The 288,358-nt window shown below is 42.4% G+C and overlaps 1 protein-coding gene across 5 annotated transcripts; it reads left to right on the top strand.

The window, feature by feature from the left end:
- Positions 1-64,139: 64,139 nt before the first annotated feature.
- On the top strand, positions 64,140-286,981 carry ATP11A (ATPase phospholipid transporting 11A). 5 transcript variants are annotated; one of them, XR_010319085.1, is made up of 30 exons: positions 64,140-64,285; positions 185,582-185,704; positions 194,526-194,615; positions 195,455-195,535; positions 199,427-199,534; positions 207,514-207,642; positions 209,984-210,087; positions 210,196-210,246; positions 212,488-212,552; positions 216,469-216,550; positions 217,924-218,074; positions 219,725-219,922; positions 224,550-224,723; positions 226,438-226,601; positions 229,429-229,500; positions 231,849-231,922; positions 243,036-243,139; positions 249,354-249,535; positions 252,709-252,960; positions 254,279-254,453; positions 258,922-259,024; positions 259,274-259,419; positions 260,026-260,085; positions 261,596-261,723; positions 264,129-264,264; positions 267,672-267,737; positions 269,528-269,631; positions 273,932-274,097; positions 278,810-279,418; positions 280,257-280,272. XR_010319085.1 is itself a non-coding variant. In XM_010594015.3 (30 exons), the coding sequence occupies exons 1-29, from the start codon at positions 64,247-64,249 to the stop codon at positions 280,344-280,346; spliced, it is 3,417 nt and encodes a 1,138-aa protein (XP_010592317.1). In that variant the 5' UTR covers positions 64,140-64,246; the 3' UTR covers positions 280,347-280,361; positions 281,715-281,827. The 5 variants fall into 5 exon arrangements, 4 of the variants coding, with proteins under 4 accessions (XP_010592317.1, XP_023408973.1, XP_010592315.1 ...); XM_010594015.3 differs by lacking the exon at positions 278,810-279,418 and adding an exon at positions 281,715-281,827 and having other exon boundaries at positions 280,257-280,361; XM_023553205.2 differs by lacking the exons at positions 278,810-279,418; positions 280,257-280,272 and adding exons at positions 277,155-277,243; positions 281,715-281,804.
- The last annotated feature ends 1,377 nt before the right edge of the window (positions 286,982-288,358 follow it).

Genomic DNA, 288,358 nt, shown 5'->3' with positions numbered 1-288,358 from the left:
ATTTATTCCACTGAGAAACTTTACCTTTTAAGAAGATGGTGAGAATAAGAGAAAGAGCCAGAGGGAGAACAGCCAAAACGACTGTGCTGGCTTCTATTTCGTGTGTGCAGCCAGGCTCTGTCACCTAGCAACAGAGACCGTAGTGGGATGTGCAGGAAAAGTCTATGAATACAGAAAGGAGGGACAGCAAGACTAGAACCAACAGAAGAAGCTGGAGTGGAGGGAATCTGGCAGAGATCGAGGCTTTTTCCTTTTTTACCTTGAAATTGGAAAAGAGATTAGAGAGACCGTGGCCAAAGAACGTTCCAGGGCCCCAGAGATTGTTCTTCTGAGATGTGGTTAAATCCTGGTGTTCTCATTGAAGCATGCACGGCTTAATCCACCAGCCACCTCTGCTTCAGGAAGCTTCCACTGCTAACTGAACAAGCGATGCACATCTTGCTTTAGAAACTGTGTGGAACTCTGTGGGAGATCTGGAAACATTTAATTTGAATACAATCCTCTGCCAAGGCTCCACCTCCAGGTACACCGATTCAACTGGCTTGCTGCATGGCCCTAGCATCGGTATTTTTGACAATCCCCAGGCAATTCCACTGTGGAACCAAGTTGAAAACACTGCTCTTTATCTTGCACCTGAACTTAATTTGGGGTAAAAGCATCAGTTCAATTCAATTCAGCAATGATTCAGCGAATTGGTATTAGGCAGTGGTTCTCAGCTTTGACTGCAAAGCGGAATATGCTAGAGAACATTTAAAGAATGTTGGTGTTTGGTCGAACCCCCAGAGATTCTGTTGTGATTGGTCTGGGCATAACCTGGGAAAGGGGATTTGTTAAAGTTTTCCAGGTAATTCCAGAGTACAGCCAAGGCCCACTACATCAAGGGATATAAACATTCATTCTCTTCCTATGAGGTTTTCCTGGTGTTTTTACATCTTCAACCAGACCAGAAATTAAGTATACTATAAACAAGAAGGAGAATTTTTGTAGGGGAAGTGAGAGCAAGTCTTGAAAGTGTGAAGTATTCTTAGGTCAATGCCAGTACAAGCCCCTGCTGCACTCTGACCAGCCCGAGCATTTTCTTTCCCAAAACTGTGTTCCCTTTGGTCTGTCTGTATCTCGCTGCTGAATCAGCACAGCATAAAAATGCAATCAGATCAATTAATTGTCACTCAATGCTATGGCCATGTGGGCAGATGGCATCCTTCCCATCAGATACATGGCCACGGTCAGACTGGGATAAAATGCCCAATAGGCAAACACTCAGTGTAGCACAGTCCACTGCCCCTTTCAGCAAACTTAACTCTCTCCATCCCGTAAGCCAGAAACCCAAACCCTCCCCCACCCCATTCTCTATTTCAAAGTTTTACTCATCTTACTCTCAAGGTGGTAGAAATCTGATAAATTAAGGTTTTAAGTTATAAATGATTGACAAGGCTTAGTATCTTTACTTACTTAGAGATATTTGTATTCCATTAGCAATAATGTCTTAAATTTTGAAAGGTTGAATAATTGGTGGTATATATTGGGAGACAATTCCCCATGGGTCTCTTACGTTTCTGCACATCTTGCAAGCAAGGCAGAAACCGCACTTTGTTTCAGACTGTCTTTCCCAGAATGTCTGTATAGCAACAGCCTTGGAAGATAGAGAGCGTATCTCCCTCTGGAGCAAAGAGCAGATTTGTTTACAGTGTTTAAAAATAGAGATAGTGCCTCCCTCTGGAGCAAAGGGTAAGCATGCTTACTGCCTATTATAAAAGATTTGGTTTCCGAATGCAACCTACTGTATTTGCAGACATCCACCTGGGCCCAACTGCATCACCTGTGTGGGGCTTGGGGGCACGAGGAACTGGCATAGTTATGCTGTTTACTATGTCGTGAGTAACAAAGTCCTTTGTCTCTGATCCAGGAATCTTGTACCTTCTATGAGTATCTATGAAACTGTGGTATGCTAGCATGGGAGCCTGAAAGCAGGGTAAAATCTCAATCCCATCACAGTTCTTGACAGTATATTCCCACAATGAGCTATTTATATAGCAGTCAAAATGAATGAAGTACGGCAAGTCATAATAACATGATGAAACTTAGCAATTTAATAGAAAGTAAAGAAGTAGATCTAAAACTATTATATAACGTGTAATACCATTTTCCTAAAATTAAAAGCAACTATAAGAGCATGGCTGCTAACCAAAAGGTCAGGGGTTTGAATTCACCAGCAACTCCTTAGAAACCCTATGGGGCAGTTCTACTCTGTCCTACAGGGTCATTATGAGTTGGAATCAACTCCACGGCAACAGGCTTGTTGCTTGTTTCTTTTATACTGAAACACACACGTACTCTTTAGGAATACATGTAGATGCAAAACCATATTGAAATGAAATTAAGGGAATAATGAACGTGGAACTCGGGATGATGGCTATCTGGAGTAGGAGGAGATGGGGGGGTGGGGTAGGATGGGGGCCTGGGAGGAGATAGGACCATATACTTAAAGGTAAATTATTGTCCAAGTCCTAGCTCTTGTTTGGGGTGGTGGTTTATAGGTGCTTACTACGTTATCAAAAATAACTAATAGTTATGGGGAAGTCAGCACAACTTGACCATGACAAAGTCATAGAAGCTTCCTAGACTCATCCAAACACCTTGAGGGATCGAGCTGCTGGGGCTGAGGGCTGCAGACCATTATCTCAAGGGACATCTAGGTCAATTGGCATAGGATAGTTCATAAAGACAATGTTCTACACCCTACTTTAGGTGAGTAGCATCTGGGGTTTAAAAGCTTGCAAGCGGCCATCTAAGGTACGTTTATTGGTCCCATCCTGTCCAGAGCAAAGGAGGATGAAGAAAACCAAAGACAAGGAAAATATTAGTCCAAAGGGTTAATGGACCACATGAACCGCACCCTCCACCAGCCTGAGCCCAGAAAACCCAGATGGTGCACAGTTCCCACCACCGACCGCTCTGACAGTGATCACAGTAGAGGGTCCTGAACAGAGAGGTAGAGAAACAAAACAAAACCGAGAGAGAACTCACCATCCACTGACCAATAATGAAAGTGTACTACGAACTGAGGGTATAGGTAATCCAGCTTGGAACATCTGAGGATATTTAGACAGATGGAAGATAGGGAGAGAGGGGTAAATAAAATTAAATAAGTAAATATTAAATTTAAGATTAAATAAGTAAATGGATGGATGGGTGAATAAATAAATAATAAAATAAAGCTTGACCAGAAAAATGATCTTCACTGAGGTGATATCTGGAAGATGCAATGATAAAATATTTGGGGGAACATTGGTTTTAAAAGGTTGAGAAACGACCCCACAGGGCAGAATTCCTGTTACAGTAAAGGCCTATGGTAGCAGTATCTTACACTGTGGGGCCCAAGGACACCCTTCAAATCACCCAGTGTGAGCATCTCTGAAGTTTACTCATGCGTTAAGGGAAATTCATACACAGAACTAATAGAACTCCTTGGAAAGCACCCTAGCTGGCTTTGGGAAGTCACCTAAAGTCCCAAAGGTGTTGAAAGAGCCCAGAGAAAACACAGAATTATTTCGTTCTTCCTCTGAGCCGAGTCGTGCATTATTCATGTTGAGTACTCACTGAGGCTTGTGGAGAACACTCCTGTTTTGCAAAGGAAGCTGAAACTGAGTCGTAAAGAACCCCGGTCACCTCTCTGAGCCAGCAGTACGCCTGCTCTGAGCCGTCAGCTCAAACCAGCCAGTCACACCCTGCTGACATACAGGGTCAAGTCTCCCTCTAACCGTGTTCTGCATGTACGTGAAATTCTCAGCATCTGTCCAGGCCAACTGGAGCCTTCAGCTCAGACTCCTTCCATCACCTCAGAGCTCATGCTGTCTATGCTAATGTGTCCGGAAAAGGGACGCCAATTTACAGAATTTTCTAGATTTCTAGTCTTGAGGTAGGGTCCTTGGATGGCACGAACGGTTTGCACTCGACTGTGAACCCACAAGGCAGTACCATGGAAGAAAGGCCTGGCGATCTGCTTCCATTATGTTTACAACCAAGAAAACCCTATGGAGCAATTCTACTTTGTAACACATGGGGTCATCATGTCTCAGAATTGACTCAATGGTAATGGGTTTTCATTTTGAGGGAAACTTTCCAGGTTAATTTCCTTGAAAGACTAAATTGCCCTGGGGTGAGAAAGGCTTCCATGGCCCTGGAGCAAGAAATTAGGAGTGTAGATTAATATTAGTTAATACCAACAGCAAACCCACTCACATCAAGTCAATTCCGACTCATAGCGACCCTGTAGGACAGAGTAGAACTGCCCCATAGACTTTCCAAGGAGCACCTGGCAGATTTGAACTGCTGACCTTTTGGTTAGCAGCTGATCTCTTAACTACCATGCCACCAGGGCTCCTGATTAGTTAATTGAAAAAACACCAAAACCAAACCCATTAGCATTGAGTTGATTCCGACTTATAGCAACCCTACATGGCAGAGCAGAACCGCCCCACAGGGTTTCCAAGAAGCAGATGATGGATTTGAATTGCCGACCATTTGGTTAGCAGCCCAGTGCTTAACCACTGCACCACCAGGGCTCTGATTAGTTAATAGGAAGCAAAATATTAACCATTGAAAAGGTGCAACTCAAGGCTTTCCTGAAGGATTTGCTCTGATAAGCTTTGTAACCTTGGGCAAGTCCTCCAAGTTTTCTCCTTTTCTCCAGCTGCAAAATGAGGAGATTGGAGCCCATAATCTCCATGGCGCCTTCCAGCATTAAAAGGCTACAATTCTATTCTTTCAGCATCACTCCCTGGATGCCAAATGCAGGAGTCTATTTCCCAGATTCCTGAAAGAGGAATCAGAAGATTAAGATTCTATGTCAGGTGTGATGACCTGCTCTCTCATCTCTTCACTTGCCCGGTGATCACACACAAGTCACTTACATTCTTGGAGGTTGTTTTGTTTTTGTTTTTTTCACCTGTGGCTTCTGGTTAACAATCCCCATCACCCTCCAGTCCATGAAGAGCATGAATTCATCAAAGGAAACTGCCCTATGAATCCAAGTTATTAAAAGTAGAGGTGAAACCAGAAGACGTGTAAAGTCAAGTGAAATATTCCCGCGCAACTCAGGAAACTCTGTTTACTCAGAGAAAAGAACAAAAGTTTACTCAGAGAGGTAGCATAAAATACTAAACCCACTGCCATCAAGTCAATTCCAACTCATAGCAGCCCTGCAGGACAGAACAGAACTGCTCCATAGAGTTTCCAAGGAGTGCCTGGTAGATTTGAACTGCTGACCTTTGGGTTAACAGCCATAGCACTTAACCACTACACCACCACGGTTTCTGAGAGAGGTAGCATAGGCGTGATTAAAGGTGAAGGATAGGCTTCTGATATGTGAATGGCCTCCTAAAAGGCATCAAAAGGAAAGGCCACGTGGTCATTAGATAACAACTGTTGATAAGAAGGCTGTCCTGTGCACAAGACACAGTGTAGAAGAAGAACATCATCACTGCCACGCTGCTCGGTTGCACCAATAAGGAGACCTGGCAACCTGGACAGACCACATAATGAGCAGTCAGAAGACTGGGTCCTAACCCTTGCCTAGACTTTGGGCAAGCCACTTCTCTCTGAGCCTCATCTCAGAGTGGGTGGGTTGACTAGACAACTTCTTAGACTCCACTGAGCCCTATGATGCTTTTGCAGCATGAATTTGGTCAAATCCCTTGAACTTCTGGGGCTAACTCCTGCCTACTCAAGAGGTAGTGGCATATGGTGGCAAAAAATCTAGATATTGGAGGAAGACTGCCTTTGCTCAAATCTCATTTCTGCCACTTTTTAATTTTTGCTGTTTTGTTATGAAAAAAATTAAACAGAAAAGCTGTAAGAATTGTTCAGTGACCATCCATATACACACCACCAAGAGTCTACACAATCAGCATTTTGTGCTTGCTTATCACATATCTGGAGACCTGGTGGCACAGTGGTTAAGAGCTCAGGCTGCTAAGCAAAAGGTCGGCAGTTTGAATCCATCAGCTGCTCCTTGGAAACCCTGTGGGGCAGTTCTATTCTGTCCTATAGGATCGCTGTGAGTTGGAATCGACTTGATGGCAATGCGTTTTTTTGTTTTTTATCACGCTTCCATCCAAACCTCTATGTATTCATCAGTCCATCTTATTTTTTATGTATTTCAAAATAAGTTGCAGATATCAGTGCCCTTCCCCTTCAATACTTCAGCATCATTCTGCCACTTTTTAGTTGTGTGCTCTTGGATAAGGTATTTAAACTCTATCTCCCTGTTTCCTCAGCTATACGGTGTGTCCAGTAAAACAACCTACCACATAGCATTGTGCTGACAACCAAAGTGTTAACATACAGTACTGAGAGCTTCACATAGAGGGAGCACCAAGAAAGTGCTAGCTATTATTATCTGAAAATAGAGACTTTGTAAAATTCACACTCCTGCTCTAAAACACTGTTTCTAAGGCAAGTCATCCCCCCAAAAAGAACCAGAATTGTGCAGATTTCATTTTATAGACAGGATGCAAGATTAAGAAGAAAATTTACAAAAGGGCATACAAGTCAAGAAATCGTTACAATACCCCTAAGTACAGTGACTGGCTGGCTGCTGGCAGCACTGTCCCCAGGGCCATACCAGTGCTACTGTGCTCCGGATAAGGGCCATTCTGAGCGTCAGGCAGGCTGGTGTCAGAACACTCAGTGCAGCGACCCGAAGGGACAGTTCCTAAGGGCTTTTACGGAAACATCTATGCAAAGAACACTTAGGCTTAGCCTCCAGATCAAGTAATCTGTTAATATTTTTCTTTGCATCTTTTATCTTTCAATGTTTCATCATGAACAGTTTCAAACTGAGAAAGTTTGAAAAAATAGCCTGTTGCCTAGATTCAACTACTTGTTGAGTTGTTGTTTTTTTTTTTTTTTTTGGCTGGTCCATTTCATAGAGACACCGTGACGATTCACTCCTAAGTACTTCAGCATGTGTTTCTGAAAAATAAGGATGTTCCCACACACAATCAAAATACTATTTTCACACCTAGTAAAATTACCAACAATTGCTTCATAGCATCTAATATCCGGTCCAAACTCAGATTTCCCCAATTCTCCCCAAATGTCTTTTAGAAGAGAATTCCGTCAGGGTCCATGCATTATATTTTCGTTTTTATGTCTCTTCAGTATTTTTCAATCTGTAAGCTAAAACTAATCTGTTGGTTTTAATTTCTAGGGTTTGATGTAACCGCATGTTTTCATTTTTTTAATATTTGGAGATTTTTCTTCTTCCTCTTTTACAAGGAAATTCAGGGAAGATTTTAAAATGGCAAATATCTACCCAAAGCAATCTATAGATATAATGCAATCCTGATCCGAATACCACCAGCATTCTTTAACAAGAAGGGAAAGCTAATCACCAACTTTTTATGAAAAGGAAAGAGGCCCCAGATACGCAAAGCTTTACTGAAAAAAAAGAACAAAGTAGGAGGTCTCACACTACCTGATCTCAGAATCTACTATATACCCAAGGTTATCAAAACAGCCTGATACTGGTACAATGACAGACACATAAGCTAATGGAACAGAATTGAGAACTCAGACATAAATCCACCTGTGGTCAGTTGATCTTTGACGAAGGAGTAAAGTCCATTAAATGGGGAAAAGACAATCTTTTTAACAAATGGTTCTGGCAAAATTGGATGTCCACCTGCAAAGAAGCAAAATAGGACCCATACCTCGCACCATACACAAAAAACCTAACTCAAAATGGGTCAAAGACCTAAATATAAAACCTAAAATTATAAAGATCATGGAAGAAAAAGCAGGGACAATGCTCCCAGTAAACCCCTAGGAGCCCTAAAAAAAAAAAAAAAAAAACTAGTGCCATCGAGTCGTTTGAGCCCTAATATATGGCATAAATACAATACAAACCATAACTAACAATGCACAAACATCAAAAGATAAACTAAATAACTGCGGGCTCCTAAAAATTAAACACTTACACTCCTCAAAAGAGTAAAAAGAGAATCTACAGACTGAGAAAAATTTTTTTGGCTACAACATATCCAACAAGGTTTAATCTCTAAAATCTATAAAATACCTCAACACCTCGACAACAAAAAGACAAATAATCCAGTTAAAAACTGGACAAAGAATATGAACAGACACTTTACCAAAGAAGATATTCAGGTGGCTGCTAACAGACACATGAGGAAATGCTTGCTATCATTGGGCATTAGAGAAATGCAAATCAAAACTACAATGAGATACCTCTCACCCTGACATTACTGGCACTAAAAAAAAGAAAATAACAAATGTTGGAGAGATTGCCAAAGTTTGGAACTCTTATGAGTTGCTGGTGGGAATGTAAAATGATACAACCACTGTGGAAAATGATATGGCACCTCCTTAAAAAGCTAGAAATAGAAATACCATACAATTCAGCAATCCCACCTCTAGGAATATATCCTAGAGAAATAAGAGCTGTCACACAAATAGACATGCACACCCATGTTCACTGCAGCATTATTCACAATACCAAAAAAGAGGGAAATAGCCAAAGTGCCCTTCAACAGATGAATAAATCAACAAATTATGGTACATACACACAATGGAATACTACACAACGATAAAGAACAATGATGAATCTGTGAAACATCTCATAACATGGATGAATCTGGAGGGCATTATGCTGAGTGAAATAAATCAATCACAAAAGGACAAATATTGTATGAGACCACTATTATAAAAACTCAAGAAAAGGTTTACACAGAGAAAAAAACAATCTTCAGTCGTTAGGGGACAGGGGTGAGGTGAGGAGGGGAAATGATGACTACACAGTAGGTAAGTGTTAACCCTGATGAAGGGAAAGACAACGCACAATGCAGGGGAAGTCAGCACAGCTTGACTAAGGCAAAGTCATAGAAGCTTCCTAGGCTCATCCAAACACCTTGAGGGACCAAGCTGCTGGGCCTGAGGGCTGGGGACCATTGTCTCCAAGGACTTCTAGGCCAACTGTATTAGCGTAATTCATAAAGAAAATGTTCTACATTCTACTTTGGTGAGTAGCGTCTGGAGCCTTAAAAGCTTGCAAGCAGCCATCTGAGATATACATATTGGTCCCATCACATTTGGAGCAAAGAAGAATGAAGAAAACCGAAGACACGAGGAATATATCAGTGCAAAGTACTAATGGACCACGTGAACCACAGCCTCCACCAGCCTGAGCCCTGAAGAACTAGCTGATGCTTGGCTACCACCCCCGACCGCTCTGACGGAAATCACAATAGAGTCCCAGAGAGAGATGGAGAAAAATGTAAACAAAATTCAAATTCACGCACACATACACACAAAAAAAGACCAGGCTTACTAGTCTGACAGAGACTGGAGGGATCCCCAAGTCTTTGGCCCCCAGACACCCTGCTAACTCAGAACTGAAGCCACTCCTGAAGTTCACCTATCAGCCAAAGATTAGACAGGCCTTTACTTTTTTTTTAAAAAAAAACAAATAATAACATCGGTGAGGAACGTGCTTCTTAGTTCAATCAAATATGAGACCAAATGGCCAACACCTGCCCGAAAGCAAAAATGAAAGGCAGGAAAGGATGGGAAACCTGGACGAATGGACATGGGGAACCCGGGGCGTAAAGGGAAAGGGGGAGAGTGCTGACACATTGACGGAATTACAACCAATGCCACAAAACAATTTGTTTATAAATTTTTAAATGACAAGCTAATTTGCACCATAAACTTTCAGCTAAAGCACAATAAAATTAAAAACAATAAAAAAAAATCCTTACAAAAATGGCAAACAGCAAGTCAATACAAACACGGTTTATAAATTGATTTACCTATTTACAGAAGCTAAAACTCGAACTACCCCTACAGTTTTCCTTAGGTTCTAGTCTCCTCTTATTGAAATAAACAAGATCTCAGTTTTCCCACCAAAAATTTTATTTCAGTGTAACTGGGACGCACCCTGACACTGTTTACCAGATCAGCTGCTTGTTTGTCCAACCAGAACACTAAATAAGCTCAATGCCTTTTATTTTCAAGAATAATAAAAAATAAAATTCCTACAACATTGTCTACTTTTTATAAAAGATATTTTTTCTTTTGTCTGTAATTTCTTCTTCAATGCTGATTCTGCCTTTCTCATTATTTTTAACTTTATACCCTCAAAAAACTTGAAGCAACAGTCGATATGAAATGACAATCACGGGACTCTTTAAATAACAGCATTGCTGTTGTTTTTAGTTGCTGTCACGTTGGCTTTGACTCACGGTGACCCCATTAACAACAGAATGAAACGCCGTCCAGTCCTACGCCGTCTTCCAGCACTGATCAGACAATATCCTGTTGGGATCTACAGGACTTTTCCTGGCTAACTTTCAGAAGCGCTTTACCAGACCTGTCTTCTTAGTCTGTCTTAGTTTGGAAGCTCTGGTGAGACCTTCCACCATGGGTGACCCTGCTGGTATTTGAAACGCTGGTGGCACAGCTCCCGGCATCACAGCAACACGCAAGCCACCAGAGTGTGACAAACTGATGGATGGGCAGTGGCTTTAAATGATAGATCCAGCAATTTCCTAAGTCAGAGGTCTTTCCTACTGTGCTTCCACCAATACTAAAAATCATTAATTCTTGAAATTTGATTGGATTTTATTTAACATGCCTTAATGTATCCTGTTTAAGAACTGGAAAAAGAAATTCATCCATTCCCAGGGAAATTTAGTGAAGTATTTGGATGTTATTTTGTGCTTTATTGAAACGTGGAGCTTACCTTTTATGAACACAGTGAAGTCTGCACAAGGCTAAGATACAAACGCCTGCTTCATTTTTTAAAGTACACTATTTAGGCTGTGCAATAAAAAAAAGCACAGCTTGGAAAATAAAGCATTGAGTCAGATGTCAAAGCAAGGCTTAAAGAAGTCGTCTCACTGTTGTTTAGTCACCATCCTACTTTATGAGAATGGCAGCCGGGCTGCTTCTGACCCTGACGTGGAGGTTAATTCATTCAGGAAGCTTCCTCTAGTTCAATCAGCTTGGTAGGTAGAGTTTCAATCTGGGAAACTGGTAAGGCAGTTGGAAAAAATCATCCAAGAAAAAAGTATTGACTGAAGGCACCGTTTCAGCTCCTTCCAAGCCAGAGGCCGCTGGTCCGAGGCCACGCCCCTAAGAAAGCTTTAGACGTTGTTGTTTCCTAAACAAGGTCCGTGGCCCTGGCTCACGTACCCCGTGCTCGGGAACCCAATCTACTGTCCTCTGGCTTCAGCTTGGAAAGACTTGAGTGAGTTATTAATGACTGATAATGGAGGCCCTCTCCAAGAAGGTTTTAAAGGAGGATAATGGCTCAGACTGAAAGGAAAAATCTGAACAGTGAAAATTTAGTTATCAGTGGCACCTGAAGCAGGAAAATAATTTGTAGAAACAGGGCCTTCCTGTATTAAGGCAGCCACATGAAGGTAGCCAAGTGTTATGGGGTGAGCTGTGTCCCCCCCCCACCCCAAATATGTGTTGTAAATCCTAACCTCTATGCCTGTAGTTATAATCCCATGGGTGAATGAGCTCTTTGTTTATTAATGAGGCGGGATTAGTGTAGGTTGTATTTTAAATCAATCTCTTTTGAGACATAAAAGAGATTAAACAAGCAAGCATGAGGTGAGATAAACAGGAGATGGGGTGGTGAGATAGATACTGGGTACATGGAGAGCTCCAACAAACGAGGAAGCAGAAGCTGAAGAGCCAACAACCTTCCTCCAGAGCGGACAGAGAGAGAACACATTCCCCTAGAGACAACGCTCTGAATTCGGACTTCTGGCCTCCTGAACTGTGAGAAAATAAATTTCTGTTTGTTAAAGCTATCCACTTGTGGTATTTCTGTAATAACAGCGCTAAATAATTAAGACACCAAGTTAAAATGTCTACCTACACATAATCTAATAACAAAAAATATTTTTCTCTACCTTTTTGATCTCGTTGTTTACATGTTAATACCAAGAAACATATGAGATGGTACTTTAAAATGAAATTTTCCATTTCTTGCAATCTTTAACAAAGACCCATTAACTCCATATTCTTTGGCAAATCATTAATTTAGGAAGAATTTGAAAATGAAAATGAAGTTATCCCATCTGTCTTAGTCATCTAGTGTTGCTGTAACAGAAATACCACAAGCGGGTGGCTTTAATAAACAGGAATTTATTCTCTCGCTGTGTAGTAGGCTACAAGGCCAAAGTCAGGGCGTCAGCTCCAGGGGAAGGTTTTCTTTCTCTGTTCCCTCTGGAGGAAGATCCTTGCCATCAATCTTCCCTTGGTCTGGGAGCATCTCAGTGCAGGAACCTCAGGTCCAAAGGACTCACTCTGCTCCTGGCGCTGCTTTCTTGGTGGTATGAGGTCCCCAACTCTCTTCTTGCTTCCCTCTAATCTCTTGTAAAAAGTGGTGCAGGCCACACCCCAGGGAAACTCCCTTTACATTGGATAAGGAATGTGACCTGAGCAAGGGTGTTACATCCCACCCTAATCCTCTTTAAACTTAGGCAGAGATTATGATTTAAAACACATAGGAAAATCATAAAATGGAAGACAACCACACATGGCCTAACCAAGTTCACACATATTTTTGGGGTATATGATTCAATCCATTATACCATCCATGCTTTAAAAAAAAGGGCAGAAAAGAAAAGAGCATGTGAATAGGCTCTTATTAACCTTTCTTTTAAGTGCAGGACTTTAAAAATAATAGCCTACCAAACCCAAATTCTGCATCAAGAATTTTAGTACTTTTATGGTGTGACCATATAATGCAAGCTGTATCTTGTGGTTACCTGGAATGTATATTTTCTAATGACCTACAAGTTTGGTTTGAATTAAATATTGAAAACAAACTCTAGAAATATCTAAAAGGAAACATACCGGCAATATTGTATTGATCCTGCTAGACTGTTTAATAATTAATTCACTCAACTGGGCTTTTGAATGTCGTTCTGTTTATTCCTCAGCACCACAAACAACTAAGAAAGGCACTGCAGCTCAAAAGACTAAGTCTTCATCTGGTGTTTCACCTTCTAAGCAGAGTGCTAGTGTGGAAAAAAATAAAGTGAACTCAACTTTTTGTCTCCATTTCCTACTAACCAAGGCAAGAGCACTGATCAAAAGTCTTTTTAAACAAAAAAAAAAAAAACCTTGTTTTTCCCCTCAATAGAGTGAAAATCCCCATGATTATTCTAGAGAGTGTCTAACGAATAATATTTTCAAGGCTAATAAGAGCACTAAGTGAATACCTAAAAGGATACTGGTGAGTTTCTGGTTATGACTTATTTCTTGTGGCATAGAAGAAAACAAGCTTAGCTCTGAGGCCATTTCTATTATAATGCTGTCTCCACAGCTTGTTCACATGGCCCTCATGAGTGCTTAAAAGAAACAATACTGGTCTTATTTCCATATCTCCACATTTTTTGAGAAGTGATATGTGCCACATGGCCAGCCAGAACATCACACTGAGCAGCTATTGGAATTTGAGATCAAACCCAATGAAAGAGAAACACACGGCGTATCCTTGATTTTAATCAATACTTAGCTGGTGAAAAGAGCTCCTGAAAGTAGTAGACGTAGGCTTGGTTACTTGGGGTCTTACTAATTTCTTAAGAGGCTTGATCAAGTTACAAATTTAACAGCTAAGTTGGTGAAAATAAATCTTACTCAAAGGATTTTGCCTGCAAGAAGAGCTCTGGATTATTCATGTGTTGTTTTCATTTTGCTTCATTTCCTTCAATGTACACAAAGAGACAGTGGGTTTCCTCATTCCATCACACAGGTAGTATAAGGATTAAGGTCTTTTCCTTCTTATGTTGTCAAGTCTCACAATAAACACTTAATGCCTTAAGACCAGCTCCTACTTTAGGTTGTGAGCATGAGTTGGGTACCCAGCTTCGTATTTCATGAGGACCCAGAACACATTAAACAAAGTGTTCTGGATACTAGGTAGAGCTAGCGCTACTGAGCTGTGGGATTACTCTCAAGTGACTTGATTAATCTAGCATTGTGGGAAAGGGCAACAAGGATACAGGTGTATAAAGAGAAGAATATGGTGAGTGTCATGGATTGAATTGTGTCCCCCCAAAATATCTCTCAACTTAGCCGGGCCACTATTCTCAGTATTGTGTGACTGTCCACCATTTTATGTGATTGTCCACCATTTTCTGTGATTTTCCTGTATGTTGTAAATCCTTTCCCTATGATGTAATAAAATGGATCAGCGGCAGTTATATTGATGAGGTCTACAAGATTAGGTACTATCTTAAGCCAATCTCTTTTGAGATATAAAAGAGAGAAGCAAGCAGAGAGACAGGAGAATCTCGTACAACCAAGAAAGCAGCGCCGGAAGCAGAACGTGTCCTTTGGACCTGAGGTTCTTGCACTGAGATGCTCCCAGACCAAGAGAAGACTGACAACAAGGTGACAACAAGGACCTTCCCCAAGAGCCAACAGAGAGAGAAAGCCTTCCCCTGAAGCTGGCACCCTGAATTCGGACTTCTAGCTTACTGGACTGTGAGAGAATAAACTGCTCTTTGTTAAAGCCATCCACTTGTGGTTATTTCTGTTACAGCAGCGCTAGATGACTAAGACAGTGAGTGATTACCACCAGGACCTTACAAGAAACAGCCAGGTCTGAAAATGTTTACCTCCCTCTGGACAGGTTGTGGGTTGTTCTTCACCATTGTAGAACCCTCCCATCTGCTACTAGAAACTCCTTGGCAGTCACTTCACCTCAATATCTCACACGCCCCATCTGTAAACCAGACGTTTAGACAGAGTTTACCCTTGTTCTTGTTCTGCCCAAACCCTGAGGCCATACCCAGCCCTTTGCACCAGTCTCCCTGCCCCCCCAAATATCATACTCATTATTAAGAAACATTTTTACAGCAGATTTAATGGGGGGGAGAATTTGCATTTCTCATTGACTAGCAGACATTTCACATAAATTAACTCCTCTCAGGCAGTTTTGTCCTAAGTTCCCTCTCCTCCCAGCCATTTTCCTCTCCCCTCCTTCTCATCACCTACAAAGTCTCTATCCAGAACATCTGCCTCTCTGTTGTTGTGAATAATTTACCTCCGTGCTCACTTTACCTGCTTTATGAAGCTAAAGTCACACTGATACATCACGACTATCTATTGTACTTCAAGTGTTTCCTCGGTCCTCTCAACCTCCATACCCCAACACACCCCAAGGTTAAGGAAATATTTATTTAACTAACAAAAACAAAAACCAAGCAACCGAAGAATGAAACAAAACAAAATTTCCAGGGTGGAATTTTATTGCTAAGAAAAGATTCTGCCATATAACAACCAAAAAAACCAAACCCAGTCCTGTCGAGTCGATTCCGACTCATAGCGACCCTACAGAACAGAGTAGAACTGCCCCACAGAGTTTCCAAGGAGCACCTGGAGGATTCGAACTGCTGACTCTTTGGTCACTTAACCACTCTGCCACCAGGGTTTCTCTCTGCCATATAGGGTCAGGTAAACATTTCTAGGCTACAAAGGTTCTTGCCATGATCTTGCTTGTGCCCTTGAGTGAGTCACTGCATTCCCTGGGCCTCAGTTTTCTCATCTGTCACAGAAAAGGGTTAGACTGTAATCTCTAGGGTGCTTCTATTTCTAATATTCTAAAATCTGGAGCAGATGACACACCTTGCTTGCTGAAAGTGAAGAGGACTTGAAGCACGTACCGATGAAGACCAAAGACCACAGACTTCAGTATGGATTACACCTCAATATAAAGAAAACAAAAATTCTCACAACTGGACCAATAAGTATCATGAGAAATGGAAAAAACATTGAAGTTGTCAAGGATTTCATTTTACTTGGGTCCACAATCAACACCCATGGAAGCAGCAGTCAAGACATCAAATGACACATTGCATTGGGCAAATCCACTGCAAAAGACCTCTTGAAAGTGTTAAAAAGTGAAGAAGTCCCTCATTCTCTATGTCATCTGGTTAAAGATACCTGGGAAGAGGCTGAACATTTATTATGTCGAGGTACAGTAAAGAGACAGCTGAGGAGTTGGCAAAGGATCATCCTCCATTCAGCTTGATTTTCAAAATGAGGGCTTTAACTTTTTGCTCACAGTAGATGACCATCCGAAAGTTCACGTGCCTGCTGTCTGTCCTCTGTATGTGGGGTTAATGCCCTTTGCCTTTCCTCTGACTTTGCCATCATTCCTGCTTAAGTCACATGCTAGTCAGTTGCGCTTACTACATTTTTATGGTGTTTCCTTTTTTGTTTTGGGGCAGAGGTTGCAAGAGATGGTTGATTAAGGGCTTAGCAGTGAAGAAGATAAAGCGCATGAATCCTATTCTACCGCGCCAATGCTTCTACACATTTTCTCTGGTTAAAGCCAGAAACTTACACCCTGTCAAACAAATCACAAAGGTGATTCTCCAAAAGCTTTAAAATTCGAAGGACAATTCAAGTCAGATTTCAAAAATAATAACAATAATTCCCAAAAGTGCTTTTGAAAGCATTCAGAGCACCTCAGAGTGATGATCCTGATCTTATGAGCATGAAGAAAGAATAAGTTAAGCTTGAAGGAAGAGATGTGTGTTAATTTTTCCGTTTTATAGCGATAAAACTAGAAACCCAGCAAGGTAATGTGGTATACCCAAAAAAGAAAAAAAAAGCATTCTATAAATCAGAGACCTGGGGAAGATAGTGAGCTGGCTTACAAACCGAATCATCTCGTTAACCCTGTGCTCTACCCACTGTGAAGCCCCAGGACTTAGGTATGATGAAATACTCATGAACTTCCCAGAGATTCAGTGTAAACCACTACACAGCATTTTTGGCAATCCTGACTTTAACAAAGCAGATAAGGCCTTGAGAAATTTTAGAAGAGCAATGATTGGCATTTTGCATTCAAAACCTAAATGACCTCCAATTGTAATACATCAGTCTTTGAAGTTTATTATCATGCAGCCCCTTGAATCGTAAAGTTTTACTGTCATACTGAAATCTTAAACCGTATAAGGTATGAAAGAAAAGTATAGTTATTATGAAAGGGAAATCAGAAGAGAAAAATGAATATGAAAACTATTGCAAAATATCCCCCTTAAGATTCATGTCTTATTCATGAATGTGTCTCATCAAAGCTTAAACCACAAAGAAATTTGTACTATAAGTAGAACTTCTAGAAAAAGTGGCTAACTTAGATTTTCTTACTTTAACCCATTCTTTATGAATAATGCATCATTTACTATCCAAGATGCTATCAAGTTTGACTTAGAAAATGAGAAAGTAAATTTAGTGAAGAGAAAAGAAAAACTTCCAAATTATTCAAGTGCTTGAGATCTAAAATAATAAAATATTACAAGCACTTTTGAAAAAATTGAAAAGAAATTCTCTCTTTTTTCTTTTATATATTAAAAAAAAGCATCATCATTTATGTAGAATTTCACTTAATAAAATTGATTTGCTGTGCATAAAATTGTCCCCTTGTCCTTGGTTCTTATGGACAAAGTAAAAATATAATTCCTGCCTGACACCAGGTACCAGGTGATCCCTTAGGTTATCTTCTAGCTGTCTGATAAGAATGAACAAATAAAATTCTCTGTTAAGAAGAAATCAGACAACTCGTAAGAGCCTGGCATTCAAAGAAGATCTACTTTGGAAATTAAAGATCCGTACATCTATTAGGACAAGAGGACAGTCTAGAGCCCCCATGAAAAAGGCTCTGTCTCCAGTGTGCAAAGCCCAGGCCCTGAGATGGGAAACGTGAACACTCAGCTCTATCTTAAATGCCAAGGTAGGCATGGTACAGAGGCCAGCTGCTTCTGCCGCTGTGGCAGCCTCTAGCAGTTCTAAGCAATCGGTCGTGGGTAGTTCAGCCACATGGGAAGGAGTAGAAAAGATGGAGGGGAGTACATGGGAAAACAGAAAGGAGAGAGTAAGGGCTAAATGACAGAGAGAGAGAAAAGAGGTGCCAGCATGTCATGTACTCTTTGGTGGCAATCTTGCTCTATCCAGGGTAAGAAAGGCGACTTGCACAAAAGCTAAGACCCAGCACTTTTTAGTAATGGATACAGACATCAAGTTCCTTTCTAGCTTTCAACAGCCGCCACATCCTTTAGGAACTCTCCTTCCTAGGAGTTACCCTTCCTAGCTCTCAACAGCCTCTTCTACGAGGAGCTGAAGCCCGTCCCACAGACTCGTCAGCCACCAACTGGATCCCAATGCTCACAAGATCCAAGGCTGCACCACCTGACCCCTGTTACTGCTCACCATCATGAACTTCTAGCTCTTCCCCATACACTGGACTGGATGTTCCAGGCCTCCCTATGTGCCTGGACAAACACAAACTCACTTCAGTTTTAGGACACTGCGTTTACACCCTTGCCACTGCCAAGCTCTGCAGTCAGAGCCATCTTTCTTATTCTTCCAACCTGCATCAGTGGTTACTATTACGGTGGAAAATGACGAAAAGCTCACCCCTCCCCCCCAAAATGGGGGGAAATACTAATCAGGTTGTTGCATTCTCCATTAGTCAAGAGATGATTTATCAAATAAAGTCCTGGAAATAAATACTAATTAATACAAATGAGTTACATAATTAACCAATTAACCTTGGCTCATCCTAAAACAGTAAGATCGTTACTACAGCTATTGCTTGGCACGCAAAGCAAGACTATATAGGAAATTCTATTCTAATCTACAACAGGCCAAGGTTTATATCTTACTCTTCTTGGTATCCAAATGTATAGAGTTATGCCTAATACATTGGAGATGGTCACACTTGATAGAAATAGTCACATGTAATAGAAACCATCACACATGTGACAGAAATCATCACACACGTGACAGAAGTCATCATACATGTGATAGAAGTCATCATCTATGTGATAGAAATCCTTACACATGTGATAGAAACCATCACACGTGTGATAGAAACCATTATACATGTAATAGAAAACGTCACAGGTGTGATAGAAATCGTCACACGTGATAGAAATAGTCACACATGTGACAGAAATCATAATATATGTGATAGAAATCATCACATACATGATAGAAATCTTCACACATGGAAGAGTTTCAAGCCCTGGAAATATTTAGTAGGAGCCTGAGAGAAAACGTGGCAGCTCTCTTTAACCATTTGAGGGATAGTCAAAAAGAAGATGGATTAGCGCTGCTCTGGATTACTTCAGTTAATCAGTAGCTAGAAATTTAAGGCAAATTTTCACTTGATATTAACTCAAAATGGATGAAAGAAAAAACTGTAAGAGCTAAAACTACGAGTTCTTAGAAGGAAACATAAGCATGAATCTCCATGGCTTTATGTCAGGGATTGGTTTCTTAGGTGTACCACCAAAAGCACAAGGAACGAAATAAATAGATAAATCGGGCTTCATCGAAACTAAAAACTTTGTGTCACAAATGATACTATTAAGAAAGTGAAAGGATAGCCCATAGAATGGGAGAAAATGTTGCAAATCATTTATCGATAACAGAATCCCATCCAGACATATCAGGAACACTTACAACTTAACATTTAAAAGACAGATAATCCAGTTTTAAAAAGGCAATGGATGTGAATAGATATTTCTCCAAAGAAGGTATACCAATGGACAATAAGCACATGAAAAGCTGCTCAGCATCAATGGTCACCAGATAAATTCAAATCAAAACCATGATGTGATTGCACTTCACACCCACTAGGATTGAAAAAATAGAAAAGGTAGATAATAATAAGTTGGGCAACGAAATGTGGAGAAATTGAAATCCTCATGCATGTCAGGTGGTAGTGTAGAATGGTGCAGCCACTTTGGAAAATAGTTGGGAAATGCCTCAAAAAGTCAAACCTATAGTTACCATATGATCCAGAAATTCCACTTCTAGATTTATACCCGAGAGAAATGAAAACATATGTTCACACAAAGACATTTATACAAAAGTTCATAGAGATATTATTCACAATAGGCAAAAAGTAGAAGCAACCCAAATGTCCATTAAGTGATAAATGTATCAATAAAATTAGGTATATCCACATAGTGGAATGTTGTTTAGCAACAACATGGTTGAACCTTGAAATAATTCTGCTAAGAAGCTAGTCACAAAAGACTACATATCGTATGATACCATTTATATGAAATGTCCAGAATATGCAAATCTATAAAAACAGAAAGTAAGTTGGTGGTATGGAGTTTCTTGTTAGGGTGATGAAAACATTTTAACCATTTCAAGACCCAGTTATTTTCTGCTTTGAATTTTCAGTTGATAACACATGTTTTCAGTAGTGGAATGAATGCTGAGTCATTGAGTGTGTTTAAATTTTTGGTTGGTACTATAGATTTTGAGAAATATCATATGAAAATACATGATTTGTGGGAGCCCATCTGGCCCACTGGTCTTAGGTCTTAGGTAAAAAGCTGGCTTTATTGTGGGGCACCTTCCATTTGTGTACCTGGGCCACCTCTGGTTTTGCCTAATACCCCAGCTATTTTGCTTCGGCGAATGTTTTTCATCTTTCACCATTACGCAAGTTTCCACTGGAAAGAAGCAAATACTTTCAGCGGAAAAAGTATACACCCAAAGAACTCCAGAGGCATAAAAAGTGGGTGAGATTCTGTACGTTCCACAAGTCACGAAAGGGTTTCAACTTTGAGTGTACTAACACCACTGAGCTGGGCACTCAAATGGATGAATTGTATGATATGTGAATTATATCTCAATAAAAATGTTTCAAAGCATACAAAATATAAAAGTTTATATTTGTGGAAGAAAAAAATACCTATCATTTCATAATGTAAAATTCAGAAATTAGAGCTCAATGAAATCATCTTGCTGGTAGTTTTTGTCAGATTACTAGGAAGGTGACACTTACCTACTTTATCAAAGGTTTCCTGGCTTAGAAATGTTGAGAAACATGATATAAGCCTTCCTGACTGCACTCACCTTATAAGATCAGGTATATACTAGTCAGAACGGAGAACATAAGTATTGCAATATTATTCCTTATCTTTGGCTCTATGTCGCTTAATTAAACTTTAATTATAATGTAAACATATTTTAAGGGTTAGAGTTAGCATTACTCTTATAGCAGCACATGTTATTTTTTTAGCCCCCTCCCCCCAAAAAAGTATTTTACTATTTTACTGAGCTCTTAGGACATGACTAAATTAAAATGCCTCCCTTAGGTTCTCTACTTTGAGGTACAGAATGAGAATAATTTCCAAAAAAAAAAAAAGACAAAAAACAAAAACTCATTGCCATTAATTGATTCCAACTCATAGCAACCCTGTAGGACAAAGCAGAACTGCCCCATAGGGTTTCCACAGCTGTAAATGTTTACGGAAGCAGACTGCCACATCTTCCTCCTGAGGAGCGGCTGATGGGCTCAAGCTGTCAACACTTTGGCTAGCAGCTAAGCACTTTAACCACTGTACCACCAGAGTTCCTGAAAATAGTTTGTGGAAAATATCACATGCTTCAATCCTAGCCCCAGGATTCTTTTGTGCAAGGGATTTGGGTCACGAAAAAATGCAACTGGAGTTGCTTTTTCTTTTACACAGGTTAATCACAAGACGTATTAAGCAAGTATTGGAGCCAATTAACTTGAGACTGAGGAAGATGAAAAGCTCCACACAGCCAACTACTGGAGTGCCAGTGATAGCCCCGTGGTTTGAGCGGTGAAGTCCACGAGGCTGGTTTTACAACAATGGAGAGGCTGTAGTCCGCACGCTAGGAGAGAACAGAGGCAATAGGTGCCAGGACATGTGTGCGCTTAGTCTATGTTCCTTGCTTGTTATTCCACGGGCCACATACAGGTTTTGTCCTCCCAAGTTATTATGAACTGCTGTATTGGGGACCACAAGAGCAATGACCTCATGTCATCATCTTATCATCATGGACAGATTTTATATCCAATCCCTCCCCTGAGTCAGGCAACTCAGCTACAGAATCAACTATTAACACAATTCTGATGTGAAATCTACACAGAGACCCGTATCCCCTTCATAACAACACAGGGGTCAGTGACAGCTACTACACAGTAATTCGTTAGGAAGAAAGAGCTCAGCAAACGTCAAGTTATTAAAACATAGAATAAAGTCATAGTAATTAAGACAATCTGATACTGGTGTGGCAATAGTATATGTCAGAGTGCCATTTCAAATCAATGAGGAATCGTTTGGGTTATTCAATATGGTCTTGGGATAATCGACCAGTCACTGGTGGCAGTGGGATAGGGTAGCCCCAACCATGTTGTTTCTTGTAGTTTGGAAAGATGGTACCAGCTGCAGGATGACTTTTGTCAATGCTCAAAAAGTAGGTCTGAAGACTACTCTGGCCATGGGATCTCAGAGACCAGGCCATCTCAAGACTTCTCACCAATTTCCATGTACTTGCCAGAATCTATATGTCTTAGCTTCCCTTTCGACAAGCAAAGACCAATGGCAGTGTAATATAGATCAAATGAGTTAGTATATGTAAAGCATTTAGGACAGTTCGCTAAAATTATTATTATACCTGTTGCTGAGCAAGAATCTACTACCCCAGAAGCACATTGTTCATGTTTGTCCTTGATTTTCATTTTTGGCCTTTATAATCTAAGGCTTGATGCAAGTCTGTATACACCCACATTTAAAATAGTGACAAATTGCTTTTTGGTATCATCTTTCCTTTTATCTGGCAGGATGAATTGCTTTGTTGTTTCCTATCTTCTTGCTCTTTAATGATTTTCACCATCTTGGGGAAATGGATACTATTTTTACTAAGAGGAAGGGAAGAGAAGAGCCCCAAAAGGCCTAAAAATAGACGTCTACTCAAGCAGAAGGATGAGCCTGATCGTCCTCCAGAGGACTCCGCCATGTTGCTCCTCCTACAGAGAAACGTCTCCAGGAACGCGCACTGAGCAAGCCAAGAATGTCCAGTGCTTAAGAATCTTACTTTCAAGCTCTTCAGGAAAAAAAATATATATATAGCCAGTCTGAATCTGGCTTTTCATAAATATTGACTAAATGCAGCTGAATAGTTTTTCCATCTTGAAATCTACAAGAAAAATGAAAAAAAAAAACAACCTTAGACAGTCAACTTGTGAAAATGGAAGACAATGATAGCAGAATGGGTTATGCTCAATTCCACATTTATTCCCTTTCCATTTTCAGAGTGGTGTTATCTATGACTCTCTAGAGAACAGTGGCTCAGACATATCAAAGATAATGAAGATTTTTGTTTATTCTGTTCCATATAAAGTTGCCATGAGTCAGGACCAGCTCTACAACAACTAACAATGACAGCACTGACTTGGAATTGAAGCTGATCTCAGTGTATTATTGACTAGAAGTATTTATACGGATTTATCACCTTCCTGTGGGAGTAAGACAAAATTCCGCTCTTAGATATCATTATTAAGCCCTTTACACATGTCAGATAAATATTTTATAATTGATTTCCTTAGACATTTCTCAACATAACTCTAAATTATATCAATATTCTCATACCAATTATATCAATATTCTTATATGTTATGTAGACAAACTCAAGATTTTAAGTGCTTTTGCCAAAGTCAGTTTAGCAATCTAGTAGAGGGTGTAAAGCATGTGAGACTCTGACTCCAAACCCTCGTTTCTACAACTGCTGCCATCTGATGTGCCTCTTCGTGGCTGTGAGATGTGCAGATACCGTCTCAGGGGTCATGTAGTTGTACGCCTTCCGTTTCTGTCGCAATAGAGACACAGTGGGGAGCAAAGAGCAAACCAGACACTGGGTGACCCTCGTCTTACCAACTGACTTCTCTAAGCCTCACTTTTCTCAAACACAAAATGGAGAGAAACTACCTAACCCTGTCTTGCAGGGTTGCTTGGGATTATGCATATAAACGACTTGATAAATGTAAAGCATTGTGTAAAATATAAAGCATGCTTATTGCTTTCAAGGTTTAATCTTGAAAACATATCGTAATACTTATAGATTGTTTCAACTCTGGGAAAATTAAATAGATTTATTTGAAATACTTTCCTAAAATCATATAGAGGTTCTCTATACCATTTATTCACCAGTTATTCTCAAAAAGACCCAAGAATATTAATATCTGGGGAAATAACTCATTTGTTTCCACGCGAAGTGCTATAAGGGCGCCTGGTTGTTCATTTATTTAGAGTACAGTGGTATGCTTTAATCTGCGGTGCTGAAATTACAACGAGCTATACTTTCTGCTTCTACCAATGTCAGCTTTTATCTCAGTTCTTGAGGTACAATTGACTGCTGGGAGAGTCTGCAGTTCAGTACTGATCAATCAATATTTGTTAAACAAAGGACTCCAGCCCAGGTACTGGACAAGGTGGTATCTGTTTCCCAAGTTCTTCCCTGAAAAACTTCATTTTGTTGTTTTAGAATTTCCTCAAAGGAAAAAACATTCTCTGAGAAAGCTCCAAAGTCCCTGGATGGGGCAAACAGTTGTCTGCTAACATAAAGGTTGGCAGTTCGAACCCACCCAGCAACGCAAAGATTAACAGCCAAGAAAACCATACGCAGCAGTTCTACTCTGTAGCACATGGGGTCATCATCAGTCAGAACTGACTCAACAGCAGTGGGTTTGGCTTGGTTTTGGAAGAAGCCTCTGACCATATTTCTGCCATCGTCCTGCTCCCTACCCTCTTCCTCATTTCAATATTAGAAGGACATTTCAGTCACGAACACCAATGAGTATTGCCTCCAATACTTCCTTTTTTTTTTTTTTTTTTTAAATAGGCAAGGCTTAATTACAAATCTGAAAACTGCAGACCCTCACAGTTGTGCGAGGATATGAAATTCTCTCCCAGGTCTCTCCAAACACGAGCATTTTATGGCAAGGTCAGGAATAGTAAATATGCTTCCCCTCAAAGACCATATTGGACTGATTGGCAGGACCAGCTGTGCGGGCAGTGGGAGGCCTTTTCTAACTGAGCACAGCCCAGAAGAGTGCTGAAATTTTTTTTTTAAGATGGCGTTTATTGAATATCTGCTATGTGCCAAGCTTTATGATAAGCACTTTATGTATATTATTTCCTTTAATCATCACCAAAATCCTACGAGCCTTATTGGTCACAGAATTCTCTTCTTTTTACAGATGAGAAACTAGAGCTGTGACTGAAGGTAATGTCTACCTTGAGCGCTTTAATAGTGAGGGGTGTGCTTAGTCTCTGCCAGTGACTCCCACTTCCTTCTACCTCGCACCCGACACCGTCTTACCTGTACTCTCCTGCCTCCAAGCCTCCGCCTTGTGACTTAGACCCCAGGTCCTCACCAGCAGCCAACTATCCTCTCAAAGTAGTAACTGATGGAGACCTAAGGCATAACCTTTATCAGGGAAATTTTTTGTTTTTTAGTAGAATACTGCAGTGCTGGGGGAAGGACCATGAGGAAGGCTTTGAGTTTCTAAGGGAGTGTGTCTGTAGTGGATTAGAGGCACCTGCACATTTTGGGGGAGCCCCTGAGGGGCACAAACTACTAAATGATAGATTGGTGGTTTGAACCCACCCAGAGGCACCTTGGCAGAAAGGCCTGGCCATTTGCTGCCACGAGGTCACAGCCTTGAAAACCCTAGGCAGCACCGTTCCACTCTGCACATACGGGATCACCGTGAGTCAGAATCTACTCAGTGGCAACTAGTTTTGGGTTTTGGCATATTTTGGGTCACAGGGCAACCAACTGTCCGCATTTACTCCAAACTAGGGGTTTCCTGGGACAAGAATTTTCCATGCTAAAACCAGCAAAGTCCCAGGGAAACCGTGAAGGTTGGTCATCCCGGGACCCCAGCGCCCCAAGCCTGGTGCCCTCCGGTCACCACAGGAGCCTGGATCACCGTAGAAACACCCGATGACCTCAGAGAAACATCTGTTGTTGGGTGCCAGGGAGTCGATTCTGACTGATGGCGACCCCATGTGACAGAGTAGAGCTGCTCCGTTGGGTTTTCTAGGACATAGTCTTCACAAGAGCAGATCTCTAGGTCTTTCTCCAGTGGAGCCTCCGGGTGGGTTCGAACTGCATCCTTTTGGTTGGCAGCCTAGGACTTAACTGTTGCACCACCAGGGTTCCTTGAGAGGAATGTTATCAACTACAATTTTCTCTTTTCTACGTCGCAGTGGACCATCCTTCCGATGGGGAGAGAAGGGCATGAGGCAGGACTGGTAACCTTTGGTTGCTACTTGTCTGGCCAAGGTTCAGAGCACTAGCCTAAAAGGGGTAAGCCTCAAATTCCACTGTAGTTATGGGGGTGTTCATAGCGGCAAGGGCTTCTTGGAATGCGCAGTAGCTGGGCGCAAACACTGAGAAATCTTCATTACTGACTTCTCTGTGCCTGCAAGGCTCCAGCTTCCCAGGCTTCTGAGTGAAGGTTCAATTTCTTATGTTAAATAATTTACAACATCGACAAGCAATTTAAGAAGTTACATTTGCAAATGACAGTGTGCCTAGTTTTTAAATTGGCTTTTTTTTTTTTTCACTTCGGTTTGAAAGAATAAAGTTAAAAGGGATAAGCTTTCAGGCTTCTGCCCCTCAATTAAAGGTTTTTCTTCAAGCAGCTTGAAGAAAATTACTTGGGGTCAGTTGCAGGAAATAGTGGAAATTAGAAAGAATTGCAAATGGATTAAAACATATGCCCTGTGACATTCTTCAAGAAGCTCCAGTAAAGACTGCAGCTGTATTTAGCGGCCTCCGTCTCTCCAACTACCTCCCCTGAACACTGCACAGTGCCAGGCCAGAGCACGAGGGTCCCACGTGGTCATCCTGAGACACAACAAAGTAGTAAATAAAATATGCATCAGAGTTGATTCCTTCACTTTTACCATCTAAAAAACATAACATCCAATTTTGGACCCACTTCCTGACATCCCTCACTTTTTTCTCAACTAAAAAAAGACTGTGGGAAACATCAGCTAATAAAGGTTAAAAAAACGTGCTATGAAAAGGCATCCTCCTTCCTCACCCCCCCCCCGCCCAAAAAAAAGCCGCTTAGACTTTACTACTCGGTGTCATCCCTGAATCAGTAGCGTCAGCATCTCAGGGGAACTTTCTAGAAATGCACACTCTCAGGCCCAACCCCAGGGCCACAGAATCAGAATCTGCATTTTAGCAAGATGCCAGGCGATTCTGTGCACGTTAAAGTTTGAGAAACATTAACTTGGAATATCCAAATTGCAACACTGGCTTTCCTGGTGGCTAAATACTGTTGCTGTCGTTAGGTGCCATCAAGTCAATTCCCACTCGTAGCAACCCTATAGGACAGAGCAGAATTGCCCCGTAGGGTTTCCCAGGAGTGGGTGGTAGATTTGAACTACTGAACTTTTGGTTAGCAGCCAAGCTCTTAGCCACTGCACCACCTGGGCTCCAGTAGCTAAATGAAATTTCCTTTCCTCCTGCTGTTGATGGAATAAAACCTTGGCCCTGGTGGTGCAGTGGTTAAGTGCTCAGTTGCTAACCAAAACATCAGCAGTTCAAACCCACCAGCTCAGTCCATGGGAGAAAGACGTGGCAGTCTGCTTCTGTAAAGATTTACGGGTTTGGAAACTCTATGGGGCGCTTTTACTCTGTCCTACAGGGTTGCTATAGTTGGAATTGACTCGGCAGCAACAGGTTTGGGAATTATTGCTTAAAATGCTTACTTGGTTAAAAAGGGCTCCCTGCTTCATCACACATTTTGTGCTGCCCCCAAATTATCTCTCATAACAAGGATAAACAGTATGTGATCCTTTAGGGTACAGGGTGGCTCAGTGGTAGGATTATTGTCTTCCATCAGGCAGTGGCATCACTAGGATTGGTGTCGCCCAGTGATGTCCCCCTCCCATGCTAATTACCACAATATTGCAGATAAAAAACCAGAAAATTTGACAAGATTAGCAACTATGTAATAAACACAGGCACCAATGAAAACAATGGCACCTGCTTGTGCCACATGCGGACGGAACCGCGTGATTTGTGGACAGTTGTTTTGGTGTCACCCCTCTGATGGTGCCACCTGGTGTGGTCTGCACCCCCTGCGCCCCTCTAGTGATGCCCCAGCCAACACCTCTTATGCACAGCCCCTATCTGTCGGTGAATGCTTGCGTGTTGCTATGATTTTGAACACATTTCAGCAGAGCTTCCAAGCTAAGGTGGACTAGGAAGAAAGGCCTGGCAAACTACTTCTGAAAAATCAGCTAGTGAAAACCCCATGGATCACAAAGGTCCAATCCCCATTGTTTATGGAATCGCCAGGAGTCAGGAGCCAACTCAATGGCAGCTAACAACAACAACAACATCCTAAGTGGAATGGTTAGTATGTACTTTTACACACACTGACAATCGTAGCTCTAACATTGTAAAGAGCATGACATACCATTTCACCTTGGGCACGTTCTTTGCCCTGTGCATCCGAGGACTGGAGAAACTTGATGAACTTGAGTTAATAGAAGACTTGAATAACCTGGCTTGGGTTGCTCATGTCCCGCATCACTTTGGGTAGAGGCTTTCTCTAGACCAGTTGCCTCTGTAAAGGCAAGTGCTCTGTAGTCCACCATTTCTCCTGGAAAGGCTTCACTGAGGCTGGTCCTGCCACAATAATTACTCCCCTGGTGGTTTCTGCTCCACACACCTGGCCTGTGATTTTCCTCCTGCATCCGCTGCTGTGTTAACAGAAGGAAGTATTTCGCCCTCCTTCTTCCCAGGTTTTATGTTTCTTGCCTGATGTTTATACTTTACCAGCTGCTTTGGTTCAGATGAAGCAAGTGTCAAAGTGATTTAAAAAAAAAAAGTGATTCTTTGTCCGTAAAATTATAATTATATATCTTACATAGCTTATATTTCAACCTTTACAAAATTAGTTTTTCTTATGTTCACCACTAATATTCCAATGCTTCTTTAGTAGCATATTAACCCAGGTATCATCTGTAGTCTCCTTTTGCCTCGAAAGAGCTAGGAAAACGTGGCTCAAACCCCAAGACTACATTTTCCCCTTCCAGAATCAATAGATCTTTATTTAACATCTCAGTCAAGCAAGGCAATTTGTGCTATGTTAAGTAAATGGACATGTGTGTGTGTGTGTGTGTGTGTGTGCGTGTGCATGCATGCATTTTTAACGTAATTGTAGTGATGGAAGTGTTGGCAAGATGGCATCTCACAGCTTAAGATCTGCTACCACCTTCCCCCTTACTTAACTTCAGGAGCATGGCTACTTTATATATGATCTTATATGTGCATTTGTAGTGGACATCCTTGTTTCCCACCCAGTAATCACCTGCCCCTTTTTTTTCTTTTAATTGTGCTTTAAGTAAAAGTTTACAAATCAAGCCTGTCTCTCACACAAAAACTTATATACTCCTTGTTGCTCTCCCCCTTATAAGACAGCCCACTCCCTCCCTTCACTCTCTCTTTCCATGTCCATTTTGCCAGCTTCTAAGCCCCTCTACCCTCTCATCTCCCCTTCAGGCAGGAGATGCCAACATAGTCTCAAGTGTCCACCTGATCTAAGAAGCTCACTCCTCACCAGCATCCGTCTCCAACCCATTGTCTAGTCCAATCCCTGTCTGAAGAGTTGGCTTTGGGAATGGTTCCTGTCCTGGGCCAATAGAAGGTCTGGGGACCATGACCACAGGGTCCTTCTAGTCTCAGTCAGACCATTAAGTCTGGTCTTCTTATGAGAATTTGGGGTCTGCATCCCACTGCTCTCCTGCTCCCTCAGGGGTTCTCTGTTGTGCTCCCTGTCAGGACAGTCATCGGTTGTAGCCGGGCACAATCTAGCTCTTCTCGCCTCAGGCTGATGTAGTCTCTGGTTTATGTGGCCCTTTCTGTCTCTTGGGCTTGTAATTACCTTGTATCCTTGGTGTTCTTCATTCTCCTTTGTTCCAGGTGGATTGAGACCAATTGATGCATCTTAGATGGTTGCTTGCTAGCGTTTAAGGCCGTGGATGCCTCTCTCCAATGTAGGGTGTGGAATGTTTTCTTAACAGGTTTTATTATGCCAATTGACTTACATGTCCCCAGAAACCATGGTCCCCAAACCCCCGTGCCTGCTATGCTGGCCTTCAAAGCATTCAGTTTATTCTGGAAACTTCCTTGCTTTTAGTTTAGTCCAGTTATGCTGACGTCTCCTGTATTGTATGTTGTCTTTCCCATCACCTAAACTAGTTCTTATCTACTATCTAATTAGTGAGTACCCCTCTCCCTCCCTCCCTCCCTCCTCTCATAATCATCAAAGAATATTTTCTTCTCTGTTTAAACTATTTCTTATGTTCTTATAATAGTGGTCCTATTGATGGCAACAGGTTTTATACAATATTTGCCCTTTTGCAACTGACTAATTTCACTCAGCATAATGCCTTCCAGATTCTTCCATGTTATGAAATGTTTCACAGATTCCTCACTGCTCTTTACCAATGCATAATATTCCATTGTGTGAATATACCATAATTTATTTATCCATTCATCCATTGATGGGAACCTTGGTCGCTTCCATCTTTTTGCTATTGTAAACAGTGCTGCAGTGAACAAGGGTATGCATATACCTGTTTGTGTAAAGGCTCTTATTTCTCTAGGATATATTCCAAGGAGTGGGATTGCTGGATCTTATGGTAGTTCTATTTCTAGCTTTTTAAGAAAGCACCAAATCGATTTCCAAAGTGGTTGTACCATTTTACACTCCCACCAGCAGTATATAAGTGTTCCAATCTCTCGACAGCCTCTCCAACATTTATTGATTTTTGTCTTTTTTGGATTAATGCCAGCCTTGTTGGACTGAGGTGAAATCTCATTGTAGTTTTGATTTGCATTTCTGTAATGGGTGATGATCGAGAGCATTTCCTCATGTATCTGTTAGCTATCTGAATGTCTTCTTTAGTGAAGTGTCTGTTCATATTTTTGCATATTTTTTAATTGGGTTGTTTGTCTTTTTGTAGTTGAGTTTTTGCAGTATCATGTAGATTTTAGAGCTCAGGCACTGATCAGAAGTGTCATAGCTAAGAGCTTTTTCCCAGTCTGTAGGTAGTCTTTTTCCTCTTTTGGTGAAGTCCTTGGATGAGCATAGGTGTTTGTATTTTTATGAGCTCCCAGTTATCTAGTTTTTCTTCTGCATTGTTAGTAATGTTTTGTATACTGTTTGTGCCATGTATTAGGGCTCCTAATGTTATCCCTATTTTTTCTTCCATGATCTTTATCGTTTTAGATTTAATATTTAGCTCTTTGATCCATTTTGAGCTCATTTTTTTGCATGGAGTGAGGTATGGGTCTTGTTTCATTTTTTTGCAGATGGATATCCAGTTATGCCAGCACCGTTTATTAAAAAGACTGCCTTTTCCCCCATTTAACTGTTTGGGGCCTTTGTCAAATATCAGCTACTCATACGTGGATGGACTAATGTCTGGATTCTCAGTTCTGTTCCATTAGTCTATGTATCTGTTGCTGTACCGGGACCAGGCTATTTTGACTACTGTGGCAGTATAATAGGTTCTAAAATCAGGTAAAGTAAGGCCTCCCACTTTGTTCTTCCTTTTCAGTAATGCTTTATTTATCTGGGGCCTCTTTCCCTTCCATATGAAGTTGGTGATTTGTTTCTCCATCTCATTAAAGAATGTCATTGGAATTTGGATCTGAATTGCATTAAATGTATAGATCGCTTTTGGTAGAATAGACATTTTTATAATGTTAAGTCTTCCTATCCATGAGCAAGGTACGTTTTTCCACTTACATAGGTCTCTTTTGATTTCTTGCAGAAGTGTATTGTAGTTTTCTTTGTATAAGTCTTTTACATCTCTGGTAAGATTTATTCCAAAGTGTTTTATCTTCTTGGGGGCTACTGTAAATGGTATTGATTTGGTGATTTCCTCTTCGATGTTCTTTTTGTTGGTGTAGAGGAATCCAACTGATTTTTGTATGTTTATCTTGTATCCTGATACTCTGCTGAACTATTAGTTTCAGTGGTTTTCTGGAGGATTCCTTAGGGTTTTCTGTGTATAAGATCATGTCATCAGCAAATGGAGATACTTTTACTTCTTCCTTGCCAATCTGGATGCGCTTTATTTCTTTGTCTAGCCTAATTGCTCTGGCTAGGACCTCTAGCACAATGTTGAATTAGAGCGGTGATAAAGGGCATCCTTGTCTGTTTCCCCTTTCTCAAGAGGAATGCTTTCAGGCTCTCTCCATTTAGGATGATGTTGGCTGTTGACTTTGTATACATGCCCTTTATTACGTTGAGGAATTTTCCTTCTATTCCTATTTTGCTGAGAGTTTTTATCCTGAATCGGTGTTGAACTTTGTCCAATGCCTTTTCTGCATCACTTGATAAAATCATGTGATTCTTGTCTTTTGTTTTATTTATGTGATGGACATCGTTTTTCTAATGTTGAGCCATCCCTGCATACCTGGTATGAATCCCTCCTGGTCATGGTGAATTATTTTTTTGATATGTTGTTGAATTCTGTTGGCTAGAATTTTGTTGAGGATTTTTGCATCTAAGTTCACGAGGGATATAGGCCTGTAATTTTCTTTTTTTGTGGTGTCTTTACCTGGTTTTGGTATCATGGATATGCTCGTTTCATAGAATAAGTTTGGGAGTACAGTATTCCATCCTTTTCTATGCTCTGAAATACCTTTAGTAGTAGTGGTGTTAACTCTTCTCTGAAAGTTTGGTAGAACTCTGCAGTGAAGCCGTCTGGGCCAGGGTTTTTTTTTGTTGGGAGTTTTTTTTTTTTTACCTTTTCAATCTCTTCTTTTGTCATGGGTCTATTTAGTTGTTCTGCTTCTGTTTGTGTTATTTTAGATAGGTAGTGTGTTTCTAGGAAACCATTTATTTCTTGTAGGTTTTCAAATTTGTTAGAGTACAATTTTTCATAGTAATCTGATATGATTCTTTTAATTTCAGTTGGAGCTGTTGTAATATCACCCATCGCATTTCTAATTCGGGTTATTGCTTCCTCTCCTGTTTTTCTTTTGTCAGTTTGGCCAATGGTTTATCAATTTTGTTGATTTTTTCAAAGAACGAGCTCTTGGTCTTCTTAATTCTTTCAATTGTTTTTTCTGTTTTCTATTTCATTTAGTTCTGCTCTAATTTTTATTATTTGTTTTCTTCTGGTGTCTAAGGGTTTCTTTTGTTGCTCTCTTTCTGTTTGCTCAAGTTGTAGGAATAATTCTTTGATTTTGGCCCTTTCTTCTTTTTGTATGTGTGCATTTATTGATATAAATTGACCTCTGACCACCGCTTTCACTGTGTCCCAAAAGTTCTGATAGGAAGTGTTTTCATTCTCACTGGATTCTCTGAATTTCTTTATTCCATCCTTAATGTCTTCTATGACCCAGTCATTTCTGAGCAGGGTATTGTTCAGTTTCCAAGTGTTTGATTTCTTTTCTCTCATTTTTCTGTTATTGACTTCTACTTTTATGGTCAGAGAAGATGCTTTGTAATATTTCAATGTTTTGGATTCTGCTAAGGCTTGCTTTATGACCTAATATGTGGTCTATTCTAGAGAATGTTCCCTGTGCACTAGAAAAGAAAGTGTACTTGGCTACTGTTGGGTGGAGCGTTCTGTATATGTCTATGAGGTCAAGTCGGTTGCCTTGTGGCATTTAGATCTTCGGTGTCTTTTTTGAGCTTCTCTCTGGATGTCCTGTCCTTCATTGAAAGTGGTGTGTTGAAGGCTCCTATTATTATTTTGGAGCTGTCTATCTCACTTTTCAATGCTGATAGAGTTTGTTTTATGTATCTTGCACCATGTCATTGGGTGCATAAATATTTAATATGGTTATATTTTTTTGGTTTATTGTCCCTTTAATCATTTTATAATGTCCTTCCTTATCCTTTGTGGTAGATTTAACTTTAAAATCTATTTTGTCAGAAATTAATATTGCCACTCCTGATCTTTTTTGATTGTTGTTTGCTTGATAATTTTTTTCCATCCTTTGAGTTTTAGTTTGTTTGTGTCTCTAAGTCTAAGGTGTGTCTCTTATAGCAGCATATAGATGGATTGTGTTTTTCAATCCATTCTGGCACTCTGTGCCTTTATTGGGGCATTTAGTCCATTTACATTCAGCCTAATTATGAATACATATGAATTTAGTGCTATCATTTAAATTTCTTTTATTGCTTGTTGTTGACAGTTTCTTTTTCCCTCTCAATTTTATGTGCTGAGTAGATCATCTTTATATATTGTCCTTTCCTCATATTTGTTGTTGTTGATTTTGTTTCTCCTAAATCTCTATTTTTTTCTTGTATTTTATTTTGACAAGTAGGGTAGTTTGTCTCCTCTGTGGTTACCTTATTATTTACCCCTATTTTTCTAAATTTAAACCTAACTTTTATTTCTTTGTATTGCCGTATCTTCCACTCCATGTGGAAGGTCTATGATTACATTTCTTAAAAAGCCTCTTTATTGTTTTATTGTTGTCTTCTTTTATATAATAATATCACTGTTACCCTGTCTTGAGCTTTTTTTTTTAATCTTGCTTTTTTTTTTTTTTTTTTATTTCCCTTCCTGGGTTGACTTCTGGTTGCTCTGCCCAGTGTTCTAGTCTTGGGTTGATACCTGATATTATTGATTTTCTAACCAAAGAACTCCCTTTAGTATTTCTTGTAGTTTTCGTTTGGTTTTTACAAATTCCCTAAACTTGTGTTTATCTGGAGATGTCCTAATTCCGCCTTCATATTTAAGAGACAGTTTTGCTGGATATATGATTCTTGACTGGCAATCTTTTTCCTTCAATTTTTTAAATAAGTCATCCCATTGCCTTCCTGCCTGCATGGTTTCTGCTGAGTAGTCTGAGCTTATTCTTATTGGCTCTCCTTTGTAGGTGACTTTTCGTTTATCCCTAGCTGCTCTTAAAATTTTTTCTTTATCTTTGGTTTTGGCAAGTTTGATTTTAATATGTCTTGGTGATTTTCTTTTAGAATCTACCTTATGTGGAGTTCGATGAGCATCTTGGATAGATATCTTCTCATCTTTCATGATATCAGGGAAGTTTTCTGCCAACAAATCTTCAACAATTTTCTCTGTATTTTCTGTTATCCCTCCCTGTTCTGGTACTCCAATCACTCATAGGTTATTTCTCTTGATAGAGTCCCACATGATTCTTAAGTTTTGTTCATTTTTTAAATTCTTTTATCTGATTTTTCTTCAAATATATTAGTGCCAAGTGATTTATCTTCAAGTTCAGAAATTCTGGCTTCTACTTGCTCAATTCTGCTCCTCTGACTTTCTATCGAGTTGTGTACTTCTGTAATTTTATTGTTAACCTTCTGAATTTCTGATTGCTGTCTGTCTATGGATTTTTCCAGCTTATTAAATTTTTCATTATGTTCCTGAATAATCTTTCTAATTTCTTCAATTGCTTCATCTATGTGTTCCTTGGCTCATTCTGCCTCTTGCCTCATTTCCTTCCTGAAGTCTTGAAGGGTTCTGAATATTAAACTTTTGTATTCTGGGTCTGGTAATTCCAGGGATGCACGTTCATCTAGAAGATCCGTGGATTCTTTGTTTTGAGAGCTTGTTGAGGTGATCATGTCTGTTTCTTTATGTGACTTGATATTGACTGTTGTCTCTGAGCCATCTATAAGTTATTGTATTAGTTTATGTTTGCTTACTGTTTCATAGCTTCTTGCTTTATTTTGTTTTCATATGCCCAAATGGGTTGCTTGAGTGAGCTAGCTTGATTATTTTCACTCTTGGAGCTCTGACATCCTGTCCCCAGATCGCTAGAGCTGTTATCAGGTATATCAGTCTAGGAGTCCATTCACTTTTCTTATATGAATTCAGCTCAGGTGTCCAGGTAGCTGATCATCAAGTGTGTGGTACAGGCTCTGTCCTACAGTCTTACGGGACAGGAGTGATTGGTGTAGGTACTGGTATCTGGTTGCAGTAGGCGGTCACACTCTGAACAAGGCAGGGGGTTGAGAACTGACCCCCGAGTGTCTCTGTGGAAAGCACATTCCTCTCCCCTAGAGTGTGCAGGTGGGTGGGTTCTGCAGATGGACCATGGACACCCAATGTTTTTGGTTGTAAGGACTGGGAGGTAGCAGTTATCTTTGGACTCCTGTCATGGGTGGCTGGGTGACCTGAGTGGAGTTACCAGTCCTTAAGCCCCTGATGTGGATAGGTGAGAACCCTGTTTAATAGGCAAAGCAATGTCAAACATCAAACACCCACCTCCCCAGTGCACAGCTGAAATGGTTGGAGTCTGCCAACAAGGGCCTGTTCTCCTGAAATATGCCCACACAGGTCCATGCAGAGGGGAAAGGTGCTCAAAGCCCACAGACCATTTATGCTTGGACAGGAGCCGCTTCTGTCCTGAGCTCCCCTGGTTAGTGGAGCAGGCAGGTTATCTTTTCCCCCAAATGCAAATTTTTTCCTTCTCCAAGGCTGAGAGGATGGCTCTAGGCACTCAACAGTGCCTATCTCAGGCCCAAGGAATTCAGCCTCTGAAGCCAGCTTAGGGGCAGGGACACAGTAAAATATATGCAAGAAGTTAGCTTTTGCCGAGAGCGCTGCTCTTGTCTGGTTGCAGAGGTGTGAGTAGGCTGTGTGGCTGGCTGCTTCTCCCTGAGGAAACTGCAGCCAAACGCTAGTACCAGTCCCCCCCTGCCGCTCTGGGAATGGTGCTGAAGGCTCTCCGTGATTCAGGTCTTGTAACTCCTCTCTGCTTCTGAACTGTCCTTTCCTCCCTCTGCCCCTCAGTTCTTCTTCTAAGCTTGCCTTTGAAGCTCAGGGCTCCTAGCTTGTCTTAAATATACTCATTTCACTTGTTTTTTGAGTCTTTCTTGTAAAGAGGGCTCGCTGGAAGTGTCTGTCTGTTCCACCATCTTGGCTCTGCCTCCAATCACCCCCTTTTTGCTTTTCAACAAAACCCCAATTTTGTTCAGGCATCAGCCCAGTGGAAATATGCTTACGGAAGATAGCTCCAAAGGATGATTCATGGTTGCGTAAGCCAATCTTGGTAATCTCACTCAGCTTCTGGTGGGCTTGGATGGCTGGATCGTACCAGTTTTTCCCTCCAAATCTACTCTTTATAATTTACCATCTTGTTCTCTGTGAAAAATGTTAGCTGGTTCCCTGACCCTCTGGCTTCCTGTGGGATTTTAGTCAATGGAGGTGATCAGGTGCCCAGAGGAAAGTGAGTCTGGGACTTTTGTTCCCCTGCCTCCCTCCCTGGCAGGTCACCATGAGTTAGCTGCATCCGTCCACCACAGGCCACAACTCCCATCAGGTGAGTTGTCCAGGCCTCTCTCTGACTTTCAGTGCTCATTTCCTCTACTTGCTTTTTCACACTAGATGACCCTAACAGCTTCCTGCTAGCCCAGAGTTATATATTACCCCTTGTTATTTTCCTTAAACCCTGTCCCCACCTTAATTGGTTGTTTTACCACTTTCTGTTCAAATCGCCCAGTTTGGGTATGACATGTGTTTCCTGCCTGGTAACCCAGTTCTGACCAGTGAGAAAAAAAGGGAAGCCTGTGGAGGCTACTGAGGAAGACGTTCTTTCAAAATAAAAGGAAGGGTGTTGCGGAATGAAGACCCCTTTCCATCCATCTCTTTTTTGCCTCCAACGTGGTCATTTGAGAATATGATTCTGAGAACTTCAGCAGTCATCTTGCAACTGCTTGAGCACGGTACAGGAGAAAAGCATAAATGCTCAAATCCTAGGTAACATAGCTGAGCCATTGCACCAAAATTGGAACCGCCCACCACCAGATTACTGGGCATCTGATATAATTAAATGTTTTATTGCTCAAGTCACTGTTAGATGGGTATTCAGTTATCTACAGCTGAATCTATCCGAAGGGATACACAGGCTGAGGACCTAAATAGGGGCGGGTCTGTATTCCCAGTGTCGGACTCCAACACAGCCTCCAAAGTGGTGCTTGAGGGGCCACCTGGCTTCTTGGGGGTCTTATGTGGATGCAGGATTAACATCTACGTACCTTTCTAAGGTTGACACGCCTTGGTGGTTGTGGTCTGGGCTTTTCAGTGGATTTGAAATGGCTGCCATGGACAATGCCACTACATCCATCCTGTCCCCACGATTTCTGAGGGTTCACCATACAGTTCCTTCTGCTTCTGACTCTTCTTCCTGTATTTGTTGTTTCTTTTTCACTCTCCATCAACCTGGAACCTACACTCAGCTGTTTCACCAGTCTTTTGTCAATTTTTAATTTATTTGAGTTTTACATGAAATAGTTATCCCATACAGTAGCATTTTGTTCTTCCCCAGATTTTGCCCTCTTCCTATCCACTTTAGGAATAAATTTAATTCCTTTCCTTTCCTCATGCAGACTAGTATCACAATCATCTTTGGTTGCTTGGGTATACTTTTGGTCTCACCCAACCTCAAGTATTTTGTCAAAGTATTTCTGCTGAAAAACACTCTTCTGAAGAATTTTAGTGAATAAAATTTTCTCCATTGTGTTAGATATATTTTTTCAGAATAGTATAGCTATGAAATTGTTATTATTCATATATGATTCAGAGTTTTAAAGTGTGCATTTCCAAATAAACACGCTTATAGGGAAAATAGAAGTTTAAACTACAAGAATGGTACACCACTGGGTTCTGTTCTTTCTAACACCTGTGCCCTACGCACGTCCGCCATCATCTCCTTGGTTCCTCATCTCTGTCCTACTGCTCCTACTGCTACTAAAGGCTTCTTGCTTTCCAGCTTCCTCTTCCATGATTTATGTCTGCTAGAGATACAACTGGAGTACTGATAGCTTTAGACTATCAAATGGGATGAAGTATAGACAAGTGCCTTGGGAACTGTGAAGATCTGTACAAATTCTCATTATTTTCAGAGGCCTCATGAAAGTATGAGTCACCTTGATTATCATCCTAATTCAGCTTTAGAATCAAGAATATCAAGGCTGGGAGAAACCATAAAGATCATCTTATCCAACCCTGCTAGGTTGAGACGCCTTCTACAATATCCCTGCTCAGTTCTCTCTACCCTATGCCTGAATATTTCTGGTGGGAAGGAACTCAAGACCTTTCAGTCGACCTATTCTATTTTGGTCTACTTTGCCTGCCAGAATGTTCTTTCTTATAATGAGTCAAAATTTTATCCCTGTAGAGTTTTGCCAGTGCTTCTCAAGCAAAATTTGTTTAATCTCTTTTTGCCCAGTAGGGTAGAAACAGTGAGATAAACTAATATTAACCATCTTTTTTTTTTTTTTTAACTAACCCCCGTTGGTTTTCTTAAAACTAGTTCAACAGAGTTCTAGACTTGAACATGAAAAAATTCCAGCAATGAGCATCACCAGGCTTGCTGAATCTTGATAATTTTACATATGCTACCCTGCTCATAATTTGATTGAGGCTGCTATTTGGGCTCTACAGTGGGCTTGCTACAGGAGAGAAAATCATTCCAATGCCTGATTTAGGTCTAGGAGTCCATTCATACCTGGGAGATCACTGTGAGACAAGGTTTCTCAGCCTCAGAGCTATTGACATTTTGGACTAGATAAGTTTTTGTTGTGGGGAACTGTCCTGTGTATTTCAGGATGTTTAGAGGCATCCCTGGCCTCTACCCACTCAATGCCAGTAGCAAACCACCTTCCCGCCTGGTCACAACAATCATAAATGTCTCCACATATTGCCAAATGGCCACTAGGGGATAAAATCCCCTTCCCCGTGGTTAAGAACTGGTGTGTGCTCTATAATGTCATTTTTTGAGTTCTGTTTACCGCCTTTAGTGATTTATTAAGACTTTGCCTCAACTTACCTTCTGAGAGGAGAGACAGATATTGTTATATTGAGACCATGAAAGTTTTCATATTACTTCAAGGAAATTGACCAAAGAAAAATGTTTATTTTTCTTCTTTCATTCCAATTAAGATTGCTCATTTTTCTGTGTATGAATTTAGCTATATATTAGTTTGGATTTTAGTGTATTATTTAGTTGTTTTTTATGATTTTCTCAGCCAATATGGGAGAACCTTGAAACAGTAATTACACCATGGATACTGTTCTGTTTTGAAGCTTAAGGTCATAGAACACACAAAATCAGGTTTGACCAATACCATCATGATAAAGATTAAAATGTGATTTTCAGTTCTTTAAGAAACTGTAAGGACAATTTATCATAGCCAGCCAGGTAGTCAATATAAACAAAGCTTAGCAGAGAAAAATGATTATTAGCCTGTTAAATACAAATTTAATTGATTTACTTTTATTATTTTAAAAAACTAATGGATAATTTGTCAAAATTAAATATTTATAACTCCAATTTAAAAATTTGAAACCTACTTTTTGAACTCTTAAAGTAAGCAAAAGCAGATAGACTTAATGCTGTCTCAGGTTATACCAGAAAAACAGCCAAGAGCTAGCTAGTACAATATGCAGGGTTCTGTATTTTTTTCTAATTTTTTTTATTTTAAAACTTAAATTGTACTGATATAGCTTTTCTTTTGATTTACTCCAAAATACCTTACTGCAAATTTAATTTATATATTAAGTAGAGAGTTTAATTATGAAATCTTAAAGATACAGTATTTCCACATTGAAGGAGACCTAGTAATATAATGTTCGTCAAGTGCATTCCACGTTCTAGACATTTCTCACACCAACCTTATTTTTATGTACTTTTCCATTTTACAGGTGAGGAAGCTGAGGCTCAGAGAAGTTAAATAACTTGCCCCAAAACCCGCAGACTTCATCTCCAGCAAAACCAAGTGGCAAGACATTCCCCCACACACCAAATGTCAGCAGGTGGAGATAAATCCCGAACAACTAGAAAACCACATGGTATCAGCATCTGTACTTGAAACAACAGAGGGCGTATGATGGCCATGAGAACAGGAGAAGCCTAAATTGGCCAGTGGATGCAAACTGAGAGACATAGCAGGGTACACGTTCTGCAGAATCCAGTTTTCAGGTTACCGCAATGAGACCACAATAAAATCTGAAGGAGCATATCGAAACCCTGGAAACTGTTGAAAAGGGCCCTACCAGAGCAGAGCAGAGCTCAGAAAAAAAACTGCCAAGAGTAGAATTCAGGTTGAACAGGATAAGAACACCAAGGGCAAAGGAAAGAGAAGATATAGATAAAAGTGAGTTAAAGGAAAATAGGAGGCTGATTTCAGAAAATATAATGACTTTTTTTTTTTTTTTTACTTTGTGAAAACAGTAGAAGTCAACAGAAGAAGGACCTCTAAGCCAATAGATTAGATAATTTAGATGAGATGGACAAGTTCTTAGAAAGACACGAACTACCAAAACTGACTCAAGAAGAAATAAAAAACTTAATAGACATATAACAAGTAAAGAGATTGGATTAGTAATTTAAAATTTCTAACAAAGAGAAACTCAGGCCCAGAGGACTTTACTGGTAAATCCTACCAAACATATGAAGACCAATCTGTCACAAATTCTTCCACAAAATAGAAGAGGAGGGAACACTTATCAACTATGAGGCCAGTAGTACTTTGAAACCAAAACCAAGGAAAGATATCACAAGAAAAAAAAACCATAGACCAATGTTCATAATGAACGTAAACACAAAAATCCCCAACAAAATATTTCAAAACCTAATCTAGCAACATACAAAAATGATTGACCGAGTGACATTTATCCAAGGAATGCAAAGTTGGTTAAACATATGAAAATCAATCAATGTGATATACAATAGTAATAGAATAACAGACGAAAACCACATAATAATCTCAACAGATGCAGAAAAGGCATTTGACAAAATCCATCACCTTTTAGTGTTAAAAACAAATCACAAACTAGGACTAGAAGGAAATTTCCTCAACCTGATAAAAAGCATACGTGAAAAACTCGCAGCTAACATCACACTTAATGCTAAAGTATGAGTGTTGTCCCCTTGAGATCAGGAACAACTTCTATTCAGCATTGTACTGGAGGTTGAGTGGGAGAAATTAGGCAAAAAAAGGAAATAAAAGGCATCCAGATTGGAAGGGAAAAAGTAAAACTATCTCTACATTAGAACTGTCTTAAAAATAATTCATATGTAGACAGGAGGAAGTGCAGGCGCGAATGGAACAAGGTTAGCCATGAGTTGATAATTATTGAAGCTGGCTGATGGGTACATGCCGTTGTTGTTGCTAGGTGCCATTGAGTTGTTTCCAACTCATAGCGACCCCATGAAAAACAGAAGAAAACGTTGCTCGGTCCTGTGCCATTCTCACAATCACTGCTATGTTTATTGTTGCAACCACTTTGTCAATCTATCTCGTTAAGGGTCTTCCTCTTTTTCTCTGACCCTCTACTTTACCAAGCATAATGTCTTTCACCAGGGATTGGTCCCTCCTGATAACATGTCCAAATTACGCAGGACGAAGTCTTGCCATCCTCGTTTCTAAGAGTATTCTGGCTGTAGTTCTTCCAAGACAGATTTGTTAGTTCCTCTGGCAGTCCATGGGGTAGTCAATATTCTTATCAACACCATAATTCAAATGTGGCAATTCTTCTTTGGGCTTCCTTTTTCATTGTCCAGCTTTCGCATGCATATGAGGTGATTGAAAACACCATGGCTTGGGTCAGGAGCATCTTAGTCTTCAAAGTGACATCTCTGCTTTTTAAGATGGTCTTTTGCAGCAGATTTGCCCAATGCAATACGTGGATTGATTTCCCAACTGCTGCTTCCATGGACATTGATTGCAGATCCAAGTAAAACGAAACCCTTTGCAACTTCAGTCTTTTCTCTGTTTGTTAGGATGTTGCTTATTGGTCCAATTGTGAAGATTTTTGTCTTCTTTACATTAAAATGTAATCCATACCAAAGTTTGTAGTCTTTGGTCTTCATTAGGAAGTGCTTCTAGTCCTCTTCACTTTCAGCAAGCTAGGTTGTGTCATCTGCACATCACAAGCTATTAACGAATTTTCCTTCAATCCTGATGGTTCATTCTTTGATGGGTACATATATTTATATATATTTAAGAGTTTGTACAATAAATATTTTTGTTATTATTATTAACATTGGAATATCATTTTTTAAAAAGTGATGATAAACATTCCTAAAATTGCAGCTGTTTATAAATCAAAAGAAAAAAAAAGAACACCTGGTACATCACCTTTCCCTTCTTTTTGAGGCAGCTTAGGCCCAAGTGACAGTTTCATCATTAAGTTCTAAAGATATTGATTAATTCCAAGCAACTAACTTTGTAATTAATCCAAGTCCACACAGATATCTAATGGAATATTTATTGATTTTGTTTTATTAATAGGGAAAAACTCAATAGTCCACACTTACAACAAAGACATTTGTAAAGCTCTAAGCTATTTCCACTTCTGTTTTTTTCAAGTCGTTCTACTTCATGCAAAAAACAAAAACACGTGGCCATCAAGTCAATTCCGACTCATAGTGACCTTATAGGACAGAGTAGAACTGCCCTGTAAGATTTCCAAGGAGCAACTGGTGGATTCAAACTGCCAACCTTTTGGTTAACAGCTGAGCTCTTAACCACTGAGCCACCAGGGCCCTACCTTACGAGATGTAATTCACAAATTCATCTCTTCTCATTTTTGCCTGATTAGCCTGAATTTCTCCTTCAGAACTCAGCTCAAGTGTCACTCACCTCAGGGACAGATGGCTTCCCAGGCTGGATTAGGTCTCTGTGACACAGAGGAGAGTCTGTCACTTTTCTCCAGTCTCTAACCAGGTTTTACTTTATTTATAAAATGAGGCTATTACCATTTGTCTCCCCCCACCGGACGACAAACTTGATGAGCACAGGGCCTGGGTCCATCTTTGCACAGTTCATGGCACATATAGGTGTTAAATATGCAGTTGTTGAATTAGCAAATGTAAGAATGAATGAATGGATAGAAGAATTAATAAATGTTTTTACTTACCAATGCCTGATCAATCACTTTTTAGACTTCACAATGTTACAAAATTGAAATTTCACATTTTTTTCCCAATAGCTTCTAAGTATCTTTACAAAGCACACTGAATTTGCTCATTTAAACTTATTTTTAGGTTTATGTTCTGTTTATAATTTTTATTCCAGTATATTCTCTAGGATTTAACTCTTTGCTCATTTTATATCTTTACCAAAGTATCCATTAAGCTAGAACTATTATTAGGTCCTTTTTCAAATCATGGAGCCCCAGTTTCCCAGTGGTTAAGCACTGGGCTACCATCCAAAAGGTCAGCAGTTCAAATCCACCAGCCACTCCTTGGAAACCCTGTGGGGCAGTTCTACTCTGGCCTATAGGGTCACTATGAGTCAGAATCAACTCAACGGCAATGGTTTTTTTTTTTTTTAATATAATAGTGTAATTTATCTACCTATTAAATAATATCCTTGCAAAAGAAGTTTATTTAAACATTTAATAAAACTTTAAAAACATCTTTATTTATTAAACTTGTTTGAATTTAAGACTTCCGTTAGTAATCCTCATTGAAGGTTTACTTTACAAATGGGATATCAGTAAATTTACCAGAAAAAATAAAAATTGTACTATCATTATATGAGTGGGTACCAAAAGATTAAAAAATGCTTCATAATTAATGCATAAAAATCTTAACATGTATAGCCATCTGTGCTTTATGTAGTCTGCCAGTTTGTTAATAATACATTAGTATTTGTTTGTATCCCAAACAACTTGTATGACAGGAAATTATACAAGAATATATAACCCAGTTCCCATGTCTAACTTGCATGCCGGGATGTGAGTAACAATGAGTGTGTTAGACAGCGTATCATTAACATTAGATTCAAGTGAGAGTGACAGAACCCGAAATAACGGTGGCTTAAACAAGATAAGAACTTGTAACTTTCATATAAACAAAGCCCAGGACTGGGAGTCTTTACGGCCCAGACTCCTTCCAGCTGACCACTCCATCATCCATAGACGCCTTCACCCTCATGGCCCAGGCAGCAGGATGAAGAAAGGGACAAAGAAGAGGGCAAAGGCCATGTAGCTGTCTCATAAGAAAGGTTTCTGGAAGCTCCCACGCCACAGCTCCATTCACATCCTCTGGGCCGGAATCTAGTCACATGGTCACTTGGTCATTAGCGGCATGGGAGACTGGGAAATACAGGCATCAACCATGTGTCCAGCTAAAAATCCTTTAATGTGGAAGAAAGAGGGAGAATGAACAGGGGGGATGGGGCAACTAGCTTGCTCTGCCATGGTCTGATCCTGACCAGGATAGACACAGGTGCCGCAGAGCAGCTCAGAGGCCACTGCCAGAGGTCAAAGTGTTGTAGAATCAGGGAGCAAGTGGTGGGGAGCAGGAATCAAGGGTCATTCATTAATCACACATATATGGAGCACCCACCATGTTCAGTCACTGCGCTAAGTGCGAGGTACCCAGGTGCTAGGTGGAAGGGACAGTCAAATCCAAGTCTCCAAGGCACACAGTGATCCAGAAACCAAGAAGTTCAAGATATGGTGGTAATAACAATAATAATAACAACCAGCAATTATTAACACGTCCTTACTCTGCGCCAGGCACTGTTCTAACCCTATGAGGTAGAACCTATCAGTATCCTAATTATGCAGATGAAGAAGTTGACTTTCCCAAGGTCAGACCACCAGCAACAGAGAATATGGCATCTAGACTCCAGCAGCTGGTCTTGCCCTGAACCATTACACCGCACGGCTTCTCTCAGGGTGTAGTCAGTGAGGATACAGAATCAAGCCCAATCCTAGGGCAGAGGCTGCTCAGAGTTGTCGGTATTATTGCTACCAGTACATAAAGCAGAATATTAATGGCAGAAGGGGAACAAGAGGGGTTTACGAAGCCCTCTCCGCAATGTTCACAAAAAATATATATTGTATATGCTGCATTTTATAACTATCAAGAAAGATTTTTCTCAGGGGGGTTATTTTAAATTGCAAGTGAAATGTCAGTTTGTAAAACAGCATCAAATAAAACAACAGTAACATTTAATCATCTAATAAGTACTAGCAACCAGGTACTGTTCTAAGCAATATTAAAAACGTCATTGTGAGATTAAGTGATGTCCCAATAATTCTCTGAGGAAGGTATTACCGTTATCCCCATTTTACAGATGATGACATTGAGGCGTGGAGGAATGAAGGGCTAGCGCAGCATCTAATGACTAATAGGTAGTAGGACCTGTCAGCCTGGCTCCTGCGCCCTTCCTTTACCCACTGGCCAACGCTGTGTGTCCTGCTAGTCCACTTCTGAGTCTGTACTGCTTATTATAGAGGATCCTGGTATTGTCATTCCAGAGTTCAAAAGCATGGTTTTTCCACCTGCCGCCATTTTAATTCTTTGCCTCTACTTTCTATCCAAGTCATCTCCTGCTCCCCACCTTCGGGGCATGTAGTTCTGTACAGGATCATGTTTTCTCAAGTCACAGCAACAAGCATGACTCAAAAGTCCGGCTGGTCATAAAGGTCCCAAAACCGCCAAAGCATGGTATCATGCTGTCTGCCTGATTCGTAATAAACTGAGCCCTCTCAAACCCTCTCACAAAAGGGCCAAGGTCACCAGGGCTGTGATGGGTTCTCCCCCGCTTTAACTCACCTTCATGACACCTCGAAGTTGTTTTCACGTGACCGGACTTTGACCAGTTTAGCCAAACCTTTTCTCTCGAATTACCTATTTTACCGTTTCTTTCACATTACATTAAGATAGAATTTAATCATTTACATCATTTATGAGTCATTAAGTTCCTGCTCAGTTTTGCTTGTGAGTGTATTTAGAGCTGATATTCAGTCAGCACACCCTGGTCCATCTGACTGGGTGATTACAGCTGGCCCCTGTTCTGATGTCACCCTGGTTGTTAAATGTTTTGAATCTCTCCCCAGCTATAATAATTGGAGAATATTGCCCCTAAATATAGTCTTAACAAAGGGATGGTACCATCATATTTTTATGCAAATAACATGTACCATCTAGGTTTGTTTGCCAACCTTGCCCTCTTCCGTGAGGTATTTTCATAAATGCAGTATGCTAATTTATTTTACAGCAACATGTTAAAAATTTGCCCTAGCAGCCCTTACGAAAATACCTCAAGGGAGGAGGGCCCTGGTGGTAAACAAATGTAGAATGCATGCATTATTTGCATAAAATACAGCACTTTTTCAAGATCAATAGGGAAGCTGTAAGACTGGGTTCAAGTCACTTTGTGTTGTGAGGGAGAGCGGTATTTATTTCACGAAAGCTTTGAGTGCTGACCTAGTCTGTTTGGTGGAGAGGGTTAGAGGAGTGGACTCTAGCAGGGAGATGGATGAAGCTGGAATTACCCCTATTGAAGTGAAATAGGGGTAATTCCAGCTTCATCCATCTCCCTGCTAGAGTAAAATACACATGCAAGGAGAAATAATCAGAATCCGCTGTCTCTGAAAGGAAATAGGGAATAGACAGAGCACCCGTCACGGTGGCAGCATCATTCTGGAGATCATCCCCCATGAGGCTTGGGGTCCAGGGATAGATCTTGGTCTTCTGGTTGGGGAAGAACCTACGGGCATAAATCACATGGTCTGCCCCACATCATTACTCCCCTCCCATACTGATGCTCTGGGCGTAAAGAAATAAAATAACCTCTTATCTGAAGGACCTAAAAATGTAGTAGGAGAAATGAGAACAAAACTTGTAAAACAGTATTGTCCATAGTCAAACCGCATAGGAGGAAGTAACAGCAAACACATAAAGGCACAGTTTCAAGAGGCTTAGATATATTAATTCATGAAATTGCGTGGTAATCCAGTGCGGTAGGGATGCTCAGTGTTCCCACGTTACAGGTAAGGCTCAGGGAGCTTATGTAACTTACCCAAGGCCTCACAGCTAGTAAGTGACAGACCCAGGATTGGAACCCAAGCAGTCTGGCTCCAGAGTGTATAATTTTAACTCCTACGGTAAACCATCTCCAAATAAGTCTATATCCTGTGAATACTTACAGGGTTGATACGAGTCAGAAGCAACTCGACAGCACACACTACCAACAGGGGTGGATTACCAATAAACACGGTACGCGTTGGTTTACCTGAAGCAAGGTACACACCAGCTTAATTGTTTTTACTTACTAATTGTGCTCCTGGTTCTTCTCGCTTGGTGATAATGAGGTCCCCTGTCTCTCTGCTCACTACTCTCTTTTATATCTCAAAAGAAATTGACTCCAGATTCAACCTAATAACGACGGAATCATGCCTCGTTAACATAACTGCCTCATATCCTGTTTCATTAACATCACAGAGGCAGGATTTACAACACATAGGAAAATCACATTGGATCAGAAAATGGTGGACAATCACACAATACTGGGAATCTCGGCCTAGTCAAGTTGCACACATTTCTGGGGGACACAATTCAATCCGTAACGATGTCCAGTATGTTGAACTACCAAGTAGTTACTGTCAAAATGCTACTGCTCTGAAAGTGGCCGTGCGATAGTCCGTTCATTTAAGGAATTCACAAAAGCAGCCTGAGAGACTGACATGCGATCAAATCGCTTGTATATATTAAAAGTGCTAGAAGAAAAGACTATACTAACTACCACAGGATACCTGTATTATTTTTCCATTGCTGCACAACAAATTATCACAAACTTAAGTGCTAAAAACAACACAAATTTATTGTCTCACAGCTGCCCTGGGTCTGGCATTCAAGCACCGTTAGCAGTGTCCTCTGCTCAGGGTCTCACAAGGCTAGAATCCTCTGTTGGCTTGGGTTGTGGTCTCATCAGAAGCTTGCGTCCTCTTCTAAACTCACTGATCATTTGTAGAATTCAGCTCCTTGTGGCTGTAGGGCTGAGGTCCCCCCTCTCTTGCTGCCTGTCAGTTGAGGACCACACTCAGTTCTTAGCGGCTGCCTGCCATTCCCTGTCCTGTGACTCTGCCCACACCACGGGATTTTGCTCCTTCAAGGCCAACAGGAGCACATTTCTGCTGACTTCTTGAGTCTCTCTGACTTCTCTGTTTAATCACAGGAGAGGAGCCATGCTGGCACAGTGGTTAAGAACTTGTCTGTTAACCAAAAGTCAGCAGTTCAAATCCACCAGCAATCATAAATTGGGTGACAAAATCGGATTCTTTATAGTAAAATTCACAAGAGTAAAATTATTTCATAATTGTGTTGTAACAAACAACCCCCATCTTAAAAACAGGCTTTAAAAATAGAACCTATGCACCCAACCACTTGCTAGTCACTTGGACCAGAAAGCCACAAAGCCACACTGCTATTAACATTTCCTTTACCCATTGTCAGGAATTCTTGGTTGTACTGATTCTTGTACAACAGATATCAAGGCAAACAAAAAGTGCCCCTTCTTCTGTACCTGCCCCCCACACCAGCACTTACCTGATGACATTGTAGATGAGGTCCACTTAGCCAACTCTCGCCAGGTTACTAGAGTGCCTTTGGCACTGGTCAATATGTTTTTCAGAGGGCATTCAATAAGTCAATGAAGTAGAGGGAAATGGGAAAGGGGGGAAGGGAAAGAAAAGAAGGCAGAAAGGGAAGAATGGGAATAGAGAAAACACACAGCTGAAAAAGTGGGAAATCTGGCCACTTTAAGATTCAAGAAACTTCAGGAGGTTCTGAACTCTATTCCTAGTAGATGAATAGCTCAAATGATTTCATCATGGTCATTTCTACCCTTATGCAGTTGGCAAGTCCTCAAGAATAGCAGCAATAAAAAGTTCATTTCTTTTCCTTTTTCCATTCTCAATTTACACAGAATTCTGAACAATGGAGAATCGGTTCAAATAGAAGAAAAAGGAGCTTATTAAGCATCCTGCAGATTTGAGAGTCAATTGAAAAATTTTCTGTTGCACTTTAATTGGAAAAAGATACTATCTCTGGTAAAGCTCCTCTAGAGACATTACCTATCACATAATGTAATATTCTTACTGTAATCATAACTAGACAAATCTGTAGTTTATTTTCTATGATTTTTTTACTCTTCATGCTTAGTAAATATTTCCCTTGAAGAGCTGAGGGACAATTGGTGTTTATAACAGACTTTGAAGATGGGAGTTAATATAAGTGCTAACTTATTACTCTTAACAATAACATCTCACCTTGGGTGCATGGTATTTGTGGCTGTACTTGATGACGTTCTAATCAAGTTACTAATTTTACCAATCAGGGAGCAAAAAGAATTTATTTTTGTCTTCAAAGCCTGAAGTCATGTCAGGTTCCCAAACTGCAGCAGGATTTGCTTAGGATGCTTGGATTCTGGCCGAAAACATCTGCATAATAGCTTATTTTCTTAAGGCTTCTAAAAGTAGATTAAAGAAAACACTCCCCTGTCACAGCCTCTCCCAATGCATAGGCTCTTCAGATGTTTGTTTTTCATAAGAGAAGTCATACCATCAATTAACTATGTTAATCCAGAAATTGATCATTTCTTTCTAAACTGGTAAACCTCCCTCCATTCAAAACAGCTCGATTCAAAAACAGGAGGCAATTTTTAGAAAATAACTTGTAGTAAAAACTTACTGGTTTAAAGTAAATGTACTTGCTACTTGTAATGACATGTTCTTTTAGTAGAATGAGATGTTCTAAGTCAGAAAAAATTTTAAGAACTTTCCGCAATGCGATTTGCTTGATTTTTTTTTTTAAATGTTTATTTAGTAACTAATCTGCAAACTTTCTTTACCTGAGGTGGGCCATAAAACTTCGCTTTATGACACACCTTCTTGCTCACTTCTCTATGCCAAGAAATGTGGAAGATAGCTACCTGGCCAACCAACTGGAAGAGATCCATATTTATGCCTATCCCCGTGAAAGGTGATCCAACCAAAAGTAGAAATTATCAAACAGTATCATTAATATCACACGCAAGTAAAATTTTGCTGAAGATCGTTCAAAAATGGCTGCAGCAGTGTATCAGCAGGGAACTGCCAAAAATTCAAGCCAGATTCAGAAGAGGACGTGGAACCTGGGATATCATTGCTGATGTCAGATAGGTCATGGCTGAAAGCAGAGAATACCAGAAAACTGTTTACCTGTCTTTTATTGACTATGCAAAGACATTCGGCTCTGTGAATCATTAACAAAATTATGGATAACATTGTGAAGAATGGGAACTCCAGAACACTGGAATTGTGCTCATGAGAAACTTGTACACAGATCAAGAGGCAGTCGTCTGAACAGAACAAGGGGATAGTGTGGGGTTTAAAGACAGGAAAGATGTGCGTCAGGGTTGTATCCTTTAACCATACCTACTCAAACTGTATGCTGAGCAAATAATCTGAGAAGCTGGACTATATGAAGAAAAAAGGGACATCAAGATTGGAGGAAGACTCCTTAACAACCTGCGTTATGCGGATGACACAACCTTGTTTGCTGAAAGTGAAGAGGACTTAAAGTACTTACTGATGAAGATCAAAGACCGTACCCTTCAGTATGGATTACACCTCAGCATAAAGAAAACAAAAATCCTCACAACTAGACCAATAAGCAACATCATGATAAATGGAGAAAAGATGGAAGTTGTCAAGAATTTCATTTTACTTGGATCCATAATTGACACCCATGGAAGCAGTAGTCAGGAAATCAAAAGATGCATTGCACTGGGTAAATCTGCTGCAAAAGACCTCTTTAAAGTGTTGAAAAGCAAAGATGTCACCTTGATGACTAAGGTATGCCTGACCCAAGCCATGGTATTTTTGATTACGTTCTTGGAGTTGTGCAACCATCCTTACCCTCCTTTTCTGAGCTGTTTCTCCTCCATCAGCATAAATTCACTGCCCCCTGAGGTTCCTGTCTAGTCCTTCACGTTGCTGTTGTCAGTTTGATCCCATATAGATAATTCTTAAAAGAGCATAATCAACATCACTGAATTGTATGTGTAGAAACTGTTGAATCGGTGTATGTTTTGCTGTGTATATACTCAACAACAACAAAATGAGTAAAATCATATAAACAGTAAGTAAAGCAAGTATATATTTGCATTTTATTGCTAAGAAACTTAAAAATCAGAGAAGGTAATGACTACCCTAAGACCCTATGACTACAGAGAGCAAAACAGAAACTGGGGCTTAGATTTGACTCAAAGCTAAATCCATTTGCCTCTGTGCTCTGTCACTTCTTTGGATTCTTCAGGAAAGGGATGAAACTGGACTGGTTTTCTTAAAAGAGCTCAGAGCTGTCCCAGACCAGTCCCCTAATAGCGAGTCTGGAATGGAAGTAGATCACTATATAAGATATTTAAACTATTGGCTCTGAGTACACAGCTATTAATCTCACAGAGCTCTCTTTATCCTGGACTTCTAACTGTATCACACCAATCCCCACAAAAGGAACAGCTAACTTCCTGTCAGCTTAGCAACAAGTCAAGGAGCACTGAAAGAAAGTAGTCCCGGCCTATGGAAGGAGAGAGCTGAGCACTTTCAGGCAGGAGGCTTGCTGGCAGGGTGGGGTGCCTCCAGGTACTTTTCCACAGAGCTAGCTAGGCTTGCTGGCCCAAGGAGATGGAGAGCCGAGTGCCTTCCAGCCGGCTGAGGCTTACTAGCAGAATAGGGTGCCTCTGAGCACTTATCGGTGGAGCTAACAAGCTTTGTAACATTTGCAGGAGCAGGGCAGAGGCCAGGCCGGCCCACAAGGCCCCAGGGACTGTGGGCCTAGGGTCTTGGAGAGGCCTGCCTGTGGACACAGTAGAGAAGGGGATGTCCTGGCTGAAGAACTGTATCCTGAGTCGTTCCTGATCCTGAATTGTAACATGTACTTTCCTAATAAGCCCTATAATCATGGGTATTGACTATGAGCTCTGCGTGGCCATTGCAGCACTGACCCCAGCAGAGGATTAGAGAGTGCCGGGGGAGGGATGGCTGGTGTAGGAATTGATTAAAATGTTGGAGAGAGGATGTAAGTCTGACTCTGCTTCATTGGAATCAGCCTTGGGATGCTGACAATGAGGTCTGATGCCCCCACGCCACCATTTTTAAAACTCTCCTTGGGAGTAGACCTCAACTACTGACTGGCAGGAGTTGCTGTACAAACACTCCGTTCCTCTCCCTCTGGGGTGCATTTCTACATGGAGAGTGCTCATGTGAGATTAGCTCATTTCCCTCTTTGCTTTCCCTTAGCTCTTCTGATTCCCTTCCTGTCTCCCTTGCAGATGTTTTATGGAATCACCTCCCAAATAAACTATGTGCCCTCAAAATTATCACAGGATATGCTACTGGTAGAACCCAAACTCAGATAAAAAAAATTACAGACATGAAAATAAGTGTATGAAAATGCAGGTACTTAGAGGTAGTGTTGTCATTTGCTCCACAGTATGAAAGTGGAATTTAATCCAAGCTGGAACCTTGTATCATATGGAATTGTATCATCAATGTGTTTTGTTTGGAATTTAGAATGGGACTTGAGTGGGAAGAAGACAGGGATTGAATTTATTTTTATGCAGTTATTAATAGCTGGTATTTCATAAAGCCTATGAGTTGGAATCGACTCGACGGCAGTGAGTTAAGCTTTGTAAAGCACTTCTGCACACATTTCATTGTTTTGTCATCAAGTGGGCTGGATGAGGAAACCGGGGCTCAGGGCAGTTCAGTGATGTGCCTAATAACACATTTAGTTAGTAAATTAGGGAGGCAAGTCTTCAATCACAGGCTCCTAAACATCCCACGTGATGCTTCTCAGTTAAGCAAAAGGAGCTGGAGAAAATTTCCAAGGTCTTAGGTGGCCCATAAAGACTTGGTCTTATATTTGGGTGGGGAACCACTGGCATGATCTAAATAAAACCCTTGATGACTCTGGACCCTGTCTGTAGGAGACCTCATCATGATTCTTGTGAAAGACAGACCAGACACCATATTCATGACAATTGACCCCAAAACGAAGACTCTTGAGCAGAGAGGTGGGAAAGGAATCATGAAACTCCCGTAAGTACAGAGAATAGCCTCAGATAGCCAGGAATTTTATTTTCTAAAATCGGGTTTTTCAGCTTCAGCATTATTGATATTTTGAGTCCGATAATTCTTTGTTAGGGGCGGGGAGGGCTATTCTGTGTATTGTAGAATGTTCAAGAGCAACCTGGCCTGAACCACTCACTAGGTGCTAATAGTGTCCCCGTCCTTCAGTTATGACAACCAAAAATGTTTTCAGACATTGCCAGATTTCTCATGGGGGGCAAAATCACCCCCACTATGCCTCATTCTCCCTCGATTCAGGACCACTGCTTTAAAAGGACATAACAGCAGAAGTCATAATCAATGCACAGGCCCTGGATTAAGGTATAATAACAATAAAATGGCTGTGAACTTGTCGCATGTTCATAAAGAAAGAAAAAGCAATCAGAAACGAACCAATCAAACAAACTACAGGTGCAATGTAAGAGAGTAAGGTCTTCTTTTGGGGGCCTAGCACAGGGGAAAACATGGTTCTCTTTTGCTTCAACTAGAGTAATATGGACATAACGGAAAGGGCAATGAGAACGAGGAAGGACAGTGTGATTTCAAGGAGGAACTGCCAATCGGAGATCATGCCTAGGTCAGCCTGTGTCATCAGTACCAGCTGCAAGGTTGAGTGATGACATAAAGGGTGTGGAAGGAGTCACAGACTTGGTGAAACGGTGTCAGTAAAAGGCTCATTCATTCAGGCTATAAGGTAGGGTGGGAGAGGGCTCCACATTACAGCTGCGGTGTGAAAACTGTGTGAGCCCTCAGAGAGGGAACACAAGTTATTTAGGAACCCGTGCCACCGGAATACAACAACCTGGGGGATAAGATTTCAGTATAGCCACTGGTGGGACCAAGTGAAAGGGGGGCGGGGGAAGAAACTACATTTGCTCATTTAGTGAAGATCTGTTATGTGTCTGATACCTGCAGGCCCTTTATACAAATAATCTCACTTAGCTATTGTTCTCTATGCTTTTGTTGACCACACCCACTTGGTCACCGTCCCTCAAGCTGTGGACATGTGTGTTACACTTACATAGTGCTTTTACTTTCCAAAGCTCTGAACCATCTACAATCTTCTTGATGATGCAATGCCAGTTCCCATTATTCATATTTAATGTTTGAAGAAGCTGAACCCAAAGAGATGAGGTACTGAGGTTAGCCTCTCGCATGGTTAGGTAGGACTAGAACCCAAGACCCTTTATTCCTTTGTGCCAGCTGCTTCGGCTACTAATAAAAAGGGTAATGTCAAAGCAAATGGAAGAGGAGGGTCTCTCCCTTTGGTTTACTAAGACCTCCCTCCTTCAGTATCAGACAGATGCCATCTCTGTCCTGTTCCTAGTTGCAAAGACGTCTCTCCTTCAGTATCAGATGGATGCCATCTCCACCCTGTTCCTAGCTCCAAAGCCTTGGACGGGACAGCAGAAATAACAGGGAGAGGTTATGGGGGTGGGGGGCTCTATTTTTCCTCCACTTTTTGCCTGCAGGTGCCTTGAAGGGTGAGTGTAAGGGAAGAGTGACAGGTGACGTGGCTTGATGCAAACCAGTGCTCAGTGGGCATCAAGAAGTATTGGGGCTAGAGAGTGAGGAAAAATAGGATTTTGAGGGGAGGGCCTGGAAATGATCTTTGGATCCCAAATCAGGGAGGTACTGCCATACCGAGGCTTTTCAGAGAAACACTGAGACCTACTTTACATTCCATTGGTGGACACCATGGGGCAGAACCTTCACAGTGAAGAATGTCCTGCCCTGGGCCCTAGGAGGGCAAACAAAGACCTAGGCCATGTTGTTTCCCAGATCAAACCAACAACAAAGCCCACTGCCGTCGAGTCGATTCCAAACCCATAGCCGCCCAGTGGGACAAAGTAGAACTCCCCCATGGGGTTTCCATGGAGCTGCTGATGGATTTGAACTGCCGATATTTTTGTTAGCAGTCGAACTCTAAACCACTGTGCCACCAGTGCTCCAAGGGCTCCAGGCCTCCAGGGCTCCAGGATGTTCTCATGCAGAAAGGCAGCAGGAAAGTCAAAATTAGCAAGAATGCCGACTTCTCACATCCTGTAAGTGCCCAGTAGGGTCAGACTTTGGGTGAAGTTCTTTTCCACAGATAATTTCACTGAATTCTCACAATAATCCAAGAAGGAGATGCCAGTGTTGTCCCCATTTTACCAATGAGGACACAGAAGTTGCGGGGGGGTTAAAGGACTTGCCACAAGTCACAGGATCCCTTCGGGCTCTAGAGCCAGTTTTCTGAATCCTGCTGCCCTTCTATCTGCCCTGGTGAGAGAGGGCTTGGGGCCTGGAGGGAAGAGAAAGGGGCTGAAAGAGAAAAGAGAGTCCCTGGTAAGGGAGCAGGTGGGGGCACCAATCTTAGACTTCATGGTGTGCTCTAGGGCTGTCCCTGGTGGTAAGTGTGCTATAAATAGATGAGCCAAAAGCTAGCAGCTGAAGGGCAAGTTAGAGTGTTGATAAGATTGGAGGGAATAAAATGACCCATAAGTGGGAGGCTGTGTGATGGAATGGAAAGCTTGTGGCCTTGGGAATCAATTTTGCCAGGGTTTGAATTCTGACTTGGCTTTCTTAAATGGTGAGATTTTGGGCTTGGGTGTCCTCAACAGAAAAAAAAAAAAAAAAAAAAATCCACTAAGTCAGATTTGAAGAAAGTCATGCATGCAAAACACCCGGCACACAGCAGGTGCTCTAATGCTGACTTTCTTCTTTCCTTCTTCCCTCCTTAAAGTTATCCACATGTATTTTATGTTAGAGAGATAGCTGCCATCTAGTCAGCTCCAACTCATGGTGAACGTACATGCAACAGAATGGACAACACTGCCCAGCCCTGCCTCATCCTCAGGGTCACTGGCACGTTTGAATCCATTGTTGCAGCTGTTGAACCAATCTGTCTCACCAAGGGTCTCCCTTAGCCTCATTCGTTAGTCTTCTACTTCACCAAACACGTTGTCCTCCTCCAGCGATTGATCCTTCCTGATGACATGTCCAAGCAAGTGAGTTGGACAATGTTCAGTTGTGATCCATGAGATTTTCATTGGCTGACTTTCAGATGTAGATCACCAGGCCTTCCTTCCTAGTCTATCTTAGTCTGAAAGCTCTGCTGAAACCTGTCCACCACGGGTGACCTGGTATATGAAACACTGGTGGCATAGCTTCCAGCATCATAGCAATATGAAAGCCCCACAACATAACAAACTGACAGACAGGTGGTAGGTATTTTATGTTCAGCTATATAATTTATGGCCACGACATTAAATGAGGTAACTATAAAATGGTTTTATGCTAACAAAGCCATTTGTAAGATGAGAATTTTTCTACAAATGTATTGCTAGGGCCAAAATTGATTTTTTTTTTTTTTAATTTTTCTTCTTGCAGTTTTGTCCTCTGAACTTGAAAATAAGTCATGACAATTGATCACTAAGATATAAAATTATCTCTGGCTGTAGAACCACTACATTTTATATATATATGTACACACATACATGTACATATATATATTGGCTTTATAAATAGAATTAGATGATTTCCAGTTAAGACTGATGGAACATTCTTACAAATCACAATAGATAAATTATATTCTAAGGGAAACCATTTTATCTTCCTGTTTACAAAAACAAGGGGCCAGAGAAAGCATTTTCCTAGTTTTCTAATAAGTGTCTATAAATAGGACACACATTAAAGTCATGTTATGTAATATCAAAGTGAATCACTACAGCAAAGGTGCAAATTATCTTCAATAATGCTAATCATCGTCAAACTCAGATACCCGAGCATTTGATTTACTTTTTTGGAGAGGGTAATAGTCTATTCTAAAATTTCTGTTCAAATAAATGAGTACAACAAACTGTTTTTCTTGCTTTATTGATAATTTTAAATACCGTAAAACTTAGCTTTTTTATCTGAAAGAAAACTTCAATTAAAATAATTGATCTCTTTAGAGATACAAAGAGAAGTGTAAAAAATTGATCTCTTTAGAGATACAAAGAGAAGTGTAAAAAAAAAACAGGGAGAGGTAAAAGAATTCTTAGCAATTTTCCTTTCACGATTCTCACTGAAAAATAACTAAGAGAAAAATGAGAAACCGAGAAGCAAAATTAATCCCGATTAGGCTCCTTTTGGGAAAACAACCACTCTGCATGACTACCCATTGTTAGATGTGAAATGGAGCGCCTCCATGTTAGCTCAATGAATCCCTCATTGTTGAGAGGAAAGGACCTGGAAATCATGACTCATTCCTGTGACTCATTCCTGACCTGCTTTTGAACACCTGAAGGAAGAAACCTTAAGGAGGAAAATGGCTCACAGTGACAGAGGAGACAAAAATTGCAAAGACTCAGAATCGAAGAACTCATGGGCTCTCAGAAGAGATGTTAAACTATCGATGTTGAGCTCACCTGCCAATCAAACATATGCATGACCAGAAATCCTAGGACTTGTGAAAGCTTTCATGGTAGACTCCACAGCGAAACTGTCTGGAGGATTAAGTTTTGTTAATTCTTTGAGCTTGGCACTAACACTATCCAGATTTTTTGAGATGAGGAATTACAGAGAAGTGTACTTTATTCCATTTTTGGTGATATCTGTGTAATGACCAATTTAAATTAGACTTTCAAAAGTAATTCACTGCCTTCATAAACTCCTCCCAGACATGGGGAGACAATAGTTTGTGTTATGGATTGAATTGCATCCCCCCAAGATGTGTATTAACTTGGCTGGGCCATGATTCCCAATACTGTGTGATTGTCCACCATTTTATCACCTGATGTGATTTTCCAATGTGTTATGATTCTCCACTATGATTCTCCATAATGTTAATGAGGCAGGATTAGAGGCAGTTATGTTAACAAGGCAGGACTCGATCTACAAGATTAGGTTGTATCTTGAGTCAATCTCTCTTGAGATATAAAGGAGAGAAGTAAGCAGAGATGGGGGACCTCATTACCAACAAGCAAGAAGAGCCAGGAGTGTGCACTCTTTGGACCTGGGGTCCCTGTGCTGAGAAACTCCTAGACCAGGGGAAGATTGGTGACAAGGACCTTCTCCCAGAGCTGACAGAGAGTGAAAGACTTCCCCTAGAGCTGGCGCCCTGTATTTGGACTTCCACCCTCCTAGACTGTGAGAGAACAAATCTCGTTTGTTAAAGCCATTCACTTGTGGTACTTTTGTTACAGCAGCACTAGATAACTAAGAGTTAGTCACCACATTCCAGAAGAAATGATCTGGCAGAATATGGAAGAGTAAGATAAACTCGGTGACATTTCCAACCAAGAACATACTCGTCACAGCCTTCTTAGATGCTTACAGGGGTGAAAGGTATTCAAAGTCCGTGGACCATTTGTGCCCGGACGGGAGCTGCTTCTGTCCTGAGCTCCCCAGTTTAGTGGAGCTGGCAGATTATCTTTTCCCCCAATTGTTAATTTATTCCTTCTCCAAAGCCAGGAGAATGGCTCAGAGGGCTCAGCAGGACCTATCTCAGGCCCAGGGAAATCAACAGCCACTGAAGCCGACCTGGGGGCTGGGGGCACAGTAAAATAAACGCAAGTACTTAGCTTCTGCCGAGAGTGCTGTTCTTCTGTTTCCAGAGGTGTGAGTAGACTGTGTGGCTGGCTGCTTCTCCCTGAGGAAACTGCAGCTGAACGTTACCACCAGCCCCACTGCAGTCACTCCAGGGAACCGTGCCTGAGGGGCTGGCGACTCCTCGCCACTTCTGAACTGTCTATCCCTCCTCCTGCTGCTCAGTCCATTTCTTAACTTTGCCTTTGATGTTCAGGGCTCCTAGCTTGTCATATATATAATCATTTCACTTGTTTTTTGGGGTCTTTGTTGTAAGAGGGATCACCGCAAGCATCTGACTACTCTGCCATCTTGGCCCTACCTCCTCTGGAAGTCACTTCACTTTTGAACTTTCCAGCGATGTGAGCCAACACATTCCACTATTTTTTAAGGCAGTGTGCCAAACCAAAAAAACCAAACCTAGCGCCGTCGAGTCGATTCCAACTCATGGTGACCCTATAGAACAGAGTAGAGCTGCCCCATAGAGTTTCCAAGGAGCTCCTGGTGGATTTAAACTGCTGACCCTTTGGTTAGCAGCTGTAGCACTTAACCACTACGCCACCAGGGTTTCCTAAGTCAGTGTACGGTAGATTATTTCCAAAGATGATGGCTAACAAGTATTCCAATCTCTGTATGTACACAACACTCCTCCCACCCAAAAATGAAACCTATTTTCCCTCTCCCTTGAATCTCGGAAAGCCTCATAACTTACTTTCACCAATAGAATGGCAGAAGGGATTTCCAAGCCTTATATAGCTTCCACCTTGACCCTCTTGGGATCCAGCCGCCATGTAAAAAAGCTGGGGCTGGAATACTGATGAGTAGCTACATGCAGTGAGAGGCCAGCCTGCTCCCAGCTTTCTGTCCATTCAACTGAGACACCAGAAATGTGACTGAAGCCATCGTGAACATTCCAGACCCAGATGAATCCAGAAGAATGACGTTGCATGAATAATCCCAGCCAACAGCACAGGGAGCAGAAGAACCATCCCACTAAAGCATTGCTGTTTTAGGCTCCTAAATTTTGGGGTGGTTTGTTACAGAAAAATAAATAACTGATACACCATGTAAGTTAGATATTTGGATTAAGAATTATAATAAAGTGTAATGTGTATGTCATTGCATTTCATTATAATGTATTAAAACAATGTATTACTTTAATATAGAGATTCCTAACTGATTTATGGTAACCCTGGTGGCATAGTGGTTAAGTGCTGCTGCTGCTAACCAAAAGGCTGGCAGTTTGAATCTATCAGGCGCTCCTTGTAAACTCTATGGGGCAGTTTTACTCTGTCCTATAGGGTTGCTATGAGTTGGGATCAACTTGATGGCAACGGGTTAACTGATTCCTTTCCATAGGTTTAAATTTAAGATACCGTCAACTGCTAGGTATAGAAAGCCCAATCCAACTGGTTTAAATAAGGCTATGCATTGTCTCACACAACAAGAAATTCCAGGTTAGGGCAACAGCAGGATTGGTTAGTAGCCCAGTGGTGTTATCGAGTACCCAAGCTCGTTCCATCTTTCCACTCTGCCATCTTCAATATGAGGACTTTTTCCTCAGGTTACTCCCCTCATGGATTCAAGATGGCTGCAACAGTGCCAGGCATCACATCCAGACACAACACCCAGCAGAAAAGGAGGAACATTTTCTCTTTAAATTTCTTTTTCTGAGTGAGGAAACCTTTCTCTAAAAAACTTCAACAGACTTCCCCTCAGGATTCATTGGCTTGAACTTGTTTTAGACCAATCACTGGGAAGAGAAATGGAGTTACCAAGACCAGTTTAGACAAACCAGAATTTACCTCTAGCCATGGAGCCTGAGGTGCATAGCTTGACCAAGTTTGGTTTCTCCCAGCAAGGGTGAGGAGAGGTTGGTTGCTGCACTGAAGCCAACAGTGTTTATCTTAATATGAGAAATAACTAACGCTTACCACTGAATAAAATGCAGAGTCCTGAAAGGCACTCAGCCTTTACCCCACCTTGAATCCACCTGGCAACAGTTCCCAAAATAGATCAAAAAAAAAAAAAAAACCAAAAAACAAAACAGTTGCCATTGAGTCAGGGTTCCAGCATGAAACAGAAGACATTCTCAGGACAGGATTTAGAAGAGAGTTTGTTGAAGGGACTATGGGGTGCAGTGTGGTCAACTTCAGTAAATCATCTAGAAGATGTTGCCCAGTGGCATAAGTTAGAGCGGGGGCTGATATCCTTAAGAGGGACGGGAGAGAAGGCCTTGTTAGTGGAACCTGACATGAATTGATGCCATGGAAAGGGATGAGCCTGACAAAACTGTAGTCACAGAGGACGCAGACACGCCAGAGCCCAGGGTGAGCCAGGGAGGAAGAGAGGGGAAGAAAAACCCTAGCCTCTCCCTCCTCCTGCTCTCTGCCATACAGCCGGCGCCTCAGTTGGTGAAGTCCACTGAAGCGGTCCATCAGCCTTGTGGGGCACAAAGCAGGGAAGAGCCAGAGAGTGGATTCCGGCGGAAAACACAGAATCCGTGCGTTAGGAGACCAAAACACAGAATGGTTTCCTGAAGAAAAATATCTTAGAAGTACTGGTGGTAATTTAGTCATTATTGCCGTTCCCTCATACTCATTTCTAATCATCTGTTTCTAGTCCAAAAAGTGGCCACGACCGCTCTGGTTCCACAGCCAGTGAGGGCAACGTTCACGTGAAGTTGTGCTCCCAGCACCCAGAGCAGGGCGGCATTCGTGCCGACCGCTGAGAAGGCGTTACCGCGCCTCTGGTTTCTCCGTTTCACAAGTCATTTATCTGTTAACACCAAAGGGGGACGGGTAAACAAAGGCTGGAGGTAGAGCTAGAGAAGAAACGGGTCGTTACAAGCATCTCGCCTTTGGGAGAACAGAGCCTGGGACTGATGTCTTGTCCCGTTTTAAACTAGCAGCATGAACTTCGTGCCACCGGGACCTGGAGCTCAGGCGGAGAGCAGCGCGCTCCTTGGGCACCGCCTGGGCCTTGCCGCCTAGTGGCCGGCCCGGAGTCGGCGGCCCCAGGACCGAAAGCAGAGCCGGACCAGGCCAGGCCTGGGGAGAGGGTGAGGACGCCCAGGATCTCGCCATGTGTAAGACCGGCTCAAGGGCTAATCGAACACCCTCATCGCCTCCAGATTAGAATTATCTCCACCTGTCACAGCTCTGGAGCCTGAGGGCCAGGGGGTGAGCGCTAAGGAACCGGTTGGGTTTCTAGAGAAACAGGGACGCCAAGTTGGGAAACTCGCCTCCTTGCCTTCACCCTACCACTAAAAATCTGCCGACCCTGGGGAGGCCCTGGAGTTCCGTCCTCGCTTCCGCTTCTCCACCTGCAAAGTGGGAGGAGCTACGCTGGGTGGAGCCGGAGCTCAGCGTTAATGGGCACCCATCTCCTGGCTCCAGGTCTCCAAGCCAGGCAAGACCCCAAGTTCCCCCAGCTCGAAAACGCTCTCGGCGCAGGAGAGCCGAGCGGACGAAGCCTCTCCCTCCGAGGGTCAGCCTCCCGGCCTCACGACCCCAGTCGAGCCGCGGGGACAGCGGGGTCAAGCCCGGGAGAGACCCACCCCTCATCCGCGCGAACCTGGCCGCTGCCCCTGAGGCCCCAGGCCCTGCTCCCGAGGCCCCGCGTTCCCGGGGGGAGTCGCGGTCGCCCTCCCCTACCCGTCCCGCAGTGTCTGTCCACCCCGGCGGGTCTTCCGCGGAGAGAATAAAAGTTTCCCGGCCCAAGAGTCCGAAAAGGCGCGGGAGACGCCACAAGTCCGCGCGTCGAAACCCCACTGGCCGGGGAGGCCCCGGCCGAGGTCCATACATGGCGGGGGAGGCGGACACCCAGTTAGCGCCCGACCCGTTTCCCACAGATTTTCAAAACGAAAAGGCACCGCCATCTCCCTCCGCCCTCCCCGGCTCCTCCCGGGAGGCGGAATCAACAGGGAGTCGCTCGGGGAGGCGAAGGGAGCCCGCGAAGGGGCCTCAGGACTCGGAGCCGCCCCCTACCCACCCACCGGGCCGCCCCCTACGCACCGGGGCCTCCCCCTACCCACCCACCGGGCCGCCCCCTACCCACCCACCGGGGCCTCCCCGTACCCACCCACCGGGCCGCCCCCTACGCACCGGGGGCTCCTCCTACCCACCCACCGGGGCCTCCCTCCCCCACCCAGCCCCTGGCCTCTACCCGCGGGGCTCCTGGACCCCGCTCCCCCTGAGCGCGGCGAGCACACGAGTGCGCGCCAGGAGGGGAGAGGGGCGCGGGGCCGGCCCCTCGGAGCGCTGCTTGGGGGCCGCGCATCCGATTTGGGACCCAAGCGCTGGAGCCGGAGCGGGCGGCGGGGGGGCAGTGTGCGCGTGTGCGAGTGTGTAACGCGGTGGGGGGGCCGCGGCCGCGGGGCGCATGCTCACACGCCGCTCGTGACGTGCGCGGCCCGCGGAGCTGGAGGATCAAAGAGCCACGGCTCTCGGCGGGGACGGCGAGCCGCGCGGGAGGAGGCGAGGAGGCGGGCTGGTCGGCGCAGCCGGAGCCCGAGCGGCACGGAGGAGGGCGCGGGAGCCGGGGCGCGGGAGCCGGGGCGCAGAGCGGCGACTTCCGCAGGGGACCACGCCGACCAGTCGCCGCTCGCGCCCGAAGCCGCCCGGCAGCCCTCCGTTAGGCGCGGCGGGCACAGCGGCGCCGGAGTCCGGAGCCGGGCCGGGGGGCGTGAGCCGCGCGCACATGTGCGGACGGCCGTGATCGGGACCGAGGGCCGGCGGGGACCCGGGCCCGGCAGTGAGGACCCGGCGGCTCGCGCGCCTCTTCTCCGCGCCGGGCGCATGACGGCGGCCAGACTCCGGGGCCGGCGAGTCCATGGACGCGCCAAGTAGAAGCCGGGGGCGATAAGGCGGCGCGCGGCGGCCGGGGCAGCAGGCGGCCGGGGCGAGCGCGGAGCTGTCGGAGCCATGGACTGCAGCCTCATCCGGACGCTCATCAACAGATACGTGAGTGCGCCCTCTCCCCCACGCGCGGCGGGGAGCCGGGGAGGGTCTGTGCGCGGGGTGGGTGCTTCAAACAGCAGGAAAGTTCGGGGCCGGACGCCTTTGGACTCAGGCCCGCACCCTCCGCCGCGCGGGCGCGAACCCGACGTGGCCGGGGACCTGCAGCCCAGGCCGGCTGAGGCTTCATCCCCGGAGCGTGCCTCCCCCGCTGGCTCTGGACCCTGTTGCGGGCTGCAAACCTTCAGGATCCTGTAAGGTCTTGAGTAGCCATGTGACTCTGGACCGGCCTCTCCCTCTCGGGACTTGTCCCGGCTCCTGGGGAAAAGTAGGTTGCTGGGCAGGGACCGCAAGGAATTGACACCCTCAGGGCTTCCGACTTGGGTCCAGGTTTTCCCCAGCGCTCTGGCGTCTTCCCCCCGGGTCCCCGTCTGCTCTCAGTCCACTGCGGCCTGGCGCCCCCTCCGTCTTTGTCTCCCCACTCCGGCTGTGTGTTCTCTGATAATCCCTCCCGAGGATCCGGGCTGGCATTTGGGGTGTCCCAGCAGATCTGTCCCCAATAGAGACACAGGTTTGGGGAGATGTATTCAAATTCTGCTTCCACGCGTTAGTATCTGAACCCAGAATGAAGAGGTTGGGTAAGGAAGTATTACATTTCTACAGAAAAAGGCAGTGTTTTTTTTTTTTTTTAACACCTATGGGAGATTGAGAACTGAAGTTTGGAATCTTTTTGCCTGAAAGTAACCAGTCGGATTAGAGGCCTAGAGTGTTTTCGGGTTCCACTGGAATCCACCCACCTGGTGGTGACAGAGCCCTGAGATCAGGAAAGAATACTTGGAGGGGGAAGAAGTTAGTTTTGTTTTACTTTAGACCGAGGGGAAACTGGAACTATGCAGGTGGCAGTGAACGTTGCTATTAGACATACAGAACTGTGTGTGTGCCGCACGAGAAAGAAAGCTGCCCAGGGACTATTTCCTTGCCACAGTTTCACAAAGGGCCGTATTATTCCACAGAGGCTGAAGGTGCCTAGTGGCTCACAGGTTTGAGAAGTCTCCTGGGCTAAAGTTTGAGGCTAGCAGAGGACAATAACACAGATACTTGGTGTTTTTCTAGTGTAGGGCTTACATCGGGCAGACTTGAATATTCAGGAGATTTGGCCGAAGGTGAAAGTGGATGTTTTCATCCAGGGAAAAACCAAAGCAATGCTTTTCCCTTGAATTTATTCACTAACCGAGACGTTGAGAGTCCAGCTGGCATGCACCTTTGGTGTCCTGGATGTTGAGGAAGGCGTAGGAAGGTCAGCCTTCTTAGATGCCTGCCTTACATTGAAGTGGAGAGAATTTACCCCCAGGGGTTCTGCTGAGGGGAAAGGCTTAGCATATGAGAGCCTTATGTTATGACCTCATGGATTCTTGAGCCCCAAACGTCCACCCTGTAGTAAACACCCTGTGACACTTTGTGTGCAGTGATAAGTTACGTAAAACCCAATCACAGTGATAGTGGATAAGTAGGTGTCAGAGAGAGAAACACTTAATTGTGCAGGAACGCCCTGTTCTCAGCTGTGTGGCTCAGGAGTGTGGGCCCCTGGGCAAGTTGTCCTACTGCCTCGATTTTTCAAAGGGAAAATGGAAAAAGGGAGGATGGAACTAGCATTTTCTTAAAATGTGTTTACTGTTCTCGTAGTTTTCAGTGCCCTTCCGACGCTAACACGTTGTGATATAAAGGAGGTTGCATGTGTCAGAAATAATGTTTCTGTGAGAGACGAAAGGTCGGTGGCTTGTCTTTCCTCTGATCCCTGAGGGTGCTTACCTCACTCCCTGGCTGGAATCTTATCTTCGCAGACCATTTCCTGACTCTGAGACGCAGACACAGATCCCATATGTGTGGTGGCTTTCATTCCCTTGCTTCCTCCAGGCCTTCAGCTGCATAAATTTTGATGTAATTCAAATTTTTCAAAATTGTCTCATAGTATGTTCATTAGACTTATGAAACCAAACTTTCTCTCTAAACCTGAGGTAAATGTTCTTTAATGAACTTTCTGCACATATACATAATGACCTCATCTGTACATTAATTTTATGTGAGTTATGGGGTACTGTCATTTTTTAATTTTTTCATTCCATATCTGTTTTTCTTCTTTTTGGTAGTCTGTTCATTTGTGTACTTAAGTATACTTACATACAAACCATTCATTTCTCTGATTCTAAATTTATTTGTGTGATATTAAGCCAGTCTGAGTTTTTCCAGAAAATCATGATCTGTTTTCTTGTCATTTTGTTATCTTTCAGTACATAGGTCTAAATTTTATTTCATTTTACTGGAGGAAACAAAACAGTGATTGAATATTCATATTTCCTTGCTTTCCTTAGGTGACTTATTTTATAAAAAGTGAATAAATGGCTTATAACCTGTCCCCTTCTAGTGTTCACATAGAATTTCTAGGACAGAGAAGACTTTTCAGTCCCTTCTGATGCGTGAGAGTTGCCAAAAAGATAAAGAAGCCCTTGGAAAACATGCTGTAGTATTTCATTCTGGATTAGTGCCAGAGAGATGGAATAGCCAAGTGAAAGAGAATTTTGTCCCATGTTAGGCCATATATGTTCTAAGGACTAGTCGTTAGGATGGACGTACAGACGTATTTTGTGGGGTACGATGCTTTATGTATTATGCAGTAGTTTATATACTTTTAGGTAGTTTGACTTGCATGTTGTAACTTTTCTTGAACACCTTTTATGAAGTGGCTGAAGAACTGGTGTTATATTATTTTTAGAGATGGGAGGTGGGAAATACAGCTCTAAGTAGATGGTAGCAATTTAAGTTCTGTGAGGAACCAGTCTAGCCTCATGGTTTAGAACATAAATTCTAGAACCAGAATGTGAACCTTGTCCTGACCGCTTTTAAATTGTGTAACCTTGGGCAAATTGCTTAACTTCTTTTGTGCCTGGATTTTCTCATCTGAGGCTACCAGCAGTACCCTTCTCAGTGGGTTATTGTCAGTATTAAATGAGTTAATACAGGCAAATCGGTAAGGGTGGTGCCTGGCTCCCAGAAATGCTCAGGAAATTTTTCACTGCCAATTGTTAGCACACTTTAGTCCCTGGGTGGGTTTGGGGGCCCCAAGAGAGAGCAGACGGATGTGGTGACATGGTGCCTGCCTGCCTGTTGGCGACCAGTCACCGTTGGCCAGCAGGGGACCCTGAGGTTTTGGTTGAAAGGTAAACTGAGCACTTCGCTTTTGGGAATTGTGAAGGGCCCAGGTGGGTGTCAAAACACTTTAAAACGAAGTGTGGTAAAATACTGTGCAGTCTAAAAAAAAAAGAGTCTGCAGGCCACATTTGACCGTAAAATGTATTTAAGGGGAAGCATTTTTTTTTTTTTTATCTTAGGATAACCTCATGGATAGGGTGCTTCCCTCTCCTCCTTTCCACGTTTCACATTTAGGGGATTTGACTTTTTAAAAGTTTTGCAAGAGCCTTTTTTTTTTTTTTTAATGTCTATGTAATTTATTTTTGATGATTGAGCCTTTAATAATAGAGTGGTTAGTTTATAGTTGTGTTATGCTGCCTGTGAAAATTTCTACTTGTCATATCTTACTAGTAATTGTGCTTCCTGGTATGTTTCTAACATTCTAAGAGTGTAAACTTCTGAAAAATCTGAAGGTTTACAGGGCTGATTAGATACTTATTTTTGAAACTAACAGCTACATTACAGTATTCTTTATAAGAGAAACAGACATTTTCCACCCTGGAGAAGTTCAAACGCTGCCGTGGAGTCAGCTCTCAGCTTGTGGTGACCTCACGCATAACGGGAGGAACAGTTGTGATCCGTAGAGTTTTCATTGGCTGCCTTTTCCGAAGTAGATTGCCCGGGCTTTCTTCCTAGTCTGTCTTAGTCTGGAAGCTCCGTTGAGACCTGTTTATCATCATAGCAGCACACAAGCCTCCGCTGACAGGTGGTGGCTGTACTTCAGGTGCATTGGGGGGAATTGAATTGAACTCTGGTCTCCTGCATGGAAGGTGAGAATTCTACCACTGTCTCATTGCCATATTACAGGGTTTTAACCCTTCTAAAAAATTTGAGAATTTAAATGCATGCCTGTGTGTCTGCTTTTATTTACTTTTATTACCAAGTGGTTTGTGAGATTAACGGTACACTTCTGAAAGACAGACTCAGTCATTCGACTCAGTTATACCAGTCCTTTAAACTGCTAAAACTTTAAGTACTGTGTAATTTAAGAGTTGATCTCCGTAAGTCAGCACTAGGTGATACACTGGGGCCTTCCTCTTATTCACTTCTCGCAGTCTGTGCCATAGGACCGTTAAGCGAAACCACTTCAACCACCAGGGCCAGAGGTGTTTAAAACAGATCAACCCTTAGATGCGTAGCCCAAGACCTGTAGATGGTATGTCTCTGGCTGTGTGGGGGTGAGTCTACACGGTAGGCTTGTAAAGGTTTGTAGTTAACAAATAGTTAACAACACAGCAGTAAAGCCAGTTCACCGGGAACCTGTGCTTCAGCTGGACATTTTAAAACAATATGCCCAGGTGTATAATTTAACCTTTATGTTCTAACTAACAAAATCAAATTCTTTCCATTGTTCTCTGGAACCCTATTTAAATGTCAGCTTATGAGGAACAAGTGATCTTGAGATGATTCTATTTCATGCCAGAGGGAAAATTTAATAACACGGGAAAAAAATTTATATTAATTGGGTTGTGCTACAGTCAGCTGCATTTCTCAGGATGAGAACATTGTCTTCAGTTTACGATTAGTTAAAATGGCCTTGAATCTACCGGCAAGCGTACATTGTTGCTAAACACACAGAAAGTTCCCTATTTACAAACATGTTGGGCTCATGAAACCTGAAATACAAATTGTTCTTGGTGCTTGGATTTTATTTTTTAATAGAAACCATGTTAACTTTTTAATAGAAACTGTGTTAATAAAAGATGTAAGATTCCCAAGTCCCAAACTTCTAAATGCTTAAAAAAAAAAAAAAAACTAAGCTAAATACAGATAAAAATGCTATTTATTTGCAACAAAAATCAGTAAAAAGCAGCACTTATGGTACTAGAAAGTCAACAATATTGAATAGGGATTATTTTACTTTCACTTGGGTGCTGCGGTTGTTGTCATTGTCAGGTACTATCGAGCCAGTTCCGACTCGTGGTGACCCCATGTGCAACGGAACACAACACTGCCTGGTTCTGCGCCATCCTCTCAGCCGTTGCTATATTTGAGCCCATTGTTGCAGCCACTATGTCAGTCCGTCTTGTTGAGCCCTCTTTTTCGCTGACCTGCTGTTTTACCAAGCATGATGTCCTTGTCTCAAGACTGGTCCCTCCTGATAACATGTCCAAAGTACATGAGATGAAGTCGCGCCATTCTTGTTCTAGGAACATTCAGGCTGTACTTGGATGCTGATACCTTAGAAATACAAAAATAGTCATGGCAGTTAAGAGTTTAGGCATGAAAGTTTAAAAGGCCTTGGTTCAATTCTGTCTCAGTCACTGATTGTATAACCTTGGGCAAGCTGGTTGACTTCTTTAAGCTGTTTCCTCATCTGTATCTTACGGGGTCACTGCAAGGGTTTAATGAGATAGTCTTCGTGAATAGTGTAGCACAGTGCCGGCAGGTGGTAGGTGCTGAGCACGTGAGGGCTCATTGCCACAAACGTGGATGTAATGCTGCTTGGCAGTCCCTCTACGCTCCTCAAGGAGACTACTTCTCGCCTCTGCCCTCTCCAGCTTCTCATACCCCTTCGTCCTCTTCCGTTGGAGAGCTGGTGACCTTGCCTCATACTTCTTGCAGAGAGCAGAAGCCATTGGACCGGCCCCTCCCCTCTCCCACGCGCCACCACACCCACCAGCTCTGCATGTCTGAGCTCTTGCGTCCCTTCTTCTCATTTCATGTGGGTAACCCTGTCCTGATAAAGGCCTGTGCTTGAGCTCCAGATCTGCCCCACGTCCTCCAGCCTCATTACTTCTTTCTCCTGGATCATCAGTGGTGACATCTTATGGTGATGTCTCCCTCTTCATGGTGACATCGTCTAGTACCCGTGGCCTGCAAGTCGATTCCAGCTCATGGAGACCCCGTGTGTTACAAAGCAGAACTGTCCCGTAGGGTTTTCTTGGCTGCAATCTTTACGGAAGCAGATCTCCAGGTCTTTCTCCTGTGGTGCTGTTGGGTGGATTTGAACATCCAACCTTTAGTTTAGTAGCCGAGAGTGAACCGTTCGTGCCACCCAGGACCTTGCCGTGGCCTGCAAGCACGCCTCAGTATCGCCTTTTTAAAAAACAAGCACTTTCTCGACCCCACATCCTCCTCCTGCTGTCACCCCAATTTTCTGTTTCCCTTTGCAGCTGAGTTTGTTTTCAGTGGCTGGTCTAATGCTGACACCTCTTCCTTTCCTCCTGGCTAATCTTTATCCCTCCAGGTGGGTGTCTGTCCCCATCACCCCACTGGAAGCACCCTTATCAAGGTCACCGATCACCTCTGTGTTGCTTTATCCGGGGCTCATGTTTCTGCCTTCGTGTTCGACCTCGGCAGCCTTCGATATAGTTGACCCATATGTTTAGTGAGTGCCGGCTTTACGTTCATTGATAACATCAGTGAAACATACTAACAGACACGTGAACAAAACCAAAATCTGGCCCTGTAGGGCTTACCTTTGCTGGGAGGGGCAGACAATGAAGAAATAGATACGGACGTGTTATAGTGTGTCAGAAAGTGGTAAGTACTGAAAAAAAAGTGGGCAACTTGAATAGGGTGGTCAGGGTTAGTAGGCCTCGTTGAGCAGAGACTTGAAGGGCTGAGGGAGTTGGCCATAAGGGTGTTGGGAGGTGTGTCCCAGGCAGAGGGAAAGGCAGAGTGGCCAGTGCAGTAGCCTCAAGGCCTTTCTTGAAAGCTTCCTGGTTTCCCTCCTGCTTGCTGGCTGCCCCTTCTCAGGGTCCTTTGCTGGCTCCCCTGCCTTCGTGGGGCTCACCCCTGGGGCTCGGCACTGTGCCCTTCTCCGTTCTCCATCAGCTCCCTCTGCCTAGGAAGATACTTCAAATACCTTCCATATGTCGGTGGATCCCACGTTTATTTCTGTATTCCGTTTCTCCCTGTGTGCCAGGCTCATATATCCAGTTGTCTGGAACAGCTCCTGGCACGGAGTCAGTACGCAGTAGATAACCTGATGAATGAGTGATTGGCCTCTTACCATTATTGTTAATAAAAACATAGGAGAAGGTGCCTGGGGTGATTCTGAAAGAAACTTCACGGTACTTCCAAGGACTCGAGTGATTAATGACACTCTTAATATTGTGCTTACAGTTATTTGAAGACCTTTGGATTGCTTTGCTTGGTACATTTCACAGAGTCATAAACTGAGGAAATGGCTAGGGATTTTGAAGGCATCTGGTGGAAACCCCTCATTTAATAGAGACACTGAGGCACTCGATGGCAATGGGTTGCTGTTTTGTTGTAAGAGAAGGAGGTTAGGTACCCAAGATCACAGAGTGGCTGAGATTCCCCCTCCTGGTGCCCTGCACCACTCGTGGGCTGACCTTGACTCAGCTTGTAGCTTTGATGTGAAGTTTCTCACCATATTCTGGTACAGTGCTTCTTTGTGGATTGTGGGTTAATATTGTGATGACGGGGGTCCTAGAATTTGTTTCCTTTTTTCTTGCACACATCCTTTGCACTACAGGACCTGGAATGGCGAGAAAAATCAACAGTGCCTTTCGCCCAGAAGTCTTGTGTCAAGAATAAGGATCCTTATCTGGTCCTGGATGGGATCATTAATCCCTTCAAACAATTTGCAGAACTTGTGGCATGTATGCTTTTTGTTTTCTTCATAGGGATATCCTGATTTTCTTTAAATCCTCAAAGGAGCCCCTGACTTCCTTAAGGTTGAGAACCTCCCTTCTGGAACACACGGGTGGGAGACTGGCCCTATGATGTGGTTGCAGATGGCTGCACAATGGCTTCAGGACGTTTTGAATTTGTTGCCAGTGTTTAAATATGGGTGCGTGCACGAAGCTCCCCACTTTTTCAAAAATTTTATGATCTGGCCAATACTGTGCCAGCTTCCATGACGGTCACTGCTGCTGCAGTGAGTGGCCATCGATGAAGGATGCAGTGGTGTCCTGTGTCTCCTCTGTTATACCTGAGCTGCTTGACACGTTCATACCTGTCCCATCTCTGGTGCATTTGAGTTTGTGACCCCTGCCCTGCTAGAATACAGGTTTTCCCAGTTTCAGACACTGGAGCTTCAAGCAGACTATTCATGCCTTGTTATTCTGCTGCCTTATCTGCTTCATGTTTTTGTCTATTGATATGTTTATCATCGATATGGCTACGACTGCAGAAGGGAAGAGGAAGTTTCTGGTTAGTGTATATCACTGGAGCAGGACTGGATGGCACAATGGTTAAGAGCTTGGCTGTTAACCAAAAGGTCAGCAGTTCAAATCTGCCAGCCTCTCCTTGGAAACTATGGGGCAGTTCTCCCCTGTCCTGTAGGATCACTATGAGTCGGAATTGACTCGGCGACAACAGGCATGGTTGGTTTTCTGCTGGTGTAGTCGCTGAATACTCAGCTGCTAACCTAGCCTCTCCGGGAGAAGGATGTGGCAGTCTGACTCTGTGAAGATTTACAGCCTTGGAGCCCCAAAGGGGCAGTTCTGCGCTGTCCTTCAGGGTCGCTATGAGTCAGAATCGACTTGACGGCGACGGGTTTGGGTGTCACTTTTTACCTTTGTAACTCTGGCCTAGGTGACACCGAAGTATGTGGGCACTGTGGCAGGACAATAATTAGTTGCCTCTTTAAATATTGTTTTACCATTTTCTAAGTGGGGTGAGGGGAAATTGATTTTCTCTGAATAAAAATTGTATACTTCTTCGTTTATGCTCATAGTAGGAGATGTTAGAAACATTTGTACTTGCAGTTGGCTTTCATTTCAGTTTTTCATTACATGTAACTGGGTTGAGTTAGTCATTCTAAACGCATTGAGCTCACTTAGATGGATATAGTTTCAAATTCTTATTCTGAATATGTTAAGTAACCATCCTCTTCTGCTCCTCTGATTTTCTGTTGACCAAATATTTCCCTTTTTTGTTTGTGGTTTTTATTTGACCTTTTCCTAGTTCCAGAGCCAGGCCGCTTATTGAAAGGTAGGTTAAAAGGTTACGGTCTAGACAATAGAACAAGTCACTTTTTCCTGGGAAATAGCATTATGCCACATATTATTTGGTGAAAATTGCCACTGACTGCATACAGGGTTGGTGGTCTGTTGAGTAAACACCCAGTAAGTGTGTTTGTGTGTGCAAAACATTTCAACGAAGGTAGGTTACTGTTGGCACTGGTACCCATCGCTGTCGAGTCAATTCCAACTCAGTGACCCTGTAGACCCTGTAGTACGCACTAGAATTGCCCCATAGGGTTTCCAAAGAGCAGCTGGTGGATTCGAACTGCCGACCTTTCGGTTCGCAGCCTGAGCTGTTAACCACTGCACCACCAGGGCTCTTGTGTTTTAATTTCCATGAAGTTTACTTCTGCTGCATTGTGACCATCATGTATTTTACGAATTTCATAATTGGTAGAAGCCAGAGTTAACCAGCACCTCATTCGTGATCCATACCAGTGAAGACCTGGCTGAGGCTCAGAGGGAGCCTTCTGGAGTGGAGCCCTGCATCTAAGCTGGCTCTGCTCTGGGAAGTTCACTTAACCCCTGGGAGGCAGCTGTAAAATGAGACAAAGGGTATTTGTTGTCTCTGCTTCCCTGGGTCTTGAGGATCAAATGAACTAACGTACATGAAAATAACCTGTACATTGTAAAGTGCTATAAAAATATCTCGGGAGAGAGCTATCTATTTCTTGTGTATCTCATGGAACAAAGGTAATTTTTTTTTTTACTCATAAAGGGAATGAAAATACGATCATTTTTCCTGGGTAATAGGTAAGAAAATAAAGACAAGGTTTGTTACTTGTGGAAAGGATTATTGGATCAAAGGCCAGTAAATTATGTATTTAGTAAAGATGGAGAGAATGTGTAGCCCAGCAAGTATGTCATCTCTGTCCTTAGTCTACTCAATTCCCACCCCCACCCCCCAAAAAAAAAGGAAATAAAAAAAGGGCTGATGTGAAAGAGACATTAACTGGGCTCTGTGCTAACAGACACTTCCCAGGAGCCAGCCTTGGGCATCTTGGCACCGTTTAGGAGAAAGAAGAGAACTCTCCTTTACTGGCATCTGGTATGCTGGGTCCTGGCTCCAGGCCCTTGTCCACAGGACATTTTATCTTCACAACACTCCCACAGAGGACCATTAGGCCTGTTTTTATCATTTTTATCTTGTCCGCAACCAGGCTGTAAGTCGCGTGGTGGAATGTGTTTGCCTGACTCTACGGCTTGTTCCTTTCACTGTAGCTTACATCCTGTTAAGGGTTTAGCTATGGGCAGTGTTTTGTTCTGTTGTACATGGGGTCACTGTGAGTCAGAACCAAGTCGGTGACACCTACCAACAACAACAAGGGTGATTATGGAGTCCCTATGTGGTACAAATGGTTAACTCGCTCAGCAGCTAACCAAAAGTTCGGAGGTTTGAGTCTAGCCAGGGGCACCTTGAAAGAAAGGTCTGGCAATCTACTTCCAAAAAATCAGCCATTGAAAACCATATGGAGCACAGTTGTACTCAGTGGCTGCTGGTGTTTTTAGTCTTGAGATGTGGGCTGAAGGGAGTGTGATCTAGTAGTGTTAGAAGCCATCCGAGAGCGGGGCTGCAGGGGTGGGAGAAGAGCTGTCAGCACAAAGCTGATTCCCCTGAGGTGCAGGTCAGACACACCTTAGCTCTTCAACCTTTTTACCAGATCGGACACGAGCTGTCCTTCCCATGGCACTCTCTACTTCTCTGCTGGGCTCCGTAATTTGCTGCGGTGGCCATACGGACTTCACAGCCCATATTCACGATTATGTGGTATATTAGGGAAGTAACAGGCTACCATTCAGAATCAGGATTAACTTGTAAGTAACAGGAACAGCCTAGGACAGGGTCAGCATGTCAGTCAGGACAGCTTCCAACCAAGACTGCTCTCAGCTCCTTCTTGGCCATGCTACCTGGCCGCCCTTCTCTTGGTCATGCCTGTAGACTGAGCCCCTCTTGGGCCTCTGCCTCTGGGCCCCGCTCAGCCTGGCCTCTGACCTGCTCAGGCAAGTGTTAATGAAGTTCTTTAGCTCCACTGACAGGCACCCAGAGCCACCCTACCTGGCCAGCAAGCCTCCGGCCTGAAGGTGCTCAGCTCTCTTGCTCTGTGGATCTACAAGCCTACCGCAGCCGCCTAGTGCCGGTCTCCTGGTTAGTGCTACCACCACCTTGTGCCGTAGCTGTCTAGCGCCGGTCTCCTGGTTACTGCTACCACCACCTTGTGCCATCTCGCACATTCTTGCACCATCCGCAGTGTTATAGTTTTTCTGTCTCCTGAGTCTAGGACGCTCTCAGTGCAGGCACCCTGGGTTCAAAAGACACGGTCCATTCTTCCTGTTCTTGATGGTGGTGAGGTGCCCCTCAAACTCTGTAGGATTGACTCCTCCCACCAAGACCACAAACTGACCGGTCCCCTTGGCAGGCCACAGTTACCTAATTTTCTTTGTAATTGATCCCTGCAAGGGTTTTAAGTATCTTATTTTCATCGTAAACTGTCCAATCCCTTTGCAAGACTGTAGCCTAGCAAATCATCTTTGCACAACTACTAACCCAAGGCCGGAAAGGCCCTGTGTAAAGAGAAACCTTTTGCACTTCAGAGACGTTCCTATAAAAACATGATACTGTGTGGAGACTTCTTGCCTTTTACTTTGCCTTTTCAGTCATCTTCCTCATGCTTTTCTTTCTTTCTTTTTTGTTTTTTTCTGTGTCTTACTCAGATTACCAGACAGTGAGTTTTTGAAATGGTAGTCATGTTAATATACAAATTTGATTACTGAGAAACTAGAGGCTAAAAAGGTAGCTACGGTAGGAATAATTTTTGTTATGAAAAATTGACATAGCTTTGTTTAAGGTGTATTTCTCAGCTTATTGCTGAGTCTGTAGACGTAGTTTTTTGAGCACTGATATCTTAAATATAAAACTGAGACAAATACTGTATATGTATACTGTTAAAGCAGAACTACTTAGATTGTGACTCTCAATGGAATGCAAAGTGGAGCAGTTTGGAAAAGAATATTAAGTTTGTTTACTCTTGTATCAAATAAATACAGAAGTTTCTGGGAAGACACAGAATATAAAATATTTAGTGGGAATTTTTTTTTGCCTTAGTTGTGAAACAGCTTTCGGGGATTTGACTGTTATTAAATATAATCGACCACAATTTCCATGATTTGATGAGATGCGAGGCTTGGATATTTCTCTTTTTTTTTTTTTTTTTTGGAGGGGGTTGGTAGAGGAGAGGTGGTTTTCTATCAGAAAATGTTATCATGTATTGTTTTTGCATTATAATCCAAATACCCAGAGTCTGGCTTGTTGACAGGACAGATGTTACAGGGTGTATCACATAACTGGATTGGACGTGTCTGGGCTTAGTAAGTGAGTAGCCTGCTACGAAATGATCCAGTCCTTGTGGTAAACTGAATTTGCTTTTTAGGGTATTTTTCTCCCATTGACCTGCCTTTGTACAGAATGACTGTTCACTTTCGGCAAAACTGGAAACTGATAGTTGGAAGTCGAACCTGAAATCCAAGTTAGAGTAATCCGCACATACGGTTACCTATCCTGTCATCTGTAATATTGGAACCAAAACAGGTGGCCTTGGTAGTCACCACCTGGAGTCCCACACGTCAGTAAGTCCTGGCTTTTCCCGGCAGTCAGTAAGCTCCCAGACCAACTGTTGTCTGACTTTCAGTAGTCGTTATTTATAATCACAGCCTCACTGTCTTTTGTAAAATATTTGGCAAAGCTGTTAGACATAAGTTTCAGAAGTGATCATAGAGCGTTACTGGTCTTCCTGTCAGGGATTATTCTGGTTTCTCGTGGTTGTTGGAAGGATTCTGGGTAGTTTTTTTTCATGTTGACAAAACATGCAAAGCTGAGTGGCTCCAGTGTTGAGTCCGTGTTTCTGACACTGTTTAAAGCCAGGGGATCCGGTGGGGTTCTTCTGCCTCACAGCGTTGTGTTGACTAGGAATAGCTGTGTAGAATGAGACCCTGAAATTGAGGAATTTGCTCATTGAAGACCTGAAGTTTGTCTTTGGGGAAATGTGGGCATCTGCGATTGGATTCGCGTGTTTGTGTCCTTCCTCGCTTTGTACCTGCTGCAAATATGGGAGCAGCTTGATCGTCTCCTTCGTTCCATCTGGGCAGACCTCATAGCTGCCTGCGGAGGGAGACTGTCACTTCCTGGTTGCATTGAGTAATCTCCCTGCTTGAGAGAAAAGAGGATTTCCCCCAGCCTATATTCAGCAAAGGATTAGGGACAAGTAAGTTCTTCCATTAGACTATCCTGTCAATTTTTGTATGATTTTTCAAGAAAATCTCAGAGATTACCCACTAAAATCTAAGAACGGTGAAAAAAATCATGGAATGATCACTGGTTTGGAAGACATGTGATTTGAAGATAATTGAAATGGATATTTATCTGTCACTTCCAGACAAAGTGTAGAAACCTTGGTGGTGGAGTGGTTAAGAGCTATGGCTGCTAACCAAAAGGTCGGCAGTTGGAATCTACCAGGCGCTCCTTGGAAACCCTGTGGGGCAGTTCTGCTCTGTCCTACAGGGTCACTGTGAGTCAGAAACAACTCGACGGCAACGGGTTTTTTGGTTTTCCAGAGTACCTCACATGCATGTGAAATAATTTAAATTAACATTTTTCTTAGAACTTTTATTGAAACGGTTTTTCTGATTCATATAAACATAGATAAACCATTAAAATGTTAGATAACTGAAATATAAGCATGCGTGTTTTTATAGTAATAATCTATTGTGATATAAGTGCATATATCTGAAAGCAACATGCATGTAAAGACAGCTGGAATGATCATAGTGGTGGGTGGAGTTTCTTTTAGGTGGCTTTGTTCTAGTACTTGGAGCCCTGGTGGCACACTGGTTAAGAGCTCGGCTGCTAACCAAAAGGCTGGCAGTTTGAATCCACCACCCACTCCTTAGAAACCCTATGGGGCAGCTCTACTCTGTCCTGTAGGGTTGTTGTTAGTTGGAATTGACAATTGACTGCAATGGGTTTGGTTTTGAGGAGGAAGGAACCTTTGAGGGTTGTGAACAGTGGAATGATATGACCTGACTAACATTTTATTTAATAGGATCACATTTTGGCTGCCCTTCAAGTTTTGTTGCTTAAAATATGGACTATGTTGTATGTGTTGCTTTTTTTAAAATTCATTTTAAAATTTTCTGGCCAAAGGAGGGAAATGTTACATAATATGTAAATTAGGGTGATTTTCAACATCATGAAAATTTATCGATTTATTGAATGAATATAGAAAAGGTCGATTTATGGGCAACTTTGGGTCCTTTATTCTGGGTTTGATGCTGTATGTTCTGCCTTGGGAAAAGCATTTTTTGTTTTTAATCAAAGAAAAGACCTTAGCAGAGTCACGGAAAGACTTGGTGGAAACCTAAGCGCTGACTAACATTTCATGGAAAGTGTACCCAGGTAGAATGGTTTTATTTTTCTCTTATATAATTGGTGACACTAAGTTTTTTTAAAAAGTTAAATACATGAATGCAGGGCTTCATTCGAGCCTTATGTTTTGCTTACTGCACGCTTCTCTGAGAGTGGCAAATGTTGTGATGTTTGTTGCAGAGAAGAAAATTTGATACCTGTCTTGGGGTAAATAATACTTTAGTAATAAAAAACAGAATATTATAAAAGTTTGGTAGGTGGTATTATAAATATTATAAATGTTTAGTAGGCAGTACTTGTAAATAAGATAGCTTATAACGATAGTTTGTTTAATATCATAAGGGAGGGTACATGGCTTTTTCTAAGTACATTTGTAAGAATTTGGAGTTAAGGCCATTTTATGTGAAATTTACTTCCAGAGTTATGTTCTGCAAATTGACTATTTGATTTGAATAAGTTTTCTATCTTCAGTTAATCTATAAAAAATATAATTTACTATTTAAAAATTATTAAGAAACAGAGCAAAGCAATTCAGAATTACACATTTGAGAGTGGTTTTCTCTAAAATTGTGGTTTTATAAGAAGCGATTTCCTGTTATTTCTACTCTGAAGATGATAGGGAAATTCAAATAATTTTTTGATTTCATAAATCACTGTAGCTTTTTAAAGACAGCATAGTTTTAAAAATCTCTGAGCCTCCTTGTTAGTACTTGATATGTTAAGAAGAAACCTAATTATACAATTAGATGATTATATCTCTTAAATAGTATGGCTCATTAAAAAGAAAAAAACATAATTGTAATATTAAATTGGCTGGATAACCTATTTGGCAGGCAGTCTTTGGAGTTGACAGAGAAGTAAAATTAGAAATAAAAAGAAGTCTTACTGGCTTTTCACTGGCACCCTCACAGTTTAGTTTGTTTAAAAAATAGGTCGACATTAGTTTCTATCGATTTATTACCCTTGCAAATTTCAGAAATGTTTTTAGTCTGATATACAACTTGCCATATGTACAGAGGTCTTCTGTTCGTCATTCAAGATGTGGTCTTTTTCAAACTTTGGGGCTGGCAGTGTGGTGGTTTTTTGTTTTGTTTTTTTTTTTTTCCTTTTGGTTCCAGCCTTGCCACAGACAAGTTACATAACTTTGGTCAACTTCTCAGTGAATGACCTAGCTCCAGCCTGTGTCCTGAACCGATGGAAAATGTTTCTTTGTGTAGAGAATTTAGGGCCAAGTGTATCTGAACAATATATAGTGTAATTTTATTATTCTAATATGCTTAGCCAAATAAGAGAGTAATTTAGAGTCATGGCTTAACCTAAAAGCCAGCTGCCTCAGACCGGACCCTCCAGAAGTGAACTCTGAGAGGGGGAGTTAGGGGTGTAAACTGTTTATTAGGGATCAAAATATGTGAAAGGAAGGAAAGGGAAGCAGGATTGGCTAGAGCAAGAAGTCAAACTTCTTTGCAGGTCCAACAAATGCCTGGCCTATCCAGCAAGGAGCTCTAAGTGTTGCCCATCAGAGTGCTCGTGTGAACTCAGACGCCCAGCCTCTAAACCCCACCTTGCTCAGGGTCAGATGTGAGCCTCTCCAGAAAGGACAGGACAGACGGAACAGGTGGCTTTCTGAAGCGGAGGCAGACCCTGCAGGAGCTAACAGCTGGAGGCTGTCTGCTGACCACACTCCCTGCACCTGCTCAGCAAGGCTGTCCTTAGGGCAGTCTGGACAGTGTGTCTCCCTGTCTGCCCACCAGTAAATGCTAGCACTTGACCCTCCCCATTTCCCCGAGCCTGACCACGATGCTGTTCCCAAGAGTTGGAAGTCAGGGTTATAGTGAAGACCTGGAAATGCTTGGAACCCAGACATTGGTTCTGTGCCCATAGCATCCAACATATTAATCTGTGTAATGGATAGAAGCTGCTTTAAATTAGCAGTAATGACATAGTTTAAAAGATAATTTCCATGCTTTTCCTATGAAAATGAGTGGAGGGAAGCATGACATTTAATGACATCTGCTGGTCTCATGGACCGTTTTGGGAAGGCACCTCCTCAAAAAGATTTTTGTATTGTATCTCTAAGGCCAGGATACGGCTTCCAAGCACATAAATCCTAAATGTAAATTAGGACCATAGGACACGTGACCGATCTGCTTTTGTGTGTGACTTGTGGAATCAGTCTTCCTGCTTCACAGCCTAATTTCTATATACACATACTGTTTTAAAATTTGATAAAAATGGCAGATTGAATCTTGTTGGTGTAGGGTGCCATCGAGTCGATTCTGATTCCTAGGGCCCTTTATGGCAGAGTGGAACTGCCCCATAAGGCTTCCTAGGCTGTAATCTTTACGGGAGCAGATGGCCAGGTATTTTCTACCTTGGAGCAGCTGGTGGGCTCAAACCGTCCTTGCGGTTAGCAGCTGAGCAGTTAACCACTGTGCCACCAGGGCTCCTTTGGCAGCTTGAATACTGCCTGCTAAAGCACAGTAGTTGGCCCTGCTGCTGATAGAAGTAAACGTTGCCTTTTCCAATATGATGTAACTAAAACAAATGAAAGCCCAGTAATGCATGCTTACTCTGCAGGAAACAAGCACCCCAAGATTGCTTGCAGGGACATCTTTCCCCTCCTAACGCATAGGCTGCGGAAGGGTGGGGTTTTCTACACTGCGTAGGCTGTTCAGATCCTCTCCTTGCTACACTTTTAACCCAAAGGAAGGAACCCAAGGGACAGGAGACAGCTGCAGAAGAAAGGGGTCACTGTGGTCAGTGGGAGAAAGGCCCCACGGCAGAGGGGATGAGGCAGGGCCATGCCCATCACTCCATCTGGCAGGCTTCCTTCATCCTGGTGGTTCTCACCTCCGTTCTCAGGTAGCGGTCGAGGCCGTTCTGACACTGTCGTTTTGCCTGTGGTGCTGTCTGTGTGGAGGCAGAAGCAGCCATATGTGAAATATTTAATAAAGAGTGGTGGATTTCGGTTGTTAGTGGGCATCCCATGTGGAATGTTAAGGGAATACCAGCTCCATTATTTAGCAAATACTGAAATAGCAAGAATAACTTAAAAAAAATAGGACTAATCACAAAGATTTACTTTTTTTTTTTTTTTAAATCTATGCCATACCACATCAACAGTGTTGTCCCCTGGCGAGGATAAAGAAGTACTTCAGGGAGCTGTGACAGTCCCCTTTGTAAAACAAATCTTCCTAGTGACCCTGTAGGACAGAGTAGGGTTTCCAAGGCTGTAATCTTTATGGAGAGTCGCCTAGATGGCAATGGGATAATCTTTATGGAAGCAGACTGCCACATCTCTCTACTGTGGGGCAGCAGTGGGTTCAACCTTTTGGTTAGCAGCCCAGCTCAGAGAAGGGAGTCTGGGTCTCCAGTGGGGAGATCGGATCAGGCTGAGGGCAATGAGGAATAGTGTTTGCACAAGCAGTAGACACCTCAACCCAGGAAGCACCTGGCTACCTGGAGTGAAGACCTGAAGACCCTGCTGGGAAGGGAGAAATGGGGGGCAATTCTGGCAATTCATAGAAAGCATGTGGGAGCTGTCGTCCACCCAGAACCACACGGTGACAGTACCAAAGCGTTGTCAGTGCTTCTGTGGGCCTGGAGCCAGGACGCATAACAGTTGTTTAAAGCAGGGACTCTGTTCTCAAAGTGCTGCCAGAGTCGGGGTGGGGGGGAGGCGTAGTGATTGGGGGCTGCTGCTGACATCAGAGACAGGAGGCTGGGCATGTCCTGTGTTTGGGGGAAGGAGAAGAGAACTAACAGGTCATTGGTCCCTGTGTGCCAGGAACTTAGACATGAGATAGCAAGTGATAAACTTGACTCAGATGACCCCGTGCTACAGAATGGAACTGCCCCGTAGGGTTTCCAGGGAGCGGCTGGTGGATTCAAACTGCCAGCCTTTTGGTTAGCAGCCATACTCTTAACCACTGTGCCACCAAGGCCCCTGCAAGAATGATAGGCAACACCTGGCAATGGATGCTTTTTACTTCATGCCAAGCCCTGGGCTAGTGCTATGCCTGCATTACCAAATTTTACCCTCAGAGATGGTGACAGGTGAGGGTACAGTTGGGCACAGAGGCTGGGTGGCTTCCATGGTCCCACAGCAGTTAGTGGGGAAGCTGAGATTTGAGGCTAGGCTTATCTGACCTCACAGCTCACACCTAAGTGCACGGTGTGGCTCTCCTGTCCTGTCTGTCTCCGTGTGGTCTTCACAGCAACCTCAGGAGTAGGTATTCCTAAGGGAACTGATGCCCAGAGTGGTGAAGAGATTTCCAGGAACACAGAGAAGTCAGGTTGTACAGCGGGGCCTTGACGGATGTGGGCTGGGGACATGGTGGCAGGGGGAGCAAAGAGGGTTTTTGACACTCTTCGTGAACCAGAGCCACATTTTTAAAAATTCTGTTGAAATGTAGAATTTAATATTCAGTGTAACATTTTGTGGTTTAAAAAAATGACTTAAGTAGTCAAAGGGGAAGTTGCCATAAGTTACTTATTAAACAAAACAAAAACTTAGGGAAAGAACCTAACGGGTCAGATTTTAAGCGCTCCTGGTGAGAAAAAAGAAAAAAAAGGCGGGGGGGGGGGAGTCCCACTGATACTGCTCATAGATGACTTGTCACAGTGTCGTGCTTCAGGGCTTACAGATTGTGAGCTCAGCGGGTGGTTCTTTGTTTTGCTTCCATTTTTGAAGCAGCTGGAAGCTGTGGCTTTTCTGAATTCCAAACTTGGATTTACTAGAGAGTAAAGTCTCCAGGGCTTGGGAAACAGACCAAACATATGAAGTAAGATCTAACTTTTGGATTGATATAAACAGACAGAAAGTGAGGATTATGTATGTTCTCTGCTTTCTAAATATAACCGGGAGGGATCTCCAGTGCTGACTCACTTTCTGGAGCATGCGGATAAGTAGAGGGTGGAGGGAGGAGAAGCCTTAATTAACGTCCAGCCTAATCTGAGATTTCTTCCTGCAGCCCTGTCTGTGGAACAAAGCAGGGGCCAGGACTTGGGACATCTGACTCCTGGTAACACTGGCCCAGTGTGTGTGATATTCAAGGCCTTTTATTGATTATTTTTTAAAAACAAAACAAAAGCTCTCATGTACCTTTTCTACATGTTTGCTTCCAAATGTTTTGACCATCCTTCCTTCCCACACTCAGTGACGTGTACTACTTGAAAATACTACAGTTGCTTTCTGTTTCTCTCAAAATAGGGCCAGTAGCTCCCCAGGAAAAAACAATCTAGTGGTACTCACGAATAAGCCACCCCTCCTCCCAGGAAAAAAACAAAACAAAAACGAATGCCGTCAAGTTGATTCCTGCTGATAGCAACCCTACAGGACAGAGTGGAACCGCTCCCATAGGGCTTCCAAGGCTGTCAGTCTTTATGGAAGCAGACTGCGCATCTTTTTCCCTTGGAGCAGCTGATGGGTTCAAACTGCTCATCTTTTGGTTAGCAGCCAAGCACTTGACCACCGTGTCACCAGGGTGCCTCACTTACAAGTAAAACCAAAGAACCAAGCTAAACCCGTTGTCGTAGAGTCATTTCCGACTCATAGCGACCCTATAGAGAGCAGCTTAGTTAGCTCTCTCGCCCCTGCCCGTGTGTTCCATCCATGATTAGCGCTGACTCTGGACAAGAGACTGAGAACTTGTTTCCTGCAGCCCTGGTTGAACCCTCAGCAGCTTCTAAGTGGGTGTTATTTAAACCCCAATTATGGGTGATGTAATAGAGGCTCAGAGGGTTTTAGCAAGCAGTCCAAGGTCGCACACGTGGTAAGGAGGTGGAGGCTGGATTTGAACCCCCAGTTTTACTCTCCAAGGGCAGGTTTTTTCCACTTGATTGTACTGCCACACATAACCCTTTCTTAGTAAGCTCAGCAGGAAAGGTAGGTTCCATAATTTGGCCAATAAAGAGGGAGGAGGATGGAGAGAGGATGTCTAGATGGGGAGAGGGACTCAAGGACAGGCCAGGAGGGGGTGGCTTTCTCTTTGCCATCTGAAATGCTGATTGGCTGATCAGAGCCCTGATGACTACTCTTCATCTTTTACTTAGAGGCCCCTTTCGATTAATTATTACCTGTTGCAGCCTGGCTCCTAGCGACCCTATGAGACGGACTAGAACTGCCCCAATAGGGTTTCCAAGGAGCAGGTTGGCGAATTCGAACTGCTGACCTTTTGGTTAACAGCCATAGCTCTAACCACTGCACTACCAGGACTAGTCGTTAATACCCCAACTAAGATTAAAAAAATAAAATAAATTCCAACATGTAGCTTGATGGCTGGACCGAAATCAACCAAGCCAAGGATCAGTTCTGGCCAGACTTTGTCCATTTCTGCCTTTTCTGATATCTATTAGAAAAAATTAAACATGTATTGTCATGCCTTTTTTGGGAGTCCATCCAGGTAAAGCATGTGCCGTTCGTGTTTACACCCAGACATATCTGAACACAAAGTGTGTAAATAAGTGTGTAGCACTTTTGGAAGTAGGGTTAAGAAGACCTAACTTCTGAACTGACCAAGAGTTAACGTTTGTTTATTTGAAAGAGACGTATTTGGTTAATATCAACAGAGGCTCTAAGATTTTTTAAAAGTTCAGTTCCGTTTCAGTGGACTTATGTTTATTGTTACTCTGTTTTACACGTGTTGATATAAAACAGAGTTCATAAAGCTTTATGAATAATTGTTAAATGATGTGATTTTTAAAGTTTTATGGTTCTTGCAGATGTAAGAATCCATATTATTAAACACAAATAAAAACAAATTGTGCATTGCATAAATAATGTTAAGTGTCGTCACGTCTGCCTTTTAAAGAAGATTTCGGCGGATTTTTAATTATTGTTTAATGTGGTGGTTTCTGAGACCACAGTTGTTTTAGGCAGAATGGAAGTTTCATTTTTCCACTTAGCTTGAAGGAAGAGCACATTTTGACCATTTAATCCTGTGATGACAGGTACTGTGACTGTTGATGAACATAAAATGAAACTAGATATCATTTGAGGGGGAAAAAAAAAATGCCGGGAAGCTGATGAAGAGCTCATACCAGGCAGGCTGTATATAGGGCAGCGTAAGATCAAAATAAAATACACATGGTCTTCATATTTAATTATTGGTAAAATGCGCTTCTCCATTCTTTCCAGCTTTTTGTGTCTGGGGCTCTTACTCCTGCTTTCCTACCCCCTCATTTTCTTTCTTTGGTCGTGGTTAGCCTGACCTCTCACCTCACGTCCCCTGCCTTTTCCAGTCGTGGTTAGCCTGACCTCTCACCTCACGTCCCCTGCCTTTTCCAGTCGTGGTTAGCCTGACCTCTCACCTCACGTCCCCTGCCTTTTCCAGTCATGGTTAGCCTGACGTCTCACCTCACATCCCTTGCCTTTTCCACCCTTCCTGTCTGGTTCCTTATGGAGCATCTTCTGGTTTGAGGAATCCAGCTGGAACTACAAAGACTCTATTAAGTAGAACATTCACACCTCTACCAGAGAAAACGTTTGTGGTGATTTTTCCTTGTGTGTTTGATTGATTCTTGTCAAGGGGATGAAGTTGAAGCAGCCCCTTATAGGACATCCATGTCCCAGAAGTGTACTGCCCCCTTCCCTCCCAGCACCTTCTACCAGCTCCGTCCACCACCAGGGCAGGAGGATGGCTGAACCCATGTATCAGGAGGGAGGAGAGGATGCCTGACTGGTGCCTGGCTTTGCAGTTAATTTGCTGTATGACTTTGGTCAGTTTTCTAACTTCAACATTCTATGCTTTTTAAATATGCTTCTGATATATAGTGCATATACTGTGTGCCTGAAGGAGACACAAAAGGGCATGAAGGTGAAACGCTGTTCTGGAACCACAGAACGGTGACGAATGTTAGCCTCTGTGTAGTGTCTGCTGGCTTGGTGAGATGATAATGTGGCAATGTTTACCAACCCAAAACCTTCTAGAAGGACCAGTGCCCTCCCTGAGATTGCCCCAAGCTCTATCCCAGAATACCGTGTTGGCAGGTCTCTAAATCTAAGAAAGAAGAATTAATTCCATGGGTTGTGGCATGTGTGTTTTTAGCTTTTAAAGGTGCATGGATTTCGTTTCCCTTCCATACCAATGCTGCCTCTTCGCATCGCGGTGTTGCTCCGTCTGCCTTTTTTTTTTTTTTACACTTGATTGAAATCTTCCTTTCTCTGGGAATTCTTTACAGATTGATCTTTCTCCAAATGGGGCTTAAATCTGTGCCTTTTCAGCACATGTATGGCTGCTTTGTACGATATTAATTCGCACCCGTTTCCATGTTGCTTTGTGAATATTCCTAAGTAACTCCAGGTTACTACAGCCCCAACTGGATTAGAAACTCAGAGGTCCCAGTGTTGTTTATAAACCCTACCCTGGGGCTTGGGGAAGTAAGACGTTGCCTGTGAGGAATGGAGCGCATGCCAATGGAAGCATGTTTTCCTTGAAAATATTGTTCATTCTCCCCATTTATACGTTAAGATTATATGGGAGGACAGAACTGGATGTGTAGTCATTTTTTTTTTTTTTTCTTTTTTTTGGCACCCACTATCCTTGGGGGAAAGGAGCCCTGATGATGCACTCAGCTGCAAACCAAAAGGTTGGAGGATCGAACCCACCCGGTGGCTCTGTGAAATAAAGACCTAGATGTCTGCTTCTGTAAAGAATATAGCCCAGAAAACCTAGAAGGCGGTTCCACTCTATCACATGTGGTTGGGTCTCTGTGAGTTGTGATCCACTCAATGTTACAGCCGCAACAGTACGCGTTGGGGGAGGATGAGATAAGATGCTCCTGTCTGGGAATCGGAGTATTAGGGAATGTTGCAGAGACTCAGGGAGCAAATTCTTTTTTTTTTTTTAATAATTTTTATTAAGCTTTAAGTGAACGTTTACAAATCAAGTCAGTCTGTCACATATAAGCTTATATACACCTTACTCCATACTCCCACTTACTCTCCCCCTAATGAGTCAGCCCTTCCAGTCTCCTTTCGTGACAATTTTGCCAGTTTCTAACCCTCTCTACCCCCCCATCTCCCCTCCAGACAGGAGATGCCAACACAGTCTCAAGTGTCCACCTGATACAAGTAGCTCACTCTTCATGAGCATCTCTCTCCTACCCGTTGTCCAGTCCCTTTCATGTCTGATGAATTGTCTTCGGGGATGGTTCCCGTCCTGTGCCAACAGAAGGTTTGGGGACCATGGCTGCCGGGATTCCTCTAGTCTCAGTCAGACCATTAAGTCTGGTCTTTTTATGAGAATTTGGGGTCCTTCTCCCTCAGGGGTTCTCCGTTGTGCTCTCAGGGAGCAAATTCTAACCAGTCTTCTCAACGGCTGTGTTTCTGTTTTCTAAGCCCAGTTCCCCAGCCTCTCACAAATGCTGTGAACTACGTATTTATCTTTTGCAATAAATTATTTGCCAGAGTTAGCAAGAGTTGTTTGCTGTAGCTTGGAGCCCTGCCTGAATCAGGGTGCAAAGTCGCCACACGGGTGTAGAGTGTGAGGGTATCCCTCAGGCTGTAGTCACTGCAGAAGCCCAGGGGAAGAGAGTTTGAGAAGGTTATATTGTGACTCTGTCCCTACTAGCAGAACTCTCCGTGTTACTCTGGGGAGCTAAAGTGTGAACCTGTGGAGCTGAGTTACTAAGTAGGTGCTTGAGACTGGTAACTACACTGGGATTCGCCACAGTGCTTTTTATACTTTCCCGTAGCTCAGAGACACAAAAGGAACTACCCAAACCCTGAGGACTGTAAATAGCTGTGCCTGTAGAGTGCCTTCTTCGCAGTCAGCTCCTGCCTGTCTTTCTTCTGTAATTACCACTCAGGCACCAACTCTGCCTTCTGTGGGGCGTGTGACTGGGGTGGGGGGGATGGCAAGGATTGCCCCCAGGATTTGGGCATTGTCTCTACCTTCCTTTGCTTCACACAGTGCCGAAACCTGAATCAGCGCTGGCTTTGCTTTGAATCGACGCATCCTCGTACTCGTGTAATTAGAGTGTATATGGAGATGCGTTGGACATCTGTTACAAAGCTTTGAAAGGAGGGACTGGGACTAGGAGCTTGGCATGTTTTTTGTTTGCAGGAGGGTAGGCTTTTTCTCAGACAGTTGCATTCTTCAGTCTGAGACCCAGTAAGTTTTAAGTGGTGGGCAGTATCATAGTTGATGTGGGGAGACCCATCGAGGATGCTTTTTGGTAGGGATGTAACAAAAGTTGACTACTCTCACCATCCTCCATCCTCCCTCTCTTTCTTCATTCCGAGCAAGGCTTTGAGGAAGCCTAAAGAGAGACAAATAAAATAGCTGAGGCAACTCAAGGTAAGACAAGACAGCTAGAAGCTGGGGTGAGCCCGTGTACGTGTGCTTTCTCTAACAGCAGAAGAAGGAGAAACACACTCAGCAGTAAGGCTCACGGTGTCCATAAGATAAAAGCAAAGCGGCTGACCTGGCGTATTCCACAAAAGCTCTGAGGGTCGCCTTTTGAGACCAGTAATGGGACACAGGTTTGTTATGAGAACAAAGAAGATGTGAAGGGGTTTTTTTGTTGTTGTTGTTATTGAGAATTTTACCATAAGATGCATGAAAAATAAGAACCAGGAGCAGAAATATTTTTGCTTTGAAGAAATTTTTTTTTTTTCAAATACAAAGAACTGAAAAATCAGAAAAAAAGTAAAAATGCAACATACAATCTCACTTATTTGTAATCAGAGGTTAGCAAAATAGGTAGATGAGCAGTTCAAAGCCAAAGTAATAGTTTTTCTCCTGCATCACGTAAAACTTGTTTGGTTACTTTTATTTCAGAATGTAGGATCACAATCCAAAGACGATAATCAACTATCGTGTTACATTGTATCTAAATTGCCTTAAAACTGAGATCCTTGATCAAAATCTGCGTATGATTTGATCGGAAACATATTTTTAGAAAACAAGCTCACTAATATAATTTCAGTGAAAATACGTATAATTTCATTGGTAAACGTTTGTGATTTTGGTATTTCTGGCCTGGTTTTATAACCTTTATATTATCAACACTACTGTTAATTTTATATATTTTAGACTTTCATTTGTTAAATCATTTTCAGTCTCTCTGTGTTACCATGGTCGGCAGTTCGAATCTGCCAGGTGCTCCTTGGAAACTCTATGGGGCAGTTCTACTCTGTCCTATAGGGTTGCTATGAATCGGAATCGACTCGACGTCACTGGGTTTTGGGCTGCGTTACTTGTAATAGCAGAGATAGATTAATTCCCTAAATGATGTTACCCAATTGATTAAATAAATGGCGGTAGGAAGCTCTATGGGGCAGTTCTACTCTGTCCTATAGGGTCGCTATGAATCGGAATCGACTCGACGTCACTGGGTTTTGGGCTGCGTTACTTGTAATAGCAGAGATAGATTAATTCCCTAAATGATGTTACCCAATTGATTAAATAAATGGCGGTAGGAAGCTCTATGGGGCAGTTCTACTCTGTCCTATAGGGTCACTATGAGTCGGAATTGACTCGATGGCGTTGGGTTTTTTTTTTTTTTTTTTTTTTGGTTTTGGTAGGTTATGAGGTGCGCTGGTGGCACAGTGGTTAAAGCACTTGGCTGCTATGTGAAAACTCACCAGCTGCTCTGCAGGAGAAAGATGTGACAGCCTGCTTCTGTAAAGATTTGTAGCCTGGGAAATCCTATGGGGCAGTTCTGCTCTGTTCTATAGGGTAGCTGTGAGCCCGAATCGGCTCAACATAGTGGGTTTGGTTTTTTTTTTTGGTTTGGTAGGTTATAAAACAGTATATATTGTGGTGGGATACCATTTTTAAATTAAAAATTGTGTATGTGTGCGTGCACGCACGTAAAAAATGACCAAAACAACAAATAATAAAAAAAGACTGCAAAAACATCCCTCAAGATAAGAACAGAAATAAATTGCCTCTGTCCTGGTCATGTTATGAGATTCTTCTCGATTGTCTTTGTTTTTGCCTGTTCTATAATGAGCACTTATTGCTTTTTGCCATTGGAAATACGGCATTTAAAATGTAAATAATAAAAGAATCTGGTTTTTTTTTTTAGAATCTGAAGTTTTTTGAAGCTTTAAAAATTTCAAATTTATTTTCAGCTGATGACGTATGTTCTGCTTTGTGTTTGGATCTGCTCTTTCTTCTTTATAAAATTTTTGTTTGTTTATCAGCCAAAAGGGAATGTTTCCAGTTAACACTTTTGTAATTTTAGACACATTCTGCACATATTATATTCAAGAAGACAACAATGTTGACTTCTGCAAGTTTCGTGTTTAAATCACATGAGACTGACTGCCTTTGGCCAGGAGCCCTCTTCACAGTGGTGCGTGGTGGGTGGGGGTGGGTAGGGGGAAGGAAGAGAGGAGAACTTTGAGGAAGGGAAGGGCCTTTGGCTTACTGCCCAGTTACCTTCCTGTTTACGTTTCCATGGCACTTCTCCAAAGACACTGCCAAGGGGTCCCTGTCCTCTGGGTTTGAAGTTGACACTCAACAATCAGAGCAAGGATGCGGTCAAGGGTAATCTTTTAAAAGAGAACATTAAGGAGCGAGGGACGTTTAAAACTTTGACATTGGTTTTGACAGAAGAGAAGACATTCTGTTGATAGCATAAGATTATCTGAGCTGTATGTATGTGATTTTTGAATTATACTGACTGTTGTCTTGGCAAATGGCTTAGAGGTGCCTGTAGGCAGTCTGGCCTAGAAATCTGTCCTTTTGATGCAAGGCCAGATAATTTTATGATCAGGTGTTTCAGGTATATAACTGTTTCAGAAAGAGAATAAAAAAGCTAATAAATATAAAAGACACTGACTGCCTTTTAATGTTTTCTTGTGTAATTTTCCTGTTCATCACTTTGTTTTGAAACACTGTTAAAATCTAACATTAATTTACATGTAGGCTATGGAAATAATCTCATTTAATTGAGAAATATATCCTAGAGTACACAATAAATATTTCCATTCCATTTCCATTTCTAGGAATTAATCCAGAGGAAACCATGACCCAACTGCACAAAGATGATCATATTAAAATGTTAATTGCAGCATTGATTTTTATAGCAATGAAAGCCACTCATATCTCTATCAAGAGGGGATTGATTAAAGAAATGAACATTCATGCAGTTTTTAAAAGATAGTGTAGATTTAGATTTATTCACATGGAAAGAAGTTCATGCCATCTTGAGTGAAAAGGCACATTGCAAACGGTGCTTGTAACATGATCCCATTTTTAATATACATGCCTTTTTATGTATTCATGTAAATGTATTCATAGAAAAAATCTGAAAAAATATACACCATAATGTTAGCCAGTGATCATCTCTGGATGTCAAGATTAGAGGCTATTGTTATTTTAGTCCTTGTTTTTCTGCCTTGTGCTACAAGTTTTACACTAATCATATACTGATTTTATAATTAGAAAAGAGAATAAAAATTTAAACATTAAAAAGTTAAAACCGGTTGCACACCTCAGGACCATTGTTACTATTAATACTAAGAAACAAATGGTAAAAAACGTAACAGCTATCCTACCTATGAGTAGTAGTCAACTTTTAGATAAGCCAAATGGGTTTTCTCCAGGATTCCTCACCAGTAATCTAAAAGATCTTCTGAAGACATGAACGCTCCCCCCAGGACCATGTAAAAGTACATTTACAATCACTTTTACGGAAAACAAGCAAAAAGACCAGGTTGAATAGAGATAAAAACTCTGTGAACTGACTTCAAAAGAATGAAGGGGGGCAGTACAAGGCATTGCATGGTGTTCAAAGCAGGAGACTGGAACCTGGCCAAGATTCTCCCCCAAGCCCAACATATTTCTCTTTAGAAACATGAAAAGAATTTTCTGTGTCCTTGGACTTGAAGTCAGTGACAGAAGGGGGGTGTGATTTGTGAGTGAGGGGACAGACACTGGGGACTGGTGGGGGAGTCCCTGGGTGGTGCAGATGGTTAAGTGCTTGGCTACTAACTGAAAGGTTAGTGGTTTTAATCCACCCAGAGGTGCCTTGGAGGAAAGGAATGGTGATCTCCTTTTGAAAACTCAGCCATTCATAAGGCTATAGATCACAGTTCTACTATGACATGCGGTCCCCGTGAGTGGGAACCATCTCGACAGCAGTTGGTTTTTTTGTGTGTGTGTGTGTGTGGGGAGTGCAAATGAAGGGGATAGAAGATCTAACAAGATGGTAGAGTCTGGGCTTGGAGGGCTAGAGATGGCCAGGAATGAGTTCCCAGGTTAGCTACGGCTGAAGAACTTAATACAAGGACATCTAATACACAGTTTCAGGTCCATTTACTGTGCTTTTTTGGGAATGTAAACATCTCTTCTCTACCTTATCTCCAGACCATCAGTTAAATTTTGTTGCATGTAACTGCCTTATGAGTGATGCTTTGGAGAGTCAAGAAAAAGGCTGTTTTCCAAATTTAGATTGATGTGAGCAAAAAGAAGGAAACAACTGTAAGAGGCAAGGTACGAACAAGAAAATGGAACAGGAAATTTCTGGAAGCAACCAGAAGAAACCTAATATCCCTAGACCCTGTCCAAGAACCCTGAGAGAGATGAGGGGCTCACGCTAATTTCCCACTATATGTAAGGTGGGAGTTTGAGTCATTTTAATTTAAATATCCTGGGATAGTTTGACCTAGAAGGCTGGAAAAGTTATAAAGGCATATGCTTGAATTCTCTCTCTAGGAGACCCAGTGGCTTCCATAGGTGTAGAGTAGCCAAGGGTCACCCAGTATCTGAAGGTTGCAAGTTCTTTAGTTTACGTGTGTCATCTTAGCATTTTGTGGGAATATATAATTTAATATACATAAATGTCTGTCCTGTAGCTTAGGTGGTGGCATGATCCTAGTGTTCAGTTAGGGAAAATGAGGCTCTGAGAATTTACTACTTTTCCGTGACATACAGACTAGTAGAGCCGGAATCTGAATCTGAAGATTGTTTGCTTTCCGTTTTTTTGTGCGACTACAGCCTTCAGTATGGACAACACCTCAACGTAAAGAAAGCAAAAATCCTCACACCCGGACCAATAAGCAACATCATGATAAACAGAAAAATGATTGACATTGGCAAGACTTTTCTTTTACTTGGAGCCACTGTCAACGCCCATGGAAGCAGCAGTCAAGAAATCAGATGACGTATTCCACTGGGCAGATCTGCTGCAAATGACCTCTTTAAAGGGTTAAAAAGCAAAGATGTCACCTTGAGGGGTACAGTGTGCCTGACCCAAGCCATGGTATTTTCATTCGCCCCATTTCCTGTAAAAGCTGGACAATGAATAAGGAAGACCAAAGAAAAATTGATGCCTTTAAATTGTGTTGGTGAAGAATGTTGAATATGCCATGGACTGCCAGAAGAGTGAACAAATCTGTCTTGAAAGAAGTACAAGCAGAATGCTTCTTAGAAGTGAGGATTACAAGATTTCATCTCACATACTTTGGACATGTTATCAGGAGGGGCCAGTCCTGGAGAAGGACATCATGCTTGGTAGGTAGAGGGTGAGTGAAAAACAGGAAGACCCTCAATGAGATGGATTGACACAGTGACTGTGACAGTGGGCTCAAGCATAACGATTGTGAAGATGGCACAAGAGTGGGCAACGTTTCATTCCTTTGTACGTAGGGTCACTGTGAGTCGAAACTGACTCGATGGCACCTTCTGTGGGCCATGCATATTCTCTCATTTCCCTTCCTCTTCATTCCCACTGCCCCTTCTAGTTTGGCACTTGTTTTCTTCTGCTTAGGATTATGGTAGTAGCCTTCTGACCCACCCGCTGCTGTCCTTTTTCTTCCATCATGGTGGGAAGTTAGTTGATTCGCACCTTACAGGCTGCAGTGTCCCTTGTAGAGCTGTGCCCCTGCCATACCTGTTAACTGTTTTGATTGCCACCCTTGTTTTCAACCCAGTGCACTATTAAAAAAAAAAAAAAGGCACACAACTGTGTTCTCATGGAGCTGACTTTCAGGCTGGGAATGGGCAGTGAGGCTGTGGGGGTGGGAACAGATAGACAAATCAGTAACTACATTATAACACAGTCCTCCTGTGGTCAAGGTGAGCACGGAATGCTTTGGGAACCCAGAGGAGATGATAAGATAAATGTGGAAGAAGGGTATTATTCTTTCTAAAACCAGGCTCAGTTCTTTCTACCTAAAGTCGTCACTGGCACTCAATTTCCTCAAGGAGAGGCTTGTTTCCTTAGCCTGGCGTTGTGGCCCTCCATGACCTGTGTCTGTGTTTAATTGTGCTTTAAGTGAAAGTTTACAATTCAAGTCAGTTTTTCATACAAAAACTTATACACACATTGTTATGTGACCCTAGTTGCTCCCCCTACAATGTGACAGCACACTCCTTCTGTCTACCCCCAATCTGGTTTTTTAATTTTTATTATTCCCTGTTTCAGTGGGTAGCTTTAACAAACAGAAATGTATTTTCTCATTGTTTAGGAGGGTGAAAGTGTGAATTCTAGGTGATGACTCTGGGGGTTCTGAGGGAAGGCCCTTGTCTCTTTTCAGCTTCTTTTCCTTGTTCCCTGGTGGTCTTCATGTGGTGTGGCCTCTGTCTTGCCCCATCTGTGCTGGCTTCTATGCCTAATATCCTGTTTTTATATCTCAAAAGTGATTGGTTTAAGCCACACTCTATACTGATATGACCTTGTTAACATAACAAAGAAAAACCGTATTCCCAAATGGGATTACAGTCATAAGTATGTTGTTGTTGGGTGCCAAGAAGTCGATTCCAACTCATAATTACCCTCTGGGACAGAGTTGAACTGCCCCATGGGGTTCCCTAGGCTGTAGTCGTTCGGAGAGCACATCCCCAGGTCTTTTCTCCCTTGGAGCCGCTGGTGGATTCCAACTGCCGATCTTTTGGTTAGCAGCCAACGCTTACCCCTCCTGCTGCCAGGGCTCCTTATTCATAAGTTATAGGGGTTTGAATTTACAGCACTTATTTTGGGGGGACACAGTTCAATCCATAATATCCCGTTTCATGTACTTCTTCCTGCCTGACTTGGTGGACTCCATAAACACGTGCCCAAGTTTACTAGGGAGTCCTGGGTAGTACAATGGTTAACGAGCTTGGCTGCTAACCAACAGGCTGGAGGTTCAGTTCCACCCAGAAGAGCCTCAGAAGAAAGGCCTAATGATCTAAGTTTGAAAAACCAGCCATTGAAAACCCTACGGAGCGTAGTTCTACTCTGACACACCTGGTGGTCTCCATGAGTCGTAATTGACTTGACTACAGTCGGCAGCAACAACAGAGGTTACCAGATGCCTCACAGAATAATTTGGATGTAGTAAGTGCATAATCAAGGAGCCCTGGTGGCACAGCGGTTAAGCACTCAGCTGCCAACTGGAAGGTCGACGGTTTGAACCTACCAGTGGCTTCACAGGAGAAAAGACCTGGCAGTCTGCTTCTGTAAAGATTACAGCCTGGGAAATCCTATGGGGCAGTTGCGCTCTGTCCTGTAGGGTCGCTATGGGTTGGAGTTGACTCAAGAGCACACAACAACAAGTGCACAATTTATATGTTTAATGACCTTGAAGATCTAGTGCAGGGTAGTTTTTTCTCTCTACATAAGATTAGTGATGTGATCATAAAATAGCAAGACAGAGACTATAGTTACTGACTGTGGTTATGAAATTTCCATCCCTGGACATCGAACATGAGAAACCTCCGTTTGTAAACCATGACTGAGGGACAGTGTCCCTGAGGGTGGTCTCTTGGTTACAGGAGCGTCTGCAGTTTGGGAAGGAGGTTGCAGTGGGTGGATGAGGAAGACAAAAGGGGTAAAAGAGGCAATGAGAGATGCAGAAAGCCTGTCGTCCTGCAGTGATTGTTGGGACGGAGGTGACCTCGGCTACAAAAGCAGCTGGGAGAGCTTGGGAAGAAGTATCCCCCAGGGTCTCTGTACGGTACTTTTGCACCAAGTGAGCATCATGTTTTTTAGTTTTCATTGACTCTGCAGCTGTGAACGCAGTTGGCGCCTGGGGAGGTACGGCGGGTCCCTGAAAAGAAAGGAGAAGGGTGTCCCTGGAGGGAACAGTTGTCTGTCACCAGCAGATAAAAATGCGATGCCTCTGGGAGAGGGGCTGGGGGAGCTGGATGCTTGCAGAGGGAGGGAATGGGGCCTGATGATAATGGTACTTCTAACTGCTTTGTCCCAGCAGATGCTGAGATGCACATAGTAAACGAGCCCAGAGTGGTAATTAGCCAGGGTTGGTGGTCCTTACTAAACCGGCTAGACTATGGAGCCTTGCGGACGCTGGCGTGGCAGGAACAGAGAAAACCCGTTAACTGCAGCTTTGCAAAATGGAAGAAATTGGCGGTAAAGAGCGTTATAAAATCATTGTGTATGTTAATGTGTACACTTGAAGCTGAAAGAATTTATGCCCTGACATGGCCTCCACCAGACTGTACAGGGTTCCCAGACAGAGCTGGAGAAAAATGTAGAACAAGATTCTAACTTACAAAAAAAGACCAGACTTATTGGCCTGACAGAGAGTGGAGAAACCTGAGAGTATGGCCCCTGGACACCCTATTAGCTCAGTAATGATGAGATTCACCCTTCATCCAAAGGTTAGGCAGGCCCGTAAAACAAAACGAGACTGAAGGGGCACACCAGCCCAGGGGCAAGGATGAGAAGGCAGGAGGGGACAGGAAAGCTGGTAATAGGGAACCCAAGGTCGAGAAGGGGAGAGTGTTGACACGTCATGGGGTTGTTAACCAATATTATAAAACAATATGTGTACTAACTGTTTAATGAGAAGCTGGTTCTGTAAACCTTCATCTAAAGTACAATTAAAAAAAAAAGTAAGGAAAAAAAAAATTATGCCCTGAGAATAGTACTAATCAGAAACAAAAACACAATCCCTGACCTGTGGAGTTGACTCTGACTCACGATAGTTCCGTGTACGGCAGAGTAGAACTGTGTTCTGTAGGGTTTTCATTGGCTGATTTTTCTAAAGTAGATTGCCAGGCCTTTCTTCCAAGGTGTCTCTGGGTGAACTCAGAACTCTAACCTTTTGGTCAGCAGGAAAGAGTGTTGACGTTTTGTACCACCCGGGGACTTCAACGCTGATATATTTCCTTAGAATATACAATTCTAAATGCATCTTCTTTGAGACATGGGTAAATAGGGGACAGCCTCATAGAAAACTTTTGGGACATTGCAATTAAAAAAAATGCACAGCATTAAAGTGCTTCCAAATCTATGAACTCATTAAAATAACTAGATGTTACAGGTACTGATGAAATCTGAGCTCTGTTTCCAGTGATAATTTGCTGCTCCGTTTTTAGCAAGTTTAGCTACCTATTTACTCACTTTATTCAACCAATAATTAAAAGCCCCCATTATACTAGGTGCTGGCAGTGAAAAACAAAACAGAACAAAGCAACAAAAATAAGAATTGGTCTCTTTAGGAATTTAAAATCCAGTGGGAGAATCAGACAAGCAGACAGTTTCAAAGAAAGGGTAATGAGTGGTGCGGATGACTACAGAGAAGGTTGCTGGTTGCTCTTTGCACATGAAAGAATCGGATCTCAGAGCTGGAAGGGATTTCATCTGGTGCGAAGACCTGTGCAGCCCTACATCTGATGTGCAGTTCCCTCTGCCTCAGAAGGCCCTTCTTTTAGGACAGCTGGGCTGGGTGGGTTGTTCCTTCTTAGACTAAATTTAAATTTGAAGTGGGCTTTGATCTGCTCTGAGAACTAGAGTCTGACCACAGGCATTATACCACACCCTTCCTTCAGCTTGCTGTAGTAAGGACCAAGGAAGTAATTAGGGTTGTATGAGCATTTGGGAGGTGGGGGGGAGTGGGGTGGACTATTTGGGTAAAGTTTGACCCTGTGCTTCTCATATTCTTTGCAGAAGTGACTTATTTCTTCTGTAACGCAGACCGAACAGGGTCATAGTCATACTCAAGGTTCTGGCAAGGACCCTTCTCTGCCAAGCAAAGAAAAAACATCACTTTTTTCTGTATCAGTGGTTGGCAAACTTTTTCTGTAAAGGGCCAGATAGTAAATATTTCAGGCTTTGCTGGCCATCTGGTCTCTTCAGCAACTGCTCAGCTCTGCTTTTGTGGCAGGAAAGTGGTCACTGACAATACGTAGATGGACGAGCAAGGCTGTTCTAACAAAACTAGTCACAAAAACCGTTTACTACTCATCTTTGTCCCAGACTAAAGGTGTAACTGCTGGGGCTCCATTTCGCAGACAAGTTAGTCAGGGCCCAGCACTAAGGAACCTGTGATTTTCTTAGGAGATCCTCCCCTCTCCTTCCTCCATTGCATCATATCAGAAATACCTGTTTAATTTTAACTAAAAATATTGCATTATTGCTTACCTTTGTTGTTAGTTTCTTCATCTTGATTGATTGGATTTAGTGAATGAATAATACATAAACATGGTTTGGAATTCAAAAGTTAAAGAAGGATATACGTGAGAAGTCTCCTGTTCCCCTCGGTCCCCTCCCAGGAGGCAGCCTGTGTTACCAGATTCTGCTGCAGCCCAGCCTTCCAGCGATGCTTGTGTGCTAGCAAAGGTGCACGTACGCTGAGAGTGTCTAGGAGGCTTTGGCTAAAGCACTGAGGGTGTTTTAGTGACTTTAATAGATTTAAAGCAAAAGCCTTGCTACCTCTTGGGAGCCCAGTGTAGGGGCCCACCTTCTTAAGAATGACAAAATCTTGATAAGTTTTTCTTAACTTATCGTCTTATCCAGTATGGCCCTCTATGCAGGACTCTCTAAGGTGTCTTGTAGATGATTGTCCATGCTGGGATTGAGCACTTCCCAAAACAGGGTGCTCATAACTTTGTCATTCCATTATTGGTCAGATACAATTTTCTTACAAGGCACGTTACAAAGTTGAAGTTTTCATCCTTATAACTTCGATGCCTTTACGTGGGCTTTTTCTCCTGAGGCGGCACAAGGTAAGTCTCTTCCTCCTCCAGCGTTACAGCTCTTGGTGTATTTAACATGTCTTCATGGGAGTGACGTCAGAAGCCAACGCCACAGTGCTCTGCTGTTTTTAGTTACCAGCTATCTTTAGCTGATGGAGTCAGGCTGTGAGACCAGCAGGCCACCTTTGTTTCTCCTGAGGTTTTAAGAAATGGTGAAGCTGGCTTACCACCTTTTAGACAGCTAGCACAGGGAGCTGCTGTTTTGGAAACACTTGGACACTGTTATTTTGATCAATAATAAAGTGATTGGAGGTGAAGTGGAAACAAATGGATTTTCCTACCTGTAAATGGCTAATAATAATGATCTGGCAAATAATTAGATATAACAACAGTGATATATACTTTTCCATCAGCCAAAGTTTATACCTAGAGAATTAAAAGCGTAAGTTATTTGGTTTATCATCTTCTGTTTACATGTTAAGTGTGTATTCCTGATAATTTCGGGGAGGTGTCTTTCTTCATGTGAAATAAAATAACCCACGGGAAGTCTCGGTAACGGTAAACATTATAGACAGTGTAAACTAAAGCAGGGAGAAAAATGCGACCTCCTTGGGCTCACTGTCCCAGGATGTGAAGATACCGTGAAGAGCAACAGCCCAGCCTGGAGTCCAGCCTGCTAGAAAAGTCCCTGCAGTATCAGGAAACTGGGCAGCGTCTTCTGCTTGTGGGCTCCAAGTGTCTTTACTGGAAAGCGGCTGCATTATCTTTATTTGCGTAGTTTTATGATTCTCACTGAGGTCTCTTGGGAGGAAAGACGTTGATGAGGGAAGATGAGGACAGGAAATTCCTGAGATGTAACACTTTATTCTCCAGGAGCAAAATCACAGGAACCCACAACTGTTTTATAATTTTGATGCTCATCTCTCGATATTGCCTGAGGGTGCAACACTTTTACTCAGCATGCAGAGAAATCCAGGGGTAACCTCTTGATGCATCTCTGTTCTCTAGTAATAACGTGCTGTTTTCTTAAAGCGGTAGGAGACAGCACACGACAGCTTTCCAGGAAATGAGGCAGAGGAAAGATGCTGGGACCCACTTGTGGGTTTGAGGTGGATAGGGTTATAGAGGTGGGTGGGTGAATCTGAAGGAGGGGGATTCTTTCCAATATACAGAGCTGCCTGCTCAGCAGGAAGAGGGGTGGGGGCTTGGGTTCAGACCATGTATTTGTTAATTCTGTAAGGGTGAGGCTTTATAGGGGGCTTTCAAATATTTGGAGGGAAATCACTGTAAAATTATCAAGGAGAAGTTAATAAATATTCCCCTTACTTATTTGTACGGGTTTTTCGTTAGGGTGATTAATTGGTGACTCACACATACCATTCTTCACTTCAGAGTTTTATCAAATGCCAGAAAGAGTGGTGGTTTCAAATTAATCATGCAAAGGCCGAGGTCTCTTTGGGGGAAAAAATTACTGTGTAAAATGGTGTGGAGTTAGTAGAACCTGGAGCTCATGAAGGGTCTGTCTCAGCTAAAGTACCACATGCTGGTGCTCATACAGGGTTCTTCTCAGTTTGGTCGCTGCTGTGATGACGTGGAATCGACTGGTTGGCAGTGGGTCTGGTTTACAGGTGGGAACGTAAATGAGGCAAGTGGGAAGGATGGTTTAGAGTTTCAGTTTTGATCTCTCAGCAGGAGTGTATTAGATACATTATAACCATTACCACTTAGGTGCGATTTTCACACAGTGGTTGAGAGCTAGGCTGCTAACCCAAAGGTCAGCAGTTTGAATCCAGCAGCCGCTTCTTGGAAACCCTAAGGGCAGTTCTACTCGGTACTGTAGGACCACTGGGAGCTGGAATTGACTTGATGGCATTGGGTTTTTTTTTTTTTTTTTTGGTATTTTGCTGGGATGGGGGGTGGCCCCGGGGGTATGAGAGACCACAAGGTCTGCATCTTCTTGTATACCAGTTTTGTACAAAGGCAGGCAATTTAAAACATTTATAAATTAAAATAAAGTCTGATTTATTGTAAAATAGAATGCAAAATTTGTATTAAAATATAAGAATAAACACAAAATTAAAAATAAATTATGTGTTGTCTTGGGCCATCCTGAGAACCTGGGTTGGTAGGTCTTTCTCCATTCTCTCTGTTTTTCTCTATTTCTTTGCTTTCTCTGTATCTTTCTCTTCATTCTCTTTCTCTCTCTCTACATTCTCTCTCCTGTCCCTAGAGTTTAAGCCTGAGAAGTAACAATACTTAGGAGTTCATTTCATGGACACACCTGCCTTTAGTTTAATGTTTCTGTTTTATTTAGATCCAGATACTGAATTACAGAGATTGGATTAAAACCCTTCTATCTAAATTTTTTTTTTTTTATCTTAGACTTGGAGCAATAAACATAGCTTGTTCACAAGTTACTTATATATTTTTGTACGTATTTTTCTTCTAAAATTTGTTTCTTCTAAAACATACACTTTGTTGTTAAAATTGAGCATTAGAAGCACAATGATATATTCCTTGAAGGTTTAATTATATAGGTAAACAATACTTTAAAATCCTTCTGTCCCTGGAGAAGGACATCGTGCTTGGTAGAGGGTCAATGAAAGAGAAGAAGAGCTTCAACGAGATGGATTGACACAGTGGCTGCAACAGTGGGCTCAAGCATGGCAACAATTGTGAGGATGGCACAAGGCTGGGCAGTGTTTTGTTCTGTTGTAGGTAGGTTTGCTCTAAGTCGGACTCAGTGGCACCTAACAACAACATTATTGCTCGTTGTCTGTGGACAATGGACAGTGTTGTCTGGACAGGTTGTCTAGTTTGTTAGTGAGAGCTGAATGCGGCGTGGATGGTACATAGTATGGAATCCTACCTTGCTTAAAAAACAGAGATGGCCAGTGAAAGATTTAGGGAGCCAGGTACAGGATGTACACGTTTCACACAAAGGATTCTGCTTTGAGCTACAGAGCTTGTGTTGATATAGACACTGTAGCCAGGAATAGAAAAATTTTATGTTAATCCTGTTTTAAGTATCCAGTGTGACTTTTTATCTTAGGCTAGTCTTCCCAATTAATGTGCTTGATACTTAATAGTAAATTTTAACTTTTTGAGTATATTCGGTATTTTTGGCAACGTGGTTTTTAATCTCAGAATGGAATACTGTGATTGATTTAACAGTTGGGCACAGGGGTTAAAGCAGTCAACTGCTAACTGAAAGGTCAGCGGTTCGAAACCACCAGTGGATCCGTGGAGAGAAAGATGTGGCAATCTGCTTCCGTATAGATTTACAGCCTGGGAAACCCTATGGAGTTGCTGTAAATTGGAATTGACTTGATGGCAGTTTGTTTGTTTGTTTTCCCAGTTGGACATTAGGTATGTTTCCAGTTTTTAATATCTGCTGAACACTAAGGATATTTCCAGTTTTTCATTATAGTAAATAATGCTGAAGCGAACACTTCTGTACCTAGATCTTTGTACTGGACTTCGGATATTTTTGTCTTTTAAGATAGGTTATCAGAAGGAGAATTAATCTGTCAGAAAGAAGAAAGGTTTAAGGCAATTGATTTTAAAGCAGTTGATTCCCAAATTGCTAACTAGCATTTTTTTTTACCACTTACTATAGCAGGTATTAAGTGTTAAGTTTTACTGTTTTCTTGCTGACATTGAGTATTAGCACTTAAAAATAATCCTTGGTATATTGTTTTGGTGTGCATTTCACTAACTGGTAGTTTAGGGTTGAGCCTGGCCTTATTGTTGACTGGCTTTTTGTTGAAAAACAGGTTGTCTGGTTTGTTCATGAAATCCAGAATCTCAGCTCAGCCTTACCTCACCTATCCCATTAGACCCAGAAGTGTGGATCATACAAGGATGGGTGTTGCATAGAATTTTTTCTTTTTTCTTTCTAAAATGTGTTAGTGTGTGCCAATGGAACCTACTTTAGAAAATCTGATATAGGTATAAAACACATTTCAATGTCTATTTTTGTCCAAGAACTCCAGAAATTCCTTGCTGACATCGTCTAAGACATTACAGAGCCAAAGACCATTTTTTTCTGGCTCACTTCTGTGATTCTTAAGAGGTTTCTAGGTTATTTAGTAGAGTTTACTCTTTCATTTTCTTTCCAGTCCCAAATTAGCAATTCTTCTGTATTTCATTGATAGGTCATTTATTAAATAAACATTTATTGAGTGCCTGCCATTAAGCCAGGCACTTGTGTTATTGGCTCTCCAAGTAATTATTTAATACAGATTAATGAATATAATTGAACCAACAGGAAAATGGGTGTTCCTGAGTTTTACTGATAATTTTTTAGCTTCAAAATGGAAATTGATTTTTTGTTTAAGAATCTAAACACTATGAATTCGGAATCAGTGCAGAATGGATTCAAGTATTACAGCTGAAACCCAGGCTAGCTCCATTTTTACTCTCTTGGCTTGACTTTTAATTGACGTTGGTAATGAGACAGGCTGGGGGGGAGGGGGAGGGAAGGACACTTAAAATACTTGAGAAAAAGGTTTTTCCTACATCTTGGCTAACTCTTTTTTTGTTTTTTGAATGTGGCCAAATAAATGATGATGTTTTATTGTTATACAAAAACTGTTTGTTTTGTTTTCCATTGTGATTAATATCAAGAAAATCACCATTTTTACCTACAACATATGTGTACCGGTCATATTCCCATCCCAGTTTTCTTCCTGTTTCTCCCCTCATCACTCATCCCATTCCTGAGCCTGGTTACAGTTTTCGGAGGACTCTTGAACCTGGACTCTCCAACACTTCAGCTGCCGTCTGGAGTTCTGAGTTCTTAGTCTGGGCTTGGTTTGATTCCTTGTTCAGTGTGTTAGTTGCTAAGTGGTAAATGGGAGCAACTACTTCCTCCACCATCTTGCTCCCCCTTTGGTTAACTCTTTAAACAAAGTGTAGTAACAACAACAATAATATCTTTAAGGAATTAGTAATAATCTAGAATTCATAATATAAGTAAAATGTCTTGTTTTTATTTCTAATCTGTCAGTTGTATTAGCCCATCAGTGTCCCAACCTTAGGCTGTTTGAATAGCCAGACCATGACTTTTGGACTAAAAATAAATTTACTAAAAAGATGAGTATTAGTAACAAACGTGAACTCCAAAAATGTGACCCAGTAGTTCAATGCCGTATACAAGTTTTTTTGTAATTTTGTGGTTTTTGAAATACAGCAATATTAACTTGTGTGTTTATCAATATTTTGTTTTTCTTGACATAACAAAAACTATTCTATGTCCCGCATTTGTCTACCCTTCCCACGTACAAATTTCGTCCTGGTGTTTTATGGGCCACGGTGGTAGTTCCTTCTGGATGGTTCCAACAGTTGGGAGTTATTTTAAATATGCCTAAGTTTCTAGAATATAATGTAATACAACGCCACTAATGCCTCTGTCTGGGAGGGTCAGCCTGATGAAAGAGAACAGAACTGCTAATTAGGATTCCTAGGCTTCCTTCTTCCAGGAAGGATTTAAAGTAGCTTACCCAATTAGATGCAACACAAACCAGGACATTTTATAACAGAAAAAAAAAAAGAGAAAAATGTTAGCAGACATCTGGGATGAATTTAGCTCATAGTTTTCTGGCAGTTAAAGTAAAAAAAGGAAGTATCCATTTGGTTCTGATGAAAGACATACATTTATTTGGAAAAACTGCTTTCTCATTTAAGGAAGAATTCATCATAAAAGGACACTGGGAAATCTAAGTGTCTTAAACTGTGGTCTTGCTAATGTTACAAAGATGTTTAGATTGCAGGTTTTTTTTTTTTTATCCTTTAAACAGAAAATAGGTTTTTCTGAATAAGCTGACAGCCAGGTGGTACGTGGCAGCTCAGCAAGGGCGTCTTTCTGGAGGCCGTGGTGATACATGCAGTTGACGGGTACTGATGTCTGAGGATTGGAATTCACACAAGGCTAGAAATTAGAGAAGCTGCAGCAGTAATTTTTACAAGTTTTTGGCAACAGACTTTTTTTCAAATAAAGTATTTTATTAGTATAAATTTAAGTGTTCTAAGTTTTAACATTTACTTATTATAAAATCTGTGGAAAAGCAGAAGGACTTTAATGAACACAGACATTTGAAATTGGAGGTTATGATGCCTGTTGGAGTCAACCTGTTTATTTCTAGGTTTTGGTAGCGTTGTGTAGAGAAAATTTTCATTAACACAGGTAAATAAGTACTTGTAAATGGTAACAGTTTTTAAAACTCTGCTCTTTGCAGTCTGAATTAAACTGTTCCAGAAACTTGATTAAAAAAAAAAAAAACTCTTTGCTGTCAGATCAATTCTGACTCATATTAACCGTACAGGACAGAGTAGAACTGGTGGATTCAGACCTTTCTGGTTAGCAGCTGAACTGTTAACCACGGCACTGCCAGGGCTTGATCCAAACCAAAAACCCACTGCCATCAAGTTGATTCCGACTCATAGCGACCCTGCAGGACAGAGTAGAACCGCCCCATAGAGTTTCCAAGGAGCACCTGGTGGATTTGAACTGCTGACCCTTTGGTTAGCAGCCGTAGCACTTAACCACTACGCCACCAGGGTTCCCCCAGCGCTTGATAGAGACACGCAAATCATGGAATAATTGTGAATTGGAAATGATGCAAGTATCTTAGTTTCCTAGAGTGGCCATTACATAATACCACAAAGTGGGTAGTTTTAAAGAACTAAAATTTGTTTTCTCGCAGTTTTGGAGGCTTGAAGTCCAAATTTGGGGCTTTGGCAGGTCTGTGTTCTCTCAGTGTCATCTCTAGGGTGAGAGCCTCCTCCTCATTAAGCTTCTGGTAGCCATGGGCATTTCTTGGCCTTCGTTGGCTTATAGACTGGTCTTCATGTGACATCTTCCCCCTTGTGGCACTGTCTCTTTGTCTGTTCTCCCCTTTTATAAGACACCACCCAGAAGGGACTAGGACCCACCCTACTCTGCCATAATTCCATTAACTTAACCGATAAAAGAAAAGCCCTGTTTCTAGACAAGGTCACACTCACTGGTACAGGGGCTAAGACTTCAACATCTTTTCTGGGGACACAATTGAATGTATAACAGCAAGTGAACCATTAATCGTACCAGTATCTTTGGTTTGCGTGTCATTGCATGGCACCGTGGTGCGTGCGTGCACAGAGCAGTAAGGAGCCAGGTGTGTGTGGGTAGTGGTGCTTGGATGCTGATTTAGGAGAAAGGTGTAGATGGTGGGTAAGACCTTGAGCCCTGTCCCAGCTGCCCTGGGTTTGAATCTTGACTCTGTCACTTAGCAAATGTCTGACCTTGGCAAGTTACTTAGTTTTTCTTAGCCTCAAGATCCTTGCCTGTAAGATGGGAATTATAATACTGCCTTCTTCATAGGGTTCTTATAATGATTAAGGGAGAAAACACATGTAAGTCAGTTAAGTAGTTCTGACACATGAGAAGAAAACAAAATGTAGTAACTAATTTTATAGGAAAAAAAGATGTTGTCCAAGTGTTTTATGCAATTGCCTGGTGCTTCCTCCTGAGAGAGCAACCCCCACAGCTGGGCATTATTTTAAATACGTCTCCATTTCTGAAACATAGTTGTGGGGTAAAGAATTTAACTTTACCTGAAGAATTTGATCTTTGTCCTTAGTTCCTGAGAGAGAACCTCTAAAACCTTCATTTGCCCAGTGATTGAAGTGTCTTTGATGAGGGCTGCAGACCACACCTACCTCACAGGTTGTGTTAATGAGATGTTTCTTGGGTGGGGGGCCATGCCAGAAAAGCCCTCCAGGAGATGCGAGTCAGCCTCAGGGGAGGGGGCATGATTCAGCCGATCATACTTATGTAATGAGGCCCCAGTGTTGGCTCCGGACCTAGAAATAAATACCAGGAAACTCCGTGGGCCTTCTGGTTGGTGAGACATGGCCATGCTCACAGGAGGTAGTAGGTCCCTCAGTAGGACATGGAAGTTCCTCGTTGGGAGCCCCCCCAGACCTCAATCTATGTAGTCTTCATTTGTACTCTTTTTGCTATAATAAAACTTTTAACTGTAAGTGTAGCACTTCCCCTGAATTTTGTGTTGTTCTAGTGAATTATTGAACCCAAGGGAGGATGGGGTGAAGCAGGTCAGAAGAGACAGAGTCCTGGAGACCCCTGAACTTACGGTGTCCCGAGAGGGTATAAAGAACCCCTAAATTTGTAGCCAGCGTTCAGAAGTGAGAGTGTCATGGGAACCGCTAAGCTTGAGGCAGGTGTTTGAGGTCTTGGGCCGAGTTGGCCTTTGACCTTGAGATCTGACCTAGTTAGGAGCAGAGAAGGAAGTACAGCTTGTCCAGTTGAACTGGGACTGAACGGAATAGATTTGAATTGGAATCATCTTCAGCGTAGCTGGGAACAGAATGGAATAGATTCCAGTGTTTGATTTCTTTCCAGTAGTATAGGCAAGGTAAGCCACTAATGCCCCTTGGGGAGGAGGGTCAGGTTGATGAGACAAAAAAACCAAAAAAACTGCTAATGAGCCTTCCTTCTTTCAGGAATGATTTGAAGTAGTTGACTGAATTAAAAAAAAAAATTAGCATTGAGCTACAAACAATAGGAAAAGTTCTACTGTGTGGTCTGCACACACACACACACACACACACACACACATACACAAATGTGTGTTAATCTAGCAACACGAATTAAAATCAGGTAGTTTCTGGCATGTGAAAATAACACTTATGATGCATTCGAGTATACAGGTTTTCTATCAAAATAACTTTACAAATAATTTAAAATACAATTTGAAAGTCTGTGCCCTAATGGTGTGTACCTAACGGAGCATCTGTTCTAAAGGTCTAGAGAGACAGTACACAAATTATTAAAATTATGCAGTAGACAATAGCAAGTGTTGGCAAGGATCTGGAGCAGTTGGAACTCATGTGTGCCGTTAGTGGGAGTGTTTATTAAAAACAACTTTAGACAACTGCTTCATCGTATCCAATAAAGTTAAATATATGTACCTGAAAGCTACCCAAACATTTGTCAAAATGTTTTGTAAAAACAAAAATAAATTACACTATACTCTTAAAAATATATACTGCACATCAAATAAAACAAGTGAACAACACGGATGACTCTCACAAACTTAGTGTTAAGCAAAGAAGCCAGACAGAAAAGGCTACATGTAAGAGTCCATTTATATGAAGCTCAGAACCAGACAAACCTAGGCTATGGTGGTAGAGGTCAAGATTGAGGGTGCCTTTGGTGGAGAGTGGCTGAAATAGCAGGAGGGGACTTCTCGGGTGCTAGTACTGTTATGTTTCTTGATCTGGATGCTAGTTACCCAGGTGAAAATTGAGCTATGTACTTGTGATTAGCACACTTTTTATACGTAAATCTTCAGTGAAATATTTATTAAGGTATATAACAAGTCGTATAAACCAAAAAAACCCCAAACCCGTTGGCTTTGAGCCGATTCTGACTTGTACCAACCCTATAGGACAGAGTAGAGCTGTCCCAAAGTGTTTCTAAGGAGCGGCTGGTGCATTCGAACTGGTGACCTTTTGGTTAGCAACTGTAGCTCACTGTAGCTCTTAACCACTGTGGTGACATGCTGATGACAAAATAGAGATGGGGTGCGATGGGGCTTTGTGGGAGGGTTTCAGTTTTAAGTAGAACGAGAGTGGGCCTCACTGAGGTGACATTGGAGTAAAGACCTGAAGGAGGGAGGGAAGGAGTCTGGGTATCTGAGGGAGGAAGGATCAAGGAAGAGGAGACAGAAGTGCAAAGGCTCTGAGGTGGGGGCTGGCTTGGCCTTTTTCAAGGAACAGTGAGTGAGGTAGGGAATCGTGGGCAGTGAGGTCAGGGAGGTCATGGGGGACTTTGTAAGTCCTTTGGCCTTTACCCTGAGTGGGGTGGGAAACCTCGGAGGATTTTTGGTAAGGGGAGTGAATTGATCCAGCATGTATTTTTTTTTTTTAATTAACTTTTATTAAGCTTCAAGTGAATGTTTACAAATCAAGTCAAACTGTCACATACAAGTTTATATACACCTTACTCCGTACTCCCACTTACACTTCCCCTGGTAAGTCAGCCCGCTCCCTTCTTCCAGTCTCTTCTTTCGTGACTGTTTTGCCAGTTTCTAACCCCCTCTACCCTCCCATCTCCCCTCTAGACGGGAGATGCCAACACAGTCTCAAGTGTCCACCTGATATAATTAGCTCACTCTTCATCAGCATCTCTCTCCAACCCATTGTCCAGTCCCTTCCATGTCTGATGAGTTGTCTTCGGGGATGGTTCCTGTCCTGTACCAACAGAAGGTCTGGGGACCATGACCACTGGGATTCTTCTAGTCTCAGTCAGACCATTAAGTCTGGTCTTTTTATGAGAATTTGGGGTCTGCATCCCACTGATCTCCTGCTCCCTCAGGGGTTCTCTGTTGTGCTCCCTGTCAGGGCAGTCATCGATTGTGGCCGGGCACCAACTAGTTCTTCTGGTCTCAGGATGATCAGCATGTATTTTTAAAAGATCACTCTGGCTTCTAACTGCAGGAGGATAATGTAAAAGCAGTTGATGTACTTTTGGGTTAGTAAGCGTACTTACGCTTGGGCATTCTGCCCCGATCACTTGTCATACTATAGTTGCCATTACTTGGTTCATGTTTTCTATGGTGCCAGAAAATGCTGACTGTGGTGTGATCTTTTATAGCCTCCTAAATGGCCTAGTGGTTAAGAGCTATGGCTGCTAACCGAAAGGTTGACAGTTTGAATCCGCCAGGCATCCCTTGGAAACTCTGTGGGGCAGTTCTACTCTGTCCCGTAGGGTCGGTATGAGTTGGAATCGACTTGATGGCAGTGGGTTTGTTTTTTTTTTTGGTAAGTAGCCTAAGATTGGCCCTTTGAAGCTGTTTAACAACTCTTCAGAATTACACACACTCAGCCATTTTCACTTCTTCCTGGGACCAAACTGTTGTAAAAAGCACTCGGAAGTTCTCATATTTGCTCAATGCTGGCTTTCTAAAGAACTGTGCCGCTAAATGAAATGGCTCCAAACCACATTGGTTTGTACCTAAAAGTGTAGTAATGCATTGCTTAGTGTCCGTGACACGTTCCGTGGAACGGGATGTTATGTGATTTGGACATTGTACCAACACCTGTTGCCCAGCCCCACCCACTGTTCCCACTTGTCTGCGGAGCAGGCCAGGCCCGGCCTGCAGCCCCCGCAAATGTCTGCCTGCGGGACAAAGCCCCAGAGCTGTATCCACTGGGTACAGGAGGCCGGCCTTGCCAGGTGTACAGCTGCCCTGGGTGGGGGCTGTGGGCCAGCCGGATTGGGACTTTGTGCACATCTGAGTGCAGGACGCATGGAGAGGTGGCTTCGGGTGTGCGGTGCCTGGAGTGCGGTTGGTGGTGTTTCTGCCGTCCCTTAGGATAATGTGCAGTTGGGAGCCCACAAGCAGCCCTTGCCTTCTGCACCCCTGCCAGTGATCAGCACCAGCTGAGATTGCCCCAAATGCTGCTGCCCTGAGCCTGGAGTGGGCTCTTCCACTGCTGGGCAGGTCAGTGAAGCCAGGAGGAGCCACCACAGGTGCTGCTGCCCTGAGCCTGGAGTGGGCTCTTCCACTGCTGGGCGGGTGAGTGAGGCCAGGAGGAGCTGCCACAGGTGCTGGTCCCCGAGCCTGGAGTGGGCTCTTCCACTGCTGGGTGGGTGAGTGAGGCCAGGAGGAGCCACCACAGGTGCTGGTCCCCTGAGCCTGGAGTGGGCTCTACCACTGCTGGGTGGGTGAGTGAGGCCAGGAGGAGCTGCCACAGGTGCTGGTCCCCTGAGCCTGGAGTGGGCTCTTCCACTGCTGGGTGGGTGAGTGAGGCCAGGAGGAGCCACCACAGGTGCTGGTCCCCTGAGCCTGGAGTGGGCTCTACCACTGCTGGGCGGGTGAGTGAGGCCAGGAGCAGCCACCACAGGTGCTGGACCCCTGAGCCTGGAGTGGGCTCTTCCACTGCTGGGCGGGTGAGTGAGGCCAGGAGGAGCCACCACAGGTGCTGGTCCCCTGAGCCTGGAGTGGGCTCTACCACTGCTGGGCGGGTGAGTGAGGCCAGGAGGAGCTGCCACAGGTGCTGGTCCCCTGAGCCTGGAGTGGGCTCTTCCACTGCTGGGCGGGTCAGTGAGGCCAGGAGGAGCCACCACAGGTGCTGGTCCCCTGAGCGTGGAGTGGGCTCTTCCACTGCTGAGCAGGTCAGTGCAGCCAAGAGGAGCCGCTACAGGGATTGGATGTGCCCTGGAACCCCACTGCCAGTCCACTCTGGGATTTGGGGTCTTTAAAACCATTAGAGGGAAATAATATACAAAAGGAGAGCTGCTTTCCCTTTAAAAAAAAAAAAAAAGCTGCATGGGGCCACAGACATGTAGTTGGACACAGCTTGAACAGACAGTTTGCGGCGCATGTGTTAGCATACATGAAACACATTTAGTCCTCAGTTGAGTATTGAACAGATTTCTGGCATTTCCACTGTGTATAAACAAAGGTCTAATTGAGTGTGAGGAGACCAAGAGAGCAGACAGTGTGTGAGGTGGAAGTCGGCTGGTCAGCATTCATGGATAAATGAACTGGAGACGAAGGCTGCTGGACAGCTGGGGATGGATCAGGCATAGCCTCGTCCACAGGAGAGTTTCAGGTGGAAGTAGGATTGTGTGACAGGAACACTGAGCACATTCTGCTGTAGTGGGAAAAGCAGTAATCACTTTGAAGTGAAACAGGCTGGGGTCTTTCAGTCCTAGCTTTGCCTCTGAACCAGGCCATGTAATCCTGGGCAAGGTGCTGAATCTCAACCACAAAAGTTAGATGTCCCGCTTGTAAGGCTTTTTGGCACATTGTGGGCACTTACTAATTCTAGGAGCCCTGGTGGCACAGTGATTAAGCGCTCGGCTGCTAACTAGAAGATTGGCAGTTCGAACACACCCGGTGGCTCCGTGGGAGAAAAGACCTGGTGATCTGCTACCATGAAGATTACAGCCTAGGAAACCCTATGGGGCAGTTGTACGGTGTCCTGTAGGGTCGCTATAAGTGGAATTGACTCAATGGTGCACAACAACAACATGGCTAGAGATAGCTTGAAACAATCTTTGTGTTAGAAAATCTAAGATGCAAAACACTGACCCAGCAGATACGAAGCAAGCAGAGAAATAGCTAAATAATAGACACCAAGTAGGCGAGATCACGTTAGAACAATTAGATTGCATTGGAACAGTTTTTGGAAATTTTGGTATCAACAAGATACAAGCAGCAGACCTTTTTGGTAGCCTCTGTTATTGCAGAGTGTGGGGAGATTGTTGTTGTGGCCCCATGTGACAGAGTAGAACTGCCCCGTAGGTCTTTCTTGGCTGTAATCTTTATGGAAGCAGGTGAACCTGCCTTTCTGCCGCAAAGCTGCTGAGTCTATTTGAACAGCCAGCCTTTTGGTTAGCAGCCTTGTGGGAAGACAAACCAAAACCAAACCCAGTGCCGTCAAGTCGATTCCGACTCATAGCGACCGTATAGGGCAGAGTAGAACCACCCTGTAGAGTGTCCAAGGAGCGCCTGGCAGATTTGAACTGCCGACCCTTGGGTTAGCAGCTGTAGCACTTAACCACCACGCCACCAGGGTTTCTGTGGGAAGACAGGGGAGGTATTACTGCTGTCAGTTGGGAAGGTATGTTGGTAGTACTGTTGACAAAAAAAAAAAAACATTTATTAGCCCTTACTGTGACCCTGGTGCTGCAGTGGTTAAAGTGACCGACTGCTAACTGAAAGGTCAGCAGCTCAAAACCTCCAGTGGCTCCTCGCGAGAAAGATACGGCAGCTTCTGCAGAGATTTACAGCCTTGGAAAGCCTGTTGGGCAGTTCTGCTCTGTCCGCTGAGTCAGAATCGACTCAATGGCAGTGAGTGGGAGTGGATGTCCCTGCTTCAATTAAATAATTCACGCCGCAGTCCAGGAGGCAGTTACCATTAAATCAAAACCAAACCCACTGCCTTCGAGTTGATTCCAACTCATAGCGACTGTTGCAGGACAGAGTAGAGCTGTCCCATTGGGTTTCCGAGGAGAGGCTGGTGGATTTGAACTGCTGACATTTTGGTTAGCAGCCAAGCTTTTAACCACTGCACCACCAGGCTCCTAGTTACTATTATCGCTGTCATTTTACAGAAGGGGAAACCAAGAGAGGTAGAATAACTTCCAGGGCATGACGAGCCCAGGAGTGCAGCCCCAGGGCTAACACTCTTCTTTTTACTGTTCACGTACTGGTGTACATCCCTGGAAGACAATCCAGGTGTGATGCATAAGCCTAAAACTGGTGAGTCAGCATAAAACAGCAGCGGGTCCGTGGTTGTGTCCTGCTTCCTGCGTGGAGCTTGGAGGCGGTCAGGAGAGCAGAAACACGTCAGCCATGTGGGACCCCTGGGCATCTTCTGACTGATAGGGCTGCTGGTGTAGCAGTCAGTGGTGATGGTGCCCGGGGAGAGCAATCCTTGCTTGGGGTTTGAGGATTGTGATTGGGAAAGGACAGAATGCTTCACAGAAGATTTCTACTGGGCTAGTCCAAAAAAAAAAAGGAAACCCTGGTGGCATAGTGGTTAAGAGCTACAGATGCTAACCAAGAAGTTGGCAGTTTGAATCCACCAGGTGCTCCTTGGAAACTCTATGGGGCAGTTCACCTCTGCCCTACAGGGTCGCTATGAGTTGAAATTGACGTGACAGCAATCGGTTTTGTTTTCTGGTTAGTCTAAGAAAATGAACCCTGTCTCAGTTTTTGCTACTTAACATTGCCATGTTTCACGAAGAGCATTCTACGTTAATAACAATGACCAGCTCTTCCGTTTGTTTTGGCAGTACCTTTGCAGTTGTGCGTTGTAACTCAGCTGTTCCATTATGTCTGATTTATTGAACTTTATTAGATTGGCTTCCAGAAATGCTTTTATATCCACAGAAATATCGCTACTTTGTGACTCGAGAGAAGAGAGTTTTCTATGGTGATGTCCTGTATTCTTTCACTTCCTTAAGGAAAAGTAAACAGGTGAGAAGACTTACTCCTGAATTATTTTGAAACCATATTTAGTTTTATGAAGAATTGTTAATTGCACTTTTGCTTGGCATAACAAAATCTTCATAGTCTTTGAGGAAAATGTATCTCACTCTTTAATTTCTAGGTCAATTTTTTTTGTTTTTGAATCAAATTGTTGGTGAGATTGAGTTTCTGGGTGAGTTCATGATACTCGTAAATGCATGTAAATTAGTTAGGAGGCAAAAGGAAACTGACTCAGACCATTAAATAAAAACTTGCACTAGATTTTTGCCCTAATTTACTACAAATAGGTGAGGAAATATAAACTGAGGGCAAACATTTTGTTCTTGTCTGACTGTGTTCTGGTATGATGCCTTCAATTATGTTTATTAGTTTCATTGAATCCAGGATTCTCTAAAGCATTATGGGACTGTTATTAGGTGCCGTCAAGTCTATTTCAACTCATAGTGACCCCATGTGACAGAGTAGAACTGCTCCATAGGGTTTTCTTGGCTTTCTGGGAGCAGACTGCCAGGTCTTTCGCTCACAGAGCTGCTGGATGAGTTTGAACTGCCAGCCTTTCGGTTAGCAGCCGAGGGCTTAACTGTTGCCCCACCAGAGCTTATGGGACAAGGACTGATTTATCGAATTTGACCTTTCTCTGCTTTCCCAGAGAAGTGTGGCTCAGTTTTAGTCAGGTTGCTCTCCTCATTGTCTCCAAGCCTCCCCTGCCTGTTGGAGTGTAAACTTGCCCCACACCTGCCCTCTGCCCTACCCCCAGACCCTGCTTAATCTTCTCTCCAAGCTCCAGCCATCTGTTAAGTGCTGGTTCCCCTTTCTCTATGGGACCATCTTCGACTGCTTCCGTTCATATCCATTTCTCCTTTTCTCCTCACCCATGGCACTGCCAGTCTTTGTCTTACATTCTGAGTCTTGATTAGATATTGGCTTATATTGTTTTGTGTCATGTTTGTATGTCTTGTTAACCTCATAAAACATACAGATTCCTTGAGATATGAAATAATCTCTCATCTATCTCTTGCCTACCCCGACAGAGTCTAAGAGAGGTCTAAGTATACAGCATATAACCTCACACCCAAACCTACTGCCCTGAGGTCTATTCCGATTCATAGCACTGAGTAAAGCTGCCCCGTAGGGTTTCCAAGGCTGTAAATCTTTGTGGAAGCAGACTGCCACATCTTTCTCCCATGGAGTGGCCAGTGGGTTGGAAACACCAACCTTTCAGTTAGCAGTTGAGCACTTTAACCACTGTGCCACCAGGACTCCCTATGTAGTAGATACTTAGGAATTTTTTTTTTTTTTTAGGAATTATTTAACTGAATTCACTGCCTTCCTGAAAAGACGCAGGACAAATTCACTTTTTAGTTATGCAAGGGTCTAGCGTTTCTGGGGTGGGACTTGACCCTGTATTACTTCATATAGTAGGCACAGTTCAGAATCACTAAAACTTCTTCAGTCTACAAAGAGAAACCAAATATGTTGTGGGTGGATGACTATGTGGTTGAGAAATTTGTTTTCTCATCCTAACCTACCACCTCTTCTAATCTATTTACTCTTTATCTTCTCCCTCGTAGCAGCAGTAGGACCCTTGATGTGGGTTTTATTAAAGCACTCTGACTTCAGAAGCCAGTGACATAGGATGTTGGTTTTCTTGCCTATTCCTTGGCCACCAGGATTTGTTTAAAGACCTAGAGGGCACGTGTCAATGCCAGCTGGCATTCAGGTTCTGCTAAAAGCAAAAATGAGCAAGTTCCGTATGTCTCCTTGTCAGGCCTCTTCCTCTATTTGTCCTTTAAGTTCTTTCACCCTTGTTACATCCTGTGTGCTCATTTTTGCCCTGCTTTTCCTGTAAGGAAGGAAACGACCTTATCATTCATTTACAATAATGTGTTAGGAACTCCAAGTATTGGCCCTTTAACTAAAAGTGTATGCATTTTAAAAAAGTATTCCAGAGGGCAATGTTGAACACAAAGGGACATTTTAGTGAATTTTATGCAAAGGTGGAGGGGAAATTTTCAGCAAGGGTTCCAAGACAATTCATGGGGAAAGAATAGCCTTTTCAACAAATGAGGCTCAGAAAACTGAATATCCACATATAAAAGAATGAAGTTGGACCCCTACCTCACACCATATGTAAAAATTAACTCAAAATGGATCGAAGACCTAAATGTAAGAGCTAAAAGTATAAAATTCTTAGAAGAAAACAGGTATAAATCTTTGTGACCTTGAATTAAGCAATGGATCCTTAGGTATGAAACCAGAAGCTCAACCAACGAAATAAAAAGTAGATTGATTTACTTCATTAAAATTAAAAATTTCTGTGCATCAAAGGGTGTTATCAAGAAAGTGAAAAGACAACCATAGAATTAGAGAAAATATTTGCAACTCATAGATCTGTTAAGGGAGTTATACCCAGAATACATGAAGAACTTACAGCTCAACAGTAAAAAGACAATACAATTTAAAAAATGTACCAAGAATTTGAATAGATATTTCTCCAAAAATATACAAATGGTCAATAAGCACATGAAAAGCTGATCAACATCATTAGTTATTAGAGAAACGTATAGTGGATCTGGTGTGCTACTGCCCCATGTGACCCAGGGTTTTCTCACCTGCAATTTTGGACAACCAAACCTTTCCCAGGAAATAAGAGGGTGTGGGAGAAGGGCCGAATTAACACACATGGCTAGTGTGGAGTGCTGCTGGCAATCATAATGTCCGTGTCCTGGAATCTTTAGAGGCTGGAGTTTTTGTGTGGCCAAGATCTGTCCCAAACTAGACAGACTAGGCATGCTAACTCCTCAGATTTTCTTGCCTCCTTCTAGCCTGTTACCAGCTTCAAAGGAGAGGATTAAAATGGAAGGTAGCAGTTGATCAAGAGAGCTGGAAAGAAAGTAAAGATACTCCTTCCCTTGGCCCCGTTGAGAGGACTTATGAATAACTGGACTCTTCTTGATCAGGGGACGAGGCGGGCAGATGCTGAACACTACCATTAAATCATGTCCAGTGAGTAAATACTCAGTAAGAATCGTAACACAGAACCTTGATGCTACCTGCAAGGGGACACCAGCTGAAGATGCTGCCTGATTCTCTTGACAGCCAACTTTGCACTAAACCTTTCTGCTAGGGTGAAGCAAAACTTGTACTTTCTATGAAAGTGGATTTGATTTCCATTTTCTCCTACCTAGGATGTGTTCTGTATGTAGAAAACCTACTCCAGGCAGCCTCCACAGTTCACCATCTACATTTTCCATTGCCTTTCAGCTTTGTTTGATTTCATAGAATTCAAACCAATTACTGCAGCCAAATCTTAAAAAATGCTGTTGACATGAGTTTGAAAAACTACTGTCCTATTTCAGAAGCAGGAAGAGAAATTACAAGGGCTGAAATCTCTTATGTTTTGGTTTCAACATTTTTTAACTTGGAATTTTCTAGGTTGATGCAGTTAAAATACTGTAAATCAGTGGTTTCCAGCTTGTGGGCTGTAGGTACCTGTGGACTGTGGAGTTAGCAGTGGCCCTTCAGTGGCACCCCCAGTATTATCTGTGCACAGCAATAGATATTTCACACATGAAATTTTTCTGGAGTTTTTGTGTGGCCAAGATCTGTCCCAAACTAGACAGACTAGGCATGCTAACTCCTCAGATTTTCTTGCCTCCTTCTAGCCTGTTACCAGCTTCAAAGGAGAGGATTAAAATGGAAGGTAGCAGTTGATCAAGAGAGCTGGAAAGAAAGTAAAGATACTCCTTCCCTTGGCCCCGTTGAGAGGACTTATGAATAACTGGACTCTTCTTGATCAGGGGACGAGGCGGGCAGATGCTGAACTTTTTTTAGGCAGGGAAAACTGCCTTGTGAATTCTGCGGAATTTTTGACATCAGAATAGGCCCTCTTCAGAATGAGGGGAACCACTGATTTAAAGCAGAAAATTTTGGGTGCTGAGTCTCATGGCTGTGTTTCACAGAAAAAGTAAATGGCTTTATGTAGCTTTAACTGATTAGATACTTCTGAAATTAATATGTACAGATAACTGGTCATATTACTGAATTCATAGTAACTTTTTTAGCTGAGAGTTTTTATCATAAATGGGTGTTGGACTTTGTCAAATGCCTTTTCTGCATCAATTGATAAGATCATGTGGTTTTTGTCTTTTGTTTTATTTATGTGATGGATTACATTAATGGTTTTTTCTGATATTAAACCAGCCTTGCATACCTGGTATAAATCCCACTTGGTCGTGGTGAATTATTTTTTTGATATGTTGTTGAATTCTATTGGCTAGAATTTTGTTGAGGATTTTTGCATCTATGTTCATGAGGGATATAGGTCTGTAATTTTCTTTTTTTGTAATGTCTTTACCTGGTTTTGGTATCAGGGATATGGCGGCTTCATAGAATGAGTTAGGTAGTATTCCGTCATCTTCTATGCTTCGAAATACCTTTAGTAGTAGTGGTGTTAACTCTTCTCTGAAAGTTTGGTAGAACTCTGCAGTGAAGCCGTCCGGGCCAGGGCTTTTTTTTGTTGGGAGTTTTTTGATTACCATTTCAATCTCTTTTTTTGTTATGGGTCTATTTAGTTGTTCTACTTCTGATTGTGTTAGTTTAGGTAGGTAGTGTTTTTCTACGAATTCATCCCTTTCTTCTAGGTTTGCAAATTTGTTAGAGTACAATTTTTCATACATGTAACTTTTTTTAGGCAGGGAAAACTGCCTTGTGAATTCTGCGGAATTTTTGACATCAGAATAGGCCCTCTTCAGAATGAGGGGAACCACTGATTTAAAGCAGAAAATTTTGGGTGCTGAGTCTCATGGCTGTGTTTCACAGAAAAAGTAAATGGCTTTATGTAGCTTTAACTGATTAGATAGAATGTTTTACAGCCATTAAATTATGTTGACACAATTTTTAAAATCACATATTTTTTGTAATAAGAAGTGATGTAGGGTAAAAATAGGTTTATTTTAATGATTCACTGAAAATCCTCAGTAGCCTAATACAAAAGTGGTGGCAATAGCCCAGAATATGCTTTGTAACTTGCCTAGCTAAAACTCGTAACTGGATTATTTCAACAAGTCAAATTAACCCATAGAATCTGTTATAACAGGAAAACTGGCAACCATGATGACCTTAGTGAAGCTGTGAGATTGACAATCGTTTTATATCTCATTGATGAGCCAATCACAATATAATTTATGGTAAAATGCATAGGTTCTAGAGTCCAACTAGTTGGGTTCTACCATTTTCTCACCGTGTGTAGCCTCGGACAAGTCATTTAGCCTCTTTGTGCCTTGATTTTTGCATCTGCAAAATTGAAGTGATAAGAGTAACTTACCTTGTAAAGTTGTTGTGAAGATTAAATGAACTATGCATGTAAAATGCTTAGAACCGTGCTTTAAACATAGTAAGCATTCAACCATATTAGTAATACTACCCTTTTAGTTGTCTAAAACAGTGCTGTTGGGATTTTATGAGCAAATTTTATTTTTTATCCTAGAAATGCAAGTTTGTGGATAAGTATAAACTAAAATAATTTTTCAGCCTTGAATAATACTAAATAAAATAACCTTTAATATGAATCTTTCATGAGTCGTTTCTGGCCTTCGGCAGAAACATCTATAAGGCTAAGGTAAAAGCGTTTTATCCTTCACGTGGTAGAGGCATTGGGTAACCTCTCAGAAGGAGCTTTTAAAATGAAACACAGCCCAGGGGTCCAGAAAAGACTTCCACAGAGAAGAAATGGTTTTATGTATCTCAGAGGACAAGGCATGTTTTCTAGGTTACTCGTTTTTCAGTGTAACTGGGTTATATTGGCACCACCCGTCTCATAAACCCAACCAAACCAAACCTGATGCTGACAAGTCGATTCCCACTCGAAGTCCATTACACCACATGACTTCCTGTTATTACCTCACATGCAGACATACTGCTCTGAAATCCCAAAGTGGCTTTGGTTGTTTATGAAAAAGGAACCATTTTTATTAACGAAGGCACTTACTGTTGGAATCACCTGATACGGTATTGAATAATCCCTGTTTCAGCTGCTGAGGTCATGTTGCCCTGAACACTATTAAGGGTGAAGCAAAATATGAAATTTAATTGATCCAAAATGGAATTTGATGCATTTTTAATGTTGTGTTTTCTAGAGTTGTATGGTTGTTTGCAAGCCAGAGGAGGAAAGCATAGCACTAGTTGGAGTGATTTTGATATGGGATGGTCTTTTGTTTAGGTCGGTGATTCCAGAATATAAAGTCAAAACAGATGTGTTTGCCTGTATTTCCTCTGGACTTTGTTTCATCTCGCTGGCGGCTGTGGGGTGCTGGGACCGAGCCCAGGGAGTGGTAGTGGGAGGTGAGGGGGCTGTGTGGGGCTGCCCTTGGTGGAGGTGCACCAGGGGGCACCATGCTGTCGCGGTGGCCACAGAGCCATGAGGGGGGTTGCCTGCCAGTCACGAGGGGGACCGTGCTACTGGGGACGCAGGCCAGTCACCAGGGGGACCATGCCATTGGGGACGCAGGCCAGTCACCAGGGGGACCATGCCATTGGGGATGCAGGCCAGTCACCAGGGCGACCCTCCGTTGAGGCACCAGCCAGCCACCAGAGGGCACTCTGCTGTCAGGGGACACAGTGCAGTCACCAGGGGGTGCCCTGCGGTCAGCCGCCATGCCGCAGGGGTGCGATGCAGCCACCAGGGGGCGCCCCGCCGCAGTGCGGCCACCAGGGGGCGCCCTGCCGTCGGCTGCCCTGGCCGCGCGGGTCTGAGGGAGCCGGGCCAGGCTGGCGTTTCGGGGCAGGACTCCGGCGTTGGGGCGACAGCTCGGCGCAGGCCTCGTACTCGCAGCGCCCGGCCTCGTCCGCGGGGACCCGGGGCGGCGTCGGGGCGCCAGGAGGCGGCGGCGGTCGGAGCGGTGCTGTCAGGTGGGTCGCCCACAGAGACTTGGGTTTGGGGCCGTTTGCCCAAACGGAAACACTTGGCCGTGCTGCGGGGGGTGAGGCGGGCCTTCTTAGCCCCCCGTCCTCGACAGGACCCCACGGTGGGCGCTTAATGCCTTGCGCCCCTGAAGTGTGTGGTGGCGAGTGCCCTCGTGGTCAGCACAGCCATGTCACAGTGCGTCACATGGTCACGGCCTCGCGCCCCGGAAGACGTTTCCGGGACCAGCTGGGTCCTCGTTCCCCGTCGCGTGGGGCTGAGTCCCACAGACCGCGCCGGCTGAGCCCCCCGTGGATGGTCAGACACAGGCCGAGGGGCCGGCACTGCGCCCCGAACTCGCACTCACACCCGCTCTGGGCCCACACAGGTTTGTGTTCACACTCAGGCACACACTCACACCCGCCCTGCTCCCACGTGCCTCCTCACCGCCCGCTCTCACATGGGCTTGTGTTCACACTCACACAGCGTCAGGCATACACCTCACACACCCACTCTCACAGGTTTGTGTCCACGGTCAGGCACACACTCACCTCACACTCACACCGGCCCTGCTGCCACGTGCCTCCTCACCTCCTGCTCTCACATGGGCTTGTGTTCACACTCACACAGCGTCAGGCATACACCTCACACACCCACTCTCACAGGTTTGTGTCCACGGTCAGGCACACACTCACCTCACACTCACACCGGCCCTGCTCCCACGTGCCTCCTCACCTCCTGCTCTCACATGGGCTTGTGTTCACACTCACACAGCGTCAGGCACACACCTCACACACCCACTCACCATCAGGTGCACACACGTGCTCACACACCCACTCTCACACAGGTTTGTGTCCACACCACCACCGTTAGGCACACACTCACCTGCTGACACACCCGCTCTCACCTGTCAACGTGCTTGCCCCCAGAGCAGCAAGCCACTGCCACTGCCTGAAACTTTGCCTTTGTCTTTCTTGAGCCACCCAGTTCAGCCTGGTGGTAAATCTTACTAAGAATAGGACCTGAGCAGTTTGTTCCTAGAGCGATTTTACTGCGTGGTTGTCCTTAGTTCTCTAACCCATCCAGGCCTGACCTTCTCTGTGCCGACTTTCAGTGCGCTGTGTGAAGTTCTCTTTTGCAGCCTTGTTTGGACTTTTTCTCTGTTTGCCTTTGTGATATTTTGACTCTCATGCCTCAGTGACTGTTTTGGGTCCAAAGGAGAAAAAGATGAAGATGTCAGAGGTGAGGTGGTGTAGGTTGGACTTATCCACAGAAAGCAGCCTAATTCCTAATCTAGATGGTTTCAGAGCTAAAGAGAAAATTTAGAAGTGTGTACAGGCTCAGTGAGAGATTGTCCTGGACTGCCATAAGGTTTCAGTGAATGTGTGGAGGGTGGATTACATTGACTGGAACAGGCACACTAGCCCGAAGAAGGCGCTGTGGGATTACCTCCCTCGTAAAACTGTGTCTAAAACACCAGCTTCAGAACTGTCTAAATGCTCAGAATATGGGGTGAATAAAGGAAGAGATTCTTTTCTAGGGAAATCTCCCTTGAAAGGCCCAGAGCAAAGCGATTCCACGTTATAAGCATCAGCTCTGGAATGTCATAGGTTCGCCTGAGTGTAAAGATATGTAATAGTAGGGTCCGATTTAGTAGTCTTTGGGTGTTAGGGTAATCTTGAAGTTTCTAATCTTAGATACTGGAGAGCCAAACATTTCAAAGGAAAAACAAAAAAAATGGCTCAACTGTGTAAAAATAATGCTAATTACGATAATTTATGAAGCCTGTTATTTATGCCAATTACCCCATGGAGCATAATAACAACTTTCTTTACCATTAACTGTTGACTAAGAGTTTTTCTGATCTAGCTCAGTATATTCTGCATGCGATGGTCAGCCTTCACACTGAGCCTCCTGCGGCATAAAATGTATCTCACAGGACTTGATCACATGTTCTCCACTTAATCAAAAAGAACATTTTTAGATTCTGACCCTTGAGAATGTTGTGACTTTCTATTTACAAAGCATGTATTTTTCAAATCCTTATTGTGTATACTAGGAGAGAGGAAAGAAACTCACTGAAGAATTGACCAGAAGTTTGATAAATAAAACTTAATAAGAAAAACACAATTAGATTTTAAAGCGTAAGTAGCATAGCGTATAGCAGAGAGATTGCTGGCAGTCTCCACATGTGTAGCAAAATTTATAATTAGTCTGCTATGGCTAAAAATTCAGACAAACAACCTAGAGGCTGTGCTGGTCTCATCCTTTTACCAGTTCACTCACTGTGGTGAAATGCATGTTGTTTTGTGAGATACTTGGCTCATGCAATTGAGCTGTGTACATTTTCACTCCTGCATAAGGAATATTCTAACAATTAATGTTGTCGGAAAAGAAAACGGGCTGAGGGAGGTCCTGAAAATGTTTCAAGAGAAGCTGTGTGACTTCTTACGCAGGTGTTGCAGGGACCTTCTAAAGAGTCTCTGAAAATCATTTAGGAAAAAAATAATGAGTGTGTTTACATACTGTGGTCTCAGCATGTCCCTCCCTGGAGGTTAGAAATAGGCCTGTCTACCATCCAGAGGGTTTACTTCTTGTTTGGGGACTTTGCCACGTAGTCTTAACCAGGTGCCTGAAAGAGAAAAGAGGCTAGTGTATTTGCATAGTGTTTGGTTAGGATTATATCAGTCGTGCAAGTTACGGCTTAAGCCACTCTTCAGATTAAACGTTTTTTTTTTTTTTTTTTTGCTGCTATGGTCATTTTAGTCATAATACTGCGAAAACTGAGCCAAAACCCCCAAACATGGTGAACTTTGCTGCTTGTTTCTTTCAAGTAAGAAAGGTTCTCTTTGGCACAGTTGGTCAGTTGGCAGAAAGACAGTAAAAGAACGAGGAAAGCATCACTATTTTTTAAGTGACCTGAATTGTGATGATCTACAATGGCGTGATTTGAGTGTTTTTTTTCCCCCAATGTGTTGATTTACTAGGGTTTTCTCTGAATGCCAACTTCAAAGACAGTTTTTCTTTTTTAAATACAGTTCGTCTTAGACATGAAGGACCTCTGAACGTCTCCATTTGGTGACCACCTGGGCATATTTCTAATATGAAAGAGTTAGACATATGAAACTTTATTGTAGTTAGTAGCTTACTTGCCAGTCCTTCCATCTGGCCGCTTCACTCACCACGCCCTCTGTCCTAAAATGGCCAACTGCACTTCTGAAGTTCATTGAACCGCAGTGGTTTCTCATCTCAGTACCATTGGAATATTTTGCGTTTGCCAGGAATGTGCATTTCTGTACAACTTTTCACCTGGCCAAGTCTTAGTCATCCTTCAGGTGCATAAGGTGCAATGTTGTGTCCGCTCATATACTCTGGTATGGTTATAGAGATGAATGTACTAAACAAAAGGAAGAAGAACCTATAGATCAGTTTTGATACGATTTCTCAAAAAAAAAAAAAAAAGCCACCATTTTAAATGTAAAACTAACAAACCATGATCACAGGAAATACAAAACCCCTATTATTGCTTTTTTGAATATGCTTATAGCTTTAAATGTACTTTTAAGGAATGTATATGGTGTTACTAAATTGCTTTAAGATGAATTTCAGTTTATAGAGTCAGCTTTACCCTGTGGTAGAGTCTAAATTAAAATTCTTTAAAGTAAGCAAAAATATGTCTGAAAAAGTTATCCTAAACGGCAGCATTTCAAACCAAGTGAGTGTGATTTGAAACTCTAATTTGGCAGCTTGTGGGGTAATAGAGAAAATTTTTTTTTTTTTAGGGTAATAGAGAAGGCAGTTTTAATCCAGAAAAGAGAGTGGTTAAGAGGATGGAAGAAGGATAACAGCCCCTGTGTCCTCTGCACTGTCCCTTGAGCCCCCAAATCTACCTCCCACCTGTGTTCACAATGCTCAGTAGATGATGTGAAAAAGCTTCGATGATGCTCAGATTATGGGTTTAAATCTGATAGTTTACATTTTGCTTAGATAGGAAGTTAACAGTGTAAGCAGAGATAGGGAAATAAGGTTGCCTAATCAGAAGCCTGTAGAAGGTCTGTGTCATGAATTTGCTGGTGAGTTTTATATCTGACATTCAGCAAATAGTTTATTAAAAGGATATGTCCCAGGGAGTGTTACAATATCCGAACACAGATGCTGCGGGATTATCAGATCCTCCAAGCCTTCACGTTGGCGAGCTTAATGCTAGGGTATCTGTGACACCATGGCTTCGGTTTGTATGTCCGGCATCAGGTTATTATGTCTTTCCTCCGAAGCCACACCCTTGTGGTTGTGATCATGTCAGCTGTGTTGTTAAGAAGCATGGCCTTCCTTGGTCTGGATCAGATGTGTTCTGATTATTATTCATTTATGTTATTATTGTGAGCAAATTTATTGTACTCCATAGGTTCATTTTTTTCTTCCTTACCTAAAAGGTAATAAAACAAAAATGAGCTTTTACGTAGTACCGGCTTTGACTAAATTCTGTTATATCTTTTCTTTATTTAGCTATTTATGTTTTTAGCCCAGTGTTCTTAAATATATTCAGTGTCATCTCTGCCCAAATAATTGTTTCATTTGTTTATTCAGTCGGTAGTCTGTGACTGTTTGGTAAGTGCTGAGCACTTTCTGTGTGCTCCAGTATGCAGAGGATAAAAAGATACGTACATAATAAATTCTCATTTTTTTACTTAGATAGATGTTTTTTATTTTAGTTAATAATAACTTGCAGGCGTTCCTAGTCATGGCTATACGAATCAGATGAGAAGCTTTGAAATAGAAACTGCCCAGGCCTCACCCCAGTTAAATGAGAAGCTCCGTGAGACTGGGCAGCAGGCTCCTGAAGTGACAGGAATATGCTGCCAGGACTGAAAACCACTAATTTAGACGTAAAACAAGCACATAAATAACAGGTCTGATTTGAGGTGATAGTTAGGTGCCGTAACAGGTCTAGTGTTCAGGAGGCTGGGAGGTAGAGGAGAACTATCTCCTCAACAGACTGATTGTGGAATAAAATGAGTTAATGTTACATTTTTTGACTTGGAGATGTCTAGCCAACAAATGAGAATAAGAACTTTTTTCAGTTCAAAGTCAGGGCCAGGGATGTGGATTTGGGAGCCATCCACTTACAGGTGATATTTAAAGGTATGAGAATAGATGAATTATTGAGGGAGACTGTTTAAGGGACTCTTGAATGTCTCTGTCTCCCTTTAGAGGTTTGGAAGAAAAGTAGATAGTGAAGGAAATTGGGGCAAAAAAGCTTTTGGGCAGTCTGCTCCTCACAGACTGTGGCGGCCAGTCATGCAGCCCTCCTGGAGCGTAGCGCCATTGATGGGTACCGATTCACTTCCCCTCAGCTTGTAGCCGCCAGTCTCAAAGGCCAGTTATGCCAAGATAGCAGCAAAGGCAAAATAGTTTTTTTGGCAGTGTTTCAAAGAAACAAGCCTTTTTTTAGAGAGTGCGTTATGCACACATTCAACAGCTCCTTTATAGCTTTTTGCAAATAAAAAAAAGTAAAGTAGGACTTTGCAAAAAGAAAGGGTAAGACAAGATCGAAGGGATGGGATGAATTTATAAAATATTTATGTACAGAGGCTAGAAGGCATTTACAGGGTTCCCAAACCAAGATAGGTCTTTATTACCTTTTAATTTTGATGGTCACGTAGTAGAAATGTTTATCCTAAGAAGTAATCATAAATACGAATGGAATTTTAAAATTATGGGAATTTGTTTCACTTTGTTAATCTGAATAAGCAATTGGGTTGTCTGCTACGTGGCTACAGAGATAATGCAAAAATGTTTTAAAACCATGTCATCAGGCAGAAAATGCTCATAGATTGGTGTCTCCAGTATTTACACCATTAAAATTTCAGCATGTGGCAGAGTAAAGGGTAGAAAAGGTCGGCTGTAACTACTAGAAGAGCTTCAAGATCATGCTGGTGTCTCTTTAATGCCTTAAATTTGTTAAAGACGACCATTACTGCCTTCTATCGCAGTGCTTTCCAACCTTTTTCACATCACAAAATGCATTAAAAAATTATAACATTTGTACAATACACTGGGTAAATGGATGAAGCAGGACACGAAGACACCCAAGGCTGCAGTGACCAGCCCAGTGACTCAGGCCACCCACCAGGCATCCTGAGGACTGGTGGCATCGTTGGTTCCAGTCCCCCTGTAACCTTTCATGTCATACTGCTTGGGAAGCTCACATCTGATGTGAAAGCCCCATTCCACCTCTGTGTAGGTCCCTCAGTTCTCTAAGCCTCCAGTCTCTGTACTTAAGTAAATCGGTATCAAAGTCGGGAGGTCACTGGAATCTGTCATCCCTGGTCCCAACCTGCTACTTCTGATGCCTCACCTTTTATAAATGGAAACTTACTTTGTGGCATTTTTATTAGCATTTATTTTAAAGTTGTTTTACCACTTAATAACTATTTCTTGAATATATTAACAGTATTCTTTTAAAATATACCCAGGATTGGTCAAAGACTTAATAAATTTTTCATGAAAAGATTGCAGTTTATTGAGAAAGTATCGCTGATAAAGAAATACAGAGAAGTTAAAAAGGAAAAAAAGAAGCACAATCATGCTGTCAGAAAAGCACTGACCCTGGATATTAAAGAAAGCTGGAAAGAGTGGTTTATAGGAAGGTGGGTGCTGTGTTAGGGAGCGGGGAAGGGAGAAGCCTCTGTCCTCCCACATTGCAGATGGACAAGGTCGAGCTGGGCATGAAGAGGCAGGTTGATGGAGACTGACAGGTGTGCTGTAGGTTGCAGAGTATAGTATTGAAATCCTCCTTCAGCCCCTGTGCACTCTTTAATATTTCAGTTTATTAACTAATGCTTTATGGACTAGGTTTTTTAATTTTTATTTTTTTGGTGGAGGGAATGTTGTGAGGCCTACTTTAAGCTTGGAGCAGGGTGACAATGAAAACTGCCTTGTGGGAATGCTGACTTCTGACTTTTTCTAGGTTACGTTTATGCAGCTTTCCCCCTTTTTATAACAAAAATGATGACATTGATGATACAGCTAACACTTACAGAGTGATTGATTCTGTGCCGGTCGCTGTTGCGAGTGCTTTGCACGTAATCCTCACAACATCCCTGGTGTAGCACATTATGCCCGTTATGCAGATGGAATTTGAAGCCCCCAAAAAAGGTTGCCCATTGGACACGGCTAGTAAGTTGCAGAGAAGGAGCTGAGCCGAGGCAGTCTGGCCCGAGTCTGTCCCCTACCTGTTAGGGTGGACAGTCTCTTACTGTTGCGAGCAGTGCTGATTGTTCTCTTCTGTTGATGAGTTATTCCTTCCCCAGCAAAATGAGCACCCTTCTGTGTATACTTCTGCATACCTTTATGAACGTATCTGTGTAGTACCTTTGTAGAAGTGAATCTGCTGTGCCAAAGGACATGTGATTTGTTGTTGTTGTTTGTTTGCTGCGACACTGCGGATGGAAGAGGCTGCATCAGTTCGTACGTGTACCAGGAAGGTGTAAGGGTGTTCTTTCATCCTTGCCAACGCTTGGTAAAGTTGTCAAACCTTAATATTGTTGCAAACCTCTTAACTGTGATATCACGTTGTTATGATGTAGCATTTCCTTAATTGTGAGGCATGTTGAGATTTTTTTTTTTAATGTTGAACCATAGTATTTATTTATTTCGTGATAAGACTATCAATATGCCTTGTCATTTGTCTATTGTGCTGTTGATTTTTTCTTCTGATATGAAGGAGTTCTTTTTATATTAAGGGGTTTAGCCCTTTGCATATTGCAAATATCCTCCCAATTTTTCATTTGTATTTTGACTTTGTTTATGATAACACACACACACACACAGAGTCCTGATGGTGCAACAGTTAAGCCCTCGGCTGCTAACCAAAGGGTTGGTTCAAACTCCCTAGTATCTCTGCAGGAGAAAAGACCCCGCGATCTGGTCCAGTAAAGACAGCCTAGGAAACCCTAGGGAGCAGCTCTGCTCTGTCCTGTAGGGTTGCTATGAGCTGGAATTGACTCACCAACAACAGCAATAACGTATACATGCACACGTACATAAAAAAATGTATACACCCGTATCTGTATATGCATACGTATATGTATTTGTATGTGTGTATGTATGCACTATACAGTATTTTGAAATAATCCTGGCCAAATTAATCGATCTTTGTATGACTCCTAAGGTGCCACATACTTCTAAGGAACCATTTTCCCTCCCACAGTCATAAAACTTTCAGAAATTGACCTGATACTAGTCATTCATATCTTAGGAAATGTAAGATTAAGCGTTATCTTTCCCAGGGCATTTTACTTTGAACCTTGCATCTAATTGTGTAGTAAAATGATCTGGCCTCTTTCAAAGGAATTTCATGTTTGTAGTAACCAGTCAAGGGGTTAAGGGCCCTTCCCTGCACTTGTGAAAGCATCTCCCATAGTCTGGTAGGCCACCTCTTTCTCTGCTGGGGAGAATCAAGTATCCAGCTGAGTCGTGAAGAGAAAATTCTTTTTGCTTTTATTGTCCCTTGCCACACATAGCATTTCCCGCGGCTGCTGTGGTTGAAGACAGTTGGTTAGATTGTCCATCGTGTTATGGGCTATTTTTGGATTTATTTGACTGGAGGGAAGCGTAGGCTCCTTTGATTATTTGTGATGTTTATGAAATAACCAGTGCCGTGTACATTGGTCTTTAAATCAACCAAGGCATATTAGGGAAAAAAGTTCACAGAAAGTATTATGTATAAATATAATGCAAAAACGTAAGGAGGACTTGTCATTAATAATTTTTGTTTGTGCGGATAGCCAGTAGCGAGTCTTCATTTCTTTTTTGGTTTCATTCATTCACACATGTTAAATGAGCGCCTGCTTTGTGCCAGGCTGTGTTCTAGTTGGTGGGGATAAAGGGATGCTGGCCTGCCTCCATTCACACATTCTGGTGAGGCAAAGACAGATAAGTAAGCAAGTAACGGTAATTATGATCGTCTCATTTTGTGATAAGTACAAAGAAGAAAATAAGGCAGGATAAAGGAAGTGGGAGTGATTGGGGAGGACGAGGGAAGGCCGTTTCCATGGTGTGGTCAGAGAAGATAAAATATTCCCGAGAGGAAAATATTTGAATGTAGACTGAACGATAGTGAGAAGCGAGCTGTGCAGCAGTCTGAGAAGACCATGCCAGGCTGGGGAGTCAGCATCTTCAGGCGTGGATGGAGACCCACGTTGCTTCTAAATCTTTTTAACGTTCATGTAAGTAGAAAGCGGGGTCTAGGAAAATCTAATCGGCCTTGGGGCCTCTGTATGCCGGAGCAGACTGTCCATGCCTGGAACGTCGTCTCCTTTTCATTTCCTCTTCCTTTCTTCCACCTCTTCCCCAACCCTTGTCTTCAGCACTAAATATGCCTCCATTCTGACTGGTTGTGTATTTCCATGTGAGAAAATTAGTCAGGAGCTTTGTTCAGAGCTGCTCTGACCATACAAACTTATTGCCTTCTAAATGGAATGAACTACCATTCCTAACGGAACAAAAACCGTAATGTAGTTTAACGGTCCAGTAGAATGCCAACAATTTGCTTTCCGTCATGGATAACCACAGTGGGTTCCTACCATCCTAAAATTGCTAAAGAGAAAAGATGGTAGTAGCCATGTAACATCAAGAATTTCTAGGAAAAGTCTGAACAAAACGTTCCCTGGTAGAAGGGTTTCCTTCTGTTTTCGAACAGCTGCCTGTGGTGGTGTTTCGGGAGCCGTTTTCTTCTGGAATCAGTCAGAAAGACTGAGAAACTGTGTGTATGTTTACATTTGCTATATGATCTATTAATCTCAGACAAGTTAAACATTAAGATTTTGTCTCTTTTTCACTCAAAGTTTTATTTTGAAATAAGTAGATAATAATGTCAGGACCAGGGTGAATGAATATGACAGTCATGAAAAATACTTTCAGCGCCACAAATAGTCTGAAGAACATAGCTTGGCAGAAACTAGTAATTTACCACCATCAAACTTCTGTCTTCTTCAAAGTTCAATTACTGTGTGGACAAATATTTGGGAAAAGGAAGCGATGGAGTACATGAAGGCCTGTGACTTTTATGACTGAGAATGAGCCAACCTAGAAGTAAGGATTGGGCCTAAAATATAAGAAATTCACACAATAAATAGTTGTTGAATAGTATTGAATATCAGTTAGCAAATTCACTATTTTATCCGGTAACAAACAGGATGCAAATCCATATAAATTTAAAGTTTGGCTTTTCCGTTTCTGCAAAGAAGGCTGTTGAAATTTTGGTAGGGATTGCATTGAATCTGTACATTTCTTCGGGTAGTATTAACCTCTTAACAGTGTTAAATCTTTCAATTCATGAACACATACTCTCCATTTATTTAGATCTTCTTTAATTTCTTAAAGCATTGTTTTATAGTTTTCAGTGCTTAAGTTTTATACTTCCCTGGTTAAATTTACTACTAAATATTTTATTCTTTTAGATGCTATTATAAATGGAATTGTTTTCTTAACTTCCTTTTCAGATTGCTTATTGCTGGTGAATAGAAATCCAACTGATTTTTTGTGTGTTGACCTTGTATCCTGCCACTTTTTTGAATTCATTTATTAACTCTGATAGTTTTCTTGCAAATTCTTCAGGATTTTCTACATAAAAGCTCATGTTATCTGTGAAAAGGGATGGTTTTACTTCTAGCTTCTTGATTTGGGTACCTTTTATTTCTTTTTCTTGCCTGATTACCCTGGCTAGGACTTGGATCACAATATTCAATAGCAATGGTGAGAGCAGACATCCTTATTTAGCTCCTGTTCTTAAGGAAAAAGCTCTCAGTTTTTCTGCACTGAGTATGATGTTAGCTGTGGGTTTTCATAAATGCCCTTTATCATATTGAGGCATTTCCCTTCTATTTCTAATTTGCTGCGTGTTTTTATCATGCAAGGGTGTTGGATTTTATTGAATGCCTCTTCTGCATTTATTGAAATGATCACATGGTTCTTTTTCTTTGGTCTATTAATGTGGTGTATTACCTTGATCGATTCTCGTATGTTGAACAGCCTTCGCGTTCCTGAGAGAAAGCCCGCTTGGTCTGTCCCATTTTTTAATAATTTCATCTTGTTGGTAAACAAGGGATTCGTTTTCTGTTTTTTATCTGTGTCCCAAATCCAGTCAGACATCTACAAATGAGACAGCTCACTGAATTGCCAACAGAAGTTGCCAAGTTCTTTCTGAGCTTCAGATTTCTTCATGTTCAAAACAGGGCCTCGGCTGTGTCGGTTCTTTCTCTGAGCCTCCCTCCTCGTTTTTCATGTCTCCTGGAGATCCTTGGCGTTCCTTCTTTGTAGAAGATCTTCACATGCCGTCTGTCTTCCTCTGTGTGTGTGTTTCTGTATCTGTTCTGATCGTCTTATCACTCAGAAGTGATTAGGTTTAGGATCTACTCTACACTAGGATAACCTCAACTGATAGGTTGATCACATTACATTAAATAGAATTATGGGGGGTGATTAACTTATGTCTTAGCGTCTAGTGCTGCTATAACAGAAATACCAAAAGTGGATGGCTTCTACAAACAGAAGTTTATTCTTTCACAGTCTAGTAGGCTTGTTGTTCTTAGGTGCCGTTGAGTCGGTTCTGACTCATAGCAACCCTGTGTACAACAGAACGAAACACTGCCCAGTCCTGAGCCATTCTTACAATCATTGTTATGCTTGAGCTCATTGTTGCAGCCACTGTGTCAGTCCGCCTTGTTGAATGAGGGTCTTTCTCTTTTCTGCTGACCCTGTACTCTGGCAAGCATGATTTCCTTCTCCAGGGACTGATCCCTCCTGACAACATGTTCAAAGTATGTAAGACGCAGTCTCGCCATCCTTGCCTCTAAGGAGCATTCTGGCCGCACTTCTTCCAAGACAGATTTGTTCGTTCTTTTGGCAGTCCGTGGTATGTTCAATATTCTTCACCAACACCACATTTCAAAGGCGTCAACTCCTCTTTGGTCTTCCTTATTCATTGTACAGCTTTCACATGCATATGATGAGATTGAAAATACCATGGCTTGGGTCAGGCTCACCTTAGTCTTCAGGGTGACATCTTTGCTCTTCAACACTTTGAAGAGGTCCTTTGCAGCAGATTTACCCAATGCAATGCGTCTTTTGATTTCTTGACTGCTGCTTCCATGGCTGTTGATTGTGGATCCAAGTAAAATGAAATCCTTGACAACTTCAGTCTTTTCTCCGTTTATCATGATGTTGCTCATTGGTCCAGTTGTGAGGATTTTTGTTTTCTTTATGTTGAGGTATAATCCATACTGAAGGCTGTAGTCTAGTAGGCTAGAAGTTCAAATTCAGTGCATCAGCTCCAGGGGAAGGCTTTCTCTCTCCCTCGGCTTTGGAGGAAGGTCCTTGTCATCAGTCTTCTGCTGGACTAAGAGCCTCTCCACACAGGAACCCTGGGTCCAAAGGACGTGCTTTGCTTCCAGCGTTGCTCTCCTGTTTGCTTCCCTTTCCTTTTATCTCTTGTAAGATAACAGGTGGTGCAGGCCACACCCCAGAGAAACTCCCTTTACATTAAAACTGGCTTCAAGTCCCTTTATATAACAGGGATATGATCTGAGGAAGAGTGTTAAATCCATCCCTAATCCTTTTATACATAATCTAATCCTGCCTCATTAACCACAGGCAGAGATAAGGATTTACAGTACATAGGAAAATTACATCTATCACAAGATGGAGGACAGCCACACAATACTGGGAATCATGGCCTAACCAAGTTGACACATATTTTGAGGGCACGCAGTTCAACCCACGACCCTGTGCATTACATTGGTTATTTTATGAAAGGTCATTTGCTCTAACCGTGGCCAAATGATTAATCATATGTAAGTACTCCATGACAGCAGCTAGCCTAGTGTTTGGCCAAACAACCAGCAGCCAAAGCCTAATCAAACTGACACATAAAGTTAACCGTCACTCTACCCTTCAGGACTGTCGAGAAGGTTAGAATTTAGGTTCCTGGCCACCCATGAAGCACTCATAAATGGTAGCAGTTGTTACTGTTTTAGATTTTTGGTGTGAGTTTTTAAAGCTGGGCTAAAATGGACCGCTATGGGACTCAATGCCAGACAGCCAGCTGTTTAGCAAGTGTTGGAAGGCAACCAGAACGTTCCTTAGTTTGTAAAGCTACGGAATGTGTATGATTAGTTTATAATGACAAAGGCTGTTGGCTTCTCTTCTGGGACTGTATCTCAATTTCCTTGTAATCAAAACGAGGTAGTATCTTTCAGGGTTATTATAAGGTTCCGATGAGGTAAGGAATAGAAATGAACTGCAAACTGTAAAGCATTTTGTAAATGTGTGGTAAAATAATCATTCTTAATATTCCATCACATAAATGTAGAGTTAATACCGCCAGTAAGACCCCAAAATTCTCTCAAATATTGCATTTCTGCTAAGTGAAGTAAGTCAGTCACAAAAGGACAAATATTGTATGACCTCATTTATGTAAAAAGACAAGAAAAGGCAAATGTATAGAGATCGAAGTTCATTAGTGGTTACCAGGGACTGGAGGAAGGGGGTGATTGGGGGGAGGGGTGTTACTGCTTGTGGAGTACTGATTTTTGGTTTACAGTGATGGAAAAGTCGAGTTGATTAAGGGTAGGGTTAAACAGCTAGTTATCATAAGTGCTGTCAATAAATTGCACCTGTAAAAACCTGAATTGGCAAAAGTTGTGTAATAGACATATTTACAATAATGAGGAAAAAGAAAAGTAACTGCTGAGGCTACTTACGTACAGCCAAACACCTCGTGGGATTTGGTTTCTTTGGTGGTTTAGGGTCATGGTTTCATGGGATGTCTCAATTAATTGGCCTAGTAATGTGTTTAGTGCTTCTGTTCTACCTCCTAGTTTGTTGCATAGTGCCTGGGGTCTCAAAACCTTGAAAGTGTCCATCCAAGACATAAGAATTGGTCTCTATTCGCCTGGATCAACAGAGGAAGAAGGAGAGTCAGGAATAGGAGGATATGAATGTGTGGCTAATTGACCCGTTTGCCAGGAGACCAGAAGAACTGGATGGTGCCCAGCCACCATTACTGAACAAATTTTTGATAGGAGAACTCTGATCAAAAGGGGAGAAATGCTGGTTTAAGTTTTCCTAGCAAATTAGGTTCCCATTTAACAATTTCTGTACGTATTGTTCAGTGACATTGGTTACCTTTTTTCACAATGTGTCAACATTCTCATTTCTATTCAGGTGGTTCTATTTCCATTAATCCAGCTTCCCTGCCCCCCTTACCCTCTCATCTATGCTTTAGGGTAAAGGTTGACAGTTTGTTCTCATATAGATGATTTTTTAAAAAACCATAGTACTTACAGGTGATATTGTTTATTTTATGAGCCAATATGTTATTTAAGTGGAAAGTGACCTCTAGAAGTGGTTTCTGTTCCAAGGTTAAAGGGTATCTCAGGATGACAGTCTTGGGCATTCCTCTAGTCTCTACAAGTCCAGTAAGTCTGACTTTAAGAATTTGAGTTTTGTTCTGCGTTCTTCTCCCATTCTGTCGGGGACCATCTGTTGTGTCCCTGGTCAGAACGGTTGGTAGTGGTAGCCGGGCACCATCATGACCACGTTATACATTTTCTTTGCCAACCGCGCCCTCCCCCGAGAGATATTTTCCTAAATGTGCTGTTCTAATTTTTTTTCACGTTACTGTGAAAAAGTCAGCATAGCGTGCTTAGGAGAACACCTGGGGTGGGGAACGGAGCAGTTGGCAGAAAAACATACAACATTGTGTAAAAATATGGCAGTTCTTCTGTCTCAGGATAGATGAGGCTGTGGTTTGTGTGGGCCGTTAGTCCTGTAGTTTCTTCTTTGTCTTTGGTTTCCTTCTTTCTCTTTTTCTCCAGACGAGGAGAGACCGGTAGTTATATCTTAGGTGGCTGCTCGTAAGATTTTGTTTCTCTTGTATTACTATCTGTGTGATAACTTAACTATTTCCACTACTTTTCTCTGTTAACACATTTATGAAACCTTCATGTGTACATTACTCCAGAGCGTCATTTAGTTTTCACCTGGTGAGAATCCATGCACAGCATTTCTTTTTCCTTCATACCCAGAGGTTCTTCCTGCTAATTCCACCCCATGTTCCTTCCTGTGTTGTATTTCTGGTTCTTGTGTGCCTGGTTTTCTGCTTTTTCATTACTTATGTTAGAGGTTCCGGGTGACTCTAAGTCATCCCTACCAGCCTATCTGTCTACTGACCTCTCCAGGGTATAATGGAAGGAGCATGGGGTAAAGTAGTTTATCCTTCAGAACCTTTAAAATGGAATTGCAGAACTGTTGTGAGAGTTAAATGATATAATACGATATAATAATATAAGGTATGGACAGTGACTACGGCAAAGCCTGGTAAATAAGCATGGTTAATCAAATGGTAGTTGTTGATGTAGAAAAAAATAGAAATGATGATAAGATTGAGAACAGGAAGAAAAGAGGGTAACATTGCAGCATTTACCAGTTAAAGATGTGTTACAAAATGCTAATTAGCTGTCCCTTAGGTGACAAAACGGGGTGCGTGTTAGGGAAGGCTAAGCTGTGGAAACAGATGCCCACAACACGAAATGACTCAACACAGCAAAGTATGCTTCTCACAAAACAGCCTAGAATGGTTCTAGATTAGGTGGTAATGTCAGCACTGATCTGTTTCATAGAGTCCTTCAGAAATTCAGGCTGATTGCAACAGTGCTGTGGATTCCAGAGTCACCAGGAGATCGCTGTTCCAGGTAGCAGGATTGAGAGAGAATGGAACGATGTGAGCAGGGAGGATTTACGTGCTGACATGTAAGTGGCACGCAGGCCTTCTCAGTGCCATCCACTAGAACTGATATGGCTAGGTGCGAGAGGACTGAAAAACGTAGTGTGGCTGTATGCTCAGGAAGAAGAGTCTCTGTCACAGGACAGAATAATCACATTTGTAGAAAAGACAAAATTACAGGGTAGACACCATTGTGGCTTCTGATTATAAAAGATAGTGAGGTGGTTTGGAGAAGGACTTAAAAAAAAAAAGAAAAACCCGTTACTGTCGAGTCAGAACTTGTAGTGACCAATTTCATTTGATTTCAATTGGCTGGGGGGATGGAATGAGTTTGACTTCATTAGTGTATTGGGATCAGTAGTTAGGGATCTTTGAACCAAGGATTTTATGTTGGGCAGCATGCTTTAAATTGGCGACTATCTCATTTTAGGTTTTCCCCCAAAGCAGGAAGTGAGACAGAGGTTTATGTGTGAGTAGCTTATTTGGGAGTGTGACCACAGAGGGCAGAAGTGAGGGATAAACAAAACAAAAACTCATTGCCGTTGAGTCGATTCCGACTCATAGCGACCCTGTAGGACAGAGTAGAACTGCTCCATGGGTTTCCAAGGCATGGCTGGTGGATTCGAACTGCTGACCTTTTGGTGAGTGCCAAGCTCTTAACCACTGCACCATCAGGGCTCCAGAGTGAGGAGTGAATTCCAACTCATAGCAGCCCTACAGGACAGGGTAGAACTATCGCATAGGATTTCCAAGGATTTGAACTGCTGACCTTTCTGTTAGCAGCCAAGTTCTTAACCACACTGCGCCATAAGGGCACCAAAGCGAGGGATGGTGGTAATGAAATGGAAAGGAAAGAAGATCAACACAAGGGTGTGTTCTTTGGCCATTGCTACAGGTGACTAGTTACTTGATCCCTTGGGACCATAAGAAACCTTATAAATTGCACCTTGGGACCATCTTGCCTGGATAGGAGACCAAAAACCAAACCAAACCCAGTGCCGTCAAGTCGATTTCGACTCGTAGTGACCCCACAGAACAGTAGAACTGCCCCATAGAGTTTCCAAGGAGTGCCTGGTGGATTCGAACTGTCAGCCCTTTGGTTAGCAGCCGTAGCACTTAATGACTACACCACCAGGGTTTCCTGGAGAAGAGAAGGGATCCATTTATCCTTTAGTTCCCACCCCCAATTGGTCAGCATTAACTCCCCCACACTCCCTGGTTGTCATGAATGAGTGCTGATCAAAGTCCTGTAGTTTCCTTATGCCGGACATTCCTGAAGCTGAAGGTAAGAAGGGAAAGGTGTAGCTTAGGCCTGAGGCAAGATCTTGTTAAGTTTCCCCTGAGTGAAACTCTTTGAGGCAGTGGAAGAAGAGGTGTGTCTGATCCAGGGACTTCTGTTAGGGAACCAAGTACAGAGGATCCTACTTAAAAAGCCATCTGTAAGTAAACCCCTTCCTGGGATTTGGAGCTTTGATTTTTAATGCGATTTATTGGTCTCTGTAGATTTTATTTTTCTCGATAGATCATACAGTGATGAAGTTCAGTGAGTAGTTCGTTTGCCCACCAATAAAAGTGGATACAAATCAGTGGCCACTGTCTCCGAGACAGTCACATGGCGTTTTCGTGCCTGTCTAAGACTTAGTTCAGCCTTTCTGTTTCATTGAATCTAGTCAGCTTTTTTAGGGCTTGTGTCTGAGTGCCACGTTCTTTTGAAGCACAGTCCAGAAGTTTCTCTAAGGGAACAGGGGGAATACAAGTTAGAGTCTAGGGGCATATGACTGATGGTGCCTTATTCCTATACTACACATAGTCCAGAGGTGGGAAATTTTCAATCACTTTGAGGACATGGGCCATGAATAAGAAAGAATTGGATATCTTTTAGGTAGAAAAATGAAAATTAAAGATACATTAATTGCTTATATTAGCAGGTTTGACACCTAATAACTTAAAAAAAATAACTTACTACCTTAAAATGTTGTATGTATTGGTTGCACTGTTTATAAAATGATTGTATTTAAAAAAACCAGCTTTGTGTGAATTTATTCCACAACCTGTGAAGTACCTGCTGTGGGTGAGATAGTATGTTAAATACTTAATGTTGTTTACTTAGGCAAAAGAAGAGAACATTTATCACTGAAATGCAGTTGAAATGTTACAAACGAAACTATATGAGCTTGTGAAACTTTGGGGTTCCAGCATCTTTTGGTCATTGTCCGTTACAGAACGCAGGGTGAAAATTCTGACAATAAAAGCTCCATGATCATTATAAAACAAAGAAAGTTGTGTTTTTCTGATCTTTGTGTCCTTTATAGTGGAGAGCAAACACAGAAGGCTTTCATTTTCAGAGAATAAACAAGGTAAAAGATCCTTGTTTCGTACGGCTTTTTCTGGAAAGGAGTATGCTTAATCCATGTTTTCTAAGAGTATTATTATCATCGTTTTCAACTTTTTCTGACGTTTGTGTTAATTACCTTCGCAAGTATGTGTGAAAACTGGAAAGGTTATTCAGATCAAGACTGATTTCTCTATTTCACATTTTGATTTGGTGTGTTTCCAGAAATCAGCTGACTTTTTAGAGGGGGGCCCACTGCAGGCTGAGATTGTTTTGAGTCGCGGGAAAGCCAGCGGTCATCAAGTGGAGTGGGGCAAGGTCTCATCCTGGACAGAATTTCCTGCTCTGTTCTGAGACTTCACTATTTAATTCTGTGTTCTGCAACGATTGTAAGAGCCAGTGGTGTACAGAAGCTGGCTGGTGCTGACTAGCAAGAGCCAATTTTTAAATTGTCAGGAATCTTAATGAGCCACTATTAAAATTTAAATTATATTAACTTACCATTAAATAAGTTATATTGAAAACAAAGTAATAAATACTCAAAATGTATTACCTCCTAACTTGTTAGGGCATTTCACTGCTGTCTTTGATTCTGAGGCCGTCCTCTGTGTCTGTATGGAGTAAGTACTGGGCAGTGGTATGCTGCCGTGTGTCTCTTCCCAACTCTGTTCCCAGCTCTGCGCCTAGTTTGAAATCAGCCATGATGGGTTCATTTATACTTCAGAAATTGGCAAACTCTACAGATCAGGGCTTAATTTATTGTTTTGTTGATTATCTGCACTCGAGAAAGTGATAGACAAAGACACATTCTTAGTCTAGATTGAATTTAAAAGTAGGTCACGTCTATAGCCGTTACATGGTAACTAGTACAGAAGATTGTGGAAATAGTCTTCGGTTCTCATAAAATAGTATTCATTTTAGCAAAGAAGTAATTGATGTCATTGACAAGTGAGCAAAGCCTCGAAGTAAGTCTTTGCTTTCAGTTTCATCTTATTCCTTAACGTAAATGAAAATATCCACATTCGTGTCAGAACCACACTTTATCAGTTGCAACCATAGGTTGGCTACAGATAAAGAATTTGGCAAAAATCCATAAAAGCATTCTGTAAGAATTCATTGGCTATTTGGAATTTCCAATACAGAGTATTGTGTGTTATATTTGTAAATTATGTCCTGTACAATAACAGTAAAATTTATAATTAAGTTGTCTACATAAATATTTGTGTACCTTTTTTCTGGACAGCTGGTTACGAGGCCTTTACCAGCACACCGCTGGCAGGAGCATTTCCGGCAGCGAGCCCCACGTGCTCATGTGTTTCCTAGTGCGTGCTGGACACACACCGCTTAGATCTCACTTACATTTGTGCCTCTGCTTTTTATGTTAAAGATATTTTAAATAAAACGAATTCATGGGAATTTTTATATTTCTTAAATCTGTCATGCTAGCTCCTCTCATACTTGAAATCGAAGATTTGCTGATAACATTCTTGTAGAGCATTTTATAATTTTCACATATAACCCCATTGCCATGGAGTCAGTTCCGACTCATAGCAACCCAGTAGGACAGAGAACTGCCCCATAGGGTTTCCAAGGAGTGGCTGGTGGATTCCGAACCTTTCGGTTAGCAGCCTGAGCTCTTAACCACTGTGCCACCAGGGCTCCAATTTTTACTTTTATTATCTCAAAATGGTTCATTATATTAGGGTGTATGTTCTTCATAAAAGCAAACTATCTTTCTCAAATGCAGCAAGTAAAGAAGTAAACTTTAGACTTTCATAGTTGAACATAGAAGAAATTTTCGTCAAGCATTGTATTCCTTTTATGTATAGCCCAAGAAGTCCTCATTTGTAAGGTGCTCCTTTTCTTTTTCCCTCCTTTCCTTTTTTCTTCAAATTCTCAAATGAGGTTAATATTTCCACTTAGCTGAAGGCATCAGAACTTACCAGCCGAAGTACAAAACAGAGTCATTAAATAAATTCATTCAGTACAAAAAACTGAGTAGCATTTGTGCTTTGTCACTTCCATGAATAATCCTAATACCATATTCTTCTCTTTCGTGTGAGATGGCAGCAGGCTCAGGTGTGGGAATTCATCCTCTCAACACGTTTTGTTTCCTTCTTATCATGTGTGAGGCTCTGAGGTGGAGCTGAGGATTTATTCCAAAAAGGATCAGACCTAGATCCTGCCTGAAGAAATTAATAGTCCTCTAGAAAAGATAGGGTCACTATGAGTCAGAACTGACTCAACAGCAATGGGTGTGGTTTGGTTTTTTAGGAAAGATAAGCTTAGTTAAATAACAGGAGCAGAAGAAAAGGATGGAGTCTCTGGATGGCGCAAACAGTGGTTTGATTCATAAGGTTTGGTTTATAAAGAGCAGATAAAAGCTGCCCTCCAGGGAGAGATTACATCCAGACTGAAGACGAGCTGGGCTTTGAGGAGCTGATGTCATGGGAAACCAGAAAACCCAAACCAGTTGCCCTCTAGTCAGTTCTGACTTATGACGACCTCGTGTTGCAGAGTAGAACTGTGCTCCATAGGGTTTCCAGTGGCTGTGATCTTTTGGAACTGGGTTGGCAGTCTGTCTTCCAGCATAGCTCTGGGTGGACCAGACCTCCAACCTTTCAGTCAGTGGCAGAGAGCTGAATGTAAGGAAGGGTAGGGTGCCGTGCTTTGTCTTCACTTGCTACCACTCTCTAAGTGTGTTTTTCTTTTTTGACAACACGATGTGCAGCCCACATTTATGCCATGATGTCATTTTTGAGGAAGTGGTGGCCTGCGCTTGTCCAGCTAGAAGAATGACTCCCTGAAAATCATCGTGATGGTGCTAACTGACTGGCCCTCACTTAGGCTGGCCTTAGCGATGATGGTCTGTGTCAGTCCCCTCTCTTCCCTGTTTAGTTGTCACAGCCTGTGTGCTCGTGTGGCAGTTTCAAAGACACTTTTCCTCTAATGAGGAACCAGGCATGTTTTCGTTTTTGACACTCATGTCATTTAAGCTGCCACAAAACAGAGCCCCTGAATTTCTTATCATCTCTTAATTCTCTTAGAGTTAACCCAGGCATAAGGCATCAGTGCAAGTAGCAAATCATTTCTAAAACACCACAGGTAATTAACATTTTATCTATTTGTTCAGTTATTCTATTCATTAACAGTGGTTTATATTGCATGACAGGTTACCTACAGAGAAACCTTCTCCACTGTATGATCTTCAGAGTAGTGTTAACTTTGTAAGAATTCATAAGACTCAGACACCCATCAGGTAATTTTGGTCGTTTTTTAAAGTTTCAACTCTTTCAGGAGGAATATAGACAAGCACATAAAGCGTGTAAATACGAAATATGTTCTTATACGTAAAACACATACATGTACTACCTTTAGCCGTGTGGGGCTTCTCACCGTCACAGGTAGCAGCTTCAGTTGGTTCTGCATAGCTTCAGGGTGCGAGCAAAGACTGTGGGGCCAGCCTAACTGCTAAGTGACCTTGAACAAGTTGCTTTAACCTCTCTGTGCCTCAGTTTCCTCATTCATAAGATGACGATAATATCGCACCCATCTCACAGGGTCATGAGAACTAATTAAATTCACACATATATAGTTGCTGCTTCCTGTTAGCTCTGGATAAGCGCTTGCTGTTGCTATCATTTGGGAGCAAACCAAAACTCTCTGTTGTTTGGTTTAAGACCAGATGACATCGGGGAATGAAGTAAAACTGGAACGTTCCCATAGTGTTCTCCGTCGTGGTTGTACGTGAAGGAAGTGGAGGAACTCACCTGTGTGGACACGCAGTGATACACCTGGCTAGCCAAAAGCTTTGTTACTGACATCGTGCTTTTGAATGAGTCATTAGTGATGGAACAAAAGGCTTTCTGAGGGAAGAACTTTTAACCCTGTCTCCTTGGGTGGTGCACGTCAGTGAGCTCGGCTGCTCATAGACAGGATGGAGGTGGAGGTTTGAGTTTACCTAGAGGCACCAAGAAGAAAGGCGTGGTGATCTACTTTTGAAAAATAAGCCATTGAAAACCCTATGGAGCACGGTTCTACCTTGATGCATATGGGGTCGCCATGAGTCAGTGTTGACTTGACGGCAGTTGTTTTTCTCCATAAGTACTTCTGGTCTGGCTAGTGGTTTGTAAAAGAGGTCACCAAATAAACCCATTGCAGTTGAGTTGATTCCGACTCACAGCAACCCTGTTAGACAGAGTAGAGCTGCCCCATAGGGTTTCCAAGGCTGTAAATCCTTGTGGAAGCAGACTGCCCCATCTTTCTCTCGTGGAGCCACTGGTGGGTTTGAACCACTAACCTTTCCAATAGCAGCCGAGCACCATAACCATTGCACCACCAGTGCTCCCTTAAAAGAGGACAAGGAGTTGATAATTAATCAAAGAGAAGAAATAGTTCTTTAATAAAAGGTGTGTTACCACAGAAGAATTGTATAGAATACCTTTCTACCAGTGATACTGAGACTTGTGTCTAACAAAAATAGCCCATTACCACCGAGTCAATTCCGATTCGTAGCGACCCTATAGGACAGAGTAGAACTGCCCGGTAAGATTTCCAAGGAGTGCCTGGTGGATTCGCACTGCCGACCTTTTGGTTTGCAGCCATAGCTCTTAACTACTACGCCAGCAGGGTTTCCAAGACTTGTGTCTAAGGATGATTATTGCAAGAAAGAGCGGGTATTGGAGCGTGAGAGGGTGAGCAGGTAGAGAAGCATGGAGATGATTTTGTGATGGACATAAGGCCACAACCATGAAGCCCTCAGGAGAGATTTCCTCTGTTGTATTGCTGGGGTCTAAACTCACTGCCTTCTGTCTCACTCTAAAGCAGAGGTTCTCAGTTGGGAGCAATTTTGCTCCCCACCCCCCCCCCCCGGGAGGATATTGGGCAATGTCTGGAAACATACCTGATTTGTCACAGGTGTAGGGGGCATACTATGGGCATCTAGTATCTAGAGGCTAGGGATGCTACTAAATATCCTTCGATGTAAAGGATAGTCCCCCAAACAAATAATTGGTCTAAAATTCTGTGAGTGCTGAGGCTGAGAAACCCTGCTGTAAAGGCCGCCTTCTCAACCTTTGTGCTTTTTCACTGGAAGCATATTTCTGTGAACACATTTTTAGTTGTACACGTGGTTTGTGTAACGAATAGTCGAGCCAGCCGTGACTGCTTTTTAGTTTTATGTTAACAGGTCATAGAACTTACACTTCAATAAAATTTCTTTCTCATCACGAATGACTCAGCAAATTTACTTTCATTTATTGATACAAGAAAAGGAGATAGATGTATATTTTTAATAAATATTTTATTGAGTTTTTGGTGAAAGTTTGCACAGTAAATTAGGTTCCCATTTAACAATTTTAAATGTATTGTTCAGTGACACTGGTTATGTTTTACACATTGCGTCAACGTTCTACATGCTTCCGTCCTGATTATTCTGCTTCTGTCAACCTAGCTTCCCTGCCTACCCCCTGACTTTCTCATCTGTGCTGTAGGGTAAACATTGACCATTTGGTCTCGTACAGATATGTATATATACGTTTTCAAAGGAGCACAGGACTCACAGATGATATTATTTTATGAGCCAATCTGTTATTTAGCTGAAAGAGGACCTCCGGGAGTAGTTTCAGTTCCAAGTTTAAACGGTATCTCAGGGCAGTGGTCTTGGGAGTTCCACTAGTCTATACTCGTCCAGTAAATCTGGCCTTTTTTTAAAGTAAGAATTAGAGTTCTACAATTTTCTCCTGTTCTATCTGAGACCATCTATTGTGTCCCTGGTCAGAACAGTTGGTGGTGGTAACCGGGCACCATCTAGTTCTTCTGATCTCTGAGTAGACGAGGCCATGGTTCGTGTGGGCCGTTAGTTCTATAGACTATATTCTTCTCTGAGTCTTTGGTTTCCTCCTTTCTTTTTTGCTGCAGACGAGTAGAGACCAATAGTTGTATGGTTACTTGCAAGCTTTTAAGACCCCAGACGCTACTTACCAAACGAGGATGTAGAACATAAATTTTCTGGACTATTTTGTGCCAGTTGACCGAGTTGTCCCACAGATGATGGTGCTAAACCTTCAAACCCAGTAAACCAGCCCCGCTTGGTTGTATCTGGGAGGCAGCTGTGACTGTGTCCCCATTGTGCTTCATTACGTATGTGAATATGGAAATAGTACACTTGTGCCTTTAGTTTGCTCTGATAAAGATGTTTCCAAGATTATCTGGAAGGTTTGGGTGCCTGTTGTGTAAGCTTTAGTTTTTTCCCTCTGTGGAATAGCTTCTCTTTTTTCTTATTTTGCCAAGCAGACAGAATGAAATCAATCCTGAAATGGTAAATTCTTCCAATAGTAGCGTGTTAATTGACAAAAAGACCTGTGAGGTTGTTTCCTTAGAGAGCCATTGTAGCCTACTTGGTAACAAGTTATGCATTTTTCATGTGCTTTGCTTTTCACTTACAAAAATGCGTTCACTGTGAAACAAAACCTTGTTCCGTCAACACGCCGTCCTCACTCCTGCCATCGTTAGCGCGGTCAGAGGTACAGTGACCTGTCAGTGTACCTTACAGTGGCAGATGCAGCTGGGGGGGTTGGAGGTGGAGGAATAGAAAGGTTCTGCTACTTTGACAAACAGCGTGTCATCCCCAGAGCCAGATTCCATTTTACGCGTTATAATCGGAGCACAAACCTTTTCTTTCTGGATCTCTTCCACTTGAGCAATCCAGAGTGGCAACAAAAGTTACCTTTTTTATTTTTCTCTAATTATCTAAATCTCATAAGAGTATAGTGAGGGAGGAATTAGTGTGAGGTGTTTTACTTTAGGAAACCCTGGTGGCGTAGTGGTTAAGTGCTGTGGCTGCTAATCACAGGGTGGGCAGTTTGAATCCACCAGGCGCTCTTTGGAAACTCTATGGGGCAGTTCTACTCTGTCCTATAGGGTCGCTAAGAGTCGGAATTGACTCGATGGCACTGGGTTTGGTTTTACTTTAATTCATTCAGCGATAATTAAGGGTCTACTTTGTGCCAGGTGCTGTGTACGCAGTTGTTGTTGTTAGGTGCTGTCGAGGCACTTCTGACCCATAATAACCGTAGGTACAACAGAACAAAACACTGCCCAGTCCTGTGCCATCCTCACACCTGTTGCTGTGTTTGAGCCCATTGTTGCAGCCACTGTGTCAGTCCATCTTGTTGAGGGTCTTCCTCTTTTTCTCTGGTGCTCTGCTTTAGCAAGTGTGATGTCCTTCTCCAGGGACTGGTCCCTCCTGATTACGTGTTCAAAGTATGTGAGATGAAGTTTTGCCATCCTTGCTTCTAAGGAGCATTCTGGCTGTACTTCTTCCAAGACAGATGTGTTCGTTCCTCTGCTAGAAGTGGTAGGTATATTCACCATTCTTCACCAACACCATAATTCAAACGCATCAATTCTTCTTTGGTCTTCCTTATTCATTGTCCATCTTTCACACGCATGTGAGAAAATTGAAAACACCGTGACTTGGATTGGATGCGCTTTAGTTTTCAAAGTGGAGCCCCTGCCAAATCTCAAACTGTGATAAATGCTATCTTGGAGGAGGCTTTAGTGCTGTGAGACTTTTTGGTGATTTAAGTAGATTTTTCACACCAGATAGAAATTTATGCAAATGGTATCGGCATTTATTTTATAGCTGGATTACTAAATTCTCACTTTAACATTACTTTTTAAAAAATCCTATCTTAACTTAAACATGTTTGCTTAATTTTTTTCAGCCAGTTCACACAGACATTCACCATGTTCGTAAACTGGAGGTATTCTTGCTAGTAGACTGGAAGAAGCTATAGTGCTTTAAATCACGTTTGTTTAAATACAGTCATGATTGTACTTGGTAATAGTACTACCAAGAAATATTAGTTGCTTTGATACTGATTTGATAAAAATCAAGTTGAGATTTAAAATACAGAGACCTAGGAAGCATGAAAGTTAATTTTTTATATAATAAATTTTTAATTTGTTCAAGAAGTATTTTTAGTAGCTACTGGGTACTGGCGTTGGGATTATACCATATGTTTGGACAAGCCGGTGGTTCATCAGCCCAATTTGGCCTGCGGACCAGAATGTTTTGGCGTGTTGTAGTGTGTGTGTTTAAAAAAAAGGAAAACCACAGAAACCTTGACACCGTCTGCTTAGTCAGGGTTATACAGTGGGCCTGCAGCAGGGGGAAGGGCAGGCTGTATTCCTGTATTCCCGTGGGGAAAACAGTTCGGCTGGAGCTGGTCAGCAGCTGCCTTTGTGAATGGTTTACCGGCGGCATTTTGGCTTACCCACTCCACTCCACTCATTGTAGTTAACTCGCTGGCCCCTGCAGGCATTCGAGTTTATGACCCTGATAGAAGAGAGAAAGAAATATTAAATATGATCCTTGTTGTCAAAGAATTTCAATCTAATTAAGATCATGAGGACTAATACTTACACAGCTTTTTTTATGTACCCAGATAATTTATTCATCCACCACTTGACTGTTGGACTTCTTTTCGCCTCTCCTTGCTTGTGGTCCAGCCTGGACAGCTTCTCTAATCACTCATCCTGATCCTGGTAGCATAGGCGAGGGGGAACATGAGCAGGCGTCAGAACCCCGGAGTTTTGTCCTGGATCTGCCACTTTTGACAAATCACTTTCCCGTGCCTGGACTTTATTGTACCTTCATCTGTAAAATCAGGTCATTGGGCAGTAACTTCATTCAGACAGTCATCAAATTCTTATCACCTAAGAGCTGAAAGTTATCGTAATTCAGTCAGATAACATTTTTAAAATGGCAAAGGTAAAATATTTTCAGAAAGATTAATAAATTTGCCCTAAATGTAAAACTTGTATGTGAGAAGACACTATAAAAATTAAAAGAGAAGCAAATGACTAGGGGAAGATATGCAATGTTTATACTTATGTTATTAGTGCCCATCACCTGTAAAGACTTATAAATCATGCAAAAAAGAAAACTCAATGGAAAAAAATGGGTAAATGGTAATTACGCTCATAATTCCCACAAGAGAGTCAACCCGTATTGACCAAAATGGCCAATAAATGTAAGTTGCTAAGTAAAGCGACACTGAGACATTTCACCTGCATCAAGTTGGCAAAATTAAAAAATCTGACAATACTGAGAGTTAATAGGAAATAAGGAGTCTTACACATTACTGGGGAAACCCCAGTGGCGTAGTGGTTAAGTGCTATGGCTACTAACCAAAGGGTTCGCAGTTCGAATCCGCCAGGCGCTCATTGGAAACTCGGTGGGGCAGTTCTGCTCTGTGCTATAGGGTCGCTATGAGTCGGAACCGACTCGACAGCACTGGGTTTGGTTTTTTGGTTTGTACATAGCTGGTGAAAGTGTATATTAATAATAACTATTTCGAGGAACAGTTTAGTAATCCCCTAAAATGGTGGAAGTTTACAATCCAGAATTCCACTTTTAGGTTTATCCTCCAGAGAAACTCATCCATATGCACAGAGAGGCATGCTACCTCAGTACTATTTGTAAATGCAGAAAAGGGGGGGATGCATAAATAAATCGTGTGTTCATGCTATGGAATACTAAACAGGGATTAAAATAAATGAGCCCAATCTATATTATCAGTGTAGATAAGCCATTATTATTATTATCCCATTACTAAGATTATTGTTACCACAGATGTGATACTGAGTAAAGAAGCAAGTTGTAGGAAAATACCATAGTGTGATACCATTTGTAAACAAATTGAAAACAGAAATACTACATAGTGTTCGTAGCTCACGTAGGTGGACGTAGACACTAGAGTAAACAGTGTATTTGGGTTACACGTGGAATTCATGGTTGTGCGTGCCCCAGTGGGAAGGGGGAGGCAGAGAATGGGACTGAAGAGAAACAGGGGGCTTTAGCTTTATCCGTAATGTTTTAGTTCGTAAAAATAATCAAATGTCATAAAACGTTATTATTTACCAATTTTAGGTGACAGGAACATCATACTTCATTATATGCTCCTAGGTACTTTTTTTCATTTTTTTAGATGTTACCACAGAGATTAAATGCGTGGAAAACCTCAAGTCTTTTCCTGTTATTGTCTGTTTTTTAATTTATAAAATCCCAGCAGAAGTTTGATCGGTATACCTCTTCTCCTTGGAATTTTTCCGTTGAAGTTATTTTTCACTGCTCACTCCCCTTCTCTCCCTCTCCCTCCCCGCCCCCCCATTCTGCTAGTTTTTAGAACTAAGTAGCGTGTGGGAAACGCTAATAGAGCAGCTACGTGCAGCGCCTCCCAAACCTCCAAACCAAGCCCTTTGTAGGTAAGTGTCGGCTCCTGGGATGTACCTTTGATGCCACGGTTGTCCAGCCACTATTATCACACAGTGAGACTTGGAAATTGTGCGCGCGGATGTTGAGGCTTTCTACACCATTCCTGATGCTTAATATGGAAATTGGTTAAAGAGCAGTTTCTGAGATTATGATTTGTAATTTGAAAGGCCATTTTTGCACAGAATGCAATAAACTGCCCTGTCTCCATCACAGTGAACAGTGTAATAGATCCATAGAACTGCTTTGCACTTGATTCAACAAATATCTACTGACAGGGTGTTTCTTCAGTCTTACAAGAGTAATTCAAAGTAGATTATGATAAAATCTTTCTGGGTAATGTTCAGTAGTTTTCCTTGCCTGAAGATAAAACTACAGATGGGATCATTTGGGGACATGTAATACAAGCCAGAAATGTCCAGGAGTGGTTAGTATTACCTGTCTTTACTTCTGGGCCCTTGTCAGTGAAATTTTGTCATTTTAAAGCAGTGACCTTCAATCCCATTTATGCTGAAACAACAAATTCTATGGAATAATTTGATTCAAGAACATAAAATATAAAACATCAGAAGCAAAATGTATTTGCTTAAAAAATGTTCACTCTGTAATAGAATTTTCAAACCAGAAGGAAGTCGATGGCTAGTTCAGAGCATAAACCGGACTCGCCCAGAGCCACGCACCACTGGTCTGGCAGAGTTGCTTCCAGTAAACCAAGCCTTCTCTTCAGTCTGTGCGCCTTCGTTTCACTTTGCTCCAGCTGCTTTCCCTTCATTTCTCCTCTCATGCTGAGATTTGTAAAACTATCAAAGGCTTAAGTATTTTTGGAGTTCAACTGCCTGTTTGCTCATCTCTTCACAATTCTTACTCAGTTCCTGCTTTGTTTTTTTCCACTTGACTGTTCTTGTTTTATCCTGACTTGGCTCACATTCCAAGCATAGCCTTACTGTGACATTAAAGTGGAAGTGTGGGTACTTGATTGGAGTGTGTAATGTATTGCACAATCAAGTGATCTTCACCAGGGGTGTGCTGTTTGCAAGCTTGTAGTTAGAAAGAAGGTGACAGATGGCTGATCCCTTTGTGTCTTTGTGGGCTCTTTTGTTGTTGTTGTTGTTGTTAAAAAAAAAAAAAAGTTTGCAGAATTTTTTTGGCTAATTTTTTTTTTCTTTTTTTTAATTTTTGTTGTGCTTTAGGTAAAAGTTTACAGCACAAACTAGTTTCTCATTCAAAAATCTATGCACAAATGGTTTTGTGACATTGGTTGCTGTCCACGTAATGCATCAGCATTCTCCCCCTTTCCCGTTCCATCCCAGCTTCCCCATGTCAATTTGTCCAGTTTGCTGTCCCTTCCTGCCTTCTTTTCTTTGCTTTTGGGTGAGTGTTGCCTGTTGCCTCTCATATACATGATTGAGCTAAGAAGCACGTTCCTCATGTATGTTATTGTTTGTTTTATAAACAAACACACACACACACACAAACCCGTTGCTGTCTGGTCGATTCTGACTCATATGGAGCCTGTAGGATGGAGTAGAACTGCTCTATAGGGTTTCCAAGGAGTGGCTGGTGGATTCGAACTGCCAGCCTTTTGGTTAGCAGCCCAGCTCTTAACCACCACTCCACCAGGGCTGCATTGTTTGTTTTATAGACCCTTCTAAAGTTTGGCTGAAAGGTGGACTTTGGGAGTGGCTTCGCTTCTGAGTTAGCAGGGTGTCTGGGGGCCACAGTCTTGGGAGTTCCTCTAGTTTCTGTCAAACCAGCAAGTCTGGTCTTTTTTTGTTAAATTTGAATTTTGTTCTACATTTTTCTGTCTGTCTGTCTGCGTGTAACTCCCTATCGTGATCCCTGTCAGAGCACTTGGTGGCAGTAGCCAGGCACCATCTAGTTGTTCTGGGCTCAGGCTGCTGGAAGCTGTGGTTCATGTGATAGGTTCTTGAGGAAGAAAAATGAAAACATTCTTCAGTTTGTTCCATTTTAAACCTGTAATTTCAAAAAAGCTTTCTAGGCATAGCAGAAAAATTATTTCAAGAAAGTCCTATATACTTTTAAGTTAATCAGAGAAGTGTATTGTGAACAGAAACCATTCTCATCCTTGTAGGGGAGATGCCAACAAATAGAAGATAGAGCCAGCCACTTCTCTCAGGGAAATTCAGATTAAAAGAAGAGACAGTATCCTGAAAATCACTTTAAAATCACAACAATGTCTAGAAATCTGGGTGCTGGCCTTGTCTTTGCATCTCTGGGTATCTATGACCTCCACTGTACAATGAAGGTCTTGGATGAAAACGCCTCTGTCACAGCTCTAATATGCTGCAGGTGTGGATCAACAGGTAGCGGTTTCAAATGCTGTGGCACTCAGGCCTGAGAGAGTGGGAAGATGGGAAGGAGGAGTCAGATGTCTCTGAAACTGACAGATGGGTGGTGGTAGGCAGGCTTCATTCTTCATGATTTCACAGAGGTGGGGACATTATAAGACACTTGTTAACAGAAGGGCACGTTGGGTCTGATAGGATTTGAGAACTGGTTACCGAGTGATGAGCAGAGCCAGGGGGCGTTGAGAATTTGACGCCAGTGCGATGAGGGGTGTGTGATCCATTCCTTCTACCTAGACATGCTCCCAGATAGGAGTTCTCTCAGGCAGTGTGTTGTCTTCGGATGTTGAACGTAAATCTGCCACAGAGACAGGCGTCTAACATGAATCTGCCACAGAGACAGGCGTCTAACATGAATCTGCCACAGAGACAGGCGTCTAACATGAATCTGCCACAGAGACAGGCGTCTAACATGAATCTGCCACAGAGACAGGCGTCTAACATGAGTGTGCCACAGAGACAGGCGTCTAACATAAATATGCCACAGAGACAGGCGTCTAACATGAATCTGCCACAGAGACAGGCGTCTAACATGAATCTGCCACAGAGACAGGCGTCTAACATGAATCTGCCACAGAGACAGGCGTCTAACATGAATCTGCCACAGAGACAGGCGTCTAACATGAATCTGCCACAGAGACAGGCGTCTAACATGAATCTGCCACAGAGACAGGCGTCTAACATGAATCTGCCACAGAGACAGGCGTCTAACATGAATCTGCCACAGAGACAGGCGTCTAACATGAATCTGCCACAGAGACAGGCGTCTAACATGAATCTGCCACAGAGACAGGCGTCTAACATGAGTGTGCCACAGAGACAGGCGTCTAACATAAATATGCCACAGAGACAGGCGTCTAACATGAATCTGCCACAGAGACAGGCGTCTAACATGAATCTGCCACAGAGACAGGCGTCTAACATGAATCTGCCACAGAGACAGGCGTCTAACATGAATCTGCCACAGAGACAGGCGTCTAACATGAATCTGCCACAGAGACAGGCGTCTAACATGAATCTGCCACAGAGACAGGCGTCTAACATGAGTCTGCCACAGAGACAGGCGTCTAACATGAGTCTGCCACAGAGACAGGCGTCTCACATGAGTCTGCCACAGAGACAGGCGTCTCACATGAATCTGCCACAGAGACAGGCGTCTCACATGAATCTGCCACAGAGACAGGCGTCTCACATGAATCTGCCACAGAGACAGGCGTCTAACATGAATCTGCCACAGAGACAGGCGTCTAACATGAATCTGCCACAGAGACAGGCGTCTAACATGAATCTGCCACAGAGACAGGCGTCTAACATGAGTGTGCCACAGAGACAGGCGTCTCACATGAATCTGCCACAGAGACAGGCGTCTAACATGAATCTGCCACAGAGACAGGCGTCTAACATGAATCTGCCACAGAGACAGGCGTCTCACATGAATCTGCCACAGAGACAGGCGTCTCACATGAATCTGCCACAGAGACAGGCGTCTAACATGAATCTGCCACAGAGACAGGCGTCTAACATGAATCTGCCACAGAGACAGGCGTCTAACATGAATCTGCCACAGAGACAGGCGTCTAACATGAATCTGCCACAGAGACAGGCGTCTAACATGAATCTGCCACAGAGACAGGCGTCTAACATGAGTCTGCCACAGAGACAGGCGTCTAACATGAGTCTGCCACAGAGACAGGCGTCTAACATGAATCTGCCACAGAGACAGGCGTCTAACATGAATCTGCCACAGAGACAGGCGTCTAACATGAGTGTGCCACAGAGACAGGCGTCTAACATGAGTGTGCCACAGAGACAGGCGTCTAACATAAATATGCCACAGAGACAGGCGTCTCACATGAATCTGCCACAGAGACAGGCGTCTCACATGAATCTGCCACAGAGACAGGCGTCTCACATGAATCTGCCACAGAGACAGGCGTCTAACATGAATCTGCCACAGAGACAGGCGTCTAACATGAATCTGCCACAGAGACAGGCGTCTAACATGAATCTGCCACAGAGACAGGCGTCTAACATGAGTCTGCCACAGAGACAGGCGTCTAACATGAGTCTGCCACAGAGACAGGCGTCTAACATGAATCTGCCACAGAGACAGGCGTCTAACATGAATCTGCCACAGAGACAGGCGTCTAACATGAATCTGCCACAGAGACAGGCGTCTAACATGAATCTGCCACAGAGACAGGCGTCTAACATGAATCTGCCACAGAGACAGGCGTCTAACATGAATCTGCCACAGAGACAGGCGTCTAACATGAGTCTGCCACAGAGACAGGCGTCTAACATGAGTCTGCCACAGAGACAGGCGTCTCACATGAGTCTGCCACAGAGACAGGCGTCTCACATGAGTCTGCCACAGAGACAGGCGTCTCACATGAATCTGCCACAGAGACAGGCGTCTCACATGAATCTGCCACAGAGACAGGCGTCTAACATGAATCTGCCACAGAGACAGGCGTCTAACATGAATCTGCCACAGAGACAGGCGTCTAACATGAGTCTGCCACAGAGACAGGCGTCTAACATGAGTCTGCCACAGAGACAGGCGTCTAACATGAGTCTGCCACAGAGACAGGCGTCTAACATGAGTCTGCCACAGAGACAGGCGTCTAACATGAATCTGCCACAGAGACAGGCGTCTAACATGAATCTGCCACAGAGACAGGCGTCTAACATGAATCTGCCACAGAGACAGGCGTCTAACATGAATCTGCCACAGAGACAGGCGTCTAACATGAATCTGCCACAGAGACAGGCGTCTAACATGAATCTGCCACAGAGACAGGCGTCTCACATGAATCTGCCACAGAGACAGGCGTCTCACATGAGTCTGCCACAGAGACAGGCGTCTCACATGAGTCTGCCACAGAGACAGGCGTCTCACATGAGTCTGCCACAGAGACAGGCGTCTCACATGAGTCTGCCACAGAGACAGGCGTCTCACATGAGTCTGCCACAGAGACAGGCGTCTCACATGAATGTGCCACAGAGACAGGCGTCTCACATGAATGTGCCGCAGAGACAGGCGTCTAACATGAGTCTGCCGCAGAGACAGGCGTCTAACATGAGTCTGCCGCAGAGACAGGCGTCTAACATGAGTCTGCCGCAGAGACAGGCGTCTAACATGAGTCTGCCGCAGAGACAGGCGTCTAACATGAGTCTGCCGCAGAGACAGGCGTCTAACATGAGTCTGCCGCAGAGACAGGCGTCTAACATGAGTCTGCCGCAGAGACAGGCGTCTAACATGAGTCTGCCGCAGAGACAGGCGTCTAACATGAGTCTGCCGCAGAGACAGGCGTCTAAGAAGCTTTCTCAAGTGTCACTTATCAGCACATCCTGTGGAAGCATGTGCGATGTCACTTACCTGCTTGGTTCACGTAGCCTACTAGAACCTACCTTTGGCTGCGTGGCTTAAATCATTCTAATTCAAATGTATTTTGTATTTTACTTGATGTACTTGTCTGTATCTGGGGGCATGAAGGTTGGAAATAAATCGGAGTCTTATGTTCACATGGAAAGGCCTACGTGTCTCATATGACATCTTTACATCCTGGCTGTTTATCCTGGAAGGTCATTTTTTATCAAGCTAACCTCTGTCATTAGGTTAAAAAAATACCGACAGTGACTTTTCTGTTCTTAACCTACATTTGGGAAATGGTGAGACATCTTTGCTGTGTGCTGGTTCTACCTTAAAATCTGACAGAAACTGTAGGTTTTACTTATAAGGGAAGTGTAAAGAGAATCACTAGGGCAGGATCTGGCATATTACAAGCCAGAAACATAATTAAGAAGCTACCATGATGTGTAGTCAGGAGCAATTAAGGCGACTCGGTGGCTTTTGTTTGTCGAATCTTAGTGCAGTTAATGAATCGTGGATACCTGGAAGAGCTAGGACTCTGAAGAGTCAGCCATCTTATTCTTTGCACGCACTGAAGAAGATAATCTTGAGAGCAGACAGGACGTGTGGGAAGCTAATTGGTAGTAACTGACTATGTGTGATTCCATGTGTGCTCTCCCTTCTGCTCGCTAGCCCCCTTGGTGCCTTCGGCAGTAAGGTACCAGGGAGTAAGTGCCCTACCGGCACTTCCACATGTTTTTTATCTTCGTAGCACAATGTCTTACAGTAGGTAGATCGATTAGTGGGTAGATGACCGTTGGATGATCATTTCCACACCCATGGCCATGCTCTGAATAGAGGCCACTGTTCTCTTCAGTGGTCTCTGCTTCCAGACCTACCTTTTCCCGTCTATTCTAGATTGCTACTGGAGTCATTCAGAAGACAACTGTGGCCATGCTACCTTTTGGTCTCATCCTCATTTTACGTAACAGAAATTCCAGCCTGAGATTATTCCATTTTTTTTTTAATAATTTATTTTATTTTTGTTGTTGTCAGGAATATACACAGCAGAACATACACCAATTCAACGATTTCTTCATGTACAATTCAGTGACATTAATTACATTTTTCAAGTTGTGCCACCATCCTCATCCTCCTTTTCTCAGTTATTCCTCTCCCATTAACGTAAACACACTGCCCCTTAAATTTTCTATTTAATCTTTTGAGTTTCTGTTGTCAATTTAATCCCATATAGATAGTTCTTAAAGGAGCATAATGCTCGAGGCAGACATTCTTTACTAGTTAAGCCAAACTATTGTTCAGTTTTAAGATTTCAGGGGATATTTTTGATTTTAAGGTTTAAAGATTACCTCTGGCTAAGAGTTTCAGGGGTTCATCCAGCTTCCATGCCTCCAAAAAGTCTGGAACCCATGAGAATTTGGAATTCTGTTCTGCATTTGACCCCTTTTGATCAGGATTCTTCTACAGAATCTTTGATCGAAATGTTCAGTAATGGTAGCCGGATGTCGTCCATTTCTTCCGGTCTCATAGCAAAGGAGGCAGTTGTTCATGGAGGCAATTAGCCACACATTCCATATCCTCCTCCTATTCCTGCCTCTCCTCCCTCTCTTGCTGCAGGTGTATAGAGACCAATTGTTGTACCTTGAGTGGCTACTTGCAGGCTTTTAAGACCCCAAGCACTACACAATGAACTAGAAAGCAGAACAAAGCACTAAACACATTATTAGGCCAGTTAACTGAGATGTCCCATGAAACCATGACCCTAAACCTTCAAACCAAGAAACAAATCCCCTTGAGGTATTTGGTGGTATATAAGCAGCTTCAGCAGCTCCTTTGTTGTTGTTGTAAATATATCTATCACACAGCCTTTGCCAGTGCAGCTTATTGACAGCACTTACGATAATTGGCTATGCAAACCTCCCCTTAATCAATGTGGTTTTTCCATCACTGTAAACCAAACCTGAGTCTCCCATAAGCAGCATCCCCCTCTTACCCCCTCCCTCCCATCCCTAGTAACCTCTAATAAACTTTGGTCTCTATACATTTGCCTGTTCTTATGTTTTTATGTAAGTGACGTCATACACATTTGTCCTTGTGTGATTGATTCTTATCTCTAGTTTTCAGTCAGAATGCAGGTCACACTTCTCCCCCAGATATGTGTTTTATTGTTTATTTCAGTAATTATTTGGTGGGGGAGTGAAGCTCCAGAGCTGTGGTTGCAAGGGTTAGATTTGGTAATCAGAGGACAGACAAGTTAAGCCTTATGTTTGCTTGGAGTCCCTTGGTGGTGCAAACCAAGATATTGAAGCTTTAGGTTCACCTCGAGGTACCTTGGAAGCCAGGCCTAGTTATCTGTTTCCAAAAATCACCCATTGAAAACCCTGTGGAGCTATCCTGACACACGTGGGCTTGCCATGAGTTGGAGCCTGGTAACTGTATGTTTACTTAGCTTAATGGGAGGATAGAGAGATAAAGGAGGAGATACGCAGGTGCATAATTCTCATCTCACCTGGAGGCTGAAAAGCAGGTTACATGGCTTTTATGTCCCCTTACCTACACAGAGCACACAAGTGTAGCTGTAGAGGAACCAAGCTATGTATGGGTCATCTTGACATAAATGTTACGACCTCTTTTTCTACTTTTTTTTTCTTTTTGCACCATTTTTTTTAATACCATTCTAGCCATATGGGCTTGAGGCCTGCATGCCAACTCACGGCTCCCTAAACCCAGGTACAATTTCTCAGAACAAAATTCAGCACACATAACAGCCCCTATTTTTCTTAACTCTGCTGTTTCTAAGGTGACGGTGCTCTGGAGAATGGATGTCACCTTCAGGTAGTCCTGGGTCACTCAGACCCGGCATGTGTGAGGGGCGTCCTGCGTCCGCTCATACCTGGCTGTGTGTGAGGGGCGTCCTGCCTCAGCCCAGACCTGGCCATGTGAGGGCGTCCTGCATCCTGCGTCAGATCAGATCTGGCGTGTATGAGGGGCGTTCTGCATCAGCTCAGACCTGGCCCTGTGAGGGGTGTTCTGCGTCAGCCCAGACCTGGCCCTGTGAGGGGCGTAGGGGCGTCCTGTGTCAGCCCAGACCTGGCCCTGTGAGGGGCGTCCTGCGTCAGCTCAGACCCGGGTGTGTGTGAGGGGCGTCCTGCGTCAGCCCAGACCTGGGCGTGTGTGAGGGGCGTCCTGCGTCAGCCCAGACCTGGCCCTGTGAGGGGCGTCCTGCATCAGCCCAGACCTGGCCCTGTGAAGGGCATCCTGCGTCAGCTCAGACCTGGCATGTGTGAGGGGCGTCCTGCATCAGCTCAGACCTGGGTGTGTGTGAGGGGCATCCTGCGTCAGCCCGGACCTGGCCCTGTGAGGGGCGTCCTGCGTCAGCCCAGACCTGGCCCTGTGAGGGGCGTCCTGCGTCAGCCCAGACCTGGCCCTGTGAGGGGCGTCCTGCGTCAGCTCAGACTCGGGTGTGTGTGAGGGGCGTCCTGCATCAGCCCAGACCTGGCCCTGTGAGGGGCGTCCTGCGTCAGCCCGGACCTGGCCCTGTGAGGGGCGTCCTGCGTCAGCTCAGACCTGGTGTGTGTGATGGACTTGAGAAGACACAGGTATGGGTTCAAGAGTAAATAAAACAACTGGCTTTCTGCAGTTTACTCAAAGAATCAAGACCCTTTTAAGAGGAGCGTTCACTCACAGCAAGGGAGAATCATGCTCACGTTGACATCCAGCCTGTAAATCATGATTCTTAATTCTCTTCCTGGAGAACGCTTCTTTTACTAGGATTTTGGCTGTCTTAGTAACTGTGGAAAATCACTTGTTGGCGTGTTGTTTGGTTGGCTCTTGAACCCATACCTGTATCTTCTCCACCCTCGCACACATGCGCGCTCTCTCTCTCTGTCTCTCTCGTGCACGCACACACACACCGTCACATATGTTCCATCAAGGAACATTTTACTGAAGATTTTGAGAGGTGGTAGACTTCATACTAAGGGACAGGTTATGTCTCCTCTCCTGTGTTCCCTTTTCTCCTCTTATCCACAAGAAGTCCAGCAAAGGTAACTCGTGATGACAAAAGAAGTAGTAATTCCTTACATGGTTGGTTTCTGCATGTTGACTGACCAGGAGCTGTATGATCTCACTTTGCTCAGACAGGCTCAGGGCTTGCCCGCCATGGCCTTTCAAGAGAACAGTCTAGGTGAGAGCCAGCTGTTTCCAGGGTGCCCCCTAGTGGCCAGATATTACATCTTGGTCTTGATTTGTGGGGGTCCTATTTTTTTTTTTTGGCATAGTGGCTCGACGGCACTGGGTGGGTGGGTGGCGTAGTGGCTAAAAAGCTCAGCTGCTAACCAAAAGGTCGGCCATTCGAATCCATCAGCCACTCCTTGGAAATCTTATGAGGCAATTCTGCTCTGTCCTATAGGGTTGCTAGGAGTCAGAACTGACTCTATGGCAGTGGGTTTGGTTTTGTGGTTTTTGTCAAATCTAGGGACCAATAAGCAACATCATGATAAACGGAGAAGAGATTGAAGTTGTCGAAGATTTCATTTTGCTTGGTTACACAATCAATGCCCATGGAAGCAGCAGTCAGGAAATCAAATGATGTATTGCATTGGGCAAATCTGTTGCAAAAGACCTCTTTAAAGTGATAAAAAGCAAAAATGTCACTTTAAGGGCTAAGGTGCACCTGACCCAAGCCATGGTGTTTTCAATCGCCTCATATGTATATGAAAGCTGGACACTGAATAAGGAAGACCGGAGAAGAATTGACACCTTTGAATTATGGTGTTGGAGAAGAATATTGAATATACCACAGACTGCCAAAAGAATGAAGAAATCTGTCTTGGAAGAAGTACAGCCAGAAAGCTTCTTTGAGGCAAGGATGGCGAGACTACGTCTCACATACTTTGCACATGTTTTGGGAGGGACCAGTCCCTGGAGAAAGACATCATGTTTGGTAAAGCATAGGGTCAGCGAAAGAGAGGAAGACCCTGAGAGGAAGACCCTCAAGGAGATGGATTGACACAGTGGCTGCAACAATGGGCTCAAGCATAACAAGAATTGTTAAGGATGGCACAGGACTGGGTAGTGTTTCGTTCTTTTATACACAGGGTCACTGAGTCAGAACCAACTCAACAGCACCTAACAACAACAATAAAGTAGTCAGAAGGAAGTATTCTGATTTGGTTTGCCTTTTTTGTTTTGTTTTTTTTCTTGGCCAAAGGCCCAGACAACCTCCTCACAAAATCATCAGAGAAAGATTAAATCATTACTGAGTAAAGTTGGGAGAATTAATTCAGCGTCACTTCCCCGTGATGTGTTTTTCTTGGAAGCCTTTCAAATGGTGCTTGCTGTTGAGGCTTTTCAGTGAGGTGGTGTTAGGGTTACTCGTCCAGAAATGTGCTTTGACTGTTGCTGACTTCCTCCTTCAGGCGTGAGGCTTCCTGTGGGAGGCCTTCTCTGACTGACTCCTCTGGTCTGATGCTGCGGACTGTTCCTGACTTCCTCCTTCAGGCGTGAGGCTTCCTGTGGAGGCCTTCTCTGACTGACTCTTCTGGTCTGATGCTGCGGACTGTCGCTGACTTCCTCCTTCAGGCGTGAGGCTTCCTGTGGAGGCCTTCTCTGACTGACTCCTCTGGTCCCTCCTTCAGGCGTGAGGCTTCTTGTGGAGGCCTTCTCTGACTGACTCCTCTGGTCTGATGCTGCGGACTGTCGCTGACTTCCTCCTTCAGGCGTGAGGCTTCCTGTGGGAGGCCTTCTCTGACTGACTCCTCTGGTCTGATGCTGCGGACTGTTCCTGACTTCCTCCTTCAGGCGTGAGGCTTCCTGTGGGAGGCCTTCTCTGACTGACTCCTCTGGTCTGATGCTGCGGACTGTTCCTGACTTCCTCCTTCAGGCGTGAGGCTTCCTGTGGGAGGCCTTCTCTGACTGACTCCTCTGGTCTGATGCTGCGGACTGTCACTGACTTCCTCCTTCAGGCGTGAGGCTTCCTGTGGAGGCCTTCTCTGACTGACTCCTCTGGTCCCTCCTTCAGGCGTGAGGCTTCCTGTGGAGGCCTTCTCTGACTGACTCCTCTGGTCTGATGCTGCGGACTGTCGCTGACTTCCTCCTTCAGGTGTGAGGCTTCCTGTGGGAGGCCTTCTCTGACTGACTCCTCTGGTCTGATGCTGCGGACTGTCGCTGACTTCCTCCTTCAGGCGTGAGGCTTCCTGTGGGAGGCCTTCTCTGACTGACTCCTCTGGTCTGATGCTGCGGACTGTCGCTGACTTCCTCCTTCAGGCGTGAGGCTTCCTGTGGAGGCCTTCTCTGACTGACTCCTCTGGTCTGATGCTGCGGACTGTTGCTGACTTCCTCCTTCAGGTGTGAGGCTTCCTGTGGGAGGCCTTCTCTGACTGACTCTTCTCGTCTGATGCTGCGGACTGCGCAGACTTCCTCCTTCAGGCGTGAGGCTTCCTGTAGGAGGCCTTCTCTGACTGACTCCTCTGGTCTGATGCTGCGGACTGTTCCTGACTTCCTCCTTCAGGCGTGAGGCTTCCTGTGGAGGCCTTCTCTGACTGACTCCTCTGGTCTGATGCTGCGGACTGTTCCTGACTTCCTCCTTCAGGCGTGAGGCTTCCTGTGGGAGGCCTTCTCTGACTGACTCCTCTGGTCTGATGCTGCGGCTGTGGCACAGACCTAACTAAGAGCCTGTGCCCTGGAGCTGGACAATTCCAGTGTCTGTGACAGTGATATTATATCATAGAAATATGGAAGAAGCTGGAGAGAGGTAGTGGTCCTGGGTGTTTGTGGTCTGGAATTAGTTCTTATTAACCCAGCGGTCAAGTTCTCACAGGATACTTTCTGAAGAGCTGCCTGACTGTTGACCTTTTTCATCTGATTCTTGGTTGCCTGTATCACCTGTACTCATGCTGACGCGTGCCCATACAGTGCTGAAGATTCTGGTCACGCGCCTTTGGAGCTTCGTGATTGTGATACTTCCCCCAAGACCGTTCTCTGCTGTGCTCTGTCATTCCCCTTTCCCCCAACCAGCTTGGCTCCCTTCCCCTTGCCTAATTATTAATCCTCTAGAGCGAAGTTTGTGAGGTAGTTAAGATTAAGAAATGGCCTGAGGAATGAGGAAGAAAATACTGAAGTTTCTTAAGTGAAGTTCAAACACCCAAAGAAATGCTTCATTATATTTTCATGATGAGAGTAAATGTTGATCTTTTGAATGAGTCGTGTGCTTCAGGAGAAAACTAAGAACGATTTATTTTGAAAAGTAGATTCACTTTGTAAAAAAACATCTTGGGTGCTTTATATTAGGTTTGTTGTTGGTTGTCATTGGGTCGACTCCAACTCATGGCGGCCCCATGTACAACAGAATGAAACGGGGCCTGGTCCTTTGCCATCTTCATGATCATTGGTATGTTCAAGGCCATTTTTTTGGCCACTGTGTTTTGGAGCCCAGGTGGCTCAGTGGTTAAGAGCTCAGGCTGCAAACCAAAAGGTTGGCAGTTTGAATCCATCAGCTGCTCCTTGGAAACTCCATGGGGCAGTTCTACTCTGTCCTTGTAGGGTCGCTATGAGTCAGAATCAACTTGACGATAATGGGTTTTTGGTTTTGTGTATTTTGAAGGAATCCTGGTGGTGCAGTGGTTAACCATTCGGCTGCTAACTGAAAGGTCGGCAGTTTGGACGCACCAGCAGCTCAATGGGAGAAAGATGTGGCAGTCTGCTTCCATAAAGATTACAGCCTTGGAAACCCTATGGGGCAGTCCTACTGTGTCCTGTATGGTGGCTATGGTGTGTTTTGAGTGCCTTCCAACCTAGGGGCTCATCTTCCAGCACTGTAGTGGACAATTTTCTATTGTGATCCGGAGGATTTTCATTGGCCGATCCTTAGAAGTAGCTCAACAGGCCTTTCTTCGTAGTCTGCCTTGGTCTGGAAGCTCTGCTGAAACCTGTCCACGATGGGTGGCATTGCTTCCAGCATCACAGTAACATGCAAGCACCACACTAAGACAGACTGACAGGTGTTGTAAAATGCATTTGAGATGAAAGCAAACCAGTGAAAATAAAGTACATGGTTACATAACAATAGAGTCTGAAAGATTTTTTCTTAATACTTTCTGATGGTGAGTTTAATGGACCCATAATACAAATTATTTTATTTAAGGAACTAATGTAAAACAGTTTGTTTTGCTCACAGAGTTAAACTGATACAGCTTTTTTCCCCTGTTCTAAGGGAACGATTTCCTTACAGGAATGTTTTCTGGGATTGATCACTGAGGCAATGGTAGCTCATTTCTTAACTAGTTTCAGTTCATGCGTATAGATTTAGGGATATAGACTGAAACTACTATTTATAGGTTTCTAGAAATTGACTCAATATTTTTTAATATGTCCATCTGTATGAGGTGGGGGAATAGTGGGCTGGGCTCTTTAATCTAGGCTGTTTTCAACATATCACAATCTTTGAATTGCTGCAGATGGAAGAGACAACCTCACTGTGAAGCTGTTGTAATAATACTCTTCCATCTTTGTGCTAGAGCTTTGCTACTTAAGTCCCAGCCCTTCAAGTGCAGTGTCTAAAAGGGATTTTATGATGAAATATCACCACCATGTCTGGGAAATCTGACTGTGACCAGTGATACATGCGGTCTTTCTCCAGGAGTTCAGAGTGCCATGTACATATTAACCAGTTTATTTTAATCAGTCTCTCTGTAAAGGTGGGAAGGGTGATAACTAACCCGATTTTTTTTTTTTTCTTTCTCCCTGTTTATAGGGTTAGACTAACCTGTGAGGGTATTTGGCTTTTTTCCTTCCGTTTTCAGCCTCAGAAAGCTAGTGTCCGGGTTCTGTAAGAAATAGACTCTGAAGCAGGAGTGCTGCTGAGAAGAACTGTGAGGAAGGGAGGGGAGCAGGACTGGGCGGATGGAGAAGTTGGGTGTAATGCAGTCACAACAGAGGCCCAGGCACGTTGAGGTAAGGGGCCTGACCTTCTGACTCCTCCCCAGCTGACTAGTTTTTAGAGGCAGGCTGTCCCTGGTGAGGAAGGGGGTGTAATCCTGGGCTGCCCCCTTTAGCTGAGGGCACCCCTGGAAGAACTCGGTTAGGAACCATAAGCAGCCAACACTCCTGGTTACTAGGCAAATGAGCATCTCAGTTCTGAAGGGTAGTGTGGTGGGACACCATAGTGTCCGTGACGGATAGTGACAGGGAACTGCAGGGTTGGCTATTTCCCTATCAATAGAAATATCATGCAAGCCACAAATGTGTGCCATGTTTGTAATTTTGAATTTTCTAATAGCCGCATTAAAAAAAGTAAAAAGCGTGCAACATTCATTTTAATATTATATTTTATCTGACCCAAATATTATTTCAGCATGTAATGAACATAAAAATTATTAGTGGCATATTTTACATTCTTATTTTCATATGAATTCTTCAAAAACCATTGTATATTTTATACTTACAGTACATCTCAGTTCAGACCATCTGCTCTTCCAGTGCTCAGTAGCCACATCTGGCTAGGAACTACCATGTTGGACAGTGTAGATCTGTTAATACTGCAGTGTGGCTCAACCCTCTCTCCTCTTCACGGAAGGCAAGACAAAATGAGAAGAGCTCAGACCTTTGAATCAAGCAGCCCTGGAGCTGAACCCTGGGTCAGTCACTGAACTTAAGCAAGTTACCTAACCTTTGTAAGTGTTAGTTTCCTCATTTATTAAATTCCAAATAATTCTTGCCATTTAAATATTAGGGGAGTATCATGGATTGAATTGTGTCCCCCAAAAGCCTGTGTATCAATTTGGCTGGGCCATGATTCCCAGTGTTGTGTGATTGTCCACCGTTTGGTCACCAGATGTGATTTTCCTGTGTGTTGTAAGTCCTATCTCTGTGATGTTGATGAGATGGGATTAGCAGCAGTTATGTTAATGAGGCAGGACTTAATCTACAAGATTAGTTTGTGTTTTAAGCAAATCTCTTTTGAGATATAAAAGAGAGAAGGAAGCAGAGAGATGGGGGAGCTCATGCCCCCAGCAGAATAGTGCATCCTTTGGACCTGAGGTTCCTGTGCTGAGGAGCTCCTCAACCAGGGGAAGATTGATGACAAGGACCTGCCTGCAGAGCTGGCAGAGAAAGAAAGCCTTCCCCCAGAGCTGACGTTTTGAATTTGGACTTGTAGCCAACTGGACTGGGAGAGAATAAATTTCTCTTTGTTAAAGCCACCCACTTGTGGTATTTCTGTTATCGCAGCACTAGATGACTAAGACAGGGAGAATTTTCAAAATGTGTTTCCTTCCTTAACTAGACTGTGAGCTCTTTAAGGACAGTAAATGCCTCTTTTTCAGTGCGGCCTCCGTGTCTAGCTCAGTACTTTCTCCCCTTCCCCATTCCTTCCATATCTCTTTGATTTATTCATTTATTTAGCTGATGCTTATTGGTGCTTGTGCACATTAGGCGTTGTACCAGGTGATAGGTATACGATGGTGACTAAAATAGACATATTCCCTGTCCTTATAGAGCTTGTGGGGGGTGGGAGAAGAGAGTGACATTAAACAAATAAGGGAATATAGAATTACGGATCGAGATAATGCTGTGAATTCTATGAAGAAAATGAACAAGGCAAAGGGAAAGAGAATAATGGGAGTTGGGCGGAGACCTAGTAAGGATAGTTTGGGTAAGTCATTCTTAGCTGTAAAACATGAGAGTCGACTGATGATCTCTGAATTCCTAGTGTCTCTGTATAGGGTCGTTATGAGTCGGAATCGACTCGATGGCAGTGGTTTTGGTTTGTTTTTTTTGGTTCTGTAACTAGGTGTCAGTATACAAGATGTGGAGCCCTGGTGGCACAGTGGCTGAGAGCTCAGCTCCTAACCTTTGTATCTACTAGCGGCTCCTTGGAAACCCCCTGGGGCAGTTCCGCTCTGTCCTGTAGGATCACAGTGTGTTGGAATTGACTCGATGGCAACGGGAACTGGTTACGTAAGATGTACACAACAATGGGCTCAAACATGACGAAGATTGTGAGGATGGCGCAGGACTGCTGGGTAGTGTTTGGTTCTGTCGTACATAGGGTTGCTTGATTAGGAACAGGCTCGGCACCTAACCACAACAACATACAAGATGTTACTCTAACACCTTTTCACAGCTCCAACTTGGTAATGTTTGTCCAGCCACAGAATTCCCAAACAACCATATCCGCTTGGTTCAGATAATCTATACATAGCTAACTTCTTGAGAAATGTATTTATGGAAGATTCTCTTCTCTTATCCTGAACAAAGATAATTTTTCCTTATATTCTATTTCATAATAAAAAGCCGGCAGTTTTACTCCCCCACCTCCTCCATTGTAACAATAGCAGCTCTGCAGATTCTGAACTCTCTTGGGGGTCTCGGATGACCTTGTCCGTCGGCACGCCAGAACATTAAGTGGCCAGTAGCATAAATGCTTGATTTTAAGCTGTATCTTTATCACCTGTTAGATGGCAGTATGTGTATTTTAGAGCCAACTTTCAACACTCACGTCTAGGTTTTTGGAATTGCAGTTACCTGCTATGTTAGGAATCCTTTCCTGCTGCCCCTCCTGGGTTACTTCAGTTCCCCTGGCATGTGTTGGTCGTAGAAATGCCCTTCAGATAATGTTAGAGCTGAACAAGTCCCTCGCATGCTTCCTGGAGGCGGTGTGGTGATGAGAAGTTAGCTGTGAATTGAGAATCATCTGGGACCCTCCTTTTAGATCTGCTTACTAACTGTGTGATTTGGGGCAAGCAACTTTACCTCTTCGATCCTCAGTTTTGTTTTTCTTAATTTGTGGGCAATGAAGTGGTTGGGTTACTCTCCATGGTTAGTCCGTGAGTGTATTTGTCTTTTTATATCCCGTAAAGGGGGTCTGTCCTAGTGCACCTAAGTAGACAACCTACCCACCACCCATGTTTCTGGAATGCAATTGGAACATGGGTCATATGCATTGGATGAAAATGATCTTTGTAAACAGACTCTTTTCATTTTTATAGAATTGTAGTTAAAGTAGGGGGAGAAGAAAAATAAAACTGTTAGAAATATATGATCATCCCAGAGGGTCCCCTTTCAGCCAATGAACAGATTGGCCTACAAAATAAACAGGAACACCTGTGAGGAATGTGCTTCTTAGAACAATCACTTACATGAGACCAAAAGGGCAACATTTGACCAAAAGCAAAGATGAGAAGGCAAAGAGGGGCAGGGAAACTGGAGAGATGGAAACGGGGTAGGCAGGGTGGACATGGGGAGAGTATGGCCACATTGTGGGGATAGCAACCAGTGTCACAAAACAATTTGTGTATGAATTGTTGAATGGGAAATTAATTTGCTGTGTAAACTTTCACCTAAAAAAAGAAATACATGATCATAAGTCATTGCATTTTGGGTACCTTTCCTGTCCTGTAATTAGATTATAAATTTAGGTTAAAAAAATTTTTTTTAAGTAGGGGAAGATTGATTACGCTGGAAAACAACAATGGGTCATAAGATACAACGCAGGTCATATAAGCACATAAGTAAAAACTTGTGTCAAAAACAGCTAAGAAGTAGGTTCCAGGAAAAGGGAGTCAGGGAACTTACTTACACCACAGCTGTCAAGCAGTAACCAGGGTATGTTATAGAAAATAATTTGTATTTTGCTAATGTTGTCGTTGTGTGCCATTGAGTCTATTCTGACTCATAGTGACCTTACAGGACAGAGTAGAACTGCCCCATAGGGTTTCCAAGGAGTGGCTGGTAGATTCGAACTGCTAATGTTTTGGTTAGTAGCCAAGCTCTTAAATATTTCACCACCAGGGCTCCTGTTTTTGCTAATATTCTTCAGAAATCTGTGAGATACGCAGTCTGAGAAAGGGTAGGATTTTGCTGTAATTTTGCCTCTGCCCTTCCAATTATTGGATCTAGCTGATCCAGCTTTATGTTTAGCTTCTGTGGCAGTCACCCTTTGTCCCCTTTTGAATCTGTGCTCTGTGATTTCTTTATTCAGTTTTTTCCAGGCACATGTTTCCATTTTGGGAATTTCCCTTTCTCCCTCATCCCACATCCTCATTGCTAATCTTTCTCTTTATTCTAGTTGGCCAAGATGGCATTTGACACAGGGCACCCATCACTTGCCTGCGATGAGAGCTACGTTAACATCAAATAGGCAGTCCCCATCTGGGCTGTGGTCTAACACCGTCTTTCTGTTCTCACCCCCAGTTTCTGCAGCCTCTAGCATAGCAGATCTAAGGATGTCGTTGAGCTGGCGTTTGGCAGTTGACTCACAGGCCTGTGGTGCAGACCTGTGGGGCGTCAGAGTCTGGCAATAGTCAAGTCTCAGCCTCGTGCTCCAGGGCTGTCATTTTGTCAGACATAGAGTCTTAGCTTCAGTGTCTCAGAGATTCAAGTTGGATTTCAAGCAGCTTATTTTCACCACTGTAGCCAGCCAGCTGAACCATGATTTCTGAAGTTGCTCTGTGTATGTTGTTATCCAATTTGTCAGTATTTTCACTAAACACTGTGCTGTAATTACTGACTCAGAGTCCTGTAGTTGTCCTCATTAGGTATGTATTCAATATTTTGAAAATATGCCTACAATGCACTTGGAAGGTATATAATTTCAGCTTTTTAAAAACCTACATGTATACTAACATGTTTTTGTTTGTGAATTGGGATAAATTTGTTTAGTTTTCTGGTTAATTCCTTTTTAAAGGGAGGGAATCAGTAGTGGGAAATAGAGAAAACACTGGGTTTTCATGCCGAGTTCCTGGGTGACAGTTTTTTGTAGTGACGGATGAAGAATTTGGGGGTTGGATTCTTGGTTATCTGAGCATCTCTCTTGTTAGTTGATTTTTAATCTGTTACCCCAAGCGCTGTGTTGCCTGCTGATTTGTATGCTGCAGCTACTTTTCTGCGGATTGTCGGCGTTCTGATACCTTGATCTACTTTTTATTATTGAAAAGCTATTGAAGTTATATTGTAATTTTACCAACTTGGGAGACACCAGGACTTATTTTGATCATAATGGGTGGGGTGTTCATATAGAGGTGTCTGTGGTGAGGAGTACAATAGCTTTGAGTACAAGTTTTAACTCAGGGGGAAAAGGTGAAGAAATCGGTCAGCGCCCCAGGTAGAACTCCCCTAGCTGTGTCAGACTGACCCACCCCCAACTCACTTAGCCTTCTGTGAACCCAATCCTACATCCTCCTTGCATTTCTCTTCATAGTATAACACCACCGCCCATTCTTGCCAGTTGTAAGCATCCTGTTGCTGCAGCCACTTACCTTATAACACAGGTACACCTCCAGGGCTAACTTGCTGGACTGCCCAGCCTCTGTCTTCCATTCTGAAGCTATATGCAATGTAGAAAATCACTGGTAAAACACTGCCTTGTCCCTGGGATCTGCCTTGGCCCTTGGCCCACACCAGAAGACAGTAATTACTCATCAGTGACACATGATTTCCTGTCTTTTGGGATGATTTCACAGGGTTGGACATCAGTGACATCCTTGGTAGTTGTGAGTGGAGAGTGGAATCCATGACTTCCACTCTGTGCTTTCTTTTTTGACTCAGACACCAAGATCTTCTCATCACCATAGCAGGGGTGCTTAGCCTGAACATGGTCATCTAAATATGGCGCTCATCCCAAATGGTGGACTAAGTGCCGTCATTTTGGCCCCGGCCACCTGCTAATAGTAGACCATCCCTTTTAGTCTGTCTCCCACCTCCTCTGTCCACACACATCTGCTCCTCTTACACGGGTGCTGTTTTGTGGACGTTAGGGAGAACAGAGCTGCAGAGCCGAGAAGGCTGTAGGATGGTGTCGTAGTCATCTAGTGCTGCTGTAACAGAATACAAGTGGGTGGCTTTAACAAACAAATTTATTTTCTCACAGTTATGAGGCTAGAAGTCCAAATTCAGAGCATTGGCTCTGGAAGAAGGCTTTTTCTCTATCTGCTCTTCAACTTCGGTTCCTGGGAGATCTCCATATGTCTTGGCATCTGTCTTAGCCCATCTCTACTTGCTAGCTTCTGTGCTTCAAAAGAGATTGACTCAAACACACCCTACACTGATCCTGCCTGATTAACATAACAAAGACAACCCATTCCCAAATGGGATTATAACCACAGGCATAGAGGTTACATTTACAAAACATATTTTGGGGGAACATAATTCGATTCATAACAAACAATTTTGTCTCCAGGCTTGAGAACAGCAATGTTCTCTAAAAATAGTTCTCACTCACCTGACCTTGATACCACTTACAACTCACTTTTTTCCCCACATCTTTCAGGCAACAAATAACCCAGAATTCTGTCTTTTTCACTCTCCAGTCTGCATGCCTGACTGGCCTTGGCCATGTTAATTTCTTCCTAACCATTGGCCCCAGTGTCTTAAAGTGACTGGGTGTCAGCTAACACCTGAGGATAGAAAAGATCCGGCACCACCCACCGTGCTCTGTATCCTCGTGTACACATATCACATGTAATTCAAAATACAGATAATGTTAAACTCTCAAGTATCAGAAGGTCCCATAAAGTTCTGATTTTTCCTCATGATGTCCTTTTAAGTGGCTTTTTGGAAATGTGCTATTTTTTAAAAAAATTTTAGAGTTTCGTTGTTGATTCTGGTTTATAAATCCTGGTTTCCTGACTTTTGGTTTGGTTTTTTGTTTTTGGTGTCCGTGGTGGTTTCTCTGTTTCTGGCTGTAGGCCCTCTGTCATCCTTCTTAGAGGGCAGGAGTTATCACGCCCACTGTGGCTTTCTCTTTGTCTTCTCTCCCGTCCCCACCACTACTCGTTCCCCACATGACTCGGTAAAGTGCATTTCATCATTTTTCCTGGTTTTTTGAGTGAGTTACATGAAAGAGTAAGTCAAGCTCTGTATTACTTAGAGAAATATGTCATGGAAGGTAGTTTACCTGCATGAGTTTAAGGGAAGCTACTAATTCCCAGGCACATTTACTTAACAGTGTGACCTTTAAGCCCTTGCAGTGACCCCACAATAAAGATGGTGATGTCTCCATTTCTGCAAATGGTGTAATAAAGTACAAAGTGTTAAGTAACTCAAAGCCTCAGTGCAAAATGGGGGTTAAAAACCAGGTCTTTTTTTATTGCAAAAGATATTATTCCCCTGCTGTTTTCACTTATATTTCCCATGTAAGGTTAATCTGAAGACACGTTAAAAATGACTGCTTCTTCATTTGCAGCCTACTCAGAAAACTTATTTTTGTCAAAAATGTGCGTTGGATGAAATGGTTATTTTTCCCCTGTTGCATTTCATAAGAACTGGGGAGTCCGTTTCAGGTTTTTTCTTCTTCTTTGTGTGCCCGGCACCTTCAGTCATAGGTTTCCCCTTTCCCTGAGCTCCTCTTATCCGCACCCGCGCCCCCACCCTTTGAACTCTCTGTGAAACCCAGTGTCTCTTTCTACTGTAAACTGGAATTAGGCAAGCCAGAGTAATTCCTTGTGGTTAGAATTTATTTATTTCAGTCTGGACCCAGGAAATTATGGTTTAGTTCAGCTGACATTTAACATTTTCCACATGGGCCGTGTTTTCAGATAAAGTGGACTTTCAGTTGTGCTTTTCCCATTCCGATGATTTTGTGTTTTAAAATGGTTTCATGACAGGAAAAAAAAATGCCGCTGAGAAGCCTAGCAAAATACCCAAAATTTGGGAAGAAAAAAAAAAAAAGACAGTCATTTACCATTGATTATGGTGAGAGTAGTGCGAATTCAATCAAGGCTTTGATCCTGTGCTCTATACAACCTGTGGGACTACAACTGCGGATGGGTGAGAACTAGTGAAGACAGGAGGGCCAGGACGCACCTGGAGCTTCGGTTTCATAGTGGGATGTTTTAAAGCCTGGGCCATGGAGTGCAGACCCTGGTTTACTGGGTGTTGGAAAAACTGGTAAGATTCGTGGGATAGAAATTTTAATCTTATCAAAAGCATCTCAGTGCTTACATTCAACTTGTGGACTATTTACTTATTATACCTGAACGCATTCTACAAAACTTAAGAATGAAAACCACTTCAGCGCAGACAAAACTGGAGAACGTGCTCACTGCAGACCCTGGCAACTGTGCAGACCGGGCTGGGGAGACCCGATCTGCGCTTGGGTTAGTGGGCCTGGGAGGACACAATGAGTAAAATCCATTATTGTCTTCCTAACTAGGAAGCTGAAGCTGCGTGTGAATAATGACTCTGATATTCCTAGGAACACTTAAGCTCTACGTTACCTTCCTGAGTCTCAATCAAGAAATTTAGACTTTGAGAACTATAAATAGACACCACAACAAAGAATTGCTTTGTCTCAGGATACCTGTAAATTTGAAAAATGGCCATTTGAAGGAACCACCTCTTTTAAAATAGATCTGGTAATTGAGGCTAGATTATATGTTTATATTCTATTTCCCACAATGTAATTCAGCTAATAGGTTTTGTTTATTTCAGCTGAAATTTAAAACTTCCATTAGATGACTAATACCAGCTAAAATTGATTTTCAGCTTGTTTTAAAAAATCTTTTGTTTTTGTGCTTTCTGACCTTTAACATTCCCAAATTGATGATAAAGCTGGTGAAGGCATGACCCACTGGTGAAACTTGGTTATTTTTAGTAATTCATTGGTTTTCTCAGTTTTGAACTCAGAAACATCTCATCCTAACTAGTACAACAGATGGGGAAAAGCAGGCACTGAACTAAGTTTGATGGTATTTGGCTGTGCAGTACCGGGGCAGGAGCGGGGGCGACTGCATCCGCAGTAGCTACTGGCCACGCCCTCTGAGAAGGAGCCCTGCTGGCCCAGTGAGCGCTTGGCTGCTAACCCAAAGGTTGGCGTTTCAAACCCACCCAGCTGCTCTGCGGGAGAAAGACCTGGCAGTCTGCTTCCCTAAAAATTACAGCCAAGAAAACCCTATGGGGCAGCTCTACTCTGTCACATGCGTCACCGTAAGTCGGAACGGACAGTACCTAACAACAACAAGCGCTTTTAGAAGTGAGTTGTAATTTTTTTATTTACATCTACAGAATATGATGTTGCACAATGTTTATGGTGTTTGCTTTCAGCTGCGTTTATTCAGTTTTGCTTTGGATATAGTATCTTCTTTTTGAGTTTCTCCATTGTTAGGCATATTTCTTTTGAAACTCTAGACTAAATTTTTTCCATTATGGGATGCTATATATAAAAATGGAATATGAAAAATGTTATTTATTTACCCTAAAATTGAGAGAATCCTGCGTTTGGTAAAATTCATGCTTTATTTGGTGATAGAAAGATATAAGGTAGTTTTCACAGAGTAAGATGGCAATTGAACTGAGACAGGGTGAGGTGAGAGCTGTATTGATTTAGAAACAAAATGACAAGTCATGTCTGAAGTCTCCATGCCATAAAATTCAGCTGTTTAAAGGGTGCAATTAAATGGCTTTTAGTATATTTACAGAGTATGCAACAGTCACCATAATATAATTTTAGAACATTTTCATCGTCCCAGAAAGAAACCTCTGACCCATTAGTAATCGCTCCCCAAGCCCTTTACCCACCTCACCTTCCCAGCACTAGGTGGCCACTGAACTATCTCCTGTCTTTGTGGATTTGCCCCTTCTGGACATTGCATAGAAATGGAGCCATTGTAGTACGTGGTCTTGTATGACTGGCTTCTTTCACTTAGCCAGGGTTTCATTTGTATTTTCCTGACGACTGATGAGTGGTTGGTGCATCTTCTCGTGGGCTTATTAGCCATTTGTATACCTTCTTTGGAGAAATGTCTATTTAAATCCTCATTATTTATCTTTCATTATTGAGTTGTATTCATTCTGTATATATTCTGTGCTAGTTCTTCATAATCCCTTATGAGATATGATTTACAAATATTTTGGTCCGGGAGTGGCTCCACCATGGCTACCTAGGGACCCTGCTTGTATCCCTGCAGGACACACAGACAAAGACTTGAACCTAGAGTTGATCTGAACCTTGGCAGAACACTGTGTGATCCTCCAAGAACACGAGAAGAGAAGCCTGAAAGGCAACTGATTTCTTCCTCTTAACCTCTAAAGAAAGACTAGAAGGCCTCCTGTCCCCTTCTGGAGAGGATAGAACCTGTCCGAGAGTGGTGGCGGAGAGGCCTCAGGCTTCCAGGAAATACCTTGTGCAAAGAACAGGACATGAACAAAATTTTTAACAGAACTTTTACGAAAGCTAATCTCTCTGTGTCTGATTCTAGGGTTTTTATTTTTAAAAGTTGTGGATACCTCCTAGCTTTAATAATTCATCTTTTCTAAAACTAGAAGTCAGACGTCCTAAAATCAAGGCTTCTGGTATCTCCAGTCTTCTGTAATGAGAAGACCATGTCAAAAGAATGATCTTTTACTGAGTGATACCATTAAGAAATGTAGATGTTTTGTCTACCTGTTTATTATGTTTTGGATAAATGGAGGGTAATGGAACTTTGGGAGAAGATAGGCCCCATTCTATAAATTATTTCAATCAAGAACTAGGGGAGGCTGAAACTGGAACCAACAAATTACAGGCATAAGGACAATCCTACACCCCTCTCACAGAAAGTGCTGACGCCATGGCACGACACAGTGGGTACCACGAGCACCCTTTTCCAAACCACAGGTTACAGCTACCTCATTTAGTAGGTCAACAAACATTAAGCAAACAAAAAATATGGATATATGAGAAAGCAGACATACAGTACGGGTAAGTTTCATTTCATGAAACTTTTGTTTCGGTTTCCTCTATTTGTGTGTGTATCTTGAAATGTATTTCTTACATTGGGCCACAATCAAAAAGTTTAAAAGTTATTGGATTTCTGGATAAGATTTAGCAAGTGAATATTCTTTTCTCTTTTGTTTAAACCTTTTCTTATCACTATCCCGTATCTATCAAACTGACCAAAAGACATTGAACTCTGCTGGAACCCACTGAAAAACTTGACTTATGTATGAGACCATGAGTTATAAACGGTGGTAGTGACCCACAGCTGTTTTTCTTCTTCTCATTACAGTAACTGCATACATAGTAGCCACATTTGAAGAAACAGGCCTTTTTATCATTTGATGCATGCTGCTTTTCATTTAATTGGGTGGAGTAGCCAGGTGTTCAGGTCTTCGTGCCTGCTCAGAAATTAAAGTCCGAGAGCCTTAGAGACTTGACTTTTTCTGTGAATCAGTTTATTCGTTTATAAATTCTTCAAGGCCAGGTCCTTGACTTGCATGCTTAGCAACCTTGGGCAAGTCACTTAACTTCTTTTGAGTTTTCATTTTTTAAACGTGGCTGGTAGAAGGGCTGCTATGAAGATGGAGATATGGAATAGCTCATTATTATTAAATATTACATTATCTGTGCTAAGTTATGGCACAACTCATTCAAAAAGATTTTGAAGGATGCATACCCGTGATCTGCCCTCAGAGGTGACAGAAGGAATCATAGTGGCAGTATTTAAATATATACACGTATGTGTATGCACACACGTAAAATCACCATATCGTTGAACTCAAAGGTGTTAATTCCCTTTCTAGGTGGTACAGTCCCTGGGTGTACAGATGGCTAAATGCTCTACAAGCAACTGAAAGGTTAATGTCCAAACTTACCCAGAGGTGCTTCAGAAGAAAGGCGATCTGCTTCCGAAAGGCCACAGCCTTGAAAATCCAATGGAGCTCAGTTCTCCTCTGAAATCCATGGGATCCCATGAGTCAGAAGTTTACTGAATGGCAATTGGCTTTGGTTTAGGTGGTACAGAAAGGCCTTGTGGGGTGGCACAAAGGTCATTCCTTGTCAGAAATGGTCAGACTTTGGACAGTTGACCAGTTATGCTCTCAGGTTCCTGGTCTGAAATATTAGGTTGGCACCTTGAATACTGGAGAATTCCTTCCAGCTCTGGGATTCAGTGATGTCCCTACATTTTCATTTACAGGATGAACACGTGTGAAATGCGATTATATTAGGGTCCTCATTCTATTATAGTTATTTGCTATTCATGATTCTTTTTCTAGAATAAGGGGTGTGTTGTGGGGTGGAGGAAGTTATGTTTAAAGACACTCATCCCATTTCTTGGTGGTCTGTTGGGAAATCCAGCTGCAGAGAGATCGTGTTGGCCTTCTATTCATCTAGCTCTGGTTTTGAGTAACCGTAGCCGTTTAAAGGTGTGAAACTTCAGTTCTGACTGGGATTGAGGTTTGAAGCTGATAGAGGAAGCTGGTGGTGATACCTGTACTTTCCAATGACAGAAAAAGATAGATGAGAAATTGCCTTTTGGTGTCCAGTCTCACTCAGTGGAGCCTTTTACATGTATTATAACCCTGCATTTAGCATTGTTCATGGTGTTTTGAAACACTTTCTCAAAGTACCACCAGGGAGTGTTGCTAGAAAGAAGTGTCTGCTCACCACAAGTGCGGGCTCTCCAGTTACCCTGCGTGTCGCACCAGCAGCCCCGGGGGAGGACGCCAACAGACGGGCAGCAGCTGAGACACTTGGAGTTGGAAGTGGACTCCTGACTTGGAGTACCTGTAGTCCCAGGGCGTTTGCCTTTTCAGAAGCAGAGCTGGGTTTTTGTTTTGTTGTTTTAAATTAATTATTTTTAGCAGAACTGTTCTTATCATTGTTTTTCCACTGCCCTTTGTGAAGAAGTGAGGCCAAATAAGGTGAGCTCAGAATTAGCTCAGAGTTTAGAACACCCGAGGCTAGTGTGCCTCTCAGACAGCTGCTAGATTAGCAGTCCCGGGGACTTACCCCACTGTCTCAGTGTGAACTCAGGATAAACCAGGCTCAGAGCTCTTATCAACCACCTAGGGTACCAGGGGGAGTGAGAAAAGGAAGCCATCAAGATCTGTTAGAAAGATGCCAAATGGTATCTTTTGGTTTTATTTTGCTTATTTCTTATAATTTCTTTGACATAGCAGGTGATGAATCAGCTCTTGGGGTGGTTTTGTTTTTTATATATTCCAGAACATTCTTAGTCCTGCTTGTAAGGGCTGTTCTGGCAATTCTGCGGGCACCTCGGGCAAACTGCATCTGACCATTCACATCCTGGGACTGTGAGCAGCCTTCATCTCCTGTCGGGTCCCTCCCCCTCTGTTAAAAGGTGATTTTCAGAGAAGGGCAAAACAACAACTCCATGCAGATGTAAAAATGAATACCTCCTGAATGATTTTATTTTATTCATGATGAGGACGCCACCAGATATGCTAACTGATTCAAGGGAAAAGCTGAAAGAGCACAAAGGTGCATGGAGTGAAGAAATGCGGAAATGAATGGGCAGATCACCATAAAACTCATGTTTCCACAGGGAGGCGATTATGTGGCTGTGAGAATTATTTTGTGCCCTTATCAGTCACCTGTAACTTAAAGGGAAGCCCTGGTGGCGTCTTGGTTAAGTGCTACAGCTGCTAACCAAAAGGTCGGCAGTTCAGATCTGCCAGGCGCTCCTTGGGAACTTTTTGGGGCGGTTCAACTCATAGCGACCCTACAGAACAGAGTAGAAAAAATTTTAGGGTCGCTATGAGTTGGAATCGACTCGATGGCAACGAGTTTGTGTTGTTTTTTTTTTTTAATAACTTAAAGAGCTGTAAAATAGCTCAAGGGCAGTCACATGGGAAAGGCGTGTTTTATGTACCCAGTGCAGTCTTCCATGGAAACACTCATTTTTCTCTATGCCCTCATGGTCTAATAGTCTTCTGAATGTTGAAGAGACAACACTTTTCCAGTGTGTAAAGTGTATAATGCAAATGGATATGGTTTTAACTGATTAACTTAGAGTTAGGTTTGGGTGGACAGCAAGAATCTATTCCTGACAGTTTGGGGTTGCATTTGGCCAAGGAACTGTATCGAGGAATGGCCTCCTCTTAAACATATCTAGGGATGTCCCTGGGTGGTGCAAATGGCCAAGCACCTGACTACTAACCAGGGTTGGCTTTTGAATCCACCCAGAGGCACCGTGGAAGAAAGACCTGGCAGTCTACTTCCGAAAGATGGCAGCCACTGAAAGCCCTGTGGAGGCAGATACTTTCAAAGGGTTTATTTGAAAATCTAAATTTTGAATTTATTTCTGTAAAAAGAATTCATCTATTACAAGCATGACAACAGTGTGAACATTTGTTAAATCTGAGTAGTTTTTTACTCTTTCGTTTCTGTATGTTTGAATTATTTCATAACATTTAAAAAGTCACTGTCTGTCTCTTTAAGTATGAGTGAAAGTGAGTGGAGAACTTTAAGTATTATCAGTGCTGACAAACTGAGTATACCTACAAACAGTGGCCAGCCCATACGTGACGACAGAACTCTGACCCACATCCTGCAGCAAGCAGCCTGAGAAGCCCAGAGTGATCAGGACTTGGTCAGGACTACCAGCTTTCTCCAATCACGATTAACAGGAAAAGCCAAATATGCCTCCTAAACCAATCATGTAAGAGGCCACACCTGCAGTGAGCCCGCCCCCAGCTTCCCCGTGCCGTCAGCCTCCAATCAGAGCCTTCCTCTTTCTTCTCTCTGAAGCTTTCCAACTCCCTGGCCTGCTACATACCAGCAGTCGTGGCTGACTTTCTTGCAAGCTCTGAAAAAGAATCTCTTTTATTTGGTTTTTTGGGGTGGTTGTCGTTTATTTCCGCAGTGATTAATTTTGAAATCTGTTCTTTACATACTTAAAGAGCATATTTAGAGAACATTGGTGGTTCAGTGGTGGAATTCGCACCTTCCGCCTGGAGACCAGGGCTCAGTTCCCAGCCGGGGCACTTCCCGTGCAGCCACCACGCCTCTGTTGCTGGTGGTTTGCCTGTTAACTGTGATGCTGAACGGGTTTCAGTGGAGCTTCCAGACTAAGACAGACTAGGAAGAAAGGCCTGGCAGCCTACTTCCAAAAATTAGCCGGTGTGAACACTATGAATCACAACGATCGTATCCTCAACCAGTTGTGGGGATGGTGCGGGACCAGGCCTCATTTTGATCCGTTGTGCATGGGGTGGCCATGAGTCTAAGGCAGAGGCAACGGTAGCTAACGGCAACCAAAAACATGGGTCCATCTGTGTAAAGTCACGCGTCGTGCCTGTTGTCCAGCTAACCTCTTTCCCAGTTCCCTGTGTCCCCTCACTGATGCGGTAATCAGCTAACAGCACAGAACAGGTCCCGAATACCTCATTTTAGCCACCAGGATAAAGCACGGAAAAGCACTGGGAATTCTTCAGTGCTGTCAGCTTTGCTGTCTTGTTGGAATTACTGCTTTACTCCTGGGACTCCTTTGTTAATTAGTACTTTATCAGTTGTGGACAAGGCCACATGGCTTGCTTAGATTAGTATTGTCACATGTGTGCTGGTTGACACTGAACTCTGCTTAAAGCATTTTGCTAATTGATGATTTACGACATTTTCATGTTATTAGCCAGGCTTTCGTGGTGGTGGTTATTGGTTGGAGTATTCTCTGTCAAATGTGGAAGTCATACCAACTCAGTCAAATGATCTGTAGGGTGAGGAGTCCCAAGTCCTGGCCTCAAGGGTCAGGAAAAGTAGGAATAATATTTAATGAAGTGCCACAGCACACATTGAAAATGGATCTATAACTTTTGCCACTTGAGCGTTACCTTACACAGGCAACCCGTTTGTTGGCAGTGGCCTCGAGGAGCTGTGGCCTGGGATTACCCCTCAGCCACCAAATGCGAGCTCTCCTTGCCTGTCAGAAGGACTGCACTGCCAAGCATATGAACAAAGGTTTTGCATTTTTTAGGATCAATCCCAAATGTCAAAAAATATCTTCAGAATAAAAAAGAATTAAGGGAAGGAGTCCGTGAAGGATGTTCAAACCACCATGTCAACATGATTTGCAGTGACGTCTCTTGTGGCTCCTGTTTATGGGATTACAGTTATCCTTTCTCCAAACTCCTACCTCCTTCTAGAAAGATGAGTGGGAAGGTAGGCTGTGGTGGATGTCCTATTTGGTTATGATTTCACTGTAGAAGGGGTGAGATGGGAGAGAAAACCTGTTTGTTAGCCTGTCTGTGCAGTGTGAACCACATCTTTTTATTCTTCACATGGCCTTTCTGTCACTTCCCCCTCCTATTCCCTGTCTCACCTTAGCCCTTCCTCAGAGAGCGGCCTTTCTCCTCCGGCTCCAGACTTGGAATTTTTCCAACAGTTCCACTCTTTCACCGTTTCACACCATTGAGAGCGCTGATGCGGGACCAGAAAAAAGACAGAAAAACAAGACAGAGTTCATGCTGTAAAGCCTTTTTTTTTTGGCCCAAGTTCCAGTTTGACAGTGAACACTTTGGCTGACGTTTGGTTCAAGACTGGTTACATTAATAAATTACGTAAAAATAATCGGGGCCAGTACATTTGTTTTCATTGCTAGCGTACAAAGAATGAGAATCTGAGAGCTGGAACGATGACAAAGCTCACCTCGTCTAATCCTTTGATCTCACTGCTGATGAGATCTGATGCAGAGATGTTTAGTGACTTGTCCAAAGTCACACAGCACACCAGCAGCAGAACCAAGTTTCCTGACTGCTCCACACAGCGCTTCGTTGTTGTGTGCTGCCAAGTCAGTTCTGACTCAGACCCACCGTAAAGGACAGAGGGGAACTGTGCCATAGGGTTTTCTAGGCTGTAATCTTTACGGGAGCAGATCACCAGGTCTTTCTCCAGCAGAGGCTGCTAACCAAAAGGTTGGCAGTTCAAACCCTCACAGTGGCACAAAACATATAACTCTGTAAATTGACATAACTAAAAATGTCAGAATTACACCAGGCAGTCTCCCGGAATGTGGTTTGTTCTATTTTCTACCTTTTGAGCATTTAACTATAGTCTGCTTAGAATTTGAACAGTTGTGAAGAGAATAACATTGATTTTAAATCACCTTGATTTTGAATCTGAACCCAAAGAAATGTTTCCTACCCATTTAATAAATGTTCTGACCTCAGAAATTATTGCTTTTTCTTCATCTTCTTTGAGTCCTGTTAGGCTAACTAAGCTAAGGAGCCAGAGTAGAAGGGCGGTAATGACTTCACTGATGTTCCAGGGACACTGAGTTTCAGTCTATCGAGTTTTACTCTGTTAATAAAAGCAGGGAGCCTTAAGGAATTCTGGGTTGTGGGCTTCTGTTTTCATACTTCAATGAACAATACAAAGGTGGCTTTCTTGTACAGAGTTCAGCTTTCATTTAATATGCATATAATTCATTCTCAAATTAATTTTTTGTTTTCATGGTCTAAGGAAGCCCTAAGGCATGCTGGTGTGCAGTTAATTTTCTGATCTTGTCACACAGACAGGAATACTAGTTCTTCCTGTTAAGTGGCAGTTGTTTAAAATGACATGTAAATTTTGAGTTTTTGTGTTTGAGTTGTTTAGTGTAATTATTTAATGTTGTTAGGTGCCGTCGAGTTGGTTCTAACTCATAGCAAACCCATGTACAACAGAATGAAACACTGCCAGGTCCTGTGCCACTCTCACGATTGTTGCTCTGTTTGAGCGCATTGTTGCAGCCACTGTGTCAGTCCGTCTTTTTAAGGGTCTTCCTCTTTTTCGCTGACCCTCTGCTTTACCAAGCATGATGTCCTCCAGGTACTGATCCCTCCTGGCAACATGTCCAAAGTATGCGAAGTGTAGTCTCGCCGTCTTTGCTTCTAGGGAGCATACTGGTCATACTTCTTCCAAGACAGGTTTGTTCGTTCTTTTGGTGTATTCAATATTCTTTACCAGCACCACAATTCAAAGGTGTCAGTTCTTATTTAATAATAAACGTCTGTTAGACAGCGTCAGGACTATGAGTTGGCCTCAATAAAGTTCATCCTGTGCCTCCAGAGAGCAGAGGTCATGTTTGTCCTCCGGCGGGAAATGGCAGGGAAGCATGGGGCCCTGTGCACAGAGTGAGCACCAGGTGTGACGCCCAGGAGGCTTTCCGGCTTTCAGACAGTCAGCGTGGCGGCTCTTGAGATTCAGCTGCTGTCTGTGAAGCTTAGGAGCAAGGTTTTCAGGATTTTCATTTTTGTATTCAAAGTCATATTTTTATACTTTTCTTTCTTCTTCTGGTCATGTAAAATATATATTTTTTCAATATGACTTCCTGAAGAATCAGAAGCATCAGCTTGACTGTGTTCCAAGAAAAGAAAAAATCAAAGACCTTTTCTATTAGCTTTCATATGTAGAGGTTTTTAAAGTCATTGCTCTTTATTGACGTTCTCATGACGGGCGGGGAGGAGAGAGGAAAGGCTGCTGTTGGTCAGCGAGATTGTCACTTCAGATGAAGTCAGAGCTTGCTTTGTGCTTTGCCAGAGATGAGGCACCCTGGCCTTCAGCATCACCAGGAGGGCTCGTACCAGTGCTGACCAGCAGAGGAGGCAGCCTGGCCTACGGCATCACCAGGAGGGCTCGTACCAGTGCTGACCAGCAGAGGAGGCAGCCTGGCCTACGGCATCACCAGGAGGGCTCATACCAGTGCTGTCCAGCAGAGGAGGCAGCCTGGCCTACGGCATCACCAGGAGGGCTCGTACCAGTGCTGTCCAGCAGAGGAGGCAGCCTGGCCTACGGCATCACCAGGAGGGCTCGTACCAGTGCTGTCCAGCAGAGGAGGCAGCCTGGCCTACGGCATCACCAGGAGGGCTCGTACCAGTGCTGTCCAGCAGAGGAGGCAGCCTGGCCTACGGCATTACCAGGAGGGCTCGTACCAGTGCTGTCCAGCAGAGGAGGCAGCCTGGCCTACGGCATCACCAGGAGGGCTCGTACCAGTGCTGTCCAGCAGAGGAGGCAGCCTGGCCTACGGCATTACCAGGAGGGCTCGTACCAGTGCTGTCCAGCAGAGGAGGCAGCCTGGCCTACGGCATCACCAGGAGGGCTCGTACCGGTGCTGTCCAGCAGATGAGGCAGCCTGGCCTTCGGCATCACCAGGAGGGCTCGTACCGGTGCTGTCCAGCAGATGAGGCAGCCTGGCCTACGGCATCACCAGGAGGGCTCGTACCGGTGCTGTCCAGCAGAGGAGGCAGCCTGGCCTACGGCATCACCAGGAGGGCTCGTACCGGTGCTGTCCAGCAGAGGAGGCAGCCTGGCCTTCGGCATCACCAGGAGGGCTCGTACCGGTGCTGTCCAGCTTGTTTTTGAATCTGCTCCCTGCCATCTGGGGCAGTAATTACTCTAGAACCTCCAGGCTCCTCTGCACAAGCTGCATCCCACGTTTTTGCAGAGGGAAAATGCACGTGGCTCATTTATGGTGCTGAGCCACTCACATCTGACCAGGTAGCTGCTTTGTCTATTTCTGTTCCCAAGGAAACGTGAAGCCTCATCTGCCTGTAACGAGCGCCATTTCGTGTCTGCCGCACATTTCTGGAACGTGATTGGAGTTACAGAGACTAATTTGGTCTTTTTCCTTTAGTTTACACAGAGTCTTATGGCAAAGCTAGGCCCTAATAAAAGGAAATACAGTGCACAGACACACAGGTGGGATTTATTAAAGTAAACGCGCAAACCTTTATGGAGCTGCTATGCATCCTGTGCTGTGGAGGGATACAAATGTCAGAGACTTTTTACCCAGGAAGTTGATCAATGACAATAGCACATGCACACACATGTGCACACACGCACACACACGCGCACACACATGGGCACACACACGTGCGCACACGTGCACACACGCGCACACACACACACGCACAAAACCAATGGAAGACTTATAAACACGACATTGAGCAAATAGAAATGCTGGATTGCTTATGTTGCCCCAGCCTCTTGGGCTTCGAATAGTCGGGATTTCTCAAAGCAGCGAAAGGGATGGGCCGTAGTAACGGAAGAAAGGAGGACGCCTAGTACTTCGTTAAAAACCTTTCGGGCTGGTGCTTTGCTGTATGTTTCATTTCTGTTTTCTGACTCCATTCTCTTGGCAACTTTGTGAGTGAGAAGGGCTACCATCACTGCCTCATAGACGACGACGGTAAGGTTCAGAAATACCACCTCGCCTGCGGTTACACAGCTGGTCACTGGCTCAGTGTTGACTGAACCCAGGTCTCTTTGGCTCCTGTGCCAATTCGTCTTTCCTGTTACATAACATTGCCTTTCTTCTCAACTAGGAGTATTTCAGTCTCCTTTTCAGCACTGTTTTATCACACCTCAGAAAAGCTGACGGTTCTCCCAGAAGACCTGGAATGTGGTACCAAGACCACACAATAGGGCTTTTATTCTGAGCCTGCATTCTAGTCTCAGTTCTGTAGCTAAAGTGTTTAGTCACCTCAGAGCTGGGAGCCCACTGTCTGGTTGAGTGTTTTTAAAAGATTTTTCTATTCAGAAGATATGTATTTAATGTCTTTTGTACACAAGACTCTCAGTAATACAAAAATGAATCAGACCTGAGTCCTTTTTTCTATCCAGAAAAGCCTTGAGTTAAATAATTCTTAGATTTTGAATTAATGGTTTTACCCCTTGTTTTCAAAAACTTCTAATCATCGTTGTCGTTTCTCTTTGAGAAGCAGTAAGATTTTGCACTTGTGTTCTGTTTCTCAGTGAACCCACCCTGTCTTAGTTCCACTGACACTCAGCTTTTGAACGTTACCCATGTACCACTTCCTGGAGTACAGACAGCCTGCTCAAATGATCTACTTGAAGATATTTGGCCACTAATTTGAAGAGTTCATATTGTCAGAATTGGCCCCTAAATCTGAAGAATTTAGCTCTCCTTCTGTAGCCCAGAATGATGCTCTAAGCCAGACAATATAGTTTCTGTTAATATGAACAAGCATAAATGAAAGCCAGCGTTTTAGGTAAGAACTTTTTCACCGGAATTATGAGGTGCCTGAGATCATCTTTTGCTTTTTTCCACAGTGTGCTGGAGAAGAGAACTGGGTGGACAGTCGGACCATCTACGTGGGGCACAGGGAGCCGCCTCCAGGCACCGAGGCCTACATCCCGCAACGATACCCGGATAACAGGATCGTCTCTTCCAAGGTGACTTTGTCTTCTGGTCTGGGTGTTTGTTCATTACCTAGAAGAAAGTACTGTGGAGAGTATTAGCAATTTATGACAGCAAACACCAACACTCCTCCTAGCACTGCCCTCACAGCTGCTATTCTACTCTTAGCTAGGGACTTCTGATTAGAACTTTACAAAGGGTTTTTGCATTTGTTATCCTTTTAAGACTTGCCAGCTATCACAACACGTTTCCTTTGATTCTCTGTTAAGTACGTTGTGGACCCAGGGCCACGTTTGAAGTCCAGGACATTGACTTCCTACTGCTGCCACTTATTAGCTGTTTGGCCATGTGCAAGTCATTAACTGCTCTCAGCCAGAATTTCCTCATCTGTAAAATACATACAGTACTGCCACCTTTGACATAACGTGTAAAATTGCTTTGTAAACTCTAAAACTCTCAGTAAATGTAAGAGTTTATCAGGTGCTGCAAGTTTAAAGTGGGAAAAATGTGACTTGAACGTCATCACTTAAATGAAGCGTGTTACTCTTCACTGACTGGAGAATGGAACCGTAGAGGACATGTTTACACAGTTAGAGAACAGCCAGTAAAATAGTCCTTAAGAATAGAATTTAGAGTTAGTTTTTGGCTTTCAAACAAGAAAAGTAAGTGGTGGGTATATTAGTTTCCTGGAGTCTCTGAGGGATGCTTACAGTTAATGTGTTGGGGTGTTAACAGAAAGGTTGGAGGTTTGAGTCCATCCAGAGGCCCATCGGCAATCTACTTCCAAAACATCAGCCATTAAAAATCTTATGAGGGCATGGTTCTACTCTGACACATATGGGGTTCCCACGAGCCAGAATTTCCCTGAGGCTGCCATAAGAAAACCCACAAACTAGGTGACTTACAGGAACAGAGATTTGTTGTCTCACGGTTCTGGAGGCTGGAAGTCCAAATCAGCATGTTGGCTGGGTCAAAGTTTCTTCTCTCTCCCACTCCTGGTAGCCACGAGTGCTCCGTGGATATAGATACATCTTCATAGGGCCGTCCTTTCTCTGTCTCTCTGGTCTCTTGTTTTATGAGGACATCACTCAGATTGGATTAAGACACACCCTGTTCCAGTATGATAACATCTTCAAAGGCCCTATTTCCAAACAAGGTCGTGTTCACAGGTACCGCAGTTAGGACTTCAACATATCTTTTTGGAAGAAACAGTTCAATTCATAACACAAGGCGACATGCTTTCCAGATTATAGAGAACTTTTCCTTTCAGGTGCGCCAGTGAGTGTATGCGTGAACGTGTGTGCACATGCCTGGCTGTATTAGATATGTGTATCTAACTACACGTACACCTGGTTCCTTTCTGAGTGATCAGAGTGCCCCATGTTGTTAAAAATACTTGACAACGGAAAAGCTTCACTTTCCCAGGCACTTTCTTGATCTACTTGGTGGAATGTGGCTGGAAGCTAAGGATGCTTTATTTATTATAAAAGCCCCTGGTAAAGGTGTTTGGGTGGGGATAACCTACAGCATTGATTTCATATTCCATTCCAGACCCCTTTGTTATCTCCTTTGTTATCTGAGTCGATTTTTAGAGCCAATTTATAATTTTCATATTTTCCTTTTCAAATATTTGTGCAGACAGTTGCTAACAATGATTTTAAGATGCCCTGTCTTGCTTTTTACCACGATAAAAACTGCATCATTCTTTTCCTTTGCCTAGAGTATATTTCTGTCCCTGCTGTTGCAGCTCCTTGACCACAGCATCCCTGCGTGTACTGTGACAGCTCCTTGACCACAGCGTCCCTGCGTGCACTGTGACAGCTCCTTGACCACAGGGTCCCTGCGTGCACTGTGACAGCTCCTTGACCACAGGGTCCCTGCGTGCACTGTGACAGCTCCTTGACCACAGGGGCCCTGCATGCACTGTGACAGCTCCTTGACCACAGCATCCCTGCGTGCACTGTGACAGCTCCTTGACCACAGGGTCCCTGCGTGCACTGTGACAGCTCCTTGACCACAGCATCCCTGCGTGCACTGTGACAGCTTCTTGACCACAGGGTCCCTGCGTGCACTGTGACAGCTGGAAGCATCACTGGTTTCTAATAAGGGAAATCATATTCCGGGGGGTGTGGAAGGATGGGGGTGTTGTTACAGAATTGCTGGTTTTCCGAGACCTTTTAGAAAATATTTCTTCTCACTAAGCTCCTTCATACCAGGAAGCTCTAGAATAGGAACAAATAGAATTAAAGTTAACATGCTTTAAGGAGAATAAATTCTAGGAGAGAGTCAGGTGTCCCTGACTGCTGAGCCCACATGTAGGATGGGGTATTAGGTGCTTGAACACCTTCCATCTCAGCCTCAGAAGGAGAAACGGAACTGTGCTCTCAGGTGTGTTTGTGCATCGCATGGTCTTCATTCTTCACAGAGGCTGAGATTGGTGGCTTAATGTCTCAGTTTCCACTAGATTGTGATAGGTAGTTTCAAAGAAAAATACGCATAATCTGTTGCTAATCAAAGCCAGTAAGGAAAAGGCTCTGAGAAAGGTTAAAGGCTTGGAATCTAAGCTGGTAGCTGGGTTGATAGTGGCATTGATAACCTGAAATGGAAATCTAGAGCACATAATTGCGGATTCTTAGAATGTATGAAAAATGGAACTTAATTTATGCAACTGAGTTTACCACCAGTTTTGCAGAACGTGCTTGTGGCACCGTATCTTTGTTTTCTTGAGAATGAAAATTCTATTTCTACCTTTAAAAGAAGACTGCTCAGAAAGGCTTCTTCACCATCTCCCTGATATCAAAACCAGGTAAAGACATCACAAAAAAAGAAAATTACAGACCTATATCCCTCATGAACGTAGATGCAGAAATCCTCAACAAAATTCTAGCCAATAGAATTCAACAACATATCAAAAAAATAATCCACCACAACCAAGTGGGATTTATACCAGGTATGCAAGGCTGGTTTAATATTAGAAAAACCATTAATGTAATCCACCATATAAATAAAACAAAAGACAAAAACCACATGATCTTATCAATTGATGCAGAAAAGGCATTTGACAAAGTCCAACACCCATTTATGATAAAAACTCTCAGCAAAACAGAAATTGAAGGAAAATTCCTCAACGTAATAAAGGGCATGTATACAAAGCCAACAGCCAACATCACTCTAAATGGAGAGCCTGAAAGCATTTCCCTTGAGAACGGTAACCAGACAAGGATGCCGTTTATCACCGCTCTTATTCAACATTGTGCTAGAGGTCCTAGCCAGAGCAATTAGGCTAGACAAAGAAATAAAGGGCATCCGGATTGGCAAGGAGGAAGTAAAATTATCTCTATTTCCAGATCACATGATCTTATACACAGAAAACCCTAAGGAATCCTCCAGAAAACTGCTGAAACTAATAGAAGAGTTTGGCAGAGTCTCAGGTTATAAGATAAACATACAAAAATCACTTGGATTCCTCTACATCAACAAAAAGAACACCGAAGAGGAAATCACCAAATCAATACCATTCACAGTAGCCCCCAAGAAGATGAAATACTTAGGAATAAATCTTACCAAAGATGTAAAAGACCTATACAAAGAAAACTACAAAGTACTACTGCAAGAAACTAAAAAGGACCTACTTAAGTGGAAAACCATACCTTGCTCATCGATAGGAAAACTTAACATAGTAAAAATGTCTATTCTACCAAAAGCCATCAATACATACAATGCACTTCTGATCCAAATTCCAATGACATTTTTTGATGTGATGGAGAAACAAATCACCAACTTCATGTGGAAGGGAAAGAAGCCTCAGATAAGTAAAGCATTACTGAAAAAGAAGAAGAAAGTGGGAGGCCTCACTCTACCTGATTTTAGAACCTGTTATACAGCCACAGTAGTCAAAACAGCCTGGTACTGGTACAACAACAGGCACATAGACCTGTGGAACAGAATTGAGAACCCAGATATAAATCCATTCACATATGAGCAGCTGATACTTGACAAAGGCCCAGTGTCAGTTAATTGGGGAAAAGATAGTCCTTTTAACAAATGGTGCTGGCATAACTGGATATCCATTTGCAAAAAAATGAAACAGGACCCATACCTCACACCATGCACAAAAACTAATCCAAGTGGATCAAAGACCTGAACATAAAGACTAAAACGATAAAGATCATGGAAGAAAAAATAGGGACAACGTTAGGAGCCCTAATACAAGGCATAAACAGAATAGAAAATATTACCGAAAATGACAAAGAGAAACCAGATAACTGGGAGCTCCTAAAAATCAAACACCTATGCTCATCTAAAGACTTCACCAAAAGAGTAAAAAGACCACCTACAGACTGGGAAAGAATTTTCAGCTATGACATCTCTGACCAGCGCCTGATCTTGAAAATCTATATGATTCTGTTAAAACTCAACCCCAAAAAGACAAACAACCCAATCAAGAAGTGGGCAAAGGATATGAACACGCACTTCACTAAAGAAGATATTCAGGCAGCTAACAGATACATGAGAAAATGCTCTCGATCATTAGCCATTAGAGAAATGCAAATTAAAACTACGATGAGATTCCATCTCACTCCAGCAAGGCTGGCATTAATCCAAAAAACACAAAATAATAAATGTTGGAGAGGCTGCAGAGAGATTGGAACTCTTATACACTGCTGGTGGGAATGTAAAATGGTACAACCACTTTGGAAATCTATCTGGCATTTTCTTAAAAAATTAGAAATAGAACTACCATGCAACCCAGAAATCCCACTCCTCGGAATATACCCTAGAGAAATAAGAGCCTTCACACGAACAGATATATGCACTCCCATGTTTATTGCAGCTCTGTTTACAATAGCAAAAAGCTGGAAGCAACCAAGGTGTCCATCAACGGATGATGGTTAAATAAATTGTGGTATATTCACACAATGGAATACTACGCATCAATAAAGAACAGTGACGAATCTGTGAAACATTTCACAACATGGAGGAACCTGGAAGGCATTATGCTGAGTGAAATTAGAGGCAAAAGGACAAATATTGTATAAGACCACTATTATAAGATCTTGAGAAATAGTATAAACTGAGAAGAACACATACTTTTGTGGTTGCGAGGGAGGGAGGGTGGGAGAGGGTTATTTACTGATTAGTTAGTAGATAAGAACTACTTTAGGTGAAGGGAAGGACAATACTCAATACACGGAAAGTCAGCTCAACTGGACTGGACCAAAAGCAAAGAAGTTTCTGGGATAAATTGAATGCTTCAAAGGTCAGCGGAGCAAGGCGGGGGTTTGGGGACTATGGCTTAAGGGGACTTCTAAGTCAATTGGCAAAATAACACTATTGTGAAAACATTCTCTATCCCACTTTGAAATGTGGCGTCTGGGGTCTTAAATGCTAACAAGCAGCCATCTAAGATGCATCAGTTGGTCTCAACCCACCTGGATCAAAGGAGAATGAAGAACACCAAGGTCACACGATAACTATGAGCCCAAGAGACAGAAAGGGCCACATGAACCAGAGTCTTATATCATCCTGAGACCAGAAGAACTAGATGGTGCCCGGCCACAACCGATGACTGCCCTGACAGGGAGCACAACAGAGAACCCCTGAGGGAGCAGGAGGATGCAGACCCCAAATTCTCATAAAAAGACCAGACTTAATGGTCTGACTGAGACTAGAGGAATACTGGCGGTCATGGTCCCCAAACCTTCTGTTGGCCCAGGACAGGAACCATTCCCGAAGAGAACTCATCAGACATGGAAGGGACTGGACAGTGGGTTGGAGAGAGATGCTGATGAAGAGTGAGCTACTTGTATCAGGTGGACACTTGAGACTGTGCTGTCATCTCCTGTCTGGAGGGGAGATAGGAGGGTAGAGAGGGTTAGAAACTTGCAAAATTGTCACGAAAGGAGAGACTGGAAGGGCTGACTCAGGGGGAGAGTAAGTGGGAGTATGGAGTAAGGTATATATAAGCTTATATGTGACAGACTGACTTGATTTGTAAATGTTCACTTAAAGCTCAATAAAAATTATTTTTAAAAAAAGGCTTCTTAAAGTGGTAATGCTTTCACAGCTCAGAAAGTTTACTTTCATTAAATCAAAGGGGTATAAAAGCATTGTCATGTGAAAAATTATAATTGGGGATGAAGATGCCAATTTAATTATTTTAAACCTCTAACATGTTAGACAGAAGCACATTCATTGGTGATTTAGGAGTGAGCAGACTTTCCTTTTTGGAGGAGATACCTTTGAGTGTCGGGTAGAAGAATGGAAAAGTCATGATTCTGCAGAACGGCCCCTTCCTTGCTTGCTGTGGATGTGCAGACTAAAAAACCAAGCCAAACCCATTGCCGTCAAGTCGATTCCCTCTCATAGTGACCCTCTGTGCAGAAGTCCCTCCTAAATTATCTTTGAGCTCACCGTCAGGGGATCCTTTTCGGATAGGATCTCAAGAGAATGATGGCTAACTGCTCGTTCCCTCTTAAAAATTATACTTTAGGGCACAAAATTCACGTGGTTCCCAAATTTACCTTCAGGAGTCTACAGAATCAAACGTTAGGGTTCACCTGCTCAGTCACTCCATGTTTTCAAGAAAAGCTGAATGACTTTTAATTATTGGAAAAGGGAAAAACCTCACCAACTAGAGGTATTTTATATAACTAGAGGTATAGGCGGTGTTTTTAATGACTTACATTTGCATAAATGAGACTCATGTTTATCATGTCATTTAAGCTCTAAAACAACCCTATAAGGCAGCTGTTATTTATTATGCCCAACTTATTTATGAAGAAGCTCAGGTTCAGAGCCAGGTAATGTGCCCAAGGCCACAGAAACGGGTTTTTCTGACTGTGAGCCCAGTGTTCCTTCCACGGCACTCTCAGTACCTCCCATAACTCCCTGTCATCATATCGACTTCTCTCTAAAAGCAGTCATCCAGAATTAAGCCATGGATCCCTACTTTTTGTAACCCCTTTTCCAGTCACAAATGAAAGAGAAACCCCAGCTCCCTCTGAGCTGATTATATTCCCAGTCGTCAGTTAGATTTTTAGGACTATCACAGGCATGAAAAAACCCTGGTGGTGTAGTGCTTAATAAGAGCTACAGCTGCTAATCAAAAGGTCAGCAGTTCAAATCCACCAGGCATTCCTTGGAAACTCTATGGGGCAGTTCTACTCTGTCCTGTAGGGTCGCTATGAGTCAGAATCAACTTGACGGCAAAGGGTTTGGTGGGTTTTTTTTTGTTTTTTTTTTTCAGTCTTTGTCTGAAGAGTGGCCTTTGAGAATGGTTTCAATTCTAGGTTAACAGAGTGTCTGGGGACCATAGTTTCAGGGGTTCCTCCAGTCTCTGTCAGACTTTAAGTCTGATCTTTTATGTGAATTTGAATTCTGTTCCGCATTTTTCTCCTCCTCTGTCCAGGACTCTCTGTTGTGTTCTCTGTCATGGCAGTCATTGGTGGTGGCTGGACACCATCTAGTTCTTCTGGTCTCAGGCTGGTGGAGCCTCTGGTTCATTTGGTCCTTTAGTCCTTTGGACTAGTATTTTCCTTGTGTTTTTGGTTTTCTTCATTCTCCTTTATTCCAAGTGGGATGGGATCAATAGATGTATCTTAGATGGCCACTCGCAAGCTTTTAAGGCCCCGGATGCTACACACCAAAGTGGGATGTGGAACATTTTCTTTATAAACTATGTTATGCCAGTTGACCTAGCTATCCCCTGAAACTATGGTCCCCAGACTTATGTTAAATTTTGAAGAACTTTGTGATCCTAGCGCTGAAAGAGTTCTTGGTAGGAGAGTTTGATGACTAACGTCTAGATTCTGTGAATGCCCACGCACTTCTCTGAATAGGAGTTTGAAATACATGCTGTTTTAAATAACACATCGATGGCAAAGGATCACGGTACAGGTTGCACAGAACACTCTTCCCATTTTCAGTAGACTCACTTCATTAGAAGGCAAAAACATGTCCAATGGAATTTTAAAAACAAGTTCCAAACTCCGTGTTGACTATAGGTTAGTGACATCTGGGACATTGTTGTTTCCAATGCAAAAGTTTAGTGAAAACTCCTCCTGAAGCAAAACTTAAATGTTTAGAGACTTTGTAGTGGTCATAACTATCTTCTGAACCTACCTCTCTGTTCTAAGTAAAGAGAAAGGGCTCTCACTTTTGTGGTTAAAGACGTTAGAGTGTTTCTGTTGTGTAGAAGCTGTCTTCAGACTGGGTTTGGATAGTCTGATTGTTTGGACTTATATTCTAGTTTTGTGACCATCTAGACATACTGTCACCCCCCCCCCAAAAAAAAAAAGATTATAAAGAACTTAAAGTGAAGTAGAACCACTAAACATGTAATGTTTTGAGTTAACAACTACAGGTTTATATTTTTTGAAAAACATTTTAATAGTAAAACGATTGTGTTAAGCTATTCTGCATTATCTCAAATTATATGGAACTAGATAATTCATGGAAACCCTGGTGGCATAGTGGTTAAGTGCTATGGCTGCTAACCCAAAGGGTTGGCAGTTCAAATCTGCCAGGCGCTTCTTGGAAACTCTATGGGACAGTTCTAGTCTGTCCTACAGGGTCGCTATGAGTCTGAGTCAACTTGGCGGCACTGGGTTTTTCTGGGTTTAGATAATTCATATACGCTAGCTTGAGAGCACAAATTCTGTTAACAGGTTATTTTTATAGTTGACAAATTGATAAGATGAAAACAAACACTCTAAATTTTGAATTATGTGTTTTTTTGTTTTTATCTAAAACTAAATATTTTTACTTTGAAATCCAGTGCTATTTAGCATGTAATAGAGTAACAAGAATAAAATATGATTAAATTGACATATTTTTTTTTTTTCATTTGAACAGTACACATTTTGGAACTTCATACCCAAGAACTTATTTGAACAGTTCAGAAGAATAGCCAACTTTTATTTTCTTATCATATTTCTGGTACAGGTAAGTCTGATTGTCTTCTTATCAAATGATGTTTTGCTGTCTCATAAAATATAAATCTAAGCAAGTGATGTTTTGTCCTCAGGTAATTGACATATAACTTGCCAATAACATACAACTTGACAGTAGAAAAGGAGCAAGGACTTGGAGCCCTTTATTCACATTTATTTTTCGTATAATTCATTTATTTTTTTAAGGACAAAATATGTTTGTATTGTGAGACCTTTGTGAGCTTAAAACATAAGCAGTCAATTTATGTTTAAGTTGGTTTTGGCCACCTTTTTGTCACCATCATCTCTTCAGCACTGGAAAGGAAATAAAAAACTTTCTAATTTTTAGAATGAACCCAGCAGCCGAGCTAAGCATGATTACACTTATTCTCTTCCTAAGCATGAGTGGATCCTGCAAAAAAAAATCCAAAGAAGCTACACATTAAAAAAAATAAGAGGGAATGAAATCACAGCGGGGGTATGATAGAAAACAGCAGGTCAGATATATTTTGAGAACAGCGATCTAATTTTTCTCAATCACATAAAATAAAGTTTAGAAGGACTTTTTAAATTTCCCAAATACTTAAGTACTCAAATAATGTAATTCAAGGGTGATACCAGAAGCAGAGTAGTAAATTTTTAAAGTAATGTAAAGTGGAATCGGACTTGGGCCCTTCCTTCCTAACATCGAATTTACCTCTGTTGGTAGCAATAAAGTGGGTAACAGTTATTAAGGTGTTTTAAACTAAGCAAAAGGAAGTGCTAGATGTTGGTATTACATGGGAAACCAGCCTGTCTGAAGTCTCTAATGTGTGTTTTGAACATGATTCTGTAATTCCCTTCCAATTGCAGTTGATTATTGATACGCCCACAAGTCCAGTAACAAGTGGACTTCCACTGTTCTTTGTCATCACTGTCACAGCTATCAAACAGGTAAGAAATTTAAAAGTAAAAAGGAAGAAAGTAATAATCCTCATTACGCAATGTCACTTTCATTTCAAGCAGGGTAATCTGGATTATTTCAGCTAGTCAATAGAAGATTTAACTAGGTTCTAGAAATTCAATTTGTAACTCTTTTCAGTTGATACTTAAGTTAAAATAAAAAAGTTATGTAATTTGGTGGCCAGTTTGGTGCCATCTAAGTTAGAGAAGGAGGCTGTTTTCACATCCTTGAATCAACCAGAGAGATGTCTGGTTTTAGATGAGTTGTATAAACGGGTCTGTGCCCTCGTCTGTCTCGTCCACAGGCTGTGCTGCCTTACAGAAGGCCTCGGACCGTAAAGCTCACCAGCACGCTAACTTTCCCTGACTCATTTGTACTTTTCAAATGTGGGTTATATTTTTTTTATGTAGTCCTGGTATGAATAAAGCCCGAAACTGACATTAAGAGAATACAGCTCAGTTATTTCCATTATTCATCTAGCAGGTTCCATTTGAGATCCAGGGAGGTTGGGCTAATTAGGTGAAGCTTCTTCTCGGTGTGGAATGAACCCGGGAGATAATCTCCTAGTCGTCAGCACTGCCTGGAGGCTGACAAGTGTGAACATGAAAAATGGTGTTTTCCTAGCTCCTGCATCTCTCCTCCGCAACTTCCCAGACTTTTCGGTTTCCTTAGCTTTTTTTTTTTTTTTTTTTTTTTGCCCTGTGGGTATGCTCTTGCCAGGACCCACGCCTCCTGTGTAGGCTCTGAGCCGTCTTCCCCAGGGCGCAGGAGGTGGTGACGTCACTCTAGAACAGGGGTTGACAAACTATGGCACTTGGCCTAATCTAGCCCAATGCCTGTTTATGTAAATAAAGTTTTCTTGGAACATAGCCACTCTCATTTGTTACGTATAGTCTACGGCTGTTTTCACACTACAGCAGCAGAATTGAGTAGTTGTGGCAGACTGTACATTTACAAACCCTAAACTATTACTCTCTGGCCTTTTACAGAAAAACGTGTTGACCCCTGTTGTAGAGTATGAAGCACTTTGTCCTCAAGAGAGGGGTTAATTTGAATGGCAAAAAAATGAAGCTGGATACTTCCCTGTACTTCAGTAAGCTACATTGTCTCCTAAATTAGAAGGGAAATTCCGTCACTGTGACTTCAGACCTTTGTCTGACTTTGTTTTTAGTTTATTTTTTGTTAAGTGTAGTAAGCTACATTGTCTCCTAAATTAGAAGGGAAATACTGTCATTGTGACTTCAGACCTTTATCTGACTTTTTTTTTTAGTTTTTTTGTTGTTGGTGTTGTTGGTGTAAGTGTATAAAAAAACCAAAAACCAAACCCACTGCCATTGAGTCGATTCCGACTCATAGCGACCCTGGAGGACGGAGTAGAACTGTTAAGTGTATAGCTCAGTGGAAACCCTGGTGGCGTAGTGGTTAAGTGCTAAGGTTGCTAACTAAATAGGTCGGCAGTTCAAATCCACCAGTCGCTCCTTGGAAGCTCTATGGGGGCAGTTCTACTCTGTCCTATAGGGTTGCTATGAGTCGGAATCGACTCGACGGCAGCGGGTTTGGTTTTGGTTTTTATAGCTCCGTGGCTGAGCAGTCACCATGTCTAATTTCCAAACGCTGTCCTCACTGCAGAAGGAAACTCCATTGTGTATATCTCTTTTGGTGCCTTGTTTTCATCCATTTGTGCTGAGAAATGGAATAGAGAATAGGCTGTTCATCGTCTTTACACTTAGTTGTCCCATCCAGCAAAGCCTAACTCAAAATGCTCCTTAATTAATTTAGAAAGCTTTTACATACTGTATGTCCTGGTGTCACTGTTCTCAAAATGCTGTACCAAATTCTTAAACCGGAAGTTTGTGTTTTCTCCTATCTGGGGATTTTCAGAGAAGGGCCACTTTAAACCTTGTAAAGCTAGTGGAGAGAATTTTATATATATGCTCCCATTTAAGGCAAAAGGACTTAGCAGAGTTGTTAGTTATAAGAGTGAGGTGAGGATTCTTTCCAGTGCGTTAACTAATGTCTGAATTTAGATAAGAAGAGCTGATCATTTTCAGTGTTTGTTACAATTAATGAAATGTGTATACCATAGAAAACTGGAAGGCTGCTGCAGGTGGTGGTAAATTGAGGCAGTTCTAAGAGTCTGGGCTGACAGATGACTAAAAGTTATAGTTAAGAGAAGCAGACAGGCTATCTTGTACTTTTCAAGGTAAAGTGTTTCAGTTCTGCTGGTGAAAATATAACTGGTGCTAAGTTTCTTGATGGCTTTTTGGCATTTCATATTAAAAGCCGAAAGCCCTGGCCATTGAGTCAATTCTGACTCATATCGACCCTACAGGACAGAGTAGAACTGCCCCATGGGGTTTCCAAGGCTGTCATCTTTACTGAAGCAGACTGCCACGTCTTTGCCCTGCAGAGCAGCTGGTGGGTTTGAACAACGGGCCTTTTGGTTAGCAGCTGAGCACTTTAACCACTGTGCCACCAGGGCTCTTAAAGCCCTAAAAGTCCTGCTTATCTTTTGACCCAGACATTTCTTTTTTTTCAAAGGATTTTATCCTAAGGACATAATCATGGATATACACAAAAGTATAGTTAAGATGTTTATCAAGGTATATTTATAACTGAAAATTTAAAGCACACCAAATGTCCAAAAATTAGTCATTGATTAAATAAATTATGATACATTCGTATCATAAAATACTGTGAAGCCATGTATAGAAACATGTTTAATAATTGGGAAGATGTCCATGATGTATCAAGGGTACAAAGCAGAATTATATGTGCAGTGTGATGATAATTTTGAAAATATGCACCCCCTGCAGGCTGGAGTTCCTCTTACATGGAACTGTAACTGTATTTTATATTACCAGCTATTTATTAACATTAACAGTGGTTTTTACTAAGTGATAGGACTAGGACTGCTTTGATTTGGGGGTTAGGGAGGTAGCTTATATGTATTTTCTAATTTTGCCCCCAGAACATATACTTTTCTGTAATACAGAAGATAAAAGCTACTTTTGAAAAGTTACTTTCGCTTCTTTTACTTACTCCTTGATTTTCTTTTGAAAATTTATCTTCTTGCACCAAGTTACCAAGTAAACACCCTTCTCCCAAAAAAAGACAAATTCAGAAACACTGAGTCCAGAACGCAATCCGGGCCAATAGTTAGAAAAATATTTTTCTTTCTCGGTTTCTACATTACAAATATCCTTTAAGCTTTCTGTGTTTATTCACTTATTCTACAGCTATTGAACATCTACCATGTACTGAGCCTTTTTCTGGGCACTGGAGGTAAAAATGGTTTAACAAGGCAGACGTGTTCCTCCCCTTACATTCTGTGAGAGAGAGGCAATAAAGGGCAACGAGTAAATATCTGAGGAGTAAATATCTAAGGCAGCATCAGGTGGTGACACCTGCTGTGAGAACAGTAAAGGAGTTTAGCAGAGGGTGGCACTGGCAGAGGTATGAGTGATTCAAACGAGATGGCGAAGGCTCTCGGAGGAGTAACATTCCATCAGAGAACCAAATGAAGTGAGGCGCAAGCCCGAGAGAGAGGGAAGGTAGAAGGGCGAGACTGTGGTGGGCGAGGAGCAGAGTCCCAGAGGGAGAAACCCGCCGGGCGTGTTAGAGCGGAGCTTCCTCTGGTGTCCAGCCCAGTGCGTGTCAGGCTTGCTGGTGTGTTGGTTTCCTCAGCCCCGGGGCCAGCTCAGCAGTCCTAGGGCCTCATCAGAGACCCCAGGCAGTGCCCCCGGTGATGAGCAGCCTTGTGTAGTAACCCCGGTTAATACGAAATTACCGTTTCTCCTGGCACAAAAAAAACCTTTGGGAAGCACCATTTTAAGTTTTATTCCGTGACACGGAATTTTTTTTTTTTTTTTTTTTTTTAGGGTTATGAGGACTGGCTTCGCCATAAAGCGGACAATGCGATGAACCAGTGTCCTGTGCATTTCATTCAGCATGGCAAGCTCGTTCGGAAGCAGAGTCGAAAGCTGAGAGTAAGTAAGAGCTGATACGTGTAACTTCTTCGAGACCAGTAACAGTCTTAGTTTCTTTGGCAAAACAGGTTGTCTGAATTTTAACATTGTTATGAGATGATGCCAGCCAATCAAGATAAGGAAAGCCCTAAAGCAATTTTAGAAAATGTATTTTAGAATAAGTAAAATGGTATTTATATAAACTCCTCCAGTTGGAAGTTTAGGAAAATTGGAACAGAAACCTCACTAAAGGTTGCATTTTAATATTTTGATCGTTAACTACTGTATCAAACCGAAGACTCTGCTTTCAGACAACATTCATGAATCAGGCAAGAAGGAAGAGGTGTCTTCTGGACAGTCCGGTCAACCCTGGTGGTCAGTGGGTATCTCAGGACTTAGCCAGAAGTGCCTCACTCTGGAGGAGGACAGGATCCAGGACATTGTGACTCACTAAGGCCTATTCACGTATGCCCTTTCAGAAAATCCATGTCATATACATCTGGTCTGTATTTGTTAACCTACTTCCAGTTATTAAATGCCTTGTATGTATTATTTGAGCCCTGGTGACGTAGTGTTTAAGAGCTTGGCTGCTAACCAAAAGGTTGACAGTTCAAATCCACCAGCCTCTCCTTGGAAACCCAGTGGGGCAGTTCCACTCTGCCCTGTAGGGTCACTGGGAGTTGGAATCAACTCGACAGCAATGAGATGTATTATTATTATATATTATCGTAGGTATTAATTTTAAATGTCATTTATTTTTTGTGTTATAAATTTTACTACCCAGGTGTTTTAATAATTCTGAATGAGTTTTCCCTCAATTAGGTCAGACTGATGACATTTTACTGTGATCATATGATGACCCTCATTGCTCCTGAGGCCACTGTCCTGAAACATGGAGTCCGAGTGGTCAGGGGACAGGAGGAGGTGGGACACTGTACACGTATCAGCAGCAGCTTTCAGATCCAAACCCTGGCACTCTGCAAGATTTCCAGCAGTCTTCTTTAATAATTGCATTTTCTTTGCAGTCTTCTATGTTTTTAGATAAACATCTCTTTCTTAAAAACAGACCTAAAAAATGCCTCCCTGCAGAAAATTAAAATTTTAATGTAGCAGTCTCTGATAGGAAATGTCTGCTTTTATATTCTGTGTATTCTATCAGAGAGGATTTTTAATTTATTATGTGAGAAAAGAAAAAAAAAAGGAGAAAGCTTTTCTAACAACTCTAGGCATCTAAGTTTCATCAGCCATAATGACTCTCCTTTAGAAGGTGCTAGAGGGTCTGAAAAAAGTAACCTTTTATTTTGTTTTTCCTTTTTAATTAAACTTTTCATTTTGAGATCGTTGTAGATTCCCACACAGTTGTAAGAAATAATACAGGTACATCTCATATACCCTTTATCTCCAGTCTTGTAAAACAATGGTACAATATCACAACCAGGAAGCTGTAATGGACACACTCCATCAATGTTGTGCAGGTATCATCAGTTTTACGTGCACTCATTTATGTGTCTACGTGTGTGTTTACTCTGTGTGATTTTATCACATGGGTAGGTTGATTTATCCTCCCCACAGTCGAGGTGTGGAAGAGTTCCATCCCCACAAGGGCCCTTCCTGTTGCCCTTTTGTAACTGTATCTGTCTCCTTTCCCTCTCCTCCCCCCACCTCTGTCCCTAACCCCTGGCAGCCATCCATCTGTTGTCCATTTATAGGATTTTGTGGTTTTAAGAGTGTGATTACATAAATGGAATTGTACAATATGTAACCTTTTGAGATTGGCTTTTTTCACTAACTCATTCCCTCGAGATCCATCCATGTTGTGTATATTGATACCTTGTTCCTTTTTTTTACTGAGTGGTATTGCATGGTGTGGTGTGCCACAGTGTAACAGTTCGCCAGTTGAAGGACATTTAGGGATTTTCCACTTTGGGATTATTATGAATAAAGCTGCTATGGACATTTATGTATAGGTTCTTGTGTGAATATACTTTTCGTTTCTCTGGAATAAAAGCCCAGGAGTTCAATTGCTGAATCGTATGGTAAATCCATTTTTAGTTTTAAAAAGAAATTTCCAAACCATTCTCTAGGGTGTCTGTACCATTTCACATTCCCGCCAGCAACGTATGAGTGATCCACACCCTGGCCAGCATTTGGTGTTGTCCCTGGTCTTTATCTTAGGGCGCTCTGAGTCGGACTTGGCTTGACGGCATTGGGTATGACTTTTGGTTTGTGTATTTTGATAGGTTGGTTTCCCTGGGTGGTACATGCCGTTAAGCACTCCACCACTAGTTGAAAGGTTGGCAGTTAAAACCCACCCAGAGGCACCTTGGAAGATAGGCCTGGCGATCTGCTTCCAAAAGGTCACAGCTTGAAAACCCTGTGGAGCAGTTCCGCTTTGCACACGAGTCCTCGAAATCGACTTGACGGCAACAAAGAACGTTTTGTTAGTTGTGTGATGGTGTCTCACTGTGGTTTTCATTTGCATTTCCTATAATGACTGGAGGCATTGAAAATCTTTTCACGTGCTTATTTGTCACCTGTGTCCTCTTTGGTGAAATAACTCTTCATGTCTTTTGCCCATATTCTAATTGGACTATTTGGGTTTTTTGTTTTTTTACTGTGGCTTTTGTTTTGTGTCTGTAACAGCTTTATTGAGATATAATTCACATAACATATAATCCACCTATTTGAAGAGTACCGTTTACAGATTTTAGTATAGTCACAGAGTTGTGCAGCTGTCACCACAATACATTTTAGAACATTTTCTTCACCTCAGGAAACCCTGACCCTTTAGCTGTCACTTCCAGTCCACCACCACCCCACAGCCCTCAGCAACCCTAAATATGCATTGTTTCTACAGATTCACCTATTCTGGACATAAGCCATGATGAATAGAAAGAAATGCACAAAGAAAAATCAGGTTTTCAGCTCAATATAATATTTACCTCATTAATGATTCTAGAAATAGTGCATCTGATTGGATTTTGTGAAATCCTTAAACTTACTGTGGAGTTTTGGGATATATTGTAGATGTTATCAGTACCTTTCAGATATGTGATTTGCAGATATCTTCTTTCAGTTATAGCTTGTGTTTTCATCCTCTTAACAAGGTATCTCTCGAAACAAAAGTTTTTACTTTTGATGACATCCAGTTTATCAGCTTTTCCTTTTTTTGATTGTGCCTTTGGTGTCAAGATTAAGAACTCATTATCTAGCCCTAGATCCCAAAGGTTTTGTCCAATTTTGTTTTTCTAAACAGTTTATAGCTCACATTTTACATTTAAGCTTATCATCCATTTGAGTTAATTTTCTATAAGGTATGAGTTTAGGTGAAAGTTTATTTTTTGTCATTTGCTCTAGCACCATTTGTTGAAAAAGCACCTTTGTGGAAAATCAGTGGGGCACGTCTGTGTGGGTCTGTTTCTGGGGTCTTCGTTCTGTTCCGTTGATCTCTGCTATCCCTCCAGCAGCACTGCACTGCCTGGATTAATGGAGCTGAATAGTACGTCTCTAAGAGTCGGAATCCACTCAACGGCAACGGGTTTTTATAGTGCATCTTAACATTGGACAGAGTGATTCCTCCCACTTTGTTTGTTCTTCGTTAACAAGATTGTTTTATGTATTCTAGGGCCTTGGCCTTTCCATGGATTAGAATAAGCTTGTCTTTGTCTCCAGAAATCCTGCTGGGATTTTGATAGGAATTTCATTAAACCTATAGATGAGTTTGGAGAGAGAAACCCCAATTTTACAGTTCTCAGGAATTCTGGATGAACTGTGAATGTGATGCAGTATGAGAGAGAAACCCATTTGTAGTACAGATGGAAGCATGGTGATGTCCTGGTTTTATTGTGGTGAAATATGTAGAACAAAACACCTGCCATTTCGACCATTTTTACATGAATAATTCATTGACGTTAATTAATTCATCGTGTTATGCAACCATCGCCAGTATCCATTTCCAATTTTTTTTTTAATTATCATAGGAATTCAGAGTCCCTGGGTGGGATAAGCGGTTAACGCTCTCAGCTGCTAACCAAAAGTTTGGAGACCTGAGTTCACCCAGAGGCACGTGAGAAGAAAGCCCTGGCAATCTGCTTCTGAAACAATGAGCCGCTGAAAGCCCTGTGCTGCACGGCTCTACTCCAGCATGTGGGGGATAACTGTGAACTTGGAGTCAACTTATGGCAACGGGTTTCTTTAACAGGAACTCAGTACTTCTTAAGGAATACCTTCCCACCTCTCCCCCCGACCCACCCCTGGTAACCACTAATGCAATTTGATCTCTGTGCGTTTGCCTAGTCTAGATATTTCATGTAAGTGGGACCATACTATATTTATCATTTTGTGTCTGACTTATTTCACTCATGTTTCATCCGTGTTGTATGATACATCAGAGCTCTATTTCTCACTATGGCTGTATAATATTCCCTTGTATTTATATACCAGGTTTTATTAATCCATTTGTCTGGTGGTGGACATTTGGGTTATTTCCACCTTCTGGTTATTGTGAATAATGTTGCAGTGAACACTGGTGTACAAGTACGGGTCTGAGTCCCTGTTTCAGTCCTTTTGGGTATATACCTAGGAATGGAATTGCTAGGTCATGTGATGATAATGTCTATGTTTAACTTTTTGATGAATTGACACCATATTTTCCACAGTGGCTGCGTTGTTTTACAGTCCCACCAGCAACAGATGAGAGTTCCAGTTTCTACGATCTCCACCGACACTTATGTTTTTGTGTTTTTTTTGCTAATAGCCATCCTAGTGGAGGTGAAGTGGTATCTCATTGTGGTTTTGACTTGCATTTACCTAACGACTAATGACACTGAGCTTCTTTTCACACGCTTATTGGCCATTTGTATATCTTCTTTGGTGAAATGTCTATTCAAATCCTTTGTCCATTTTGATTAGGTTGTTTGTCTTTTTGTTGGAGTCAAAGGACTTCTTTGATATATTGTGAATCTTAAACCCTTATCAGATATATGGTTCCCAAATATTTTCTCCCAATCTGTAGGTTGTCGCTTCACTTTGTTGATAGAGTCTTTTGATGTACGGAAGTTTTTAATATTGCTGAAGTCCTATTTATCTGTTTTATCTTTTTTGTTCATGTTTTTGGTATTATACCTAAGAATCCATCAAAAACTAGGTCTGAAAACGTTGCCCCAGTGTTTTGTTCTAAGAGTTTTATCGATTTAGTTCCTTTATTTAGTACTTTGATCCATTTTGAGTTAATTTTTCTATGTGGTATGAGGTGTGAGTCCAACTTCATTCTTTTGTATGTGAAAATTCAGTTTTCTCAGCACCATTTGTTGAAGAGACTATTGCTTCCCCATTGGATGGACCTGGCACCATTGTTGAAAATCAGTTGGTCGTAGATACATGAGTTTCCTTCTGGACTCTCAGTTCTATTCCATTGGTCTATGTGTCTGTCATTATAGCAGTACTACACTGTTTTGACTACTGTAGCTTTTCACTGTATTTTGAAACCTGGAACATTTGTGGATTTCTGATGCTCATTTATTTTCCAGATGTACGTAGTCAAAAATCACAGAGAAAAAAAGATATATATAAGCTGTCATGTAGATACCTTCCTCACAGAAAGTGACTAATGTATCATTTATGCCCTCTTGATGATGATATAGACATAAAACTGTGATGTTTATGTTTTATTAAAATATCTACATGACAGAACATTCTGTGATCCATTTTTACTTCAGTTTTTTTTTTAATTGCCACTTTTTTTTTTTTAGTCATAGTCAACTAGCCTGGGCAGTGCCTTGAATTTGTCATTTAGTAGTTCTTGGTACTTTAATACCTGTGTTTATAAAACACCTACTTTTAGATCAAAACCTTCCTATAGTAAAACTTTCCATTTCAACACTTTTAATAAAACCTTGAACTCCTCTTGCTTGGTCTGAATCAAAGGTACCATTATCTTGTTATGGATGTTTTCTGTTTTCACTGCAAAAATATTCAGTAATAATGTACTTTGATACTTCACTAATGTGTAATTGGTACTTTGCAATCTATCCCTGTGTTTCCTTAGTTTCAGTGGAATATCTGAAAAAGGATCTTATTACAGGTCTGCATTAGCATCTAAATACTGTCCTGTGAATAAGCAGCTTGGTGGATCTGTAAGTACAGACCGAGCAAGCAGTGTTTTCTGGAGCCTACAGGGTAACAGTAAGCTGGGTTCAGACGAGGATGTGGAACAAGGGATATCATTGCTGGTGTTAGACGAATCTTGGCTGAAAGCAGAGAATACCAGAAAGACATTCACCTGTGTTTTATTGACTATGCAAAGGCATTCTACTGTGTGGATTGTAACAAATTATGAATAACATTGTGAAGAATGGGAATTCCGGAAAACTTAATTGTGCTCACGTGGAACCTGTACTAGACCAGGTGGCAGTTGTTCAAACAGAACAAGGGGATACTGTGTGGTTTAAAGTCAGGAAAGGTATCTGTCACAGTTGTATCCTTTCACCATATGTATTCAATCTGTATGCTGAGGAAATAATCTGAGAAACTGGACTATAAAAAGAATAACAGGGCATCAGGATTGGAGGAAGATTCATTAACAATACGCAGATGACACAACCTTGTTTGCTGAAAGTGAAGCAGACTTGAAGCGTTTACTGATGAAGATCAAAGACTGCAGTCCTCAGTATGGATTATACCTCAACATAAAGAAAACAAAAATCCTCACAACTGGACCAGTAAGCAACAAAATGATAAATGGGGAATATTGAAGAGGTCAAGAATTTCATTTTAATTGGATTCACAATCAACGCCCATGGAAGCAGCAGTCAAGAAATAAAATGACTAATTGCATTGGGCAAATCGGCTGCAAAAGACCTCTTTAAAGTGTTAAAAAGCAAAGATGTCACTTTGAAGACTAAGGTACACCTGACCCAAGCCATGTTATTTTCAGTCACCTCATATGCATACGAAAGCTAGACAATGAATAAGGAAGACCAAAGAAGAATTGAAGCCTTTGAATTATGTTGTTGGTGAAGAATATTGAATATACAGTGGACTGCCACAAGAATGAACAAATCTGTCTTGAAAAGGACAGCCAGAATGCTCCTTAGAAACAAGGATGGCGAGACTTCATCTCACATACTTTGGACATGTTATGAGGAGGGACCAGACCCTGGAAGAAGACATCATGCTTGGTAAAGTGGAGGGTCAGCAAAAAAGAGGAAGCCTCTCAAGGAGATGGATTGACACAGAGGCTGCAACAATGGGTTGAATCATAACGATTGTGAGGGTAGTGCAGCACCGAGCAGCGTTTCGTTGCGTTGTATATAGCGTCGCTGTGAGTCGGAACCAACTTGACAGTACCTGACGACAATAATACAGCATTTAGGTCCCATTCAAGAGTAACGTGGAAACTCATAAATTATGTAAACTGGATTCACCTTCATCCTTCCTTATTTCTTCCTCTGAATCCAGCCCTGCTTGTTCTGACTTTGAAAACTTCTTAATCATGGTTGACTGGGTTATGTAATTGAGAGTATTATGAGGGAAGAAGAAAGCCCAAGAAAATGAATGAGCCATTTCATAGATATGAAAATTTTAGTTTTATTCAGGGCTTCGGACGGTTCGTTCCAATTCAAAGCCCTGCTGAGGATTTGCATTTCTACCCCAAATATACTGAATCAAGATCCCCAGGTGATTCTCGTTGTTAGGTGCCATCAGGTTGGTTCCGACTCATAGCTACCGTATGCACAACAGAATGAAACACTGCCGGGTCCTGCGCCCCTGTCCTGTAATCATTGTTATGCCTGAGCCCATTGTTGCAGCCACTGTGTCATTCTTACATATACTCAATTTCGAGAACCACTGCTGCCTAGTGGTTCTCAGAATTGGACCCTAACCGGCAGCTTTAGCATCACCTGAGAACTTGTTAGAAGTACAAATTCTCAGCAGGCATCCTAGCCTGATGGAACCGGGCGGAGCCCTGGTTTACTTGTTCTTCGTGTTCTGTCTCGTAGGTTGGTGACATCGTGATGGTGAAGGAGAATGAGACCTTTCCTTGTGACCTGATTTTCCTTTCCAGCAACCGAGGCGATGGAACATGCCACGTTACAACAGCCAGCTTAGATGGAGAGTCGAGTCACAAAGTATTTATTTTGTATTTTATAATTTATTTGAAATTCCAGAACAATGGCGTAAAATTTGTCTTTGGCATTGGAGGTAGGATCGTATGCTTGCGTAACCATATAAACTGGACATCACGTTTGAAAATGCCGTGTTTTCAATGGTTACAATAAAAATTAGGGAGTTGGGCTGGCCAGAATTTTTCCTCATTTTTGCTTCTACCTATTTCCCACTTTACGCTTTCTGCCTTCAATGTCTGTTACAAACAACCATCATGTTAATAGAAATAACTTCAGTATTAACCTGCGTTATTTAGCCGATGTACCAAATTGTGGATTTAATGAATGAATGCGTTTTGAAGGCTTTCATTTACTAGACAAAATTAATGTCTTTACTGGCCTAGAATTACGAGAGAAGCCACACACAATTCTAGATTTTGCCTGACTGTTACCTCAGTGAGTATAAATATTTTAATAAGTATTTTCTGGAATCATAATTAATTTCCTATACTCAGTATGGAATTCTGTACCGGCAGCTCATTCTATAAAAGTTTTAATTAACAGTCATAAAATAATAAAACATTATTTTTAAATTTTTATTACTTTAAAAAATGTAGACATTTCCAAGGAGTTTGTGAAAGTGAGCATTGCTCAGATTCTTCAACCATTTCTAGGGCATTAACTCCCAAAAATGCAACCCTGAAACAGTGCTTAGGCAAAACATTTGGATATAGGCAATTTCTGTAGAAAAGGGAAACTGCAAAAACACCTAAAGATATGCTGATCTTTTATGGGCAATTCATGAGACCATTGTCTAAAAGCCCCAAGGGTTTCCCCACCTCAGAATTTACTGTAGCATTTTCTCTGGAGACGTATCCCAAGAGAATTACCATTTTGCCATAACAGGTTATAAGGAGCAGCACTTTGGGGGAAATGGAAATCCCTGGGTGATTCCTGTGTTTATTGTAATCTGCTGCTGTGGCGCCTCCCGGAGCGGGAAGGGTTAAGTTTCCCCAGTCACTGAGGTTTAACAAGCGTTCACACTCACTTGGCTGGCAGGGGGTGCCTTTCGCCTTGCATCCTGTATTAGGAATATCTCTGACATGAGTCACAGCATTGTAAACAGACACCTTCAGTCTCTGAGGGTGTCACTTTCTCATACAATGTTGTGGCAGTTGTGCTGTTCCAGAACTGAAAAATGTTAGAATGGTCGTTTGTTTCAGGTATTTTGTGTATTTGCACTTTGCATTTTCATTGAATTTTCTCTAACTTTGTTTTCGTGCATTTGACTTGGCTTGAGGGACTGAAACTACATGAGCCCTTTTCTTAGAAGTAGAGTGGGAGAGTGGATGAAGTTCAGCAGACCTCAGCTGGCATCCTGAATCGGCCATTTACTGCTTATATGGCCTTGGGCATGTTTTCTAAGCTCTCCTGGAGTTTTCACATCTGTAAAATGGATAAACCTATCTCTAAGGGTTTTAATAATTAATAATTTATCTTTGTTAAGGTATAATTAGAAAATTTTCCCAAGGAGAGAAAGATAAGAGATTTGCAGATACATTCCCTCTTCACCAGGCCCTTGTCCACAAGGCTTTCTTTCCTCTCTCGTGTAGGCAAAGCAGGTGTAGCTGTGAAGGCCACCTGTTCATGCGTGTAAATCCTGTCCTGGCCAGCTGTTCTCAAAAGGTGCTCCTGGGCCAGCAGCTTCAGCATTACTGGGAACTTGAGAAATGTCATTCTGGGGCCCCGCCCAGACCTACTGTATCGGAAACTCTGGGATTGGGCACGGGAATCAGTGTTTCACAGGCTCTCTAGGGGGTTCTGATGCTCACTGGGCCAAGGGAACAGTTAGGCAGAAAGCTTATACGCCTGCGGCAATGACCCACGTGGACACTTTGTTGCAGAGTTGTGAAAAATGAATGAAGTGACGCCTCTGTAGCTCTCTGTAAACCAGAGGGTGTTAAGTACATGAAAAAGGAGCATCTTAGCTCCTCAATTTGTTTCCGAGTTGCTCATCTTCACTGTGAAGACTTGAAGTCTCCAGTTTTTAAACAGAATTACCAGTTATTGCCATTTGCCATATTAGTTTTAAAGGAGAGGACACTAGGTGAGAATGGAAGAATTAGAATTTTCTGGCACAGTAATAAATATACGAATCGCAGTAGTACCTTATGTTTCTATAACTTTTTAACACCTACAAACTTTTTATTATACGTTTTCTTTAATACAGTGAACTAGTCGTTGTCAGTGGGCTTATTTGTATGCACAGAAAATTAAACCTTGGTGCTGTCCTAGGAAAGACACTAGCTGCTGTGTCTGTTTTGATCATTTTGGTTGTGAGTTTCCATTTCTTGTCGATTTGTAGACTCACTATGCAGTTCAAGACACAAAGGGATTTCATACTGAAGAGGATATAGACGGGCTGCATGCTACCATTGAGTGTGAGCAGCCTCAGCCGGACCTCTACAAGTAAGCAGAACCCCGTATTCCTTGATATCTTTTTAGCCCCTAAGTATCCTTCTGCCTCTTTCGTTGACACTGATGTTTTCAGTAATTTCACCCCTTTTTTGTTGTCAGGTTTGTTGGTCGTATAAATGTTTACAACGATCTCAATGACCCTGTGGTCAGGTAAGGAGATGTGCTTTCTTTTAAATGTTTTTGGCCATTTTGATCTATGTTATTAAATTAAAAATTAATTCCTCGATTAGTAAGAGCTCTTTCTTATTGGTCCTATTAGGTTCTGAAAGTGTAATTCTACTTTTTCTGGTTTTTTTGGAGTTAACAGATATTCGTGAACAATTCCTCTCACAAGATTCTGTTGAGTGTCTTTTAACAGGTTGATTCCAAGACAAGGCATATGCTACAGTTTCTTCCCATTAGAAATACCTTTCAGGATGTAAATAATAATACACCTTCAACTATGATGCTGAAGGTGTTTTTAATTTGGAGGCCGTTTATTAGAATTTATTAATGTACTCATAGTTATTACTGGAACAAGTTTTTGGCTCTAGATTACTTTCCAGGTTTAATAGAATATGTCTCACAAAGGACATATTTTAGGCTCACATCCACCTAAGAACGCACGAAGCCTTTGCCAGGTAAGGAGGATGTAGGGCTGATTCCCAGCACAGGTCAGGGCTTTCGCTTGTTTGATCACGGGGATTTCATGGCTGGTCATACACACTGTAAATCCACAAGAAAAAAGCAACCCATCAGGTATCCGACTCTGTGACTGTGATAGAGTAGAACCTGGAAACCAGTCATCGATGCAGGATGGCTCATAATTTAGATTTCTGAGTCCGTAAGCTGGGTCTGCGCTTTCCCAGGCCTATAGATATTTTATCTGGACATTAATTTCAAGATCCTCTTGGCATGTTTGCTAATAAAATATTTGAGTTGTACATTTTAGGAAGTGGATTTTAAGTAGGTTTTGAAGTTAGTACTTTTCCATAAAATCCACACATTACAGAAATTATTTTTGTTCCAATTTAAAGAGCCTCCAAATTGTTAATATCCTGATGTAGTAAACAAAACATTCACCCATAAGTAGAAATAAACTCTATGGAAAATTATTGCAAAATAAACAGGTTCTGAAATATAAATCCCTGGGTGTTACCTCTTTGTAAGACTCCTGAAATTACTTGCTATAGGGAGATACTTTGTGCACTTCTTAGCCAGCAGGTTTATTATCATCATTATCCATCAGCAAACTAGTAGGTGCTTTTCAGAAGTCATGGAGGCAGTGTCTTGTTCTTTACTAAAGCCCACTGCCGTCGAGTCGTTTCCGACTCATAGCGACCCTACAGGACAGAATAGAACTGCCCCCTAGAGTTTCCAAGGAGCACTTGGTGGATTTGAACTGCCGACCCTTTGGTTAGCAGCCATAGCACTTAACCACTATGCCACCAGGGTTTTCTCTTCTTTGCTACATACGTATTTATTCCAAAGGTAAATTCCTAGTTACTCTGGAGAAATAGTGTTGTGAGAATTAATCGGTATTTGAAAGAGTAAATAGATTTAGGTTTATTCATATTGCCAATGCGATGAACCTGAAAAAGTCAACATGAAAGGCTTTTCATGGCTTGTGTTCAGAAGTTTATTGCTGAACACCTTGGCAAGATCATTACTAATGATTTTGTGTCTCAGCACTAACAGTTATTTAGCTTCCTAAGTATTCATACTATTTAACAGTCTTTCAATATTTGCGGTTTTTTTTTTTTTTTTTTTACTGTTTATAAATTCATGGTTTGGACAGTTTTGAATTAGGCGTCCAAGTTCTCAGTCCACTCAGAGTGATATTTGTTCTTCCTCCTGCCCAAACTAGAAGCAAAGTACTTTATAAAATAAATTATTTTTAGACTTCTGAGAGATACTTTTTAAAAGATTTGTTTGTTTTCATGAATACTTAAGACATGAGTTATCATGAGTGTGTTCCTAACAGAAGCTGACAATACTTATAACACAACCAGACAATACATGTGCTGCCCCAGGGCTTCATTCCGAGTGAGTGTCAGCCACGCAAATGGAGGTTGAAACTGTCTGCCAGCCCTAGGAGATACGTGTCAGCCTGTGTATATCACAGGGTATCACTCATCCTTTGAGTGGGCTCCACGCTTCCTTTTCTTCATTTAGATGCAGGTCTGAGCTGTACTGACCCAGTACACTGTGTGTATTTCCTCATTATGACATTCACTGGGCCCTCTCCATGGCAATAGGAAATTAACTACCCTGATAAAGTAAAAAACCAAATGTTAGCAAATAATTTTAATTCTTTCTGCCCTCCAGAGAAATCATTACAATGTTGTCAATAGCAAAATTTGTAAATTTGAATTTTGCTTATTATTTCTCTTTTACTGATTATCTTTTCAGGCCATTAGGATCAGAAAACCTGCTTCTTAGAGGAGCCACGCTAAAGAACACTGAGAAAATCTTTGGTAAATGTTTTAATTAGTGAAATAATTATAATAACTAAAATTAAGGATACATTAAGCAAAGTTAATATCCACAATGGCATCATGAGAGCATCTCTTTGTTCTTTGAGGTACTATAGACTTTGTGGCAGTAACAATTTTGTCTTACTAAGGAAATTTAGTCCCCGATACATCTGTCAGTTTGTCGTACTGTGGGGGCTTGTGTGTTGCTGTGATGCTGGAAGCTATGCCACCAGTATTCAAATACCAGCAGGGTCACCCATGGCGGACAGGTTTCATCTGAGCTTCCAGACTAAGACAGACTAGGAAGAAGGACCCAGCAGTCTACTTCTGAAAAGAATTAGCCAGTGAAAACCTTACGAATAGAAGTATAACATTGATATACTGCTGGAAGGTGAGCCTCCCAGGTTGGAAGGCACTCAAAAGACAACTGGGAAAGAGCTGCCTCCTCAAAGTAGACTTGACCTTAATGAATTGGATGGAGTCAAGCTTTTGGGACCTTCCTTTGCTGATGTGGCACAAATCAAAATGAGAAGAAACAGATGCAAGCATCCATTAATAATCGGAACATGGAATGTGTGAAGTATGAATCTAGGAAAATTGGAAATTGTAAAAAATGAAGTGGAACACATGAAGATGAATATCCTAGGCATTAGTGAGCTGAAGTGGACTGGTATTGGTCATTTTGAATCAGACAGTCATATGGTCTACTGTGCCAGGAACAACAGCTTGAAGAGGAATGGCGTTGCGTTCATCGTCAAAAAGAGCATTTCATGATCTCTCCTGAAGTACAATGCTGTCAGTAATAGGATAATATCCATACACCTACAAGGAAGACCAGTTAATATGACTATTATTCAAATTTATGCACGAACCACTAAGGCCAAAGATGAAGATTTTTACCAACTTCTGTAGTCTGAAATTGATTGAACATTCAATCAGGATGCACTGATAATTACTGGTGATTGAAGTGCAAAAGTTGGAAAGAAAGAAGGATCGGTTGTTGGAAAATATGGCTTTTGTGGTAGAAATGATGCCAGAGATGGCATGATTGAATTTTGTAAAACCAACGACTTCTTCATTGCAAATAGCTTTTTTCACCAACATAAACAGTGGCTGTACACATGGACCTTGCCAGATGAAATACACAGGAATCAATAGACTACGTCTGTGGGAAGAAATGATGGAAAAGCTCAATATCATCAGTCAGAACAAGGCCAGGCGCTGACTGTGGAACAGACCATCAATTACTCATATGTGAGTTCACGTTAAAACTGAAGAAAGTTACAGCAAGTCAACAAGAGCCAAAGTACGACCTTGAGTACATCCCACCTGAATTTAGAGACCATCTCAAGAACTGATTTGACGTGTTGAACACTAACAACCAAAGACCAGACGAGTTGTGGAATGACATCAAGGACATCATACATGGAAAGAACAAGAGGCCATTGAAAAGACAGGAGAGAAAGAAAAGACCTCAATGGGTGTCAGAAGAGACTCTGAAACTTCCTCTTGAACGTTGAGTAGCTAAAGCAAAAGTTAAAAATGATGAAGTAAAAGAGCTGAACAAAAGATTTCAGAGGGCGGCTGGAGGAGACAAAGTAAGGTATTATGATGACATGTGCAAAGACCAGGAGATGGAAAACCAAAAGGGAATAACACACTCAGCATTTCTCAAGCTGAAAGAATGGAAGAAAAAATTCAAGCCTCGAGTTGCAATACTAAAAGATACTACAGGGAAAATATCAAACGACGCAGGAAGCATTGAAAGAAGATGGAGGGAATACACAGAGTCACTATACCAAAAAGGATTGGTGGATATTCAGCCATTTCAGGGGGTAGCATATGATAAAGAACCGATGGTAGTAAAGGAGAAAGTCCAGGCTGCACTGACAGCACTGATAAGAAACGAGACCCTGGGAATTGACGGAATATCAACTGAGATGTTTTAACAAACAGACGCAGTGCTGGAAGTCCTCACTCGTCTATGCCAAGAAATTTGGAAGACAGCTGCCTGGCCAACCAACTGGAAGAGATCCATATTTATGTCCATTCCCAAGAAAGGTGATCCAACCAAATGTGGAAGTTATCGAATAATATCATTAGTATCACGTGCAAGCAAACTTTTGCTGAAGATCATTCAAAAGTGGGTACAGCGGTATATGGACAGGAAACTGCCAGAAATTCAAGCCAGATCAGAAGAGGTCGTGGAACCAGAGATATCATTGTAGATGTCAGATGGATCATGGCTGAAAGTTGAGAATACTGGCAAGATGTTTACCTGTGTTTTATTGACTATGCTAAGGCATTCAACTGCGTGGATCATAACAAATTATGGATAATATTGCAGAGAACGGGAATTCTGGAACACTTAATTGTGCTCATGAGAAATCTGTACGTGGATCGAGAGGCAGTCGTTCAAACAGAACAAGGGGATACCGCATGGTTTAAAGTCAGGAACGGTGTGCGTCACGGTTTTATCCTTTCACCATACGTATTCATTCTGTATGCTGAGCAAATAATCTGAGAAGCTGGACTATATGAAGAAGAACGGGGCATCAGGATTCGCGGAAGACTCATTAACAGCCTGCATTATGCAGATGACACAACCTTGCTTGCTGAAAGTGAAGAGGACTTGAAGCATTTACTAATGAAGATCAAAGACCACAGCCTTCAGTACGGATTACACCTCAACATGAAGAAAACAAAAATCCTAATAACTGGAGCAGGAAGCAACATCATGATAAATGGAGAAAAGATTGAGGTTGTCAAGGATTTCGTTTTACTGGGATCTACAATCAACACCCATGGAAGCAGCAGTCAGAAAATCAAAAGATGCACTACATTGGGCAAATCGACTGCAAAAGACCTCTTTAAAGTGTTGAAGAGCAAAGATGTCACCCTGAGGGTTAAGGTGCACCTGACCGAAGCCCTGGTGTTTTCAGTCACCTCATATGCATATGAAAGCTGGACAATGACTTTGAATTGTGGTGTTGGCGAACGTTGAATATACCGCAGACTGCCAGAAGAACGAACAGATCTGGCAAACGTTGAATATACCGCAGACTGCCAGAAGAACGAACAGATCTGGCGAACGTTGAATATACCGCAGACTGCCAGAAGAACGAACAGATCTGTCCTGGAATCATTACAACCAGAAGCAAGGATGGTGAGACTGTGTCTCACACGTTCTCAGGAGGGACCAGTCCCTGGAGAAGGATGTCATGCTTGGTAAAACAGAGGGTCAGGGAAAAAGAGAAAGACTCTCAACGAGATGGGTTGACACAGTGGCTGCAACGATTGTGAGGGCTCAAACAGCTGCAATTGTGAGGGTGGCACAGGACCGGGCAGTGTTCCGTTCTGTTGTGCATCCTGTCACTGTGAGTCGGAACCGCCTCGACAGCACCTAACAACAACAACAACAACAAGGAAATCAGTGTTGCTGTGTAACCACAATCCGTAAAGCTATGTCATCTTCGAATATTGCTTGCATATTAAGTGGCTCAGAATCATGAAGGAATATCCATGAAAGGCTTCATGCAATACAGTTCTGCAGGGAGCTTCTTTTGATATGTGTATTTCTGTGCTAGTATCTCTCTTTTCCGGTGGGTTATTTCTTATGTTTTAACTAAATGAGACAACTTTTAAAAATTATGCAGTGTGTCCCACAGTTGGAAAACCCAATATATTAAACTGTGACCTTAAAATACAGATTATTCTCAATTGGGGAAGGGGGGCGTTATTTCTTTAGCCTAAAGAAACCTTGTCATGTGACTCTTTAAATGAACAGTTAGATTGTCTAGTAAAACTAAAAATATAATTTGTTTAACAAAAATCCATTGTCACCATAGCTGTCCAAAACTTATTACGTAAAGGCAAGATACATTTGTTTTGTAACGTTCGCTCTTCTTCTTTATAGGAGTTGCTATTTACACTGGCATGGAAACCAAGATGGCATTAAATTATCAGTCAAAGTCCCAGAAGCGGTCTGCTGTAGAAAAGTAAGGTTCAATATCCTATCATTGGAAGTGTGTAAAGATCTTCAATTTTGAAGTACATCAGATATAGTAGATATGAAAATATTTTCCTTCTGGGCTTATTAACAGTGTCTGCATGGTTTCTGGTTGTACAGTTATTGAGTAACTGTTAAGCTAATTAGTTTGATCAATTTTATGATGAGGTTAAAAAAAGCCACTTTTATTTTACATTTTTATTATTATTATTCAGTACACTTTAAAAGCTCTTACTCTTTATAGCCTTTCCAAAGAATTGCTTAGTTTTGAAGTCAGTTGCAGGTGGCCGTAAAGTTCTTCCCATACTTTGATTAAAAGTCAAAATAGGGCCACTTTTAATTCTGGGATTTGGTGAAAACCACCAGGTATTTTCTGATATGGCTTTATTTATTAAGTGTTAGCAGAGAGAACGTAGTCTTCTCTCATTGTGTAATAAAATCCTTATGATAAAACATCAAGATGATACTTAAATATTTGTGAAAAAATGTGGCCTGAAATTTTGTTTTCTTTGCCTATTTTTAAAGTATACTCTTGACTTGAAATGGACAACTAACTGGCTTATAAATTATTTAATAAATAACTGTATGTTACTCAATGATTTTTATTTAGGAAGACAGAGTGTATTTCTGTCTTTGTAGGTTGATCTTTAAATGTGATCACTAGGCCTCCTTTTCCATAACTGTATCAACTATGAAAATGAACATTTGGGTTATCATAAGCAAGAATTCTGTTTCTAGATGTCTAAACATTTGTTTCTAGATGTCTGAACATATTTTTGATAGGTGTTAAAAATCTGGTTGGAAAATCAAATTTTCTTTGCAAGATCCGTTAAGACCTTGGTTAGAATCCAGCATTTCTCCTGCGCTAGAAACACATCCCTTCCAAGTATTCACTTTTCTCCTCCCTTCCTTTCTTTTTTTCTTTTCTTCCTTTTGTCTTTCCTTCCTTTTTAGCAATAATCACTAAATTTTGCACTCATTGGTTGATGCTTAATGATAGAAGATAGTTGATTTTTGGATTCTAGACCATTTAGAAATGTTTCTCAGCAGTGTAGTTCTGTGCACTGTCTCTGCTGCTCACAAAACCTTCCCCTTTACTTAGATCTCTCCCTGTGGTCTCTAGAATCGCACGCATGTCAGCGATCATGGAGTGAACTCAGATACAGATGACCTTGTGTTCTCATTCGTACTGTGTCAAGTAGGGGTAGGAGCTTCCTTTAAAAAATGTGCTGTGCTAACTCCCTTTATTTTTGTTGTTTCATCATAAGGTGTTTGTCTTGATGTTTTTAGGAAGAAACACGTACGGCCGTTATCTATACAGGGAACAATAACCAAGTAATCATCGCTGTATTTTTGTTGTAGATCCATGAATGTATTCCTCATTGTGTACCTCTGTATCCTGGTCAGTAAAGCCCTAATAAATACTGTCCTGAAGTATGTATGGCAGAGCAAACCATTTCGAGATGAGCCGTGGTATAATCAGAAAACTGACTCAGAAAGACAGAGGAACCTGGTATGAAAAACCACCCCTGAGATACCTTTTCCCTTTGTCTTTTCAAAGATGACTTGTAGACTCTTGTTTTGAAAATGTGGTCAAATAAATTATAAAGACAAAAAGAAGATTGATTAAATCTCTATAATAGATATACTCATTGATAAAAATAGATTACATTTATTAGTTGCTTGCCTCGCTATGGACACTGATTATTACTGCTGTCTTCAGGTATTTGGATATACAAGTCTGCAAAGGTACTGATTCCCACAGTGTCTTAAACACTTCCCGTGTTTCCAGACCCCAGCATATGCCTTATATTTGTTGTCGTTGTTAGGTGAGATTTTGACTCATAGAAACCGCATCTGACAAAGTGCTTTCTAGGGTTTTCTAGGCTGTAACCTTTAATGGAGCGGAGAGCCAGGTCTTTATCCCATGGAGCCGCTGGGTGGGTTCAGACTGCCAACCTTTCAGCTACCAGGAGACTGCCTAACCATTGAGCCATCTGGGTTCCTTGCCTTATATTTAGAAGGTGCTGAATAAATGCTTATTAATTATTGGGAGGTAAATGGCACCTATTTTGTTAAGTACACGGAAGAAAGAGAGATTCTCAATTATAGGAAATTGTGATAGAATGGAGTCCCTGGGTAGTGGAAACACTTAACGCACTCGGCTGCTAACCAAAAGGTTGGAGGTGCAAGTCCACCCAGAGGTATCTCGGAAGAAAGACCTGGCAATCTACTTCCAAAAAATCAGCCATTGAAAGCCCTGTGGAGCACAGTTCTGCTCTGACACACGTGGGGTCGCCATGAGTGGGAATCAGCTCGCTGGCACCTGGTTTTCCGTGGTAAGAGTAGGTTTCATTTTTCTGTAGAGAGATTTCAGTTATTTGTGTTTGTCAAAATTATTTTTCCCCAATGAGTGTGTTAGAATAATTTGACTGAGTCTCCTTGTACATAAAATAGCGCATCGGTAGCTAGTGTCGTTTAGCCCAGACCCTGGCTGTCTGCACACCTAGACAGCGTCTCAGCTGCGTTGTGTGTGTCGGCTGGAGCTGTCCCACCTGTGTGGCCTGCGGGCATGCGGAGATTTCTAGGAGTTAAACTGTTTCCGGGAGTTAAACTCTTGCTGCAACCAGAGAGAACAGAACTATACAGAAATGTCATTTGTACCAAATTTGGGGGTGGGGCATCATACAGGGCGTCAGAAAACCAGTTGCCATCGAGTAGATTCCCACTCGTGGCGGCCCCATCTGTGTCAGAGGAGAACTGTGCTACTGTAATTTGTCAGAGTCACCAAGTAAATTCAAGAATTCTCAAAATACAAAATACTCCCTTAGGCCTAAGTTAGAGTTGTCTCCTGTGTCTTAGCACGGTTGTTTTCACATGTAACTTCTTTACCCCAGTGACTGAACAGACATGCGAGTCAAGCTCTTGGCCTTTGGCAGGTCGTGAGTGGAAAATCAGGGAGGAAGCCAGTGGCTGCTGCAAGCGCTGAATAATCCTTGCCTTTGAATTTTGAGATACTTCCATTTAAAAACACCACTTGTGTCATTTGCACCTGACCTTAAGTTGCCGAAGTGATCGTGGTGTTGCTTTTACTCCCACCTGGGGGATGATGTGGCCTGATACGTTAGTCAGTGTCCAGCCGCTGCTGTTGGTTTCTTTGCAGTTCCTCCGAGCCTTCACAGACTTCCTGGCTTTCATGGTCCTCTTCAACTACATCATCCCCGTGTCCATGTATGTCACCGTGGAAATGCAGAAATTTCTTGGCTCATATTTCATCACTTGGGATGAAGACATGTTTGATGAAGAAACAGGGGAAGGGCCGCTGGTTAATACCTCTGATTTAAATGAAGAATTAGGCCAGGTCGGTACCTCCTGAATTGTCTTCCGCAACTTATTAAAAATGTGAGTCAATCCATATTAGGTTTCCAGGTATCCAGACACTAAATGATTAATATTATACAGGTAAATCCTCCAAGTGGCCGGATGAAAATTTCAGTTTTAACTCACACACATAGATACAACCTATAACTGGTGAGAGACAACAAAAATGCTGTTTTTTTGTTTGTTTTTTTTTTTAACTTTATATAACAGCTGGTAGTGCTTTTATATTTACAGCTTTTGCAGAATGGATTGATATGAACCAACTCATGGGCCTTCTGAGTGTACTCGTTCTGGGTTTTAATTGTGTGAGTTAGGGGTTGAAGGGGTAAGTGAACTACCATGTATGAAGTTCCCACTTAACAGGCATTGTACTGGGCTTTTGTAAATGATATTTAACTCTCACTGCAAGTCAGTTATCCTCATTTTTAAAGACGAGCAAGCTGAGACTTAGAGAGTTGAGATAAGTTGCTGGCTTGGTGTATTGCAAAGACCTCAATACACATTACTTCATATCGTGTTCTACCACTTTCAGCTGTGTGACCTCCGGCAAGTTGCTTATCTTTCTGCACCTCGAATTTCTTCATTTGAAAAATGGGGATGAGAACATATATGTGCCTTGCAGGACTATTGTGAGGATCAAATAAGATAGTGTGCGTGAGCTGCCTGCCACAGCGTCTAAAGCTGTCATTACTGCCACCAGCCCGAGCCCCCCTCACCCACCTGCTGTCCAGAGTCACACCCGCATGAAGGGCAGAGCCAGCATCAAATTTAGATCTGTTTCACTTCAAACCCTCAACCATTTCATTTGTAAAGGAGAACTGAGGACAGATTGGTTACTGTGTGAGGTAACTTAAGCTTCACCTGCTCTAAGGCTGGTCTTCTAGGCTTTTGTTCCCCTAAAGCGTGAAACCCCCCCCACCCCCTCCCCCTCAACCATGTGCTTTTCCCAGCATCTGTGTTGCAGGAAAGGCCACTTGGCAAAATGGTAATTTTTTTTTTTTTTTTAAAGCAGGAAGAAATGTTGAGTGTTTTTATAAACAGGGTCATTGTAGACTGGTAGCTAAGATTCCCTCCCTCCTTCATCTCTTTAAAACCATAGTCTGTCATTACACTAAACCCATCAACGTCACGTCAGTTCCAACTCACAGCAACCCTGTAGGACAGAGTGGAACTGCCCCATGTGGTTTCCAGAGAGCAGCTGGTAGATTGAAACTTTCGACCCTTTGGTTAGGAGCCTGAGCTCTTAACCACTGCGCCACCAGGGCTCCATTATTACGCTAGTAGGCTCTAAAAGATGTTCAAATACTGCCTTTATCTGCCTCAGGTCAAGAATAATTCTTTTACAAAATTACATTTGTGTCTGTTGATGATTTTGGCTTTTTAGTAATCCCTCCAGCTGAGTTCCGTTTCGTGCCCCTCAGAGTGTGTATATTGTTTGATCAACAGCGTACACCCAAGTCATAATTAGTTGCTCAATAGAAAAATACTTTTCCTTAGAGTATTTCATATCCTTTGTAGCACCACGTGGTGTATTGTCTGTGGTCCTGAGAATTTCATAGAGGAAAGAACTTTTTTCTGTAACAAGAAAAATTTCCAGCAGTATTCTGTACAGATTTCTTCTCCTTCCCCTCCCCAATCCATCTCTCTGGAGTTCATTAGAACACGATTGGGTTTATGTCATCCTGTCATGACCCGAAGAAGGTGTGCATTCAAGAGACTTACTTGCTTACGTAGACACAGCGTTCAGTAGATTGGCTAGTATCAGTGATTTACTGAGTTTAGAGACTGATGAACAAACATAGAAATTAAAGGTTTCATCTGACTACTAGATTGACGTGGGTGAGACTCTTTTGCCCACTTTAATTTATGCAGGGTAATAGATAAATTCTTTTGTAGGTGAAGTAGAAATTCACCTACCACTCAAGTTTCTATGGCCACAACTAAAAAACTACCTTTTACTGAGACACTGTGCTAAGCACTTTGCCCACATTATCTTAGGTAATCCCACCTACAGCCCTGAGAGGTTAGTATCATCTCCATTTTTCAAATGAGAAACTGAGGCTCAGAACGCTGATACAAACTACTTCACCTAGTAAATAGTGGAGGCACTGCTCCATCCTGTGAGGTAATGCTGCCTTCCTGCTGACCTTTGTTCTCTGTCTTCTGGATTGTAAGTACATTTGAATGTGTCATGCTTTTTAAATTCAGTACAGCAACACTTAGTTGAACAGGCAGCCTATGCATTGCTGTGAGAACTAGCTTTTGATCTGATATCTGAGAATGATAATGTCATTAACATTTGACTTCGTAGTTGATAATTTCAAAGACTTTTACAAGCTTATTTAATAGTGATGAAACAAACAATAATTTGTCTCTCAGTTCCCCTAATTAACAAAATTGATTTGATCATTGTCCAGAGTTGCCAAGCCTTTGTTTCCTCATCTGTAAAACTGGGATAATAACATGGTTGATGTGAGGATTCAATGAAGTAACGCACAGTACCTGGAACGTACTAAGTGCTGAGTAAATGTCTTTTACAATTATAGCTTATTATTAGCAGTATTAGTTATGCTTATGGTTCTCAGAAATATACCACTATTTAAAGATGGCTAAGCAAGATGATGGAGCCCTGGGGGTGCAGTGATTAAGAGCTCGGCTGCGACCCAAAAGGTCGGCAGCTCGAATCCACTGGCCATTCCTTGGAAACCCGGTGGGGCAGTTCTGCTCTGTCCTGTAGGGTGCTATGAATTGGAATCAACTGGATGGCAACAGATTTTTTTTTTTTTTAAGCAAGTTTATGGAGCCTTGGTGGCACAGTGGTTAAGAGCTCAGCCGGCAACCAAAAGGTCAGCAGTTTGAGTCCACCAGCTGGTGCATGGAAACCTCATAGGGGTTCGGTTTGGGTTTTTTTTAAAGCAAGATGATAAATCAATATTTATTACTTTGTTATCATCCATTTTGCCCTTTTCAAAAATTGGTTTTAGGATTTCATAACATTTTATTGTAAGTTAAGTCCTATGAAAGTAAGAGTTATTCAAATAAATTCTCAAACATTCCTTTATCTGACTCAGAGTATTAAAAAAAAAAAAAGCAATTTGTCATCAAGCTGATTCTGACTCATGGTGACCCCATGTGTGTCAGAATAGGGTTTTCAATGGCTGTGATGTTTCAGAAGTAGATTGCCAGGCCTTTCTTTCTAGGTGTCTCTGGGTGGTTTCGAGGTGCCAGCTTTTCAGTTAGTAGTCAAGTGCTTAACCTTGCGTCGCCGAGAGCCTCCTGGAGTAAGTATATGAATCACCGCGATATGGGGGCTCCAGATACTTGTGGAAAGGCTCGCTTTAGAGGAGGAGACCTACTGAAACAGTAAATATTATTGTTGAGTCTCACTGTTCAAAAAGTCTGAATAAAGAATACTGTATTAGAGTAATAAATAGTAATAAAGAACGTTGTATTCACTCATATTAAATATCTAGATTCTGCAAAGAGGCTGCTGAGTTTTAGGCAAGTGTGTGGACGGCAGGTTTTGCTTTGTTTTACGTTTTCAGGATGACATTGCTGTGTATTTATAATGTATTTGTTACAATCAAGCACACAGTACAAGAGACATTTTTGCTGTGGGCTTTATAAGACAAAGAAGAACGTGTTCCTGAAGACCGAAGTAAGAAAAAGAACACTATAAAATATGTAATCTGGTTTCTGTACAGGCTTTTTCTGCTTCCCCAGTTTTATTGTTATTATTTTAACTATAACTCTCCTTTCTAGTTAATCGTTAGTGATGTGTGTTGGGGAAGTACTGGGCGGTAGACTGAAGGCAAGATACAGGTGGAGACATAGGACTTTGCTCCCTGGCTGTCCCTGACGGTGTACCAGCTGACCTAGGGTTGTGAGAAGGCATGCTGCACTCCTGATATCAACCTCAAAATACTGTGATGTTTTCCAGAATGTCTTTCGATTATTTATGATAACTGTGTGACTGTGAGTTTATCTCAGTTTAGCATTTGAAACTAGTTTTCTGTCTGAAATTTTTGTCCCTTATTTGTTTGAATCCTGCCTTCTAAACCTAAGGTGATATTGTGCCTCCAGGAGGTTATAGAGTAAGTTCATCTTGTCCGTATCCTTGATTTTTTATAAATAAGATTCAGGACTAGTCCCCCTCAGTGTTTGTCTTTCCAAACAAACGGAACAGTGGTTCCCTTACTTTTTTATTTTCCTGGTAGAGGGAGAGATGGATATATGGCTGAATGGTCATATTTTTTTCTTTGCTTAAGATCCAGAGAAAAGTAAAGCCATTACCATCACGACAAAAGCAAAGCCCCCCTCCCCCAATTCTCCTGGCTTCACCTCTTTTGGAGGATGCTGGGTAATATTAGAAGGTAGGAAAGTGTGAATTATCAAGCCCACTTACAGTTTATCCCCTTGAAGTAGTGTGTTTGGGGCAGAACCTTTACAAATCCATTTCATATGTAAAATAATAATTGATGTTAGGGAAAAAATAGGGTTGCCCTGATATTCTGAATCAGAGAGCCCCAACTTGTGTCTCTTCAGAGGAGGATAGTTAGTTCCCCACAGAGCAGCACCCTAACTTTGGATCGTGTTGTGTTTCGTAGGTGGAGTACATCTTCACTGATAAAACAGGCACCCTCACAGAAAACAACATGGAGTTTAAAGAATGCTGTATTGAAGGCCACGTCTACGTGCCTCACGTCATCTGTAATGGACAAGTCCTCCCTGATTCTTCAGGAATAGATATGATTGATTCCTCTCCAGGCGTCAGCGGAAGGGTACGTTACAGTTCTCCCCGCAGAAGACATTGTCCCTTCAGAGGGGCCTGAGTGTCAGGTGTTGCACTGTTGAAATTTGCTGAGTTTCAGTTGGGCAGGCCATGCCTTGTTTGTTCACAAAAACAGGTTAGTGATCACCTTTTATGGTGGGTATCCAGGAACGATATTCATCTTCTGTGTGACTTCAGTGAGAAAAACTGTAAAATGCCACAATATTTCCCTTAGGATTTCATGGCCAACATTCAGAGTGAACTTATCCGTGATATCTCTGTTAGAGATGGCTTTTAAAAATCTGGAAAAGCAAGGAAAATAGTCGCTAAGAGTAAAATGGTTGTGTACCACACACGCATGCTCACACACACACAGACACGCGTGCTCGCACACGTGCTCGCACGCGCGCAGACGTTCGCATGCGCACATATGCTCGCACACACGCTCACACACACATGCAGGCTAACGCACACACAGGCACACACTCACACACATAACCCAAGTGCTGTGGCTCCAGGTCTCAGCATGGGCTAGCTGCTGGCTCTTATCTTCCCTGGTGGTTGGCTGGGGAACCATTCCAGAAAATGTGCTCACTACACACCCTGTGCCAAGACCTCAGGTAGCTCGCTGCTACAAGAACTGAGGACAGCCTTGTTTTAGCTGTGTTGTGCAGCGACCCTTTCGTTACCAAAGTGTGCCTTATCCCCTATTACACGTGCTTCAGTTGATTTCAACATAGAAAACAGCATTTTACCACAAAGATTCATAAATGAGAGAGTCCATTATGTGGTCATAGTAAAACATATCACCATAGAATCATACTCTTTTATTACGTACTATGACGGCCCTACGTGATATGTTTGATATAAGCCAGGCACTCCTTTGTGACCCTTTACAACTGGTGCTTCTCAACCTGGATGTACTATAGAGTCACCAGGGAAGCTTTTAAACCCAGTGGAATCCATACATCAGCATTTTCCAAGCTCCCAGGAGATCCCAGTATTCAGCCAAGGTTGAAAAAAACTACCACTTGGTAAGCTACACTCAGAGGCAGTAGAACAATTAGACCATCTGCACCAGAAGAAAAATCAGAACCTCTACTCTGTCAACTGCTGATTTTGTGATCTTGACTAAATCACCTAACCTTCCTAAACTTTAATTTCTTCAGCTGCAAAACTGGGATAATAGCTCCTATTTCATTGCTTTAAGATTGAATTTTATGATGTATGGAATGTGTCAAGTACATAGTAGGTTCTTTATAAATGTCTAGCATAATGTATATCGTTGCTAGACACTATAATATGGTCCTTCAGGACAGTGCTATAACTAGAATCCAGGGTTTTTGTAAATGTTTTGTGCTTAGTGTACTTATGTGACTTAAAGCCTCTCTTTGCTAAATATTTAGCAGGTTTGTTTGCTGTTTATAAGCACCCTTGAAGCCATGTGTTTACCATTTCTACAAGTATCACTACTAAATAAAACACTCCTCTATTTCAGTCTTCATAGTCCATTAGTCTTAATTACCATAGGAGTATTCAGGAATGAAGAAAAGCTGTAATTAGATTCTGGCCTATAAACTACCAGAGGCAAAACTAATAATTCCTAGACTCCTAGGTATTACACATCACTGCTTTATAAATGCCCTTTGTTTGTCTTTTTTTTTTTTTTTTCTATTTTAAGAAAATACGCTGTATTCTTTTGTTTTGTTTCTGCGTTTTCATAGGAGCGAGAAGAGCTGTTCTTCCGGGCCCTCTGTCTGTGCCACACAGTGCAGGTGAAAGATGATGATGACGTAGATGGGCCCAGGAAGCCACCCGACCCAGGGAGATCCTGTGTGTACATATCGTCATCACCCGATGAAGTGGCCCTAGTTGAAGGCGTTCAAAGGTATGTCTTCTGGCTTCATATCTGGGTTTTAGAATTTGAGAGGTGTGCTGATTCTTGGACTCAAGAGTCTATTTTCAACTCCAAACTCACGCATTCTTATTTTGAAGTGTTCTCAGTTGGTCCCACTCTATGTTCTGGTGTGTTTGTTAAAAAGAAGTAGGTAGGACTAAACAGTAGCTGTCTTTTGTACTCATTACCTTTCTCTTGACTTCCTTATTGTTTGAGATGGGTTCTCTATTGTCTTAGTTATCTAGTGCTGCTGTGATAGAAATCCCACAAGTGGATAGCTTTAACAAAGAGAAATTTATCTCCTCGCAGTAAATTAGGCTAAAAGTCCAAATTCAGGGCATCAGCTCCAGGGGAATCCTTTCTGTCTCTGTTGGCTCTGGGGGAAGGTCCTTCTCATCAATCTTCCCCTGGACTAAGAGCTTCTCCTTGTAGGAACCCGGGGTCCAAAGGACGCGCTTTGATCCCGGCGTTGCTTCCCGGTGGTATGAGGTCCCCTTGTCTCTCTGCTCACTTCTGTCTTTTATATCCCAAAAGAAACTACCTCAAGACACAGTCCAGTCCCGTGGATTGAGTCCTGCCTCATCAACACAACTGCCGCATATCCCCCCTCATTAACATCAAAACACACCCATTGCCATCATGTCAATTCCAACTCCTCGCCACCCTATAAGACAGAGTAGAACTGCCCCATAGAGTTTCCAAGAAGCGCCTGGTGGATTCAAACTGCCGACCTTTTGGCTAGCAGCCGTAGCTCTTTACCACTATGCCACCAGCGTAGAGGATGTTACCGCACAGAGGAAAATCACATCAGGTGACAAAATGGTGGACGGTCACACAATACCGGGAATCATGGCCCAAGCAGATTGATACATTCTTGGGGGACACAATTCAATCCATGACACCTCTTGAAAACTAGGTGGTGTCGATTTGTAAGAAGCAGCTTGTCCCTAGTTATAGGATTCTTTACCATTGTCTTTTAGCGGTCATTCTAAATAACCATAGGTTTTTAAAGATGGAAACAATTTTAGACATCATTTAATACAAATCTTACTCTTAAAACGGGTTTTCATACTGTTAGCTTCATTTTCTTCATGTAATATCACATTAACTCTATGGAGTTTTTTCACATGCTCCCTTCCAGGTCTTTTTACTGGCCATGAGATACGGCATTTTAAGCAGACACTTGGAAAAATACTTCAGATATTCCAGACACATGGCATAATTTCAAGTCAGGAAAATGTTTTTCAAATTCTCAGAGCTTGTGATTTTTACTTAATACTAAAGGTACTAAATTTCCCCCTCTTCGTTGCCACCAGTAACAGGATATTGCCTGCAAGGCCTGAATGACTGATGAGAAAAGAATTTCAATACCTTTTATGTAATTTGTTGTTGTTGTTAGGTGCCGTTGAGTCAGTTCCAACTCACTGCGACCCCATGCACAACAGAACGAAACGCCATCCTCACAATCGTTGTGGTTATGCGTGAGCCCATTGTTGTGGCCACTGTGTCAGTCCATCTTGTTGAAGGTCTTCCTCTTTTTTGCTGCCCCTCTACTTTACCAAGCATGATGTCCTTCTCCAGGGACTGATCCTTCCTGATAACATGTCCAGAGTACGTGAAGCAAAGTCTTGCCATCCTTGCTTCCAAGGAGCATTCTGGCTGTACTTCTTCCAAGACAGATTTGTTTGTTCTTTTGTCAGTCTATGTAATTAGAACAACATTTTTATTGTTGACTAAAAAAAAAAAAAACTCAAACCCATTCCTGTTGAGTCACTTCCAACTCATAACAACACTATAGGACAGAGTAGAACTGCCCCTTAGAGTTTCCAAGGAGCACCTGGTGGATTCGAGCTGCCGACCTTTTGGTTTGCAGCCATAACACTTAACTACTACACCACCAGGGTTTCAGTTGTTGACTAAACAACTGTATTTTTCATATGCAATTTGAGTATTGACCTTAGATACTTGAATTATATCACTGCTGACTTTTCTTAAATGACCAAAACAAGTGCTCAGAAATTAACATACATTTCAGTCATAGATATTAGAGGGTAGGAAGACCGTTCCTATCCCATCATCTTAAACTCATTTTAAGTATCAGCACTTCCAAGAAGCCTTTCCTTCAGCCTGTCAGCTTCTGCCTGGGTTAAGTAGACACCCTCTCCCTGTGTTCACACCTTCATGCCTTTGTGGATAGACTGTATTAAAATGACATGCTCCTGTGTCCCGATTCATCTAAAAGCTCCTGGAGTGCAGAAGTCATGCCTTTCTTCTTCGTTTTCCCGGCACTTACCCACACAGCACCTGAGGTATATTAAGTTCTCAGACGTGGCGGTGCAGGAGGCCGTTGTTCCTGAGTAGGTGCTCGGCAAGTGTTTATTGAGCTGACTTCCTGCTCTGGGCCTTAGTTTTCTCATCAGTAAAGTGAAAGGTTGGTCTGAGGGTAGACTGTCTCTAAGGGGCCTTCTGCTTTCGACATTGTATTCTCTTCTCCTGAAAAACAGCAAAATAATCAGTAGATAAGGATGTCAGTATAAACAGGAATTGCAGTCCAGAGAACTGCTGCTGTCTTTTTGAAGACCATTAGTACTTAGCAAAAAGAAAGTTGGAAATTTTGTTGGCTCTTGAAGCGTTCTTTGAGACGTCGAATAAATTCAGTATTTTAACTTTCTAATTCATAATGTGGTTTACAGCCTGTTTTACTGCAGGTATTTCTTTTTTAAGAAGAAAGCTTTACTAAAATGTAAAATAGGGAAATTCTATTAAAGAGGAATCTTAGATTTCACATTAATCGCAGAATTTGCTTTCTCATTTGCAGACTTGGTTTTACATACCTGAGGCTAAGAGACAATTACATGGAGATACTAAATAGAGACAATGACATTGAAAGGTACGGAAAGTGTACATTAAATCGTGATCATAAAAAAACTTCACAAAGTTTTTTCATCTGGGCAAAAAAATTCCCTGTATTCCTCCCACAGCTTGCTCCCTCTTCTTCCCAAGAATGTCACCGAAACATTCAGAAGGATTTTCACAGTTGGGTGATAGAGGAGAAGTTGGTTTGAGGGTATTTCAGGAGTGTTTGCCACTGTTTTTCTTGGAGGTGTAGATTGGTATTCAGGGCCGGGGGTACGGTTGGGGATTTGATCAGCAAATCCGTTTTGGGTTAAGGCATCTAAAATTGTTTTTTTTACTGCAAGAGTTCTCAGAACTTCAGTACATTCTGTCACTCTACAGGCCACCCCTTGACCTCCAAGAGGAGGATGAACTAAGCAGCCTTCCCCAGGGTGGGGCCATGACATTCCATTTCCTGGAGCACCAGCTAGCATCGCATGAAACAGTATTCTGTAGACAACAATTGGAGAAATTGTTTTTGAATAACCAATTTGAGATTGGATTGTTTTACTTTTCAGATCTTTGGTGGCCTCATTTTTTTTTTTTTTATTGTACTTTTAGATGAAGGTGCACAGAGCAAATTAATTTCTCATTAATTAATACACATATTGTGACACTGGTTGCCAGCCCCGTGACATGTTAACATTCACCCCTTCTCCATCTGGGGTTCCCCCTTACCAGCTTTCCTGTCCCCTCTTGCCTTCTCATCTGTGCCCCTGGTCTGATGTGCCCATTTAGTCTTGTTTTGTTTTATGGGCCTGTCTAATCTTTGGCTGAAGGGTGAATCTTAGGAATGACTTCAGAACTGAGTTAAAAGAGTGTCCGGGGCCATACTCTCGAGGTTTCTCCAGTCTCTGGCGGACTAGTAAGTCTGGTTTAGTGACCTCATACTTTTGATTTTTAGGGATTGTCTCAGTTTGTAATTGCTGGTCCCACAGACAAATGATATAGCCCAAGTTTTGGTTCAGAAAATAGAGTATTTCATCTTTCCTTTATAAATAAACATACAGTAATGGATACAGGGAAAGACAGGTGAAAAGAACATAAGATTTGGATGTGACTGCCTAAAAAAAAATGGATTTTAAAATTTTGTGCTAAGAAAAAACTCCCAGGTAAATAGGAATAGAGTGAACCCTTTACTGCAGAACATGGCTGCCAGGTCCTAGATCAAAATCAGACAGGGCTCTCCCTAGGACACTGAAGACTTCCAGGTCGTTAGCAGTGCCGCCAGGGATGGAACTGTCAGATCACCCCTTGGGGAGGGCAATAGTGACATAATTGCTGCCATTGTCTATAAGTGGGACTTCTGATTTTAAACTGAAAAAGGGTAGATTAAGTCACTATTGAAATTTTAAAACACAATGCTGCTAAGGTATTTATAAAACCAAAACCAAACCAAAACTCACAGTGACCCTGTAGGACAGAGAAGAGCTGCCCCACAGGGTTTCTAAGGAGCAGCTGGTGGATTTGAACTGCTGACCTTTTGGTTAGCAGACAAGTTCTTAACCACCGTGCCATTAGGGCTCCACTATGCCACCAGGATTCCAAGGTATTTATAGGGAAGTCTTTTAGCAGCTGGAAGTTAAACTTACTAAGCCATTCCTGAGGTACTTTAGACTCTCGGGAGTTTTCAGAAGTAGTATTAAGGATTGCTGAACTATTTTCAATATTCCAAATGCCAGACAGAAATTATGAGTCTTCTGATAACAAGACCGCACAAGCTGACTAAAATACCAGTTTTCTTTGCCCTTTGCTATGATTTTTTATCAACGTAGGGATGACACCAGTTCCTTCACAGGGGTCTAAAGCTCTGATATAACTTTGTATGTCCATGATTAACAGAATTCTTAAAAATGAATCAATACATAAGAAATGCGGTTTGTTTGGTAAACAAACTTTTAAAACATGGAACCCAGTTTGAGTGTGATTGAGTGAATATAAACAACGAAGTCTCCTTAGTTGTGAAAAGATTCAGCGCCTGTGAGTCCATCTTAGTCATGTTCAGTCACAGGAAGTTAGCGTAAACTATGAGGAAGGAGACTTGCTGAAATCACATAAAATAAGTGCTGGGGCATCTTTAAAGTGCAGGCATTTCTTCCTCATGTTTGTGGAGGAAACTACCATATCCCCAGATTCCTTTGTTCCGAGAGCTGCTTTATATGATGAACAGATGGGAAGAGACACAGTGGTATATGGAGATGTTTTTTAAGGACTGTATGCTATCTACACATTCCACTGCTTTCTTGGGAAAAGTTTGGCCCACATTATATGGCTTGGTAATTAGCCAGATTATTGATATACAGAGCCAGATGTATATTAAATTTTTTCAAATTTCTTTTTCAGGTTTGAATTGCTGGAAATTTTGAGTTTTGACTCAGTAAGAAGGAGAATGAGTGTAATTGTGAAATCTACTACAGGTAGAAGTTTCTTTGTGATTCTTTAAATTGTACATTGTGGTTGTGTTTTATTCTTATGGTTAAATTCTGTAGGAGCTTTAAGGATGACAATTTATTCTTCTTTTAAATATTGATATACCCTTCTATTATTGTAATTTGTATTTATGAAAGTAAAGCAATTTTTAAAATGTTTAGTAATGAGTACTGGGCTAAACATCTAACATACTTTCTTTGTACAACCTCTAAGTATTGATTTGGGTCAATTTTACTATTGAAAAATTTATATTTAATCCCATTTATGAATATCCTCGTTACTTTTCTCTCAATATATCTAAATAAAATAGAAGTTTTTAAATAACCATTTTTTCTAGGACAGATTTGTGAGTTTGCAAATAGGTCTATAATAATATTCAAAATACTGAAAATGAGCCTTGTTGATTGGTTGGTCACTATAACAATGTGTCTTTATCAGAGAACAACAAAGTCTGGTTTTTTCTTTAGAATACGGGAACGATAAATGGTATGAGATACACAAATCAAATCCCTTTAGCAGCAATAATTTCTTCATTGAATTTGTTTGTAAATTACCATGTAAACTGGAGAGCTCTATTGTTCCGATTCTGTATTACACTCCTTGTACATTCTTGTTTTATGCATTTCTCTCTGTGGTGCCCAGGTCTTCCTCTGTTCTGGGGACGTTCCTTCTCTCCTGCCTTTGCCAGCTCTCCTCCTCCCCAGGACCGCGTCAGCATGGGTTCAGTTACCTAGGTTCTTTCCTTAGTGTTCTTGTCTCTCACCACGGCCTCTCCTTGATATCAAGTAAACCTTACACTTGTGAAATCTCGCTTCTAGGTGGATGACCATACTTTTTTCCTAAGCGCCACCACTCAGTATCACCCAAAACCAAACCAAGCCCATTTCTGTCGAGTAGCGACCGTATAGGACAGAGTAGAACTGCCCCATAGCGTTGCCAAGGAGCAGCTGGTGGATTCAAACTGCTAACCTTTTGGTTGGCAGCTGAGCTCCTAACTGCGGATTAGATAACTCATTAGCATTTGGGGCTCTTCTGTCTCTCCCCCAAGCAACTAAGGCTCACAGGCATTAGTCACTCTTCAGCTGGCAGATCCCTTAGATTCTGTCCCCGCAGAACCCATCTCCTCCTTTCAGTCACGGCTCAGCACCTCGCCTGCCTCCTGACACATCTCCTGCCTGCGGCCTCTTCGTCTTTCAGCCATCCTGCTACCAGATTACTCTTCCTAAAACTGATGTGTGATCACAGGCCCTGCTAAAGCTTTCAGTGTTTCCTTACTATTGCCTGGACCAGAGCAGCTCTTCCCCCAGCATACAGAGCCCTTTTCGTTGAGACCCTAAACTGCCATCTTGTCCCCACATCTCTACTAAATGTGTGTGTAGTTTTCTATCTGGAATGTCTCTTGCACATTTATGCCTTTTTGTTTTTCTAAGTACAGCACAGCAGTCCCCTGGCTAGAAAATTTTCCTGGCTGCCTTAGCCAGATGTGATTCCTCCCTCTGAGCCTCTGTAGTACGGGCTGGCGTTGTTCTGTGGCACTGCCACCGCGTGCTCCGTGTTACAGCCGTGTAAACGTCCAGAATGCAGAACCTGAGTCTTTTTCAGTAACACACTCGTCAGGAGCTCTCAGTCTGTTAAACTCAGTTTACTTAATGCAATTGCAAAATGACCTTCTCTGATATTTGACAAAGGCCCAGAGTCCACTAATTGGGGAAAGACAGCCTCTTCAACAAGTGGTGCTGGCATAACTAGATATCCATCTGCAAAAAAATGAAACAAAACCCATACCTCATACCATGCACAAAAATTAACTCAAAATGGATCAAAGACCTAAATACAAAATCTAAAATGATAAAGATGGTGGGAGAAAAAATAGGGACAATGCTAAGAGCCCTAATACATGGCATAAACAGTACACAAAACATTACTAACAATGCAGAAGAGAAACTAGATAACTGGGAGCCCCTAAAAATCAAACACCTATGCTCATCCAAAGACTTTACCAAAAGAGTAAAAAGACAACCTACAGCCTTGGAAAAAAATTTTGGCTACAACAAATCCAATCAGCGTCTAATCTCTAAAACCTACAAGATACTGCAAAAGCTCCACAACAAAAAGACAAATAACCCAATTAAAAAATGGGCAAAGGATATGAACGGACACTTCACTAAAGAAGACATTCAGGTAGCTAACAGATACATGAGGAAATGCTCGTGATCATTAGCCATTAGAGAAATGCAAATCAAAACTACAACGAGATACCATCTCACCAACAACAAGGCTGGCATTAATCCAAAAAACACAAAATAATAAATGCTGGAGATACTGTGGAGACACTGCAACACTTATAAACTGCTGGTGGGAATGTAAAATGGTACAACCACTTTGGAAATCAATCTGGTGCTTCCTTAAAAAGCTAGAAATAGAACTACCATATGATCCAGCAATCCCACTGCTTGGAATATACCCTAGAGAAATGACAGCCTTTACATGAACAGATATATGCACACCTGTGTTCATTGTAGCACCGTTTACCAAAAAGATGGAAACAACTAAGGTGCCCATCAATGGATAAATGGATAAATAAATGATGGTATATTCACACGATGGAATACTACACAACTATAAAGAACAATGATGAATCCATGAAACGTCTCATAACATGGAGGAATCTGAAAGGCATTATGCTGAGTGAAATTAGTCAGTTGCAAAAGGACAAATATTGTATGAGACCACTATTATAAGAACTCAAGAAAAGGTTTAAACACAGAAGAAAACATTCTTTGATGGTTACGAGGGTGGGGAGGGAGGGAGAGGGGTATTCACTAATTAGATTTAAAAAAAAATAGTAGACAAGAATTATTTTAGGTGAAGGGAAGGACAACACAATACAGGGGAAGTTGGCACAACTGGACTAAACCAAAAGCTGTTTCCTGAATACAACCAAACACTTCGAGGGACAGAGTAGCAAGGGCAGGAGTCTAGAGACCATGATTTCAGGGGACATCTGGGTCAATTGGCATAACAAAGTGTATTAAGAACATGTTCTGCATCCCACTTTGGTGAGTGGCGTCTGGGGTCTTACACGCTAGCAAGCAGCCAACTAAGATGCGTCAACTGGTATCAACTCACCTGGACCAAAGGAGAATGAAGAACACTAAAGACACAAGGTAATTATGTGCCCAAGAGACAGAAAGGGCCACATAAACCAGAGACTCCATCAGCCTGAGACCAGAAGAACTAGATGGTGCCTGGCTACCACCAGTGACTGCCCTGACAGGGAACACAACAGAGAACCCCTGATGGAGCAGGAGAACAGTGGGATGCAGATCTCAAGCTCTAGTAAAAAGACAAGACTTAATGGTCTGACTGAGACTGGAGGGACCCCAGAGGTCATGGCCCCCGGACTCTCTGTTAGCCCAAAACTAAAACCATTCCTGAAGCCAACTGTTCAAACAAAGATTAGACTAGACTGTAAGACATAAAATGATACTAGTGAGGAGTGTGCTTCTTAGCTCAAGTAAGGACATGAAAATATGTGGGCAGCTTCTGTCCAGAGGCAAGAAGAGAAGGCAGAGGGGACCAGGAGCTGGTTGAATGGACATGAGGAATACAGGGTGGAGAGAAGGAGTGTGCTGTCACATTATAGGAAGAGCAACTAGGGTCACGTAACAACGTGTGTGTAAGTTTTGGTATGAGAAACTGATTCGAATTGTAGGCTTTCACTTAAAGCACAGTAAAAAAAGAAAGACAAAACAAAACAAAATGACCTTCTATCAAGAGGCAAGGGATCTTATTCTTTGTTGTTTCTTTAAACTAGATAATACCAGGCTGTGTTTGTCTCTTTGGAAAGACTCCTGGTAAGCAACCGAATACAGCCTCTACCCTGGGACTCTGAGCCTCAAATAATGGTTTGAGGCATGCTGAAGAGTTTTATGTCAGCCAGTTTCCTGACATTCGTGTTTGACAGAATTTCATTTCAATATAAAGCAAGCAAAGTAGAGATTCTTACACCGAGATACTCCAACTTTCTTCTGATTGGGACTAGTATTACCTTATTTTCTCTTCTAAGACCATTGGTGACATTGTGAGATTGCTGAGGGCTTGCCCTTTAGCAGCTTTGTCAGTTGTTCTTCATGTGTTTGATAAACAGTGTGGTGAAGACATTGTAACTGCTCTGGGGAGCTGTGCTGTCTCTCTCAAAACTGGCTCTTTTATATCTGCACCTCCCAATTAAACCCTGCAGAACCACCTCTTAACCACATTATCAAATATGATGGACAGGAGCAAGCTCCAGCCAATGTGACTGCACTAAAATGTCATAGCAAATAGAATAATTTGTAACATAAATGATACCATAGCACTTGGGGAAAAAAAGGGGATTTTGCCGGTAGGATTGGCAGGACACAGGAAGCGTGCTCCTCATAATATCTGAAAACAAGCGCAGATACGTTAACTCCTGCTCAGGTGGCAGGAGGCTGCTCCACCTGTGCTCTGATGAGATGTTAGCCTGAGAACTTAAGCCATTCACAATTTTTCAGAATAAAGCATTATTAAATTGCAGAAATTTACATTATCAAATTTCTTATCATATGATTTTTTTCCTATAAAAATATGAAGTGTAGGAGTTGAATCACGTGTGAAAAGGTCTAGTTCAGAACTGTGCAGTAGTTTTCACAGTTCTCCAGAGGTGATAGATCAGAGCCCATGAAGCTGTCCTCCGTAATACTTCTACAGCCTTCTGTTCCATCTGTGGGCTCTTCTGAACTGCCATGACTGCATCGTTCATATCACAGGATATGCCATAGGGTCTTCATAAATAACTGCCATTTATTTATAACTTCGTAAATAAACCCCATTTAAAAAGGACATCACAAAAGCTTGAGAAGGAGCTGGATTACATCATTAAGACGTAATGTCTAAGATGTTCATGCCATTAGAGTGTCCCATCCATCAACAAGAAGAGGTCAAGAGATTCCCTAAGGTTTCTCTGAGAAACTATGAGCTTACTAGGGGAGACTGCCGCTCCACCTGAAACCAGCCACTGCATCAATTCATTTTAAGAGAAGCTTGAATATTTAATTAAGCAAAGAGTTTCCCAAGTAGTAATACATTCCCAAAGAGCTACACTAATTGCACTGGTTTTCCAACTAATGGGTAGGTGATACTGGGGACCATAAGCCACTGTAGCCAGTTAATAGCATAGGTTCTTTCTGAGGACTTGCCACTGGCAACTGTGATACAGCAGTCAAAACTGGGTCTCCATCGTTGATCATCAAAGGGCTTGCCAGTTTTAAGCACCAAGGCTGTTTCTGTTGCTTCTGGAATTTCTTAAAACTTCAGGAAGCTTGTTTTCAAATGTCTGTATTTCAGTGATATGTACTTTGCACGGTATTAACAGAGGTTGGATTTGAGGGAAGACATCAGGGAGTCTCAGCTCATTTTGCTGCATCAGACATTGCTGTTTAAAGAGGAAGACATGAAGTGTAACCTTTCAGTAACTTCCTCTGCTGATGTTGAGTCCACAAGATGAAATGTGAATAACACATAAATCACCTAATTTGGGAAGAAAAAAGGAAAGTAATAACTTTACCCTTTCTTAGAGCATCTCAATTGATGTCCTGGTTTTCTACACAGGACAGCCATTTCTGAGACTCTGTGGCTTTCCAAGTTATTAAACTGGCTTGTATGAGACATGGCAGGAAGCAAAGTCCACAATGAGCATTAAATCCAGCCAAAACCAAACCTATCACCATCGGATCGATGCCGACTCATAGCGACCCTATAGGACAGAGTAGAACTGCCTCACGGGGTTTCCAAGGAGCAGCTGGTGAATTTGAACTGCCTACGCTGAGTCGGAAATCCACTCCACAGCAGCAGGTTTGGTTTGGGTTTGGTTACCTTTTGGTTTGCAGTCGAATGCTTAACCACTGCACCATCAGAGCTCCTGATGAGTATTAATTATCATTGTATATCTCTGACTCTTCCCAAATGGTATTAGATTTCTTTTAATTGCTGGAGTGGAAGATAAGGCAGTCATGCGTGGCAGCCAGGGAGTTCCACGTCGACACAGCCCATTTGCCGATGGAAGATAAATGTCTGTGTTTATTCACGTTTCCCACCTGTGTGCTGCTATCATTTAGTAACTTCATGCTTGTTCACAAAAGTGGAAAACAGGATCTAAAGCTGATGGCAGATACTTGTTGTTGTTGTTGTTAGGTGCCGTCCAGTCGGTTCCGACTCACAGCAACCCTATGCACAGCAGAACGAAACACTGGCTGGTCCTGCTGCATCCTTAAAATGGTTGTTATGCTTGACCTCGTTGTAGCAGCCACTGTGTCAGTCCTCCTCGTTGAGGGTCTTCCTCTTTTCCGCAGACCCTGTACTTTGCCAAGCGTGATGTCCTTCTCCAGGGACCGATCACCTCCTCACAACGTGTCCAAAGTATGTAAGATGCAGTCTTGCCATGCTTTCTTCTAAGGAGCACTCTGGTTGTACTCCTTCTAAGACAGATTTGTTCGTTCTTTTGGCAGTCCATGGTGTATTCAGTATTCTTCACCAACACCACAATTCAAAGGCGTCAACTCATCTTCGGTCTTCCTTATTCATTGTACAGCTTTCACACGCATATGATAAGATTGAAAATACAATGGCTTGGGTCAGGCGCACCTTAGTCTTCAAGGTGACATCTTTGCTCTTCAACACTTTAAAGAGGTCCTTTGCAGCAGATTTACCCAATGCAACACGTCTTTTGATTTCTTGACTGCTGCTTCCATGGCTGTTGATTGTGGATCCAAGTAAAATGAAATCCTTGACAACTTCAATCTTTTCTCCGTTTATCATGATGTTGCTCATTGGTCCAGTCGTGAGGATTTTTGTTTTCTTTATGTTGAGGTGCAATCCATATACTGGTCTTTGATCTTCATTAGTAAGTGCTTCAAGTCCTCTTCACTTTCAGCAAGCAAGATTGTGTCATCTGCACAACACAGGTTGTTAATGAGTCTTCCTCCAATCCTGATGCCCCGTTCTTCTTCATATAGTCCAGCTTCTCATTATTTGCCCAGCATACAGATTGAATCGGTACGGTGAAAGAATACAACCCTGACACACACCTTTCCTGGCTTTAAACCAGTCAGTATCCCCTTGTTCTGTCCAAACAACTGCCTCTTAATCTATATAAAGGTTCCTCATGAGCACAATTAAGTGTTCTGGAATTCCCATTCTTCGCAATGTTATCCATAATTTGTTATGATCCACCCAGTTGAATGCCTTTGCATAATCAAATAAACACAGGTAAACATCCTTCTGGTATTCTCTGCTTTCAGCCAGGATCCATCAGACATCAGCAATGATATCCCTGGTTCCACGTCTTCTTCTGAAACCAGCCTGAATTTCTGGTAGTTCCCTGTCAATATACTGCTGCAGCCATTTTTGAATGATCTCCAGCGAAATTTTGCTTGCATGTGATAGTAATGATAATGTTCTATTATTTCCACATTCGGTTGAATCACATATGGATTTCTTCTAGTCAGTTGGCCAGGAGGCTGTCTTCTGTATTTCTTGGCGTAGACTAGCGAGCACCTTCAGCGCTGCATCTGTTTGTTGAAACATCTCAATTGATATTCCATCAATTCCTGGAGCCTTGTTTTTCGCCAATGCCTTCAGAGCAGCTTGGACTCCTTCCTTCAGTACCATTGGTTCCTGATCATATGCTACCTCTTCAAATGGTTGAACATTAACTAATTCTTTTTGGTGTAACGACTGTGTATTCCTTCCATCTTCTTTTGATGCTTCCTGCATCGTTTAATATTTTCCCCATGGAATCCTTCACTGTTGTAGCTCAAGGCTTGAATTTTTTCTTCAGTTCTTTCAGCTTGAGAAACACCAAGCGTGTTCTTCCCTTTTGGTTTTCCATCTCCAGCTCTTTGTACATGTCATTATAATACTTTACTTTGTGTTGTTGAGGTGCCCTTTGAAATCTTCAGTTCTTCTACTTCATCAATTCTTCCTTTTGCTTTAGCTGCTCGACGTTCGAGAGCAAAGTGTCGGAGTCTCCTCTGACATCTGTCTTTGTCTTTCTTTCCTGTCTTTTCAATGACCTCTTGCTTTCTTCAAGTATGATGTCCTTGATGTCATTCCACAACTCGTCTGGTCTTCAGTCACTAGTGTTCAATGTGTCAAATCCATTCTTCAGATGGTCTCTAAATTCAGGTGGGATATACTCAAGGTCATATTTTGGCTCTCGTGGACTTGCTCCGATTTTCTTCAGTTTCAGCTTGAACTTGCATATGAGCAATTGATGGTCTGTTCCACAGTCGGTCGCTGGCCTTGTTCTGATTGATGATATTGAGCTTTTCCATCGTCTCTTTCCACAGATGTAGTCAATTTGATTTCTCTGTGTTCCATCTGGCGAGGTCCATGTGTATAGTCACCGTTTATGTTGGTGAAAGAAGGTATTTCCACTGAAGAAGTTGTTGGTCTTGCACAATTCTATCATTCGATCTCCAGCATTGTTTCTATCACCAAGGCCATATTTTCCAACTACCGACCCTTCTTTGTTTCCAACATTTGCTTTCCAATCACCAGTAATTATCAATGCATCTCGATTGCATGTTTGATCAATTTCAGACTGCAGCAGCTAATAAAAATCTTATACATCTTCATCTTGGGCCCTAGTGGTTGGTGCATAAATTTGAATAATAGTCGTATTAACTGGTCTTCCTTGTAGTGTATGGATATTATCCTATCACTGACAGTGTATCATACTGTGGGGGCTTGTGTGTTGCTGTGATGCTGGAAGCTATGCCACCGGTATTCAGATACCAGCAGGGTCACCCATGGAGGACAGGTTTCAGCTGAGCTTCCAGACTAAGACAGACTAGGAAGAAGGACCTGGCAGTCTGCTTCTGAAAAGCATTAGCTAGTGAAAACCTTACGAACAGCAGTAGAACATTGTCTGATATAGTGCTGGAAGATGAGCCCCCCAGGTTGAAAGGCACTCAAAAGATGACAGGGGAAGAACTGCCTCTCAAAGTAGAGTCGACCTTAATGACATGGATGGAGTAAAGCTTTTGGGACCTTCATTTGCTGATGTGGCACGACTCAAAATGAGAAGAAACAGCTGTAAGCATCCATTAATAATCGGAACCTGGAATGTATGAAGTATGAATCCAGGAGAATTCACAATCATCAAAAATGAAATGGAACACATAAAGATTGATATCCTAGGCATTAGTGAGCTGAAATGGACTGGTATTGGCTGTTTTGAACGGGACAGTCATATAGTCTACTATGCTGGGAATGACAGCTTGAAGAGGAACGGTGTTGCATTCATCAACAAAAAGAACATTTCAAGATCTATCCTGAAGTGCGGTGCCGTCAGTGACGCCAGATACTACAGCAGATTAAATTTCGCTTTATGGTCTGGATTTTTTTTTTGTTTGTTTGTCGAAGGATCTCCATGACCAAGTCTGAGGCAGAATGTGCCCTTGTCTTAAAGCAGGTGTAGAGGAATTGACGAGGTGAGACCCTGAGAATTTTAAGCCATCACAAGTCGTTAGCATGAGTCACAAGCCATAAAACATGATTTTTATAGAAAAAGTGTGTTATTGTCCGAGAATATACCGTTAAATTATCTGGGCTGCAATTCCTAGTCTATAACAGTATCTGATGACATAGGAGCGTTGGCTAGAAATTACGTCTGTTAGTCTGGGATCGATTCTGAAATCCAGCTGGTTTCAGCTAAAACCTCTGCTTTTCCGTGAGGAGTGACAGATGGTCCTTGGTCAAAATCTATCAGGCTTTATAGGAGCCTCCCAGGGACAGGACTTCTTTACTTCTTCCTTCAGGTAGCTGCCTGCTCAGTATGGTTCATTCGTGCTTCCAGTCTACTCCCAACCCTTTGCTGCAGCCATCCGCTGAGCTCCATGTTCTTGCAAAGCAGACCTTATCAGGTGCCTTCCTTTCCAGCCATTGTTGTTGTTAGGTGCCGTGGAGTTGGTTCCAACTCATAGCAACTGTGTGTACAACAAAACAAAGCACTGTCTGGTCCTCTACCATCCATTCCGACCATAGGTTGACATTAACTTATCTGTGAGTATAAATCTTATCTGCGTTTTAAACATTTTCCCTGAGGACTCTCAGGTCTGGGGTTGCTAGTGATCTATACTGGACCGGGGAGTTCAGCATTTGAGCTTTCTGTTTAGAAAACAAATTAAACATGTAATACAGGTCAGAGAGTCAGTGCTGCTTCTTTAGGTATTGTACTTGCTATAAGGGAGTACAATGGTATTTCTGTGAGCCAGCAATTTAAAACAAAGCCAGCCTTGCGAAAGTGGTATATATCGCCTTGAAGGCTAAAAGATTATTGACTAAAAGGAGGGCATGTGTGTGTGCCAGGGAGCCTTTTGGATAAGCGCCGGGGTCTTTGCTCTTTTTATACTCCCGCTTTGTCACGCACTGGAGTGTTTTGCCTTGAGTTTATCTGGAAGAGAAAACCTTTTTATCTTGAGAGATGAGAAGCACACATTTACAGCACAAGCACATTTGAAGGAATTGGGGCATTACGTGAGGGGCGGGGAAAAAATTATACAAAGGATTTTTCCTGTAACTCATTAACGTGAAGAAGGATAACCTGGGTATTCTGTTCTGCATAAAAATGTATTGCTTTGCCACAGTCCAGCGTTTCAGCAAATTGTTCACACACTGTTGGCATCAGCCATGCCCTTGGTTTCATTATCTTGCCCCCCACCCCCCCGTCCTATCACCAGATCGTTTTATTGCGCCTTCGTGTCCCTACCAAAGACAAGGCAGCAGGGACAGGAGGAAGAGTGCTCAGGAGCCTTTTTTTCCCCTGCCCCCGGGTCATAACTTTCCAGCGACATTTCTAGGTTGTAGGAGTAAAGTGGAGTCTTGGGATTGTCCGTAGATTTGTTTTTCCTGACCTCATGTGTTAACTGGTGTGTTGAAATCTCCTTCACAGTGGTCTGAGCTCTGGTATTTCTGCTTCTGTTTTTTAATAATAGCATAATTAATAAAATCGTTTTAGAGTTTTCCCCGTATTGTGATTAAATTAATTAAATGTCTTTTTTTCTCACGGTGTAGGAGAAATTTACCTGTTTTGCAAAGGAGCAGACTCTTCAATATTTCCCAGGGTAATAGAAGGCAAAGTTGACCAAATCCGATCCAGAGTGGAGCGCAACGCAGTGGTAAGATGATGGATCTACAGGAGCTGAACTGGCTCTCCTACGCTACGAAGGAACTTCCGTACTACCAAGCTGCTAGCTAAGATTACACTATATCCCTAGGAGATAAATGTGGAAATCAGAATGGATCACACCCCCAAAAAAGGAAAATTTACCTATTGATTTTTACACCAGTGGTGCTCTGACATCTGAATGATGCCCTTTAGCAAAATCAATTGACACACACTATCCGTAGTTTTTATTTTGAATTAGGTGGCTAGGTTGGTTGGTTGATGTTTGGAGGGTCAGAGTCATAAACACGTTTGTGGTTTTGTATTAGAGCAATTAGTAGTGATTAACTTAAAAAACAAATTAGTATTTATCCTTTCCATTGTAATTCCATCTATGTGATTTTCTTCCCACATCTTATTTCTAAGCATACTGTTGAGTGTATACTATGACCATATTGTTGAGTGTACACTATGACCTAGCATGGTTCAGTCTATCACTATATCTGAGCTTCCTCCTCCGTAGCTCAAACTTTCCCTCTTTGTGGACAGCTTTGGGTGTGGGACACACCTGTGTATCTAACACAGGCACTACACCCCCATCTCTGCCAAAGGAGACCCCCGAAAGCCCAGGTGATGTGTGCTTTTCAACAGAAGAATTGCTTCTCTTGCCCTCGTAGCCCCTTTATCCCCATGGTTGTTGAGTTCTGCACATCCACGGGCTTCTTTTTATTCTTATCTTGCGATCATAATCAAGGACGTCTTCCTCAGAGGTCTTCTCCCTCATTTCCAGCCCAGGGTAGCCCCTCGCCTCACCCCCATTTTCAAGAAAAGGACAGGTAGCTGGCATACTCTCGTCCCAGAGGTTCAAAATAATGCTAATTGAAATGGCTGTATACCACACGATTTAAGAGTTTAAAGAATTACTATAAACCAAGGAAGGTTTAGCCAAGATAATCTTGGAATAAAAGTCATGAATATTCAACATTGCTTTTACTGGAAGTTTTAACATTTATAAATAAATCAGTTGTCCTCTTTTAATTCTCAATATTTGATTACTCTAGCTATTGTAAAATTAAAAATTTCTATTGACTGACAGGACCCTCTTTTATCCTAAGACCATGCTGCTAGCATCTAATGCAGTTAGAAACCTTGTTAAATGTTGCTTCAATGTACATGTCATTTTGCTTTAAGTTTCTGTTAAAACTTGTAGTAACTCCTTCTGGTCAAATAAGGTAGCTGCCATTGAACCAATAGCTCAATAAATAAGCCATAGATTTAGGATTTTTAAACTTTTATGTATGGAATCGTAAAATATAATAACAGTAAGGCACTAATTCCTGCTTTCCACAGAGGTGAAAACCTATTAGCATGGAAGATTAAGGACTGACTTCTCATAAGTACCACAGTATATATGTACAAAAATGTGTCAGTCTGTTTATGCACAATGAGTGGTAAGACATCACTTACAAGAGTATGTGAGGTTGTATTGCCCAAGGAGGTCGCTCCACCTTTGATTGACTTTCAAAACCGGTTCCTGAAGTAACAGTCTAAGTCTTGTTTGCTGCCAATGACTGGATGGCTCCAGGCAGGCTTGTAACATACAAGTCAAATGTGATAGGATCTTGGCTGAAAGAGTTTCATTACCCAAACCAGGGTATTGGAAGGGAACAATGACCAGGACTTGATGCTAGCTCTCTGTTCGTTCTTCCTTTTTCCACTCCCATTCTTTGAGAGAAAAGTCATATTTGAAATAAAGGAGATTAATGGGACCAAAACAGTAATTCCTTATATTCTGTCTGGACTGCTTCTGGCTGTGTGAGAAAAATCCAGGCTTTCACACTCAGTATTTCTTCATATAGTTTTATGTTAGTCTCCTAAATGTGGACACTTCTGCAGAAGCACGTACAGACAGCATAGACTTCCTGTAATCCATGACGAGCTCTTAATTACGTGCTCTTTTTTTCGTGTAACTAATTTTAAAGTCTTCTTTCAACCTTTTTTTTTTTCTTTAATAATCTCACTTTCTAACATTAAAGGTTGCTTCAGGCTTCTGTCTACCAGCATTTTACAGAAAGAAAGGCTCTTATTTCTTTGAAATTGTGCCGTAAATCTTCTCTCAATTCCTAGAAATTGGTAACACTGCTCTTCAAGGGGGGAAAGGCCCTGTGTTTGTAGCTGCCGCCCCAGTAACGAGGAACAGATGGCTGCACTGATGGTCTGGAAATTAAACAGATTTCCACTTCCATTTATTAAGACCCAAAACTAACATAAACATTCGCTTAATAAAGCATTATTTGTCTCCTCCCAAAAGGATATATTATTAAGTAGCTTTTTACTGCATTTGAAGGGCTTAAATAACCTTACCAGTGCAAGAATCTTGGAAGACTCCTTCCTGTTGAGAGAACTTCTTTCAGCCATTCTTTTAGGGTAGGTCTGCTGGCAAAATATTTTTTTTGTTTTCCTTCATCTGAGAAAGTCCTGATTGCCCTTTCATTTCTGAAGGGTATTTATACTGGATATAGAATTCCAGACTGACAGTTATTTTCTTTAGCATTTGAAAAATACGTCCTAGTCTGCGTGGTTTCTGATGAGAAATCTCTCATTCTAATTGTTTTTCTAAAATAGATGTCATCTCACTCACTCCTGTCAACAGCTTTTGTCTTTAGTTTCCAAAAGTTTGACTGTGAAATGTCTTAGTGTGAATTCCTTTGCGTTTACCTTGTTTGGGGTTCTCTCAGCTTCTTGTGTCTATGTCTTTTAAGGTTGCCAGATTTGGGGCATTTTCAATTTTTTTTTTTTTTTAATAATTTTCACTACCACCTTCTTTCTCATTTCTTCCATTCTTTGATGATACAAGTGTTAAAGATCTCGTGTTACAGTCCAATCCCACAGGTCCCTGATCCTCTGTTCATTTTTTTTTCAATCCATTTTCTCTCCGATGTTCAGAGTGGGTAATTTCTATTGTCTGTTTTCACTTCATTGGTTCTTTTCTCTCTTCCCTCTATTCCATTAAACGTTGAGCCCATCCGTTTAGATTTTGTTTTCAGCTGTTGTGTGTTTCGGTTCTGAAATATCCTTTTGGTTCTTCATCATATCTTTTGTTTGTTTGCTGAGACTTCTGTTTCTTCACTTGTGTTCTTACTTGATCGTTGAAGCATTTTTACGATGGCTGCTGTAAAAATTCTCGCTAAGAAATGTGAGTAATTCTAGCATCTCTATCATCTCAGTGTTGGCATCTGTGGGTTGTCTTTCCTCGTTCAAGATGGAATTTTCCAGTTCTTGGTATGACAAGTGGTTTTCAATTGAAACTTGGTTATTTTGAGTATTATGTTATGAGACTCTGGGCCTGACTTAAATCTTCTCTGTGATCTGACTTCCTCTGACCCTGCTTTGTCAGGAGAAGGGGCACTCCACCTTGTTACCAGCTGGAAATGAAAGTTCAGGCTCCCCACTCAGCTTCCTCCACCAACACCTGTGGGCTTGGCATTTTGGGGGAAGGTACTCTTGATAACTGCTAAGCAAGGGAAGGAGTTCAGGCCCCCCAGGCCTCTGCTAATTGCTCCCTGGCTGAGAGGGCAGGACTGCCTCGTTTACTGCTCCCCAGTTGAACTGCACTGCCACCAGGAGAGGACGGCCGTCACTGCCAGCAGTGATGAACGCCCTGACTCTTCACTAGGCCTCCTTTAACTACCCCAGCTTGTCATTACCCAGGGGATGTGAAGTCTAGGCTTGTTACCATCAGCTGGGATTGTCCTGGATCCCTACTCAGCCTTCCGTGACTCTGCTCTGAGGTGTGTGTGTGCGTCTAGAGGTGTTGGATTCTTCACTACTGCCTGCAAGTCTAGGCTTCCCATTCCCTTCGCTGGCAAGGGTGGGGGTGGCATCACAGTGTCTTGGTGTTTTGCTGAAGTACAGCAGTTATTGCCTAAAAGTTTTTTGTTGTTGTTGGGACTTTTCTTATCTGTGCCCTTGGTGTTTCTCAGCTGGTGGCTTCTCCAGCACCTGGTCTGGGACATACGAGACAAAAAGAAAACCCAGAGAGTTCACTGTCACGTTGTTCCTCACATTCCAAGGTTTCCAGCCAGTCCTCCTAATCTCCACCTTCGGAGTCTTCTTACGTTTGTTGTGTATTTAACGTCCAGGTTCTTAATCGTAATTAGCCATGGGATTAGGGAAAAGAGCTTCACTGCATCTTTCCACCATGACGTATCCCCCATCGACCCTAGAAACAAGCATCTACTTATTTCTGAAAGCTTCAGCTCACCATTCACACCAACCCTGAGTTCAAGGGCAGCTCTGAATTATTATCTTTATAAAACCATTTTCTTGTCCTATAATTTTTGTGGCTTGAAAATGAAGACATGTATCATGTGTTTTTTCTAACCTCTTAGTAATTTTTTATTTTTTTTTTTAGGGAAAGCCAGAGAACTTGTTCTCAGTACGTTCTCTGCCTCTCTCCATAACTGGTCATCTGTGTATGCTTCTGATCTAATTTTAACCACTCATCATTCAGGAAACATTATTGAGTTTTTAGTTCTGTACCAGGGATTTAGTGATACAGTCAGACGCAATGTCAGTTACCAGGGAGCTTACAGCCCCACGAAATAGGCGGATGAGCAAATAGAAAACCCCAGTGCAGCACGCTAAACTAGGAGAGGAAACAGGAGGAGTGTAGCAGTGCATCTTTTTACGCTTTGGTATTTAAGTATTGGGGGAAATGGGCCTTCCTTTCAGATAAACTTGGTGGTCTCTGTCTTGCTCCTCTTTAACCAAGAAGGGATGGGGAGGATGGGTAGTAAAAGAAATTGCAGAGTGTCCTGGGGAGTAAAATTTCAGCCACACACAGACTGTTTCCCTTATTTCCACTTCTTCACAGACTCTTGCTCTATCCCTTCTGGGTTTCAAGAGCTCCTGGGACAATGAGGGCCATTAAACTAGTGGTGGTTGTGCCCTTCAGAGAAAATGTGCCGTGTTCTCTGAGAGTTATAGGACATTTAAACTCATACAAAAAGGAATCTTAAAAACCAGCACTCTCCCAGGATGACCAGTGATTACTCAGGAAGGTTATGATTCTCTTCATGTTATCAGTACGGTTAGGGGTAAAGAAACAAGGCAAAACAGAAAGGAAAATGATGTCTTACATCCTCAGTTTAAAAACATTTGTGTTGGCATTAATATTTAGTAACAGAAAGTCGAGGTAAAGGTGGTTTGTTTCGCCTTGATGGGAATGAAACTTGTGTTGACAGAATGGAGAGGTTTTAGTGCCCTGTGTTTTGGTCTTTTCAGCCTCTGTGAGTTACTTTTCTACACGTTGTTGGCTGTTGTAATGCGCTCTCTATTGTGTGGTGACATCTAGAATTATGCATCACCATAAAGAACTTTGTTATTCTTACATTCTTATTTTACTCTTCTGTGTACCCAGTAATTTTGATAAATAACCTAGCAGTTTTCCTTCACTGAGTACTAAATAAGATCAAAACACGTTACCATTTCCCCACGGAAAACGTGTAGCTTTAGAAAGATCATCGATTGTTATTATGTGCCCTCAAGTCGCTTTCGACTCACAGCGACTCTATCGGACAGAGTAGAACTGTCCTATAGGGTTTCCAAGGAGCAGCTGGTGGGTTCAAATGCTGACTTTCTGATTAGCAGCCAAGCTCTTAACCATTGCACCACCAGGGCTCCAGATCACTTGATATCTGCTATACAATTGCGAATTATCATCCTTAAAAGTTTTTTAATTGAGCTGTTTATTTACTAAAATAAAGGAACAAAGTTTGGCTTTTGTTATGATGGCCCAAATTTGTATTATTTATTCCCATATTTAGTAATTTGAAAATTTTATAATCTGTAATGATCATCCATATTTAATGTAGCTGTAAGTAATTCAGGAAACCCTGGTGGCGTAGTGGTTAAGTGCTATGGCTGCTAACCAAGAGATCGGCAGTTTGAATCCCCCAGGTGCTCCTTGGACACTCTGTGGGGCAGTTCTACTCTGTCCTGTAGGGTCACTATGAGTCGGAATCGACTCGAGGGCAGTGGGTTTGGGTGAGTTTTGGGTAAGCAATTCAGTTGTAAGTGACTAACTCATATGAGGGCTGACTGGTTTGTAATTCTTTGATTAGTTATTCTCACCAGAGAGATGGGGTATTGAGAAAGCAATTGAAAAATAATTATTTGAGCAAGTGACACTCAATTCATGTTAAATGTTACAATTTATTCCACAGGAGGGACTTCGAACTTTGTGTGTTGCCTACAAAAGACTCATTCCAGAAGAATATGAAGGCATTTATAAGCTGCTGCAGGCTGCTAAAGTGGCACTTCAAGATCGAGAAAAAAAATTAGCAGAAGCATATGAGCAAATAGAGAAAGATCTTATTCTGCTTGGTGCTACAGCTGTTGAGGATCGGTAAGTAACGGCTTATGCCTTGTCTTCGAAAACAAAGAACGATGAACTATAACAGCCTGCGTGATACACAGAGAGAGCTTGAGCTACGCGTGGCGTTTGTCAGCTGCGTGTGGCGTTCGATGTGTTTATTCGTTAGGAAGAGAAGGTTCTCTTATGGCATGCTGTGGAATGATGTCACGGGGAGGAGGTCACGAACTGCAGATATGATGACTTTCACCAAAGCAAATAAAATGATAATGCTTAATTTTAAAATTAACCTAGATATTGTTGGAACAAGGTAGATACTTATTTATCTATATTCTGAAAAAGATTTACATTCAGTGAATAAGATGCCTGAATTCATAGTTTCTAGAAGAAACTAGAAATTTTTTTTTACATGATGTTATGAATAGTCAAGATACGGGTTTTTTTTTTTTTAATTATCCTTTAGAATGGAATCAGTAACTCATTCGTTTTCCAAATTTGTTACTAGTTCTTTCCAAATGTACCAAAAAAAAAAAAAAACCCCACTGCCATCTCGACAATTTGGACTCATAGCAACCCTATAGATCAGGGTAGAGCTGCCCCCAGAGGGTTTCCAAGGCTGTAATCTTTACAGAAGCAGACCGCCACATCTTTCTCCCTCAGAGCAGCTGGTGGGTTCAAACTGCTGACATTTACACACTTGATGTATTTGTCATTACTTATTTGAGAAATTTAAAATAATGAAGTGGAATATTGCAAAAACTAGTAATAATAATTATTGGTAAATTACCAATTACAGATTTTCAAATACCTCCAAAGGAAAAGCTTCTAATCTATCACAGTTCTGCAACAAGGATTGAAAGCTATTTAAAGTTAGTCCACTAAGAAAGGAGTCCCTAGGTAGTGGAAATGGTTAACGCGCTCAGCTGCTTCAGCAAAACGTTGGAGGTTTGAGTTCACCCAGACATGCTTTGGAAGAAAGGCCTGGCAATCTCCTTCCGAAAAATCAGCCATTGAAGACCCTGTGGAACACAGTTCTAATCTGACACACATGAGTTCACCATGAGTTGGAATTGACTCAGCAGCTGAGTTTTCTCCACCAAGAAATGGTCATTTGTTCCACTGTGTTGTTTTGAGGGACAGTGTAGAAATCAATTACAATTTATTTTGATGCAATGGAGAAGGGGGAAAAATACCCTAATTTAAAAGAACAAAACAAAAACTTCAGAAAATTTAGTGAGGGTTTGTTTCCTGGAAGTGGTGATAACCATAAATTTGTTCTCACCAAACTGTGAAGTTTGAAAGCTTTTAAGATTCATTGTAGTGTGTCTTAGTTATCTAGTGCTGCTGTAACAAATTGCCACAAGTGGCTGGCTTTAACAAACACAAGTTTATTTTCTCAGCTTTTTTTTTTTTTGGAGGCTAGAAGTCCAAATTCTGGGCACTGGCTCTAGGAGAAGTCTTTCTCTGCGGGCTCTGTGGGGGAAGGTCCCTGTCTTTTCAGCTTCTGTTCCTTGCCTCCTTGGTGGTCTTCATGTGGCGTGGCACCTATCTTCCCCTCTGCTTGCTTCTCTGAGCTTAATCTGCATATGATATAATCTGATATGATATAATCTGATATGGCCTCTTAACATAACAAAGAAAACCCATTCCCAAATGGGATTATAACCACAGCTATAGGGTCGTTATGAGTTGAAATCAACTCGATGGCAACCAGTTAAGTTGTTTTTTATAGGGGTTAGGATTTACAACACATACTTTGGGGGGTTTGGGTTTTTAGTGGGTACTTTGGGGGGACACAGTTCAGTCCATAAGATAGTCCAAAACTTAAAAAAAAAAAAAACTTCCATACCTTTAAACTTAGATTATTCCGGTGTGTTTAGTCATGAGCATTTACTGAGCTTTCAGTCTGAGTAGAGTATTAGGGAAAGTAGGAAGTGTTTGGTTGGTTTTGTTTGTTTTTAAGTCACATTCTCTGCATCCGGTCCGGATTAAGAAAACAAGATATAAACAAAAGAAGCGTGTTTTGTGCATAGGACCATTTTTATGTAGTGAAGCTGTAGGGTTGCTGGAGTTGGAGTCAACTCTATGGCAGCAGGTTTGGTTTGGTTTTGATAGTGATATGATAGGTCTGATCACTGAATGGTTTGCTGTGTGCCAGACACTGGGCTTTTAATCCTTTCATCCTTTCAGGGTCCCTGTTTGTCAGAGAGAAGATGAATGTTCAGGATAAGAGAGTGTAGAGAGAGGATGGTGTTTCCCTGGGGAAAAATTAGGACTGATCCTTAAAGGAAATGATGAAAATAGACTGGCAGGAAGGAAGGATGTTATTAGAAAATTAGATACAGTTTCTTATATTTCTAGAATGCTATGATTGTGTGATCTTAGGACCAGAAATTTTTTCAGATTCTAACCCAAATCATTCCAATTAGACTTTAAATCTGTTCCTTCCATTTAGTATCTGTGGGGAACATATTATATCATTTCATACACCCATGAAAAGTTAAGATTTTAAAACCCAGAAAACATGACAGGTCACCAAAATGAGGTGAATATGGTTTTGACTCCAAACCTTCCAAGAATGACAACACAATCTTGACCAGTGTCAAGGCAGCTGTTCTTCTTGGGCAAGTTTTTTAACCTGTCTAGGCTTTGGCTTTTCCGTGTGTGAAAGGAGGGTGATGAGGTCATTGTGGAGATGGAATCTGAGGTCGCCGTGGTCGGAATTCTCTCAGTGGCAGCTTGGGTTTTACTAGTGGGGTCGTTAGTGTCGTTATTAATTTTTTATATTATTTAGAAGTACCTGGGCTCCAATTTGATAAGTGGCAAAATTAGAACAGTTTATACCAAAAGATAACGAGTATACGTATCACATCATTTCCAGATCTCCTTTTCAAGCTGGTTAAGAATTTTTTTGTTAGTGGTTATGGTAATCCTTCTTATAATTGCCTAAAGTGAGTCCCAGCTAGACAGAAAACTATGATACCTAGGAAATGTAGCTTATACAAGGCAGCCTTCCTTACTTCTTAAACATTTTAACCGTATTTAACTATTTGATATTATTAAGTGTTTCGTTGTAAAAATTAATGCATAACTTTAAAAAAAGGTTCAAGTACTTTATAGTATTCATGAGTCAGCAACATGGTACTTTTTAATTTTGGGGGACCTTTGTCAGTATTGTTTGTTGTGTTTTCTCTAACTTTCCTTAGGCTCCAGGAAAAAGCCGCTGATACCATTGAAGCGCTACAAAAAGCTGGAATCAAAGTGTGGGTTCTAACGGGGGACAAAATGGAGACTGCAGCGGCCACCTGCTATGCCTGCAAACTTTTTAGGAGAAACACACAACTACTCGAGTTAACCACCAAGAAAATTGAAGAGCAGAGTTTACACGATGTTCTCTTTGAGCTGAGCAAGACCGTTCTGCGCTGTAGTGGCAGCCTAACGAGAGACACCTTCTCAGGGTAGATAGCACCTTCCCTTACCCACCCCAGCAAAGCTTGTCAGGCAGCTGAGACGCGCTGGCCAGGAGAGAAGCCCTGAGATTAAGCTCTGTTTTAAAATAGCATATCTGAAACCATTTACATTTCCGTGTTCAAATTTATCAAAGCTTCCTCTGTCTAATCACCTCATTTAATTAGAGAATTGTCCTGAGTTCCAGGGCAACAGGCTTTTTTTTGTTTGTTTGTTTAATTTTTAACACTGGGGAAAAAAATATATATGTATGTATATATGTTATATGGAAACCCTAGTGGCCTAGTGGTTAAGAGCTGTGTCTGCTAACCAAAAGGTCAGCAGTTCGAATCCACCAGGTGCTCCTTGGAAACTCTATAGGGCAGTTCTACTCTGTCCTGTAGGGTAACTATGAGTCGGAATCGATTCAACAGCAGCAGGTTTGGTTTTTGGTTTTTATATGTTACGTATGTCTTTTGGAATGGGTTAGCTCTCAGCTGCTTCTAAGACAGGGAGTTCCATTCTAGGCTTCTCAGTGTGTCTGCCAGATGAGGTAGGGAAATACTAAGAATGCGTGTTGGTTGTCTGTTAAAACAGTGTGTGCCCAAGGGTGTCTTCTTCCCCCAAGACATTCAGCTTTATGCTCTGATACATGTTATCAGCGTCATCCTTGCTTATGCTAGATGCATTATCTTAAGATTATATTTTATTAGAATTGTTTTAAGTTTTCATCAATGTGGGCAAAGGAATTAACAGCTCTCTAATCATACGTAAATTTTAAGTTATTCATAAGTAGCACAAAGATATTTTTCTTCACCTGACCTGCAGAGTGCCTTTTGGGGATTAGCAGTGTTCCTTGTAATTTTGAAACCTAGCAAAAAGGAGAAATATTATGACCATGTTCTCACCGATTTAGGTAATCCAAACAGAATATCAAGGAATAGTAGCTGGTGAAGGTGAAAACTGAGGTTAGCAGCTGTGGCCTGGAAGTTAAGACTGTAGACTGACCTCTTCAAAATCCAAGATGAACGCTCTTGTATTGTTTCAGGACTGCTGGAACTTCCATACGAATCCACAAACAGAAGTGTGTTTTTGCTTTACCGAAGTGAAATAAGGATGTTTTATTAAAACACGAGAGAAAAATGTAATCAGAGGTGTTACATTCAGTACTGTAAAGATTGTATTGATAAAACAAGAAGTATAATTCCCTTAATTATCCCTTAACAGTGGAGTTATAATATCTGTGGATAGCCAAAAATAATTATGTAATCTTTTAAATTCAATTGATTTAGCTATTGAATAATCCCTCTGATTTATATAATCTCACAGACTTTCCACAGATTTGCAAGATTATGGCTTAATTATTGATGGAGCTGCATTGTCTCTAATAATGAAACCCCGAGAAGACGGGAGTTCTGGCAACTACAGAGAACTCTTCCTTGAAATCTGCCGAAACTGCAGCGCAGTGCTCTGCTGCCGGATGGCACCGTTGCAGAAGGCCCAGGTTAATGCTGTATTATTATTTTAATTAGTTAATGGTTGAAGTGTGTTTAAATATCGAAGATCTTCAATTAATTCATCCAGTCACTCAGGTTTTCAAAATGTAGCAAGGCTCCCACCTTTTTAAAATAGAAGCAAAAACCATAAATGATAGAAATTAAAAAAAAAAAAAAAAAATGGCGTCATTTTGCTTGTTGTGATTAACCACAAGGATTAGTAAATGTTGACTGAATCAAATTTATAATCTCCCTAGAAGTAAAGGCAGGAGAGAGTCCCTGTCTTTCTCATGTGAAATAGAACTGTGCCCTCAAAAATACAACCATTTATTAAGAATCTATGCTAACGGTGGATTGGAAGGGAACTAAAGTTTAATGAGCACCTACTGTGTGCCAGTTACAGATATGACCCTGTTAGATGAGTGAAGTTATCCAAATTTTACAAACGGAGTATCTAAGACCTAGAAATTGGAATAATTTCCCTAAAATGATGCAGTTAGAAAACAGCAGAGTCAAAATTTGACCTCTACTCTCTGACTCTAAACGTACCTCCTACCTATTCTGCTGTGTTCTTGCAGGAAACCTGAACTGTTTTGTTGTTGTTTTGTTTTCTTGTCTTTTTAAATACCTTTACAACCATTGTAGAATACATATGTAAATATAGGTGTGTTTCTGATGTCAGTGAACTTCGAACAGTTTCAACTTAGTTAAGCACCATTTTGGGTACATAGATCAATGTAATTGTTCAAGAAAGAAATCTATTTCTTCTTAGACTAACTCAGTGATTCAGGCTAAAATACATCTTTCACAAACCCTATAAACGTTGTGCCTTGTAGGTTGGTACTTTTTTAGGAGGTAGTTTTTTTCCGTTGTGTGCACACGTGCTAAACTAACTAGGCAGATGACGATGTCATGAAGAATACCTATTATTTTACTCTATGTTTTCTATGTCTCCTGTCGTTTTTGTTCCTCTTTTCCTCTTTTACTGCTTTCTTTTGCATTAGGTGAATATTTTCTTTTGCAGCTTTTTAATTTCTTTAAAATTTGTACTGTATTTTTTGAGTTATATTTTAGTGGTTTCTTTGTTGTTGTTAGATGCCGTTGAGATAATTTTCAACTCATCACAACCCCATGTGACAGAGTAAAACTGCCCCATAGGGTTTCCTATGCTATAATCTTTATGGGAGCAGATCACTAAGTCTTTCTTCCACAGAGCTGCTGAGTGGGTTTGAACCACCAGCCTTTCAGGTAGCAGCTGAGCACTTAACTGTTACACCACCAGGGCTCCTCGTGGTTTCTCTAGGGCTTATCACATGCATCTCATCAAAATCAGCTTCAGATTTATACTGGCTTAATTTGGTGATATACAGAAATATTACACCTGTGTGGCTGTATTCCTTTCCCCTCTTTTTGTGGTATTACTGTTTTACATATTACATTTATTAATGTCACAAATCCAACAATCGTTGTAACTCCAACTTTAACATCTGTAGTCATTTCCATAGCCCAGTGCAGCTGTGCTCCCACCAACCTCCTTTGTGCTGTTAGATGTCTTGTAAGGAGGGTCTGCTAGCAACAGATCCTCTCAGTTTTTTCTTTATCTGGGAAACTGTTTTGTCTTCATTTTTGAAGGATCACTTTGCTGAATATAGGATTCTTGGTTGTCGGTTTTCCTTTGAATACTTTGAATATGTTATCTCACTACCTTCTGGCCTCCATTCTTTCTGCCGAGAAGACAGCTGTTCATCTTTTTCAGGTTCCTTGTACGTGAAGAATCATTTTTCTCTTGCTGCCTTCGAGACTTCCTCCTTGTCTTTGACTTTTAGCATTTTTACTACGATTGCCTATTTGTGGGTCTCTTTGTGTTTATCCTATTTGAAGTTTGTTGAGCTTCCTGAATGTGTGCGTTACTATTTTTCAATAAATTTGTGGAGTTTTTAGCCATAATTTTTTCAAATGTTTATTTTTCCTTTCTCTCTCCTCCTTCATATACTCCTATTATATGTATGTTGGTGCACTTAACACTTTTCCGTGTTGCTCTAAGTTTCTGTTCATTTTTCTCCGTCCTTCTTTCTCTCTGTTCTTTGGCCTGCATTATCTCTATTGATCTGACTTGAAGTTCATCAGCTCTTTCTTCTGCCAGTTCAAATCTATGTTGAGCCCCTCTAGTCAATTTTTTATTTTAGTTATTCTACTTTACAACTCCAGAATTTCCATTTTATTCTTTTTTGTAATGTCTGTCTTATAATAATATCTCATTAATGGTATTCTCAAGAAGCCCTGGTGGCACAACAGTTTAGCACTTGACTGCTAGCAAAAAGTAGGCAGTTTGAACTCACCCAGCAGTTCCATGGGAGAAAGACCTGGTGGTCTCCTCCTGTAAAGATTATAGCCTAGTAAACCCTATGGGACAGTTCACTATGAGTTGGAACCAACTTGGTGACACCCAGCAACAACAGTGGTATTCTCTATTTGATGTGACATTGTCATTATATCTTCCTTCTTTAGTTATGCTTTCCTTTAATTCTGTTCCTGTATTTATAATGGCTACTTGGATGTCTTTTTCTGTTAAATTTGACCTCTGGTCACTGTCACAGGCAGCTTCTATTGCTGGCCTTTTTTTTTTTTAATCTGGTATATAGGTCTTACTTTCCTGTATACCTTTTCTTTGCACACCTTATCATTTTTTGTTGTAAACTGGACATTTTTGGTAATATATTGTAGCAATTCGAGGTACTGCTACCCCTCCCCTTGAGGTTTTTTATTGTTATTATTTTGTCTATTTGTCTAGCGACTGGCTGGATTATCTTAGTGAAGTCTAGTTCCCTTACAGGGTGTTAAGCCTCTGATGTTGCATCTCAGGGAGACAAAGTTTTGGGCATACCACATTCACCCTGAGATTACAAGAGTGTTGTAATTGTTCTTTTATGCTTTCCCTGACCACAACAAGCTGTGAAACGCCACCAGTTGCCAGCCAGTTACTCTATTGTTTTCAACAATACCCTGAGACATGAATTGCTCTACAGCATAATCCAATCAGATTGTGGATTCTGTAAATGAATAGTTGCTGAGGTCAGCGTTTGGTATTTGTTCTAACCCCAGGAGGGCTTCTCCCGGTTGTCTTATTCCCAGGTTCTTTCCTACAATCTAGAGCCCTGGTAGTATAATGGTTAAAAGCTCAGCTGCTAACCAAAAGGTTGGTAGTTTGAGTCCACCACCTGCTCCTTGGAAACCCTATGGGGCAGTTCTTCTCTGTCCTATAGGGATGCTATGAGTCGAGTTTGGGTTTTTGGTTTTGGATTTGGTTTTCCTACAAACTAACTAGCCTATAGGCTAAACCGTATCTTCACTAAATCCATAAATCTTATCCCAATTGCTTTTCCCCCCAGCTTCCACTGTTACTGGCAAATATATTATAAATATAATCTTGAGAGTATCATTAGGCTTGAACTTAACCATATCCTATTGCAAATGAAGTCAGTTCTTTGGGAAGAGATTAAGAGCTATCTGTTTTTATTGCCTTCTCCTCTCTCCAGGCAAAATCTCTGAGCCAGGGCTCTAGAGCTGAGACAGTGGCAAGCTTCTGGGATACAGGGGTGCAGTGGCAGCAGCCTGAGCTCCCCTCGGCTTGCTTTTCCTGGCATGGAACCACCACATCATGAGCTGGGGCAAGGGTGATCAGGGCTCCAGTATTCTCAGTGCATATTCCCAGCACCCCCTCCCCCCACCCGCCAAGATAGAGCTTCTGTTTCATGAGTGGGGGCTAGGCAAAAGAAAGAAGCTCCCACCTCTCGACTACACTTGAGTAAGTCCCACCCAGGACCTAGACTCAGAAACAGGTAGCTGGTGGCAGGGTGAGAAATGCTGAAGTTCTGCTCCCACCCCCCCACCCCACCACCCTGGGGAAGAAAGCCCTCCAACTGGGAGCTGGGGGGAGAGGGAGCCCTGTGTTCTTGGCTGCAGTATGGCATGGAGTCTCCACCTAGCTGAGCTGGGAGGGAGCAGTCTTAGATCAAATACCTCAAGCTCTCTTTCCAACTCATAGGGACCTTATAGGGCAGAATAGAACTGCCCCATAGGGTTTCCAAGAAGCAGCTGCATGGTGGATTTGAACTGCTGACCTTTTGGTTAGCAGCTGGATGCTTAACCACTGTGCCACCAGGGCTCCATATATTAGTATAGCAGAAACTAAAAGCTACTTCGTATATTTCAAGTCTCTGTCTTCAGAGTTTGCCTACCAGTCTTTTTCAATTTATTGTAATCATACCTTAGTTACTTTTGGTTTATTTTGTTTTGTTTTCAATATGAAAAAGATTTTATCCTCTGTGGCTAGATTGGATATAGTAAATTAGCTATAAACAAACGATTTTTTCCTTTTCCTAAAGTAACTATTTTTTTAAAAATTCTGCCTAGCTAATGAATAACCTCAGTAAAAATAAGCAGAGAAGATAAGTTCTGCATTTACTTCTTTTCCAGATTGTTAAATTAATTAAATTTTCAAAAGAGCACCCTATTACTTTAGCAGTTGGTGATGGTGCGAATGACGTCAGCATGATCCTGGAAGCACACGTGGGCATAGGTAAGCCACTTTGTCTCTTCCTTTTTGGCTGCCCACACATCTTGGTAATCAAGAGTTGTCACTTTACCAGACAGGAAGAAGACACAGTCAAAGGAAATGTCATAGAATTGACACGGTTCATTCAGGACACCATCTGTAACTTAGTGCACTCATGACCGGGAAATCTCATAATAATGGCTTGATCTAGCCTTACTTTGTGTGCATGGTGATGAGAAAGGTTTATTCAGCACATTTCTCCCCGTCTTACAGGTGTCATTGGAAAGGAAGGTCGTCAGGCTGCAAGGAACAGTGACTATGCAGTACCGAAATTTAAGCACTTAAAGAAGATGCTGCTTGTTCATGGGCATTTTTATTATATTAGGATAGCTGAGCTTGTGCAATACTTCTTTTATAAGGTAAGATGGAGTCCCTTGCTCCCATCACTGTTTCTGTGGTGTTTAACACACATGGTAGAATGACACAATTATGAGAGTGGCTGATGCCATGAGAGGTAATGTATCTAAAAACAGAAGCCACTGCCAGAAAGGAAGGAGTACAGCCGTTACTACAAAAGGAAATCCTGACCACTTTTATCACATTAACAATTTAATGTGGAACCAGTAAGACGATATCAGTACTAAAATGTTTGGGGAAGAGGCATTCTTTTATAATTCCTTTAAATAATTTCTTATTCATTCGGGTCCTGCTTCCAATTATGCAATTTAATTTTTTTCCTGTTTATACTGACACATTGCCTTCTTGTTTCCCTTTAACTAGACAGATTTTCTCTTTATGATGTCTTTTCCCAGAGTGCCAGAATATATTCATGTATACATTTTAGGTGTATTGAAAAAAGAAAACATTTTAAAGCATATTATCTGCCTTCTGTAGATCATAGGACACCGCTCGATCAAATTCCCAAAATAAAGTGGCGTTAAACTGACATTGTCTTATGAATTCTAAGTAATGGATACCTCTTATAAGATGTCTTTGAATTAACAACCTTATGACTTGTCTTTCAGAATGTCTGCTTCATTTTCCCTCAGTTTTTATACCAGTTCTTCTGTGGATTTTCACAACAGGTCAGTTCTAGTATTTCAAGTTAGAAGCTTGCCTGAGCCCTTACTTTCCATCTGCCATGTTGGTTGTTACAGTAGAGAAGAGAAAACTGCCAGAAATATGCAGTCAGACTCTCCATGGAAAGATGGCAAAGAAGGCAGCAATGTCTCTCCATCTTCCTGCCTCTCTGGAGTATATGTGTTTTGCCCATTTAGCAGTCTTGGGGTAAAGGAAAAGAGGCCATGATGTTGAGGCACTGCGCAGTGCTCCAGAGCCTGCCGACTCAGACTTTCAAATGCTGATACATTTCTTAGATGCAGTCCAGTCATTGATGCGGCCAAGAGAGACTTCCCTCCTCTCCAGGGCTCAGAGTGATACCATGCTAGACTTTCTGAACCCAATGGACAGAAGGCAGCATGACGTTCTTGTTAAGTGCCGTGGAGTCAGTTCCAGCTCATAGAAACCCTGTGTACAACAGAACAGAACGCCACCTGGTCCCGCGCCATCCTCGCAGTCGTTGCTTTCTTTGAGCCCTTGTTGCAGCTACTGTGTCAGTCCATCTTGCTGAGGGTCAGTATAACCCAAACCAAACCCACTACCATTAAGGCGGTTCCAATCATAGGGACTCTGCAGGATGGAGTTGAACTGCCCCATAGGATTTCCAAGGCTATAAATCCCTACAGAAGATTGCCACATCTTCCTCCCAGCTGGTGGGTTGGAACCACTGACCATTTGGTTAGCAACCGGGTGCTTTAACCAGTGCACCATCAGGGCTCCTCGAGGGTTAGTATAAAACAAAAAAAAAAATTCAAACCTGTTGTCATCACATCTATTCCAACTCATTGCAACCCTATAGAACAGAGTAGAGCTGCCCCATAGGGTTTCCAAGGAGGAGCTGGTGGATTTCAACTGCCGACCTTTTTGGTTAGCAGCTGAGCTCATAACAACTGTACCACCAGGGCTCCAGAGTCAGTATAACCAAAAAAAAAAAAAAAAACATTGCCATTGAGTTGATTCTGACCTTAAATCTAAGACCTTTTAATTGGCCCTTTGGGTCATCACTGGAATTTGGTATATTAAAATGTGCTAAGTGGAGGCAGTGTTGACCTGGAGAAAATAATGGAGGTGCTGCTTAGGCAACTGCTATAAAAGCAGATATCTCCTTTCTGTCATTTATTTACTTATCCTCTCCTGCACAGTTGGACTGTGGCAACTGCATTTATCTGAAGGGACCAGGATCGGGGAAAACTGGAGTTTGAAGACAGTAATCAGAATTACATATCTCAGTTTGCAGTGGCAGAATGGGTGGCTCAGAGTTGAGCCTTCTGTCAGTTGTAATTTTAATCCTGACTAGTTGACATAATGCACTTTGGAAAAGCCCTGGTCATTCTGTATCAGGAGAAAGGTGATTATTCATGTCTGTGGTTCTTTACAAATTAAAAGAAAAAAAATCTTTTTAAACGAAATATCCAAAATGTTTATAAAAATACAGTGGAGCATTGTTTTTAGTTTAATATTTTGTTCTTCTTACAGACTTTATATGATACTGCGTATCTTACACTGTACAATATCAGCTTTACGTCCCTTCCAATTCTCTTGTACAGTCTGATGGAGCAACATGTCAGCATAGACATGCTCAAGAGAGACCCGTCACTGTACAGGTATTGTGGCTGAGAACATTTCCTTTATATCAGAGAGTAACTGGGTAGCAATTCATGACCCTATAGGACAGGGTAGGACTGCCCCATATGGTTTCCAAGGAGTGCCTGGTGGATTCAAACTGCCAACCTTTTTTTTTGGTTAGCAGCTGTAGCACTTAACCACTACACCACCAGGGTTTCATTAAATAAATGTATAGTTGAAATTATTTATAAATCAATGTATCAGCTGATACAGTTGCTTCTACAGGAAATTCTTTAAGCAGAAAGCCATGTAGTTTAAATGAATGTACTTCAGATGTGGGTAGATTTACGTTACATTTGTATTTTAGTGTTGGTTTTGATAGTTATGGAAGAACCAGTTTCCTTCCCCATTGTGACCTCTGTAAATTCATAGCCTAGATTATCCTGTGAAAACCAGGTATAATCTATTCAGTGAGGAAAAAAAGAAAAGTTAATGGTATGCTTTTTTTTTTGCTAAAAAGTTCTTTTTTAATAATAAAGAAAAAATGTTTTTCTGCTATTTCAGAACTGAACTCCAGGATATCTGGCATATGCAGTGTGTTACTCTTTTTAGGTTTTTTTTTTTTTTTTTTTTAAGACTTTTTCTTTTCAGATAATTTTAGATTCACGTGTAGTTGGAAAAAGTAATGCAGGAAATCCCGTGTGCCCTTTATCCAGCCCCACAGTGATAACATCTGATAGAACATCTTACAAAACAACAGTACAGTATCACAACCAGGGTATTGACATTGATTCTATCCACTGAACTTACTCAGATTGTCTCACCTTTGCTTGTACCCATGTGTGTGTATAGCTCCGTGAAAGTTTTTCACACACATAGGTTTGTGTATCCACCTTTGTTATTGTTGTTAAATGCTGTCAAGTCAATTTCCACTCATAGCAAACCCATATGATGGAGTAGAACTGCCCCCTAGGGTTTTCTAGGCTTTAATCTCGACAGGAGCAGATTGCCAGGTTTTTCTCCTGCGTATTCACCGTTAGTCAAACAACACTTGTTTCGCTTATCAGAGGCTTTGTTAGCAACCCGCTAACAAAATGTCGAAGCCCAAAATAATCAGTGAAGGCAACCATTTAAAACAACAACAAAATACAAACTTGTGAGTTTGTTATTAGTACTTAATACAGGAATAAGTGTAAGCAAATAAAAGTGTATATACTCTTTTAGACATTTATCCAGAGGGAATCCTACAGATTATTTCTTATTGAGCTCACAGGTATAATCCAGCCTGAGGAGATGTCATACCATGAATTGTGTAGCAAACTTGAGGTCTTCAGTCTAATTTTAGTTACTAAATGCCAAACATGTGCAGTGTGTTCTGTGCAGGGCTTCAAACCCCTGCTGAGAATTTGCATTCCTAACAAGTTCCCTGCTGAGAGTTTTCATTTCCACCCCAGATATACTGAATCAGAATCTACACTTTAACAAGCTTCCTGGGTTCAAGCCTGAAAGGGTTCGAAGCCCTGGTTCTACGCTGATTACTTTCAGAAGCAGAAATATGAGCTGTAGCACCTCTTTGCTATATCTGATCTTACGGGCTAATTTGAGAGAGAAAATGTTCAGAGAAAAATTAATGAAGAACATTTATATGTGTATTAAAATGCCAAGTCTGAAAAACATTTTGGTTTTTCTGCCACACTTAATGTTTATTGGTCACTTATATTTTATCATTTACAGGGACATTATCAAAACTATTCTATGCCATCATAGTATATTTGCTTCCTTTTTTATGGTTATGATGCTCTGTTTCCACTATACCAGCTTCGTATAATGAGCTGTCTCCAGCCCTTTCTGTAACCAGGTGTGGCACTGAATGTAGTGTCAAATTGTGTAGAACGGACAGAGGACCTTGGAAGTGTGTGATTTGGACATAGACTGAATAGTATAAACTAATAATAAAAACCAGGAGAATAACATGGCTTGGAATTAACACAGAAGGCTTTGTGGAGAAGGGATTATATGCTGACTTGAACAATACGTGGACATGTGGACAGGGCAGGAAAGTGGATGTACTGTGTGTAGGTAGAAGGTTGAAGGTGGAATTCTCCAGTAGGGAGGAACACTGAGTTCCATGCTGCCCCTTCCCTCATTATTTCATGGCGTGAGTAAATGGTGATGCTCTTGCCTTCCTGAGAACGTCCCGTGACTAGTTACATCGCAGGGTCATCTGTGATAGTTTTAGTGCTTTTGCTCCAAGCTAGCTCCACATGTAGGTTCTGCTTACCTGGGGAAAAACACCAGTGATTTACAGGCCTTCACCTAGAAAGAAGAATAGCTATAACGCTCTGTGCAGATGGTTGTGGTTATTGTGCAAATGCAATGAAATGAACCGAGATGGTACTTCAGTATGATGAGAACGCAATTTCCTTCATTTTTCTTCATATAGAGATATTGCCAAGAACGCTCTACTCCGCTGGCGAGTGTTCATTTATTGGACATTCTTAGGAGTATTTGACGCTCTGGTATTTTTCTTTGGTGCTTACTTCATGTTTGAAAATACAACCGTGACCAGCAACGGACAGGTTAGTGTTTACTTGATCTTGTTGACTAAGCTACTTAGGAATAAACCCTTCTAATCCTAAATGATCATTTTGTCAATACACTAATTCAGTACAGCCTGAAGATTCTTGTTGGGTTTTGATCTCGTGAGGAGATTCATTTTGTGTATCTGTTTATCCAATTGCTTTAAAGAACACATTGTATTAGTGCTCCATGTCAGGAAACGCTGTGCTGTGGTAGACTCCTCCTGGTTGTGAGGAAACACCCTTCTGAGATTTTTGTAACTTAGATTTCACCATTAGCTTCTTATGTAGTGATTCAATCAGATCATTCAAGCATTGCTTTTTAATACTTAACACATTTTAATATTTTTTCACATGTACTTATCTGTTGTCTTTGCAATGAATAGATTTATAGCTTTCTAATAACATTCAGCTCTAGTTGTTTACATAATTTCTAGGGGTTTGTTTTATTTGTATCTTGCTTTTTTTTTCTTTTTGCTACTTGCTTCTCTTCCCACCCTCAGATAATGACTACCAACACGTATATGGTAAGACACTTGTGGGTTTGTCCTTTCTCTATGTTTTTGGAGTGCATTACAAATAAAATATTTCTTGAAAATATTTTCAACTGTGATATCTGTGTGCTTTGTTAGTAGAAATACTGTTAGTTGCCACTGCCTTCTACTCACTTTAGAACTAAAGCTGCGTTTGAGAAGTGTGTGTACATTTTGATCATTTGTACTTGGTGTTTTATCTCTGAATTTCTGTGTCAGAATTGCCAGTTGAGTCAGTGATTTTTTTCTTATTGATTTGATATGCTTGAACTTCCCTGTACCTTAAATAAAAAGCAGCATAAGCAGATATGCGAGGCCTGTTGGGGAAATTGCTATTAGATCGCTTACGAAACTAAAAATTATATTCTGGGCTGGTTCTGCAGTAATTGAGGTAAATCTACAATAACTCAAGTAAATCAAGGGGCAGTCTCGGATGAGTGATGATGCTGTTGGTTCTTGGGCAGCAGGGCAGTCTGGAAAATGGAAGCGCTTGTGTCTTTCTGAGAGCACTCCCTTGAGAACTAGAAGGCATCTCATCGGTGGTGTAGCCTGGTTCTGTTGATTGTCAGTAAGTGAGGACTGCTTTTTTTGAAAAGACCTAAATCATTCTACAGGCATGTTTATAGGTCAGTCATAGTTCTTGGGGGGGAGAGGTAAAATAGAATCATAGATAACTTTGTAAAAAAAATTCACTTACTGAGCATTTTCTGCATAGGCGTTATAAACCATAATAACAGTAGCGGTTTCTCATTTTGATGCCACAGATAACAGTGCTAAACAATAATTACTGTATTAGTGTTGAACAGCAGAGTGTCCCTAGATGAATACTTAAAAGCTTAGAACGCGTTATAAGAGAAGCCAGTAAACATCGAGAATAGCAGAAACATGAGCAGTCAACGGTGTGGTAAAGAACAAAGTATACCAGTGGGCTCAGTGGAAACCAAGTCAGTATATGTGAAGGGACTCTAGTGGAAGTTTTTTTATGACCATGATGTTCTTGACCATGAACCTGAGTAATGTTTTGCTGTGGAATTTTTTACACAAGAAAATTAAATTGTTTTGGGTTTGAGGATTTTTATGAGTAGAAAATCTTCCTACAAGAATACTCATCTCCAAGACTGAGAGGTGTGAGGAAAAGAAAATAAACTTATACCTGGTGGAGTAGTGAGGACTGGTTCCAGAGACGTTTATACTAAGATATTCAGTAATAATCTGAATGAAACGATAAAGTTAATGAAATTGTCAATTTACTGGGTCCTGAAGAAATTAGAGATAGCTTAGTTGTGGGGTTGGGGGCTGATGTCACTTGATAGAAATGTTTCTCTGGAAAACTCTTTGAGAAAGATGTTCCCTAGGGGCAAAAGTTGCCTCTGATTAAGAGTCACTGGTGTATATAAGTCTCCATTGATTTTTTTGGCCTGGTATTTCCAAGCCAAAAGGAAGAAACCCAGTTTTGGTCACGAAGAGGTGAAGAATAAAGTGAAAAGGCCGTGATGGTTGAGGTCCTTTAGAAGTTCGTGTTTGCCACAAAAAGTCTTAAGTAGAATTCTACAAGTAAGTTCTTGTGTCAAAAGACTTGTAGACTGCACTGTCACCTAAATTGAGTTATGTACAGGTATATTTCTTTGGTCGAAAGCTAACCATAAAAGGAAGTCATTTTATTCCACCTTTTTAATTCTTTGTGAAATAAAGCTTTGATTTTATTTTAAAGAAGTAATAGGAACATTCTCAGAAAGGCACAGCTCTCTACAGAATCCAATAAACTGGAAATGGGTCAGTTCTTACACAGTGTGGAAGTCTTCTCAAAGAAAGTAATTTTTGTAGAATAAAATTTTCAATAGACTGGTTTTTCCTAAAAGAAGTCTTACTTGTAGATGTTTTATCTTGTGTGTGTTTTTTGTGTATAGTTGAGAAATGTCTTGTTGTTTTCATGGGTTTTGAGTCACATACGTGCCTCTGCCAAATTGCTGTTTCCCCTGTTGTGTCCTGCCAGAGCCCCTAAGATGGGAGCAGAGGCACTTCACCTGACACCTGCTTGATGTTTCTCCCTTTCTCCTGGCTGGGTCGTCCGCCTCCTGTAGGTCTGTGTCTTCAGTTGACTTGCTGGAGTGTCTGTGGTTCTGGCCGTCACACTGGTTGCTCGGGGCCTTTGTCCAGCTCTGTCTTGTCTGTCTTCACCTTTTCTTCCCTTTCCTATGATTTCCAGAGGAAAATCCCATCCTTACAATATCCTTATTATGTCTTCCTATCCTTGTATCACCCGCAGTTAGCACGTTTGTTTTCTCATCGAAATATTCTAGCTGTTGGGTCCCTTGAACAGCAGGCAGGTATTTGAGTCGAGTTCAAAAGAGAATAAACACAAACTATTGAGTTTTTCTGTTCTTGGAATATGCAAGAGAAGATATAGCTAGGTGACTAGGTAAATGTCTCTTCTGTATAAAACATGAGATGGAAAAAAGAGGTTAGGATGTACCAGAGTTTGCATTGTACATATTTAAATACCAGTTGTTGGTTGGGGGTTGTGGTTGTTCTCAGCTTGAGGTGTTAGTCCTAATATCTGTTGCAGCGTGGGAGCAGTAAGTAGGATCCATTTCAAGGATCAGGAAGTTCAGTGTAGGCAGGGGGCTGGGAATAAATCACTCAGTCACTTAACTGGCCCTGAGAGGTATTGAAGGTGGAAACACGGGGTTCCTGCTGTGCTCCGAGACATTTATGGCCATCTTTTTTTTACTTGGTAATAACTAAACGAATTTGGTCTTTGGGGTTTGAAATGTTGACACACAAAAGCAGTGTCTCTAAAACTCTCGTTTTGGGTGGGAGAGAGAGAAAATATATGTTAACAAGAGTTTACTTGGACAATTTTTCCCCAAATAGATATTTGGAAACTGGACCTTTGGGACGCTGGTGTTCACTGTGATGGTCTTCACAGTCACCCTGAAGGTAAGCTATTTCATGTCATCCGTGATTCCTCTTCTGGCTACAGTTGACCCCTGGCCACGTAGGCCCCGTGGTCTCTGAGCTCAGCCAGCCCTGGCCACGTAGGCCCCGTGGTCTCTGGGCTCAGCCAGTCCTGCCGCACGTGGGCTCCGTAGTCTCTGGGCTCAGCCAGTCCTGCCACGTGTGGGACCCGTGGTCTCTGGGCTCAGCCAGCCCTGGCCACGTAGGCCCCGTGGTCTCTGGGCTCAGCCAGTCCTGGCCACGTAGGCCCTGTGGTCTCTGGGCTCAGCCAGTCCTGCTGCGCGTGGGCCCCGTGGTCTCTGGGCTCAGCCAGTCCTGCCGTGCGTGGATCCTGTGGTCTCTGGGCTCAGCCAGTCCTGCCATGTGTGGGCCCCGTGGTCTCTAGGCTCAGCCAGCCCTGCCACGCGTGGGCCCCGTGGTCTCTGGGCTCAGCCAGTCCTGCCGCGTGTGGGCCCCGTGGTCTCTGGGCTCAGCCAGCCCTGCCACGCGTGGGCCCCGTGGTCTCTGGGCTCAGCCAGTCCTGGCCACATAGGCCCTGTGGTCTCTGGGCTCAGCCAGTCCTGCTGCGTGTGGGCCCTGTGGTCTCTGGGCTCAGCCAGTCCTGCCGTGCGTGGATCCCGTGGTCTCTGGGCTCAGCCAGTCCTGCCCTGTGTGGGCCCCGTGGTCTCTGGGCTCAGCCAGTCCTGCCGCGCGTGGGCCCCGTGGTCTCTGGGCTCAGCCAGCCCTGCCACGCGTGGGCCCCGTGGTCTCTGGGCTCAGCCAGCCCTGCCACGCGTCGGCCCCGTGGTCTCTGGGCTCAGCCAGTCCTGCCACGTGTGGGCCCCGTGGTCTCTGGGCTCAGCCAGTCCTGCCGCGCGTGGGCCCCGTGGTCTCTGGGCTCAGTCAGTCCTGCCGCGCGTGGGCCCCGTGGTCTCTGGGCTCAGCCAGTCCTGCCGCGTGTGGGCCCCGTGGTCTCTGGGCTCAGCCAGTCCTGCCGCGCGTGGGCCCCGTGGTCTCTGGGCTCAGCCAGTCCTGCGGCTTGTGGGCCCCGTGGTCTCTGGGCTCAGCCAGTCTGTACGCAGCCACCACTGGACACAGCCGGGGCGGCCTCCTGGTGCTTCCCTCTGATTTTTCTTCCTGCTACTTAAACGCGTAAAGTGCGGTGTCACAGTCAACCCGAGTGGTCTGGTATGTGAGCTCCCAGATTGTACAGAAGATAAATTAAGGATGAGTCTGTTCTTTATAAAAAGATTCAGATTAAATTCTTTTAAATGGCAAGCAGCCCATCCTCAAAATAATCAAATTATAATCCAATTGAGGTAAATTAATGTATTTGGAGAATTCAGCTCTTTTGAGAGTCTCAAATTCTGTGTGAGCTTTCATTTCCAAAGTCCTAAAAGCTGTCAATTGAGTCTTAAAAAGTGATGCAAAAAGTTCCCAAAGTAATTTTCCTAGGTAGTAATGTAAACAAACACCTAAAACTGTAGTCACTGAGTCCAGAGAGTGAGTTTACTACGAACGTTGTCCTTACAAAGCCGCTGAGGTTGCAACGCTCATTTTTGCTGTTGGAATATAAGATTTTGTTTTGTTCTGCTTTGCTTTTCCTGAAAAGGTTTATGTAGGCTTTTTGGCGAAAATTAAGGTGGGTTTTGTGGTTGTATGTGTTTGGCTTTGTTTTTGTTTGTTTTTTCCATTTTCTGGCTTTCCTGCCTAGTTGTCATGGCTCATGCTGACTTGCCCAGGTAATACCATACCGTTCATTAATCACTTTTTTCTTTCTTTCTTTCTTTTAGCTTGCATTGGATACACACTATTGGACTTGGATAAACCACTTTGTCATCTGGGGTTCACTGCTGTTCTACATTGTCTTTTCCCTACTCTGGGGAGGAATTATCTGGTATGAATTCAATAAATAGTAGGTAATCATCACAAAAAAAAAAAAAAAAATTTTTTTTTTTTTTTTAATCATCATACCTGAAGAGCCCCGCGGTGTCTTTATTCGAGGGCTCAAAAAGCATTTTGTGAACAAGTAACCTCATTCGTGTGCCAAGTATTTGCTGAGCGCCTGCTGTGTGCTAGGTATTCTGCTAGGTCCCGGGGATATGGTTGAGGGAGCAAGGCTAGGTATTCTGCTAGGTCCCGGGGATATGGTGGGGACAGCAAGGCTAGGTGTTCTTCTAGGTCCCGGGGATATGGTGGGGGCAGCAAGGCTAGGTATTCTGTTAGGTCCCGGGGATATGGTGGGGACAGCAAGGCTAGGTGTTCTTCTAGGTCCCGGGGATATGGTGGGGGCAGCAAGGCTAGGTATTCTGCTAGGTCCCGGGGATATGGCTGGGGGAGCAAGGCTAGGTATTCTGCTAGGTCCCGGGGATATGGTGGGGGCAGCAAGGCTGGGTATTCTGCTAGGTCCCGGTGATATGGTTGCGGGGAGCAAGGCTAGGTATTCTGCTAGGTCCTGGGGATATGGTGGGGGGAGCAAGGCTAGGTATTCTGCTAGGTCCCGGGGATATGGTGGGGGGAGCAAGGCTTGGTATTCTGCTAGGTCCCAGGGATATGATGGGGGCAGCAAGGCTAGGTATTCTGCTAGGTCCCGGGGATATGGTGGGGGCAGCAAGGCTAGGTATTCTGCTAGGTCCCGGGGATATGGTGGGGGCAGCAAGGCTAGGTATTCTGCTAGGTCCCGGGGATATGGTTGGGGGGGCAAGGCTAGGTATTCTCCTAGGTCCTGGGGATATGGTTGAGGGGAGCAAGGCTAGGTATTCTGCTAGGTCCCGGGGATATGGTTGGGGCAGCAAGGCTAGGTATTCTGCTAGGTCCCGGGGATATGGTGGGGGCAGCAAGGCTAGGTATTCTGCTAGGTCCCGGGGATATGGTTGGGGGGGCAAGGCTAGGTATTCTCCTAGGTCCTGGGGATATGGTTGAGGGGAGCAAGGCTAGGTATTCTGCTAGGTCCCGGGGATATGGTGGGGGCAGCAAGGCTAGGTATTCTGCTAGGTCCCGGGGATATGGTTGGGGGGGCAAGGCTAGGTATTCTCCTAGGTCCTGGGGATATGGTTGAGGGGAGCAAGGCTAGGTATTCTGCTAGGTCCCAGCGATATGGTGGGGGCAGCAAGGCAGGTGTGGTCCCTGATTTTCTGAGCTTACATTCTCAGTGGGAGAGGCTGACAGTAAATAACAACATATATGAGTTGTGGTAAGTTATATGGGGAACAGACCAGAGCCCCACAGCAAGGGACCTATCAGATTGTGGGGTCAGAGATGGCATTTAAAGAGTGATTGTTTAGACTGAAAACTGGGAAGAAGTCGTTGTTATCATCATAATACAAAAAAACCAGCTGCCGTCGAGTGAGTTGTGACTCAGGGCAGCCCCACGTGGTGCAGAGTGGAACTACTCCTGCCGTCGAGTGAGTCCTGACTCAGGGCAGCCCCACGTGGTGCAGGGTGGAACTACTCCTGCCGTCGAGTGAGTCCTGACTCAGGGCAGCCCCACGTGGTGCAGAGTGGAACTACTCCTGCCGTCGAGTGAGTCCTGACTCAGGGCAGCCCCACGTGGTGCAGAGTGGAACTACTCCTGCCATCTAGTGAGTTCTGACTCAGGGCAGCCCCGCGTGCTGCAGAGTAGAACTCTCCACAGGGTCTTCACTGTGGCCTTTCAGAAGCAGGCTGCCAGGCCTTTGTTCTGAGGCGCCTCTGGGTGGGTTTGAACCACCGACCTTGCAGTTTGTAGTAAAGCGCTTAACCGTTTCTGCTACACAGGACGTCCATGATGATAATAGCTAACACTTATTAAATGCTCACTAGAATGAGCCGCTGACCTAAGTACTGTACACGTGGTACCTCGTTCAGTGTTCACGACAAGCATGGTCTTCATATACCACAGATGATAAAACTGAGGCCATACAATTGCTAAGGCAGTGGAGCTGGAATTTTGAGCCTAGGCAGTCTGAGTCCGGAGCCCTAAGTCTTAAGGAAGGGAATCTGTGTTTCAGCCTGAAAGAATATCACGTGCCCAAAGCGCCAAGGCCGGAAAGCAGGTGGTAAGTTTGAAAGATGTGCAGTGCGAGTGAGGAACAGTGACCTGGGGGAAAGTGGACGAGGTCAAGCTGGAGGATTAAGTAGGGTATGTCACCCTGCACCTTGTGGAGCCAGCTGAGGGCTTTGACTCCAGTGTGAGTGTTGTGGTAAGTTGTTGAAGGGTTGCTAGCAGAAGACCGACAGAGTCAGATCGTGCTTTAAAAAGATCACTGTGGCTGCTGTGTTGAGAATGAATTAGTGAGTGCAAAAGCGAGACAGGAAGACAGATTTGTAAACTGTTGCCATAAACTAGCCATGGGGTGACTTGGTATGGCCAGCTTGAGGAGGGAGAGAAGTCCTGGATTTGGCGTCTATTTTGGTAATATTTCAACTGACTTTGCCAGTTCTGTCTTTCCGCCTAGAATGTCCTTCCCAGTTAACCTACCACTTGGCCTGCCTTCAAGACTCTGGTGCGTTCTCCTCTGTGACGCTCCCCACGAGCTATCCGGGGTGCTACAGTGCCGCCTCTGCCCCAAGCATTCATTCACTCTGTTTCTCTGTAATCCTCCTGTTTACATTTCTATCCTCTCCGTAAGACAGGATTTCTTGAGCAGGGCTGGAGCTGAGGTGAAGTAAGCTGTGTGCTGGGGCTTGGACCTAAGAGCGAGTGTCTCCTTCAGTCTTACATGCTTGCCTTGTCCCGGTCCTGGCCGGATGTTGAGGCCGAAAGCAATATTCTTGCTACTTTGTATCTCCAAAACTGAGCACAGTACCCGGAACATAGTAGGCAGCCTCTAAAGGAAAAAAAAAAAAAAGAATAAAAATGCTTTTTAGGTTATTGTCCCTGATATTGGGTGTCAGTATTATCCACTCCAATTGTCTCATTCAGTTGGTGACCCCTAGTGGCCAAATTGATGTATTACCTGATTCTTTTAAGACCCGAAAATTGAGAAAAGCATTTGGTGTGTTTCCAACAGCCCTGTCCAAAACTAAATAACCTTGCAGTTCTAGTGAACTTCCAGATGCCGTGGCTGGGTAAGAGGAGCAGGTCATCCTGAAAACCACTGATGAGCTACTGAGATTTGTGTGTTTTTAGGCATGATGGCTCTGTCATCCTCAATAAAGGGTCCAGATGGCATTTTTGGGGAGGGGCGCATCCTGTTTCCTAGAATTTTGACACTAGACCTGACTGGCAGACACTCAGGGCTCCTTCATCCCCAGTTCCCATTCCTTGGTGAAGAGAAATGTGACCCAGCATCTCACCACACGTAGACGTTAGGAACCAGCAGCTACACTGCTGTGTGGTGATGGCGCCCCAGCTTCCCATCTCAGGAGTCACTTTAGGTATCGCCTCTCCCAGGAAGCCCTTCTAACTGTTTCCAGTCTTGATGCTTCTGTGGTTCTCTTTGTCGTTAAATTCTCCGTGCTGTATTCTCATTTTCTGTTGAATTGTCCAAATCCCCAATTTAACTGTGCTTTTCATGGAGGTAGGAACTCTACCTCCGACTCTCTAATCTGTTCATAGTGCCCGGCACATCAAAGATGATCAATAAATGTAAATTGGAAAAGTATACGAAAAATAAAATGTATGTCTCTCAAGTTCAGTGCCGTGTTATTACTTCTGCATCTCTTCCCAGCTGCGTTCTTGGAGCTCAGTATGCATGTTTTCTTTGAGTTATAAAGTTGCTTGGTGGGGAAGTCATTTCCTGGTCTGTATGTTTGTAGAAAAGTCTTCCGTTTTGAGGACATAAGCTGTAGGTAGCTGAGCGTAGCGATGCCAATCAGGACTCTTGTACGTCTCCCCCGTGTTGATAACCATTGATCGGGTTGTGATTTTAGGATAGAAGAAAATCACCTATTTTAATCTTTTTTTTTTTTTCTTTTTGTATTCTCAAACTGAACTTCAAGCCCTTTTATCTTCTTCTTGGGGTGATGTCATAGACCTCTTTTTTCTTCTTCCCATTCATAATTCCCCAGTCTTAGAGGAAGTTCCTAGTCCCATTTTTTATAGAGTAAGACAGAAGCAGGCAGGTCAAGCATTTGCTTGTGGACTCAGAAGAAGTGACTGTCAGTCACAAAAGTACAAACCACCAGAACAAATGGCATCTTCGTGCAAGTAGAGAAATAAAGAGCGGGTTTTCAGTCTGACCTGCCCTTGTGTTTTCTTTTTCCTTACCTTCCAGGCCGTTCCTCAACTACCAGAGGATGTACTATGTGTTTATCCAGATGTTGTCCTGTGGTCCTGCATGGTTAAGCATCATCCTGTTGATTACTGTGAGCCTTCTTCCTGATGTTCTCAAGAAAGTTTTATGTAGGCAGCTGTGGCCCACCGCAACAGAAAGAACTCAGGTACGCTGGCGCTTCTCCCGAGCCAGGGCATCGTTGCACGCTTAGTTTCCTAGCTATAAGGCTGAGAAATAATAAAATTACAAAAGATAGTATAAAAGGCTTGGGTTTCATAAAAAAGTGATCAGTCCGGTTGCTGCTAATGAATTGCATGATGATAAATGATTTTAAATGCTAAATTAGTGAAGTTGAAGGTGACCAATGTTTACATTCAAACCTAAACAGTTGGTCAGCTGAAATAAGAAAAAGAATATGAGAAAATTTAAGCCAGTACAAAAAACTAATTCCTTTATGTAAATCCAAAAATTGTTTTAATTAATCATTACTTTAGAGGTTAAATCACATGATTTTTAAGGGTGGTGAATTCTGCTCAAATGTTTAGCATTTATGTTAGGAAATGTTGGTTTTTGATAGGGCTACTTATTTTCCACTCTGCCAAGATCTTGGCCAACAAACTGAATTCTGGTTTCAGGAAAGAAAGGATATTTGCATAATTCCTGGCCTGGTATAGGGAAAGGACATTTGTACAATTCCTGGCCTGGTATAGGGAAAGGACATTTGTACAATTCCTGGCCTGGTATAGGGGGAAGGACATCTGTACAGTGCCTGGCCTGGTATAGGGGGAAGGACATTTGTACAGTGCCTGGCCTGTCATAGGAGGAAGGACATTTGTACAGTGCCTGGCCTGGTATAAGGGGAAGGACATTTGTACAGTGCCTGGACTGTCATGGGGGAAGGACATTTGTACAGTGCCTGGCCTGTCATGGGGGAAGGACATTTGTACAGTGCCTGGCCTGTCATGGGGGAAGGACATTTGTACAGTGCCTGGCCTGGCATAGGGCTCCCGACAGGTGTGCACCAGGTACTTTTGTGATCGTTCTGCATCTCACCTGTGTTTTCAGGAAGGTCCTCATCCCTTCGGCATTACCCATGCTCCTGGCAGCACTTACCTTTGCCGTGAGCCTCATGATTTTGTGGGAGATTGAGTGGGCGCTCCCTGCTCATGACTCAATAGTGTCTGCTGGCTGACAGCAAAGCCCCCAAGCCCTCATGGCAGTGGAGAGGCTTATGTAACCACCCACTGGCCAGAGCTGACATTCTTTTCTCTCTCCCGTTTTCCCTGTTTCACCAGGAAACCTGATTGTTGACTAGGGGCAAGATAATGGTTTTCCCTCACATTGTGATCTGGAGTCCACCTGTGCTGCAATCACTCAGAGTTTATTAAAAATTCAGATTTTGAAATTCTATCCCCAGAAATTTTTATTCTTTCTGTAGAGGTGGGGCCCTAGAATCTACACTTTTAACAAGCTCCCCAGTCAATTTTTATGCCCCCTGAAGTCCAAAACCCCAGTAAAGAGAAAGAAGGGATCCTGGTGAAAGAGATGAACCCACAGCAATAACTGACCCTACAAGGCAGGCCCCGTCCCTTCTAGAGCGCAGGACGACTGTCCCGGGTGAGGGACACAACGAGAGCATAGAAGAGAAAGGATGGTGGCAGCTACGGGGTTAGGCAATCCATGTATCCTAGGACCATGTTCATTCACTTTTTTAAAAACTCAGATGATATTAGTGGCTTAAACTTCCAAATTGTGTTGGCCGGTGTTTGTGGTGGAAAATAGGTAGCCCTGGGTCGGGCTTAGGGTAGAAACAGTCTGTGTTCATGCGTGTGCCCCAACTATCGTTGACCCCAGTGATTTGAATTGGATCCTTGTTTGTATGCTTTCTTAGAGCTTTTGTGCTAATTTAAAATGTTGAAACCCAGTGCTACAAGTTCCTAAGTAGTTCCCTTCTTTATGCCTCCTGCCGTAGTTTCCTAAAATCAGTGTTTACAACACTCAAGATGAGATCTCTTCTCAGTAGAGTAAATATAGACTAAAATATTTTTTTATAATTAGTACTGCTTTTAAACAGAAATGCAATAAGAAAATCTATTAGAAAAATCCCTTTCAGAATATCCCTTTTCTCTTTCACAAATAGAAGAAATATAGCAGAAATATGAATTTCACCCTGACCCTCCAGAAGGTATGAAATCCCAAGGGACTTCTGTACAGAGGGCTGAAGAGCTTCACTGCTGACCAGCCAGAGGGGAGCAGGCCTTGGTGTTAGGGCTGCGAGAGCAAGAAACTCTGAGAGTATCCCTGAGACTCAGCTACCTCACTGTGCTTTCGTGGAGGTTATTAAATGCCACCCCCCACCCCAACCAGCAGCATCCCCCCACCACCACCCCTTTTTTTAATCCCTGAGAGGAAGCTGTAGAATACCGCTTTTTGTCTAAACGAGGTCTTGAGTTCACGGGCTCTTTTTTGGCGATGTCGCTTCATGCTAGAAGTAAGTGACCATAACAAATGCGTCCTGCACGTGGGAGAGGAATGCCGAGTCATGGGTTTGACCCCACGAGAATGTGGTTCCCTGCTCAGGCTGGTGTAAGGCAGGTAAGCCTTGCAGAGGCTGGTCAGCCTTTCTGAAAGTGCGTTCTGCAGAACGCGTGATTTGCAGGTATTAAAGGATGTTGGATGGTGCCACAGCCAGACAAGTTTAAGACTGGTAGGGTTAAAGTTGCTAAAAGGCTGTCTTACCGCAGGACTTCTCAGAGCCTTTATGCTGCTAATGTCACCACAGTTGTCAAGAGGGACGGATTAGAATGTTGTGCCTCTCCAGTATATTTGACCCCAGAACCCTTTTTATACAGTGACAGCAGCTGGTTATTGGCTTATTGCTATTGTAGACCTTTATTTTTCTTGAGAGCCAAGAGTAACCATTATTAAAACCAAACAGATGGAAACTCAGGAGGCATAATGCTGGGATGGAGCTAGGCAGTACCATTGTTAGGGAGAAGGGTTATTTTGTGGTAACAGTGCCCATGTCTGTTTGCTTAGTGTTATCAGCATTAATGTGCAGAAGGAAGTTGTTGGCTTTTAACTGGACTCACCGCCTTGTGTTGTTTCTCTTTTCCCTTTCCTCGTTTCCTTTTGTCTTCCAACGTGCTTTGCATAAATAACCACTGCCTTGTTTAAACCTAATGATGTGCATGGCCCCTCCTGAACCTCCTGGGACTAGCAGACTAAACACCAGTGCCTTTCTGTTGAGCAGTCCACCATCTTTATGCTTTCTCAGACTTCCAGCAGTCTGAGTTTCTAATGGAACACAAGGTGACTCTTCTTCTGCCTTTTTGCATGTTTGGGATTATATCCACGGGATGATAGAGCTAGTGATGAAGTGTGTCCTGAGATGTGGAAACTGAAGCCAGGTTGTATTTTCTATCAACAGCTGTAACCATGTTTCTCGTGTCCATTAGAAGTATCAGACTTCAGCCGCACCATCGGCGGGGGTCAAGTTACATCTTGATCTCGGGCACAAGTAATGACTTAGGGCTGTGCCATATTAAACGCTCACGTTTTCAGATTAGTTATGTATACATGAACATTTGGGTGTCTGCAGCTTACAAGTTAGCTTCTTACCACATCGTGAAAGCCCTTGAGCAAAGTTGCACCCGTCCCACCTCCTCCCCCACAGCCTGTAGGGAACCAGTGACCACACCTCCACTTGTACCCAAACCAGCCACACCCACGCATAGGGACCCTACAGGAAAGAGTAGAGCTGCCCCATTGGGTTTCTGAGGCTGGAATCTTTACGGAAGCAGACTGCCACATCTCTCTCCTACAGAGCAGCTCCTGGGTTTGAACTGCTGACCTTTTGGTTGGCGCCGAGCGCTTTAAGCACTGTGCCACCAGAGCATCTTCCATTTGTCCAAGACGCTAGAATTCACTCAGCACACTCACTTCTGTGAACCCACTGAATCTGACCACAGCCCCGGGAGGTCGGTGTCACCGTCCTCATTTTGCAGATAAGGAAACCGAGGACCCAAGATGCTTGAGTGATTTGCCCAGGGCCCCCAGAGTATTAGCAGGAAAGTCAAGACTCAGGCTGCGCCATACCGACCCCAGATAAAAAAAAGAGGGCCCAAAAAAGTGCTTTGTATCAAACACTTCATCAGCTTCCTGTTCAACTTTTTATTTTTTAAAATCTGATTGTTTTCAGAAGAAGCCTTCAAATTTGCCTTAAATTATGACAGTGGCCTATTCCTCAGGAGTATGGAGCCATTCACACAGCATTTTTCTGTGGTAGCTGCCAACTCTGAAAGCCTTTTCATCAGAGCCAGGATTTCAAAAGAACAGATCACTGTCTAGAAATTATTTTCTGTTTTTTTAGTAGTTTGTTCGTGTACCTAGATATTGCATTTATGCTTCAAAATTAATGATACTTTGAAATGCATATTTGGTTTTACTGTTTTACCAACGCAGCTTATTAAATCGGAAAATGCGTAAAGCAGAAATGCTCGCTTTTTTCTTTTAATAACAGTTTATCTCCTATACATTTTAAACACTTTTTTAAACCAACAAGAGAGTACATTTCTAAAATTCACATAAATTAGTGGCAATCAAAAATGTTCCAATCTGATGCCATCAGAATTTGTTAGAATAAATTACGTAATTTCACCTCACTGTTGATACACTTGAAAACATTTCAGATGAAATTACTAGGAGCACTTTAACAAGTCACAGGAGATCCTTATGAAATTGATTCAATCATGCCAACGGGGCTAAAAATAACTATTCTGACTATCAACGTGGTTTATTAGCTCTTTGTGAACGTTTGCAGACCTAGACTCTAGCTGCCTAGAGAAGGCCGTGACTGAGCTTTCATGATTTCCACAGCCTCTGGGGCTCCGGGCCTCGAGGCCCCTGGCTGTGAGCACCTGCAGGTGTAGCCATCGTCCACACGCTAATGAAGAGGACCGGGAGGCCAGCACGCTCGTGACCCGAGCACAGCGACTGCCCTGGATCGCTGCACAGCCGCCCAGCGTGCTGCAGAACTTTGGAGGAATAAACATCTGACTCAGGCTTAAGAGGAATATACTTCAAATGGACTCTCTTTCTCCTTTTCTCTTTTTCTTATGGAAAAACACCACAGGCACCATGTTTATTTTAAATTACATATATGTATATGTGTGTGTATACATGCACACACACATATACACGCACCTACTTGTATGTGTGTGCGTGTCCCTCTTCCTGCCCACACAAGACCTGATAAACACCATTATTTGTTTAGCTCATCCTTCTCACCAAGAAATATTTTTGCCAATCCAAACCTGCTACAGAGGCTGCAGTTCTTCAACTCCTAAAATTCTTCTGTTCCTTCTTACTGAGAAACTAACAGAGTTTGAGTAGGAAATCGTAACTCTTCAGATTTCCAGTCGCCTGGATCTGCTAGCATCTTGGGCACCATCACCTTGACTCTTAGGGTGCTGCGTCTCTTGCCAGGTTTGATTAGGGGCATGGGCACTGTCCATTCTTCTCGGGAAACTCCTGGCTACTCTTTGTAGAGGCGCCTAGCAGTGCCTAGGAAGTTGGTACACAAGATGCTTTTTGGCAAGTGTGGCAGGGTGTTTAGCTTTAAGGTCCTGGAAGTGCTTCTGTGTTGGTAACAGATCCTTGACTTCACTGCACTGAGGGCAGGAGCGTGGTCAGACCGACCGTGGATCACACTCAGACGCCGGAGGACTTGGCTGTGCTGCTTGGTGGCTTGTCAGTCTCTGCCTCTGGCACCTGCACATACATTTGGTGCTGCGGCCTATCCTTTAAGCCCTTTCACTATTGCTCAGTTGTTGAGTACGGTTTTTTTTTTTTTTTTTTATGTGAATGACACTTTTAGGAAAGACATGTTTTTTCCTAGTAGAGTGCTTGTGCTCTCTTGCAAAAAGGCAACTGGCAGGAAGAATCCTTGTGCCTGCACTGGTGTCTTTATACCTGTTCTAGCCACCCTTGAGTCACTTACTCAACAATGAATGTCACAGACTCCCACTTGGAAAGGCTTTTGAGTAAAACAGAGAGTATCCATTTCATGTCCATGAGGTGTAGTGAGCAGCCACAGGTTTGTATTAATCCAGAAACAGATTCTAAAATGGTCTAGAGGCAGAGGGATGGCCCATGGTAATAGCCACAGAGCACTAGTAGGCACTGCCCCCGGGCAGTTGATGAATCAGTTTGATTGAGATAAAAAACCTACACTATTTGGATTTTTGCCCTCCACTCTGAAACGTCTTTCAGGCTTCTCTGATGTTTGCCTCAAGCATCTCAGTGTTTTTCCTCATCCTTGCAGAGGACAATGAGACATAAAGCACCTGTAAGCGCAGTGCCACGCACCGATGGGCCGCTCCTTGAAGAACCTCTTACCGCTTCCGAAGCCTAATTAGCTCAATGATAGGTAACGGAATCGCACAGATGTTGACAAGTTGGGAGTCACTTCCTTGGTGTGCTGTGATTCTTTGAAACTGTTTTTCCTCCAAAGTTTTTGCTGTGCTGTGCCGTTTTTATAACAAAGGGTAATGATGCAAAAAAAAAAAAAAAGATGAACATTTTTTACACACACATAGTTGCTCTCCCAGGTAAGTGATGTGCCTGAATGACTTTGCTGCGTAGGGTAGTGTATCGTGTATCCGCACACACGTGTGTATATACGCACATACCCGTCACATATGTGTGCTGTGGCTAGTGTTCAGCGTGCATACATGCAGCGTCAGCCCAACTGGTCACATTTATGGCTCGTGCTGCCGGAATACAAGCTCCTCCCCAACCCTTTGTGGTGGAAACAGTGTCATTCAAAAGGTCTCTCAGGAAAGATATCATTTCAAAACCAAAAATGGAATTGGCGTGATCTGCATTGAACAATAACCCAGCTAAAGGTTTGGTATGAGTCCATTGTTCTACATTAGCTGAAACCTATGTAACTTATGTCTCGTGTCTGAAAAATACGAAGATTGTAAACGTAACTGCTCGTGAAGCATTTTCCCACCTAGACCTCTCAGAGTTTAACAAACACATCCATCACCTAACTTCTCTATCTAGAAGTAGTCATACTTGGGAATTATTATTTAATTGAAATAGTTATGTATTGTACAACTTCCCATTATTCTCTCACTGTCTTGTTAATAATGTTGATGACACGTTAGGCTATTAATAAGCCACGCAAACCAGTGTATCTGTGGTGTATACAAAACAACAGTAGGATGAAATTCTTCAGGTGGGCTTAGTCAGCACGAGGTCTACCCTGAGCTCTGTGGGACAGTACAGTGACACCCGGTGAGGGTTTGTCTTCCTGTCTTTGTGGTGGTGGTTCAGCAATTTTATGGTGAAGGAACGAAACTTTATTAGGCTTTAGGACTTTTGAGCTTCACCAAATGACTATGGTAATTAAAGGAAGGAAGCCATGTATATTTACAAACCATAGTCTTTATCTCCCAGTTCTTCCTTGTCTTCCCCTGGAATCATGGAATGGTCACTCTCGGTGCCAAAAAGTAGGAGACGTTTGTAGTTGGAGTATCAGTAAACACATTGCCTTTGTATAATATTTGAAATGAAATGAATGCCATATGACCTGTCTTACATAATGAAAACTGATGACCTGATCATTAGTTGAATCTAGCAGTTCCCACTGGAAGTAATCGTATTTATCTTCATTTTGAAATGGCTCAAGTCAGTTTTAGATCAGATTCTCAGGGAGGTTAACAGTGATCATTCCAGGGACCGAACTGGTATTTTTTTGTTGTTCTCTTGACAGAATACATCCAGGCAGTGTCAGGACCACGTTTCGGAATTCACCTCTCTCGCCTCTCTACAAAGCCCCAGCTACCAGAGCCACGACCTCACCAGTCCTTCGGCCATGGAGTCTAGTTCTCACTCTAAAAAACTGATGTTAACCTTCTGGAATAGCAAGGAGTATTTAGTACATCCATCCATCTTTGGTCTTTCAAATAACTGTTGCAATTCCAGTTCAAGACACTACTACCATGGGTCCAGCCTGGAAACACCTGTATGACGGACAGATCACCAATTCACGCCTTTGAGAACTGCATTCTCGAGTGTGTGTCTGTGTGTCTGTGTGTCTGCGTATGGGTGTGCTTTTTCCTTAGTTTCCAGAGAAGGAGAGAAACAACACAGCTTGTCCTGAGAGGCACTTAGCTCTGACCTTCTGGACTGAGCACTTGAGTTGTGGCTTCCTCCAGGCCTGGTGGCTTCTCGTACTCTCCTTTGTGCGTTTGGTTGGACTGCTAAGAAGGGTGTTCTGGCCCTGGAAGACTGGTAGCAGTAGATGATCTCTTTACCCTGAGTCAGGGCTTCTGTGTGATTATCCTCTCTGTCGTCCTCTGTCACTTGGTGTTACTTGAAGAGAAGAGCGCACCAAGTGATCTACGTGTTGAGACAGCGGGTCAGTGTTGAGCCGGAGCAATCACCTCACACACCCCTGGTGACCGCCATTTTGAGCATGTCTGCCAGCCGTGTCCCTTTCATTCCTCCTTGTGTGCAGTCTCTGTGGAAGAGATTGGTGTTTTCTGTGCACTTCCTTTTCTCAAGAAATCCCCCAATACTTCTGTTTTTGAAAGTGGCCAGATTAGACATTCAGGCAATCGTGTATTTGTTTTCCTGTTAGAATCATAGGCCTTGCTTTTGCTTAAGTTCATCCTCTACATGGTAAGGGTGTTTTTCTAATGGGTTATATCCAAATCTAAGCTTGTTTTGCCGAAGAGAGATGTTAACCCTATATGTTGTTGAATTTGTTAATGTCTTCTCTTTTCCCATCACCCACTTGCCTCTGTGGAGAAAAAAAAAAAAAACCCGTATTCATGTGTGAGGAATAGGTAATACTGTTAACGTAAGCTTTTCCAATAGAAGTTTTGAGATATTTATCAGTCACACTCCAAAGGGTAAAGTTTACTTATTTACTACTTTTGAAGATTTTTTATTTCATAGGTTTTAGGGAAAGGAGTATTGGTTTCGGGTACCCTACGGTAACTGTGAGGAGCCCTGATGGCACGGTGGTTAAGCACTCAGCTGCTAACTAACTCAACCCACCAGCCGCTCCGCAGGAGAGAGATGTGGCTGTCTGCTTCCGTAAAGATTACAGCTTTGGAAACCCTGTGAGGCAATTTGACTCTGTCCTATAGGGTTGCTATGAGTTGAAATTGACTCCACAGCAATGGGTTTGGTTTGGTTTGGTTTAGTTTGGTTTAGGGTTAACTACTTGGCTGTGGTGGTCAGACTCCCCTTTGGCTGTAATATTGAGAGAGAACCACTAGGGGGTGCTTCTGTCAGAGTCTCTTTCAGGCTGTAATGGTCATGCTGACAAGATGGCCGCTCAGTTTTAAAAGGCAAGGTCGTCATCTTCTGCTCCCTTCAGTGCTCTGTAGTTCTTACCAGACTTTGCTCTGATTTTTTTTTTTTCATAGATCTCTCCTTTATCTTAGGATTTTGTTCACTGTTTTATTTGAGGTGGGCAAATGCTCCACAAGGCCGCTTTTTATAAAGCTCCTGTTCTTTTCTGTACTGGTATGTCTATTTCTGAAGGAGCCCTGGTAGCACAGTGGTTGAGCGCTTAGCCGCTAACCGAAAGGTCGGCGGTTCAAACCAGCTGCTCAGCAGGAGAAGGATGTGGCAGCCAGCTTCCGTCAAGATTTCAGCCTTGGAAACCCTGTGGGGCAGCTCTGCTCTGTCATACAGGGCCTCGGAGTTGGAATCACCTCAACAGGAACAGGGTTTTGTTTTGTTTTCCCCTTTGGGTTTCTATTTCCAGAAATGTTCAATTTTACATAACCTCAGTGGACCTTAAAGAAGGTATTTCAGTTTGAGATTCAAACTTCAGACATTAAAACCAATGTCTTTTTAAAAACACATCACCCAAAAGCTGAAAGGAAACACCTTCTCACTGCTAGATTTCATATCGTGAAAACTGAGACTTTTCTAAGTGAACGCTGAGATCTGTTTCTGTGATGTCTGATTTTAGATACTTTTGGAAGTTCAGGTTTCACCATTTGATTGTACAATGTTTCACCTTTAGAGTACGTATTTGAACTAAGGGATACGTATTATTTTCCAAATGGAGAATTAACAGTAAACAGTGCAGTAGCTGGAATAAGTGAAATATAAATATCATACCAAAGATTAGGATAATGAAGTTTTGACCTAGAATTAGAAAACAGAATAAGGAAGCACCGTTTTTGTCCTGAAGCTTGTCTTTACCATTTTGTAAAAATCCCTTCCGGTTCCGGTCTCGTCAGATGACTGTCACGAGATCATGTGTATGGTGACTGCGTGCCTGGTTGTCACACTTCACGCCAGACCCTGCAAAACAGTGGTGTATGTGTTTTTACAGTGACTTAAAGAACCTAACATACGGGTGTAGGTGCAACACCTGTAGGGGCAACAGATTCTCTCTGTATGTTCAGTTAACAGATTATTTGTAATGTATTTTTTTAAAAATCTTAAAATTGCCTTTGCACTGAAGTATTTTCATAGCTGTTTATATCTCTTTTATGCATTTATTTGTTAGCATACCATATCTAATTTTTAAAGTATGTTCTAAAGGTTTTATTTTTTAAGTTGATGAAATTTTGGCCACTTTACGTTTAAATTCTGGTGAGAGTTTTGGCTGGATGTTTCGTATCTGATGAATGTGAAATTTTCAGATCGATTTTATTCTCTATACCTCTTAATTTGTTAGTGTTTCTGATGACAGTAATTGTTGACGTTTAGAGTACAGTAATTTGCTAAGCTTCTTCTGTGTAATTTATTGCAGTTTCATCTACGTTTTCATTTTTGTTTTTAGTTTCCATTCTTCAGCCTTAAAAATAGAAGATTCTTGCTTAGTAGTGCAATACGCTGGGTCCCAGTTCTGCCTACTACCTAGACATTTACCGTATGTCCTATAAAAGTCACTAAACTTTTATGCTCTCCAAAATGTCTTTTCAAAAATTATTTAGGAAATTATTAAATGCACATGCCTAATAATCTTAAATATCTAAAGGGCACAAGATAAAAAAAAAAGTGGGGGGAGGAAAAGACCACTGAAATGACATTTCAGATATGATTTAATGCAATTTTTCACCTTTCAATGGTTCGTGTTTACTTGCCTTTAACTTTAAAACAAGTAATGTCAACTTTAAGCGTTTTTCTTATTTTAGAAAATCTAATTCACTGCTGCACATGATGTTTGAATAAATTATCATTGTAACTTACCATGTTGGTCCCAATACAGGGCTCCTAATTCCCATTCCATTCCTTTAAAAGCAAACCATTTTATAAATGTGCGTGAGCAGCCCTGATGACATTTGTATTCTCTTGCCTTCAGCTCCTACTTCACTCACGGCCATATGCATACGTGTGCAAGCATGTATGCACACACACAAGTACATACACATGTATGCACACACAAGTACACACACACATTATACTTTCCTTAAATCCTGAACATACCTGGCTTCTTTCTAAGGTGACCTTATGGGGGTCGCTTCACCGTGTCTGGGAAGGTCAGGCTTCCTTAAACCTCCTCTGCCTCACTGGTAACATGAGGCTCCTTGGTGGCATCGGTAAGCCTTTGCACAGCACACAACAGGGTTGAAAGCCACGGCTTTGTTTATACAAACTACTCACTGAAGGATGTAACAGTGCCCAGGGCCATGTTCATTCCTTTCAAGGATGCTCAGCTTCCCCAGTTTAAACCTCTCCTCTGCAGCTCAGCACCCAAGACAAGGTGGCCAGAGAGCAGAATCTGGAATCGGCCAACGCCCGCTCCGCATCAGATCTGCCTGCTTCTAGGAGCCCTGCCATCGCCGCAGCAGGAGGGCCAGCCCCGAGCCAGCAGCAAGGCAGCTAGGGGTAGACAAGGTTTCCTTTTCTGGGCAACTGAAGTTAAAATCCACATCAACCCACTCCTATGCATTTGAATAATAGAGTGAACAAAGCAGACCAAATAAAAATACCCTTGAGGGTTGTAGCTCTCATAAGATGCTTAGTGAGTGTGTGCCTGGATGAATAAGTGAGGAGTAGTAAGTTTTGGAGATTTAGATGGAGAGAAAAAATGACTGTATGATAGCAAGTTTTATAGAACTTCTTGGTTTGACTTGTTGAGCTTCTTGCAGCTTTAATTACAGAAAAGTCTCAGACGTGCTGTGGTAACTTTTTAAATTGTCGGGCATCAACCAAATGTTGAGTGCAATCGGAAGGAAGTTTTTTAGTCTTTTTTTTTTTTAAACCACTAAAGTTCATATGCCTTGCACTGACTAGTAATGAACTAATGCAACCACTTCTATTTTATTTTTAAATTAATATTATTTATTTGACTTTATACAACAACTTGGTATGCAGTCCTTTGCATTCTACATTTCTTTTGGAAGTCACCCATTTGTACTTTAAAACAGGAAAAATGTCAGTTGACAAATGCGTTCTTTCTTATGTTGGCGGGTAGGTGAATGGGACTGAGTCATTCTGACAGAGTGTCTGTAACAAAGCTTTAATGAAAATGTGCTGAAAGTATTAGGAAAGGTGATTCTACTTTTGCAGAAAAAAATCTAAAGATCAGTTTATATAGCTTTATTTTTTACCTTATTGAAATATATGGAATTTTAATATGTGTATATTGTCTCTGACTTAAAATTATAGTGTTTGTCTGCATTGCAACTTAAAATTTCTGTTCATTATGTGATGTGATAAAAGAGAGGCTTTGAAAATGTATTAAACAGAATGGTATCTACAGTTATCATCATAAATACTGGAATTTATTTTTAAGTGATTAAATATAGTAGGTGCACTTAACTTAATAAATCAGCCTCCAATCAGTAATGTTTAATTGGTAATAATTCATTAACCTGCTTTGAAAAATTAAATTGTGAATTAATCTAGTTCTTACATTTCTGTAAAGTTTATTTTGTATGCTACTGTTTTTAACTTTTATTTCTGTAGGTAAAATATGATTTGATAATAATTATATTGGACTTTTCTGTAGATTATCTAAGCAGGAGATGTAATCTGCTTGCAATAAAGAAAAAAAAAATACCTGGTTTAGTTTCTTTATAAATAAATAAAATCATGTAAGTTGGATGTAAATTTTCTGTTAACAGAAACTATAGAGTAAAAACACTGTTTTGAGTAAAGATGGGAACTGTATGGTGGAGATCCAGAATCTCCTCAACTTTCCTGAGTTTGTGGGGTTAGGGTGGCCTGCATACCTCCAGTCACTTCTTCCTTGTCTTGCTCCTGCTGGACCCCCTGGACACTCACTAACTGGGCTGTTTCCACGGCGTCCTCACCACCACGTGCACCGGACTTTCTCCTGCGTTCACCAAGGCCCAGATGCTAGAAGACTATGGTGTTGACAGACTTGTCCAGAAGTGTGGGGAATGGTAGCGGGGATTCCTACACAGTACAGGAAATGTAAATATTTAATTTCTTAGAGTTCTGGACCGTCCCCACTACAGAATTCCTCACTGACTGCCTGTTGCCATGTTTCCAGAGCCATTTAACCCTGTTCTAGCTAGATTCTTTTCCCTTCCCTTCTCTCCTCCAAATTCCAGGGCCCTACTATTAGTCTCCTGGAGTCTATCAGTCAAGCCCAGCTTCTTTATTATGTAGAGCAATTTAGGTATTCTTGACCACCCTCCTTAGTAGAAACACTGGGTCCTGCCTAAGGCACCCTGTAATGGCCCCACCTTGGCCTCTGGAAGGGCCCTGTGGCTTTGTCCTCCCACCACCAAGGAGTTCTTTACGACTGCTCTCTTCCCCACTTGTGACCTGTCCTCTGCCTCACTCTCCAGGTTTATCTTTGTCATTCTTGTCTTCGCTGTCTCAGTAACTTCCCTTCAGCTCCCCTGAGGTAGAGCTGTGGTTCTCAACTTAGGCTGCACCGTAGAATCCTCTGGGGAGAGGAGAGGAGACTTTGAAAACACCGGTGTCCAAAAAAAAAAAAAAGTACTGACATCAGGTTCCAGTGCCAGGGATTCTGATTTAATTGGGATGGGCCTGGAGATCTGAGAGTGCAGCCGGGAGAGTCACTGCTTTGAAGCACAACACTCTCGTTCTGCCTCAGAGCTGGCACTTAAATTCCACCTGTGCGAGGAACTGTCTCCGGTCTTAACTCTTTAACTTTTGTTGAGCTAAAACATCACTGCCTCAGGGACCCCACCCCAGATCCCTGGGACCAAGTCAGCCCTTCTAGTACCACAGTCTGTGATTCTGTCTCAATTTGTGACAGTTTTTCCTGACCTACTAACTTGAATGCCATGAAACCAGGGACTGCTTTTTGTTCATCTTTATTCAGCACAGTTCTTGGCACATAGATGGTGCTCTGGAAATCTGTTGAATGAATAAATCTTTAAGCCTCTGTTTTCTTCTAGTTCTTTTGATACTTAAGTTTTAATGTTTGTTTGCTTTTAC

The sequence above is a fragment of the Loxodonta africana genome, chromosome 23, assembly GCF_030014295.1.
Source record: "Loxodonta africana isolate mLoxAfr1 chromosome 23, mLoxAfr1.hap2, whole genome shotgun sequence".
Classification (NCBI taxonomy): domain Eukaryota; kingdom Metazoa; phylum Chordata; class Mammalia; order Proboscidea; family Elephantidae; genus Loxodonta; species Loxodonta africana.
This window is presented reverse-complemented; position numbering and strand designations above follow the sequence as displayed.

Coding starts and splice junctions, on each gene's coding strand:
- ATP11A (XM_010594013.3), top strand. CDS start 64,247: ATGGACTGCAGCCTCATCCGGACGCTCATCAACAGATAC. Junction 210,247..212,487: donor CTCAATGACCCTGTGGTCAG/GTAAGGAGATGT, acceptor TTATCTTTTCAG/GCCATTAGGATCAGAAAACC. Junction 219,923..224,549: donor TAAATGAAGAATTAGGCCAG/GTCGGTACCTCC, acceptor TGTGTTTCGTAG/GTGGAGTACATCTTCACTGA.